Source organism: Uloborus diversus, chromosome 3 (assembly GCF_026930045.1).
Source record: "Uloborus diversus isolate 005 chromosome 3, Udiv.v.3.1, whole genome shotgun sequence".
Lineage (NCBI taxonomy): Eukaryota > Metazoa > Arthropoda > Arachnida > Araneae > Uloboridae > Uloborus > Uloborus diversus.
Window position 1 is genome coordinate 169333187 of NC_072733.1, and position 288358 is coordinate 169621544.

Sequence of the window (288358 nt, forward strand, 5' to 3'; positions counted from 1 at the left end):
GAACGCCTTGCGCCACCTGCTTAAGGTCGCAAAAAATGAAACTTATCGAAGTGAATTGGGTTTCTACTCTTTTGTTACATACTCTGTTGCTGTAATGAGTAAAAAAAAATATGTCTATGGATGAAATGCATCTGAAAGAAAAATGTAGTAAACTTACAACTGCTATGAGATAGCCTATATAATCCAAAACACATGAATGAAATTTCTTAAAATTGGAGGGTGACAGAAAATTTTTGCAAACATTCTTTTTCACTACCTTGAAATCTATAAGAAACATTCAAAGTACATTGAGGAACAGAAAATTCGTTAACACTTGTTTTTCAGTGTAATCAGTATTCTAGCATTGTTAGTTTATTTATTTCGATTTCAGATGACAAAATAATGAATTGTTAATCAATCAATTGATTTATTAATCAGTATTAAAGAAACTTCAGAAAAATCAAGGGAAATTTTGGCCAAATTTACAAATTTAACCCTCAATATCTCTGAGATAAATGAAGATATTTTATGAACTTTTGCAGTTTGACAAAACATATCTTGTCTTTCTAAAAAAGTCCGAACTATTCCGCTTGTGATAATTTGAAAAATTTATGATGCAAAATTACTTTTTAGGCACACACACACACACACACACATATATATATATATATATATATATATATGCACACACATTGTATGTGTGCGATTGTATAAGCATGAATTACTATTAAAGTCTCGAAAATTGTTTCATCTCTCAAACTAGCAAAGCAAGGCAAGCATCAAGTTACCTTGATAATAAGCACCTAACTTACTAGGCACTCGTTAAAGTGACAATAAGATCATTGCTTTAACAGCAGCAACGTTTCTGTATGCTTCAATTAACAGAATGTTTTTTTTTCTTGTTACGTAATAAATTAAATGAATATGATCAAACAATAAAATTATAACGATACGGAAGCCATGAGTGCGCATTACCTGGGTAAGATGTGAAAGTTTCATTAAAAATGCATGTATCACAATTAAGTGATATTTAATTGACCTTCTAAAATACTACTATGTTGTGTAAATAATGTATTATCTTTCAGAAAACGAAACTGACGAAATATTTTTTAAATCTAATGCATTATTAATAACAATATTTTATCGCTTTTTTAATTTCTTGAATGAAATATTTTCTGTAAATTAGTGTCAGCTGGAAAACGGACAAAGAGGAAAATAAAATAAATAATCAAAAGCAAAAATCTAGAAAATGCAATCAAATCTCCAGTTTCCCCGACAGAGTCGACAGAGTAGTGTTTAATTAATATTTAATTAACCTTTAAAAATATTATGTTATATAAATACTGTATTATCTTTCAGAAAAACAATCTAATAAAATATTTTTAAAATCTGAAAATAATATGGCATTAATAATAACATTTAATCATATTTTTAATTTCTGGAATGAAATAGTTTCTGCAAATTAGTGGCAGCTGATAATCAAAGAGTGAAAAAAAAATGAAAAAAATCGTCCGGGAAATTCTCGAAAATGAGAGCAAATCTCCAGTTTCCCGGACAGAGTAGTGAAAGCTTCCATGATGCTCTGCGCGACCTTCTGAGCTGTCTCCCCTGCAGTGTGATTTTAGCCCTTCCAAGATGTTTTCCCTCTGGTACCTGGCTTGCATCGTCAAAGGGTGAGTTTATTATTTTAAATTTATTTTTTTTAGCCTCTTGCGATATTTATCAGTATTAATTTTTGATTTGTTAGAATTTTTCCATCGAGAAAGGAAGCTGAAACAAGCGATTCCCACCCAAAAAATCAATTCTCCCCGTGGGAAGCTGCGCTGTAAACGGAACGGCTTGTGTTCTTTTTTAAGTTCACAATACACGTGCTACACTGTTGAGGAGGAGACAGAGTGTATATTTAACTTTTCCATTTGCTTGTTTAATTGAAGGAAAAAAGCTGAAACTTGTTGAAGTTTTGAAGCTTGTTGTGAAAAATATTTGCTTTTTAGGAATAAAACTTCTCATTAAGTTATAAAAATAAATCATTCATTAATTAGTGTTGGCAACTTTCCGTCGCTGAAAAATTCAATTCAGTGAAGATCTTCGATATAAGAGAGTTACGAAGACTTAATTTTGGTCTGTTTATTATTTTTTTTTAGAGTAGATCCACAGCGCCCTTCCCATTGTAGTCATCTGATCAACTGAATTACACCTAGAGTCTTGCACAATTCAGCTGCTGTTGAGATTTGTTTTAGATAAGTAGGAGTAGATATTATATTTGTGAATTAAAGAGAATAGGACTTTGGATAATCAAGATAATTTTCTTTATCAAGTAAGAAAGGTCAACAGTCAAAATGGAAAATCGGTCGATAGCTGTGTTGTTAAGTGCTATAGTCGCCGGCATTGCTGTGATATACTTTAACTGGTCTAAAAGGTGAGCTTCATCATCTGATATTGAAAAAATTGCCAAACCTGTTATTTTATTACAAAGTTGTGACATGTTTAGAATTATCAGATATATATGTGTTTTGTTTATTTTATAATTTAATTTTTAAACTTTAATTTGAAAAAGAATGTTGTTACGAGAAATAACTTCACAGTATATAACAAGATCATGTGATATGACTATTGATTAATATTTATGCTTGTGTCTGCTAGAATTAGTTCCGTTATAAACGGAAATATGCTAACGAGGTAGTGAATCATTGTCATAATGCTAATATTTCTCAAAAATATGCATCAAAGCGAGATACTCTGAAATAAATTAGTTTGACACAGTATCCTCCTGGAAGTATAAATTGTGCATTTACGAAATAGTGTACACAACTGCTTTGCTTTTTTTAAACGAGAAACAAAATTGCATAAAACTGGGTTTAAGCACTCTATATAAAAGTAAATTTTTACAATTTTTCTAATTGCTGAAGTATTTTTTAAGCGTAAGCTGTGCATCATGCAGGACTCAGCAAGATACTGCTAAATGCTTTTAGCATATGAGCCGTTAATTTTGAAAGTAGGACAAGTCTGTTTTTTGTTATTTCGAGATATTTAAGCTTTTGCATTTCAATAAATTAAAAATGTAAGAAAGTATTAATCGACATATCTTTTGTATTTTTTGCCATTAGAAATGTCAGTTTAAATTCCAATAGTTTTTATAAATCTGACAAAAATATTAAAGGTTTTATTAGAACTCAACGGAATTGCCGAATTAATGAATAATTGCAATCGTTAATTTAAATGGATAACATTTAAGTTGTTTATATATATATATATATCTTTAAAAAAATATATATATAGTCTTTATATATATAGTTTAAAAAAAAACTATTCAAAATACTTCTTCAATCGATAGAAAGTTGAATAAAACAGTGAAAAGATTTTTTGAATATTATTGAAAAAAATAAAAAGGAATAAGATGTATTTATTATTTATGAAATATGGTTCCCTCACCAATTACCAATATTAAAGATAGATCGGTAAAAAACCCTAAATTTTAAACATGATGTTAAACCATCACATTTGCTTCACTAAACAACCGCAGCTAAATTTTGCCGTACGATTCAATAATTTCAATGTAAAAAGATGGACTTGCATCATTTTCAAACTAAACACATTCACAACAATGTTAAGAGTCAAACATTCTCTCTAACTTTTGACTTTAAGTGTTTTGACTCCAATATACTTACAGATAAAAAGATCACACTAAGTCTATAATTACGATTATCTTCTTTTTTTTTTTTCAAAAATGAATTTGACCCATTGTCTACATAAACAGCTGAAATATCGAATGATAAGTGATGTATCAATCACTAGTGTTAAATTCCTGCACCTTTCAGTAAGCTTTCAATTAAAATTCTTATCTGTAGCGCTGCAAAAAACTTCGTAGTGATAATTTATTGATGTTAAATGTTTTGTTATCTACACCGTAGTAACTTCATTACTTTTAAATATGATTTTCAATTTCCTATTCATGTATTTTCTTTAGCTTATGCTGTTAATGCATTTTTTAATTAGCTATCATATAAATTGTATAATAAGTTAAAGAATTATAGGAAGGAATTTTCGATACTGATTCATGATAATTTGCTATGTCTATGTGCAATAGTCTGCAATAGTCGACAAAATGTATGGTTTTATAGTAATATATAAAAGTAAATTAAAAAAAATATTCCTTTCTCGATATATAATACCTAAAATATAAAATTAAAAAACTTCATTTATTGATATTGAAATTATTATGCAGATTTCTAATCTTATTATGCGTAAAAAAATTCCATCGACTAAATAAATCATTTCTAAACAGAAACACACTGATTTAAACAGGTTTTATTTTTGGTAATGTACTTACTCCTTAATCTTTTATACATAAAACAATGTGATAAAAACTGCATTTCAAAATGAATACAACAATTATTGCTTCGCATTTAAATCTATAAAAGACAACATTAATCAATTAGTTCTTGTTACATTACTATATTTATGTCTTATGCGTATAGATCCATACGATTGATTAATTCATAGTTAGTATATAAAATGTCCTAAAATCAAAACAGGCGCATAAAGGGATTTTTCAAATTCAGTGGCTGTATACTAATCAAAATGTGGGGAATTCTAAGAGTTGAATACAACAGTAAAGTTACTTTCCATCTTTAAACTAAGGAAAAGATCGGCATTTATATGAGAACCACGTCATAAGTCTATTTTATACAATTATCCTTACCATAGAAAGTATTGTACTTTCCCCCATAGATTCTAACACGGTTCTCAAGTAATCTGATACTATTTTTTACTACGATACAATCACGATGGATTCTAATTTTAGTAGTAACAGTTTTGTAGTTTCCTAACGAAAGTTTCTCCCAGGGGAAAAAAGACAACAATGATAAAGCATTTTATTCGATTAATTGCATAAGATATAAATAGTATGTAGCATAATATTAACCTTATATTAGACTTAAAAGTAAATAATAGTATTTGAATTAACAATAAGTTTGTTCCGAACTAACTCTATTAACAAATGAGCTGTATCGAAAATTTCATTTTTTTTTTTCCTTTTAAATTAGTGGAAAGTGGAGCAAAGCCGCACCTTTAAGTTTTGAGGTGAAATTAAAGGGCATTGAGAGATATTTCTAGAATAAAAAAAAGTCAAAACACTCCCTTATACATTTGAGAGGAAGTATTCTGAGTTTTTTAATTGTTAGTTTATGTAGTCATTTTATCATATATTTTTTCAACGTTTAGAAAAAAACGATTTCGCCCTACGCGTAGGGCAAAACCATCATTTTGAAAATTATAACCTAAGGGTACAAAGCAACTTGTGAAGTTTCATTGCTAAGAAAAATATAATTCTGAACACAGTGAGTTCGTATTGTTACTTATTCCATACAAAATTATTAGTCATCATGATATAAAATGGAGTTTTCAATAAAGTTTTTTTTTTTTTTTTTTGTAAATTCTGAAGCTAATCTAAATAACCGATATACATTAAGTACGCCTTCAACTACTTTTATAGCAGTTACTTAAATAATTGATATTTTTTTTCTTCAAATAGTAGCACAATTTACGCAAAAATGATTTGGCTCGCTCATTGAAAGAAGGAGTATTTCTACTCTAAGGACCCGCCTGTACTGTTTTGCCCCACTTTTACCTAGTTATCGCAAATCTTCCGGTGAATCTAGTTTTATGCCTTACCTCTAACCGATTAAAGCAAAGTAAATTTTTTTTATAGAAGGAGAAAAATGTTTGTAACTTCCGAAAACAATATCAGATTTATTCCCTGAATTTGTTATTCATGTTTCATTAAATCAAGATTTTTTAATTAAGAAATTTGTAATGCTCACATACAAAGTTTAAAGAAATTCAACATTAAACTACTGTAAAATGATACAATACGAAATTTTAAAATTGATTATTTTAAAGAAAAACAATGTAAACATAATTTTGACGTAATAGTTTTTTCACTTGAGCTTAAAGAAAACCAAAATAGTTTGGAGAGAAATGGAATAAAATTTATCCCGAAACAAAAAGTTTTACTTTTTAATCATTGCTAATCGCAATACCAACTACAGTAAGAATAATAATATTAAAAATAGTTTTCAAAAATTAGGGACACAGCAACATTTTAACCTCAACAATAATCTGTTTCATCAAAAAATTCATTTTTGACGTTTTCTATTTTTGACTGAAAGTCAAAATTTATAATGCTTCAGTTGAATTTGTCAATTTGCTCATCATCGGCAACTTTTTCTTTTCTCATGAAAAAAATTTAAAAAGACATTGAGCAAAAAGGTTTGAGCGTTGTAAGGTTTTTGAATAAAAATTTTTGGATTTCAACTAGGGATGCCTCAATTAATCGGAAATAATCGGTAATCGGTCATAATTGGCCACTCTGCCGATTTTTTTTTGTAAATGGCAAATTTTCACTGAAAGTTTTTTTAATTAAAATTACTTTGAGTATACCCAGAGCTAGAGAGTATGTCGAATTAGTTTATAAACAATATAAATAAATTACTGCACCAAAATGTAACTTACTACAACAAAAGGTATCATGTTGCTATAAATCCATAGAAATAACAATTGGAGCATAGAATTTGAAATAATTAAATAACTCACTTTTAAAAGTAGCTATTGAATTAATTTATCTAGGTTTCCCTCACGTCATAAGAAGTTAACATTGATAGAGAAGATTAAATAATTTATAAATAATTTGCAAAAAATGAGGATAATCACTGTCACTTTTTGAAGCACGAAAACATCAAAAGATTTTTATGAATACCTTTTAAAGGGAAACTCACTACCGCTTGATAAGTCCCGAACCTGTCACTCATTTATGCCTCGTCGTGGATCCTCAGCACAGTTACAGTAAATAACTTAATTTTCAATATCATGAGTCTCATCATCTTCTCCCGAGATGACTTTGCGCATGTAGTCTCATGTTTTCTCACCTGAGAATGAGACAAAATAACTAATATAAACAATGACTTTGTACAAAACGCTAAAATTGCAACATCTAAAAAATGAGAAAAAGGAAACATCAACCATATTTAAAATCAGTATTATATTTACCTGTATTGTCATGTTTTACAACACAAAATTTCATGTTTTATTACTGACATGGGATATGAAGTTTTCTAAAAGTAGCGCAAAATTTTCAATATTATCATCGATATAATGCATGAAGTTTTCTAAAAGCCGCCCAACATTTTCAATTTCATCACCGACATGAAATATGAAGTTTTCTAAGGGCCACAATATTTCAAATTTCATAATAAGTAATGATGTTCAAATGTATTATGTGTTTGATTTTGCGAGTTTTGTTATCATTCTTCGTGACGATGAAGTCATACGTGGAACATTAGTTACACTAAATAGAACAAATGCTTAAAAATTAAGAGCTTTTAAAAGAAAGAGAGAGATAAATTATAGCTTTTGCCGTAAATAGTGATGTAGACATAAAATATTTGGTAAAAAATTAGAAAACGAAGTTCATTTAGAAGTATTTCTCTTGAACGGGTAAAGTATTCATTTTTTTACCTACTTAATAGAGCTAAAAATGAAAAATATTTCCAATACTTTTGCTATATTTTGGAACAAATTTACATTTCTAGTCACTAAACGTTAAATGATTTTAAACCATGCAAAAAATATCCTTGCTATGATTAGTACACAACGAGTTTTTAAGACGTATTCTACGCCAATTGCTTTTCCTCTTCAGAAAATGTACCCGAATCAATTCCCTTACAGGCGTTTTCAAAATTGAATGTTACGAGCAATGATGTGTGACTTTTGAGCTGTTCGAAACTCAACAGAATTATTGAAGTAAAAAAAGAAATGAAGCAAGGGGCTGATTTGTAGACTTTTTTAATACTAAAGTTATTGTCGACACAAGTAGGGGGAAAAGAGGGGAGCTGTCAAACTAAAAATGAGAACAAGGAGGCCGGCAGAAATATGTTTTTATATTTTTATTGTTACGTTATTATATTTTTATTTTTCGCTAGTTTTCTTTTTTATTAAAATATTTTTTTAAATTTTTTTTTATTTTTTTTACTTATTTATTTATTTTCAATGATTACTGAGATGTATTTTCATCTTAGTTATATATATAAAAAAAAATATAAATTGTATCTCTGATTACATCATTTTTGTATATTTGTAGTTTTTGAAGTATATTGTAGTTTGTCTTGTTTTATCTTAATTAATTTCATTTCAAAATTCTTTGCACTCCCCCCCCCCCTGCTGGCGCTCGTGAACACAAACATGGCATTAATATTGTTCGTGATACATTTTGCAGTTTTCTTAAGTATTTTGTAGTTCATACTTTCTTTAAAATGAATTTAACTTAACATTAATGATTATTCAAATTTTTTTTTTTTTAGTATCGTAAACGCGGGCTACTTCGACCCACATTTTGGAACTTTTCTCATCTTTTCTCAATAATTTTGTAATTATTCATATTTCCAAGCTATGGAAAACTCTTTTACACTTCTAGAGTTCTCTTAATTTAATTTTTGAATACTGATCACTTTTTTTCATAGTACGAGGCATGTTTTTAAAGTAAGTACCGTTTTGATATAAAAAAAGAACGAGTACAGATAGAGCAAAGAAATTAATTGCACAAAAATCTACCATCCTTACGCTATTTTTTGACATTGCTCCCGTGATTTTCCAAGCATTTGTCATAGCGTGGTACAGGTTTTTGTATACCTATTCATAAAAAATTGCCGCCTGTGTAGTCAGCCATGGGATAACATGTTCTCTGAGCTCATTATTGCTGTTGTGCCACAGACCACCTACGAAAGACTTTAGATGCCGAAACAAATGAAAGATGTTGCGAGCGAGGTGAGGGCAGACCAGAGGATGTTCAAAAACGCCCCAGCCAAAGCCCTGTAAGAGTCCTCATGGCTGACTACACAGGCGGCAATTTTCTATGAATAGGTATACAAAAAACCTGTACCACGCTATGACAAATGCTTGGAAAATCACGGGAGCAATGTCAAAAAATAGCGTAAGGATGGTAGATTTTTGTGCAATAAATTTCTTTGCTCAATCTGTACTCGTTCTTTTTTTATATCAAAACGGTACTTACTTTAAAAACATGCCTCGTATTATTATCCTTTTTAATTTGTTTTTATTTGGGCCAATGTCACCCTTACGTTTGGGTTACTTTGGTCCAAAGTGGTTTTCCTTATTTAAAATCATTGTAGAAATAAATAGAGCCAAAGAAAGACGTGTGTTCATAGGAAAAATTATTTATGTGGAAAAAAAAAAAAAAAAAAAAACTTTTTTAACAAGAAGTTTCAGTCACACATATTTGTTTTAAGGAAAATTAAAAATATTTATATAAAGTGTGTGCATACCTAGTTATTGGCTCAAAAATTACTGACGGATATCATCTTTTCATCAGTTTTGGGGGTTGAATAATTTGATTAATATAGCTACATTCATAAAACAAAGGATCCTAATTTTTTGGTCACTTCCAAAACTTTTTGGGGCATTCCATGTGCTCTCAACATTAGCTCCTTCTCTCGCATGGACAGCTATCCTGGAAACCTGAGCTCATTCTATTCTACAGTAAAAAAATTCCGTAAACTTTCCAACACATTTAACAAAATTTGTAAGAAGTAGATACAACTGGGTCAACGTTTTCTAAACCTGCTGCAACTCTTAGTTCCTCTTCGTTCTTTAGTTCCATAATAAAAGCCATGTAACTGAGCCTTGATGATTTGAATCTGTAATCGCTCTTCAAATACGTTGGTGAGAATACCTGGTTTTTTCTTGCGATTTTCCTGTTTATAGTTTTACGTTTACCTTTTTTTTTTTCTCTTCCAATTCTCCCAGACATCTTTTTTTTTTTTTTTCCAAGTTTTTATGTTGGGCCAAAGTAGGTCGTGATTTTAAGGTTAGAAGTTATTTTGTTGTTGTGAAATTTTTAAACAAAAACCTTAACAGCTATAGAAGTACAACTGTGCTACTACATAAAGTATTGAATAGTGCTCATAAATATGTACTGAACTAACTCTTAGCTGACATGGAACTGTTACTGCATGATCTTAGCCTAAAAGATGATAAAGACACAGGTTAGCACAAGGAGCACAAAACCACTTGTGCTGCTCCTTATGGAGAGCTATGAAATTGCTTGGTATACATTACTGAGTCCTTGAGGCTGCTCTGTAACGGATTTTCTCAAAATGTATTTTAAAATTGCTTCCTGAAGGTTTACAGAAAACGTTGTATCTTTTCCTCAATTTGGGCCAAAGAAGATCCCTAGGGCCAAAGTAGCCAGCGTTTACGGTTACTAAAAAAATTAATATTAATTGAATAATATTTTTTCAATTAAAATAATTTTATTTTTAAAAGCAAGGGGCTGCAAGTATATAGTAGGGTCTGGTGGGGGAAAGTGGTCAATGGGGTAAAGTGGTCATACGTCAAATAAATGGCTATAGCTTGGAAATAAATGTTCGAATGAATGTAAAAATTTTATTTTAGAGTAGGACAGTTACAAACTACATTTTGAATACAAAATTTTACAACTGGAAAAATTTTATTTGGTGAAAAAAAATATTTTGCGTGAATATGAAAAATTTTAAAATCTAAACACCTATTTTAACTTCCTTGGGAAATTTTGTTTGTTAGAATTACGAACAGATTGACTGCACAGGAAGCTTCCTACATGTCTCAAGAACTCTTATTCATTAGTAGTTAGCTGAATCTATTTAAGGTAATTTTTTAGAACAATTTAAGTAAGGTGGGGTAAAGCGGTCATAATATTAGGTTTAACGAATATTGTTCTTCTAATGTCACTTAATCTTTAAGTATAAGAGAGATACAGATTAAATATTAATTTTACTTAATATGTATTGTTTTTACAGTAAACGGGGTTAAATATACGAGTATATGCTTATTTATACGCATAAATACTCGTGTAGGCACGTACATAGCCGAATTCACATAAATGCGCCAATAAATACGTATATGAGTATGTCCAAGTAATTTTTATCCATACAGCTATACATTCTATTATACACGTATATGCTCGCTTATACTCATATATACATGAAAACTTATATACTCAGGTAGACACGTAATATACGCGGTCGTACTCGAGTACACATTTACATACAAGCATAAGAAATACAAGTATACAGGGTGAGTTTAAACTCTTGAGCAAATTATTAAAAGGTGTTTGAAGGGAGGATAAGAAGGAAGAATCATAAGGAACATATGGTCACAAACACAATGCTGACGCGCTACATGCACGCAAAGCCAGAAACTGATGGATGCAAAAAAAGTCAAATTTATTACACAAAGACAATTTTACACAACATTTTAGATCTCAAGAAAGTTTTAAAGCAATTGATGAAATTTGCGGCCTGCAGCTGTAATAAATGTGCGTCGCAAAAACAAAGCACTCTCTGTTGCAATAACGAGACTTTTGAAAAACTTTCATCAGCCGCTGCGCCTTTGTTGCGATGCTGCTACAGGCCGTAACTTTTAACAACTGCTCTAAATATTTCTTAAAAACTAAAATATTAGGTAAAATCATCTTAGTGCAACAAATTTGTGACCTGCTTTGCATCCATCAGTTTGTGGCTTTTTGTGCATGTAGCGCGTCAGTGATTATAACTTCCTTATGATTCTTAGCTTCTTATCCTTCCCTCTCACACCCCTTTGATTTTTGCTCAAGAGCTAAAATTCACTCTGTAGGTCGACATATAATATAAGCGTATATTCTCGTGTATACACACATGTACTGGTGTATGCATGTAAATGTACGTATATACGTCTATACAGGTATATGATCGTGTTTGCGCGTATACATGAATATATACTCGTGCTTCCATATATATATGTGAGTAGATACATACTCAAAGACGCACTGGATGTATCCCCGAATTAACTCGTGTACACCCGTATATGTATGTATGTACACTTATGTATGCGTATATATGTCTACTTTACACATATATACTCAAGTATGCACGTATTTTCTTGAGATACAAGTGCATACGTGCATATGATGTTCGTTTATACGCGTATATACTCGTATACACATGACACGTGTATACACGTGACACGTATGTACTCATGTAGACACGTATACATGCTTATGTACTCGTATATATGCTCGTATATACACGTATATACTTGAGTAGGCACGTGCATGCATATATATGATGGCATGTATCTGCTCATATAAGAACGTGTTTACTCGTATATAACAACACGAATATATTCGTACACGCATGTACTCGTGAATATACTTGTAGTTATAAAAACAGCAAAAATATACAAATTTTAGGGTTATTTATAATGATTTTGCATCTATTTTTAACTATGACCACTTTACCCCATGCTATGACCACTTTCCCCCACCCCATGCTGTAAAGTGGTCATAAAAACATAGGGAAAAGAATGCTATAAAACTACTAAAATCAATGTTTTTCTTCCTAAAACTCAATGGACCGTGTTCTTTAATAATGCAATGTAAAATAACAATAAAAAAATTAAAGTGTTTAAAGAATTTGTTGTATTTATTATCCACCTAAGTTGAAAACCTGCGATTTTATGACCACTTTACCCCACCAGACCCTATACTTAGTATTTTAACAGTAAATCAGTAATTCTCTACGAGTTATTGTATGGCTCCCACGGATGAGAGGGCATTACAATATAGCAAACAATCCTATTCATTGCAATACAATGCAAGTAATGAGCATTCCCTGTTTACTTTATTCAATTTTAAACATTTCAGTGAGGGAAAATGTATTTTTTTACAAAGGGCAAAATATGTAATTGAATGAAGTCGATGAAAGATGGAAGTATGAAGAAAATGAGAAGGAGGATAACTTTAAAATAAAAAAAAGGAAAAAAAAACATCAAAAATGTAATTATTGATTTCTTTTAGTTCATGTAATCCAATGGGAAAAATATTTTTTTAAAGTATGTAGACATGTATGAAGCAGTAAGTTACCACCCTTTAGTCAGGGCTAAGGCAGAAGCTAGAAATAATTTTTCGCATTTTATTTCGGCATAAATGAAGCGCTGAATTGTTCCTCCCTTCGTGTTGAATGTTCAACTTTGTTTCTTTCTAAAACTCTGCTATAGTTAGTTATTACAACAAATTTCAACAAATTCAGTTTTTATTGCAGAGCATTTTATAGTAATTACAATTATGAGTCAAAGATTATTATTATTTTTTTTTTTTTGTGTGTAATACAGGAGTTTCTAAATTTTTCGGATTTGCGGTACCCTTTGAAAAATTAGAATTTTCTCACGACACCCGTTTACTACAATTTATTATGTTATACATATTGATATCGTGAAAACTTCACGGCATCTCTCTCTTTTCCCTGCGGCACCTCAGGCACTGCCCCTTCTCAATTAGAATGCAATGCCTAAGGGTACCACGGCCAACACTTTGGGAACACCTGCTGTAATAGAGGGGAATAAGTTTTGATTAGTACACGTTTACTGTGGCTTACTAAAATGTTACAACTTCATTACAATGATTAATTAAATCAGCATAATGAATTATTAAGTATCGGAATGTTCAGGGCTTCAGTTTTTGCTCCACAGAGACAAATTCTATACATTATTACCATTAATATTGTTATTATTATTTTTTTTTGTCAAATCTAAATGTAAAAATTTTTCTCCCAGAAAGTAAGTCACTACTACATATAATTTCAAAATCTCGACTTAAAATCAGGATTATTCTCTATTACAGTAGTTGTCAACCTTTTTAAGGCTATTACCTAAAAACGTGTAATTTATTAGTAATTACCTCCCCTCTAAAAAAAAAAGTTTAATCTAAAAACAATTTTTCTATTGTATTTTTTTCCCTTCTATTTCAAAAATAAATAATTATTTTAATATTGATTGTATTCATTCAGTTAAAGAAAACACCTGCTTCTTAGCAATTTGTTATAAAATGAAGCAATGGATAATGAGACGGTTGATGTTATGATATTCCTTCGTCGTTACAATTTGTTGAATGGCTGTTGTTTCGGCCAGTGCAAATCGTAAGACGAACTCCAAGCTTATTATCTTTTTCTTTTAATCATTCGCTAATGATTATCTAATTGGTAGCTTTGATACACATGATTTTTAATAATTTTGTCTTGTGACTGATTTCTGACTCAATCCTGGAACTTATTTTTACCCCTCGGAAAATCCCATACCATTGAGGGTAATTACCCCAAGGTAGGGACCCGCTGCTCTGTAATAACATTACAAGTTTGAGGATAAGCTCGTGCCTTTTTTAAAGACATCATCAACATACAGAAGAAAGGCGGGAACTGACTAGGATCACTCTCCTACAATTGAGCATGAGAAATTTGGAGCAGCGCCAGGAAATTGCAAAATCAATAGTTTTCTCGGACACAGTTCACTTTCCTCTGAAACGCCGCATTACTTTTAGGCTTAGTTAAAGAGAAGAATGCTTGGGGACAATTTGCTTGCGGCAGAAATACAGCTCAGAGAAGCAATGAAATACCAATTCTCCAACGTTAGTCTCCAATATAATTAATATTGGGAAATTGTTAGCATAGTTTTCAAGTTTTCCTTTTAATTATATTTTTGAGAGCAGGTTGTTTAGGGCAGACATCAGAAAACGGATAACTGTATTACATTAAGGAAAGAGTTATTATTCAAAAAATAAAAAATAATATATATATATATATATATATATATATATATATATATATATATATATATATAATTGAAGAAATACAGCAAGTCTTTCCGTTTAAATTATAAGCGCGTTTTTTTTTTTTTTATCTACTCCACTAGCACATGATACTCAAATGATAAGATTAAAAACTTCTAATGAGTAACGGAAACCAATGTTCAGATATGAAAAAGGCAAGTTTAAGCTCCTCATATCTGCACTGTTACTTTATCACTGTAAAGCTGGGATTTTCAAATTTCTAGAAGAAGATATACTAAATCTTTGACTATATTTAGTGCTTTCATGTAATATTCAGCCTGTATTTTAAAGATATCTTAGGAAAGAAGGTCATGAATAAAACGAAATGAACCACAAACTTCAAAGAAAAAGAAAGTCGGACAAATGCATACATACCAGAAAATACTAAAATAGTAAGAGTAAATGCCTTGCGTTAAGCAGCAAAGAGCTAATGCGAGGTAAAATCTTTACTAATAATAAAGCTGAAAGTCTGTTTAGATCTCTCTCTGTATGGATGTCTGGATCGGTCTATGTCAGGATCTCTGTAACGTGCATAGCGCCTAGACCGTTGATCCGATTTTCATGAAATTTGGTAAAAATTTAGTTTGTAGCATGGGTGTGGGCACCTCGAAGCGAATTTTCGAAAATTCGATTTTGTTCTTTTTTTTTTATTCAAATTTTAAGAAACTTTTACCGAGCAAATTATCACAACGTGGACGAATAAATTACGAAATTATCATAATTTGGAACAGTAACATGGGCAAGCAAATGAATACAACAAATTGGCGAAAAATTCATCATCCATTATTTGTAAATATACAGGCGAACCAAATGACCTTTTAATTTTCTACTACGGGCAAAGCCGTGCGTGTACCACTAGTATGAAATAAAATGAAATGAAAATAAGTTTGTAGAAAGTACGAAAGCATCACACATCAGACCAACAGACCCATGGGAGTTAAAAGAGTTGCTGGCAATAATTGTATTTAGCGATTAACTATTTATTCTAAAGACTACGCAAATTTAGTCCTCGTAAAAACGTTTTCAGCTTTAAACAGACGTTGAATAATACGGTAAAGGCAGACAATAAAACTGAAGTGAAATCATTATAAAACAAAAATAAACAAATGTACAGTACAGACTGTCGAATCTTTAATTTTCCCCGAGGCAGGGCAAATCTTGAAACTGCCACCCTAACCCATCTTTTTTAAAGTTTTTATATCATGTTTCAACGAAAAAACAATGAAACAAGATGAAGGTGTAGCTCCCCAGAAGTTGCTGCCCGGGGAGAAGGCTCGAAGTGCTCCCGCCTAGATCCAGTACCGAGTAAAAATACAAAAATAATATTATTGTGTACAATAAAAATGTACTGGGTTGAAATAACAACTTCCTTAACCTAAGGCAGCACTATCATATAATAAAAAAGCCAATGAAATATACAAATGTAAAAATAGTTTTTTGAATTAATAATTCATCTTAGTCCAGAACAAAACAAAAAAGAAATTTTTTCCCAACTCTTCTAGCTCCCGGATTGCTGATGAGTCAGAGATTTGTTACCTCTCAACAATCCCATATTATTTTTACTTTTAATGTATTCAGTATATATATTGCATAAGAGCGGACCGAAAATGCGTATTTCCATTTCGATATACACTTGATATATTTTCCGATAAGCTACTTATTATAGCAGATGAAAAGTTCTTTGGAATGCTGAAAGCTGAAGGAAACATAATGATAAAAAAAAGAAGAAAAAACTATATCTTTTAGTCGCGCATAACCATCAAAGTTAAGAACATTTTAAAAAAAGGCCAATCTCTTATCTTTTTCTTGAAATTCAACTATTTCAAATTCTTTTTCGAATACCATTCAGATGCTTCTTTTGAATACTTTTTTCAATAGAAGTCTCTTTCAAAAAACGTCTGTTTTTGGTCATGCAAAAGCCGTAAAGTTTCGAGTGACATTTTTAGCTTTCGTCTGCGCATTGCAGAATTTCTTCTTTGTAGTCCAACAATAAATGTGTACTGCTCCTTACTTGTAATGCAACTGTCGTTGCATTACAAGTGAAGAGCTCAGAAGCCACCACGCGGCGTTGGTTGCCTTTTATATATATATATATATATATATATATATATATATATATATATATATATATATATATATATATATATATATATATATATATATATATATATACGCAGTGTGTCAATCTTTCAAAACCCATTATTTCCAGGTACAAGTTAAAAGAAAGATATTTGTTTGAAAAAACTATTGATGATATTTATAACAAAATGAAACCACCAGACAGGAAGCTGGAAAAAACACCAACAGCCATTGAATTTATATTTGTATATTATAAAAGATCTGGTGTGAACAGCATCTCAAAGTTTATCTATGATTTGTTGATTTTCAGAGTTGATGTCACGAAAAAAAACCCCACCAAGTAATTTAGGAGCGGTTCAAGAGATAGGGATGATAAAAAAAAAAAAATAAATAAACTTCACTATAAGAGACAGATACTTGTTCAAAAGTAAAAAAAAAAGATAGACGGATTTTATAAACAACTCTCGTAGTATCCACATCCACATTAAAAAAAAATACTAAAATACTGTGACTACGAATGAAATATAGATACTTTTGAAAACATATTTTGAAGATATGTATATACAGCGACTATTAGTCAAACATTCTACGTGATCAGTAATTTTTGGGAGAGATCCCACATGGTCTTTGCAAATAAGCAAAGCGTCCTTGCAGGGTCACTATAGGACCGTTTCCTGTAGTCGGGGACACGTGCTACCACTTAGGGCAGCAGAATTGAAGGGGTGTCAAATTTTATGAAAACAAAATAAAGTAAATAAATAGATAAATAAATAGAAATGTTTCATAGCCTAAAGACGCCAGCAGTTCTTTACATAGAGGTTCAATCAGCTTCAATCAACAGGTCACATGAATATTCAATCTGCATCTCCAAATAGAACATGGCGATCATATCGTTACGTATGTGACATTCTGTCGTGGTTTCTTTGCAAATAATAATAAAAACTAGTTTAAAGTTATTGAAACAACTTTTGCTTTTCTTTATTATGATAACAGAGAATATCTAGGATAATTTTAACGGTAATAATTTTATTGTTAGACATTTCTATTTTATTTTCTCACCAAAATTTAAAATGTTGCGTTACGTGCATGACTCAGGAAATCCGTAAATAAGCTATACCTCATTTTATTCAATAATTTCGGGTGAAATTTTGAAAGTGAAATGCACTGAGTTGTTTTGCATGTGTCTGCACATATTAGGTAACTATTCCATATAATATTTTTTCTTCTGAAGTTTATACATTGCCAGTAAAAACAATTTTAATAGCAAAATATGCATTATTTAATTCAATTTAGCATCCTATGAGCTAAAACTCTCAATAATTGTGCCACCAGAGGTGCTCAAGAGGGGAGGGGGTTCACGGCACAGACTGCGCAACAGAGCATAATAACGAAAAATTTCAAAACAAATTGCAATCTCTCATTTGAAAATTTGTCATTATTAACATTGTTTCTGTAAGTTAGATGCATAATGTTTTTGTTCGTATTCAGGATTGATCGTTAAAATAATTTTATGTCAAAAATACTAATTAGTTTCTCACCATTCTCTTAATGTATTGAAAGTTTCCCATTAAGTATTATCTTTCTATTGAAATGAGAACAAACTCAGTATTATTGTAATGAAACAGATGTGATGCTTTTGAGCGATTGTCTGCAATTGGGTGGCTTCGGCCTTAGCGTCTGATCAATTATTGCTTTTAATCAACCAAATTTATGTAAAAAACAAAAACATTAAGACTTTTTAGATATAAAGCAGTTTTGAACTGCATTTTCTTTTTTCTTACAACGTTATAATTTCATGTTTAAAATTAATAAGACATGAATCGTTTAAATATTTAATTGTAAGTATTACGTATTTAAAGAGCATGTGGAAAGAAAGAAAAGGTGGTAAAAAGCAGAAAAAAAAATAAATAAATAAAAAATTAAAAAAAAAAAAAACGTTTTATGTAGAGGGGCTAAATTGTTGCTTGTGGAAATTTTCCTGCATTGAAAACTGCTGCTTCGATGCATCACTACTGTATGATGTAGGGTATAAAACCAATTTGAGTGCTTTTAGTGTCCAAATAGTAATCCTTCGTTTCATAAACTTTTGATGCATGTATACCGTAGAAAGTGGAGAAAAGGAGTAAGAAAGGAAAAAACATAAACGTGTGAACCAGTTTGTACCAAAAACCAAATGTTTGTGGAACCAAAAGCATTAGTAAGGATTGCTATAATCGCCCCAAAGTTTTTTGTTACTTGGAATTAAGACAACAGATAACGTCCAATCAGTTAACTTGGTGCATTTTTAACGTTGTTTTTTTAATTTACGTCTTTAAGTGCACAAACTTTTAATTCTGTTTGTCCTTTCATTTATTTTCAAAAAAGTACTGTGGTATGTATAACTCAATATAGAATATTTTTTGTGCTTATGCTTCCCTTCATTTGTGTACAAAATATGATTTCACAATTTTTTCTCCCTCTTATTCACAATTTGAGCTTTTATGGTATTTTTAGGCATTTTGTAAGCAATGCATTATCAAGCTTGATATTAGTTGAATGACAGATGAGTAATGTTGTCCCCACGAGGCAACCGGAATCTTCTTTCAGGAAGGGTTGGTTTGTAAAAAATGTGTAAATAAAGTAAACACACCAGTAGTTGCTAGTGCTTAGTAGTGCTTCAGTAGGGGACACTTCAAGGTTTATATTTGAAACTAGTGGCACCCGCACGGCTTTGCCGAAATTGAAAAGGTCATTTGGTTCGTCTGTATATTTACAAATAATGGATGATAAATTTCTTGCCAATTTGCTGTGCTTGCCCATGATACGGTTCCACGTTATGATCGTTTGGTAATTTACTCGCCCACGTTGTGATAATTCGCTCAGTGAAAAGTTCTTAAAATTGGAATAGAAAAAGAACAAAATCGAATTTTCGAAAAATCGCTTCAAGGTACACACCCCTATGCTATAAACTGATTCTGCGTCAAATTTTATGAAAATCGGCTGAACGGTCTAGACGCTATGCGCGTCACAGAGATCCTGACAGACAGAGAGAGATCCGGACAGAGAGACTACCAGCTTTATTATTAGTAAAGAAAATAGGATTCCCCAGGCTTCCCAATGGATTCAAACGTGCAGCAGGTAATACCTGCACGCTTGATGCACTTTTGAATCCATTGGGAGACCTGGAATTCTATTTTTTCAAATATAAACCTTGACGCGGCTATCTTATCATAGTAAGGACTGACTACATAATGCAGGCCTGTTATTTACAGGGTCAGGGGGATCAATTGCACCTCCTTGGATTTGAAAAATTAATAATTTTACGCATACAAATAAGTAAGCGTGGTTCTTGTTGTTTTCCGGCATTAAGTATACAGCATTTGCCAAGTGCCTGGAAATGCTCGAAACGGCTGGCCTTACATGATGTAATAGATTGGAGGGGGGCCTAAAATCCTTGCCATTTGCGCTTACCCCTCCCTATCTTGAATCCTGGCTAAGCATATGAGCAAGTTATAAACAGTGTCAAAACAAACCTCGCAGAGACACTAGAAATGAAGTATTAGGCAACGAAATCACTGAATGCAAGAAGACAGTGAGGAAACTGAAAATAACTAGAAAATTTTTAAGTCAAGCAGCAAAAGCGAAAAAAATAGCAATAATAAGCACATTTGGGTTTTGTTTGTCCAATTTGGCCAATTTCAAAGACAAAATATGGGAATTTTTTACAACACCATTAATATGCCGTGAGCCATAGTGAACATAGGTGCCAATCATACAAAAAAACCAAAAAAAAAAAAAAATCCGAATTTCAGCAGCCGTTCATATCTATGTCACTAGCAATCAAAGAACATAAGCCCAAAAATGAACCAAACCAAATTCTTATCCATAATCACAGCCAAAAATAATATCCAATGGCTAACTTCCAAACTGCTAATTAAAATATTATTCACCAGTACACCAGTTTTTCCAGAAACTTAATTTCTAAAGCGCTTATATTTGAAAATTTTATTTTCATTTGAAAGCGAGTTGATGATTTCGAATTCTCATTCAAATTTCCTGTGAAATAAATTATTCCAAGAAAAACATTTTTACTGACTCATGAATGCCAATTTTGTGAGATATTGACTGAAAAATAAAATTACCTTCTTATATCATAAATGGTATGGTGGTGCCACAATAGAAACAAAAATTACTATCTTCTAGAAAATTAGCTGAGTGATTAACCAAAATGGTAGAGTTGAGATTAAGACTGTTCGGATACATAGAAATAGATTAGGTAAATTGAGAAGACATTTTATCTTATAAGCAGTAGTTTATTTAGAACCTATTCACTTTCGCATGTGATAGTAAAAAATAAAATAAATAAATCATGCTCAAAATAATATAACAGCCTTTCCTTAAGAAACAACTTAAGATGCAGATTTTTACCTCAAATTTTTAGGATGTATTTTTCAATCTCAAAATTGAGGGTTTTTTTTTTTTTTTTTTTTTTTTTTTAATGTTTCAGATACTACTAGTACGCTGGGCCTAAGTGTCCCGAAAAAATTGGTTGCGCCTCAAAATCTCCAGTCAGTCGTTCAAAGGATGTTCACCTCTTACTGCAGTACTGATCTTGCTCAATTTTTTCTCCTCTCCCTAAATGTTTTTTAATGATTCCATTCATCAATAATGATTTTTTGGAAAATAGACCATCATCAATAAGTATTTTTTTTAGAGAGGAAAAAAAATCAACAATAATGTTTTTTTTTTTGGGGGGGGGGGACAGTAGGAAATAAACATAATTACGGATGAATGATATTTTTCAGAAAATATGAGCGGTCCTATCATAATCCCACAATCGTCTCTCTATTTAGTATTTTAGAAAAAAAAATCAATACATATAATAGGAAATTAGAAGTTTTTTGAAAGAAGATGATAACTAATATTCAGATTATCTCTGGTCAGTATAAGAAAACTGAAAAGTAATTTAAATATTGCTTTCAGTTTTAAGTAAAAAAACAGAAGAACACGGGAAGAGTAGAAAGGGAATCGATTTATCACCATCCCTCGCATCTTCCCTTACCAACTATCGGGAGCATGCGCGCTACTAGCCAATCATTCATAGCCGTACAGTAGGTCTTCACCATTCGGTACAAAGTACCTTCAGCACTGTGGGTCGCAGGAATCGGCTACTTGTTTTCGGATACTCTATCAGCACAGCCAGACTGTGAGCGGTCTCCCATTCTGATTCGTTACGCCAAGTTATTTTCCGTTATTCCTCAATTATCTTCAGTTTCTTTTTCTTGTAGAAGCGGTATCTGTTCCTCATCGAAAATGGTTGATCAAGCTACTTTAGAGAAATTGGAGTCTGGCTTCCGAAAACTCCAAGATGCCAAAAATTGTAAATCCTTATTAAAAAAGCACTTGACCAAGGAAATTTTTGACAAATTGAAAAATAGGAAGACCGCTATGGGAGCCACACTTCTGGACGTAATACAATCAGGTAAGTGAGCATAATGTCATATTTTTTGGTATCACGTTGAATCCGTTTTTAAAGAAAATCTTGTTGTAAGTACTTTTAAAAATCCAGTTTTTCCTAATTCGTACGAAATTCGAAAATATATTTTTTACTTAATGTGGTCGTCTTTCATAATAATTACGTTGAAAATTATGTATAATTTCTCTCTTCAGGTATTCCTGACATAAGAACATACTTTAAGGAGAACACGTTTAACTCTCTCGAAGAGTAAAACTCATTAAAATAACGTGGAAAATAGTGACAAGTGTTAAAAAAGCAAAAATTCCGTCAACATTCCTCTTCTGTTTGAGAAAATAATAATTATTATTAAATGTTAAATTAATGAAAAGTAACATTAAGATTTTTTTACGATTTCAATGTAAATAATAATGGATTTTTAAACTAACTGTTTTTATCTGTAGAATATGAGCATGAATAACCTTTTCTTGAAATTAAATATGGATTTAGGATAGCTAAAAATGTTTGAAATAAAATTAGCATTAACAACATGGTCTGCAGCAGTGAGTCAGCATTTCCACTAAGATGTACGACAGAAAGACAAACTTGTTAAAACTAATCCTGCTATACCGTGCCTCGATATATCACGGAATCGGATATGCCGCAGGTCACCTGAGGATAGTTAAAAGATTTATTAGAAAAGCCCGTTTTTGTTTTAATTTCGCGAAGTCTATCGTCTAATTTATTTATAACCATGATAAATTTTTGGAAGTGATTTATTTTCCTATCTACATTCATCGTTTATTCCTATAATTTCTTTTCATTAATACTAAATTGAAGTTGACTTGCATTCAGGAAAAATAACTTTACTTTGATTACGTTACAAAGCAAGTAAAAAACATTTTTTTCACACCCCGCCACAAAATAATAGGGTTTCATTATTTTTAAAATAATTTCGAAATCTTCTCTTCTTTAATTAAAAAAAAAGGTTGTTGAAAAGTTAATGAGCATCAAAGAAGATTAAAATGCTCACCAATCAAATTAATAGTTTATTAAAGAACGCAATATTCTTAGTTTTTCAATTTTATGTTTCTCCTTTAAAATTTTAATGTCGGAGGAATTGCATCATATTCTAATATAAAATCAATTTACTTATTGTCGGACAAAAATTACACGTATGGGGCTGTTCTAAAAATTTTAATGCATTATTTAATTTAAAGAGCATTTGTAACCGCAAGAGAAGAGAAAATCCTCCATGAGACGTTAACCTTGAACGGGAGGATGAAGGTCTCGAGCCGGTAATATGACCGCCATATCTTATCCTCATCTTTAATTTTTCGTAAATAATTCACTTACATTTCTTGGTTATCTTAAATTTTACCATGATTTAAGGCAGGTTATTAGATGAAATTAGTGCAACAAAAAAGTCGCATGCAGATTAAATTGATAATATTATTTTAAATGATTCAGTTATTGTAAAAGCCCTTATTAATTAAGCAAGGCTTTAATTTTCGTGCGCCAGTTGTAATCGCAAAAATTTAAGATTCGCAAAGAATTTCAACTTTATACTGTATCAACTTTTGGTTCCGTTCGTATAAAATTAGCGAAATTTTCTGCTCGCGAAATCCGCATATCTCAATTTTCGTGAAAATTTCTGCTCGCGATAATACGTGCAAATAAGTTAATTTTTGTTCTTATCACTGTAACATTTTCATCATTTGTTGCAATTTAAGCTTCATTAAGCTACTTTAAAAAAATGTTATCTTTATTTATAAAATATATTGTTCACAACTGTATTGGAGAATAAGTAACTGATCAAAATCATCATAGGTTCATTAAAAATGTGTACATTTTTCTGAAAATTTCCTCGTTGAATTTAAAACAATGTTATTTTTGTGTTCTCATTGTTATCATCTAAGAAAGAAAACTATAAATAGTCATTTTTTCGAAACATTATGAAGAAAATTAAAATCCATAGGTAAATTGTATCTATGTATTTTGTCAGTTTGATCAAGTATCCCCCATGAAAGGATCGAGTATGCCTTAATGTGGGGGTACGTGATCTCTTTATAAAAATATTAAAAAAAAATTATTTTACCAAAACTTGTTTATTTTCAACTGAAAAAAGTTCGACCAGATAGAGGAGAAAATTACGATTGTTTACGCAATGTAAATATATATATATATATATATATATATATATATATATATATATATATATATATATATATATATATATATATATATATATATATATATATATATAATTTGTAGCAGAGAAAAAATTGAAAACTTATAATATATATATATATATTTATATATATATATATATTCATTTCAATACTCTATTTTAAATTTCAAATCCTGATATTCAATTAAAACTTTCAGTCCAGAGCAGCAGTTCATTGTTTTTTCAGAAAACTTTTTGACATATTTTAGTTTTGCAGCAAACGCGAAACGGCAGGTGGATGATGCAGGAAATTCCTACCTTGCAGCTATAACAAGTCTGTTTTTCAGATTTTTACCATCCACCCCTGGCAGGGTCGATCCCCAGTAGCTTCCGGTAGCAACGCGACGCTAAGAAAAGTTTGAAGGTCACCCCTTATCCAAAAGAAAACATTCCCTACCCTCAAGACCCTTTTTGCTTTTTCTTTCACCATACCATTCATTCATACGTGTGCATGGCATCCGTTCAATTCCTATCTCTAAGGCAGTGAAAATTCTTTTTTTTCCCTTCTAACTATTTGGGGCAGCAAAAACTGCTTTACATCAAATACAGAAAGAATTAACAAGGATATATTTGTGAGTTCAAGTACAATAGGTCAAGGAAATAATTGCGAAAATGTTTGAAAATAAATTAATACACTTAAGAGTAATTTATATGTTTATTAAATAAATTTAATTATAAATTAATATAATTAAATTTTATAATAGTTAATAGGGCAACAGAAAGTAAACAGAAATTGAGGAAAAAAATGTGTAAAAAATATCTGAAATAAAAAAAATCTTTTAATACCAGAAAATTGCTTAAAAAACCCTTTTTACCCTTTGACGACAAACGGGACATATAGCGTCTTACTGGAAAAACCACGTCGAATATTTTATCTTATTGTCATTTAAATAGTTTTTAAACAATAAATATTAGTTTTCTGAAATGCTAATGTGATGTCCGCTCACCCGCCGACAATAATGTGGCACACCTCAAAAAAAAAAAAAAAAAAAAAAAAAAAAAAAAAAAAAAAAAAAAAGGAGAAAATTAAGGTAATACTACTTTTTACTAATTAATTCTCTAATAATACAATGCACATAAAAACTTACAAAGCTATGAATACTAGTTGGTTATGTAGTCGAATTAATAATGTATATATGAAGTGATTCTACATAAAAACAAATAACTGTTTTGAGTGAAATTCTAATTTCTTTCATCAATTTAAAAGCCGGTAAAACTACTTGGTCACTCTGAAATGTTTAGTTCAGTTAGTGCTGAAACCAAATAAAATCGGTTAGAAAATTATCCAAAACTCTGACTTAAAAAATAAATAAATAAAATAATTCCACACACATACTGAAAGAATCATTTGTACTGTAAAATACATTTTAATTTCAAAGTATCATTTCCTGATTCATGTATCTTTAAAATTGTTTCAATTTTCACAAATATTTTAAGTGACACTTGAGAGAAATGAACGGGTATTAATAAAACATTTTTTCCCTTTTATATGTTGGAGCGTTTTACCTGTATGATCAAAAGTGAAACTTAGAAATCATAAATTAAAACTGCATTTTTATTTGGAGAACTAAAGGCAATAAATCTTCATAAAGTTTTGATCCTTGATAATAAGATCCATCATTATAAATAGGAATAATTTCCTAGCATAATGTATCCAAATGTTGCGGAATGATATCAAAGACATTCATTCACAATTTTATCCACAGTGTATTAGTAGAATCTAACACTATATCTAAAATCAATTAGCATCCAAGACATCTATTCATACTTTCATGCTCTCTGTATTTGTAGAACCTAATACTATTGTAATTCTTAACAGTTTTTTCATCATCCCCAATAAATTACTTATTCCGAAATATTGTCTCTAGCTACCAGTTTGAATTACCACATGCTCCACAATGCCTCCCAAAATAGCTATTGCAAATTCATGTTTCCATATTTATTTAGTAGAAATTAATTATTTAGAAGGATGGGATGATGTCAAATTTAATTCAACTCTGCATGCAAATGAACTGAAATCCAAATAATGTCTTAATTGATTTAAAAAAAAAAAATCTCATTTCTCAATGTGCAAGATAAAAAAAAAAAAAACACCTGAATAAATTCAAATAAACAAAGAAAAAAAATAGAGCATGCACAAACAAATGTTCTCTCATTAAAGCTGAGATTACCAACAAACTGGTAGGTATAATTATTTTAGCACATTAGCGAGAGTCCTTAAGCAATGGTGCGGTTCAACTCAAAAATGAAGGTGAAAGCTTAGGTAATAAGCAGTAAGTTACCGTCCGTAAGCCATGGCTACGACCAAACTACATGCAAAATACCAACGGCCCGGTTATGATACCTCTGAATAGCTGAATCTAATAAAAAATAACCGCACCAAAATATCGTGGTCCATTTTGGAGATAACGCAGTTCAAAAAAAATTCCGAAAATCGCAAATGAGACATGACGCCCAGGTTGCCATCTTTAGTGGACTGTATCTTCTTCCAGGAAATTTTTTGGGAAAAGCAATCGTGTGCCTCTACAGTGGCGTAGCGTAGGGGGGCAAAGGGGGCACTCGCCCCGGGCGGCACTTTGCTATGGGGCGGCAAATTCTGTAACACTACATAAAAATTAAAAAAGTTTTTATTATTCTTATTTTTATTTTTTTTTTAATTTTTTTTAAGAAGGCACTTTGCTAGGAATGGCGAATTATGTCTCACTAAATGAACATCAAAACCTTTTTTTTACTCTTCAGTTCTAAATTATCTCAAGAAATTTTTCTCGTTCAAACACGAGCACGAAATACTGGATACTAACATGTATGCTGATTATTTATCACTGGAGCTGACATAGTAAGATGATAAGGGAGAGTTCAACCTCGTTGAAGAGGATTATGAATATCATAAAAAACGACAAGCAGTCCGAGGCGGACAGGATCCCCCAAGGGAGCGCCAACCTTGACTACCAAAGGGCGCAAAAAATAATAATAATAATAATAATAAAGAAAAAACCACGAAGGTGCACAGATTGTTAGAGGGCGTAAAAAAAGAAGGAAAAGCGAAGGCGCACACGTTCGAGGACGCAAAAAAAGTAATTAAAAAATTTTTAAATTTTCAACATTTTTTTACATCTTGAATTCAAATTATGTATTTTGCAATCAAGATTCACGAGTGTGTCTGTGTAGGCGTGTGTGTGAGTAGGCATGTGTATGTGTGTTTAGGCATGTGTGCGTGTGTAGGGCATAGACGCCAGGTTTGGTCTCGCTCGCAGAGGCCAGTGGAAGGTGGAGTTCGCAGAGTTAAGTTTTATGCTTAAGTTAAGTCTTGAATGAACGCAAACAATTTCTGACCATGGCTACAAAAGTTTTTTATTTTGAGTTTTATTGAGAAAACAAAGGAGGCACACGCGTTCAAAGGAACAAACAAGTTTATAACAAAAGGCGCACAGATTCAAAAAAAAAAAAAAAAAAAAAAAAAAAAAAAAACGAAAGAGCGGAGGGCGCAAAGATTTTTAGGGGGAAACAAAAGTGCACAGGTTTGATTGCGTAAAAAAGCAAAGGCGCACAGGTTCAAGCCCGCCCCCTCCCCCAAAAAAAAGAAAGCAAAAAAGAAATATACAAAGTCGCATAAGTTTAAGGGCGTCGAAAAAACCAAAAAATAAAAATATACGAAGTCTTACAGAGGACGTTTGAGGGCGCATCGGCTCGCAGACCAGTCCGCCATGCAAGCAGTTATTACCAGTGATGTTCTCGTCAATTTTTCTGAGGGTTTGCTCCCAGTAATCCATTACGTACAATATCTGTGTGCGATCATATGCGCAATATGTTATGATATGAAAATTTTTGAAGCTTGAGGGTATAGTTATATGTCAAAAAAAAAAAAAATGTTTGAGAGTATACGGCGTGGAGTATAATATCCTATGGGATCGGAACACCCCTGGTCATTGCCTTAACTAACTCCGTGAGTGCGCCTCTATTTGTTCCCAAAAGCCTTATGCCCCTGTGTTTTTTTTTAGCGCCCTTGATCATAAGCATCTTTTTTTTTTTTTGGTGCTCTCAAACCTGACCGTTCCCCTTTCCATCTTTTCTTTGCCCCCGAACCTGTGCGCTTGTTTCTTTTCGTGCCTTCAGATCTATGCACTTTTTTTTTTTTTTTTTTGCGCCCTTCGGGTTTGGGAGTCAAGATTGGCCCACTCTTAGGGGACCCAGTCCACCCCTGGTAGAAAGATCCGTTTTTGGGTCCAAACCGTCGATTTCGAATAAAAAAAGAATTATTCATCGACTTTTTTTCAAAAAAGTCTATAAACCTTTCCAGCACTAACCCAGGCAAACTCAAAAATTTAACGAAATCGGTCCGGTATTTTCCGAGTTTACCCCAGACATATTAATATGGAGTTTGTGTTTTGTATTGTCCGTTTTCCACGAGAAGGCACTTGACTCCTCTTTCGTCACGTGGTATCCGATGATTCTATTTCGCTGTTTTTGGCCGGATCATAGCATTTTGTTGTAAAAGCAGCAATTTTTAAAATGAAGGAATAACTAAAATGACAACAGACTAGTGATTCAAGTGATGTAAAGGACGCTAAGACTTTTTTGCACGCCCAGGTTAAGACTGTCCGGTTGTCTCCTTTAGAAGCGCGTAGGTTGCTTACCGATCACCCCGCGTAAAATGGAGCTCTGCGTTCCAGGAGGCGTAGCGATATGCCTTCTCGTGAAAAACAGACACTATATGTGTGATCGTAATTTCAATAAATATAAATTATTTAGGAAGTTTTACAACTAAAGGTCTGTGGAGTCGACTCATATGCAACATACGGTGCTTCAAGATGTATATATATATATATTTTAATTTGTATGTATTTTATTTATTTATTTGCATGTTTTTTTTTTCAACGTGCACATTTTTTCGGACATGGACCAGAATACAAAGATATTTTGATAAGCCGATATTTTGATTTTTCATCGAGAAGTACAATCGAAAGCAAATTGTGGGGGAAAAAAAGATCGTTTTGATGATTTTTTAAATATATTAGGGTATTTTAGGTACCACCTTGAGGGTCCCTCATTGCGACAAATGTTCATGTTTTTAACTTTTATTTTCTCTAATCCCTCAGAAGAATGTTAACGGTAAACATAATGCCCTCTCCCGCTCCAAATAAAAATAACGACTTTAAAACAGTCAAAAACAGAAACAATTTGAAGGGGGAGGAAGTGGCACTATCTCCAACACTCTAAAATGGCATGGGTAGGGGGAAACGGTGGTCATATTTGGATTCAGGGGGTCATTTTATGTAATGACATTTTATACAACATTTTACAGAACATTGATAGAATCGACATTGATAGTGTTGTTAAAGATTTTCCGTTAATAAAAAGTAGAAAATTAATAGTCTAGGTTAAGAAGAAAAAATCTTTTCAAGTATAAATATATGTATCTATCAGGTAATTTATAATCATATTTTTGTTTCTTCTTCTTTCCAGTAAAAGGTTTAAGAATTACTACCAGTATATACAGTTTTTGATCACGTTTCAAATGTTTTGATTTAAAAAAATATTATCTCTCATAATTCAAATATTTTTGAAAAATATTTCGATCAACAATATTTCCTGTTGACGTAAGATTATATTAAAATGTAAAATTTGTTTTGGATAGTAAAATCCTGTTTTCGTTCTGTAAAATACTAAAAATGCTATTTTTTAGGGGGAGGGGGGGGGGGCATTTAGCAGGAGAGTGTTTTCGTTCTGTAAAATACTAAAAATGTCGTTTTTTAGGGGGAGGGGGTGAGGCATTTAGCAGGAGAGTGCAAGAGGGGCGGCAAATTTTGTGCCTGCCCCGGGCGGCAGAAACCTACGCTACGCCGCTGTGCCTCTAACTTACTTTTTAGTAAATTTTGACATAAGTTAAATTCAAAAACTTCCGAGACTATGAAAGAAAGCCCCCTACATGGATAAATAACCAATATGGACCCAAATGTACCAGTAAATAATTGTATTAAGTTTATAATTTTCGAAAAAAAAAAATGGTACTGCATGGTTTACATTTAAGCAAATAATGCAACAGATAAGAATAAAATTCATGGTTTTTTCCGTGCTCTGCAATCATATCATTTCTTGGAAAATACATATTTGTTACGGAATTTTTGTTTTATTTGGAAACTATGGAAATCTTGTTTTGCGTCTAACCGATCGAAAAAATCCATTTTAGTAGAAAATGCAACTTGCAATAAATAAGTGTTGCTCTAACGCTTTCGTCAGAGTATTGAATTTATTGATTGGATTTTGATTTTAGCATCGAATCAAAAATTTACGTCAGAGCAAGTGAAGGAAACTACTTAGTTAAGTGGAGTTTACATGAAAGACGTGATATATTTTTTGATACCGGCCGTCTTTTACTTTTACTTTTGAAGAGCATTACTTAATGGCTATATTCTACTGGATATTCAATATTTAAAAAAAAAAAAAATGTGTCTGAGCAACTCAATCAATGAGATCTGCAGTACCATATCGGAAAATTTCGTCGCTTGTAACAGTATGTATATCATTAATCATCTTTAACGTATTTTATAAAAAATATTAAAAACATTACGCTTACTAAGTTCGTTAGAAACCAAAAAAGTTAGTTTGACCAGAAAATGAAGCCTATAAAAATATATTACATATTGGAGCCAAAAACATTTGTTAAATCAATCACGCAATTTTTATTTGGCCTTCAATTAGTTAAAGTTAAAGTATCATACTTATCCTCCATATACGTCATATACTCTCAAACACTTTTCAGAAATATAGCATATACCCTCAAGCTTCATAAATTTTCATATTATGACATACTATGTATATGACCACATTCACAAACTGCGCAATGGATTACTGAGAGTATACCCTCAGAAAAATTGATAGGATCATCACTGATCATACTTATTACTGTTGAAAGTTTTAAATTTACCTAAATTATTTCGAAGCTGACAAAGATGCTACTGAAGTTTTTTAAATATTGAATACGACTTTTGGGATAAGACATTTTTTGCTGCTGCTGCTGCTCAAAAAACGTGTATTCAATAACGCGCATCCGATGACCAGAGCGCAGGTAAAATTGAGTTACATGTTACATAGTCTACAGTTGGTTAGCTTCAAGTTTATGATTGCAAATGCTGACCTATCCTGACCAGAAATTTCTTGCACCTCATGAATTTTATTTTTACCTTTAGATTTAGTTTATAATCAAATCATTTGCATCAGAATAATTTGGGTTCATAAACTCAAGCTCAAAGTCATGTAACATTGTAACAAAGTTACGAGAGTTCCCCCCCCCCCCCCTTTTTAAATATCTGACTACAATTAGATACTTTTGAGTATGTAGTTCCGTAGATGGTGCGCACACATTTTCCCAGTTTTATAAAGAATTTTTGAAAGGCGGTCTGCAAATATCCAATCAAGGAACCAACCAAGCGCCTAATTTATTTACTTGTTAATTTTTTTTTACATGATATATATAACTATTGTCTCTGGTAATTTATTAGAGATTGAAATCTATGCTAAGATGGAAAGATTTCAAAAGATAGCGTAGCTGTATATAAATATTCTTTTCTAAAAAACTAAACAAAAATAAATAAATAGAAAATGAAAAACAGGTTTGTATGCGATCTTTTGACTTCCCAAACTTATAAAAAGGAAAAGCAGAAAAAAAAAATCTACTTGAAACCAGATGACCAGATGATTGCTAGTACAAAATTGAATATTTTCTTGTTCCGAGACATAAACTATAAAAGTAGTAATTCACAAAACATAACATTTTCAGACTGGCCAACCTTAGGAAATGAAAAAGCAGAAGAAGACAACAACAAAATAGGAGAAATATTTGTAACTTTTGGAGCCAGACGAATGCTGATACAAAATTGATAATTTTTATTCTTCTTAGACACAAATTACAGAAAAATGAATCCTAAAAATATTACATTTATATTTCTAAGTTAACAAGTTTTTAAAGATGATTCAAAAATTAAAAAACTTTTTTTTATTTTAAAAATTTATCCACTACGTTGTATGCAACATCTTTCTTCAGTCTAGTAATGCATTAAAACTTTTAATGTAATGAAATTTATTCAATCATAATTAGTTTTCATACATGGTAATAAGAAACCAGATTATAAAACTAAACTTTATATGATAAAATATCATCCAGCAACAACCTTTTGAAAAGAAAAATTTACATCAGAAGTAATTGATTGTTTAAAGTTGCTACTAGCCGCTTTAGCATTTTTCAAAGACATGATCAATTTTTGGTGAAACAAATGTCTGATTCCTTAACAGTTAGTTATTAGGTTTTCTAAATTCTTAGTACTAAATTAATACAAAAATACAAATAATATTGACAGTATTCCTGACAAGCGAAGTTTGACACCTTTTTAACCCCATAAAAGCAGGAGAAAATTCTGTGGTCGCCGGAAGACAGAGATAGGTCATTAAAGCAGGAGGGCTTGGCATGTCTGGATCTTGTATTTTGAGACTGTTCTACCTCTATATATATCTAGTCCTTAGTTCTTCGAATAAAGATTCATTGGAATATATCATTTTAATTTTGAGAGACTTATCCTCAGATAAGTCTGGAGTGCACACTCTACCTTTTTTTGTGACATTTTCATTACACTTATTTTTTTGTCTAGACAGAAAAATATTTAGGTAAATTTTCCAATGACTGAGCAATTGCACTGAACTGGTGATTGAGTTCATTAATATTTAGAAATAAATTAAGATGGTAATTAATTTTTTAGGAGGGACTAACTCAGATAACAGATCCAGTTTCCGTTCTTTAAAGCTCATATGGTTGTGGTTAAACAATTTAAAAATAACGGGAAGAAATATGTTTTAAGCTGTCATTTGGGTTGGTTGGGTGAAACTAAAAGTTACGAAATAAACTTGTAGTCACAAGGGTTTTTCAAAAAATTCGTGAGAGAACAGTTCCCTCTCGTATTTCTTGTTGTGTGGTGAGGTTTTTTTCACTGATAAAGATGCTGGATTGTAGCATAGAAATAGCTATATGCTGTATTTTCTTGAAAATTTGTGCTTTATTCACGTTGGTTTTTCCCTTTAATCAAGGACTTGTAATAATTGGTGTTTTTGTAGGGTGCCTTGTGCAACACTTGATATGGCTATAAAAATGAAACTGTCCCAACGCAGATTTTTTTTCGTAAAATAATTTTTTCACAAAATCAGAGTTTTTCTCAACAGCATTAAAGATTCCACGTTGTATCGCGCAATAAAATAAACTCTTCATCAACCTCTTGTTGCTCTCATGCAATTTCCCATTAGATAGTGGGAAAAGACTTGATCAATATCTGTGCCATAAATTGTTTGATAAATATTTATAGCAGACAGAAATTCAGAAAACTGTTTACGAGAAGAAATAAAACAAAATCGTACAAACAAATCGCGTGCCCGATATGTGCGAAAATAACTGATCAATTTAGTTCCTTTCAGCTTCTCTTTTAAGCTTTTCATTCAAACATAATCGATAGGGAAAAACGACCGTAAGTTTCGTTGTCATGGGAACAACCCAGCCTCCACGCTAGATCGATTCAAACTATTCTTCGAGAGGCTGATTTCATTAAAGAGAGATACCGGAACCCTTTAAGTGCTGGATTTATTTTAAGACTAAACACAAAAAAAGTTTGAGAGCATTTCACTTGATGAGACATTTAATGCACTCAAGCACATCCACTTAATAATAATAATAATAATAATAAATATATATATTATATAATGTTCCCGCGCGAAAGCGAGAAATTCGGTAAATGTCAACATTATCCAGTGAATATCAACAATCAACATCCACATAGCAAAGACATTGGGCGAAAAATCGAACGTTTCAGATGAATCACCGGAGAAAGTCTATATTCTCAAATGTCGGTTTTTCACGATTGCATATATATATATGTATTGAGGGAAAGGGAATGAGATTTGAATGCCCCTGCAAGAGTCTCTCTCGATTTAGAAATCAGATTCACCTCAAAAATTTAGTCAAGCTTCTTTTCCCGCTTTAAATTTTAGATAAAAATTTAGCATAGTGGAAAATGGGAAAGAGGGGAAGTGGCAATTGTATTTATCAAAATAATACATCTGTAAGTTTTTTTTAATTAAAAATAACAAACATTCTAAATTGGATAGTCAAAATAGCTCTAGTTGGGGCAAACCTAACCTGGAGGAGTCATAATGGGGATCGTCGTAGCTTCACAATGCTACTAGGTTAGGTTTGCTCCTACTATAGTAAAAATCAAGGCATTATCTACAGGCATCTATCTTGAACAAAGAAGAAACAGAGCTTGATCTAGATGTCCTTTTCAGTCAGAACTTATGAGTTTAGTCAGCAGTGCAATGTAGCAAGTAGCAAAGCCAACATAATTTTGGCTTTCATCAATGGATCTATTTTACAAAATTGATCAATAGATCTATTTCACAAAATTGCTTAATAGATCTATCCCACAAAATTGCTTAATAGATCTATTTCACAAAATTCCAAGGAAGTTCTTTTATTTTTATACAGTAGTTTGGTAAGACCTCATTTGGAGTATGCTGCTCAGTCTCGATCTCCTTATCTTAAAAAAGTTGTCAATTTATTGGAAAGTGTTCAGGGGAGGGCTATGAGGTTAGTAAAGGGGTTTTCTAATTTACATTATGATTCCAGGCTAATTATGTCTTGAGCAAAGGAGAGTAAGAGGGGATGTGATCTAGTTAATTAAGTTCATTAAAATGGCGAATGCTTATGGTTTCCATTTCTGCACAACTGACAAAACCAAAGTTCATCGTTTTAAGCTTTTCAAGTCCAAAGCTAATCTTGAAGTCATTAAAAATTACTACTTCAACAGGTTTGTAGGCATCTGGGACAGTTAACCAGAAGAAGCTGTTACTTGTAATGGGTTGAATGGGGAATGATAAGCTAACTAGGACCAGTCTAGCTCGGCATGTTTCTAGTCGTCACTTTTGTATGCGTCTTAAAGTTTTATTACATTCCTCGTCGTCAGAAAACTCAGAAAAAATACGGGACATGTAATATTTTCAGAAGTACGTTAAAAATATACATGACGTAATAGACGTATAATATTTGCGGAAATATGTTAAAACTATAATAGAAATTAGTTAGATCTTTCAGCACAATTTCAGACTGTTTTCATTCTTTATGAGGAACGAACAAAAAATGGATTTATATGATCCTGCCAAATTCTGTTTTTCATTTTATTATTCACCTACAATAATGACCAAAAGTGTTTGAGAGAAATTGAGTCACAGTTCAGAAGTCTCTTCCAGACTTTTCTTTCCAAAGTGCTCGAGGGTGCCTATATCAGATATTTTTTTGAAAATGATAACGTTATCTTCTTGAAACGTTTACACTTGCTACTATCAAGACAAGAGGCATTCATTCAAGGCCGATAAGAGTTTCTAAGATTCAATGCAGAAATTCCTCCCTGATGCTGACATTTCATTAAACACGTAATTCACTATTGATGAATGATTTTAATGAATATTTCAGAAAATTAATTTCAGTCTCAACTTTATTTTAAGCAACATTTATCAAAGTTAGACGATCTAAATGAAAACTCCTTCGGTGGCTTCAGACATAGCAGAAATATTATGAAATCGGAGTCTAAAAATGATTATAGTGTCAATGGAAAATAATTAATCTGAACGGGGATTTCTGCCACTTCCATAGGCAAACAAAAACTCGTGCATAAAAAACCAGAATGACGTTCTACTTATGCAAACATTTCTCATTCGTGTAACTTGATTGTAACATTTTAAAAAAATCAAATAGAGCAGATAATCATTTTTAGATAGCTACCCGAACTTTGCAAAACTTTCCTCAGCCTGAAGAGACTCGAATTTTTCCTGCTGTTTTTCTCTGTTATTTAAAACTCCACCCACTTTCTAATACAACAATGTAAGTAAAAAATTCTGATAATAGGGGTACTCCGTAATAACGTAGAGTCTGTGATGAAAATTTGAAACAATTAAAAATTCCATCTTTAAAAATTCAGAAAAAAATAAGCAAAAGCAATTCAAGAAAAAAAGGAAAATGATTACTAAAAAAAATAAACTAATTTGCCGGAAAAATCAGTCAAAAAACCTAATAGTATGAAAAATCCTTGATGATATCAAAGACCCTGTTTAGGAATATTGAAAAAAAAAAAAAAAAACCTACACTATATGACAAAAAAGTAGTGGGAGACTTTCAAAAATTCAAATTTTAAAGGATTTCTCGAGAAATAAAAGACCAATTGCTTTGTTATTTTCTGTCACATAAAAGGTATGTTCTAGCTGTCATTTTCTCATTTAAAGTTATATCAATCAAACGGTTTAGGGGACCAGCAACAAATTGAGGAAAACAAAAATGATTTTTTGATCATCGTTCATCGTAAATAGCTGAGAATATACTGTAAATTTTCAGAAATTAGTTATCTTACTATGTACAAAATATTTTACATATTTTTCGAGAAAAATATTAACTGATATTAATGAAGATATAAACATTTCTCTCAGAACTACGAATTTTATTAGAAGGTTTTTGGCTCATAACACCTTAGTTTTCCATCAAAGCTTACCAAACTGTCAGAAAACTGGACAGCACACAGGAGGAGTATAATGTTAGAAATTTGAAATTGAAGATGTCGAAAATTTTATGAAATATTAACGTTTAAAGCAATTAATTTTTCTTTTGCGCATGAGCGAAAGATAACAATTTTTTACTTTTATAATCTAAACCCTAACTAGATTCTCTAAAGTCATAATAAAATTTCAGAGCAATATCTTAAAAATTCAAAAAGTTATCAGCGTTCTAATAAGCTGAATTTGAATAGCTCTTGAACAGATTACGAATCGTGAGGGATCGTTCGCAAATAATCTGTTTTTTTATCACGAATCACTCTCCGAGATTGCAAGCAAATCTTGCGAACGACCCCTAACGAGTCGTTGCCTATCGAAGATCTATTCAATTTTGGCTCATTATATCGCTGATAACTATCTGAATTTTTTAGATATTGAACTCGAATTTTATTATGAGTTGAAATTCTAGTTGGAGTTTTGGATTATGAAAGTTATAAATTGCTATTTTTTCGCGCATGCTCAGAGAAAAATTAATTACTTTAAATGTCCATATTTTATCGAATTTTCAACATTTTACTTTTTGAAATTCAATTTCTCGTCATGTCTTTAAATTTCGCTTTTTCCGCTTCAAATTTCGGCCAGACTTATAATTAGACTTTATACCTCAATAACGGGGGTACAAGGAAAAATACCTTTTGGTCAAAAGAAAAAAAAAAGAGTAATAATAGCAATAATAATAATCTCAATATAGGGTAACGGCACCAATAACAGACATGCATAAGACATTGATTTCAGGTTAAGTCAATTTTCTGAGCCTTTTAAATGTATTTAGACTTTTAAAACTATTTTTCTCTCAGGCAAATACATCTCATCTAACGTTTGGCTGCTTCTGGATCCTTTGATTTAATTAAATCTATTTTTATTTGCTTTCATTTCGAAAAAAGGTCCGAACCTCAGTAACAGACATCAAAAATTCTGATGATTCCCAGCAACAGATAGGATGAGGATAGGATGAGTAATGGTCAGAATTCCCCCTTCTCTCTTCAAAATGTGCAAAAGTTTATATTTAGATCTAAAAGCTTATTAAATTCAAATGAACATGAAATACCGGCAGACCTCATGGTAACTGCTCATAACTTTCCACCACTGCCTTGCAAATACCAACTGGCTCATAAAATTCACTCTGATAACACTAGGTGGTTGCACTCGTATTCATGGGTAGCAGCAACATCAGTTTTACCCGCCTAAAATTCTTAATATTTAAATCCAAACTTTCGACTGTCTATTACCTGGACCTTTTTCTGTTACTGGTGCCGTTTCCTTACTCTTTCTGATTCTACTCATCATTGTTATTATTATGATCATTATTATTTTTCATTATAACACTGTTCAAGTGGTTCCCTCTTAAGTACCAAATTAATTGCTTTTATACAAAGAAAAAAAGAAAAAAAAAACAACTACTAAGCACTAAAAAGAAATAAATTATTTTGTGAAAATTTCGAGATGATCTTACAATACGTATACTACTCTCTCAAGCAACCCAAAGAAACATTTTATGAGGTGCAATGTACATGAATTTTTACAACTGTCAGGTCAAATTTATCTGAATTACGCTCCATTGGGAAACGGTAATCCTTAAATAAATATTCTGATAAGTTTTTATGGCTTCTGTCAGCATAAAACTTTGTAAAAATAATCTTTCCTCCTCGGATGTAATCTTGATGCCTAAAGATGTAGCCCTATCTGGAACTGAGATAAGAGTTTATCAGCAGTAAAAAGTTAGTTTTAATCTAAAATATTTATATTAGGTACGGAATATTTCCTGTGACGATCTAACAGATAAAGATGTTCCCAAGTTTTTTTTTTTTAAGTTGTAGATTGATTTATAAGTGTTTACATGTATTTTAGTTTTCCACTGGCAAGCTAGTTTGAGTACCATATAACTAGCTCAATATATATCTTTTTTATTCAATTAGTATTTATTTAATAAAGATACAAGTCATAAAATACCTCTGCCAAAATATAAAAGAAACTATTGATAAAAAAGAAAGACCCAACAGAATCCTGCCATTAAAAGGAAAAAAAACGACAAAAGAGCTTATTAATTACAGGTATATGTATTTACCGAGTTTAATATTGCCATAAGAAGTGATCATCTGAAAATGACGTGAAACTCCACTTAAATATTATTTTCAACATTTCATTAGTATCGATGATGTCCTTGCAGCATTTAACATTAGTCACCAATATTTGTGTCTTTGCACTTCAGTTTCAATTTGCATTTCTAGTTAAACTATGAAATTTGTATCTCTACTTAAACTATAATACGAGTGAAAGCATAATGAAACAAATATTCCTTCTTCACTGAGAATGAAACAGAAATACAATAATCCAACATTCCAACTAAAATAAGTGTGTGGAGACTTCATGAATGTACAATGAGAAGAAATGGTGCGCGAATGTAAATAATATGAAAGTTTCAACATTTGAGGACAAAATTCTCTTCCGATCGAGACTCCAGCTTCCGCGTTATGAATTATGCTTTTCGCTAGCAACAACTTATGCGCCTTAGCCAAGATAATAATGCATGATCATATGAATTTGCTTAATAATTGTACTGAAAAAAAAAAAAAAAACGGTTACTTCATTTTTTTTCCCTACGCAAGGTAATGAAGAAAAAAAGGTGAGAATCAAAATGAAGTTTGTACAGATTTCTGATAAAATTCTTTGCAATTTTTTTTTTATACTTTATAAGATCATATAATCGGTTTCAGCGTAATTTGAAACTCTCAGCAATGCACTTAATATCTTCCTTATTTTGGGTTAAGTCGGGAAATCTATCATAAGAAGGTAAACAGCAAGTATCTGGCAATTTTTCGTCTTTCAAATTTTTTTTATTTTTTTTTTTTGCACTTCGTCATCTATTTTACTTAAACTTGAACAAATTCGCTCATTTGTTTTTCACTGAAAATAAGGAACGAAAGGAACGACACATTCCAACAGTTTACTAGTGTGAGGCCGATGGTGGTCTGATCGGTAAGACATCAGACAACTGACCGAAGTTCGATCCTAGCCGGTCGAAGACCCACCGTCTTCATTAATGGTGATTGGGGAACGTTAAATATGCTCGTGGTCACGAAGCCCTATACGTGAAATGATACCTCTGGTGGTGCTGGACCACGGATTGCTCGGCTTCTGGTCTGATAAAAAAACAGAGCTGTCTTCAGGGTCCCATCCAACTGGTAAACATACAAATGGTAGTAGGTACGGGAGGACCCTGGAGTGAAAAGTGAAAAGTTTACTAGTGTTAGTATGAGAGTCAAAAACGTGTTTCTTCGAATATCTCATAAAACTATTTTTGTTGATACTGCCGTTCACCTGCCTACGACAGAGATAATCGTCGACGTTATTTCAAGAAATTGATCATTAGCCAATAAAATTTACTGATTGATTCAATTTAAAGCTTTTTTCGGGAAATATTTAAAATCTATTATACTTAGCGTGGTATACCTATAGAAATTTTCATGGTAATGAGCTTCGTTTTTATCAGAAGTTGTTAATTGTGGTTACCTATTTAACTCACAAAATTTTGTGCATGCGCTCTGAAAATGTATTTTCTTTAACAACTCATAGCCCTTTTTTTGTTTAGTATTTTCTTTTCTAATACTAGCTTGTAATTTCAACTATAAATAAAAATTATTGATGAAAGTTTCGTACACATTTGAACTGAAAACTTATGAAATTACAAGAGAAAAACTGGAAAATAATTGCATTTTTCGAAAATATATTGTATATATATGTTGTATTTTGCAAATAATATGATAATGTTGTTATGAATATATATATATATATATATATATATATATAAACAATATGTTCAAGATTTTCAGCTTTAGTTAAAAAAGAAAAAAGAAATAAACTCAATATTACTTCCATAGATAATCGTACCCATTGCCCCATATATGTATTAAACATTAGGTATTTTTAAAATTATAATAATCTCATGTGTCTGAAATAATATTTCACACTGTTTTACTTAATTGACTGTTCTTGTACTTTTAGGAGTTGAAAATCTTGATAGTGGTGTCGGTGTCTACGCGCCAGATGCAGAAATCTTACATTCTTTTTGGAGACCTTTTTAATCCAATCATCGAGGAGTACCACGTAGGGTTTGGTCCAACTGATAAACATCCGCCAAAAGACTTCGGGAACGTTAATGATTTCGTTAACGTGGATCCTAAAGGAGAATTTGTTATTTCCACCAGGGTGCGCTGTGGGCGCAGTTTAGAAGGATATCCCTTTAATCCTTGCTTAACAGAACAGGTAATTGTTTAATATAAAACCTATATGAATTATTTTTTTCGCTTAATTTTCTGTAAAAGGGGGGGGGGGGGGAACCTGCATGCAGTTTAGTGTATAACAGGAGTTCCCAAACTTTTCCGATTCGCGGCACCCTTTGAAGAATTAGAATTTTGTCACGGCACCCTATTCCATCTCATTTATGAATACATATTGATACTGTGGACACTTAGCAGTACCCCCTCCACTTTCTCTGCGGCACTCTCGCAAATTTTCAAATCTTTAAGTGTGATTCGTGGTAAAAACAGATTATTTGTGAACGCTCCCTTACGATTCGTCACCTACCCGAGGATAATAGTAATTCGGCTCATTTGGTTGTCGATATGTTCTTCAGTTTTTACGATATTCAACTGGATTTTTTTTTTATAAGTTGTAAAATCTGTTTGGCTACGAAATTTTGAAAGCTATAAATTACTATCTTAGTGAGAAATTGTTTACTCTAAATGTTTATTTTTTCAACAAATTTGCAATATTTTTATTTCAAATTTTAGTGCAATGATTCTCTTGTATGTTGTCAAGTTTTCTGAAAGTTTGGTAAGGTTTGACGAAAAACTCTGCATGTTATGAGCTAAAAAACGTGTAATCAAATTTAATATTTTTGAAGGAAATTCCCATATCTTCGTGAATATTAGTGATGCTTTTACGAAAATGTTTAAAACGATTGTGCATAGTAAGTAAACTATTTTCTGAAATTTACGCTTATTCCCAGACATTTACGGTAAAAGACGATTATAAAACTTTTTCGGTTTCTTTAATACATTGCTAGTCCTCTAAATGTATGAGGATTTAATGTTTTATTGAAAAATGTCAGCTGAAGCATACCTTTTATATTGCAAAAATTACAGAACAATTGTTCTCTTATTGTTTAAAATGTGAATTTTTGCCAAAGATGCAGATTTTTAGTCCAACACAGTATATGTGTAAAATAACCTAATAAATTTGTTCCTTTTTTTTCTCGCAGCAATATAGAGAAATGGAAGAGAAAGTGAGCTCAACGCTATCAGGTATGTCAGGTGAATTGAAGGGTACATATTTCCCTCTAACTGGTATGGACAAAGCAACACAACAGAAACTAATTGACGACCATTTTCTCTTCAAGGAAGGAGATCGGTACGTTGACTTCATACCAGTTAATTTAAGATTGAAACTATTGAATGCTTTTAGCAATTTGTATGAAGAGCTCTTTAATTTGCATAGTACCAAACTCGTGCTTTAAAGAGCCTAACGAGAAAAACACTTCCGGGATAGCTTAAAGATGTCGTCGGCACCATGCTAACTGTAAGAAATTATATGCTCCACACGGTTACATTGCGTAACACTTGACAGGGATCCCAAGATTAATAACTGGGATCGCCATAATTGCGTAATGGGGCTTTCCGCGATTGCCTACTACGCAGATGCATGAGAGCGCCTGAGTTCATATGGTTATAGACAGTCGTGAAGATATGACTGGAAAAAACCTCCTGAGCGAATAGCGGGATAACTTTATGGCATATCTCTTGACCGCTATTTGGGAAAAATGGCAAATTGGCTGCCCATCATGTATATTGTGTCAGTGAGTAGAAAAATAAATTAGTTGTGTGTTGTGAACATTGTCTCTTCAATTCGCTCTCTCTCCAAAAGTTGATTTATGGAAAATGTGAAAAAGAAGAAGTGGCAAAGATCCTCTTCAACACTAACGAATTTGAAAATTGGTACTTTTCGGGAGAGTCAAAACAATAATTTTTTTCCACCTGACGCAAAAAGTTATTTGCAATGTTTGAATTTTTACAGATAACTTTAAGTATAAAAATATCGTTTGAAGTAGTTATAACCAGTATGTAGCCTTTTTGAGCACTACGGTAAACTATCGAATTTGAAAAAAACGCGATTCGCGATTTTTCACATTCGTTAGTTTAGCATGGTGCCGACGATACATTGTTTAAAATATGTTTGATTAATGCAATTAAATTCTTCTTTGAGGCATTTCAGACAGTTTCAGTGCATTGTAATATTTACACCGTAAAATATTACTATTTATTCATTTTTTTTTTGTATTTTATAATATTTATATTTTAAAACGTCTTTTTCAGATTTCTCCAAGCAGCTAATGCTTGCCGTTTTTGGCCTACCGGTCGTGGTATTTTTCATAATGACAACAAAACTTTCTTAGTCTGGGTCAACGAAGAGGATCATCTGAGGATCATTTCCATGCAGAAAGGTGGTGATCTTAAGCAAGTTTTTAAGAGACTAACAGATGTAAGTGTTTTTTTACAAAATCAAGTGCTAATTATAGTAAAACAACTGCCATTATCAATCTACAGTCTTACGGCGTTGAAAAGAAATCAAAAGTAGCAGAGTGGTAAACTCTGCTACTTTTGATTTCTAGTGAATTTCCTAAACTCTTAAAATCTGCAATCACTTTCCTTGGTATTTAAAGCTGCAAAAGTACCAATCCTAGACATTAGTTTTTCCTGCGTTCTGCAACGCATAGCAGTTCTAAGCTTTCACTCTAAAAATAGAGTTGGGGAGGACAGTCTAAGGTAGCGGAAGATTATTTTTTTTCCATCCATTCAAGCTAAATACAAATCTAAGCCCAAATCAAAGCCAGTTCAAATGTTTTAGTCATTCTACCACTTTAAATACTACATTTTATTTTAATTTAATAAATATTTAAATTTTTCTTAGTTTCTTTTTGAGCCTTTCGTATAATTTTAAATGACAGCATCTTTCTATTCTTCGTAACTTGATCAAAAGCTATTAGTCTCTGCTTCGTGTCCGACTACAACATACTCCTTAAAAAATTTCCCTTTGAAACTAAATCACGTATGAGGCAGTGAGAAGCAAAGGGATAAAAGTGGTAAAATTAAAAATTTGAAGATAACCAGTACACATGGTAGGTGAACCTCTTCTCTGTCTTGGGGAAAGAGATGGTACTAGTAGCCCTGGTAGGTGCTGCTATACAGCATGATTTAGAAAAAATTTCAATGAAAGCCTACCTAGGGTGTTATCTTTAAACGCGTTTTACTCAAAACTTGAAAATGTCCACTTACATCCCTTTGCTTCTCACTGCTTCATATGACTCCTAAAAAGCATGTGTTTTCACCACATGTACTCTGCCTTATTGGATCTTTCGATTGATACCATTCATTATGTTATTGTACTCCGGGGCAGTGCGAGCTGATAATGCTGATGGATGTAGGCACAAAGCTGTCTGGTAAATTGGTAAATATGTATTTTCATAAACCGTGTATTAGGAAAAAAAAAAAAAAACCCCACACTGTTGCACAAGTTTGTAAGCATTAGTTTTGATAAAAAAGATGATGTCTTATGCAATAAAATTTGATCGGGCGTCTTTTAGGCTTTTAAAACTAAGTTAAAAATATTACTCTTTAAGAGTCATTTTTTTTTTAAGCTTGGACACTTTTGATAGTTGATGTCTTCGATTTTCGTAAAAATTTCAGGATGTGTTAGTGGTACTATGATAAGAAAAAGTGAAGTTTATTTTTTTAAAAAACTGATTTGTTTGCCCTTGAGTAGAGGTCAAAGTTTAAGAACGTGAGAAAAAAGAGCTTAATATATGATTGCTTTGCTTCAAAACCAATGGGTGTAGCAAGCCAATTTTTTTTATGTGGATACTACTTGATTCTAGGTACATGCTTGCCGAAATATTTTGGTCGCTCATTCATGGCTTTGAGGGCAAAGGTCAATTGAAAATGCTATTTTTTAAACTTTTTTTGCCCTGTTTGGGTCCGGATATCTGCTAAAGCCGTGAGTAACCCTCGAAAATAAGTATATACCTAATTACTCACCACAGTATAGTACTAAGAAAAACATGAAATAGTATGGGTTACTCTTTGCTTTAGCAGTTAAACGGTCTCAAAGTCGATGATTTTTTAAAAATAGCCAAGTTTAGACGTCAATAACTCTGATCGCGACGCATCAACAACTTTGGGACACAGCTGTAGTTATAGTCGAAGTGGTCTATTTTAAGGTCCAGGTTAGAAACCCATGGCAACTAATAAACTTTTTTAGTTACACGGTCTCAAAGTTGAAAATTTGATCTATAATTTCAACTTATTTTTTTTTCAATTACTCTATGACTGATGAGTTAGTAACTTCGAGAAACAGTTGTAATCATACCCTAAGTGATGTAGTTGATGTAGATGACGTCAAGACAGCGTGATTTTGAATTTTGTTTCGTTATGGTTAACTGTCGTTTATAAGTATTTAAAAATAGTTCTTTATTTTTCTTGAAGCCCAATCTATGTAGTTGAAGAATTAAAAAAACATAAATGCCGCTGTGAACCGTTGCTTTTTCCTTTGATTTTTTAACCTAGAAAAGCATATTTTTGCCCATTAAGGTCATGGTTAGCCTTATCAGCCCAGTGTCCTCACTGTGTCAAATGTGTTTTAATATGCTATCCTATTGGCAACAGAGAATGGTTTCTTTTCGGAGGGTTTTTTTTTTCAGAGTTGGAGACCAATGTTCCTAGTTTAGCCAATTTGCCTTTCTTTTTTAGAACAGTGTAGGAAAACGTAATTGAAAATTATATTTTTTCCATGGAAATATGTTATCTAATGAATGTGCAAAAGTTGGAGTAGTCAATCATAAATGAGGTCACGAACTTAGGATGGCCTTGTTTGGTGCACTAAGCATATTTTTTGTACTTCTCATATGCAACTTAGGGGTAAAGTAAAATATCAGACCTGAACAATAGCGGTCCACTAATACAGTGGTTTTTTTTCTGTTAAAAAAGAAAAAAAGTAAATCAACACGAAAATAGGTCTCAAACATTTTCTATCTTGATTCTTTGCCCTCAATTTTCAGAAAATATTTTATTTGACTAACGAGAAAAAAATTATATTGATTATTTTTTGAAACTTGAATCAATTTTTGTCTACCTTACTTTCAATTGAACATATTTTGTTAAACTATATACAGTTTGTTACTAAACCACGTGTTAAGTCTCATTAAAATAGTACAACTATTTGAACACTAGTACTTGTAAACTACTTAAATGAAAAAATAGTTGGTTAACATAAAAAAAAAGCAGTACCTTACCTTTACACAATATCTGGCCAACATTCTCTCTGCTAAAAATTTAAAAAAAGCTGGTTGTTGATAGATTTTGTTTTGAATGCTCCGCCTTTCAAAGCTTCGGTTCAGTGTTTTGTTTGTTTAAAATGGCTACATCAGCCACTACTATCCGGTTTTACAAGTTTTACATATAATTTAATGCTGCCATCTATAAAATAAAGTACGAAACTTTTAAAAAAATCAGAAATACATTTTGAAAAAGGAGAAAACTCAACACGTGCTAGTAACTATATTGAACAAGTAAAAGTTCGAATTAAAAATATATTTTTTTGCAATTTTAAAAGTGTCATGGGTATGAAGCAGATTCTAAAACTACATCACTTGGAGCACAATTACAGCTGTGTCTGAAAGTCTTGTTTTCGTGGATTAGCTTAGTTGAAACTTGACACTTTATGTTAAAATTATCATTTTTGTGAGACCGTTTAATTAAGCAAGATGATTAGATCCCAAAGTTTTCTGGCATGAGTCTAAAACTATATCATTTGAATGTAATTACAGATGTTTTTCTAAGTTACTAACTCACCAATCATAGAGTAATTGAAAAAAAAAAATGAAATTATAGCTCAAATTTTCAACTTTGAGGCCGTATAACTAAAAAAGTTTATTAGGTGCCATGGGTTTCTAACCTGGACCTTAAAATAGACCACTTGGACTATAACTACAGCTGTGTCCCAAAGTTGTTGATGCATCGCGATCAGAGTTATTGACGTCTAAACTTGGCTATTTTTAAAAAATCATCGACTTTGAGACCGTTTAACTACTAAAGCAAAGAGTAACCCATGATATTTCATGTTTTTCTTAGTACTATACTGTGGTGAGTAGTTAGGTATATACTTATTTCCGAGGGTTACTCACGGCTTTAGCAGATATCCGGGCCCAAACAAGGCAAAAAAAGTAAAAAAAATAGCATTTTCAATTGACCTTTGCCCTCAAAGCCATGAATGAGCGACCAAAATATTTCGGCTAGCATGTACCTAGTATCAAGTAGTATCCACAAAAAAAAAATTGGCTTGGTACACTCATTGGTTTTGAAGCAAAGGAATCATATATTAAGCTCTTTTTTCTCACGTCCTTAAACTTTGACCTCCACTGAATTGCCAACAAGTCAAATTTGAGAAGAAAGAAGCTACAGTTTGTCTTATCACAATATTAGCAACATATTCTGAAAGTTTCAGGAAAATCGAAGGTGTCAACTATCAGGCTCCCATTCACTTTGTCCAGCTTAAAAAAAATGACTCTTAAACTTCTGCAATCGTAGTTCTGATAGCTTTTTGAATTTTTTGTACCCTTCTAAAAACTAATGTTTAAAGTACCCTCATTGCGTTTGATCAAGCAAACGTAATTCTGTCATTGCGGAAACCATGCAATATTTTTACTACCCTGCTGGCTACATGAAATACAACACCCTGAAGGAAACATGCAAGCCATGTGAAATTTACATCATTCATTTGCGGGAATGAAATATGCAAATCATTAGCAGTTGCAGCGCACACGCATATCACGGGCGTTGGTTGCAAAAGGGATCGACGGAACAACCAGGGTCGATCGCATCCACGGAATGGACTGACATTGTGTTTAGTGACATATCCTGCTTCTGCCTGCAACATCATGATGGTCGCATTCGTGTTTGGGTGCACCGTAAGTGAGAGTCTGCTGAACTGTTGCTTTGCCACGCTGGTTCTGCACCCGGTATAATAGTTTAGAGTGGTATTGAGTTTTCATGTCGCACCCTTCTTGTACACATTGCTGGTACACGGGACAGCTAATGCTGCATCTCTGAGGAGTTTCAGCCCGTTGTTTCCCCATAGACTCGGCGCTTGCCATCAGTCATATTCCAATAGGATAATGCGTGACCACATATGCACGCCATGTTCAAGAGCTCTTTTTTACTCATCAGATTGAATTGCTTCCTTGACATGCTAGCCGATCAAAAACGTTTGTTCTATACTTGCACAACGACGGGCCTGTGATACACCACCCGCTGCTATACCAAATCAACTCTGGCAATATGTAGAAGCCGCATGGATTGCTACACTGAAGGATGCATACAATGCCTTTTTTGGTTGTATGCCAAGACGTGTGACAGCGGTTTTAGCCAACAATAGCGGCTACGCTAACTTCTGATTTTGTCTTCATCCACACGCCACAAGAGACTGTAAATTTTATCGTTTGATCTTTGCTCAACATGTTGCTTGCCAAATAAATTTCGCGTGATATCTCTGATAATTCTTGGTGTTACATTTTGGTGACCACCAGTGTATGTAGTAACATTCATCATTTAACAATTCACATTTCATTACAAAAAATGTTATCTGAGCAACTTTAAATCGTTTTTGGTTTTTGACAATAACTCTTTGATTTTTTTTTACAAGTTATTTATAGTAAGAGAACAAGAAAAACTCTTTGGAGGTCACATAATAGGCTAAAAGAAAAATGTTTTTGTAATCTACTATGAAATAAAATAATTTGATTACATCACCAGCATATGAAAATAGTCAAAAAGTATATTCTAGTGCCTTGTGTTTTATATTTAATTTCGATGTTTTATTTTTTCAGGCTGTTAACATCATTGAATCTCGATCATCTTTCTCTCATGACGATCGTCTTGGATTTTTAACTTTCTGCCCCACCAACTTAGGAACCACTATTCGAGCCTCTGTTCATATTAAGCTGCCAAAACTAGCAAAGAATAAAGATCAGCTTGAGGCTATTGCTGGCAAATTCAATCTTCAAGTCAGAGGTAAATTTTTCTCTTAAGAATTTTACAATCATAAACCAGTCTTTCCAAGTAAAACTAATGCACTAGAACGTACAAAATATAATGAAAAAAAAAAGTCAATTAGTTAGGGAACTGCTTTGGAATTAATGTTCACATTTTCTGTCGATGTTGAGCCTTTAAGTTTCTATCATGCTTGTTGCTGTATTGCTCGGTAAAAAGAGCAACTAAATAAAAGTAATAATAAAGTAGTGAAAAATTAATAATAATAACAAAGTTGGCTGAATTTCCGATAGACAATCGTTGATACCATCATCGAAATAAAGAATAAGCAAAATATAAGATACGAAACCAAGCTCATGGTGGAGTGAACTTAACACCTGTCTCTGTTTAGCTGCTTTCCCTACTAACTTTTGAGAGACTGGTTTGGTTCAAACTACTTCTTTCGTAATTTTTTTAAAAAATGTTTTCGTACGCATTAAGCTCGTTTTGTTTTCTGTTTTGAACACATTTTTTTCAGCCTTGAACAGTTCCAAAAAAAAAAAAAAAGAAAAGAAAACTCTTCAGAGAAAATGCAAACATTCATAACTCCTGCTCAAAACAGCAATGATGTTCAGGGCAAATTTTACCACAAAAATTTTTGATGCTAAAAAATAAAAGAAGAAGGTAGGCCATTAACTGGATTCTTCTTTTAACTCTATGAAAACACCATTTAGTTTTTTTTTTTTTTGAGCTTAACATTTTCTTGAAAAGAGCAAACCATCCGATTTTAAACGGTACATAATTTAATTTAAATGCCTGCCTCGGGTGGCATTGCAGTGGCGCATCCTCTCAACCCAATTTTGAAGTACATTTTGAAAGGTGTAAGGTCGTCCTATGTCCCGGATAACTCGATGAATATTGTACTTAAGAGCATTTTCAAATTAACATCTTTCTTTAGCAGCACACATAAAAAAAAGAAAATGTTAGACTGTGGCCAATCACAGCTCCGTACAGGCTATAAGTAACATCGTCAAGCGGTTAATTGCATGATTGCTGAAGTTAGTGCACAAAGGATCAATTGTTGCATGGCCTGTGTGGCGCCTTCCGGTAAGAGAGCTCAAGTCCAATTCATTAATTTTTGGTCAAAAAAAAAAAAAAAAAAAACCTTGTGATTTTGTATTACCCTTCTAGAGATTTGTGGAGAGTTTAACTGCCCAGTTTTAAGTGCACATTTTCAACAGTAACAGCAATATTCTCGTCTGAGTGCGCTGGACGAATGCAAGTATTCGTAATCTGTCCAATATTTACGCGAATTCAAGCAAACTAGCGCCCATGCCGCGGACTATAGTCCCGCTAACTGTCGGCGGTAGTTGCCTGACAACCAATGAGTTGTCAGTACTAGGCAAATCGCCAAACTGCGCATATGTTGCAAGTTATGTTAGTTTCTATTGTCCTTGTTTTTACTGTTCATCAAAAATGGAAATTGATGAAATCAAGGAGCAAACGAATCACACAGTTCTCAAGCGTTTGAGAGATCGTGTGCGACAAAATTTGACTCAAGGCGATGGATGGATCCTACACCATGACAATGCACCAGCACATTCAGCATTGATTGTTCTCTAGTTTATGGCAAAAAGTTTAATCCTCATCCTTTGATCATCCTCCTTATTCGCCAGGTTTCGCACCCTGTGACTTTTTCCTATTCCCAAAATGCGATGAGGGGACATCACTGGGAAGGTTTGTACTCAATAAAGCGGGAAACGACGAGCCAACTAAAAAGCCTAACTGCTGAGAGCTTTTAATGGTGCTTTAAAGGGTGGAAAAGACGATGTGATAAGTGTATAGCAACGAACGGAGAGTATTTTAAAGGGGACAAAATCGATGTGGACTAAATTTTGCGAAATAAATTTTTTATGGCATCATTTTGCGTATTTATTGGACAGATTACGTACAGCAATTAGCTTGTTAATTTCAGGAATTTTCTTCACAAACCTCTGTACTACAGTCGCGGTTGGTGCTTTATTTCCATTGAAATTTCTTTCCAATATTTGCTTTGTTTCAGCAACACACATCCTGGAAGTAAATGTTAATTATTTTCCACCGTTGAGGTGTTCAAGTGGTTCGTTGTTCAACAGGTTCATTTCCTACCGCTGGGTTACACTAAACATGTAAACACATTTTAAAAGTACAAATGCTTCCAATGTTTAAAATGACAGTCAGCGTTCTGACGCAAAAAGTGACACACGCAACAAGTGCAAAGTATTAATATTTATATACAAACAATGAAAGAACGTTTTATTTTATATATAGGCACTTACAAATTCAAATATATAAAAATTGAAAACCGAATTTCAAATTTCACGGATTAATGTGTCAATATATACGTATAAATGACGAACCGCAACATTGGATTGAGCAAAACATAAACAGGACAGCAAATTCACGGGCCCTGGTCCGGTGGAAAAAGACATGTAAAAAGAGTAGGCAATGAATAAGGTCATTCGTCAGTATCTTGCTTTAGAGATCTGTCACCCTCTCAGCGGCAATGATCAAGGGATGAGTTTTAGAGGTCGACTTCCTTCAGGACCTTCCTCCATTCCTTGCAATTATTTTCGAAAAAAATAAATTTAATTTCAAAACATAAAAATGTTTTCAATCAATCAATATCTATTTCCATCCAGCTGGGATAGTGAAAATCACTAGCTAAAAGAAGCTTGATATTGTTTGCTTCGTGTCTTCTTCAAAATATAGCTAACTGTAGCAGCTCTTTGCAGTCGTTTCTTGTACGTCGAATAACAACTTGCAAAATGTAGCTCAAAGCTCAATGTTTTTGCGAATACTATTCACAACTAACTGATTGCCGATTCAACAGTATGTTTACGAGCATCTGATCTGATTGGTCCAAGCTTACCGAAGATATTAGAAGAATCTTGGTTAGGATTCTGGTAAAGTAATAAGGCAAATTTGATTAGCAGCGTTTAAGATCAATTCTTTGATCTGGTGACTGTACGGTTGAGAAGGCCACATAAAATAAGATATATTTTCCCCCAGTTTTTGTTCCAGCAAAACACGAGAACCTTTTATTATTTTTGAATCCGATGCAGTGGTGTCATGACACACGGCTTTTAATGTGTCCAAAAGTTTATTTTCAAGTAAAGAAAGTTACAAATAGCTGTTGCATCATCTTCTTCACTGCCAGACGACCATTGAGGAACATCACCCTTTCTCAGAGACTTAATTTCACTTGTCTTATGTAACAAAAAAATATCATTTGTTTAGTGGAAGGTAATTTGAAAAATATATTTGATTTAATTTCCCTCCAATCTAATGCAAGCTCTTGCAAAAGTGACCCTTTCACGCTGTTTTTAATAAACCGCTTGCAATCGCTTCTTTAGACTAATGCAAAACTGGAAGTAGAGCTGCTGACGTCACATACACTGCACCCATCTACCGTGAAACATATTTGCAGACAGGTTTTTGAAACTACGTTTTACTGTATATTTGATATTGTTCAGTTGATTATGGTACATAAAATCTTACTTTATTTTGTCTGTTAAATTTGAAGAAAAATAGAAATGTTTATAAAAATGGCCAGCTTTTGCGGTACTATTTAAAATGATAGGATGAAACATTTTTTACCGGTATTAGTTTTACCAGATGTAAAAAAATGAGAGGGTGAGACAGCAGAAAAAATGAGGTTTAGAAATAAAGACTACCCCTATATATATAAATAAAACCAGCTTTTGCCACCCAGAAAAAAATGGTTTACGTCATAAGCATTTTCTTTTTCCTTCCTTCGAAATCTGTAAAAATCTTCACAAAAGAATTTCCACGGAAAGCACAAGTGAAATATATTTTTTAAAAATAATATTGCCGAAGAGTGATGTCGAAGTCGCCCTTAAATAATCTTCTCTGAATCAGTTGATAGCATTAATTGCTTCTTTTCCGGATTGTTCAAAACAACAAAACAATGTGACGAGTGCATTATTTACTAATGGATTAAACCTACTTGCTCAATGTTTGTGAAAGATTATCAGAACATGAAAAATCAAAAGGTCATCTAGATACTATACTGAAACACTGTGAACCCTTGAAAAGATACTCTTCACTAAACAGACCTTTGACAGAGTTCATGAAAACGGTATTTCTGAGGAAAAGAAACGATGGCGTCATGTTTTTGAAAGATTAGTTGCTGTAATTTATTTTTTTTTCTTCTGAACATAACCAAGCAATAAGCGGTTTTACTGAACTCATGGGATGCTCCTATAACGAAAATTTCTTTGGCATTTGTAGAACCATTGGAAAAATTGAGTTTGAGTTTAAAGAGCATTTCCGCTGTGATTGACATAAAACAATACGAAAACAATAGTAGATGAAAAAGGAGAGTTCACCGACAAGAGGCGGTGCTGCGGTGGTGCATTGTGCGATTCGGCTGCGCCTCCCAACACCGCCTCTGACCTTGGGTTGATCTGCCTGTGACCTTGGGTAACACCGCCTCCAGGGGCCGCCGCGAGGACTCGTGGGATTTTCCCCGCGTTTTGGACTTAGTCATTTTTTTCTTATAATCTTTTACTAGGATATTTTCGCGCATTTTTTTCCCCGCGTTTTTGGACTTTGTCGTTCTTTTTTTCTTTGTAACCTTATCTAGGATATTTTCGCGCATTTTTTTACTCTTTAATTATTTTTTTTTCAAGCTTTATTGTTTTTTCGCGATTTTTAGACTTTGATTATATTCTTAGGAATTCAATTATTTTTCAAGATTTGTTTTTGAACTTAGGTTATTTTCATGCTTTTCACTTTTTGATTTATTCACATATTTCAATCTTTATCATTTTTACATTTAAAATTATTTTCGCGCATTTTGAACTTCATAGTTTTTCTGACTTAGTTTATTTTCAATCATTTTCGAGCTTAGATTCTATTCGTTAGGTTGATTTATTTTCTTGCTTTGATAGAATATTTTTCACGTTTTTGCAAATTTTCAAGCATTTTAGAGTTCGAAGATTATTTTTACCGTTTTAGTCTTAGACTATTTTAACGTAAATATTTCTTGAACTTTGATTTATTCATACAATTCGAACTTTTTCATTTTTACAACTTAGATTATTTGCACATCTTTCGAACTTCATAGTTTTTCTGAGTTTATTTTCAATTATTTCATAGTTTATCATTCTTTCATTCATTTTGAACTTTAACGTTTTTTTTCCTGTCATTTAGCCCTTTGATTATTTTTTCACTATGATAGCGTTTTTCAACTATTTTCTCACATTTTTAGTCTTTAACTATTTTTACACTTTTTAGTCTTTAACTAATTTCAAGCATTTCAGACTTAGATTATTTTTTCGCGATTTCGATTTTTTTTTTTTTAGTATATGTTAGAGTTTGATAATTTTCTCGCTTGTTTTAACTTTATCGTTTTTTTTTCCGATATTTTTAAACTTTGAAATTTTTCACAAGTAGTGACAGGAATCGAACCCTCAAATTTTTCGAAACGTTATCATGTCTTCAATTTTGCAATCATGTCAAACTTGCAATCAATTTACTCGTAGTAGTAATTAACATTTATCATTAACAAATTTTCACGGTTTTTAAAAAATAAACTTATTTTTTTCCAGTAAGCAAATTTCGCACTCAAGTTAAATTCCAACACTACATATGCTTTTCAAGAGTTTTATTGAATTTATCACATTTTATTTAATTATTTTTTGATTAGTATTTAACTTAGTCATTTTATCGCTTAGTATTTAACTTAATCATTTTCTCGCTTGTTTTTACTTTATCTTTTTTTTTTCCCCGATATTTTTAAACTTAGAAATTTTTCACACTTAGTGATAGGAATCGAACCCTCAAATTTTTCGAAACATTATCAGGTCTACAATTTTCATCCAACTAATTTAATTTAAAATCTTGCAATCAATTTACTCTTAGTAGTAATTAACACTTATCATTAACAAATTTTCACGAATTTTAAAAAATCAACTTATTGAATTTTTTTCCAGTAAGCAAATTTCGCGCTCAAGTTACATTTTATCACTACATATGCTTTTCAAGAGTTTTATTGAATTTATCACATTTTATTTAATTAACTCTAATAATTATTTTTTTCATTAGTATTTAACTTAATCATTTTATCGCATGTATTTTTAATTTATTTATTTTTTCATACAAGCACTCTTGTTAGAATAAAACAAAATTTTCACGAAGTAGATTCACTTTGACTATTTCATTTTCCCAATAATATTTTATTTTACTTTAACATATTCTCACCGTTTTGCTATTTATCATTCATTTACCAAAGTGATGAAAAATGTTCCCGCTATTATATTCAAAACACATCACGTTTAATGTAGTTATTTTCGAAGGCGAGAGTTTACACAGGTTTTCCAAAATGTTACTTTACAACCAACTTCATTAACAGAATTTTCATTGCAATTTATAAATTTCAGTTTTATAAGTCAAGTATCAAAACTTCGTGTCTACAATCCTATAAATTTTAAAAATAGACTCACCGAAAAATAACTTCTACTGAAATTAATTTCAAAACTTACAATCAATTTACTCTTAGCATTAATGAACACTTATCATTAAGAAATTTTCACGATTTTAAAAATCATCTTAAATAATTTTTTCATGATGCAAATTTCGCGCTCAAGTTACATTTCATCATTACATATGCTTTTCAAGAGTTTCATTTAATTTATCACATTTAATTTAATTGACTCTAATAATTATTTTTGATTAGTATTTAACTTAATCTTTTTATCGCACATATTTTTACTTTATTTATTTTTTTTTCCATACAAGCACTCTTGTTAGAATAAAACAAAAATTTTCAACTTTCATGAATTAGATTCACTTTTACTATTTCATTTTCCCGATAATATTTTACTTTAACAACTAATTTCTTTAACAAAATCGATATCATTTATTTTATTTTTTATCCTTTTCGAACGAAACATTCAAATGGTCAGCTATACGTTAAATTAAGAAACTTAATCTAAAATTTGACAAATTAAGTTATAACTAAATACTGAGTAAAATTAAGTACAAAAGACTAACCTTTTTGGGCTGAAATCCCTCAAGTACCAGCTATCGCGAAGTTATTTAAAAACAATGAATGAAATTGTAATAAGTGGATTGTTAATTATATATACTTGACTTATTGAATATTTGAAAAACGCTAAAATAGTGAAAAAATAATCAAAGGGCTAAATGACAGGAAAAAAAAAAGTTAAAGTTCAAAATGAATGAAAGAATGATAAACTATGAAATAATTGAAAATAAACTCAGAAAAACTATGAAGTTCGAAAGATGTGCAAATAATCTAAGTTGTAAAAATGAAAAAGTTCGAAATGTATGAATAAATCAAAGTTCGAAAAATATTTACGTTAAAATAGTCTAAGACTAAAACGGTAAAAATAATCTTCGAACTCTAAAATGCTTGAAAATTTGCAAAAACGTGAAAAATATTCTATCAAAGCAAGAAAATAAATCAACCTAACGAATAGAATCTAAGTTCGAAAATGATTGAAAATAAACTAAGTCAGAAAAACTATGAAGTTCAAAAGGCGCGAAAATAATTTTAAATGTAAAAATGATAAAGATTGAAATATATGAATACATCAAAGTGTGAAAGGCATGAAAATAACCTAAGTTCAAAAACAAATCTTGAAAAATAATTGAATTCCTAAGAATGTAATCAAAGTCTAAAAATCGCGAAAAAACAATAAAGCTTGAAAAAAAATAATAAATTAAAGAGTAAAAAAATGCGCGAAAATATCCTCGTATAAGGTTACAAAGAAAAAAAAAACGACAAAGTCCAAAAACGCGGGAAAAAAAAATGCGCGAAAATATCCTTGTAAAAGATTATAAGACAAAACTGACTAAGTCCAAAACGCGGGAAAAATCCCACGAGTCCCCGCGGCGGCCCCAGGAGGCAGTGTTACCCAAGGTCACAGGCGGATCAACCCAAGGTCAGAGGCGGTGTTGGGAGGCGCAGCCGAATTGCACAATGCACCACCGCCTCTTGTCGGTGAACTCTCCTTTTTCATCTACTAACAATACCTTGGAAAGAAGTTCAATATGATCTCGTCAGCATTATGGCGAATGCAGTACCTCATGAGTCACCTAGTGTATAGGAACACTATATCTACTTTATTAACGTGCACGGCAGTGCCGGCCAAAATTTGTATAACGTGCTTAAAAAAGCACTTCACTGCAACACGTGTTTTAAAGGAAAACTCAAGAGCATTTCTACTCCATGTGTTTGCAAAATTTACAACTTAGTTATTCGAGTAGAGAAAAAAATTCTCCAGATACAGAAAGCTTTTTTTCGGAATTATGCAGTGACTGTATGCTCTTTTCGTCCTCAACGACGGATCAATATACGGAATTTTAAACTTTGCCTATTAAGTTCCGTATATTTGAATACAGTGAACTCGCGCTGCAACGCGATTCAATTCACGCAAAATGGATATTACGCAAGCTTTTCATGAGTAATGAATTTTTGAGCTAACGCGAATTCCTCTCCCGCAGCACGAAAGTTTTCGGAAGGAAATCGCGGAGCTTCAGTATCGCCTTAATTATTGGCTACTAAACATTGATTTCGCAAATGGACTGTAGCATCACTGAAAGCGGAAGTTCTCACACCGCACTAATCTAATCATCGCTTCATTGGTGCAAACAAATGCTCGTATTGTTTATTATTTTTTTTTATTCTAAATATGAAATCGATGAAAAATAATTTCATCTAAACATGTTGTTTACCTAAATTTTGTTGAAATGGAAAGAACAAGAGGCATTTTTTGGCAATTGATAAAAAGGTAAAAATTTTCCAAACACTTGAACAACTAAAAAGTGCTTCGAATATAATTACTGTATGTACTGCACAGTATTATTACAGTGCTGCTTTTTTAATTACTTCGTACTGTACGTACCGTACTGTTTCATTTTATGCCTTTCTCTCCTCTTTGACTTTGAGCATCGTAACTATAACTTATGTTGATGAACAAAACAGCTTTTTTTTTTTAAATTCAGTAAAAATATAGTTCTTTATGCAAAAAACAGTAATATAAAATTAAGAAGTGGGAAAAAACAGTTTGAGGTGTGTTTGCAAAAGTTTTTAATAATTGAGTATGTTTAAACTTAACCGGATAAGAAACCATTATGTATCACAGTATCAAGTATCAATTGTTTTTTTTTTTTTTTTGTTTTGAAAATAAAAAATAATGTTTGCATTTGCATATGCTGCGGAAGTTGCTTTACGGTCACATGCTCAACACGTACAAATCATTGTTTTTTAAATCGATTTTTTTAGAAAGTTGATATTGTTTTATGGTTCATTTTGACTCTTTATATCCAAATATAGATAGTTTTTATGGTACATCATGACCCCTTACATTCAAATGTCTGCATTGGAATTGAAAGTCAAAGGTTGAAATTTCGTGAATCAAGTGCAAATACAGTGCAGTCTTTACTTACGTGAGGGATGCGTAACAAGACCTGTCGAACTTTCGCGCTATGAAAAGGACATACAACTTTTTAATAAACAAACATTGTTATTTTTGACACTTGCAAACACCCCTCCAACTGTCTGAAACAAATCTTTAAGTATACATTACTGTTTCCTACATGACGAACTAAAATGTAATTGTATTAAAAAATTAGCTTGTGTTATTCAGCATAAAATACTGTTACGATGCACAAAATGTTTCTTTAATTGTAAGAATTTTTTCTTTCTATTCCCATCTTCTCTAACTTCAGATCAAGCAACGCGTTTGGGGGTCATTTTTAATTAACTATCACATTTAGAATGGAAAAAAAAATAAGAATGGAAAATACGAAGCAGTAATTCACACACACTAACAAAATGAGGTTTTTGGACTAGTACGGTGTGGGAGCTGCCACCTTCAGTGATGCTAAAGGAATGAAGGTTCGTTCACGAAGCCACAATATTTAGTTTCAATAACGGAACCGATACATACACATATCGCTTCACTTTCAAAGAATCTCACGTTGCGGGCGAGAAGCACGCGTTAGTTCTGAGATACATTACTCGGAGAAAAAAACACGGTATGTCTATTTTGCATAAGTCAAAGCGAGTTGTAATGAGAGTCCACTGTATGTCAATCCCATGCAAATAGATTGAGCAAGAAATAAAGGGTGTCCCAACATTAACGCAAGATTTGAATTTATCACCATTTTTTCCATAAATTGTTGGCAGCCATGAAAGAACAATTTGACAGTTGAGAGTTTAGGGTTAGTAAAAATGGGGTGTTATTGTACCATACAGCTAGAGAGAGCGAAACATTTCAATTACTGCATAAGGCATTTCCTAGTCTCGTACTCTCTCATTTCGGTCATCAGAATTGCCACCCTAGATCCTGTGATTTAACATTTTTAAATTTCTTCTTATGGGGTTATTTGAATTCAAAGGTCTATGTCAACAAGCCCACAACCACCCGTGCATTACCGTGTTGCGATACCGAGCGCCAATAACAGTAACTGCTTGACCAGCCTCAACTTTCATTATTTTTGAAACAATTGTTCAATAATGAAAGCGCGTTATTGTATCGTATAACGCTCCATTTTTGATTACCCAAAACTCTCAGCTGTCAAAATGTTCTTTTTTCAGGGTTGCCAACCATTTATTGCAAAAATGGCGGCAATTCAAATCTTGCGTTAATTTTGGGACACACCCTTTAAGGGTGCTCTTCACTGAGAGTCTGAAAGCTTCGGATCCAATGCTAACCTACGGGGAAAGTTAAAGGTTATTTTACAAAATTCCTTTGAAGTTTTCGGGTCAATTTTTTTTCTGAGTATTTTTCAAGCCTATGTCTGTGTATTTTAGTTTTTACTTTTTTGATACGTCCATTCTTCGATTTTTTAAAATTCGAGAAAAAATGAATTTCTTCGAAAACGAGGTACTGTTGGACCTTTCGCTCTGTAAAAAAGCTGCAAATCGTGCTATCGAAATTTTAAGAACGCCCCAACACGCAAAATATTTCCAGCTCTCTTTTGAGACTAAGTTTGAAATGATGCGACCATTTCTAAAAAAATATCGGAGTTCCAACCATCTGAAATATTTTCGAAAAAGCTCAATTTCTCTACTAAGCCACGCCTTTCACTGGTCCCTCCTTTCTTGAGGGGAAAAACCGGGTGAGGTGTATAAGATTTACAATCATTAGCGCAAACGACCGTTTCCATTTACTACTCCCCTCTTTTCCGGAGGCATTTTTCAATGAAGGAATGAATGAGTGCTTTTGAAAGTGAATCCACATGCTTGGAAACATCTTCACGATTTGATTTGTGTTTAGAAAGGATATAGTTTTTAAAGAGTGCTTCTGGAGATAATTCTTGTGAATTCTTGTGCTAAATGACCTCCTGAATCCAAATATGACCACCTTTTCCCATTCACACGTCCCGCTTTTTTGGAAATGTCGTCCGCAATTTTTTTCAGTTTTTGTGTTTCATAGCCATTATTTTTATTTGGAGGGGAAGGGATCGTTATATTATACATTAATACTTTTCTGAGGGGCTAGAAAGGGGCTACGTTTGTACGCAAGAACATATGGAGGAAATTGGTTAACTCATGGGGGGTATTACCACTTATGTTTTTAAAATCATCAAAATCCATCCTTTTTTCTAAGGGTTTGTTTTACAATTTTTTCTCTTATTTTTTGGCATGAAACCAGAGTATAGGACTCACACCTATAAACCCTATATCCGAAAAAAAAAATTTCACGTTGTAAATTTTAAAAAAAGGAAGTATATTGCATTTTGCGTGAAGTTGCATCGCAGACCTTCAGTGAAGAACCTTTCCGTGTTATTCAAATTAATTCACGGATATTATTAAGATTAAAATTATCTTAAGTATGCTTATAATATAGCATTAATGAATATTTCTATTTCTGGGGATGCACTACCCCCATTACTTTTCACTACATCAAGAAGGCATAAACAATGGAGCTGGTGCATCCAAAGAAAGATAAATATGTATATTAATGCTACTTTATAAGCAAATTTAAGGATGCTTTTCACTGAGAGTCTGAAAGCCTACGGATCCAATGTTAACCTGCGGGGAAAGTTGCATGAAGGTTTTACAAATTCCTTTGAAGTTTTCATGTAAATTTTTTTCCGAGTATTTTTCAAGCCTCTATCCGTGTTGTGTACTTTTTGCTTTTTTGAAATATCCATTCTTTGATTGTTTAAAACTCGAGAAAAAATGAATTTCGTTGAAAGAGGTGGTAGGTACTGTTTGACATTTTGCTCCATAAAAAATCTGGCAAAATATTTCAGGCACTCTTTTGAGACTTTGTTCGAAATAGTGCGACCATTTCTAAAAAAAAAAAAAAAAACGGGGTCCAAAACCGTATTCCAGATATTTACTAGATATTTGGAATCTATTTTTGTCTATATTATACTATGTTACTGCAAATGTAAACGCATAAAATGCTTTCCACAGCTCAACAAACAGTTTTGAAAATAATTTCTCGAGCCAAACTCGTAAAAAATTCTTTACAAGGTATGTACACATTGATCATGTAATTCATAATACAGTGAAATCCAGTAACAATGAACTTCAAAATCGGGACTGAAAACTTATTTGGTTGAAACGGGTGTTTCGTTATACTGATATACGTTGTAACAGGATTTCACTGAATTTTTCTTTTGAAAACTTTCTAAGGAGAAAAATGATACATACCTGCATTTCTTTAAAGCATGAATGAGTATAAAAAAATTGTTTTAAAGCAGGGGTGGGTTCCCAGGGTCGTGACCCCAAATGGGGTCGTGTAGCTTTTCTTATTCGGTCGAAACGTTATTCCTACCACAGTATAGTTGGGGGTGGATCGAATCTAACATAGCAGTTTTGTAATGTAAGATCTAACGTAGCTTTCACAATGTTGCCACGTTAGGTCCACACCTAGCGATACTTTACTGACATGTAGGCTACGGGATCACAGGTCCTTCCGAACTCCCCGTTTCCTAACATAATTGAAGAACCTGAAATTGTGTTTTTGGCGTTTCAAGTTCAAAAATTTGCTGGTGGAAGATCACAGGACCTCTTACTTACTTCCAAATACTACCAGAGTTCGTCTAAAAGTGCATTTTGAAAATTTTATTTTCGTGAAAATTAAAAGGCATAGCCCCCAAACAGAGGGCTTGGGAAAATAGGGAGTATTTCTGAGTAAATAGTATGCTTACGATAAAGATCATGTTAATTAAATATCGAAATGGTTCCCTCTCCTAAACAAGAAGCTAAATCCTTTCTCTCGCTGTATTTACATATTATTAAGAATTAGGAGTCAATAGAATAGAAAATGTGGGATCTCAAAAAAGATTTTTGTTCTATACGAATGAAAATTACTTGATAATCATTTGATTAGAACATTCATTTTATTCTGTGACTGAAGACACGATACGATAATTTTTCGGCACAGAAGTGCGTAACACAAAACTTAAAAAGAAAAAGTTTGTCTTGATTTTTTTTTTCTTTTTAAATTGTGAACCCTTACTTGTACTTATAATTGCTTTCCTAAATGCAAGCTGTTCATTTTCATTTTTGTTTTAACTTTATGTATTTCCTGCAAATCTGTTTCTTGCCCTTTTTTTATTTTTTATTATTGATTCATTAAATGCAAGATGCATGAAAACGAGGCAGAGCGATAAAAACTTTAAAATCTGGCAGAGCGAGGCGTTGAGATTTTTTTTCACCTAAGTATTTCGAGGTTTTTTTTTTTTTTTTTTTTTCAGGCAGATATACATGTAGGTAATATTTTCGTGCCTCCTGAGAAAACGGACAACCCTTAATATTTTTTATGACAACTAACGAGGATCAGACACTCACAAGACTTATTAGGAAATTTTAATAAAAACTCAATGTGTTGAAGTAGAAGCATTATATACACTATATGACCAAAAGCATTGGGACACTTTCAAAAATTCACATTTTTAGGGATTTCTCGAGAAATAATAGACCAATTGCTCTATAATTTGCTTCGCATAAAATGTATACTCTAGTTGTCATTTTCCAATAAAAATTAAGTCTGCTATTCATTTAGGGGACCGACAACAAATTGAGGAAAAAAGTTTTTTGATCATTTTTCATTGCAAATTGCTGGGAATAAGCTATAACTTTCAGAAATGAGTTAAAAATCTATCAAAAACTTATTTTTATATTTTTGTGAAAATATCTCTTATACCCATGGAAATATAAGCATTTCTTCCGAAAATGCAAAAATTTTTTGACGGTTTTCGCCTCATATTACGCAGAGTATTTCGTCAAACGTTACTAAACTTTTAGAATATTTGACAGCATTTTAGAGAAACATAATAATAAAATTTGAAGTTAAAATATTGAAAATTTGATGAAATATGAACAATTAAAGCTATTAATTTTTCACTGCGCATGCACGAAAGATAGCAATTTATAACGTTCATAATTCAAAGCTCAGATACATCCTACAATCCATGAAAAAAATTCCACCGCAATTTCTTTAAATTTTAAAAAGTTATCAGCGATCTAATGAGCCGAATTTCTATAATTCTAGGATATACGACGAATGGTAAGGGATTGTTAGCAAACTGGCAACACTTTCCTGCCATCGTTAGAGTGATTCATGATAAGAACGGATTATTTGTTGCTGGTCCCCTAAATGAATAGCAGACTTAATTGTTATTGGATTTGACGTCTGGAGTATACTTTTCATGAGAAAAAAAATTACAGAGCAGAGAGCAATTGGTCTTTTATTTCTCAAGAAATCCGTAAAATTGTGAATTTTTGAAAGTGTCCCAATACTTTTGGTCATATAGTGTATGTAATACCTCATGTATTTTGCCGAATTTAGTAACTGGGAATCTGAAACTCTAAAAGTGCTAGGTTTAGTTTTATTCCAAAATTTCAACGCAAGATAGTTTACAAACATTGAGAGTGGGGGAAGGAGTGATTTTTGCCTTTGAGTTTGGAGCAGGGTGAGAACCCCTGCATACAAACAAAGATCACAGAAAAATCTTTAATTTTTCAAATTCAGGAAATCCTTATCCGTAGCGTCCGCGACTTTGCCGTTGTTATGCTCAATTTGAAAGAACTTTCACCATAACAACCCCTTGAGAAATGCTATCGTAGCCTTCTCATCTACATATAAAATTAGACAAATAAATAAATATTTTTTCAAAAAGAAAAGGATTCAAAGATAAAGATTAGGGGAATTTTCTGGTCACCAGTGGTGAGAAAAGGCAATTATAGTAGCCACATTTTTTTCTATTCGCCACTGCATTTGTAAAACAGGTAACTAACCAACAAAGTAGTATTTAATTTAGCACTAAAATATAAATATTATCAGTTCAAATAAAGGTTAATGTAACTAATTAGTGGCATTAATGTTTATTGTACAATCAAGTATTAACTATGCAAAGAGGATCTAGTTTCATTTTTAAGAAGAATGTTTTCTGGCAACTCGGATAGGGTTGGGGAGAGTGGCAAACAGGCAGACGAAGCGAAAAAATTTCGCCAACCGATAACTAGTTAGTCTCCAGTTTTATTCGGCACTCGATTTTTCAAATATATTAAGTAGGATCATCCATTTTTAAAGAATATTTTTTGGTTAGAATTTGGAGTTCATTTCGTTAAAATTCAGTGTGGTCATGCGGGCTATCTTTTTTTTCCTTCCTTTTTTGAAATCATCAATTTTCAATAACGAACATTTTTCTAAAAATAAAACGAATTTATGAATTTATTTATTGCAAATATTCATTCATTCGTTAATTTTTCCTAGATGAGATCTGAAACCGTATTAATGGGGGAAAAAATCTTTGTTTCAAAATTAATTTTAGCGCGAATACAAATAAATTAATATCACAAGTAGGATTGCAAAATGCGCGGCAATGTAAAATTTCGCGCCTTTTACATTGAGTTATTTTTCTTTTACTTATGTAGTCAAGACTCAAAAGGGAAAGAACTAGAATTTCCTTGGAAGGGTCTAAAAAGCTGCGGTTTCATTTCGCCGACAGCTATACCTCCCTTGACTTGCACAGCAGGGGGAGCGTCCGGTCTGTCCCCCTGCAAAATGTGACAGGTCACATGATCCACACTTTCATCGGTCACCGTTCGTTCTATTGGCTGTTGAAGTGTCAATCATTTCACTGATGTACACTGCTTTCGTTTAAAGAAAAGGCCCATTTTCAAGCGAGATCGTTTTTCTTCCCCACTGAAGAGCAGCCTTAATAGTAAAGAAACTCTTTAAATGATAAGTGGATTTTTTTTTTAAAGATAATTATTTTTGTAATTATATTTGAATATTCGAGCGTCGGTTATCTTGGTTGGTTCACTGCATTTGATACATTTGATATTGTTTTAATATATTTTTATGCGCAACTAAAAGCGTAAAGTTTTTTCAATCTTTTTGAAAGGAGAAAATGAACGTTGGAACGAGTTTATTTCAAAAAGAATGGAAATATTAATACTTAATGCGTACTGTTTTATTGAAAACAACTCTTTAAAATAACATAAACCGATTTAAGCACTTAAGAGGTTAATAATTAAATGATTAAGTAAATGATTAAAATAATTTTTCTGTAACAAACTGGCCCATTTAAAACAATTTATGACTAAAAAAATCAATCTAAATCTCACGTTACTCATGAACAAAATTTAAAACTCTTAAGGCTAATTAAGTACTGAAAAATAGCCTTTAATTGATTTTAGATTTTTTTTTTTTTTTTTTTTTTTGAATATATTTTTGGGATATGCATCGAGACAAATTTTGTTTCATGTAGGATAGGGATTGGAGACATTGTTGGTTTATGTTTGAAGATTTAACAAAAGAAACCTACATAAAACAACATAGTAATAAATCAAAGTAACAAATAATTATAAAGGAGGATAAATGTATATAATAAGAATTTGGTAAATTTATTTTCTTTCCAACAGATGGCTCCATGAGTTACTAAACTCTGTGCATAGTAATTTCATATATCTAATCAAATAGGATATTTCCTCCCCAACAGATGGCAGCATCAGTTACTAAGCACTAATGAACTCTGTAGGTATCAATAGGTAATAAGTAAATTAAATAAATAATAAAGAGGAGGAAACAAGACAACTTTCGGTTGTTCCTCACTCCTGACTTTCTTGTTAACAATCTGTTTTTCTTTATGAACGTTCATCTTCGTAAAGTTCTGGACGGTGGGGGGGGGGGGGGGGAGTTGGAGACGTAATTAAGTGGAAATAAATATGAAAAATGTTTTCCACTTTGACCAATTTTACGATTATCAACGATGAAGTAATTCTTTTCCCACCATTGCTGTTTTCAAGTACAATATTTGAAAAATTAATTCACACGAGCAGGGCCACCGCGAGCCAAGGCTGGATCTTTGTCAGTTTGGTCATTGGATTCCCCCCCCCCCCCCCCCCATAAATAAGGCTTGTCAAATTTATAACTATTCCGGCACCAAATCGGGACTTATTCCGGTACCAAATCGGCGGGACCCCTCAAGAGACGGACACCTAGTTTCCAACTAGGCTGACATGGCCTAGGCGAGAGACCATTTTGTAACCTTCGTGATGTCACGTGTGGAATATAGGTCAAGTCTCGTCGAAAACTTAGGGGCCCTTCCTAGGAGGGAAAAGAGGGCTCCTCAACTTTTATTAAAAATAGCTTTTACGTAACTTTACGGCCCGATTAAGATATCGTTACGCGCAAGGCCAAAAACTTTTTCGGAGTCCCTCTGCAACTTACAATTTTAGCCATTGGCTCAAACAATTTTTGCCATTTAGGTGCCCCTAAAAATTGGTGGCCCTAGGCAATGGTCTAGTTGATCTATTCAGTAATCAGGCCCTGCGTAACCATATACGAGAAGGATATTGCATCGCAGCGAAATGACGTCTCTTTGTTAAAGCATTACTCTTCTGATTTCATTATAAATGAAGCAATTATTTTAATTTACAATAGGATTTTTAAAATCAAATGTGCAAGTCAAATATCGGTCTTGTTTGCTAATATTCGGTTTAAAGTCAAATGCTCTTGAGGCACTACCAGTGACATTCCTGACGCAATTCCGCTCCCACGCTAAATTGTTACCTCTATCTTTTGCATGCACTTTTTATATTTAAAGCTGCTGTGTAAAGACACTTGGTGCCGTGCTCAGTGATTACTGGAATCAGTAACAGATAATATATTAAGGTTTACATTCAAAATTACGATAGTACGGAAATGACATCCATAGACTGCAGTTTCGTCCTTGTTAAGAACTTATCAGTCTGGAACAGTCACGAACAAAGTTGGAGGCGGATGCTCTCTCATTGAAGCTGAGACTAATAACAAACTGGTAGCTAAAAAGATAATGCACATCACTACTTGCTGCATAATACTAAGATTTGTTTTCGAACTAAGCGTGTAATCTAGATGCGATTTTAAGTATCCGCCGCCAAATACCCATCGAGTGCATAAGGAGAACGTGCTCGTCAAATCCTGTAGCCGTGTCCTGTAGCCGGTCGCTAACAGTTACAATGGGTGCAGAGTTGTAAGAGACATCCTATCGCCCCCCCCCCCCTCCCAGAACTATGCCTTAATTGCGAAATTGTTGCTGACATCTTTAAAGTTGAAAATCTCCCTATCAAGAGTCCTCACTCTATCAGAAGCCGTTCTCTTGGCCTTAAATCCATATTCGCGATAAGTGGCACTAGCAAACAACAAGGTAATTTCTTCAGTTAAGGTCAACTTTGACCTGAAAAAGAGGCTCCAATTAGCCTCGAAACAGCTGTATGCAAGACACTTTAAATATTAATACGGTTACTTACGTTGCAACTTTCAACATTTTATCTAGTAAGAATATGTTACTCTTTCATGTACGTTGCAGTAAATGTTACAAAACTTAGCAAAGTAACAAGGATGGAGTATTTGTTTTTGAAATCTTAAGAGTTATAAAACTAGGTTTGTTTTGACAAACTGTTTCTTTTTATTTTCATGGATGATGTGATTCTTGATCCACAAACATCTGTTTAACATAATCGAATTAGTTTAAGAGAATTAAGACGGATTAACTCAATCGGCTAAATGGCTTCTTCTAGAATGATTACTGTACATGTTGCTAATACTATTATATGCATTGTTTCTGTATTTATGATTTAACTCAATCGGCTAAATAACTCCTTCTAGAATGATTACTGTACATGTTGCTAATACTATTATATGCATGTTTTCTATGTTTATGATTTAGCTCAGCGAATTGAAGAAAAAAAATCGACTTTTACTGATAACTTACGATTTGAGTTCATCAATAGAAAGCTAAAAAATAAATAAATAAATAAATAAACTCACACAATCTTGGTGTACAAAAGGAAGCTAATTTTATATTTTTGTCCTGCATGTTAAGGTTATTATCAACATGTTTGACGAATCAAGAATATGTTTGACTTTTAAAAAAATAGGGGAAAAAATGAAGTTAGAAGAAAACAAATGCAGGAAAGGGCTCCATAAGTTGAGTTCTCCGTAGCTTACTGTTGTTTATCTGTTTTGAATTATCTTAACGCAATATGCTTAAAATTATCTGGAGCTGTTTATTGATTTATGGAACTCTAGTAATCTCTCTGCTTTGTTCTATTTTGAAGGGAGGAATCATAATTGAAAGGATACTGCATTTTTGTTTTGTGTTCGCTTGTTCAGTTCGACATTCGGCAACCTCCCCCGCACCAGTGTTGAGCAAGAACGAAAATATTTTTTGGTTTGTTCGAAATGTTAGTTTGCCTTTAAAATTACCTTTTATCGTGTTTCGTAAGTCAGCCTGTGCTTCGAATTACGTCTCCCTGTTTTTACTTCATTAATTTCCTACTGCTCACTTATAATTCATGGTTTGCTTAAAACAATATTTATTTGCTTTTTAAACCTCGTTTGATTTTGGTTCGATTTAAGCCTACCTTTTTTTGTTTCATTAAATTACTGTTCACTATCCAATGATTTGCTCATAACGTTTGTTTGCTTTCTAAACCACTAATCATAAGTGTTTTGATTTAAGCCTATTTGTTTCAACATAATTCAGTTCCTACTGTTATATAACAGAAGAGGGGGGGGGGGAGTCAGTTTGGAAATAGTCAACTTTGGTACTTTTAAATGTTAATAGTAGCAGCTATAATTTGATTTTTATTTGACATATCGTCGCCTTAGAGCAACAGTAAGAAATCTAATTCCATGCATAATACTAAGATATCCTACTGTTCCTCTGAGGCGACGATATGCATAAATAAAATAGATTAGATTATAAAAGATACTTTAAAAACAGAGGAAAATAACTTCAACTTTCATTATTTAAATTTAATTATGAACTTGAAGGGCAGAGTTAGGACCCGAGGATCGACCTTTCTCTTTCCTACGCAACTGTTCAGTAATCAGTGATTTTCTCGAAGCGTTTGTTTGCCTTTTAAACCACTTTTGACTGAGTTTTGATTTAAGCCTACCTGTTTTTACTGAAATAAATTCGTACTGATCACCAATAAAGCTTTGTTATATATTTTTTTTTATTACCAATTGATTTATTTTCAGTCATGACTGATGATCACGATTTCTTACAGGTACTCGTGGGGAGCATACTGAAAGTGAAGGAGGAGTATATGATATATCAAACAAGCGACGCATGGGTCTCACCGAATACGAAGCAGTGAAAGAAATGCAAGAAGGAATTCTGGAACTTATTAAAATGGAAAAAGCAGCTTAAAGAATCACACCCAAATGAATAGAAATATATGTAAAGATATATTCCTGAAAGCTTTACTGCTTCGTAGCACAATGCGCTGTAGGCCCATTTCATACAACCATTCCTTTCTCTAGATGTAAAGAAATAAAAGTCAATAGCTATTTCTGCATCATATGTGATATTTTTGTTATCCTCTCATTATATTCTAGATTCCGTTCATATGAGTATTTTTTCGACTGATAAATAAAGCAGCATTCTGATGAATAATAGTTTTCGTTTTTAGTTAAAAGTATCCTTTAAGGTTAGGCATTGTTTCCCATTCCATTTCAAACTGTCTTCACATGGTGCTACACGCTTAGCTTAAATGCATACAATAATGTAAGAAAATGACCAGTTCACTGCAATAATAATTTTTCAGTTGTATTTATTTTTTGTCAATTTTCACAGTATTAGTCTTAATTATATTTTTTCCTTGTATTAAATAAATAGATATTTTCTCTCGATAAATGCAATCATTTTTCCAATAAAATTATAAAAACGGTCATATGAGTATTTTATTGATCGCTTTCGACACACACGAGTTCAATTCACATGCACTTCTGACAATTCGTATTCAAGAAAATATAGCCGATATAATAAAAAAAAATGCATTTTACATTTGCTTGGCGGTAAAGCGGAAGTGTTAGCCCTCAGAACAAGTGTTATAGAAATTTTTAAACTTACGCACCCCTTTTTGCGTGTCAGTAACTATGCGTACGCCCAACAAATCTTTTTGTAAAAAAATGTATTGCATTAGTTGAAGTTCAACCATTAAACTCTTAAAGTTTATTACAAATTGGCAGTTTTAATAAAAGTAACACGAAATTTTATTTCAAGTAACATTTTCTTATAAAATTTTAATTAATCGGACATTAAATCAAAATTAATAAGTTATCAGGAACATTTAAACAACCCTTCAAAATTGTTTTATTCACTAAACATCTTTACAAAACTAGACACATATGTTAATTCTACATCATTTTGCAAATACGACATAATTAACAGTCAAAGTGTTCGACAGAATTAACAGTCAAGTTTTATTTCATGGAATTGCCACATCAACTATTACGAAGTCCGATTAAATTTCTAAATCTTGATTGTTTCATTTTTATTACGAGAAGTCTTTTCCGGAGGAATATTTTTGTTCAATCAAGTAATTAGGAATTTGGAAGGATAATAATGGGTTTCTAAAGATGTTCCGGGATTGTTTTGACCACTGTAAAAAGTTCTTGACATACATTCCACTCGGTATTTACCATTGTTTGAAATTCTTGCTTAAATCGTTCTTTTGCACAAATGAGGAAAGTTTCAGAAAAGAAAAAGAGTCTAGATTCGTGTTTAGATAAGCTTATAATCTTTTTTGCCTAATAATTTTATATTCTATCTCAGATTTTACAATGTTTTATGAATAAAGTTTTTACATGAAATGTAGAACAAAGGTTTCTTTCAAGCAATGTCGTCCTAATTTCAGATTTCATTAACAAATTTCGAAATTTATCTTTTTGGAAAATCACATGGGTGCCTTTTAAAGGCGATGCAAAATTTGATAGCAATCTTCTTGACTTGACTTATAGAAATTTCTTTCTTGAAAACGTCGGCTCTTTTTGAAGAGCACGCTGCTAAACCGCGCAAGTTGACAAAATATTTTTTAAAAAAGTGAACTAAAAAAGTGTATCTCATCAAAGTGAGGCACGTCCAAGTACATGCTTTAAAAAGAGGACCCTGAAAAGAAAAATATCCCTTTACAAACGATTAAGTTTATAGTTTATTCCTTAAAAAGTAGATGACTAAACTTTTCATCTTTTTGAAAAGATTAAAGATAAAGTTGAAACGCTCTTTCTGATAAAACAAGAGGATGTGGATGAGACCTTCTTCCATGATAATTTTATGACAATGTAGCTATGCGATTTTTTTTTTGCAAATTGCTTACATCACAGATTTTTTTTTTCCTTTTTTCCATTATAAGTAACACTCGTGCAATGAAACTCCTAAATTATATTTTTCTTCTAAGAGTTCATTGCTCAAAGTGTTTTGATAAGAACTACAGTCTTGGAGTTTCGCCTCCCATGCATATACTGTTAAAACTGCGGTTTATATGACACATTTTAGAGTGAAATGTAAAAGCACCAGTGACAGATCCTTGAGGGTGCTATTGGGGATCTATAGGATTCCAAAATAGAACCCTAAAGGGCTGAGTGTTAAAGGTAAAAATATGCCATAATGACACTCTTAAGGAACGCGTCCACGACGCAGACGCGGGCTCAATTCCCGGGTTGGGCATGATCGGCTTGGCTTTTCATCCCTTCAATGGGGTGATAAAAAGTACCAAGCTTGCTTGGGAGCTAAACCAAAGCGGGTTTCACGCTCGACTGATCACCTAACCGGAACATCTATCTTGCACACCAGAACCCTCGGTCACGAAAATTGAGATGGACACAGTAAGCCTAGGCCCCCATCGGCTGTTGCACCACCGAGTTTAGTTTAGTTTTCTAGTTTAAACTTTGCACGTGTTGTACTTAAATCTTTATATCCACTTGCATCCCTTTGCTTCTCATTGCCTCTATTGTGCTGTAAGATTTTGATTATTTTTCCCACTTGTCTGCGGTTCCATGCTTCCTTTTTACCACGCGCTGTCCATGAGTTCATGCGACGATTGAGTCTTGTCAGTGGGACCGAAAACGTTTTTTAAATACATTTCCATTAACTGATGTTTGACGAGCAAACACGCGTACGAACTTTTCATCTATTGAAATGTACTTATATAAACACCCGAAACAGTTTTAGTAGCTTATCAATTATCACGTGAAAAGAGATGCCTTTCCCTCCCTAAGCACTGCCCCAAGGAAGACACTTTATTCACCTAGTTATGATGTGAACAAAACTAGTTTCCATCAGTTTTTTCTACTTTCGCCCGGAGTAAATACGTTTGAATTCTCACGTCAGCGTAATTAAAAGACAAGTTAAATATGCCATCTCTTTTACTTCCGGTTTTTTAACTATCTCTTTCTGTTAAGGAGGAGATATATATGATAATAAACAGAAAATAAAAAAGAGTGAGACCGATGATGGGGTCAAATTTTCCAAGATGGCATGAATAAGGCAAAAGTAAAACAAAAGCCGAAGTTCTGCTTACAGCAAGGCAATGGATTTCCCGCTGAGTACTAAATGTGGCTAATGAGTTTTCAAGGCGATGCAAAATTTTGTTTCCGACCACCGAACCGAGAGCCATTTTAAAGACCTGTTTTCCCATTTTTTTTTAGAAAAACTTTTTGCTTGTCTGACAGAATCCGTCAGCTGTGAATGAAACAGATTATTACTTTCATTGTTCAAGTTATTCAATGAGGAACATGGAAATGTAGTCATCTGTAAATTCATCCTACGAGAAAGAATGCATTTCATGTATAAAAACCATGAGATGGGATTTTTTGTGATAATTTGAATCTACCTCCAAAACTTTATCAAATTGCTTTAGATCAGGGGTCTCAAACTTTTTTGCCCGAAGGACCATTTCAGAAATTTCTTGGGAGTCGCGGGTCATTACCCAAACAGGGTAATGCACATCATAGAAAATGTACTTCAGAATCAAAGGCAAATTTGTGTATTAAAACTAATCAGAACACGAAAAACTATTTTACTTCAATTAAGCGTTGATGTGACATTTTCAAAATTCAAAACTCGTCTCAAATTTGATATCAAATCTTCAGTTTTTTTCTCCAGATAACAGATTAATCAACACCGGAAGTAAAATAATTTCCTCTCTTACCGTTAGAACTGAAATGCATCAATCTCTGCTTTAAAACATTAAATAATAATGTTTCCAAAATAGATTATTTCAGTACCTATTAACTCCATTGAAATGTTCGTATTAATAATAATGTGTGAATAAATTCGATTCATCACCAGTTAAAAAAAATTGTATCACCTCATTGAGACTCGTATTGACTCAAGAGTATTCTCGAATAACTATTTACAGTTTTTTTTTCTTTTTTAATTTGAGCCTTACTTTTCTAATTTTCTAATCAAATAAAACGTAAAAAATTTATAATGAACAGTTTTAAAGTTAGATTTAGGCAAAGTACAGGGGAACATTTTTACACATAACTTATAAGGAAACTCGATGGGGATAGGTCAATTTTAGTCGGACCTTGTACTATACTATAGGTGAAGGGTTTTTAAAAATTAGACTTATGATCATAAAAAATCGAGCTTCCCCATTTTTTTTTTCCTATCTGGAGTGTTAATTATCTCACATTTTCTCCGAATTTAATATTAACTGTAAGCTTTAAAAAATAAATAAATAAAAATTAGCTTAAATGTAACTTCCAAGGTTTTGTACATCAAGCAGTTGTTTTTTTCACCATTTAAAAGTGCGCCATTTATTTTTAAAAAATATCACGCAACAAAATAAATCGTTTTTTTCGAAAAGGTAGCATATCTGTTTTTGATCTCATTTATGTCTTTTTAAGGAAGAAGAAAGCTCTGTTTTCATTTCTTCTTCTTTTTTTTTTTTGCATAAATTTACATTCGTTTTAATTTTTAAATGCTGTTATTACAATTGTCTATCAAAGCTAAACAGTAAAGGATGAGACCGGTAACGCTTTTCAATCTTTCATGTGTTAGCTTTTTCTTTTAAACAGTTGATACCTTTTCGAAATAATTCATTCAAATGAATTCAAAGTTTGATTTACTTTCGGATCAAAAGTTTTTTCTGCATATATCTTTTGCCATTTTTCAATGTCTCTTTCATTAAAATTACCCGTTTACCGTTAATCCCATTCTCATTTAAGCATAATTTTGCTACACTTTCTTTCATTTTTCAGAAGAATCCAAACGAACAAAATGCAAAAACATGACAAAAAAAAAAAAAAAAACATACAAAGTTATAAAGTTGAAGAAAGTGAAATATTAAGAGATTCTCCTGACTTATAATTGATGATGATGACAATAATATTTAATAATAAATAAAAACAATAACAGTATCCATTTTGTATGAACAAATGAAACTGTTCATGCGCATTTTTCAATTTAAACATTTTATGAGAAAAAAAAGGAATGAGATGAAAAGCATATTGAAAATATGAGATAGAGAAAAAGCTTTTATCCTAAACATTTGTCATTTTAAAAATGAATTTCCATTTCTGGAAGAACATTCTAAGCAAATATTTAGACAGCAGAAAATTTTCGAGTAAAGTTAAAACTACATTCAGGATAAATGTAACAATTTTATTTCAAAAGTGTTGCCAATATTTCTTGCGTACAGACAGAATAAAACTTTGTTTTTGTTGTTTTTAGTTTGAGTAAGGTAGAGAACTGGGTTATAATATAACAAGCATTATTAGCACTACATATGCGGAAAATATAAGAGTTTTAAAAGTGATTCCCTTGAGGAATTAGAAATGAGACTACTAACAACTAAAGTACGTCTAGAAAATCTATTTCAAGATTACATTTAAATTTTGAAAATAGTAGAGGCAATTTGAAACAAGTTCTGCAATGTAAGTCAAAAGCAAAAACTGAATTCATGAACACTTTATCGATAAAACTTTTCCGTGCTTAAAAATTTCTTATTTGAATATAAATTTTAAATAAACCCATGAAAAAATTATTAATGTATCATTAATGCCAAAATATAAATTTTTATTAAGGCTTTGGAACATAAGTGTAAGTTAATATGCGAACATACAAAAGAAAAAAAAATATCCGAATGCCTCATGTAGTTCTAAAACTTGTTTCTGTCATACTGAAAAAACTTGTTCATGTCTGTAGGTTTTATTTATTTCATTATTTATTTGCTTCTTCAGATTAAAAATATTTGCAGATTTTTTTATTTAAAAAAAAAAAAAATAACAAGGTGAGATAAAAATGTTAATACTATTGACTTTATAATGGAGATTTAAAAAAAAAGACACCACATGTGGATTGTTTTAATTTTATTGTCGTAGTTTGAAGAGAATGGCCGAAGAAATTAAATACCATCCCATATTTCTCTTAACTTTTCTTTCCCTCTTCAACAACACCCGAGTGTTTGTTCAAAAATTATTGTTTGCTTAAAAGGTGGTGCGCGAATCAAGATTCAATTCACTCTTGCGTTCTGACAGAACTCCAGATCCCACCAGTAGGCTATCTGCGCTCTCTTATTGAAACAAAGACATTAGAATAGTAGTGTTGACGAGGATAGTTTTCTGTAAGTTTTTACTGTTTTTGCTAACGATCCTTTATTTAATGAGAATGTATGATTTATTGTAATGGCTTTCCTTGTTTTTTTGCAATGTGAATAAAATTTAAGAGTAAGTGTAAAAAACGGAAAGGTATATATTATGTCATATCTAAGTTGCCCATTTTTTGATGATAGAAAGTATCCAGTTTAAAAATTCAAAATTGAAATAACTTAAAGTAAGGGAATGTAGAGCAAAGTGAAATAGCGAGGCATAATGAAATTCTGAAATATTTTACTCAGTTTGAAGTGCCTTTTATCTGTCAATATTTTAACTATATTATTAGAAAAAATGTCGATTTCAGTCAGAAAATAGTTACCTTTAAAGATCAAGGCAATTAATAATGAAAGCAATTTTAAAAATTTAATACTCATATATTGTGTTATATCCAAAATAATTTCTGTTATTCTAAAAGCGTGAAGTTCTTGTTATTAACATTTCAAATATTAACTATGATGGTGACCTAATAATGTTCAGTGAAGCATTAATTCATTTGATATTACGAATGTTTCGAGTTTAAATGTTTAGTGTAATTTGGCATATGCATGCAGAGCTAAGTGATGCAGTTTATTTTTCCTTTATTCACTCCTTTATTTCAAAAATCATTTGCGTACTCATTTATTATAAATTCATTTACATACGCATTCGTTTACTCATTGATAATTCAATTAATTTAATTATTCATTTCCTTATTTATGAATTCATTCATTTATTCATTTATTTATTTAATGAATTAGAAAAAAATATTTTCAAGAGACAGATAAATGAAATTTGGTTAGAAAAATATTTTAATTATCACTATTTGTGATGATTTTCCACTTAAGTACACTATTCTCTTTTTATATACCGGAATTTTCAAAATGCTTTTCAATTTTTCATTTTGAAAAATAACTATTTCACTTTGCCCCACATTCTTCTACAAATTATTATGCCTGCTGAATACCGCACCTAGAACTTCAAGAACAATGAGTAACTTGTGAAAAACAGGTGTTTAACGTTTTAATTACTAAATTGTTATTTAAATTTACAAAACTGAAGAGAGGAATCTGACTGCGATGGGATGGTCTCAGGTTCGAATCCCGGCCTCGGGCATGGATGTACTTTCTCACTCCTGTCCTTGTCCTTCTTTGTGTGAATGTGTTGTTATGCTGTGAATGGTTGCCTACCCTAGTAACGGGCTTATGGCAGTGCGAACTGTGGAGAATTTGGACTTCACACCAAATTACGGTACAGTTGGAAAAGTGAAGCAGCGCACCCCAAATTGCCAGCCTAGCTGACACAAGACAACAACAAAACTGAAGCACGCAAGTTCATTTTGTATGTCTCGTGTGGATTGTCTACCAAGCACCTAGTTCACCATGAAAAAAAAAACCCTCCGTTTTTAATTTTAAGTTAGGAGAAGGTTGCCGTCAATGAAGCGGTTCCATGACTAGACCGCGAAGATATTTCCCGTTTATATATCCCAGAGTTTGTGCAGACACGTAATCAGTTTTACTACCTTCCTTTGTCTGAAAACAGTCTACTGCAAAGTCGTCAAGTAGCTAAAATTATTTAATCATATTTTTAATCGGTCAGAAAAAATTCTAATTATCTTACTAATTATCGAGATTTTCATTTAGTTATAACATGTTTTAAATATCACTGATCATCTAAACGTGAACATTGACTTAAAAGAGTACCTTTTCAAGTACAATTCCTCATACTTCATGTTTTATCATGATTCGTCACAGCAGTAACACCTATAAGAATATTCAAAATGATGCAGTTGTTATCATTGGGACCACTAGGCGTTTCCATGAATGGACCACCTGACAAAGTGTTTCATTCATGCAAAATCTCAAATATTGCTATAACTTCAACTCAATTATCTGTAAAAATTGCTCATTTGTTTTTAAAAAAATATGACAATGAAAAAAAATAATCTCAGTAATTCAAGAAAACTTTTATACTTTATCATAATTTCACTGCAAATTTTTTAATAAAATTGATGAAAAATTTAAAACATAATACAGTTTTAAATAATTTTGCTGTTCCAAAAAAAAAAAAAAAAATGCAAAAATTAGTAAAATAATTATGGCCAGTGGACAAGTGAGAGCATGTAACGTGCTACAGTAGCTTACAGAATTGGTGGTGTGAACTTTAACGAAGTTTGCCGACAATATAGAGTCCTGAAAGCAACTTTAAACAGTCGCATGGAAGATAAAAACCGGTTTGTTTTTACCTTAGTCACTTGCTAGAAATTTCGGAGATAATCCCTCCGAAATAGGAGTATGATTAGTGAATCATGTTTTGGAACTAAAGAAGAACCCAATTTTTGGAATTACTTCCGAAAAATTGGAGGAATTGGCCTTTCATGAGGCTGAGAAAAATAACATGTCCCACAGATTTAATTAAGACAAAAAGTCTGTTAATACTATAGTCTCTGGTAGTTTGAGACTTAAGCTTCTGGTTTCAGTAATAAAAATGGTCAAAAATGTTCTCTGACATTTTACAGAGAAAGAACAACCTTGCGTCAAACGAAAATTTTCAAAATCGAATTAACAAAAATTCTCAACAGTTCAAAAGAGGTTGAAAAGATATTAGCTAAGAACAGTGTTGCACAGGTTGGGAAAAGTTCAAGTGATGAACGGGGTGTGATGACAACAGCTGTGTGTTGTGTGAGTGCTGGGGTTTTCTTTTTAATGTTCTTCTTATCCGAAAATAAAACATTTTAGAAAATAAATCTATTTTTCTATAAATTATTGTTATTTATTGTGTTTATTGATCACCTGTTATAAATATTTGTAAGTTACGCATTGATATTTTAATTTAAGAATGGGGTCCATCAATGGAAATTAGATGGTCCAACAGGTAGCCAATGAATGGACCACATGCTAAAATATTTATTTTTAATTTTCATTCTTTATTGTCTATATTTATCATTAAAGTGAATATTATTATTAAAAGAGAAATATAATGAGAAATTGTTCCTATAATTAGCGTGAAATTTGAGTTGGATTTATTTTCTGAAAAAATCGAAAACTGTTATGTGGTTCATGACGGCAACCTTCCCCTACTTAATTTGTTTGCAATGATCTTTTGCTGTAACTTTCCCCTACTTCTTGTTTTTGTCAACTTTTCCTCTTTTTTGTTTGCTTTGGTGCCCCCCCCCCCCCCCAAGTCCAACGAAGGATGGTTGCTTTTTTTAAAAAACTAGAACCATTAATGGGAATTGTTTATAACTAAAAATTATTCACGCTTTAAAAACACATTTTTTACTGTGATTTTTTTTTTCAAGTCCAGTAGAGGACTGACTGATTTTTTAAAATTAGAACCATCCACGTAACTTAAAATTTTACTTTACAATGTTAAAGGGAAAACATAATCACCATTCACATTTACTAAACATAATCTATCGGAACAAAAAAAATCAAAAAGTATGCACTGTAATTAAATGGTACCAAAAAGGAAGGAAAAATCGGAGCTTACCTGCTTCACAGAGAAATAAACTTTATTAATGAAAAATAAATAAAAGACATTCAAATTATTGTGTTTTAAAACAAATATAGAATCAGTCACGGATACATGAAAACATTATGAACTTTACACTCGGATACAGGAAAACAATACGAAATGTACACAATTGCTATTAGTACATCCACATCTGGTTGATTTAGTTAAGAAACAAATATATAGTGATCAATTTTAATTTATTAATGGGCACTTGCACCCAGTCAGTTCTTGTGATTTAGAAGGTTTCCTTTCAGTTGAGATTTAACACATTTTCATTTCAAATATGTAGGGGGAATGTGGGACAAAGTAAAACAGTTAAGATGATTGAGCGTTTTCAAAATGAACAAATAGGAAATTCATTTTGAAAATTTCAGTACATAAAGAAAGAATATTCTGTTTTATAATAAAACTTACATCGGAACAGTATTTCTTATTTTTAGCAGTAAATTTCCCTTTTTTCCTCCATTGGGCAAAGTGAAAAATAAGATATTTTTTCTAATGAAATACTTTCTATTCAGTTATAGAAAATATTTTTCATCAAAGGAATCAGTAAATAAGAGGTTTAATGAAAAATGAAAAAATGCAGAAGCAATAAAATGAAAATTAAATTTATTAATTAATATATGAAGCAAAATATAAAAACAAGAAAAAGAGTGAATGAATAAGAAAATAAGTGAATGAATGAATAAATAAGTGAATTACTAAATGGAGGAATGTAAATGAATGAATAAATAAACATGTAAATGATTTAATAAATGATTGAGCGAGTAAACAAAATAAACTATTTCACTTTGCCCCATTCACTTCGCCCCGCATGTACTTGACTGATTGCAGAAAATATTGAAAATGCAAATAAGCTTAATATTAACTAAATAAATATTTCATAGAGTATTAGAAAGTCTCAATTAATATTTAAAAGTTAATAGCAATAACGCTATCATTTTATAATATTTTTTTTTTTTTTTGACTTGCAACAAAATATTATAATATGAACATCATTTTTTGAAAATTGCCTGTATTATCATATACTTTAATCATCGGAGGTATTTTTTTCCTGACTGGAATAGATTACATGAGCTACTACATAGTTAAAATATTACTAGATAGGTGGCGCTAAAGGCAGATTAAATATTTCACCATTTTACTTTGCCCCACATTTCCCAACTAAAGGTTTCGAGGTAGATATAATGCATTCAAGACAGCTGTTCAAAATAATTTTTCGTTTTCTGAGAATCCTCAATTTCTTGTAAATATAAGGAAAAACATCTAAAAAAATTTTTACTTTGAACTTAAAAAACTTGAAACTAAAAATGTTTTAAGCCATTCCTACAATTTATTGCATTCGTTTTTTTAATGTACTGACTAGTCTATTCTCTTTTTTCTAAATCAACCAAATTATTCAATAGTACTATACACTGGAAAAACAATTGAACGTTTCCAAGAGAGAAAATTGCAAAAGAAATACGAGTAATTAGTTTACTTGAGCATTTGGGTACATAACTTTCCTTTGTAAAAAAATATTAAAATTTACCTGTCTGAATAAGTAAATAAATAAATTTCGACTACTAAAGATATTTTTATTCAGGATGCTAAATTTTAAGTGAAGAAACAAATTTTCTTAAAGTTCCAAAACTATTGGACAAACAATCAGCACTTATTTAAGAATTTTCAGTTCATAAAACTAATTTATCTTTCCGAGTACAGAATAAATATTTATATAAATAACCGTTGACTAACAGCAGTTAAGAAAGTCTATTAAAAGCAAAAAAATCACAAAATGACTAAATTAAATCACACAAAAACAGTAAACACCATTCCTAACTACATCACTAGAGTTTTTAAAATAATTCTCTATTTACTGAAGCAAGCGCAGTTGCTCTAAATGAATCGAAAGTTGTTCATCTATCTGTTAAAAGAAAAAAAAAAAAACTAATAAAGAAAGAATGATGAACAACAAGTTATAACTAAAAACACATAAAATATTGAAGTGGTAACAGCTCTTAAACGGCTGCTATGAATAATATTATATAATGTTAAAACTGCTCCAGTACTTTCATAGTAAAAATTGATTTAAAAAATATTTGGTCATTCATTTCTTTTTTGAAACAGTGAAAGCAATTCCTCTCCTACATAGAGTTTTTATTTGTTCCTCAAACATCATGAAAACTAAATATTAGAAATTTATTAAGCGGAAAAATTCACAGAGAATTGTAAACTTCAATTTTATTTTTATTTCAAATGAAACATTATGACAACTGGCGGAAAACTACTAGTGTAAACAAGCTCACAAATTTTGAGATTTTCAAGGAAAAGTCTTAAAACACTTCTTGCCTCGTACGAAAAAATAACTTTTGAATATGGACACAAAATACGGGTTGTGAAAGTAAACGTATTTCTATGGAAGGTAGAAGAAACATGAAAAAGAACGAAGCACATGACCAACTTTTGCAAAACATGAAATTAGGTTTTCATCTTTTCGTTTGGGAAAACTTCCACTTATCATTGCACGGGTATGTTGATATAACGCCACATGAGATTGTTTGTTCTGCTAAGAATAAGGTACAGTGAATAATTAGAGGAATAAATTTTTGTTGCAAGGCAACCTTCACGAAAAAGTATAAGAAGTAAATGTGTTTCAAATAGTAATGAGTAGTAATTTTGAACGTTTTCGAATGAGCATAAATAAAAACTTTTATTGAAAATACCCATTTTAAGCCGAAGTAAAAATAGGTCCATATTTAGCTTAAGACACTGACAAAACACTGAGCATGAGGAATTCCTTACTACTATTTGGAGTTTGAGAAGTTTGAAAGTTTAAAAAAATGGAGGTCTCCAGTAAAAAGTTCGTCGTTTCTTAGACTCTTATGATAATAATAGTTAAACCATAATGATAATAATTAATTAGTAACTGAAACTACTAATTCTAAAAGATTCCTTTTTGTCTAAATTTTATGCGTAAAAATTTGAAGTATTTCATTCTTTTCCGATGAAACAGAAGTATTTTAAAGCAGTAAATAATGTGATAAATCTGTATAGCTTTTAACTGAAATAATTTTCAAGGTGTTGCCTTGGGATCAATGCCAGAGCAAGTATTAAAATTAGTGTTACAAATTAAGAAAAAAATAAAACATTGACTTCACAATAGTTAATATTTTTCGGGGGGAGAAGGGGGATAATAAGGGGGAGGGTAAATATGGGTTTAGCTTGAAAATATTATTTTTATGTAAAATGATACTGAATATTTCCAGTTACTGGTGTTTTTAAGTAAGATTTTGAGAAAGAGTGGAGTTATATTTTATATTTCTGTTTTGGTGAATGGAAATCGTAATTTTTTTTTTGTTTTAAATTATCACATTATATGATTTTAAAAAATTTAAAGCAATTTTATAAGTTTAAGTTTATCAACTTGTTAATTCATTGCAACAACCTAACAATTAATTTTAATCAACAATATTAAGAGAAGGTGAAAACTTGAACCGTTAACATATTCAACTAAATTGAAACTTAAAAATAAACAACATAAATTCGGAAGGAATAACATATCTCCTATTTCTCCCGCTGCAGGACATTTGTTTTCTGAAATACTTCTCTCGTAAAGCATGATGCGATTAGGCTTAATTAGTCTAATTGTTTTTAAATACTATATGTTTGAGCTGATTATATATTTATAACATTTTTATTTCATAAAAAACGCAACTGAGAAAATTATATTAAAAGCAAGAACTTTTACTAACTTCTGCAGCATAAAAACAAGTAACGTATTTATTTTTTATATATAAGTCAATTGCTTCCTAAAATTTGTTAATTAAATTTATTTAATGAATTAATGCCTGAAAAAACTATTAACATCCAGTGTCATCCACTACAGGTTTTAAAAAATGCACGTGAATTTGATTGGATGAGTAAAATATATTTTATTAACGATTGAAAATTTGTATAAGATATATAAATATGTATAGGGAGAGTGTGAACTAATAGCAGAAATTGAATAAGATTTTCTGCTTTAACCACAATCAATACCATACTTTGCGTAGCAATCAAAATAAAACTTGTGTACGTAATACATGAAGTGGAAAAAATAGAAATAAATTCTATTATTTTATTAAGATGTAACTGCAGGTGTCTCGTCCCTCCCGCTGTCCCATTCGCCCTACTACCTTCTACGATTTACAATATGGAGCATGATAATTTTATTAGTTTAAAAAAATGGAGATTGAGAGAAAAAAACCGAAGCTTTTTTGAAGTTTGCAAGAACAAGGAAAAGGTCACTATACATAAAAGAAAGAGAGAGAGATTTATAAAACACGAAAATCGCCCAATGTTTCGTGACCATATCATTAAAATTAATTAATTTAATAAGATTCATTTTGTTTGGCAACTGAAATTTTCAAGAGAGAGTTCTTTTCCTCTTCGAAAATGTATTTTAAAAGTAGTAAACAGTGGAAGTAAAGTTCGTTCAAACGAGATTGATGCGCCCATTTTGAATTAAAAAAAAAAAAAAAAAACATAAAATAAAGACACTTTGACGTTACATGTTATGATATCACTAATTGTTATAGAAGCAAACAGACTAACTCAAATTCAATAATTGTTTACTCTACAACAAAAGTTTTTGAACCATATCTTAGAATTTGCATAATGTCCTTCAGCTTACTGAATTTAGCAATCTGTACATTGATCTGAATACTGACCTTCGTAAGGAAAGATAAGAAGACACATGGACTATCAAAGAATAATTCAATGCTCCTTCGAAGCATTAATCTTCTTTGTTTTTGTAATCTAAGCACCAATCGATGATTTGCATACAAATATAAATTGTTCTGACAAATGTTTTTCATAAATTTTATGACTTTCGTATTTTATAACAATCCAAAAGTATCCGCAATTTCAGTCGAAATACCTTTACATACGTGAGACATACTTAACAATAAAAGGATTTACTACAACTAAAAAGCAATTTTTAGTTCTGTGTTAATTTATTAAATTACAAAAAGAAAAAATAAACAATTATTCGTCCGTTTTTGCTCGCTAATACTCATATTTCAAACATGTAGGAGAATGTGGGGCAAAGTGAAATAGTTAAGCTTTACCTTTTTTTCAACATGAACAAATTTGACATTTGTATTGAAAATTACAGTACATAAAGAAGAGAATGTATTTTATAATTAAACTTCTGTCGAAACACTATGTTTTTAATTTTTGACAGCAAATTTGTAACTTCAAAAATATAAAAAGGGGGAAAATTTTCACTATTTTTTCATGGGGCAAAGTAAAAAGTGCAATATTTTTCTCATGAAATATTTTCTGTTTGAGCATTAAAAAAAATTTCGGTCAGGAAGAGCAAAAAAAAAAAAAAAAAAAAGAATAGATAATGAAACAATAAAAGAAAAATAAATAAATATGAGACAAAATAAATAAGTGAATGAACAAGAAAATAAGTGAATGAAATAATTATTGAGTGAAGGAATTGAAATGAATTTTTTAACAAATGAATTTGCAAGTGATTCAGGAAATGACTGAATAAGTAAACGAAATGAACTATTATACTTTCCGTATACTAGTAGGTCTTAATTAATATTTAAAATGTTTATAATAAAAAATTTTCATTTTATGATAACGAAAGTAGTTTTTGACTTTCAACAAAGTATTAAAATATGAGTAAAAATTTTTGAAAATTGCTTGTATTAGCATATTCTTTGCGTTTCAGAGGTAGTTTTTTCTTGACTGGAATATACTACATGTGTTACTACACAGTTAAAATACTACCAAGTAGGTGGCGCTAAAAACATAGTAAATATTGCATCATTTCACTTTGCCCCCCATAAGGGGCGGACCCAGAAAAATACTTTTGGAGGGGAAAATTGAATACCTCTCCCCCCATACACTGTTTTATCACGAAGTTTTCATGACTTTTTTTTTTTTTTTTTTTTTAAGACCCCTTTAGGCCAATGAATCTACTTTAAATACATAAATATTATGCACTAACATACTTTGAATGTGGACGCAAAATACATTTAATGTATCAAGCCAATTAAATACTAAGCCCAACATAATGTCACCGAGATGAAGACGCTATACAATAAACGGTTCTAATTAGAAACAGTGTCATAATGATTTTAACACGAGGGTAAGGTTCTTTAAAAAAACACATACCTCATTCGAGTTTTTTTTAATTAACTCATTTTATGCTGACAAAATATTATATAATTAAGAAAAACATAGCTTCATAACATTTAAGTTATAATGAAGAATTCAGAAATTATTTCTGTGTGTGTTTCAAAGCAGTCGCTGATTTGTTCTTAAAGCCATGATGCAGTTGAGATAACATATCGATACCACATGCAGTTTCCATTAATATCATGGTTTTTCCAAAAAAATACCATATGAGGCAGTGAGAAGCAAAGGGATGCAAGTGGACTATTTTAAATTTCGAGTAAAACGCGTTTAAAGATCAGATCCTAGGTAGGCTTTCGTTGAATTTTTTTTCTAAATCATGCTATACAGCAGCACCTACCAGGGCAACTAGTACCATCTCTTGCCCCAAGACAGAGGAGAGGTTCACCTACCATTTGTACTGGTTATCTACAAATTTTTAATTTTGCACTTGCATCCTTTGCTTCTCACTACTTCATATGATTTCTTTTATTTTGATTTTTTATAAGCTGAGAAAGAAATTTATTTTATTGCAAATAGTTTCATGGATCGAAATGACTCTTTTATGAGCTAACTATTAAAAAAATGCTATAAAAAGTCAATTAATTAATAATAAATAACATAGTTAAATTAATTCATCCTTTTGGAAGGGGGGCATGGGCCTCCTGCCCCCCTAAAATCCGTTACTATTACTCCTTCCCCAATGTAATTATTTTTTTTTTCTGATTGCAATGAATATACTTGTCTTTTTCCTGTCAATGGTCATTTCATTTTTCTACTTCAACAAGTTCAATCATTTTCGGCCACTTTCTGTTTAATATTTCATTTTCCGCAGTGAATTATATATAGAAAGTATTTTTTCATTGAGCAACAGATGGTCTATTTTTCTTAAACCATCATCGACAATATTCACGTAATACTATGTTGAGAAATTTTGTACTCGGAGTATTTTGCAGTTTATTGGTGGATTATCTTTATTATTATAGTTATTTTGTCTATGAAATGAAACTTATATTAAAAAAAGAGAGAGAGAGGCAAAAAAGGTTTTTCTACACAAACTTCACTTCTTTTTTTACATACACTGCACACAGAAGTAGAAGCCATGTTTGAATTTTTTTTTCTGAATTTATCAAGTTATGGGCATTTTTTTCTTCATTTGAAAAGTGCATTATTTCTAACATTAGGAAATATGAATTCTGCAAGATATCCGTAAATTAGCTTTAACAAACAGGGATTTAGTTGGTTTAATTCATAAAATTAATTTCCTTGCAAACATATTTTACTTCTCAAACCTAAAGACTTGGGAGAATTTATTTAATTGGGTGAACAGTAACGGAAGGACAAGAAGTTCAAAACCATAAAACTTGGTAAACTTCAACTTACAAACATTTATTTAGCTAATACAGCAATCTGAAACAATGATAACTAATGCTTGAGAAAACTATTACAATTCTGAATTCTTTAAATACTCAATAATTTTATTATAATCCATAGAACATTTACCTTCTTTCTCGGCAAACACGAAGATTATTCCCACATTATTACTCATTCTCAAACAAGATATTTCTATTCCCAAAACCTCTACATGAAGTACTTGTACAACATTGCTCTTTGTTAATTCCTTTCCCTTCCATCCAAATAGCAAAACTTGTCCAAACGTTAATGAATCCTTTGGCATATTCTTATGATTTGGTGTTTTTGATTCAGCTGTATCTTCATTTTCAACATTATTTATTCACTTTCAAAGTTGACTTTGAAGTGAAATCTCCTTCAATTTGCTTAAGTACTTACTATATTCAATAACATAACTTGTTACCGGATTCAAATAACGCATATTTTATGTGTCAGGATGAGAATGGATATTTTTCTATCCTTTTTTCTCCATCTTTTTGAAAGATGACCTACGAATTTACTGATCTCCTCGCAGTACGTTTAACGGTTAAATGGCTCTCAACAGTCCTTTCCTGTGACTTGTGTCAACAAATCAGAAAGCAGTTTCAATATTGTATTGCTCCTATATAAATGTCAAGCTTTTAAGCAAATGTTTCTGCTTGAATTGGCTTGTCATATCACAAAAATTGGATACCAAAATGATTTTCACAAGCTTAGGTTTTTTTTAAGTGTAGTTTTCCTGATTTTCATCACATACAATAGAAGAAATAAAATCACGAAACAGTTTTTTAAAAAAATTAATGAAAGCTAAATTTTTAAATAAAAGCATACATAATTTTTTGTACAAATATTACTTATATATGTTTTAAATGTGACTGCTAACTTTAAACAATAGTTGGTTTTGTACTAGCATTCTAAAATTTTACCCTGTACCAGCTTGTAGTTAAATGTCCTTCCGTTGCCGTATTTTTTTGTCTTTTCTTTACCATTAAAAACCATATAAGTTAAATCTATATTAAAATTCTAAACAGCCTCCTTGACAAGGAACATAATTCTGCTTTGCATAAAAAAAACATTAGTTTCTATAACAATAGGTTCCTGGTGAACTAACTGAGATGTAGTATTTTGGTAACGGAAGGACATCAAATTGTCACCTTAGTAATGGCCCTATTTCATAGTTGAAAAGAAAAAAAGAATTTTAAATTACATACCAAAAGGTTTAACTAGACATTCAAAAGATAAAAGTTAAGATAAATATTATATGTTGATAACAAATTTATTGAAGTTACAGTATGTAACAAAAAATAGTTTTTTGCTCTGTAAAAACACAAAGAGAAATCTTGATTTTGCACTTGATTTTCTAAAAGTCATCAAACTATTTGGAGAATACAGGTTAAGATTCAAGAAATTTATTTATTTCTGAAGAGAATGGTATGTGGCGAATGACAGAATATTAATTTTTAAAATTCAAGTGTCATGTCCCCTTTTTCCTGGAATTCCCCAGGTGTATTTTCGACTATCATAGCATTATAAGAAAACAAATCCATCTATTTAATTAATCACATTTTATTACCATACGTTTAGTACTTTAAATGTGTTGCCTCATCAAAAGTTACAACAGTAATTTTATAGTCGTGCCCGCTTAATGAAATAGCCAATTTTTCACGAAAGATTATTCTAATAAGCGGGATACTCCATTAAACGGGATTGAAATAATAGACATCAACGGTTTGGTTCATTGAAAACGTATTACATTAAGCGAAATATGCTTTTAACCGATATTCTAATAAGCAGGCTCGACTGTATAAGTAAATATTCAAAAAGTTCTTTTAAAAATAAAATTTTCGTTTGGTTTTCGGCACTGAAATTGTCGTTAAGTTTGTGCTTCAAGCTATTGAGGAACATTAAATCACTAGGAGAGAAAATATTAGTCAGTACCTAGTTTATCTACAAATTGCGTACGCATAATGTCATTTAACAATCATTTGTGTTGCAAGAAGAATCCAAGCTGTAACTTTCATTGAAAAGTACAAATCATTCAAAATGTGTCAGCTTATCATTTACTACTGCTTAAGAACATAAAAGCGTAGGCAAATCACGTTTTTCCGATTGAATAATTAATCATTCTAACTTTGGTAAATATTTCAGGAAATGTAACAGCATTGATTTCATGGCTAATTACCACCCTCAGGATTATTCAGCAAAAATAACCAGACTTACGCAACTTGAAATTGAAGGAGCTCTCGGAGAGGGAGAGAGATAAAAGGCGTTGTGCCATTGGAAATTAATCGATGCTAGTATAATTACAAGTGACGGGCAGAAGTGGGTTTGACCTCTTCCAGTTATTTTTGACGAATACATTGACCCAAAAATACAACTGGCCAAGGAGCAAGGCGTGATTAAATATTCAGAATACTCTAGAAATTACCTTCATTTTTAACATCTTGCTGCAAGATTTTAAATGAAGAACGGCAGAAAATAATTATACTATGATGTGTAGATTTTCAGCAATTATAGATGGTGCTTGAATGTTCCTTCCTGAAGATTTAGTATGAAATGAAAATACAATAATAACTGGATACGAAGGTTATCTGCTTCATTTTTAACAGTGCCAGTTTACAGATACAAATTTATTGTACGATAGGTCTTTTTCATTTAAATTCTGTTAGAAACTCATAGTGACCACTAATGCTGTTAATGCACGTTTGTTACTGATTGGACTATTTCTTTTGTAAAAACTGCTAATATGAGAAATTTATGAATATCCTTCTACTTAATAGTTTTCCGAAAGTTAAAGTAAGGAAAAGGGGACACATGTGAACATTTTTTTCATTTCTTTGTTTTTCCAAAAATATTATCAATTTCTCAGAGCAGAAGTGCACCATGATTTTAAAGTATTTTCTTTGTGTCATGGAATTTTTAAGGACTAAAAATAAATACATATATTTCTTCACTTGATGAGTTGCTTAAAAATGTCTTCAACTTGTTCTATGTGCCTCTACAGGGGGAGGGGACCACGTGAACAAGCCTGGGGCACATGTTAACACAATTAACTGCAGGCAATGAAAGCGCACAAATGCAGGACAAGCATCCTACTTCCATGACGAACTCTTCAATATTTAAACTTATATGGGTATATCAATTACATTGAAGGATTTGTAACCTATACTGTGTCAGTTTAAATTACACTGTAACTATGTCATTAAGGAAACATGCTCTCCCAAATATATAACTCTGTTTCACTCAAATTTTGAAGTTTCGTTGCATGTTCGGTTCGCTGGATAGACAAGAAAAAAAACTTATTAAGATAGTACAAAAATATTTTATTATGTAAAGATTATTCGTATTATATATTGGTTTTCAGATTCATAGAATTTGATGACGTATTTTAAAGTTATTTTTAACTTCAGTTTTTAATTAAATGAAAATATTTTGTCTTTCCCCCCCTGAACACTAAATTGTTCACTAATTGTTTAGTAAGAAAAAAAAAATAAATACAGAAATAAAAAATATTAAAAATGAATAAATAAATAATAACAATAAATTTACAAACTGATAGCTGGTAAATAACAAAGAGAAATATTTACATATTTTCTAACACCTATAATACTCTAAACTAATACTAGCATAACGGAGAGGATATGGAAGCTCTTCATTAGTACCACATCATCTACCTTAGAACTAACTTACAAAAGTAAAGAAATCAAAATTTAACTAAAAAAAAAAAGCATTGTTCTAAATTTACTTGAATGTTTGTACAATTCATACCACTGTACAAACCATTTGCAATACTTAGGTTTTGCTTTTGAGTTAGTTCAAGATACATTTTCATGTGAAGAAAATTGTGATAAAATTATATCCAACACCTGCTAAAACAAAGAAGTTGTCGCTGTAAAAACATAACCAAGCTCACTGCAAAAGTTTAGCCAAGAAATAGGATTGGTACTGCCATCACTTGAGAATGTTTCGTGAATTTTTGCTTAAAGTTATCTCAGTAAAACATTTCATTTTGAAATGCACACCCTTTTCCCTACATGCTTTGCTTAGAATTCTTCATATTCAAAGACTAAAAGAAAAAAAAAAACTTAGAAGCCAAGAGAAAAAAAAAAGTTGCCAGGTGAATAATTTTTCAGAGTTTATAGATTTATAGGAAAATTCAGTCTTACAGGACTTCTTAAAGAATTAGTCACCTAGATATTTTTTCAGTTAAACGAGACAACCTGGCTTCTTATTTATCCTACCCTTTTCATATTTATTCTGATTAAGTCCAATTTCCTATTAAGACAACATTTAAAGACAATTTAATTAACACTATTCAACAAAGACGTCCAAATAAGAATCGTATGATTAAAAAAAAAAAAAACAAGTTAATTTTTTGATGAAACAATTCTTATTTAGCTGTTATAATCATAGTTAATGGAACGAAACTGAATTATTTGAAGAAGTCACTTGCCACTCAGTTACGCTGAGCACAGTAAAATGTTTCTTCATAAAGTTTTTTACGCCATAAAATGCGTGATTAGATGTCGTTAAGAATAGTCATGCGATATGCTGACGCGTAAACTCATTTTTTACACCCACATTTTAGGCCGCTTATTCATTTTATTGCACTCCAATTTTCGGTCAATATGGCATTAAAGCGAATAGCAACAAGGTTCCAACCAGCATCCGCAAGCAATTTATCTCACGTTACGCAACAAAGAATTCATAGTTAATACAAGGAAAAAAGTGGCTAATTGCAATAAACCGTTCATAAATCATCTTGATTTTCCACTTTTATTTCTTACTATTGCATTATTTTCATGAAAGTATCATGTTTTTCATTGTTAAAAAGTTATATTTTCTTTCACAGTTTCTGATTTTCGTTTCCTTACATCACGAGTTATTATACTATTGTTTTCAACTTATCAAATCAGTAGGGGGCTTTTTTTCATTATTTCTCTTCTCAAACTTTCTCAGAATCTTTATTTTTGCTGCATTTGGTTTTTTACTCAATATATTTTCCTGTTTATTAAAGATTTATATCCACAGTAAAATTTCTCTTAACTCCCTGGTTTTTAAAGACGGTGGTGTATGTATATCTGACAATATACTCCTGAATCCTCACAAGTTTTTATTTTTGAGCTTTTTCTCATCTAGAGATATTTTCGAGATTTTTGAGGGCATTTTTGAAGTTTTTTTGAGCTTATTTTTTCCACTTATATTTTTTAAAACTACATATTTTTTTGAGTTAGCAATTTTTTTTTATTTTCAGGACGAAATGTAATAATTGACAAATGCAGCTAATCCCCGCGGACATTACAGATACATTTTTTTTTTCAAAGCAAGCAGTATCTTCTGTGAAAAGCATGACCCAAAATTTTGAAATCTTGAACAAAATAACTAAAATGTTTACTAAATTTCGTTCCCATAAAAATTAATATTTTTGCATTCAGAAACATCGAATGTGGTAAAGTTTGAGGCCTCAAAAGTTCTGTTAAGTATTCTTGAAAAAGGTAAAATTTCTTCCTTTGGTGCTCGAAATGGGGCGTCAATTAACTTGACGCAAACTACGTACCGCTTACACTTATTATCGAAATATGAGACGACGAAAATTCTTACATCAAAAGTTTATAAAATCTGTTTATTGTACTAAATTTACGCCCCATTTCGAGCACCAAAGGAGACATTTTACCGTCTCCAAAAATATTTAACTGACTATTTGTGATTTATGCATCAAATTTAATTGAAGTTGACATCTCCTTAAAGTAATAGTATGAACTTCCTACTGTAACTAAAATTAGTGAGCATTTTACTTTTCAGTTCAAAATTGTGAGGCCATACTTCTCACAGAATATGTTATTTAAATTGAAAAAAAAAAAACATCCATAATGTTTATGAGGATTGGCCACTTTTGCCAGGTAATTCGTTCCGAAAAAAGAAAAAATGCAAAACGAGGCACCGCAGTGACCATATTCACAACTATGTCCGTTTTACACTTTTTCCTTTAGATATGTACGCATGTAATTTAAGTCTTCAAAATCCCCTCCCACCCCGCTACGGATCGCTCAATTTTCAGGACTGTATCAATCTCATTTAACTGTTCGCTTCAGATAGAATTACTAATCGGTGATTCACAAGGGATTTAACCAGCGATTTCTGATAGACAATTAGCAATAATGTCAAAAAAGGGAGCATTTTTAAGCGTACTTTCTTATAAAATGACAGCTCATTAGTTGCATGAAATAACTGCTTTATTAATGAACCGCTTAAGAATAAACAAAGCGTTATGATTTCCGCTGCATTTTTTATACAGTGTTTCTTTAAAAGCACTTGTCGATGCTAATCAGTACTCCAAACGCAGCGAGGCAGGACATTTCCTTCTAGAGAACCACAGACATTAGACGAATTAAAGCGTGACGAAACGTGATTTTAAAATTTTCATCGAATTAATTTAACTACTTAAGAGCTTTTTGGAGAGCAATTGAAGATTTGCTTTAGATAATAATTTGAGTTTTTTTCCACTCATAAAGATCAAAGAGTATTAGAGTAGCCAACACGTGACTTTCCAATGTTTGTTCTCAATTTGCAATACAAGGAGTAAGTTAACTTTCATGTTTGTTACACTCGATTTACAATATTTCAGCAGTTATAATTGGTTGTTGTAGCTTAGAAACTAACAATGATACTTGAATCACTACTGCCGTAGGCAGGTAAACGGCAGTATCTGTAGAAACGAGTTTTCGAGATATTTGAAGAAATGCATTTTGGATTCAATACTAACAATAGGAAAATGTGTTGGAATTTGACTTTTTTCCCAGCGAAACCAAGTAAGCAAGCTTGTACAACAAAAATACCGTACAATAGATGACAAAAATGAAAAAAGACAAAAAAAAAAAAAAAAAGAAAGAAAGAAAGAAAGAAAAAAAAACTGCAGTTACTGCCCTTAACCTTTCTACGGCAGATTGACCCTTACATGTAAGTAAACGTCCTTTTGGAAAAACAACACTACTGCTGCTAGTAGCAGCTAGAAGTTCTTCATACTGTATTCAATAAACGACAAAAAGCAACATCTCTACATAATGTAAGCAAGTTGCTTCAATATTATGAATAAATAAGTAGAATTTAGAATACATTATACTAATTAATGTACTACTTGAAACTAGCAAAATAAATGCTGCCTCATTCTGTTTTCAGTTTCAATATCAGTAACGGTAATTCTACCTATTTGTAATGATATGAAAAGCAAACACCAAATACCTGACACTGCGTGTATCCGAGTTATTACAGAACTAGAGAATAAAGTGAAAGGGGCATTAAAAATAATAGGCCATGCCATTGGGGAGTTGAGCTAGATTCGAAAGTAATTGGGGAAAAGCTGGAAATTGTTTTTGGGTCTAGAATATATGTAGTTAGTCTCCTCCCCCCGCTAAGTGTGCTTTTGCAGCTGCGTACAGATTTGTGCCCAAAACACATTTTTTAATATATAACAATATCTCAAAATTACGGCTATAAACTCTTACATATTGGGAAATAACTTCTAGAGTTTGAAATTACAAACAAAATGAACATCTACAATTAGAATCTTTCAATGAGATTAAGATCATAACTTCATTTCAAAGTGTCGCTAAAATCACTAATCAAGCACTTTAAGCTCACTCTCACCGTCCATCCCTCTCTCCTACGAAATCACTACTTCCACTACATCCTCTTCTTCCAGAAAGATTGTGATTTGTCTTTCTCAAATTTTGCCAATAACTAAAATATTCTGGTGAGTAGTTTTCAAAATTGAAATTTTTTTCTCTTTTATTTCTTTTTTTACAACGAGCTGATGTGTGCATCAAATGACTTCCTTTTACTCCAATTTAATGTCATTTTCTCATTATTGGCAGTTTTAATGCGATTCAATAGTTTACTCTCTAAATATCAACAGCAGTGGCTAAATTAAAACTAGATTTAAAAAATAAAATAAATAAAATAAATTTAAAAAATCGCCAAGTTTGGCGACAAAACTTGGTGACCAAAAGACTGGCGATATATCGCCAAGTGTCCGCCAAATTATAACACCACTTGAGTTTACATCGAAATTAACTATGATTCCCCCCCCCAAAAAAAGGGGCAAAAGATCCCCTTTGGAGCATACGAATTGCAACCAAAAAGGAAGGTGCACAACTAGACCCCACTAGGAGTCTACGTACCAAATTTCAACTTTCTAGGACATTCCGTTCTTGAGTTATGCGACATACATACACACATACGCACATACATACGTACATACAGACGTCACGGGAAAACTCGTTGTAATTAACTCGGGGATCGTCAAAATGGATATTTCGGATGTCTGTACGTTCCTAGGCATATATCCACGTGTGGTCGGGTCGAAAAAAAACTCAACTTTCATTCGGGGGTGAGCAAAATGGTACTTTTTTGTAAAAAGAAGTATTAATGTTAATAATTAAAGCACTCTTGAATACCTTTCAAGTCTGGTTCAATCATTAAAATTATGATAAAATACTAAAAATAAAATGTATTTCTCTCAATACAAAACTTAGAGCAATGAAAAAAAAAGAGGTACGAGTAAATAAAAAGAAAGAAAATGAAGCCCTCAAGCCTAATTTTTCATTTCTTAGAACCAAGAACAAACTTGAAATTTGATCGTCATCAACTTGACATCTGAAGTAGAGAAGTAATTCACTTAATATCGTAATTTACTTAATGTCCTTCTTAACGTAAGTTTCCCTTTCCCCTTGACACTTAATTATTATGCATATTACACACGACCAAAGCGGTTCGGTATAAGAGCAGACTGTTTAACCTTGAAGAGTTCATAATCTTTTGAAGCTTGAGGAATTAAGAGTTTCTCATTTCCTATTGATCGGCTTCCAGGGGTAAGTGACGATCCTTTCTTTCAAGAAGTAAACTCATTTAGTGATCATTGTCCTCTTCGTTCGAATTCATCTTAAATACATATTCGTATTATTAATTTTCTTCCCTATTTGATGTCACCCAAATAGAGAATTACAAATTGTTCATCAGCAAATTATTCATCATACCGATCGCAAATGCTTCATCGATATCCGCAAAAATATGTAAAAAGAATATGTTCTAACAAAACGTTTAATTTTAAATGTGCATAAAATATTCGCAAGCAAATATTTGTACACTTTAATTTGAAATTTAATGTACTTGACTTATAAATTTTATAATGAAATAGGTATTTTAATTATATTTTTTAAAATTATATTTAAAACGTTCTTTTTTATGATTTAAATTTATTTTAATGACACATTTAAATTAAAATGTGTGAAGAGAGTTTCTGAAATTTCTTTTTTTTCCAAGCATTTTTATATATTTCAATTAAGCTACTAGTTAACGCATTCTGTCTTCGCAAAAACTGCTATACTATAAGATGCATTATCGTTGTCTCCAAAGAGAGCAATTTAGTATCCATTCCTTGACTGATTCACTTGAATTCTTGATTATGAGTTATAATACTAACTAGAAAACCATACGAAAATAATTAGAGAAATCTAAATAAGTAGCAATTAAAATAAAATAGTGAAGGATGTTTTTGGAAGAAGATTATTTTTCAGGACAATTCATTTGCCGTTATGACAGAGCTTTATTTAACAACCAATGTCAGAAATTCTGTACCAACATTAATAAAAATCTTTGTTAAAGTCTTATAATAACTCTCATTAAGTACTCTCAGAATTATTAATGTTTGGTCAGAATTTCTATCATTGATTGTTAAACAAAACTCTGCTATTATACGAGAAGTTTTGTCATAGGCTAAAACTTGCAGTTTTTTATTTTTAAGATTTGTTGCTAATTACAGATAAAAATTATGGTTATCGAACAAAAGTTTTGTCATATTCTAGTTCTTATTTAAGAAATCTATCAATTTGTCAAAAGATGCATAATTCAGGAAGAGTACGGCCAAAAAATTAAAACGATAATATTAGGACAGATATAATGTAAAATATCTAAAGAAAATATATAAACATTCTCGATTTTTTTTGCAGTTCCTTGCCATTGCGGTCCCAGCCTACGTTTTGGTGTAGTGTTAGAGCAATAAAAAAAATACTTTTTCTAGAAATTCTAAGGTGGCGTGTTTTGAGATAATCAAGGTTACAAGTCACGGTGAATGACCTTGAAACTTAAAACTACCGTGAGAAAGTCATGTTTTATTCCAATAGAAAGCTCTATTCTTTACAAGCTAGCTTTACAATGGTTTTCTAATTTTTTTTCTACTACAATTAGGAGAGAAGTTGCAGTCATTTGCATGTTACAACTTTTCGGTTTTTATGCACTTTTTCAGTTTTTTAACAGCTCTGTGTATCATAAAATTTTTAAATTAGAATTCTAAAAAATAGCAGGATTACTTAACTTGTCATATGTGTCCCTCACGCCAAATGTCGTTGAAATCGGAAATGGTGAGGTCAAGAAGGTGATTGACCTGACATGGAATTACCCTTGTAATGATAATAATTTATTTAATATTGCTACTAGATTAATGAAACATATAATTATTTTATAACATGACATTTTATTTATATGTGACTCACACTATATGACCAATGTAACTGACACTATATGACCAATGTGACTGACACTACATGACCAATGTGACTGACACTGCAATTCCCCTAAATATTTTTATTGACAATAAAAGTATATGCAAAAAATACATAAAAAAACAAATTGTTTTTAATCTTACATAAATATTAAAGTTGAATTAATTATGTATATAATTCTTTTTAGAAAAAAATGAATAGAAAGGTAAATCCAAAATTCTGTATTATGGTGTACTTTGGCATGGAATTAGCCCGCATAAAACCACTGTATTTTAAAAATCCCCCCTCCATAGACATATTTCCTATCAATTTCTAAGTTAATTCCTTTTTCCTCCCAAAATCGAGCAACTTGTTTCATCTTTTTCACACACAATTCTGAACTTTTTTTTTCAGTCAAGGTTACGATAATTTAACTCTACAAAATATGGTTTCATTGAGACAAACCGTAGGATGCTTGGTTTCATTTTGAGGTCATGGATTTTCCTAGATGGTGCTTTTCCAATTCCGGTCTTGATATTTTATCGATAGTTTGATTCGAAACATTTATGTGCCGATTATTTTCCTGAAACAGCTTATTATTCACGCAGGCAAGTAAAATGGCGCAAACCTCAATTCAGTATTTCCCAAAATAGGCCTCACATGATGTATGAAATGCTTCAATATTTTGAATTTGCATTTATTTACTTTTAATTTGCAGTTTAGTAATAATCAACTTCTTTTTAAGTTTCTTTGTACTAAAACTGCTATTTTGACCCAAGTAAGTTAGTACATTAAAACCTGTAAAGTTGACCACCCCAGCACGTTAAGCACATGTCTAAGTTTACTGTTTTTGTCAGGTACAGAATTAGTCCTATATCATAGTTATCAATCTCTGTAAGTTGACCACTAAAGTACTACACTGCAGGTGGTCAACTTGCACAGATTTCACTGTATAAGCCAATTCATTGTTTTTATTTGACAATGCAAAAATTCTGCACAGCTTTATCGATCTGTGTGGATTGAAATTTCCTCAGCGATTTACTATGAAGTGTTTTAACGCGTACTGCGATTCAACTATATTCAATTACTATGAACGCAGCTATAAATCTAAAAAGTGGGTCTGCTACAAGATAGCACTAGAAACAGCAAAAAAGCAGGCTAAGGAGCCCGGTAGCCTCCATACCTCATTTTTGTATCTATGTCTGGGAGGTAAATGGCACCATATCCATTTTCTTTTCAAGCTCTGGATTTAAGCATCAACTCACATTTTTATTTTCTTTTCAGAGGTACAAGTCACTAAAATTTAGGTAAACAAATGACAGTAAATGTTCAGAAAAACCCTTTATCATAGCATAAACACTTATGCAAATTAAGCGAAATCTGAGATTATTAAAAGCCGTCGCTTTAAAGCAGTTTTTGTTAGCGAATTTGAAAATTCTTTCCTCGTACTACTAGTATTAAATATTTTAAATATCAATCTTTTAAGCATATTATTCAAAGTTCTATCATAAAAGATTTTTTAAAACACTGATCAGAAAAAATGCAGTAAGCTTTTTAGCGTTTATGTTGTGTCAATGGAAAATAGATTAGCTCGACGTTATAATGAATAAATCATCTTGTTGGTATCTATTATTAAGAGATAAAAACAAAGAATACTTTTTGTCTTATGTTCAGTAAATTACCGCCCTATAGCCAGGGCTAAAGCAGAAATACATGAAATACACCGCCAGCTCAGTCATTTCCAGCCGAGGACTGCGTTTGTTTGGCATTCTTGGCTTCCTTAAGAGGTTTTCCATCTCCAGCTCAGTCACTTTCCTATGCCGGGCTGATGAGTGCTAATAAGCACGAAACTGCAGTTCTCGGCTGGAAATGACTCAGCTGCCGGTGTATTTCATGCATTTTTTGTCTTGCTAAAATACTCTGATCTAGAATTTCTCATAATGTGTGTGTAAACATAATGCTTTAAACTTACAGAGCGTGAAAATATTTTTATGCGTTTCCCAACAGGTTTTCAAATTGTGTTTTATTTTCAGCAATTGAAGTTTAAATTTCATGCAGTTTATAGACTTTTGTGCTTCAAAATTTACCACACCTTATGACGGAGCAACATTAAAAGTATTTCGATTAATTTTCTAATCAGATGGGAAATAATTGCTTTTTGAGTAGATCGATGATCGAAGCTTAGGTTCATTTTTAAGAGTTATTAGGAGTTATTTTCATAAAATTATTTCACTACTTAATCGACCAAATGCTGTTTTGTTTAGTAATCAAGAAGCAGGTCCAAAGTAATTGAGTACATCAGTTTTTACTTTCTATTTTTCAAAAAAAAAAAAAAAAAAATTGCTGTGTAGACAAAATTGTTTTTCCTGCTACATTAGGAGAAAAGAAATAAATAAAGAAGAAGGAAAATAATCCACAATCAGTACAAATTTTCAATTGTAAAAGTTCTTCGCCGTACCCAAGACCAAATGAATGATTGATTATACCATCAATGCTCAAATGTTTCTGATTCGTGACACCATTAGATGAATTAGAATTTTCTTGTGGTACCCTAGTCTATTTCTTTCAATTTATCATAGACCCTTTGCGGCACCTACTTTGGGAACCCCCGGATTACACTCATTAATATCAATTAAAGTTTTAATTACATTCAAAAATGAGGTCTGCAGAAAGAATAAAATATTTGCAGTGCTGCCATCTATGAAATACAGTTTGCAAAGGGAAAAATAAATTATGCCAATAAATAAATAAATAAATAAATAAATAAAAAGGAAAGAAAAAATATATACCCAACGCAGAAAAATGCAAAACTGGGGTTGAATACAAATTAAGTTTCATGCTAACTGCTTAAAGATGTGTCGTGAGATTACGCTACTAATTTTCATTTATTAAAAATTACAATTCATTGTGGATAGAGGTATAATTCATTGAAATATAGCAACCTTAAATATTTTTTATAAGAAGAAAAAATACGCACACAAAGGGATCATCTGCAATGATTTCTTTTTCCGTGAAACCTCAACAAGAAATTAGATCCCTTTAATTTATTATCAAAAGAGTCGAGTTCTTTGAAATATTTTATCAACTTTAAAATTCTTGTTTGTTTCATACTCATCCAAAAGTACTTAGGAAAAATCTTTGGCTTTCAGATGTACAAATGTGAAGTATTTAAAAGTCACAATTCTAGTTTCTTTCAATTTTTATGTTTAAGAAAAGTTACTTGATCATTTGAATAGTATTTTCGAACCGGTTCAAAATTATGGTGGTGCGTCTCAAGATTTTACAACAAATTGCAGCAAAACACAAAATAATAACTTTTACATTCCCATTTTTAACTGCAGAAGATACTTTTATCGCAGTTATATTTTTATTAAATATTTTTTTAATTTAAAATTTATTGCTTGTGTCACGAGCACGACATGTAAATTCAACAACTCGTAACTTGTTGTCTAAATTAGTAAATACTTTTGCTCTCATTACGTAGCAATGACGAAGCAAATTGTAGATTTTGAAAGCTAAACTCTTAATAAACGAGCTGAAATGTGCATCACATGACTTCCTTTTACGCATATTTAATGATAATAGTGCCTTGGATTTGAGTAAGCACAGAAACACTTTAAATCATAGACTAATAATAAGAGTAGACCGAGCTATGGCAACCCTTTTGCTGCTCAAAAACCAAACCATGTGACTGGTGGATATCCTAGCAACAGCGGGCGTTAAACGTAGCAGACGATCAACGCCAGCGCGAAATTAAATAAATAGAATTGATGGAACACGGAAGAATGATCTTTTATGGAGTCCGATTTGTAAATTTGTTATTCTAAGTTGTAAATGTTTTGTTAATATAGTGAGTTTTTCGTTTAGATAGTATTGTGCATTTTCTTTAGTCAATTTCAATAACTTTCTAAGCAATAAAAGATGCAAGCGACCAAGAAGAATCAGCAAACGGTAAGATGTTTACCTACAGTTTCAATTTAAGATACCGATTAGTACATTTTTGCGTTAACGCAAAACGTTTACGCCATTTCGTTCACGCCAACGCTGACAGCTCCAAATGAAATAAAAGTTACCGAAAACTGATCAAAAACTATTACTAATGTCAAAATAATGCATAACTAAAAGCAAAACAGTTCAATCTCTGCACCTGGAAGTTTTTTTTAATGAAAATACATTGTCTTAAAATACATGTCGAGTGCCAAACTATAGGTAATGCTGCCATCTAGCAACCATGCTGCAAAAGTCTTCGCCAAGCCCTTCCACTAGTCACATGATACATCTATGAACCAATTTTCTTTATCAGCAAGAATGAGAAAGCTCGGTCTACTCTTATTATTAGTCTATGCTTTAAATATTTTCACCCCAAGTTTGTTGCGAACCGAAGCAAAAAAAAAAAAAAAAAGTTTTATACAGATTAATTTTCACAATATTGGAAATTTTAATGTGATTCAATGATTAACTCTCTAAGTATCGCCTATAGTGGTCAAATTGAAACCAAATTTAAAACGAGCTGATGTGTGTATCACATGACTTCCTTTTACATCAATTTAATGTTATTTCCCCATTATTGCAATTTCAACGTCATTCAAAAGTTAACGCTCTAAATATCACCAACAGTGACCAAATTGAAACCAGATTTTTAAAAAAAAATCGCCAAATTTGTCACCAAGTTGGTGACAAAACTTGGCGACCAAAAGCTTGGCGATTTATTGCCAAGTGTTTGCCAAATTATAACACCACTTGATATTGTATTGAAATTAACAATGATTTCCCCCCAAAAAGGTGTAAAAGACCCCCTTTATCACATCCGAATGCAACCAAAGAATGAGGTGCACAACTAGACCCCACTAGGAGTCTACGTACCAAATTTCAACTTTCTAGGACACGCCGTTCTTGAGTTATGCGAAATACATACGCACAGACATACGTACATACTGACATCACGAGAAAACTCGTTGTAATTAACTCGGGGATCGTCAAAATGGATATTTCGCGTGTCTATACTTAGTTCTTAGGCATGTATCCACGTGTGGTCGGGTTGAACAAAAAACTCGATATTCATTTGGGGGCGAGCAAAATGGAAATTAAGGCCGATTTTTGAGTGAATTTTTTTTTCGCGAATACAATAATACTTCCTTTTTGGTAAAAGGAAGTAAAAAGAAGGGCCATTCCATGTGACGGAACGAGACATTTGCAGTAGTGTTGCCAACAGGTTTTGTTCAGAAAATGCAAGTAAAATAAGTTAGATTTTTTTTATTTTTCATAGCAAGAGTATGGATTTGTCATGAGAATGAGATAGATCGTAGTAAGTTGTTTTCCTTACAAAAATTATTGAGAATTATACAAATAAATGCCGATGACGGAATGGGACTCATATGTGCCCCGTTCCATCACAGGCATTTGAATGCATAATTCTTCTATTCTTTTCTTCAAAATTAATAACTTATGATGTTCTACGTCATTCTCATGACAAAACCTTACTGTTGCTACCAAAAATGAAATTTCTAGTTTCTATTATTTGCATTGACGAAACAAAACTTATTGACAGAAATACTTCAAAAGTTCCGTTCCTCGCATTGAATGACCCGAATTTATTAAGGAAAAATAATATTAACCATTAAAAAAAATAGTGCATAAGGCTAATGCACGAAAAAATCGTCAATTTGTGATACACGTGGAATATCATATATTTCATTTAAAATTAATAATTTTAGAAGGTAATGAACTAATTTTTTGCTTAAGAAAGCACAAAAACTCTTGTGGTTTCTTACGAAACAAAATTTTGCTCATTACTCTTTTAAAGTATTATTTTTAATAAATTATACGAATTGTCACATGCAGAGCCTGATTATTACTGGGAGATTATACTGGGAGATCTTAAGCGTATAAGTCGAAGGCTCCCCTGAAGTCAACTTTTACAGTTTTAGATATTGGCTAAAACAATTTCAAAAGTTTTGAGCCAATAAAAAGTGGGGGCCCCAGGCTACAGCCTAGTTAGTCCATTCAATTATCTGGCCCTGGTCACATGCAGGACAAGATGACCGTTTTCAGTGGAATGTCCCCACAAATATTCAACACCCGTGTAGGGTGCGATAGTTAATTTATCCGCAAAATCACATTCCATTTTCATTGTTGAAAGTTAAAATAAGACTGCATTTTGAACGCACAAAATATCAAAATTCTCGCCCGAACGGACCTCTCTGCATTTAAGATGTTTTTGAGAACGCACATTGCCCAATCATGTTCTTGCAAAATCTGCTTCATAGAGGTAAGCAGATTTTTTTTTAAAATGACTTTCAGAAGGGACGAAAGTATTTTTTGAGCTTTTGTCTCCATTTCCTTGAACGAAATGACAATTGTCAGCAATTGTACAAACATAATCAAACATGTTGGGAACTTTCCTTGTTTGAAAAGGACGAAATTTCAAAAGGTCTAGCGTAGCTCTGTCTCGTTTCTACTAGAAGTTTCGAAATTAAGACAAGAACAAGCTAATAATAATACACGGACACCCACTAGATCTTATCCAGGAAGCAACATAACGCTTCCTGAATGCAACGAGCCACTCTGACGACAAAGTTAAACGCCGTTGACACAGAAAGCATTTCTTCCTCACAACGCCAGAAGAATGTAAAAACAGATATCAAGGATAACTTGCGCCTCATTTCGGAAAGACACTGTATCCTCAGCTTATTCTTCATAACTCACGAAATAAATCATTTACGTTTACATATTGTACCGAACGCCATTTTAACTGTTCAGTAAAATTTGACAAATGAGTTTTCATTCTAAGTGATGGATTAGTAAATGATTCGCAATAGTTTCAGTTCTATCTTTTATTTAGTTATCTACTTTTTTAATACATTCATTATCACATTACTGCCTAAAAGTTTTTTTAGTATTCAACTTTTGCGAAAAAAAATCATTAGTCAGAGGAGTGGCTACGGAAGGGGGGGGGGTCCGCCCCGGGTGTTAGCCGTCTGGGGGGTTACAGCCAAATTAAAAACGCTAGTTTTTGAAAATATGAAGCTAAAATGCATTTTTAAGACTACAAATTTAAAAACCTTTTGGGGAAATCCCCCCGGACCCCCCATTTTAATTTCTTTTATACATTAGCCCACTTAAAATTTTGTTATAACACAACTGTAGTTTTTTCTGAAAATTGCATACATTTCGTGTTTTTATGTTTACATGAAATTTTACTTTTTTTTCTTTCGTGTTTGTAGGGGGGGGGGGATACCATAAAATACCGCCCCGGGTGTCACCCATGCTAGGTACGTCACTGTGTACAAAATATCATCATTTTTATATTTTGCATACCAAATGCTATTGTAAGTATGAAGTAAAAATTGGCCGATACGTTGTCATTAAGAATGATGCCTTGATGCAAATTCAACAATGTTTCGGTGGGTCAATGGTATTTTTTTTATTTTTTACAATCTGTGTTTCACAAGAACTTTTTTAAACCTATTTTTCTGTAAATTATTGATTTAGTACATTGGGGTTGCACCCTTAACACATTGTGGACCTGTAAAACATGAATGGGCATTCCATGATGAAATACGTGTGTGCAAAGGTTCAGAGATTATTCAATCTAGGGGCTATGAATTTTTAGAACCGACGAAACGTTCAAGAAAAAATGTACACGATAACGTGAGAGTTATCAATGTGTTCATCGTACAGTAGTACCTGGTCATGCTCGTAAACGGTCATTTGACGAAACGAGAAAATCACGAGAATTCTCGTGACCGGTCATGTGATAAGATTTAAATAATTGATACAAAATTGGTGCTTATGATTATAGCGCGCAATGCATATCGGTGTTATTGCTAAACAGAAATTTATGTTATAATACTAACTAAGCAACTTTTATCGACTCTTATACGCATTGAAGGACAAAACAAACATTATAGCGTGCAACAGGCTCTGGGTTCATTTACACTGCCTAATGAATTTATCAATCGACTATAAAAACAAACTACTCACACCACTGTAATCAGCAATTGCTTCGGCAAACTATTTTCAGTAATACTTACAGCTCTATTGATGTTTTTTTTTTTTCTTTTTTGAACTTTCAAAATTAGCTTGGGATTTGAATACCACAAAACAATGATCTCTAGCTTAGCTCTGCCTTCTATGTAAAAATTTGTATAATATATATATATATATATATATATATATATATATATATATATATATATATATATATATATACATATATATGAAGCTTTAACAATCACTACTGGTGATAGATTTAGATTTAATTTCACATTCAATCTATCTATACTTAGGAAAACCCTCTGCGGTCGTCTCTCTATGGTACATTTTCTGTAGCTTGCGCTTTCAACTCTCACAAGACAAAACAAAAACTATTCAATGAAAACTTGTAGTAATTATACGTACTAATTGTAGAGACCTTTCTGGCGGAAAAGCTGAATTAAAAACATTACCACATGCATAGGAACAACTCAATTTAAATGTTAATTTTTCCCCGCTACTTATGGCTTCCAGAAATCGATTTTCAATTAATGAAGACGATTTGTGAGAGCAAAGAGATAAACCGGTTTATTTATCCGTGATTTAGCCCATTTTTGAAACATGAATTTTTAAGTTCAAAAACCTAATTTTAAACTTGAAAACTGCAAATAAATGAAGCCAATTTAATTTTACAGAGCCGTAGAAATTTAACAAACTTGATTTAATGTTTTGATGCTTTCATTCATTATTAAAAGCAGAAACTTTTATTTGAGTGAAAATTGTTAACGCAACAATGCTTTGAAGTCTTTAAATTCACTTTCCGAGAAAGTGTATTTTACGTTATTGTTATTTTATTATTTTGAATAATTATCACATCTTAAAAGTGCTTAATAAGTTGTCCCAATCTTTATCACTTTCTCAGCCTTATTATAAAGCAAAAGACATTCCTTGTTCTGTTTTAAATTTGTAGCTTTCTGTTTACCTGTACTGCCATGCTAAGCACGTATGCCGTAACTAACATTTTATTAAAAATTAAATTGAGTTATTGCAACCAGGTGGTTCTTGGCAAGATATTTTATCTAAATACAATGATTTATGATCATTTGTGAACAAAAATAATTTTCAAGAAAATCTGAAAAAGTGGCGTCTGAATCAAATTTATAAAAGCGTTCAAACCTTCAACAAGCGCCATCTCATTTTGAGCTCAACTGCAGATACGACTTTTGCGTTAAGCACGGCAGCACCTTCTTGCAAAGATAATAAGTTTAGTCGCGGTACTTACCACAATCACAGGAACCAGTAAATTACTTCAGCAATCCGAGAGAATCGTCGGCGTCGTTCCGACGGGAGTAACCTTTAGTGCCTAAAATGAAAATAAGTAATGTGAAATTCTGATTAAACGCTTTTCTCGCATTAATAAAAATCGTCTCATTATCTTTCCTCATCTTAAATTATTAATATGCTCTTCTTTTCCCCTTTTATGTATGCATGCATTTATTTGTTTTTTGAAAAAAGTGTAACTAATTTAAAACTTATAGTTGATGTTTTTACTGCTATATTTATTTTTCGTTAAAAAAAAAAAAAGCTTTTTAAGTTACGCTAAAATGCATGCCTTTGTTTTTATCACAAATGTTCCACTTCTTAAATTTGAACTTGGTTTATTTGTATACATCTACTATAACTATATAAGTTCTGTATATGAAACAATCAGACATGAAAAAAGCTTATTTGTGCCAAAACATTTAAAATATATGTAACAGCTAAAAACCACAAATTTGCAAAAAGAAGGTGTTTTCGAGGTTATAAGAAACTCTTTTTGAATTCCAAAGAATGTGAACTACGTAAGGGAGAGTGTTGTACCTTGGGACGTTTGTACCTTGGACACTGCTAATATCTAAGAATCTACATAGTTCTAAGAATCTATTGTTAGCAGCCATGTTTTAGTAATCTCTAATAGTAACTTTCACCACTAAATGGTGCCATAGTAAAAATCGGCATCAAACGAGTAAAATAGAAAATTTTATTAGAGAAAGAAAATTTTATGACTCCAAAGTAATTTTTTTTTCATTTTTATTTTATTTTCTGTCTTTGTATTTGTAAAACTCATAAAGTATATTTAATTTTGTTACAAAAGAGAAGCACTTTAAATCTTTTGGTTATGAGAAAATAATGATAGGACATCTAGATTGACCACCATTTTAGTTTTTCTTAAACCACGTGGTGATTGTACCTTGGGACAGCCAATCATACTGTACCTTAGGACATATTCCAAGGTACAACATTCATATGCATGGTTTTTAAAAATTAAAATATGTTTAGGAACATGGAACAATGTTTTAATCTTATGCAGTCTTTTAAACGCATTTAATGTTAAATCATAATTCATTATTCATGATTTAATTTATTACCATGAAAAAAAAAAAAAAATTTTTGTCTCTTGGTGCAAAATTGGTCCAAGTATATAGCTGTTTCCTAATCATGAAGACTTTCCCTTAGTACAACAGGATGTGTCCCAAGTTACAATATGATGTTGTACCTTGGCACTGCTTGGAACTCTTACTTGAAATGGTTCGCACTAATTTTGAAACTCACTGAATTTTCAAAAATATATTGCATAGAAATATGTGGGGGTATTTTCTGTGACTATTAGATTTAAAATTTGATTCAAATAATTGACGTTAAAAATTAAAATATGAAAAGTGTCTCAAGATACAACATTCTCCCCTATAAAAAGACAACAAAAAAGACAAAAGGCTTTCATGAGATTTCAAAACATCCAAAACTAGCTTCTGCATTTTTTTTCTTCCAAATCTAAGTTTTAATAGCCAACGAACTCATTATCCTTCTATTAAGGACCCACGGCACATAAAAATAAAAGCAAATATAGTGTGAATGTGGAATGTTTGTATGAATACTTCTTATTTCAGATAAGGAATGTTTTGTCGATTTCCGTAAATAATAAATGCTTATATGCAAAAACGACAAGACGTTTTAAACGCATTTCCACAATTGCTTTCCTCCTAATAAAAATGTGAGTTAGAGAAATCATCAGTTATACTTTTTTTTGCCATTTTTAACATTATGTAAACACAGAATTTTTTTTTTAAATGTAAACCATTAAAAATACATGAATAAGCAAGACACAAAGCTCTTTTTCTCTTTTCAACTATGTTACTTTCAAGACCTTCTATGTCCTGATATTTCTGATAGTTTAAGTCGAATAGAAGTATTAAGGAATAAAAGAATACATTTGTGGTGAAAACATATTGATAAAACAACGTTAATAAAGCACAAAAAATTGCAAATTATTGCATACACTTTTTTTAGGATGACACAATATGTGCCCTAATTTGCATTTATCATGTTTACTTTTTCTATTTTTAAGAAATTGAATTTTTCCGAGATAAATCACGCATAAAATGATTTTTGATGATTTTTATGCTCCCAAAATGTTTTAAAAAATTTTCTGTAAGTAGAAAATTTACACAAATTTAAAAAAAAATAATAAAATAGAAGAAAACATTTTAAAATAAAAGACTATATTCATTATTTTACAGACAGACGTTTTCTTTTTAATTGGAATTAATCAAGCAATAAGTTAATGAATGCTAATCTAGATTGAAAATGATTACTTTTTGCACTTGAGATAAAACTATTTATATCCCGCTTTTTAAAGCAAAAAAGTGATACTGACAAGCTCCTGTTTTGGAGTTGTGAGATCATTTTTCAGTATAATGAAATGGAAAACTACGAAAAGACCAGTAAACACAATGGTGCCAAAATGTTTACTAAATATTCGCCGAAAACTTAAATAAAAAGCAGGTTGATAGAAACTCAAGATTAACATATACGAGCACGCAAAGATATAATGCAGAATTCATGATGCCAAAGCCTAGAAATAAGTTAAGTGCAAAGTTGTATTCCATATGAGAAGAGTTAGTTTACTTTTTTTTTTTGCTTAAAGATACAATTGTGAGTGCTGTAATTAAACAAAATCAAAACATAAATTTTACGTACGGCTAATTGTTACCAACCTAACTAGTGGTGCTTCACGATGCTCATATGTGCGATAATTATATAGACACATCAAATAGTGAATGAACTCATCCAATAGAAGAGGTTTTGCCAAGTGATCTAATTCCACCAATTATTTTCAATTAATCTTAAAGATTTTCATTTCGTTGTAAAATTGCTTCCATTAAAGGAGAAAATCTTTTTTTTAGAGAAAGAAAGGGAAGACACTTTCAAAGGTGTTACACAAGCGATATCCGAAAACATATACCTGATTGATGTGCCCTCATTTTCTACTGAAGCGACACTTTCTAGAAACTACTATCAAGGGGCCTTGATAAGGGTTCACGAATAAAAGCTCGTTCAATATATATTACTATTTCTTACACACTTCAAGTATCTTTTTTTTCTTTTAAATTAAGCCTTTTTTTCTTTATATGTGTTTCGCAATATTTAAAGAAAAATTTTAGTTGCTGGTAAAACTAATCAGTTTTAATTATAAGAAAAGATTCATATGAATGTAAGGAAAACCACTTTAAATAGAAGTTGCGACTTTTAAAGTAAATTTTTGATAACAGCTTAAAAACTTTTATGCTGTACTTGAAATTTCATAGTGGTGCATAAGGATCTTACTTTATATTTATAAATGATAATGCTTAGTTGCATGCAGAAAAACCAAGATGAAAAATTCATGGAAAAGCTGAGTCATTTAATTGTGGCTGCATTAATCTTCGCTTTTTAGCCCAGTAGACAACTATAAGAACAAAATTGGAAAAATAATTATAAGGAAAAAATTTAACGCCAGAAAAAAAACTGTAGGTATGAGCGGTACTTAATTCCTCAAGATGTCAGTCACATTTAGTGCTACAATTGTTTTTCTTCGTATTTATGTATGTTATGCATCATTCCACACAAATTCATATAATCATATCTCACAGTTTCTGCGAAGTTAATGAGTTAAAACATATGAAGATTACTTTGTATGTTTTTGTATTATATTTACTTTTACACTAGTGTGTACAGTTAATGTTCTAATCATTATTTTGCTATGCTAGCTAAGATAAACTTTTCTGAATATAGATTAACTAGTAAAAAAAGCGATTAATTTAACATTATTTTATCCAATTCTCAATTTCATTAAGAGTTGACTTAGAATTAGCGCAATATGTCGTTTCTTGAGCTAATGAGTATACTATACAACAAGTACCTCGCTTCAGTTTGTAAGAAATGTAAAGCAGAATAGATAAAATTTTCTGCTAGTAGCTTGATTTCAAACTATTTAATATCAGCGTGAAAAGCAAACAGTATGATTCATATTGAAAACTGAAACTGCTGGATATACGTAATAATTATTTTAATACATTATTAGGACCTAATAAAGCAATGATATAAACATTTGGAAAAGTAGAAACTGCGTAATAATGATGTTAAAACTCTTATTTATGGGTAATGAAGCGAAAAGAAATTGCACATTTAGAGTTAATCTTCATAAATCTTCTGGTTTGCAGCCAGCATTGGATTTAAAGGATTTAAAGTCATTTCATCAGTTAATTGCTCTATTTATTTGAAAGACTTCTGCCAAACGTTTCAAAATGCGAAAAATATCGTTTTAAAATTTGCGATACAACTATATAACGTACGGCTTAATATAACGTTAAAAAATATATTCAACATAAATATAGAGATTTCAAATGGAACTGCAATATTTTTAGCCAATTTTTCTGTAAATGTAGAAAACATTATGCGTAAAAGAAGGCTTAAATTATTCTAAAAACACAATTAGTAAAAAAAATATTGAAAAAAAAAAAAACACTAGTGTATGGATATGGGTTGATGTAGGTCTGCCTGTCCAATAACTTATGAAGGATTATGAAATCCATACAAGCATTTTCTGCTCGAAACATTTCGACCGGAACACCTCATTCAAATATTTAACTATTTGATCTGAACAGTTTTTTCGTTTGACTTTGACTAGTTCAAGAAAAAATGCCTACGAAGAAATTTGAATCCTGTATTAATTCTGATGTTTAAGGTGAGATTTGCATCTGACAACCTTTATTACATTCTTGACGCAGAACATGTGCAAAAAGAATTTTTTGATTTGGCGATCTTTTGAAGTTTACATTAGCTGCCTGCGAGTGCTATTGAATGCTTTTTATCTAAAAAGTGCAACAAAATTAAAAATTAATTTTAACACCGAAAAATTCCAGATTCCAGGACAATCCCAGAAAATTCCACGCTTTTTAGTTTTCTTGGTTCAAAAGATGCAAATATATATATATATATATATATATATATTGATCAAGCCCCCAACGCCGTTTCTTGTACACTTAACACTGGCCAAAATTAGAAACTAATCGATTGCATCAAAGTGAAGTGAATTTAAAGTGTGACAAAATTGCAAACGATTTTTGTTTTGATATTAATGAATATTGATGCGTAAAATCATTTTTTTAACAATGAATTTTAAAAGTATCTATTTTTTTTCTTTTTGGCAACGATTAAAACGTAAAATCGAAACTTTTGTTAAACTTCATTTTAATTGGGACGAAGCGACTCCACTAAGGAGGAAAAGTTTCATTTAACAAATAAAATAAAAAAGGTATTTTATTTTAATATTATAACATAGTTTATCTAAAATCCATATTTTGTAAATCTTTGAATACAAATCGCTTTTAAGTTGTTTGATTATTTGATTTCACTTCTTTAAATAGAAAATTTTACTTTGATAGAACTTTTTTTTTTTGTTAATTTATTTGTATAATTTGTTGCTTCTATTTTTGCCCAATTACATACTGAACAAATTGTATTTGACCTTAAATAACTACTGTTCATTTCTTTTTTGTTAGGAATAGTTGGTATTTACCGAAATTACTGCGTAACAGTTTGAGAAAATGAATTTGCTATCTTTTTATATTAGTTTACTCGTTTCATTTGATTCACAAGTAAATAATTATTTGTGTTCAATAACTGTTTCAACTCTTACAAAGGTACTGGGTGGTCATAACTCTGTTTATACCAGCATGATGCTTGTTGTAATAGACACATCGTACAACGGCAACAGAGGGATACAACTCAAAGGGGGAAAAAAAGGAGAGATAAAACAGCATTGGAAAAAAATCTAGGTTTTACGCAATGCTAGTTTGAATTGATTTAATCTCAAATACCACATGCAAACCTATTATGATATAATATTTTGTGGTTGGTTTTCAGTCTAAATTAAGAGTGTAAATTGAAATTTCAAAACGTTTTCTTCCAAATTATCAAATTTTAATGAAGTATCACTGGGTTATTTCTCAAATTGTAAACCCTTGTTCCTGATACTATGTCTTGTAAATGAATATTTATTTTCATTATTCAATGATGTATTTAAAACACCCACAAAGAGTATTAATTATGTGCATTTTGTATTTAAAATTTTATTTTTAAAATGTAGATGAAGTATGATTTTTCATCCTTGTCCTCAACATACTTTTGTCAACTTTTGAACAAATGTACTGTTTTATGAACGGGTTATAAAAACTAATACAATGCATTATGATGTCTACTTGAATGTGTTACACCAATATTCTTCATATTATTTATACGCTTTGTTATCCACATCATTACGTATGCATCCCCAAATTTTGTGAAAATACTGCCCAAGTAGAAAAAGGGGTAATAAAGTCTTTTATGTGGCGCAAATTGGATTTTTTAGTGTACAAAGAACGTTCTTCTCTGCAGAAAAGCATCATTTAAATGAAATATCTCATCTTCTAGGGTCTGTGAGCTTTTTTTTTTTTAATCTTAAAAATTCACGTGGGACTTTATTCAATATCATTTCTGTACCCCTAGTTATCTTTTGAGAAATAAAAGGTAAGTAAAATAAATTGGTTCACTGAAAGTGTAATAACATACTTTTATAAGATATGAATGGTTAAACTATGGGAATTAAAATAGTTTTTCACCTATTGTGCTGAAACTATAGTTTTGGCATTTATGTCCTTTATTTTCAAGGTAATTTTTGGCGAAAGCAATTGCCAAACAATTGAGAATGCTTTTAGTGCGCTTTATTTATTTGGTTATGTTATTTTTTTTAATTCTTTTGTCAAAATTCAAATATTAATAAAAATAAGAGCACTCTGAAATCCTTAATAAGATAAAACCTTCCCTGAAAATGAAATTGTGTCATATGAATATGCCACCTAAGCCAAGTTCCTCTCTTTGCTATACCACAGATAATTTACACAAAATAAAAAAGATACAAATGTGAAGGTGATATGTAACATTTATAAGAATATAATAGCTTGAAACACTGGAAAAGGATATTCAACATTTTTTCCCAGTTTATCGTCATTTCTGTCCCTTTCTGAAGTTTCTGTTCTCGTACCCTTCAAAAATATACATTCTAAATTTTTATATAAAAGTACTATGTGTTTATTGTCAAAACGTGGTCTTACTTGAGGCAATATAAAAACATAATAACGCATAAATGTTTGCAGTATAAAAAATTAAGGATTTGTATGAAAAACAGAATATTTCCTTTAAATTATTTTACCAAATTTTAATTACCTTTGTTTAAAGTATTGTTAAAATTTTTATGAAATAATAATATTTTGTAATAATGTATTTTGTTTTCTTTTTCATTATTAATTAATTAAATAAAAGTTTTAAAACATCAGCATTCTGCATAAGTTTTCTAACCAGTATTTAAGTTAGGGGATAATATTGACATTTTCCCATGCAATTTAAATTTAAAACTGCACTAAATTTTAATTTTGAATTTTTTTTGTTGCTGATCATTGATTTGTGTACTTAAATGTCTTTTAATATTTAAATAAACAACTTTCAACTAATAATGAGAAGAATGTTTCATACTCGTCATCGTTAAAGTGTTGAGAAAATCACCCAACTACTCATTCACGCTGCACGATGAAAATTTTACATTCGATATGAAAATATAACTTAAATAAAGTCCACATTGTTAAGAAAATGCTACAAATAGCTATGCTGATGCTACAACAGAACACCTTCATCAGTGCTAAAAGTGCTCAACACAAAACCAGAAAGTAATGAGAGAACACACTTCAACCAAACGGCACCGTTATTTGTACCAAATGGATTGAATTACAAGTTAACCAAAGGGGTTGTTTCCTTCAGTCAAAAGTACCACTTTTAGTCATTACAATTGATAGAATAAGCAAAAAACATGGAGCCAGAAAAAGCTTTTAATTTCCCAACAGTTATTTTTTATTTAATTTTTTTGAATGTCAGATTTTGGAAATAAGGCGTGGTCGTTAGGACGTCACAAGTGATGTACTTTGGTGAGCTACTCCGTTGCTGCGCTAAATGTTTACGCTTTGCTGTCAACCGCGTTGCCAGGTTATGATAATTCGCGCTGTGTGCTAATGGCATCAGTGAATGGCATTTCATCACTTGTGATGTCATGTGCAGATGCGTAAAAAATGAATTTCAATCTACGCACCGATTAAAGTAATTGTTAAAAAATATTACACTTGTCAAAATATTTAAAAAACTAGAAAATCGCCCGTCAAGGTATAACGGGTGAAAATTGCTTCTACATTTGAATGAAGCAATTACCTGTTGGGTGATATTTTGATAACTGAAATTTTAACCCTAACTCCAGTGGATTAATCCCAAACTCTAGTAGATATCGTTCATTGTTTACCGCTGTTTCATTTCTTCATTCTTCTAAAATGACAGTCTTACCAGAAAAATAGTTGGGATACCGGATCCAGTTCAGAGTTCAGAATCGTCAAAATAAAGCATTTCCCTGCATGTTAAACATTACCAAAAAATATTATCAAATTATCATGCCGTGGAGCGAGTTTCATTGTTTATGATGTCAGGAGTGGTACTCATCATTCGCTATTATATATATGAGGACAATCCCATGTTTTTAGGCATGTTCTTTCAGAAAAAAAAATACTTATGAAATTTCGGAAACGACCCCATTGGGAATACAGAGAAAGAGACGAGAACAACAAATCCGCTATTAGAGGCATTTTCTAGACAAATTGTGTTTTAATCTGTTGTTAATTCACTTTAATCATATTTTTACATAAAGTATTTTTGACCATTTTTCATTTTGTTTGTTAAGAAGCAAAACAGACTAGCTTTCCAGAATATAAGAATGATTTTCAGAACACTGTTTTATTAAGGAATTAAGTTCTTCAAGGAAAGGGATATATATGTAGCACCGATAGTAGTCCTGTGTATTTGTTCGGTTACTGTTATGCTTTTACAAAGATAATAATCTGGGAAAACATTTCTCTAGGTCTAATTTATTTGTTTCTGAAAGATTATTGTTGTATTGAATCACTGAAACTTTTTCTGCATTCTTTCTCATGTCACCCAGTTGGGGCAGGACAATACTGGTTTGCTTGAAATTGCGTCAGTTTAATCAATATGCATTATGCTCAAATTAAGGCTGTTTTTAAAGAAACGACAAACGCAAAAGTAAAAAGTTCCGGGGGTACAAAAAAAAAAGGAAGATTTTGCTTACACATTCTTTTTCGGCTTTTTAACCAGAATGGAATCTTTTCAAAAATTTTAAAAGTGTTTTTTTTTTCTTCTGAAAGAGCATGCTTAAAAACATAGGATCTGACCAGTTTTCAAATAATTTGACAAAGTTTAATATTTTTTAACAATTACTTTAATCGGTGCGCAGATTCAATACCATTTTTACGCTTCTGCACATGACATCCCCAGTGATGAAATGCCATCCACTGATGCCATTAGCGTAGAGCGCAATTATCATAATCTGGAAACGCGGTAGACAGCAAGCGTAAGTATTCAGTACGCCAGTGGAGTAGCGCGCCAAAGTTTATCACTTGTGACGTCATAAAAACCATGCTTTATTTGAAAAATGTTATGTTTTTATATATCAATAAAAAAAATAAACGTTTTGAAAATAAAAGTTTTTCCTCGCTCCGTGTTTTTTTTTTTTTGCTAATTCTATCAACTTCAGTGACTAAAAGTAGTACTTTTGACTGATGAAAACAACCCCATTCTAGCAACAATGAAGATAAAAAACTGAATGATTAATTCTTGCGAAAAGTTAAGTTAGCTCTTCAAACTCGTAATATTTTTGCAACGGCTTTAAAAATCAATCGAGTTAATTATAGAAAGTTGTAGTTCATAATCTCTTTTTGGGGTTGTCTCAATATTATAAAACCCATTTGTTTCGAAAAGATAACACTAAGACAATCTTTCATCATTTAACGCTCTTCAGAAAATATTTTAAATAGCATAATTCAAACGGTGTATTGCACTCCCGTAAGAAAAGTAAACAAAAAAGAACTAAAGTAGAATAAAGTAAAAGTCATGAGAAAACGCACTAGTTACTAATTTAAAATATGAATTTAATACTCTTTTTTGTCACAAAACTTGCAACAAGTTAGCTTACACATCTGCTGGTGGAAATGTTTATCTTTAAGAATATGAGTGGTAATTTAATGCAAAAACACACACAAGTTAAACACAGTAAAAATTAAGTTCAAAAAAAAAAAAAAAAAAAATCCATGTTCAAATCTGCATTCTACGATACTAATCACCCTCTCCCCCCTCACGGTCTCTTCAGGATTATTCCCAACTTCTATTCACAAAGTAATTGAAGGGCTCGGGGCAGAAATGTGACAAGTCACAATAAAGAGTGACTTTTCGATCAAAATATTTGTTTCTCATAACGAAAATTGAAATAAACATGACAATGGATTATGTTATTTGGAGAAAAACATATCTGGTTTTAGTAATGAAGAATATATAGTGTATAATGCCCTTGAAAATTTCTATAAATATTTTTTATCAGTTCGAAATTGGCCTACTGAAAATTCACTTCATGTGACATATCACATTCCTGCCCCGAGCCCTACAATTATATTATATTTCGGTGAATAAGTATAAATAATAAAATTCTCAATTCGTATGCACATTACAGATGTTATTTTGCTACTTACTGCATTTAAAGCACAGTTGCCGTAATTGAATGCAGTATGTTGTATTCAGATAAAACAATTATTTAAAAAAATTAGTTAATTTTATTTCTGTCTTAACTGCTTTTTGCTTAAGTTCCCCCCCCCCCCCACACACACATCACTGAATGTTTTCCTTTCTTCTACATTCTCACATTTTATATCTTTTTCATGTGCATACAAATTGAAATATTTCGTTCCTCAAAAAATAAGCAGTAAATACAAAAATATAAATAAAAATAAAACCATGTTACATAATTGAGTGAATTTCGTACAGCTAGCCTAATGCATTGAAACACATTATAAAGCAATGACACATGGAGAAATAATAATTTATTGCGTTACACTGGAGATAAAAAGCAAATTAAATCTCTGCTCAAGATTTTGCGATTCTAAGATTGAAAAAAAAAAAAAAAAGATTTGATGTCTTTTTTGCAACAGCGAAGAGTTTTTCTTTCTGTTTTATAAACGTTCTGTTTCATTTTGAGAACATTTTTTGAACCAATAGAAGAGATAAAAAAAAGAAATGGAATTGTAGTCATGCGACAATGAATGCCATAATATGGATCTAAGGATAATAAGCATCGTTTAACTATCGAACAAGCTTCTTGTTTTAGTCTTAATAAACAACGGACTAAATGCATACGAAACATTTCCTACAAATCATTTGTGGCAAAGTTTATTGACATTTCTGTCAACATCACCAATAGCCTTTTTTTCATTCTTACTTAACATTTGCTTTATTGTAAATAAAACTTTCTTTTGATAAATACCTATGTGCATCTAAGCGTAAATAATAGCTAACTGCCGGCTGAAGAAACCGAAACCGTTTCGCATGAACAAGCCTTTTGAAAATAAAACATTGATTTACTCATTGTCTAGGTTATGCGCACGCTAGGTAAATACACGTGTCTCTAAAAATAAAACAAACATTTACAATTGAATTTTATTTTAATTACTTAAAATAAAATTCAAGGGTTCTCAATCTGGGGAGTGCACACTATGGAGGCTTTTAAGGTAGGGGGGAGGGCGTCAATGTAGCACAAAGTAAAATGAACGGCATTTCGTGATCAAAAATAAGTGTTTTCGACATTACTGCCTTTTTATGAGCTTTTCAATGAAGTTTTCATCGACACCAAAACCAACTTCTGTGGGTGAGTAAATGTTTCAGCATCAGCATACATCAAGTCAAAATGTTGATGATTGAAAGGAACCTGAGATGCGTGATTCGTCGAAGTTACAGTCTAATATTAAAAAACTGGTCGAGGACAAACAGCGGCAGCCCTCCATTGATGTTGTGAAAGAGACTGGCATTACATGCCTATCTCACCTAAATCCTGGGTTACTTCAAATATATCTGCATTTAGTTTTTTGAGCCTTAACTTTATATGCTCCGGTGAAATTATGTTAAAAATAAAGTTATATGTAGAAAATTAAACTTTGTGTACCAACGTATCACTTTCATTTAATTATTAGATTCAGCTATTCTAAGCAGCTTGTTTAAAATTCCGATTTTCTGATTACACTACTTGCATTGATCGTATATTGTAGTTGGGGGGAGGGACGCGTCCTTACATCAGTGTTCGAAGGGGGAAGAAGAGCATGAAAGATTGCGAACTCCTGAGTTACAGTATACGGATTTAATTTTTTGATGTTTAGCTCTCGAAAACTCATATCAGTAATCCAATGCAAATGGAACACAAAAAAAAGTTGATTGCATTAATAGAATTACAGCAGACATCTCGTTTATCCTTCCTTCGTTTAACCGGATCTCCTGTTCATCTAAATCAAATTATAGAGTATAACAACCATTTATAATCATTTAAACAATTATTCTAAGTAACTATAGAAAGAACGGGACTAAGAATGCGCCCAATATTCACTAATTATGTTGATTAACTGTAGGGGAGAGTGTTGTACCTAAGGACACTTCAAATCTGATTTAAATAATTGGCGTTAAAAATTTAAAGTCTAAAAATCACATTAAAATACCCCAATATACTTCTCTGTAATATATTTTTTAAAATTCAGACAGTTTGAAAATAAAGTATTGCATATTTGATTTAAAATAAGAGTTCCAAACTTTCCCAAGGTAAAACATCCTACTGTACCTTGGGACACATACTGTTGTACCATGGAAACCCGTCATGGTTCAGGAAGCATCCATATACTTAGAATTATTTTGAATCAAAAAAAAAAAAAATATTTCATGGTAATGAATTAAATTATGAATAATAAATCATAAACAATGAATTAATGAATTACTATCTAACATTAAATATATGTTAGAAAGATTACATCAGATGGAACATTTTTCCATGTTCCTAAATAAATCGTAATTATTAAGAACCATGCATATGTTGCACCTTATGACGCGTAATAAGGTACAATATGTTCGGCTGTCCCGAGGTACAATCACCACGTGGTTTGAAAAAAACCAAAATGGTGGTCAATCTAGATGCACTATCATTATTTTCTCACAACCAAAATATTTAAAGTACTTCTCTTTATAACAAAATAAAATTCAGTTGATTAGTTTTACAAATACAAAGACAGAAAATGAAATAAAAATGAAGAAACAATTTACTTTGGAATCATGAAATTTTCTGCTTCTCACAAAATCATCAATTTAACCCTTTTGAGACTGATTGTTATTGTGGCCCCATTTAGTGGTGAAGGTGGCTGCTAAAAATAAATTCTTAAATATTAACAGTGTCCCAAGGTACACAAGGTACAAGTGTCTTAAAATACAACACTCTCCTCTACATCTCCTGCATAGGTCGTGCAATAAACAATCTATTCATTTAATATACTTGGCGGATTTGGAGTGGCAGTCCGACCAGAATGCAGCTAAATTTAAAATGATAAAGTATTTTCGAGTAACAATTCTATGTAATTTTGTTGCAACTGTAATAAAAGATAAGTATGCCTATTTACGAATGAGTTTTACTTATAATTCACACTACCCGGATTATCCGGATTTTCGTTTAACCAGATTGCCTTTGGTCCCAATTAGTCCGAATAAACGAAGTTGTATTGTACTTCATAATGCTAACACCTGCTAGGTTTCCATGCTATTGCTAAACCAATATTGGACATCAAACTATAACCTTTAGTTGTTTTCAATCTCCATTATTAAAATTAATTAATACAAAGCCGAATAAGTTAATTTTATCTAGTGTTTTAAGTGACTATAAAAGAATTATCATGTTAGATTTGTATTACCGGGAGAGAAAGGTGAGCAAACCATTCTATCTCCCAACAAAGAAAGACGTATTTCTAAAACATAATTTATGGCCATAAACATCTTTCTAAATATTTGTTTTACACCTTTTGAATGATTACACATTTTAATTCCTATCAATTGATAATCGTTATTCATTCTAATTTAGCTAAATCTAATATGCCTGTAACTACAATATGTCGCTAGTAGGTAAAAAACCTACTTTATTTTCTCTTTACAATGGAAGTATTTCCCAAAAAGCTTCTACTCCATATGCTTAATATTCAACATACTGTTTTTTTTTTTTTTTTTTGCAAACCAGATTTTATGCCTGTTTAAAACTGTAAACAGGGGTAATGTAGCAGGGGTTCCATCTCCCCAAGAACAAGAGCCCCCCCCAAAAAAAAAATAAAAGAGAAAAATGTACCTGAAAACATCCCCGTAAAATTTTTAATGGTGCAATGTGAGCCATGATCCCCCCGCCCCTAGCTGGGCTACCCTGCATCTTGCGAAAGTAAAGAAAAACATTTAAGTAAATGTTTCGTTTTTGGTGCATTTCCTTTGAAAAATAGAAAAGTAAGAAGAAAAATACGATCGAAAATATCCCTAACGGTGTCGGTTTCATATTCATTATTAATGTTAAGTAATCATAGGGTCAAGGATCAGTAATTAAATACAATCATTTCGCAAAATATTACATCACAACATAAACTTTGCAATGAAAAAATAATTGAGGTTTAGCACTAATGAAATATTTAAAAGTAAACCAGTAAAATATTTATCATTCAAGTTCAAGTTATTAAAAACAATATTAAGTATTCTTCAAATTTTATCTCTTTTAATTCCCAGAAAACACCATTTTTAAAAGTGTTTTTATTTTCTCTTCCATGGGATCTCAATTTTCCAAGGGAGGGGGAAGGGGGATAGTTTTCTCAATACAAAAATTTAATTCAATGTATTTTCTTTAATACTTTTATATAATAGGCATTTATTATAATAGGCATTGAAATGTTTATTTCCAAAGTATCTTCCCTATCTGTGGTCGAATGGGCGAAACTCCTCCTCTTGCAGAGTACGAATTGGTTGATTAGTTCAACAAAACTAAATATTGCTCACAATAATTGTATCATCTGAATCCAGACTTAAAGCACTCTAAAAAATAAATAAATAAAACAGTTTCTTGCTCATTCATATTCATCCAACACCTGAAATTTACCTTTTTGGTTGAATTAGGAAGATCATTCAAGAAACCAATGGCTCAGCTCATCTTATCTCATTCAAAGCAATTCCTTTTTAATGCTGTAAATTAATAAAGTTCTCAATTATATAGGGCACTTAAAACATTACTCAATTTCATTAGCTTTTAGTAGTGATTCGGTTAGGTAGTTTAATAAGAAATTTAACTATGCTCATTTGGATCCAGTAATAGAAGTTAACTAATGCACCTGGTTAACTATGAAAGTGAAAGCTTACTGAACTTTTTGAGCGAATAACTGAAATTAATATTGAACTCTGATTTAATCCTGAATTATAAAATCTGTTTAATAAGAAATTCATTTTTATATTGATTATCCTGATAGAGTAAGTAATATTAATTTTTTTAAGTACAGAAAAACCTGAAAAGTTGACCACCTTTGATCGGTACAGAAGTAGTCCTGTATCATAAATCAATCTCTACAAGTTGATCACCTGTCTAAGTTGATCACTAAAGTACTCCACCGCAAGTGCTCAACTTACACGGGTCGTGCTATATAACGAGATATCATTAGGCAGTGAGAAACAAAGGAATGTAAACGGACTTCTTAAAGTTTTGAGTAAAACGCATGTTAACTAGTAAGTTCAAATCGCAGATGGGCTTTATTGAAAGGTTTATCTAAATCGTACTGTATGGCAACATCTGCCAGTGCTACTAGTTCTATCTCTTGCCCCAAAATAAAGGAAACTCTCCTACCATCTGTATTGTGAGGCTCTGAGAAGTTGAGCTCCAACTTAGACAATAATTACCTCTGTTTCGGTAAATACTGAAGGGTAATTGGCGCTAAGTTGAGTTGAGAAACTTTTTTTAGTAGTTTTTCAAAGATATTCCAACCAAAATCCTAGCCAATCACACGTCTATTTATCACTAAACTCCCCTAAAACAGGTAAACATAGTCAAGGTCACAGCTCAACTAACCAGAGCTGCACTATACCAGTTATCCACAATTTTTATTCTTAGCAGTTACACTCATTTGCTCCTAGGTTCTTCAATAAAGTGCTGATTGAGAGTATTCTTTTTAATATCACTATGGAACAAATGTATAAAATATACACACGTATGGGAGCAACGTATAGTTTAAAAGGATCTGGATCATTATAATCAGATTTTACCGGTGTCGGGTTCTTACACTCCGGAAAAAACTGTCTTGGACGGAATATCCTTTTGTTCATTTCGTCTCTACCATTTGTTCGAGTTAAGAAGTTCAAATTTTTAATTTTTGCACTGATGCGCCTTTACTTGCAGGTGATTCAATTGAGAACTTTATTCAATAATGTTTTACTACCTTATGTTATAAGTAAAAGTCATTTCATCAACCTATCAACTGCCTTAAGTAATGATCCCACTTTTCAACAAAGCAAACTGGCTAGTTGCAAACAATGGAACGTTTCCTCTGCGCAATGCTCATCCTTCCCCACGATTCAAGAAGAAAAAATATTCCAAGATCAATTTCCTATTCCTTCAACAAAATAACTCAGTCTTTGTACACAAATACTATCAAGATAATACTATTTTCCCAGAGGTTTAGGTAAATCAAGTGCAACTAATTACTTGCTATGAGGAACTAACTGACAGTCCTCGAATTTGAGGTCAAGAGACTGGAGGCGCATTCGGACCAATGAATGTGACTCTCAAAGAATACAATCGGTTGAACTCATTCTTTTCTCACTACTTTGAAAGTGAGAGTGAACAAAGATCTCGAGTTGCTCACAAGGATAACTTCCGACCGACTTATATTAGGATACTCAGCGGTTGACACCTGCTCAGTTTCGTTGTCAAAACTGAAGAAGTGCTTTATTGGCGTATTGCTGGCGAAGATAATTGCGTCAAAGGTGAGTGACAGATGGATTTCATGGATGAAGATATGATTTTGAGTGCTAATTTAAGCATCTAAATATGTCTTTTATTTATTTTATTTTTTGTCATTTGTATGAAACGGGTTCTCACTGTGAATGTAGTTGCATTATTTTTAATGTTAATCGTATTTTTAGTAAAATGTGACTTTCGTTAAAAACTCATTTTAGAAAATTTATTAATACTTTTGAGATTTTAAAATTAATTAAAAGATTTACCTGTAGAATTATTTCGTGTTACAATCAAATATTTTCAACATCGGTAAATACTAGAGTATATCACATTTATAAGGCACATAAGTTTTTTTATACTCAAATCTTTATTTAGTAGGATCAGGAATCGGAAATTTATATTAAAATGTCTATAGGTTTCAAAAGCAGTAGAGCTTTGATTTTATTTATTTTGTGAAATAAAAGAAAAAAAAACTTATTGGGTAATCTTAGTTTTGATGTAGATCTTTTTCACGTTTAAAAACATTTTTAAGTTTACAATTTTCGTTTTGCTATAAGGTTTCAACTATAGTTTAAAATTTTCCATTATTGAAAAGCGAAAGCATATTTGTATCATCACATTATATTCAGAAATTAAACACGTGTTTAAGGTTCAAAAATTTCTCAAATTTCTCATAGTATAACCACTCAAGAGTTATAAATAGTAAAATCTAACTAAAAATGGATTCTTTCAAAACATAGATTATCAAAAAAAAAAAAAAAAGAAAGAAATAATAATAATGAAAGAAAGATCAAAAGAAGGAATAGAAATGAAATAATCTAACTGTATGTAAACTATTTCCAAAAGAAATTCAGCAATGATTGGAGTGGATGTTTTGACTAGTGATAAAAAACAATTATTTAAAAAGGAAAACCATTTCCGTTGAAAGAAAAAAGGTATTTTTACTAAGCACTACTTATAAACAACGAAAAACACGGGCACGTGCTTTTCAACTCCAAATGTTGTTGACGATTACAGTAGCGTGAGGGCTTCCAAACTTAAGGACTGCTTTAGGATCTACGTAGGGCCTGAGTATTGAATAGGGCAAACTAGGTCATAGGGCAAACTAGGGCAAACTAGGCCCCCTAAAAACCGGGGGCCTAGGACCCCCGGTTTTTAGGGGCCCCAAATGGCATTTTTTTTTTTGGCAATGGCTAAAATTTTAAGGTTTGACTCCCCCCCCCCTTCCCACAAAGAAAAAAAGTGCTTGGTCTAGGGTCTCTGGATGTCTTTATCGGGCCCTGGCTCTTTATAGTATAAGTTCGTAAATTCATCAAAAACTAATGTTGTTTCGAATGGGGCTAAGTACTGGCTCTTGACCACTTACAAATCGTGCGCGTTCCCTATTGTCTGGCAGTCTTTCCTTCATGTGGTGCTACTGTGGCAGATGCTATAACCACTTGTAAATTTGACAACCGGTTTCCCACCAGATGGGGGCACCTGGATTCTTGCGACATAAATTGAACTGAGAATTTAATTTAGCCAAGAGCATCCAAGCCACTCAAAAGATCTTTAACACGCCACATACTTGTACGACATGGACGATGACCGTTTTCTGCATCTTGAAATCGGGACTTCTAGCTCATGAATTCGCGAGTAAGAAGCCAACACCTTATTACTGCATCTACCCGCCGGTCACAATTACTATTATAGTTACCGAACCGATAACCCCATAATTATTAACAGTTTAATATTTTTATAAACTAGTAGATTATTAGTTATTATTGAAAGATCCCATTGATATTTTTAAAAAATTTCGGATTTATCTCTCGATTTTTTTTTCTTTTTCAGAATTTGATGTAAGTATTCCGACAGATATTCCTTTCTAAAATCAAATGATAATGAAAAAACTTCTTATATTTAAAAACAACATTTGTTTAAATGTGGGCTTTTTTCTTGAAGAAAATTCAAGAGAAAATACACTCAGAAAAAAGGATATATATGTTGTTAGTTCAAAAAAGAAAAATTATCCAAGCGTAATGTCAACAAATGAGAATATGTTGTTTTTTTTTTTTTTGTGCTTTTGGATTTTCAAAAGGTTTTCCGGTAGAAAAGGATAATTGTCTCATCTAAGAGTTACTTGGAACTTTAAAGCACCTTACTATAAAAAAAGTCACATAGAATTGTAAAATGAACTTTGTTCTTCACTAGTTTAATATTACACATAGGTCCCTCTGTCTCAACTAGTTTGTTACTCTATCCCCAAAAAGCCCAACAAAATTTACATATGTCACTTTTGCAGCTGACCATTTCTTATTAAATTTGATGTTTTCCAATAGTTGCATTAGTATTTTAATTGTTGTTTTCGTGTCCATGGATATTAAATTTTCCCAAAGGTCTTGGATCGTATTTTAATTATTATGTTAATATATTGTGAAAACAAATGTCGAAATTAATTCATAATAATTTAAATAAAAGAAAAATTTCAAATAAATAAAATTCAAAGCGATAACGTTTTTCTTCTTTCTTCTAAAAAAATTGCACTAATTTACATAGTTGATTTTGGAGGTATAACTACGTTTTATAACTAATTCAGCGGTACACTGTTAAGGGAACATTAAATATTTTATTGTTGAATATTTTCGTTTGGAATAGAACATTAACATTTCGACTTTGTAATATGAAATATTTTGGAAAAGGTAATATGAAATTTGATTTTTTCACACGTTTCTCAAGTTAAAGTATGAGGCACATTAAATTATGTCAATTGAATAACTTTTTGGAAATTTTGTTGGTATGCTTCCAACTAATTAAGTAAGAGTTTGGTACTTGATACTGATTACTAAATGAAGTAACAACAGACGAAAAGAGTTTATCTTAATAATACAGTGGCAGCCGCTTATATGAATCACGTCTGTTCTCAACATTTGATTCTATACCGCGGCTAATTCAATAAAGCTGAATTTTGTTCTAATTTTGGCAATTTGATTCATTAAATTGGTTGATTAAATTAACCACCGATTCAATTAACTGGCGTACACTGTATACATGAATCTGCATACAAATTGTGAAAAAACAAAACTTTGTCAGCATTGATGAAAATTATGTCATTTTTATGAGTCATTATCTTCTTCCTGATTGATGAACTGACATTCGTAGTATCGGAAAATTCGTGGTAAAAACATTTTTCATCAGTGATGATTTGATACAATCGAAAAACTGATGCATGTAGTTTTTTAATCGAGTAAATCGAAGTATGAGAACAGCAATTTGTTTGGAAAGTATCGCCTTCATGGATTTACCAAAGTTAAGATTGAACCTGCAATGTAAAAGTTTTCTTGTGGCAATTTCAGATTAGTTTGATTTTATGTAATGTCATTAACATAAAAAAAAACCACTGATTTAACGTTGAGACGTTTTTACAATAATAGAAATTTATTTTTCGAAGTTACCAATTGTTATTTCAGTCTGAACTGAAAACAATTCCGAGACATAATTCAACTAAAGAACACTTTTTACTGCTTTGTTTTTGACATTGCCCTGAATCAAAAAAAGACCGGTTGTATTTATTTTCACTTTTACTTCCTTATTTTATATATTATCTTCTGTGAGGAGTAAGAATTCCTCTTTCGGCGTATCAAACAGGAAAGTATCTTCGTCCTAGATCTTGATCAGTAAAAACAGCTGAAATGGAAAGTAACAATAACGAAAAAAAATTTATCGCCCCCAGCATTTCTGGTTTGTAGAAGAATCACTCCATTTCGTAACCGAATCTGCTTTAATTCTTATAATTAAAAAGTTTCCTTTCTTCTTAAGAAACAAAGTCTTTTACGTAATACAGTGAAACCTGTGTAAGTTGACCACTTGCGGTGCACTACTTTTGTGGTCAATTTAAGCAGGTGGTCAACTTAGAGAGGTTGAATTATATGGTAAGATCTAATTCTGTGCCTGAAAATAGCGACCAAATTAGACAGGTGTCAACTTACAAGGGTAGTCAACTTTACAGGTTTTACTATATAATGAATTTAACAAAGAAAAGAGAGAACACCTAAAGACACGTTTTTTCTTATTTATGTTTTTGACGGATAGTAAAACTTTAGAACAAATATTTCCTTCGAAAATTTAAATGATAAGGTACATAAAGAGTTCCTTTTGCTTTGACGAAAGGTATTAGTCGCAGTAAGAAGTAAAGTTGTCGGAAATGATTCCCAGTTGAAAGAAATTACAATGTTCATATAAAGAAGACACGTTTGCCTCGAAACGAAAGCTTAAACTTCCACTGAAATAAAGAAAATGATGTGTACACTCTGTTATAAGTTTTAAATTTCCTTGTTCTGCTTTAAAGATATCATCTTGATTATTTTTATAGTTTTTTTTCACTGCTATGAATTTTATAGTACCTTAAAAAACATTTTTAATGATGTACCTCTATCTATTAATTGACCAATTAAACAAACATTCGGTGTTTTGCTACAATAATTGAACATGTTTTTTTGTCTAAGCCTCACTTTTAAAAGAAAATGCAATGAAGGGTTCGATTATTGCACAGTTAAAAGCAAGTTTAGCGAAATAACATAGAATTATTTTTGCCAGGGGCATAGCGAGGGGAGGGGGAATGCAATCCCTCTTGCCTCTTTAATTATGAGCCTTTCTACCTATCCCATTACACGTACTCTGCACCATTTAAGGGGTATAATGAACCCCCCCCCCCCCTAGAAGGTAAATTCTGGTTACACTTGGAATTTTTGCTGAACTGAAATTTTCTGGGGATGATATTGTTTAGTTGTATCAAAGGTAAACAAAGTTCAAAGATTATACCCAAGTCCACTGCTTTAATTGCTCTAGCATGACATGTATGCTTATTCCAGATTGAGTTTTTAGAGTTCTAATTTGGAAATGAACACTATTTTTATAACAACAGTTATTCAGTTCACTGTAAAATTCTTAATGACAGCTAAAGTAACGCAGTTTTCAAGCGGATTCTTACCTCAAACTCAGAGCACGAAGATTCCGCATGTGAGCGAAGTCGCTGCTTTCACACATGTGCCCTCCCCCCTTCGAAAAAAAGAGTTACTCAGTTTGGCCACTGAAAGAATAACTAGAAAAGTTCAGTTTTCTCGCGCGCTAAAAAGGGATCAATTAATTGTTTCAAATTAGAAGCGGAAAAAATTCGTTATCTCTTTTGCTGTAGTTTATAACAAAATAGTTCAGGTTCAAAAATAATATTTTACAAATCGTGTATTAGCTCTTCCCAAAACATATCTTAATTAGTATTTCCTTTTTAAAAGAAACAGAAAACAAACTAAATAAAGAAAAGAAATCTGGACGGACTTGACCTCCAAATTTCAGCAACGACTTCTTCTGAATGGTGGAATTCTTCGGTGCGTGTGGATACAGAATCAGTTGGACTCCGTCAGCCTTACTTGATGTCAATGATTTTTACCAACCGAGCTTAAAATAAGACTGCTAGTTGATGTTGGCAATGTGAATATTGCGGTGGCAGTAGTTCTTGTGGAGATATGCTACATCTTTAGGCAACCGATGTACAACAAAATATATCTCAGTATAATCTAAGTATTTGCTTGAAAACACGCTAAACTGAGCAAGAATAACCTTCATTAACCTATCGTCCAATCGGTATCAACTTCGGAATATCTTTTAAGAGCTGTTAATTACATGGAATGTACTACCACCGCCTATTGATAAGATGAAAACTTTTTTAAATGCCAAACTCGTTAAGAATCTACTAAACATACATTTTGAATCATTGTGAGTTTAAAGTTATTTTTTCCTGTAACATTCCGAATTGTGTGTATTTTCTGAAATATGATGTAGGGATATCCATAAACGTCACACTTTTCTTCCACAAATTTGCCCTCCCCCCTCTCGCGTGTCCCACTTCATCTTACCCCTTCCCAACCTTGTCACGCTATTCTTCATACGCTTATGTTTTTATTAAATCATGCTCCCCCTTGTCACAAACAGTCACAATTTAAGGAACGCCCCTCCCCCTCAAATCGTGACATCATTTGTGGACGTTCCTATTCAGTTAACTGGATTTTGATTTACTAAGAAGGCTATAACATGATGCAACTTTAAAGAGCGTGAATATAAAACAATCTTAAATACCGCGTTTGTCTTTTTGTTTCAAAATATATTCTGCGTGATGTGTAATAAAATAATTTTAATGTAAATATTTCAAAACACTGTTTAGCATTTCCCAATGTGAATTATAGAGATGTGGGAAATTTCGGAGAGTTTGTAACAATTTGAAATAATTGAGTTGTGCTTGCTCGTTGGTGCAGCGAAATGGAAAGTTGCAGCGGCTATAATCCCTTTCTAATGTCTTTGCGTTTGAATGATTTTCCGTTAAAATATTCAGCCAACATCAAGTGCAGGTTTTACAGGGTTCCTGAAAGTTAATGTGAATTTGCTGTTTGTATTTAGTAGTAAAATTAATTTGATACTTGCAAGTTTTTTTATTATGTACTAAGTATTTAAAGCGACACAATTGCTGCAGTAATAAATTATAGAAAAATCATTAAGCCGACAAGTTTTTTAAACAACACTTTAAACAATAATAAAGTGTGGTTAAAATTATTGAATGTAACCTTTTTTCTTTACTTACATTTATTTACTTTTAACAGCTACTTTTTGTGCATGTATTCAAATTAATTACAATTCATAAGAAACAATATATCGCTCATTTGGAAGAAGAGTATCACAATACGAAAAAGTGAAATTTTACTGGAGAAGCGTTTGAAGTTTAACTCTTCAGGCAATTTGCATTAAGATAAGTTCGCTGCGTTCTCCCGTGGTTAACATTAGAACAAAAAATATGTTGTTATTTTCCATAGAAGATAACGTCATTTTAAAGCCTTTAAACAAAAAAAAAATGAAAAATTTCATATTGTGGCAGTCTTTTTGCAAACCAGCGATATATAGTAATAATATAACAGGATCAACAGAAAAATAGACAAGTAAATGCTCTCTTTAGATGTACGTTTATACCATTTAAAATAGTTTAAATAAAACCTCATCAAAATCAACGACCGTTAATTATTTAATTTAAATCTTGATGTTCTAAAATCTATTTATTTTGAATTGTTCTAAAATGTTTACTTAATAATGGGGGGGGGGGGGTGATAAAGGTACAATAGGACACTTTCCCACTCTACCCTGTCCCACTGTACCTCTAAATCAGAATCAAGAATCAAAAGCTGCACAAAATATATTAATAAAATATAGAACATAACAGGCATGCAGTTAAGAAAGTTTCATCTTTAAAGAGATGAATTGATATTGATTATTGAATAATAATTTATACCTCAAATTAAAAAAAGTAAAACTTAGCTAAAATACAGCAAAGCTATAGCAAGAGTAAAAGTGCTACAGTTTCCCTGCAAGATGAAATGTTGCAGTGGCTACGGGTTCAAGAGTCTGCCATACAGGTCAACTAAAACATGGCGCCTGTTTTAAATTTTAAGTATTTGAATAATAGGACAAATTCCATTTGTCCCAATGTGCACTCTCCCCCCTATATGGTAATTTAAAATCTAAATGTTAATCCCGTGGCCCCTTCTTACATACATACAAAATTTTACTCCTGACCCCAAATCTTTCTCACGATATTATTTTGTAAAAGTGTTTCACATTCCGCTGTTGTGGCATTTCGCCCCAATCAGTAAGCGCTTTTTTTTTTTCTTTTTACCAGCCAATGGTGCTCTTCACCCGATTAAGCTAACAGAAAGGGTAGGTACGGAAGCAATCAATGGTTGAAATGATATAAAATAAAAACTTACGCTAAAATTTCAATGAAAACATGAATTGACGTGATTTTCCACCGTAAATGGAAGGAATATTTGAATCTTACAAATTGAGTGTTCTGTTAATTTGAAGAACATAAACACAGCATACTCGGTTCGAGTTGTTTCAGCAGAAAGATATTTTGTGATAGAAATATTTTTTGAAGCACATTGTCTAATTTATAACAGACCTAAACAACTGCGTTATTACGTTACTTCAGTGTAAATACAGCTGTAATTACTACAGCTGAGCAAAAAAGAATATAAGGTTGCTCACGCTTTATTGAATTATTAGTGATTTGTTTTCTTTAAAAGAACAACCTTACATGATTATAATAACATTCTTTTAATAGTCGACTTTTTTCCGTTTGGAAAGTGCTTGTAGGGGGGAAAAAAAGCTTCTTTTAATTTTTCTTTTGTCGTACCTTCGGGTACTTTTATTTGTTTCAATTCTTAGCAATGTTTCTCAAGCAGTGTTTAGATGGGGGAAAATATTCACATACTGCAAAGGATATTAAGGAAAATTTTAGAATCGGAAATAATATTGAGACTTTCTTATACTTCCACGCCGTTTTGCTATCGGTATCTATGTGTTATGCTATGCATAAAATGAATTTGAAGTGAATAACAATTAGTACAAAACGTACATGAGAAAACGAAAGTGTTATGAAAATGCCAGAGTGCTGCTGTTTGATAACTAGCAAAAGATTGAGTTCTAGGAAAGATAAATATTCTAAATGCATAAAATTTTAAATAATGTTAGTTATAGACCTCATTTTCATTTCATTTCAATTGGATCATCCAAATTTCTTAGTTGTTTGCGTAATTTCAAATGCAAATTTAAAATATTTAGATAAAATAGTTTCATACTTAGTGAACAGTATTTTCAGTAAACATCATTTTAGTGCACAATTCAATTTGTTAAGTTGATTAATGGTGAATTTAATGACTCTAATTAAGTGCTGAAATAACTTAATTTCTAGTCAATTTATAAATAAATATTTAAAAAGAAAATGGTATTTTTTTACACTACTGTTGTTCGTCAATATTAATTAGTTGATTAAGCACTTAATTATAGGGATAAAAGCAATTTGTTTTAAAATATTGTTTAACTTCACGAAAAACGTTCGCTTTCAGTGCAACATTAAATAGCTCATTTTCCCGTTTCAAATCAATGTTGGTAATTTTCAAAATATATACTTAGAGTGAGCTACATTGCTAGAAATTCGGTTATTATTTTTGAAGTCGAAATTTGCTTTTTAATTTCATTGGAGTTTTACATAATTGCTAACCATACCTGTAATAGCTAACACAATCGCAGTAGTTTTGTTAAAGTTTTCCTTGCAAAATACATTTATTCAAATTTTACTTCACAGTTTTCTGTATTTTAAAGCTTTAGTCAAAGCCTTGAGGAACTATTACATGCATATTTCATGTTAGATTTAACGACGGTTTGCAACCAGTTATAAAATACGTATGGCTCTTTTATACTGAACATTAAATATTCAAATACCTATTTCATCCCAAGTTTTGACAAAAAGAAAAAGATAATAATATTAATGACGGTTTCAAAAGGTCAATCTAAGAACAATTTTATGACATTTCAATTTATATGTTGACGGTCAGGAACTAATTCAAAAACAAATAAAACGGCATACACATTGCTACGAAGGAAGGAAGAGTGAGGTAACTGTCACAAAAATAAATATTTATTAAGCAACTCAGTCACTCTCTCGTCAATCTAGTCGGCGAATTAAAATGAGTTTTCTTTTTATTGATAATGACCTCTTTCCTTTTCTAGTATTAAGAATTACATTAACATTCCAATAAGATAGATGTAATATTTGAAATAAAAACATCAGTATTAAAGCCAACTTCATAAATAATACGTTAATATTTTGTAAATTGAAGCAATCTGTTTAAACTTTGTTAAAATTACAACGGCTATACTATTATACAAATGAACAGGAGAAAAAACAATATTTCTTTTCCTTTTTTTAAAAAGTTCTTATAAAGATTGAGAACCACATAGTTGCATATTTACAGTTGGGATTCAAAAGTTCACCGCTTTCACTTATTTACTTACCTTTAATCTGATCCATTTTTTGAGTTACCTAATGGTGTTTTAGTTAAATTAGTTCAGTTTATTATTACAGTATTTTCACGCTGCCAATGCGGCACTACTTTAAACTATTTAGATTGAGAGTTTCACTTTGGCGGTATATTGCATTGTTTTTTTTTGTGCCAAATTAGCGTTGATTTAGTGACTGATGTCAGAGGTTTATCATAGGTTACGTTCGACGAGCTCAACCAGTCGACCGGTGACTAACCGGTGGCTAACCGCAGCGTTTTTGAGAGCTACAGGTTAACTGGTTGCTACCGATGTCGTTCTATGAGCCTTACCGGTTGATCTACCGGTTAATCGCAACTTAAGCTGGTTGATTGGTTGGTGGAACCACGTAACATTTTTGACCAATTATAAGTATTTTTCACCTGCATGTTATTCGTCTGCGCCATGTCTGCACAAGTAACTGGTGATCAACCGAAAGCGTTCGATGAAGCATTGGTTCGTGGATAACCGGTTAGTAACCGCTGACGTCATTGTCGTCTCGTGATCGACCAACCGGTCGCGCTCATCAAACGTAAGCATAGTCGAATTTGCAAATTTTTGACGGGACCGTCGGTCCCAGCCAATGCTTCCTTTGATATTCCTTTTCTCCCCCCCCCCACCCCCGTTTTTCCAAATAAATATTCATTCTCATCTAATTAAATCAAGTGTACTAGAGGTGACATACACGATCTTTAGGCTAAAGAAAGGCTTTTAAGAGTTAATTTGGAATTCCGTAGCTCTATGGTAGAATCTCTGGTGTAAATCTTTAATGTGTGTAGGGATCAAAGGCGCTTTGTACGCAGTCCTCTATGTATGTGAAACTGCTCAGCTTCTGTACAAATAGGAGTTAGTTCGAATATTTTATCGCGGTTAATCTGATAAATGTTTTAGCGTTAGTAAAGTAATACCATCGAAAATAAATCCACAACAACTTGGGTAACGGCACCAGTAACAGACATGCTTAAGACATCGCTCTCAGGTTAACTCAATTTTCCGAGCTTTTTAATGTATTTAGACTTCCTATTCCTATTCAGAGTCACAACTGACAACAACTGTATTTATGTCGAGGACTGCATACTAAGTGCCTTGCCTCCATTATTTTATATACCGATAGATGGCAGCACCATCACCGGATCGAACAGGTAATGAGAATTTAGAACTAGTGCAGGAGCTAATAGCTACCTAGTACTAGCACCCACAGAGGTATCGTTTCACTTGGAGGACATTGAGACCACGAGCATATTTAACGTCGCCCAGTCCCCTTTAATGACGACGGTGGATCTTCGATCATCGAGGTTCGAACCCAGGACCCTCCGGTCCCGAATCCGACACTCTACCGATCGGGCTACCACGGCCCCGTATTTAGACTTTTAAAGCTTTTTTTCTCCCGTGAGACACATCTCATCTTACGTTTGGCTGCTTCTGGATCCTCTGAGTTAGTTAGTTCTATTTTTATTTGCTCAATTTCGAAAAAAGTTCACCCCCCCCCCCAGTAATAGACACCAACGATTCTGATAATACTCAGTAACAGATAGGATGAGGAAAGGATGAGTATGAGTAATGGACAGAATTCCCCTTCAAAATGTGCAAAGTTCTTTATTTTTAGATCTAAAATCTTATTAAATTCAAATGAACATGAAACACCGGCAGATCACGTGGTAACTGTTCATAACCTTCCACCACTGCCTTGTAAATACCAACTGGCTCATAAAATTCACTCTGATAACTCTAGATGGTTGCGCCGTATTCATGGGTCGCAGCAACATCAGTTTTTCCCGCCTAAAGTTCTTATTATTCAAATCCAAACTTACGACTGTCTGTTACTGGTGCCGTTACCCTAGTAAAATTTAGCTTTATTCCGATTAGTGCTCTTTTACGTGAAATGATACATATTGTACAGAATATGATTTGCATTATAGTGGAATGAAGCATAATTTGATTCTTTGCTAGCAATTTTTGAAGTTAATTTTTTTAATTCCTCATGTGCATCTATCTACACGAACTAAAACATCCTCCAACTCATGATATAAGAGTAATGGAAATTATCGGCCTAGTTGAAACTTCGTTTCGTTTACGTATTGGTTTTCAAGTAATCAGTACTATGTGGTCAATTATTTGTATCACAGAATACTTTCGGCAACAACAGATGGTATATTTTCTCATCAATTGATAAAATTTAAAAAAAAAAAATCATTTATGTTGAATAAATCATCGCATGTGTTTATCAGTCAAAATGGCTCATGAATCCCCCCCTCCCCACCTTAAAAGATAATTCTGATTGCGTTCTTAGAAATTACGAGTTTCCCGTCAGCTTTGAATTCAGGGGAAATTTGATTACTCAATTCATGAATGTTACATTCTCCTCAAAATAATTCTGTTCAATTCTGTAGTTAATAACCAAAGTTTAAAATTAAGAATAAAATGTAACAGTATAATTTGAGGAGTTTACTTTCAAAACGGATTATATTCACGTTTAAAAAAAAAAAAAAAAAAAAAAAAAAAAAAAAAAAAAACTTTTTTTTTTTTTTTCGTTTTCAGAATCTCTAATATAATCCCTATCGACCCATGAATTTCTTTCTGCTCGAAGTGTTTTATATCCACTGTTAAAAAGAGTGTAAACATTGGTTTTACCACCTAAACGCAGTATATCCATCCCCTTATTTCTCGCCAGGTCTATTACAGCAAAGTCAAATTTATCTCTTATTTGCCGGTATCCATTCATTCACTTTCATATCAAAAGGACACATATCCAAATTTGAATTTGCCACTTCTAATTCAAAAGTAGTTCACGAATAAAATAGCGGAGCGTGGCACTGGCTGAGCATTTCCAATCAAGCATGATACCCGTCCGTATTAAGAAATCGCGGGACCTTGCGCCTTGTGCAAGTCTGTTATCAGTTAGGCAACTACTAATTAATATTACTAAATTGATATTAAATAATTGATATTACTATGAAATTATGATTAAATAACGATTAAATTGTGATAAATTGAAAAACTGTGATTAATTGTGATAAAAATAATGATTTATTAATACCTATATATACAACGTTGTTATTTGAATCGACTTCGGTGGTTTCATTGTTCATACTTAATTGGATCGAAGGTCCTTTTTTTTATTGAAATGTTCAATGAAAAGAAAAAAGTAAGGAGGAAGGAATAAAGTAGAGAAAAAAATATTAAAAAATGTTGAATATTTTGTTTCAATTTAAAAGTTTATTTTTGAAGAAAATGCATGATTTTGTTTTTTTTTGCAAAAGTTATGGCATCCACCGTTTTAGACCAAAAAGGAATATATCCAATATAAAATTGACAATTTAGGTCTGATAAAATTGAGGAAAAATTCCTAGACATATATGCCAATAGTCGCTTGTTATTCTAACAAAACGTAGTGAAAAATTTGAAATTCTAACAGTTAGTGTTTGTGCGTAAAATGTTTTTTTCGTTTTGCCAAAAAAATATAAAACTGGATATAATCCGTTTTGAAAGTAAACTTCTCATTTCTTAGGAAAAGAAAGCAAACCTCAGTGTAACTACGATTAAAAACTTATCTAATGAACATCTCATGACGCTTTAATTAAATTGTTAATAATTGTAATTGAGAATTGAAAAATGGTGTTTTTTGTGAGAATAACTCATAACATTTTCAAACACAAACCAATTCTACCGTTGGAAAATAAAGCGCAGTATCTGTAAATTTTTCATTTTTTCCCCTTGCATTTTTGCCATCTATTGTACTTTCGCTTTTGTGTAAAAACTTGCTTATTCGATTTTCGCCGAAAATAAAGCACCAAAAAAAGAAAAAGAAAAAAAAACGTCAAATATTCCAACATATCCCTTTTGTTAGTACGGAATCCAAAACGCGTTTCTTCAAAAATCTCAAAAACTCATTTCTGCTGATACTACGCTTTACCTTCCCACCGCAGCATTCTATTTTTAAAGGAGACAAAAGTAGTTTTAACACTTAATCGTCTGTGTTTGGAGGAATTCATTAAAAAAATTATCAGAGCCTTTAATAGAAGAAAGAATTTTTACATGACAAATGTAATTCTATAGCACCCATGTGCGCACATCTGGATGAGTCAATAAATAAGTGACTAACATATTTGTCTTGCAAATTTTCAGTGGGGTTGACAAAATAAAGAACCCTTATCATTATCGGATTATATCTCCTATTTGGACGAGTTTCTCGCAACTTTCTTGCATTTCGACCGCAAGTTTATCAGTGCAAGAAAAAGCAAACTGTTAGTCAGATAAGCTCTACATGCATTTCACGCTCACCGGAATTTAAACAGATAACGCATATATAATCGCATTTCCTCCAACCAAACATATTTTAAATCTCTAGATTTTAAAATATTATATTTTCCGGAAGTGGAAATATGCATTAATGCAGAAGATACGACGCAAATTGTTCTTGAATATTTATGCTTCGTTTTAGATTACTCGTGTGCTAGTTTGCAGAAAAATAAGGATTTGGAATTTGTAAAGCGTCAAACTTCAAACTAATTGAATAGTTACTTATGAGGTTACTTGCGTTTCTTTAATTACCAAAATTGATTACATAGTGTCAGTTGGGAGTTAGGGTAAAAGAAAACAAGAGGTAAAGAGAAACAAACTTCGTATTATCCACATTAGCGCTAATTTTTGAAAGTAAATTGTTGGTGAGTGAAGACTAGGGGACATATAGAGGACATTCCGTGAGTTCCGCGTGTTTCTAAACAGTTGTATAGGGGTCATTCCATACGAAATGAGCAAAATTCACAAAAAAGTGGTGGCCGCATGGTAACAGATTTTTATGAAATTTGGTATACAGGTTCCTTTTATGCCTGTATAAAAATATCTAAAATATTTTTGCTTAATATTTTTTATTTGAATAGTTACCTGCGATTGAATATTTGTCAAATTGAACAGCATTCTCATTAATGCTAAATGTTGCATTTTTGAAGGCTTGTATCTTATTAACTATTTAATGAAAACATAAAAGTTATATGTTGTTGCAATCTATGGAGTAGAGTAATTAATCTGATATCAGTAAAATTTTCAAAGTTATTATAGTTAACTTTTAACCGAGTTTCAAAAACTGAAAATATTTCAGTTTTCTCATAATTAAGCATTTTATTTTTCAATCTCAATCTTTAAGGAATGCATTAGCTTTGCTGAAATTAATACCCAATAACGTGCTTAGTATCATAAAAAAACTACCTTACTTTTGAAGTTGTATTTTAACTCCTTTGTCTTCAAAATCAGTTTTAAACTTAGTGACATTTTGTAAAATGATGATTTTCCCCTTCACATACACACAAAAATTAAAATGAGGGAAAATTCAGACAACTTTAAAATTTTGCAAGAATATAGAGCTGTGTTTCTACTATTTGCTTGAAGAAACTCGAAATTGGTTTTCAATTTCCAAACTTAAAATAAAATTCAGAAAAATAGCATTTTCTTTGTGTTTTATGGGTCATCCATACAGATTTGACGAATGCATGCGCTCGACCATTTTAAATTTTTTTTTTGAAATTCATATCCCTTAAAGCTGCATATGAAAGATGTTTAAAACCACTTTTATTTTTTCTCTCAACTGGACTTTTGATTTTTTAGAGGTCATCAAAAGGGATTTTCGTAGTCAAAATAGGGACTTTTTTGCATTTTGGCCAAAATCTATTAGAATTACAGTTATGATAGTTAATTTAAAGCTTTGATGTTAAAGTGCATAAGTTGATAGCCTTACATGCTGAGTTACGTAGCTGTAAGTTTATAATTAAAAAAATGGCAACAGATTGAAGTTCAAGGTCAAATGTAAAAATTTTACTCATTTCAAAGGGGGATAACTCGCGTAGGGGACGGAAACACAAAATGAAATACGGCAAAAACTAATTACTGGAACCATGCTAAAAAGAATATGTAACTATTGCTGTGTGTTTGTGTACCCTTTATAGATTACAGCCCCTCAAAAATCGGAAAAATGACAAACATGACATTTTTAGACCCCTGTAAACCAAAAGGGGATGAAATGTATTTCGTCAAATATCTTATTCATGGATGAAACAAATTTCCTCAAACTCATAGCCCAATTTCAAATGCTATTGTGAATTAGACAAGATGGTCCCATATCTTTAAACTTAGTATGTTCTCTTAAGAGCTATTTTTTTTTCCTATATCACGAATGGAGAGGAAAATTCAACACAATAATTAAGGAAACATTTCAGCAAGTACTTCATAAACATGCTTTTGAGAAAATGAAACACGAAAGAAATGGTTAGTTTTGCTAAACTTACAATAAAAAGAAGTAACTAATGAAATTTTGCATTTGTTCAAGTTACTCTAGCAACAAAAATACGCTGATACCAATGATTAAAATTTAGTAGCATCTAAAAGATACTTCAATGTGTTACGTAAAAAAAATTGAGTAAATTTAGACCATTCCCTCATTTTCAAAAAAACATCTAAAATAGAGGAAAAAATGAAATTTTCGGAAATTTTTGATTTTTTAAAGTACGATTTCGTCATCAAGAAATTAATAAACAATTACGAAATTTGAGCAGATAGTTAGTTATAGATAGTTTTTCAATCTGAATCATTTTTACTATTATTTTTTCATTAAAAGAGCTGGAAGAGTGAATTGAAATCTGAAGTAAATTGGCAATATTTCAATCTTTGTTAATATCTCAGATTTAAAAAAAGATCCTAATAAATTTTACTTTGCTATTTCCCAATAGAGATTTGTTTATAGAATATGAAGATATTTATTTTTCAAGTGTACGTTTATAACTTATGGAGTTATTGAGTCACAAACTGTCCGCCATGAACTCTGAAAATTTAGGCTTAGCGTAAGCATCAACTTCTAATTTCAATAACAAAGCAACAAACCGTTTTTAAACTTCCATACTTTGCATTCCCTCACAGATATGCATGGCTTACCTAAATAAAAATTTTCATTGAAATCTGTGACATGTCAGCCACAGCTGATTTGCTCATTTCCCATGGAATGACCCATAGGCTTCATCATTGTTTAAAAATGACACTGAAAACGTTGTTTTTTAAAGTTTAGCCATCTTAAATTTTCCTCTCCGGATGATCTACAAATGCGAAGTAATTAGGTTCAACTAGTTTTACTTGTCATGTGGAAGGCTACTAAGAACGTCTAGTCAGTGGCGTCAATAGGGGGGGGGGGGGAACGACCTGCCCCAGGTGTCACCCGTCTTGGGAGGGGGGGGTGGAAGGACACCCAAAGTGGAATTGTAAGTTTTTGAAAAGTATGAAGCTAAAGTACATTTTTAAGACCACAAATCTGAAAATTTTCCACTTTTATTTGTTTTTTGTACATCAGCCCACTTATCGTTTCGATGTAACACGTGTCAATGAATGAAATGAATTTCATGTTTACATATTTTTTTTTCTTTTGCGTTTGTAGGGGGGTGGGGGTGACATCCCAAATTACCGCCCCGTGTGTCACCCATGCTAGGTACGCCACCTGCTATTTTTGATGTACAATTTAGATGCTTCCATTTACTCCATAAATCTTGTACTCTGGGGTAAATGGAAACAGCTAAGTTTTTCATTTTTCCGATTTTTTTCGCAAAACTAAATGATGATGTAAATTACACCTTTGTGTGCAATTCAGCACATAATTAAAATTTTTGTAAAATTTTTATTTTGTAAAATTTTTTATGACGTCAGATTACGTTTGGATGATTGATCGGGTCGCATCGGGACAATTGATCGGGTTGCTTAAACTGTGGCCTGCGGGTTACAGTTTAAGTATTGTTGGAGAAAAACTTCTTGAGCTTCTAAGCTGATTGTGAATAGTATTGCGGTTATCTACCTACATCAACTAAGTGAGGAAATAATTGAGATGTTTCCCTTTACCCCATAGGCACTTGCGTAAAAAGAAACACGCTGGGATAAAAGGAAACATGATTGCATTTGCTAACAAACGTTCATTTAATCATTTTTTTTACCCTGTTACTCTAAAAGAATCTTATAGTCTTGGACACAATGCACAGAATTTTATCTCTCAATTGATCTAGAAGAAATGGAAGTATCTCGAGTTGAAACTATGAAACTTTGTCTCTTATTACCCCAACTGACCCTACAGTATAAATATCAAGTTACGGTATAGGGCTGTTTGTCAAATTGCTAAGTAAATTTTAAGCAGCGGTAATTACGAGGAAAGAAAATACTGAACCAGGCTACTGTGTGTGCTTCGGTGTAAAAATATTCCTCTTTTAAAATACCTGTTAACAAGCTCCATTTTTGTTAAAATATAGGGTAGGTGAGGGTAAAGCCCCGCGTTTTTTAGTTTTTATAACACCATGGCCGAAAAAGGACAGATTTTCCCATTTTTTCAAATTAGAGTCATTGCATGCGTTGTTATCTATAATCCATCTAAATTCTAGCTACGTCTGATTAGTAATAAGTGAGAAAATTATAATTTAGCGGAAAAACAAAATTGCGGGGTTTTGCCCCACAAAATGGGGTAAACCCCGCAATGCGGATCTTTACCCCACTCAAAATATATCTGAATAAAAGGGTGACTTCTTGACAAAAGCACTTGAAAAATCTCCTTGAATCATTGGTTTATTGTTAATCAGCAGTACCAAACTTAAATATCTGATAAGTTTAATCTTTTTTTTTTTTTTTTTAACTGTCACAAAAATAATATTTTCTTCTCCACTAAAGGAGAATTAGTTACGAGTTAGTTAGAGTAAAAATGACAGCAGCATTATAAAAAATAATTTAATTGCCAGATGCTATAATTTAATTGAATATCTAGTACCCATTGCTTTAAAAGTACATTCAGTTGAGTTTTCTAAAAATGTTATTGCGTCGTGGGGATAGAACCGTATCCTGTTGAGGTTACGAAAATTTATTAATAACGTCTTCATTTCCAATGACTCTTCCTGTGTCTCAGTACAATTGCAGGCTTCTAGATGTTTCTATGTACGAAAGACCCTCTACATAACCTCCTCCTTCTTGTCATATTGAAGTTATCTTGGCCACATTGTGCAGGGATTAGCTTCGAGTTATTCTCTACAGTATCACTCTAAATGATATGGAAATCTGTTTCTTCTTTAAAGTCCCAAGCTTTTGTTCCATTTTCAGAGATGTCTTCAATCGATCTTTTTGAACCTAACTTTAATGTCTACCACACAGAACGAACCGATGCCTGCAGTTAAGTTACGTGCTTTCATTAAGCTCGATGTTTTTCAAGGTTCTGAATTGTTTTCTTTTGAAGGTACTAGAACAGAAAATTAAACGTACGTGAATGTTCAAAAAAAAAAAAAGAAATTGTCATATTTATGAAAGCACATCTGAATTGAAATGAATGTAAGATTTTACCTAACAAATCTTATTCAAATTAAATCGTCATGAGTAAATGTGCACCAACAATTATTTTTTTTATATTGCATAATCTGTACAAAACACATGCTAAATAGAAACATTAATAACATTTCAAAAAAGAGCCACTTTTGAGTCGAGTGGAGAGAATCCTTGACCTTTTGGAGATGCGGGGTTTTACCCCAAAACAACTGCGGGGATTTTCCCCATTTTGTCACTTTCTGGAAAACGCGCCATGTTGCTTTTAAGCAGATATTGGAATAACTGTTTTTCACGCGAAGGTGAAGCTTTAATGTAACAATATTAACATGTAGTTCATTGATTCTTCTTTTCAAATTCTACATGTTACATTGTTCAAATAACATATTAGAAAAGTTAGATATAAATAGGACAAAATATACTTATCCCCATTTCTCTTCTCTGGAATGGCTGGTCAGGACAAAATTTCATTGATCAATAGGTTTCCATAGAACAAAAACAAACCACCTAGAGGTAAATTTCTTACTCCAAGGTGATCAAGTTAAAATGTCGGTGCGGGTTTTTACCCCTCGCGGGGCTTTACCCTCACCTACCCTACTCAACTATGTAGTTTCTGAAAAAGTAAGGAATGTAACTGTGCTCAACACGTGTCTGAATAAAGAGAACCATGTAACGCAAAAATGGAACACTAAGATTAAAAAAATAAAAACTTCTTAAGACTATATAGCATAGAATGAATTAAATTTCAGTTACTTTAAAAAAAAGAGCAAAACAGATAAAAGGGTTATCTTTATACTGCACCGGTCATTAATGGAAATGTAGTGGAGATATGATTAATTCCCAAAAGGCACTTTGCCTCAAGGAATCTGAATGCCAATAGCGATTTCCTCTACATTGTAATTCTTAAAGTGTCTGAAATGGGAATGCTTCCGCAAACATGAAGATTAGTTTGCGTTAAAACAAGCATTAATGCTTTTAAACTTTCACTTCTGGTCTTTCAATTATCTTTCTCATTCAACCTTTTAGGACCAACAGCGATAAACATTCTTTATTTATAAAACTGTTAAATAGCGTCGTAAGTAAGATGTATTTTAAGTTTTGTATTATTGTTTTCGGTTGATTTTGTTCAAATTGATGGGATATATTTCTCAACTGTTAGAGATGCAAATCTGCAACTATTTTCCAAAATTTGGTCAATGTATTATTCAATTTATTGTGTATTTTTTAAACTATTATTATTATTAGTAGTAGTATTTAGTTTATATTCGTGCATTCCGCGAAAAAACAGACATTTTCCTGGTGCGTGATAGACCTATCTTTAGTTTCAAAACGTGTATTAATCAAAATTTTTTTACCTTATTAGTCACACTCGTATGTAGGGTTTCTTAAGCATGTTCCCTAGGGAGTAGGGAGTCATACAATAATTATAAGGGAGCACCGCTGTAGGCAACATATACATTTTAAGACACACACAAAAAAGAATGAAATTCGAACCAGATCAAATCAATGTCAGCCAATAAGAATCTGCAAACCGTCATCGCTATGGCATTTGGATTTAAGAGCACACACTAAGGCCGAGAATTATTATTAATTGTAGTAAACTTATCGGTGATCATAATACATTATAATAACACATAAGTATACTTTGCTGCATAAAAACAATTTTATAAAAAAGTTGGTATTGTTTTTCCAACTCATTAATAAATAATAGCGTAAGGATAGCATTTTTGAAATTGGATTGTGGCAAAAATTGGCGAGGGGGAGGGGGGTAGAGCAATTCCTCCATGAAAATGGGGGGCACAGGTACGGAAATTTTTTTAAGCTCTGATTTGAGGTATTTTGTTATCTCATGTTAGTACTTTTAACGAAGCACTGTATTTACTTACTACGAAGAAAATAAATTATAAGGTTTTAGTTTATAAGAAGTTGTCACATTTCATGCAAATCAGAGACTTGCTGACAAGTTATGTTTTATCAATAAATTACGAAATGAATTACAGGAATGATTATGGAAATGAATTACGGCATTTGATATTTTTAGACGCGTTTGTTAAAATGTTCTTATATGTATTTTTTTCTTTTTTCGAGAAACATATTGGCGAATGATACCATTGACATTTAATGAGTATTTTATAATAGCTGAAAGTATTTTTTGAAAAATTACTGTAAACATTTGTGTATTTTAAATCATAAAACTAGAGGCTTGTTAATTTTTGTTTGATTTCGTTTTTATTATTCTAAAGGGTTTCATTACCCTTTAGAATATCAAAGAGTTTTAAGCTCACCATATCTCTATGGACTAACTTCATAACCTTAATCACTTATTTTCAAAACATTTTTTAAAGATATTCTGTACTGCAAAAGTTTAGATTTGGTACTGCTTCTTTTGTCTCTCTTTGTGTGTGTTATGCATCTTTATATATGTTACGGTGAGAGATCGAAATTGGAGAATGTCGATTGACTTTCAGCGGCAAGTTTCGATCGCTCGCCGATATGTCTGACATGTGAATGTTGATATTCACCAGATAATGTCGACATTGAACTGTACGGATATTTCAACTGTTGTGGAAAAATAAATAGCACTGGGAATTAGTGTTTATTTAGATATTTTTTAAAATGTGACTGTCTAAAAAACCGTTCACTTTATTTATAATCAATGTGTTTCCAAAACAGTTTTAAATTTATACTTTAAGGTATTTGCTTTATAAGTGTCTAAAAAATAAAAAAACATACTTCGCGCTAAGAGCATGTTTCCGCTATGTTTTAGATAAATGTTTTTCCCTCTTGTATTTAAATCCAACTTTTGTGTAAATGTTCTCCTTTTATAATGAAAATCTTATGTAGAATTAGTTAAAGAATTACTTTTATAAGTTTAATGAAACGAAAATGTAGAAATATTGCTAATTTATTTTGAAGGAAAAAAATGTTTACTAATTATCACAGGTCAATAGGATTTTGTTACATGAAATTTATTTGCTAATTCTGTTATCTGCAGGTGACCCCTTAAAAAGAAATAATAATTATTTTTGCTTTGGTCAAGTTCAGTGTGTTTTTTTTTATATATATATATATATATATATATAAATTTCTTGTGACTATCGTTGTTTTATTTCATGTCAACTACATTTTTAGTGCTGATGCTTGCTTTTTTAGTTGATTATTGCAATTGAATAAGTTACTCATTGAATGCTTCTTAGTTCCTTATTTTTCGGCTTTTCATTATGGCATTTCATAATACGTATGGACAGCATTTAAATGACACGGACCGTTTAGGCTTCATTCATAGAAAATTGATTTTTAAGATTTTGACATCAACAACAAAAATTTCGCCCGTGCTTATTTTAGAGTCATTTTGTTTTTTTTCAATTGGGGGTAAAACAAAGATTATATATGTTATATACTATGCATCATATCACTAAAATTTAAAAGATATTTTGATGCTACGAAAATCTTATCATTTGGAACATCATCATCATCATACACAGGGGCCCTAAGATCAAGGGAAAACCCTCTAAATATCGCGACCCCCCAAAAGGAAGAACCCCCTAAAAATGAGAAAAATACCCCTCAAAACACCCCCCCCCCTAAAAATTTCAATGGCGCTGTCTGCGCCATGACTCCCCCCTTGGTGGGCACTAGGGTGGTTCAAAAATACATGTAAAAAAAGTTTCTCCTTGATACCAGGACACCACTCAATAATTTTAGACTTATGGGCAACAATATACTGGAAGAATTTTAGCTTCCTATTTCAACTGAAAGAGAGTGCTCAACCCCTTCCCCCAAACTTCATCAGTATAGGGGAGGGGGTTAAAAAATACATTGAAATGAAAAAATAACGCTACATATTATAATATACACGAGTATTATGCATATACATTGGAATTAAATTGTTATTTACAAAAAAACAGCTGGGGAAATTAAATATTTCTAAATTTGTGACATTTTTTCATGCTACGGCTAATGTCAAATTGAGACTGTCATTGAGCACCGTCTTAAAATTTAAGTAAGAAGCTAAAACTTTTACAGCATAATACTATCAGTAAGTCTAAAAAAATAGAAGATGTCCTGGATTCTAGCTTGAAAAAAAAATTTTTTTTAACCACCCTAGCGGGCACCCCTGTCATATGTCTTAGCACGCTATAGCAATCTAGAGAACCGACCTCTCCTGCCATGTCCACGTTCAACTGGTCAAGTTCGATGGACCTTTATGGATCGTTATGGGACTTACAGCTTGTACAACTCTCTATAAAATGTGCATAGGACTTTCTGAAAGCTTTTAGCTCCGGATCTCAAAAACATGAACGGAATGCTATAACGACCAGTGATCACAGAACAATGAAGCGAGAGGCATGAGTTCTACTACAATGCCGCTGAGCCAACCACTCTTCGGATTATTAGTTTTGCTTAACGGATACAAAATAGTCATGATCAGTAAAAAAAATGAGCTAATCAATCAAACCTCCCCTCCAAGGCCCGATTAAAATATCGAAGGGCCCTAGGCCAAATCCTTTTTTGGGGCCCCTGTATTCAAACTTTATAACTTTAACGGTTGGCTGAACCAATTTTAACCATAGACTAAAGTCATTTCAGCCGTTTGGGGGCCCCTAAATATCGGGGGACCTAGGCCACAGCCTAGTACGCCTATTCTGTAATCAGGCCCTGCTCCCCTGTGCTCAAAAACGGACACCTCAAAGTAAAGATTTTTCAATGCCAAAAGCTCTTTTAACTGAATCATAAACTTCGGAAAATTTTCAAAGTTCTTGTTTTGTGAAAACTATAAGCCTCTCCACTGAGAAAGTTGTTTGCAGTTTTCATTTAAAAAATATTTTCAATTCGAGTGCTTAGTGAAACGGTATGTTTATAATTTTTTATACTGAGCTCGACTGTGTGCAATAAGAATATACAATTTTTGTACTTACCGATATTGATGCACAAAGCAGCCACTGTTACCATCTTTATTACTATAAATCATTATTTGTGTAGGGTTACTTGCTAATCATTAAGATATTTCAGTGAATTCTTATTTTCTGTTATACGATATGAGAATTCAAAGAGTATCGGTTGAATACTGCATTAACAACCGTTTCATTAACGGCTGTCATTCAATAAAAGGTCGGGTCGTAGAAATCCTGATTCCCCAAATAGGTGAGCAATAGTTTTCAAACCTACCAGCACTTTATTTGAATGGGTGTATGAAATATTGTCACCTAAAGGTAAGAAAATAGACAACAAACGTATGAAAATTAAGTTGGTGTGCATGTCAAGGATCGGTAAGTATAACAGTAAGTAATTCTATGTTTGAATAAAAAACATAAGTTTAAAAGTTTAAAAGTTTAAAAGTTTAAGTTAAAAAGTTTTCGACTGCTTTTTTACAATTCTATGTTTATTTGAGATTGTGTACATCTTTAAATGAATTTATTTTCCTTGATAGCAAAGAGCTTTTTTTTGTTTTGGAGAGAGAGAGAGAATGAATGTAGACTAAAACTATCAACGAATGTCTTGACTGCAACCTTTCACTGAATTACTTTTCTGTATGACAATTGCTTGTGTATATTAAGCATGAAAACTTTATCGCTCGTTGACTAAAACTGGCTTTTGATAAAAAAGTTTTTTCGTTAATCGTTGTTTAAAATTTCTTTTTTTTCACATAAGCTTAAACAAAGATTTCATTTTATCGAGTCACTGAAATGGCGAAAGACTGAGGTGACCGTGTTCAGCACGGGAATCGAAACCGCGTCTGATGCGTGGAACGCTAACACTGAGCCATTGGGCTTCATTATATCAATTTGAATCGTTATTATTATCAAATGCAATACGTATGTATGAATTTCATTTCTTATTTATATTCCACTCACGGTTCTTCAGTTATATTAAACAATCAAATATCAAGTGCTAAACAGTATTTAACTTCTAAGTTGTTTTTACTATAGCACAGTCCATCGATTTTATTTGCACATGAGTCTAATTTGGTCCATTAAATTTTAAAGACACCAAAAGTTATGAATAAAAATATGTACTTATAAAGAATTGTAAAACTTTTTTCAAAAAATTTATACATTTATTTTTTACGTATTGCCAATTGGGTTAGATGCTTTCTCCAATTTTTATTCTTCCCAGATGTATATGTTTTATTTTTTAAAAAATGCCTTTCAGAATTTTGTTGCAGTTATTTTACTCTTTTTCTTTAATATAACTGAATATTTTCCGTTTGCTCATATTTTGTTTCCGTAGAAATCGTATGTTTAAATGGAAAAGTAAAGTGAAAAAAAAACAAAAAAAAAAAGACTATATCGTCGCCTCAGAGCAACAGCAAGACTTCTAATCTCAGTAATAACACTAAGATATCCTACTGTTGCTCTGAGGCGACGATGTATATATAAATATATAGAGATATATAGATATATATAAACCAGTGTACAGTATCACTACGGCAGTTTGTATTGACTGCTTAAAGAACAATCAATTATACGCCTTGGTGTGGGTTCGCTATTATCTAAACAGTTATTGGATGTTCCGAACATTTTAAAAGTTGCCCTGTGAAGCTAAAGCTCTTTGCTTTCCAAACTAATTTTACGGTTAAAGTAAAAACTGTGTTTGAAGCTAAATATCTTTTTTAAGTCACTACCATTAAAAATAAATTACCATTTAGGATTTTGCCGCACTCTAATTAAGATTAAATTAAAGGCACTTGCATTTTTTATCTGACTTTATAGCAAACTTACATCTTTCTGAGAAACTCTTTTGGTGGGTCTTTAAATTCCTGCTGTGAATCAAACAGATAATTCTTAAAATGATTACATTAATGATAATAGAAAAGAGCCGCTAACATAAAAGAAACTAATGAAAATATCACACTTCTTCTAAAAAGACTATTATATGAATATTTGGAACGATCATGATGATTTGAAAATCGCTATTTCAATTTTACAGTTGATTTTTCAAAATACTACTATTTGATTAGTGTATGGAATAGTAAAAAAGGAGAATTTAATATTAAGCTGAAGTAACTAGAAGGACCGTTAAAATACTCCTACCATCAGCATGAAGAGTGTTTTCACTTGGCATCTTTAGATTTTAATGTCCTATTTAATTTAATTATGTACTTATCTATAATACATGGACCTTTCTATTTGTCTTGCAACTTTAATGTCTTTTTGAAATAGGTTCGTGGGTGAATCTGTTTTCAAATTCCTGATCCATTACCACATGCCTCTATAATGAAGCGGGTAGCAATTATTGGAGCTGGATCGGCAGGTCTTGCCGCAGCAAAAGCATGCAGAGAAGAAGGTATTGATTTTGTTGTCTTCGAACGATCTGGAAGAGTGGCTGGACTATGGAATTACAGAGAGGAAGATGTTGATGGGCAAGCGTCTGTCATGAAAACGACGGTCATCAACTCCAGTAAAGAAATGAGTGCCTTCAGCGATTTTCCACCTCCGAAGGAATTTCCTAACTACATGCACAACAGAATGATGTGCAAGTACTTTCATATGTATGCGGAAAAGTTTGATTTGTTGGATAATATTCGTTACTACCAAGAGGTAAGATGCATTGCTTAATCTTCATACAACAGTAAAAGTAAACATTAATGCTGGTTTCACACCGATTGAAATAACGACGGAATCTTTGCTACAGACTTTCTGCTCAGGTTATTGGTTGCACAGAAGTTAAGTAACAAGCTCTTTCATTGCCAATGGCTTAGTGATTGGTTGTTTTTTGATCCAGCATTTGAAAGCTATTTTCACTCTGAGGGCCGTAAGTTGTTGTTTGAGCTGTAAAAGGAAATCTGTCGTTGTTGGCGTAAAGCCATAGCAGCAAGGGCAACAATAACAACGCATTTTGCAGATGCTGTTAGTTGTGTGAATTTCATATGAATTTTTGAATTTTTACGATAAACTACGCCATTAAAAATATAAATTAATTTTTTTTAGAGAGACAATAAATCAACAAGATTTTGCAACTTTTAGGTTTAAGTTTTTTCTCAAGTATTAAAAAAAATCATTCAGTAATATTGACAACTACTAACCTTTTATTTTCAATCTGCTTAATTACTTGATTAAGATGAAATGGCTCTGTTTAAATAATCTCCATTCCATTTAAAGGGTTATCAAAATTATTTTTCTGTAAAAAAATAAATAAATAAATAAATCATCCATTACACAGATTAAGCCATTTATTTCTTAATAAAAATATTTTAAAGATAAAAAAATTCTATCTAGGTTAAAAGCACCAGTAAATGGCCGTTTAAGAGCTCAATTGCTGATTTTAGAAGAACTATAATTTTCAAATGTCTGTAAAACCTTCGACCGCACGTTTCAGACACTATTCTTCTTAATTGCTTGAAATAATAACATATTTATTTTGAAACTCTAGTTATAATTAATATGAGCAAATGCGTCAGTAATCGGCCTTCTCAAAATCCAGTGCTCGACCTTATTGACCCAGATGCTCGGCTGTTTCATTTTCATTGATCTTATGGGATAAAACAGTCTGAATTTTATTAAAATTTAATAAGAATTTAAAACACATAATTATGCTTTCAAAATTAGTTATTTCAGTATTTCCAAAATAGTTCTAAATTCTTGATATGTTCGTAACTTTTATCTTATTAAAGAAGAAAAACGAAGAAACAGTAACCTGGCTGGAGGCAGTAATAAGAAATTAGCGTCAATATTTAAAACATCCAGTCAAATGGAATATCCGCCTCTTGAATATTTGGTAAAACATACAACTTTAGCATAATGGGTGATAGAAACAATAAGCACAGATTTTCCACTCATTGAAATAATTTAAACTAACGTAAATGGAGATGTAATACCCCTTCATTAATTATTAGTAGAATGTTCACAATTTTTTAAACGTGGACCGTAGAACCATTAGTAGCGTAATTTAAGAAGAATTGTTATAAACCAGCATTATTAGCTTTGATACTAAAAAGACCATAGTATAAGAACTTAATTGACGACTCGGCTGACTGATTTTATGAAACCTGTTTCAGAAACTACTAAGTTATAATCAACATCAGAAGCTACAAAAAAGTCGAACTAAATCCTTTTGAGAATAAGATAAGGCTCTAAATTTAATTTGTCTTTGTAGCAAAATAATGCTGGAAATGAAATTTTCTACTTTTTTCCACCTTACCATAGGCGGCTATTGGAAATATAAAATATTTCAATGTCCAATTATCGGCTCTAATCTTTAAATACAAGTTAGTCCAAAAAAAAAAACGTATAATTTTTTCATTAAATCATTAGATTATATACTCGTATATCTCACTAAAATCAAAGCCTTACAAATCTACAGTAGAACGAATAGCAGGAAAGAAAAACAAGCTATGCTCAATCTGTTAGCACAAATGAGTAGTTACATTTTATTTCCAGAACTTTAAAATTTGGATTTTAATTTTTATATGTTTAAATATAAGGAATAATTACGTATCATAATATGAAGTTTCAACTTTCTAAAATGTTTTCTTATATTTAAAAACAATGAATTGCGCGTGTTACGTGCGTGACCGAACGGGAAAGCCCACAACACGCACAAATCATTAAGTAAAAAAAAAAAATCTTTTTAGAAAGTTGATACTTCATTTTATGACATATAATGGCTCCTTAAATTTGATTTTTTTACAATGAAAATTCAAAGCTCAAAATTCCAGAAATGAAGTGCAAATATGCTGACAAAAATTCAGGAAACTTTTATGGTAAATATTACTGTAAAAGAGAGTGTTTACAGTACAGAAAAAAATTACAGTAAGTTTGTACCGAAATTGCAGACCCAATTGATACACCACGTGACTTACACTACGAAGCAAATAACACCTTTCTTTCCGTACTGGTTGTGTCCCAACAGGTATGGTGGTCAACAAAGCCGTCTGCAAAAAAAAAAAAAAAAAAAAAAAAGTCCCGAGTTCGAACCTGCTGCTTGTGTGTTGTGTTTTTTAACTCTCGTTTATTCCCTCGTAAAATTTTACCGTAAAATTTCAGGATTTTTTTAACGTGTATACACGCAAAAATGTCACACCCGCGTAAAAAGATTGAACATTACTTGAAAAATAAGCTGAGTGGCACACTAGAATGACGAGCACACTGCTTAAATTGACTCATTTCTAGTTTATGAAAAGGTATCCTTAATCTACTGCTCTTTGTTCATGATAGTGTCAGGAAAGTGAAAGTTGGAAATGCGTCATAGTTGATTTTAAATTGTACATGCTATTTCTAAGATGTTTTATGTCATTGTGGCCATATTCTGGAAGATGACCGGGGTTCACTATTACTTTGAGCTGGCATTTGTTTCCTACAGAAAATAATTAAACTACTAAATTTACACAAGAAATTCCCAACGCATTTTTTCTGCACTTGAACAGACTGTGTCCAGTGTCGACATGAGCTACACAGAATCTAACTGTTTTCGTTTTATTTTCCTGGACTTGTATATTCTATTTTTAAACTTAATTTGCACGATTATTTTACTTATGTATGCCTTGGAAATAATCATTTGCACACAACTAAAACAGTACTTAAAGAAATTCACAAAATATATTTTTCATAAAACTGAAGTAAAGTTTATCGGTTATACTCCACGGCGTGCAAAACACGAACGACCCGTTTTTTGACTGCCAACTATGTCCCCATTTGAGCAGTGGGTCCCCATTTAATCCAATTTGCAGAATTTTGTAAAAAATGGTGCCTGTTTTGACAGGACTGTGATAATTTGATATTTTATCTTGAAGAAGTGTATCAAAAGTTCGAATTCTACTTGGTGTACAGACAATAAGAAATGTGCACAAGCATTGCACTGACAGTGCCAGCCATGATCAATAAAAACCGTCAATCATGTCAACGATCGAATTCTACTTGGTGTACAAACGATAAGAAATGTGTCCAAATATTGCACAGACAGTGCCAGCCATGATCAATGAAAAACCGTATGCCTCCATTTAAGCCGCTGCACCCATTTTAAATAAATCTCCCCTATATTTGCATGCCACTTCTGTGAAATAACCAGACATTTCATGCAATATCTAAAAATTAATTTTTTGTCTGAAAATGAAAGGAAGTTTCTTCTTCTCGCTGTCAAAGCAGAGCAACTTCAAGCCATATTACGGATATTATATTACTGCATTCTCATTCGTAATTGTCTTCAAATACACTCGCTTCGTATACAGATACAGTCGTGCTAAGTATATGAAAAGTTCACGAAATCTACATCGTAATGGGAGCAATCGCTAAACGGTGAGAGTAATAAGTTTGTAAAAGAAGAAAACAATACGAAACAAACATGATTCTTGTTTTGAAAAAGTTCTTAAAGAAAAAGGAAAGAATCAATGTGTGTCTATGCTATTAAAACCTGCGCGCGTCGGTGTCTGTGTATGTGTGTCTGTAACCCTATCTCCTCCGAACTGTCGATGTCTACCAAGTCAATACTGGTACCGTCGGATACTGAATATCCAGGGAAAGGGTTTTCGCCCAGTTTCACACTTCTAAACCTTAAAACGCCAGAGATATTAATTGATAAAAAATACCATTAAAATCATCAATTGGAGGGTAGGCGAGCGAAGTGAGCAGGGGGCGAAGTCACCGATTACAAGTACTAATCTTAGTGAAACAGAACATACCAAACAAGGTGGAGCTTCAGTTTAATACCGTGTATTGTCCGTTTTCGAAGAGAAGGCACTTGACTCCTCCTTCGTCACGTGGTATCCGATGATTCTATTTCGCTGTTTTCGGCAGAAGGTATATTCGGATCATAGCATTTTGTAGTAAAAGCAGTAGTTTTTAAAATGTAAATATAACTAAAATGACTACAGACAAGTGATGCAAAGGACACTAAGACATTTTTGCACATTAAAATGCATGCCCAAGTTGAGGCTGTATGGTTGTCTGATTTGGAAGCGCGAGGTTGCCTACCGATCACCCCCGCGTAAAATGAAACTCTGCTTTCGAGGAGGCGGGGCGAAGTGCCTTCTCCTGAAAAACGGACAATATTCACTGTTCAATGCCACTGCCTCGAGTAACTACGCAAGTTGCGCTGCGATTTTTCGTGCTTTCGGGAATTTGTGCCGTCAATATGCTCAAAATAACACGAAAGCAGTTTTCTGTTAAAAGAACGAAGTTATGGGTAGCAGAGAGTTTAAAATGCTTCCAGTCATGTTTAATTAAGCACAACGGTACTTTTGCATCTGATATTATATTATATATCATACACGTGTATATCAAAATTTATGTCTTATTTTATAGTTAGTATATTTCTAATAGATTGCATTTTTATAGGTCATAAAAGTAGTTCAAGCTCCAGACTACGATGCCACGGGTAGATTAGTTGTTACTGCACAAAATACAAACGATAAAAGTACCACTGTAGAAACCTTTGATGGCGTAATGGTGTGCACGGGACATCATGGATACCCACATGTACCAAAATTCAAGGGACAAGAAGACTTCAAAGGGAAAATTGTGCACACACATTCCATACGTGTGCCTGATGCATTCAAGGATCAAAAAGTCCTTATAATTGGAGTGGGAAATTCCGGACTAGATGCCTCTGTGGATATTAGCAATGTTGCAAAACAGGTAAGTATTATATGTTATGGTTAAGTTCGCAAATTGTTAAAATCATATTTAAAATAAAATTATTTGGGTACGATAATTCAATTTAAAGAGAGGTATAAATAAAATCAGTTTAAGAAAGTCAGCACAATAAAAAATACCTCGTCCGTCTTTGAATTAGTTTTCTTTCTGCATTTATTTAAGCTTTAGTTTTTTCTTTTCCTCCTTTATACGAATAGGTTTTTTTTTATTGTAAGTCACATTTTTGACGAAATCAAATATTATTAAATTTTCAAATGCTCCGAAATATTTTCACATCGTAGTCAACCTTCGAATCGAAAATTATGACAGAAGTGTTGTTGAACTAAAGAAATTAGGTATCATGTAATTCTGAAGCATATCGAAAACGAATCCCATAGTGCTTAAAAATGGAGTTACATTATTGGAGTTATCAGTAACAATAATCACGATTGTTACAGCAGTTAACTGCTAAAATTCATGAAAATAAAACCAGTGTTGAACGGCACGAATTGTTAAGTACGAGTATATTGCAAGTATGTAATATTACTACGCAAAATATACGAAACAGTAAACTCCCGATTATCCGCGGGGGGATTACCCACGACCTTTCACACTTAAATTAAAATAATAATGATAATAATAATAATAATGGCGACAATTAACTGAATGTTGATAAATGAACCCCATTTTTACGTAACAAGTGAAAAATATATTCTTAGACATTCCTATTTATTTCTTCCCCTTCCCTTGCAATGATATCAAGTATTCCAAAGTCACCGAAACCGTATTTTTAGATCCCCACCAATAACTGATTGTTAAATCTACACAACTAGTTGAAACTTTTAGTTATGCACTACTTACTACTTTACATGAACAATACTTATTGAATTTTTAGATCTACGCCACTTACGAGCGTAAACGAGTAATAAGACCAGTTTTGTTGGAAGAAAATCCGATCTCCTATACGTTTTTGGTGTGACCTAGCTTGATGTGTTTGCACTATTTGCTCGCGCATGTGTGTAATTCTTTTGCAATAATGAAGAATCCTTTTTTAGTTTTTGCATACGTTTTTCACATACACTGTTATCGTTAATTTTAAAAGTATGTAAGTGTTATTAACTTTTAAAAGCAATTGCATAAACTTGAAATGTTTTTTACCTATTTTGCGGCTTATCCGCGGTTGCTGTGCCCTCCTATTCCATGGTTAATCGGGAGTTGACTGTACATGTATTTCACAAGACCTTATTATTCAACGCAAAAAAAAAAAAAAAAAAAAAAAAAAAATTGAACGTCTGAATGTTGAGCAGCGGTCTTGATGAAAGCTTAGTGACTGCTGCTAAGCTTCCGGAAGTTCAATTCTTTTTCTAACTCTTAAATCCTAATAGTAATGAAACACGTGCGTGTTTACACAAACACACAAAAACAGCACAAATATTTTTTTTAGTAAGCTGTTGAGTTTTCTCAGTTGGTAAACACATGATTTTTTTTTTCTCGCTCGAAACGATTCCCACTTGTGGACAAAATTTTATGGAGCCAGTAAGAGAGAAAGAGTTTACTCCTTGCTCTATGTCCTGTTGGGGTGTCCTGAAATAAACTGACTGTTTTCAAAAAATATATAACAGGAAAATGGTTAATGATTAAAAACAAATTCTTGCAGAAAATTCATGTGATGGGCCATAAATTTTCCCCACGAGTTCCAAAAAAAGTTTAGTTCAATTTTTTTTTCAATTCACAGTAAGCCCGTAAATCAAAAAAGAAGAATTTAAATTTCTCTGAATTTTTCTCCGATTACGACATGTGATTGTAGTCGACGTTATACATTTTGAAAATATAGTTACGTTTGTTCATTAAAAACATTTTTAGAAAAGGTATGATATAATTTTCTGTATTTCCTTGATGAAAATTTTGAACAAAATTTGCAACTGTGGGTAGAAAAAATTTACAGCCCACCATATAAATTTTCTGCAGGAATTATTTTCTATCATTTTCCGTTTTCCTGTTATAAATACTTGAAAACAGTCAGTCTATTTCAGGACACCCTGTACGAAAGCTTGTCAAAATAAACGTTGCACTACTTCTCTATTTACTTTAGCTTGACATTTCACTATATCAAAGCAAATACATTTCTAAAAGCAAAATTGTATTTGCAAGCAGAATTATCAGATTATAGTAAATTATTTTGCAATAATTTCTTAAATAAATCGTTAGGTGGCGCAATTTTACGCAATTCTATTTATCGCTATTTAAAGTAGATCGGAAAATTGTTCATAATACTAAAATTTAACTAACAACAAAAAGCCTGCAGTTCAGCAGTTTATCAATTTACAATTTTTGAACATTTCTTTCAAAATTACTGTCTTCGATGATTAATTATGAGACATATTACCATGAGTTTCCAATTGAAAAAGCGAAACAAAGTACGTTTATTTTAATGAAGTTTATAAGTGTCAATAAAAGACTCAAAAAATGTAAATCCCATCGATGATAAGAACTAATTTCTGTTAGGCATGACTGTAAATTACGCCCGGAACTAAAACATGTTTCATTTTAACCTACAAGACCTTTATTTTCGCAACCGTTAGTCCTAGATACATACTTTCAATTGCAAAAATATTCAAAATCAGATGCGGAGTTAAGATATTGAAAGTTTGAAGCAAAAGTAAAACTCAGTCAAAAAACACAAACTTTAACTTTTTATACGGGCCCTAGGTCCCCTAACTTATATTTAGGGAAATAATCTCCATTGAAAACTATTACTGACATAAAAAAAACTTGACATTTGTACGGCCAAAACTGAAGGAGATATTCCATTTCAAAATTTTAAGGAACCATACAGAAGATGAGATTGGAACTTATTGCCTATTCAGAAGAATGACAGGTTGGGAAAATTAAAAAAAAAAAAAAAAAAAAAAAAAAACAAGGTATTCATATTTTATATTGCTATTCAAAAATTCATGCACATGTTATGCCTTGATACGCAAAACACGCTGTAAAACCACAAACAATTTGAAAAACCACACTCTGCACAAACAATTTGAAAAACCACACTCTGCACACATCTAATTTTAAACACTTATTAACTGCTATATTTCCCCTAAAAGATGTTGTGGACGGCGAGTGTAAAGTGGTGTAAGTCACAAAACGCTGCGTTTCATATCTCGGTGAATATTAGTCGAACTAATGTCAAACTTTTTGTGTTGGAATTGTTTTTCAATAGAGATTATTTCCTTAACATAAGTTAGAGGACCTGGGGCCCGTGTAAAAAGTTAAATCTTGTATTTTTATACTAATTTTTATTTTCACTTCAAATTTTCAATATCTTAATTCTGCATCTGATTTTGAACATTTTTGCAATTGGAAGTATGCATCTAAGACTAACGCTTTCGAAAATAGAGGTCTTGCATGTTTAAACGGAACACCCTGTATATCAAATTTTGTGGTTTGGTTATCAATGTATGGAAAGGGTATTTTTTAATTTCATTATGTCTAGTTAAGGTGAAAAGCGGCAGATTCTTTCTAAAATAAGTTTAAAGATTTTTGTTTACTTTTGAAATAATTTGTATTTTTTGAATACATTTCCTTAAGATTTTTACATCATTCGTACCTTTTGTTAAGAACATCTGATGCTAAGTCATGTGAATTATGCATAGTTTTAGGGATGTACTAGATTAAGTTTTCCTATTTTTATTTTAAATAAAAAAAAATTTGGAAAAAAAAAAAAAATATATATATATATATATATATATATATATATATATATTCATGAAAATATTTTTCTTTTTCAAACCATGTGAAAATGAAGGAAAATTTCGCAGAAAATAACAATTTAACTTGAATATTTCTGTAATAGATGGTATGTTTTTTTTTATATAAAGTTTTTGCGGAAAGGATAAAATTGTTCAGCTTGAAGTGAATGGTTACATTCTGTTTCTTATCACAATGTCGATCAAAATAAATAATATTCATGAAAATGAGAGTGCATATTTTGAACTTTCATGCAATCACTCGCCTGTGAAAGTAAACCGTATTCTTGCGGGCTGCTATAATGCAAAAACTAAACGTTCCGTTGCTGGAACGTTTGCGAGGGCATCTTGCTTTGAAAATCTTGAGAAGTGCAGGATTTTCGCCAATACGAAATACAAACCGAAATCGGTTAGCCAGCAGTTTAGCAACCGTAATTTTGAACCACGTTCTTACAAAATTTAGATACACGTTACCTATCAGGCAATCGCCTATTCAAAGCCACGAAACTGATGACGTCTCTTGTGTAGGACATCTTCACTGAAGATGAGGTGAATTTTCTCCTATCTCCTCAATGCAAGGTAAATTACTAAACAACCTTCAGCTCCACATGTATGTAAGGAGCACATTCCCCACGTGTACTCGATGAGTCATTATGTCTTTGAGCACTAAACTCCGGATTCTTCAGTCCTTAAGACGACTGAAATGAAGAGCTTTTCGCAAAAAATCGCTTGTACTTTCTACAAAAATAGTAACAATATAATCATAAGTAAAGCTTCTCCAAAATAAAAATTTCAATACATAACTCCATAACTATCGATTGATGCTGTTAGCGTTTTCTCCTAAATGACGTACGAGAGTTATTAATTTTGTCTTTTATTCCAGGTGTATCTTAGTACCAGACGAGGAACTTGGATTATGTTCAGACTGGGGAAGTATGGACTTCCTGCTGATACTCAATTTCTAACAAGATTTTTTGATTTCGTGAAAGATATTTGTGGGTGGAACATAGCCAATTCTTATATTGAACGGTACCTGGATAGCAAGTTCAACCATGAGATATATAATTTGAAACCAAAACATCGATACAATGCTCAGCATCTTGCTATCAATGATCATCTTCCGAATAAGATACTTGCCGGAACAGTCATTGTTAAAGGAGATGTTGATCATTTTACAGAGAAAGGTGTGATATTTAAAGGAGAAGAAAACGTAACCAAAATCGATTCAATTGTTTTGGCAACTGGATACAAAATCAAATATCCGTTTTTGAGCGATAAAATATTGGATACAACAAACAACAAAGCTGATTTATACAAATTTGTTTTTCCTCCTGGCCTTAAACATTCTTCTTTGGCAATTATTGGTTTAATACAACCATTTGGATCCTTATTTCCGATATTCGAGATACAATCTCGATGGTATGCCCAGCTTCTCAATGGCAAGGTTAAGTTTCCATCACCTGATTTAGTTTTGGCGGACGTCCAAAAAAAGAAGAAGGAATTAGCTGAACGTTATGTTGGTACTCCCAGGCATACAGTGCAAGTAGATTATATTGCTTACATGGATGAAATCGCTTCACAGTTTGGAGCCAGACCAAATCTGAAGAAGATGGCTCTAACAGATCCTCTGCTATTTTATCATTGCTTTATGGGCCCTTGCACTCCGTATCAGTACCGCTTAGAAGGTCCACATGCTTGGCCTGAAGCAAGACGTACAATTATAACTACGAATGAGAGAATTATGAAGCCGCTAAACACTCGTAATGGGAAACTTGTAAGTGATCACATGGGAAAATATTTGATGATTTGGATAATTTCGTTTTTCATTCTGTGTTTCGCTCTTTTTCTGGTTCATGCTTTCGCATGAACATTGTATCCTTGAACTATAATATTGTGTTTTATAGGCTTCCTGTAGTTTACAACTACTTATGAGCAGTTATAACCACCAAAACTTTACAGAAAGCTCATGCTTTCCGAATTTTTGATAGCTTTTATTTTTATCTGTCCAAACTTGTTTTGCTTTAAATGTCTTGTATACTGTTATTCATTGTAAATAAATGCACCAACATGTATCTGTCGCAATTTGCTTCTTTTTTCTCCTGTATGTTATTCATCGCATTAAATAAATAATACATATTTTCATTTTAAAAGGACTTTTTTTGGATTGAATAGTATGTTATTTTACTTTATTACTTTATATTTTTCAATAAAATGATTTATTTTGTCACACAGAGTATTCAAGAATAGTCATTAAAACAAAGATTTTCTGATATAGAGCGAAATAAAAGCTTAAGTAAAAAAAAGTGCTCCGAAAAGTGCTCTGAAAGCAAATCAAGTTGTCGTTAAAAACTAATACGTATGTTGTTGTTGGCGTGTCCATAATAAACTACTACGGAAGGATTATTGCCATTGCCTCGAAAGGTTGAACTTCTTCATTAACAGATAAGACAACTCAAGAAAGATTTACAGCACATAGAGAGGATATAACACCCAGGGCTTCGGCGGGAATCGAACCCGCAGCCTCCGACAAGTGAAGAAAAGCTTCTACAATAGAACCACGGAGACCCCAAATAATATGCATAAAGCATCAGAAAGTCTTTAAGTTTCGATAGTGAACAAAAATAAATAAGTAAATAAAATAAAATGTTCGAAACAGGGATTTCCGATGGTGGTGTTGCGGCATCCTGGGGTACCACGAGGAGAGGTGAGGGATGCCGCGAAATGTTCATGGAATTAACTCTTTGTTCTTAATGAAACAATGACGTGTCATCATTACTCATCAGATATTTTAGTCATAAAAAAATACAAAAGTGAGTGGGGCCATTTTTTCATATTCAGAACATTTAAAAAGCGTTATTTCAATAAGTAAACAATAGAGGTTCCTTCTATTCCTACTACGTACTTTCTGATTTTTCTTCCGAAAACCTTACATGTATGCAAAGTGATGCTTATCTCTCTCTTTGTACATACAGTGTGATTCAAAATTGTTTCTACAAATTAAGAGGGTTGATATTATCCATCCAGATGACCAATAGTTACATACAAACATTGGGTCGTATTCCACTCTGTGAGGCAGGAAAGAGGAATATTAGAATTCCAACATGAACTTACAACAGTGCAAAGAAAGCAAATGAACGAAACCAACCAAGAAATGCACAATCAGATTTATTACTCAGTGAAAACTCAAAGCAAGTGCTCAAAATACCGACTACCGTCGTTGCGCATGTGACACCGGTGAAGGAATGACCGGCACACCCTCTCCAGTACTAAATAAGATGAAAATGCTGCTTCTTCTCAATGGAAATTTGCATGCGGCAGTCGACAGTCTTTAAAGATATGCTACGTAGGTAGGTACAAAATGACACCAGAAGCGATTACTTGGATTACTTCATCTCGCTGGATCCGTTTCTATTCCCCTCTTTTCTGCCTTCAAGAATGGAATGCGACCATATGGGTTGAATAATTTTTGGTCGTTCGAGTGAAAACTAAAACTCTTCTTGATTCACAAAAACAATTCAGAATCACCCTGTATATATGTATGTATGTATGTATGTATATATATATATATATATATATATATATATATATATATATATATATATATATATATATATATATATATATATATATATATATAGAGAGAGAGAGAGAGAGAGAGAGAGAGAGAGAGAGAGAGAGAGTTAGATAACTGAGAAAGGTTGCTTCGACTTGGAAAAGTTTGAGTTCCTGGGTTTATGACCAAGAAAAAATAAAAGAAATTGTTTTTGTACTAGTTGAGTACTTTTTCTTGTTTCTCTTATGAGCCTCAGCATAGCTTTCATAGATTTTTTCCTGATTAAGGAATTTTTGAAATTATAAAAATATTGAAAGTGCAACGCACATTTGATTCATTTTAGTTGAACAAAAGTTCAAAATTTGTATAAGCGTGTCACTTGCTGTTTTAAATATAAAAATATAGAGGCAAAAAAAAAAAAAAAAAGAACGACAGGAAACAAAAGAAAGAGAAAGCAGAAATTGTTGTGTGCGAAAGAAGTAGGATTACTTACTGAGTTTTCACGTACCAGTTCGCATTTTGAGACGAACTATTTTGATTCACTTTGATTTAGCTCAGAAGTGAATTACAAACAAAAGCATCTCCGCGATTTTAGGAAAATATATTTTTGAATTGTTCCTAACAAGATAATAACTTAGCAGGATGCTATGGAGACTTAAATGTAACAAAAGTTTTCAATATCGTTTGTGAAAAAAAAAAAGAAATTAATAGATTTTCACAGTAACTTCATTGTCCTAGACATGGATATGCATATTAGTAAGTCCAGTATGAAAATGAGTCAAAATTGTAAATCTTTCAAGAAATAAAAATCTAAAAATAAAAGACTACTTATGAAAGAGAATAATTGCATTGTATAAAAGAAATAAGATTGTATAAGATGTTTTGTTAAATGAAAATTATCGTTCAGTTTTTTCGTACACGATTTTCTGTTTTAAATTACAGAATCCAGACCACGAGACAGAAACAAGTGAAATGGTTTTAGCTCGACAAGCCACAATAAGGGCAAAAGAAAAAACAGACATTGTCTGTTTCTCTCAATAGGTTAATAATCTTAAAAAACTCAATGTAATTACTGAGCGCATTGTATAGCTTTACAACAATAAGAAAAACCAACAACAAATGATAGATCTGATCTGTTCTACTAGAGGTTAAAAATGATTAAAGCTGTGTCAGAGCGATGTCAACAGTTCAAAAACCGTAGTGGACACATGCAAGTGCAAAATAATCCAAATGATAGAAAGTAGCCAGAGGCTGTAAATAAACCTACAAACCCAACATCGGATATTAATTGAGAAAATATGTTATGAGGGTATGAAATTCAGAAGGAAAGAAAAACGCTTTGGTTGGAAGTCCCGATTTGCTTCCTTTTACTTTCTCAGTAGAACCAAGAAAAAAAGAAAAGTGTCGTGCGGAAATGAACTCGATGAGCAAGTAAAAAAAAAAGCTTGAAATTGAGCTCTTACCTCAAATTACCTACAGTGTAAATCACGAGGGTATTCGTGTCACGTGTTCAACATTATTTACGTTTTCTTGCTTCTCGTTTTAAGAAGAGACTGAAATTTCATTATCCATCTTCGTTCGGAGATATATAATGCTTTTTTTTCTTCAGTCAACATTTTCGTTAACTCGTTATCCCCTCCTATATGCAGCAAGATGCTATTAACAAGGAATTCATCATTTTGTAAAATTTAGTTTTGCTTTTAAAATATTCATAGAAAATAATAAAACTTCGATATCGTGACCTCACAGCAACAGTAAGACATCTCAAAAGCTCAGCTATATTTTAACAATAACTGGAGTGCTTTTAGGTGTCTTAATGTTGCTCTGAGGTGACGATATATTTATTCTTCAGTATACATAAAATATTGTAACCTTTTCGCTGATAATAGATTGGGATAACTGGTAAATTGACCCTAAAAATCACACGCAGATGTTTCAGAGCAACAGCGACTCGTATCTTCAGTGCATGGAAATGGTGCTATATGACAAAACTGTTTACATATATGCAGTATGCAGTTATTGATACTATGCTGCTATCCGAAATAACAGGTACAAAAAGTGACACTTCATATTTGTACTTTTCTACTTTCAGTCATCTTCATCCCTTATTTTCCAATAATTTTATTTAAAAAGTTTTTTTTTTTTTGCTCTAAAAGGTACGAGAAAGCGAATTTAATTAAAATTAGAGGATTTGTAAAACATATCCTCTCTTTTAATTAAATTATAGGAGAAATTTACTGTTCCCTCTTTTAAAATCTATTCGAGACTTTATTTGAAAAAACAAGAAAATACGTTTTCTCTTTTAAAATAGAGAAATAATAAAGTTCACTTGCGAAATTAAGAAAAAAAAATTCCGTTCTTAAAAAAGAGGCGAAGATGAAGCTTGGTTTATGAAAAAGGGATACTCTACATTAGATAGGGTCTGTTGGGGTAAATGGACATCAAATACAGGTTTTTCACTTTAGGTAAATAATAGACAGAAATTTCTTTTAAAACTTCAAATTTGTTTGTAGTTATTTTACATTACATTAATAAAGAACACGCTACAATGAATGTTCGGAAAAAAAAATTGATTTAAATAACTTAATGGCATTTTCTTTTTCATGTGTGTTAATGACTTGGGTTGGGGTAAAGTGGTCATAGTAAAAAAAAATTGATCTGAAACCATCATAAGTACCCGTCATTTTATAAATACTCAACTCTTTATTTAAATAGATTTTGATGGTCAACTATAGTCAAAAGTTGGTTTACCAAGCATTTTAATCATATTTCACTCCTGGATTTCGGCAATATCATCACGAAAGGTGTGATAATTTACAGTGTTTTATTTCTTTGGAAATATTTTAAAGATAGCGTCTGAATAATTTCTCAACTACCTAAATTAAACAATAAGAAAATATTACACTCAAATAGAATTCTGAAAAAAAAAAAAAATACTTAATTTAAAAAAAGGGAAAAAATTATCAAGTTTTATCTATTTATTTAATGTATGCGAAATACTTCTAGTTCTAAGTTTCTACATTTTACTGATAATCAACACATGATTTTATTTTTATTTATTTATTTATTTATTTATTTTTTGGAGAGGGGAAAGGGAGTGGCATAAATTATTCTACTAAAATAAATTGAAAGCTGTAGTTTCAGAAATTTTTTAATGATTTTTTAAAAAATATTATAGATTACAATCTTGCTTTAATTCGATCTATATTTAATTTTTATTTAATATAAATAATTATATAATATACTAGTTTAAATTTTATAATATGCTATATAAAATTTAAATTCGGTTGTATTTAATTCAATTTATCTTAAAAACAGTAAATGGTTAGTAAACCGAATATGTAACTGATATATGCCTTATAAGTAAAGATTAAATGGTTTTAGATGAAAGATATATTTTTAAGCCTAACCTATGACCACTTTACCCTATCTTGTACTTAAGTTGTCCTAAAAAAATAGATAAAAGGAGTCCAGCTTAGCTGTTCATGCAGACGTGTTCTAAAGACATCCGGGAAGCTGCCTGCACAACCAATCTGCTAAAAATTTTAATAAACAAAATTTTACAAAGAAGTTAAAAGAGAGGGTTCAGATTTTAAAATGTTTCATGTGCACACAAAGCGAATTTTTTCACAAATAAATAAATAAATAAATAAATAAATAATCAATCGTGATTGCTCAAAAATTAATTTGAATTTTGACCTCTTGTATTCAAATTATGTTTTTCGCAATCACGAGGGTGTGTGTGTGTGCGTGTGTTTGTGCGTGAGGGGTATGTGTGTTTGTGTGTAGGGAGTATATGTATGTGTGTAGGGGGTATGTGTATGTGTGTATAGGCATGTGTGTTTGTGTCTGTGTGCTGGCATGAGTGCGTGGGTAGTTGTGTGTATGAATGTGTGTGTGGGGGGGGTATGTGTATGTGTGTAGGCATATGTGTTTGTGTCTGTGTGCAGGCATGAATGTGTGTATGTTTTTTGTGTGTGTATGTGTAGGTGTCTGTATGTATGCGTGTGTGCATGTGTTTGTGTATGTGTGTATAGGTGTATGTGTGTATATGTATGTATGTGTGTATGTGTATGTATGTGTGTAGTTGTGTATGTATGCGCGTGTGTGTTGTGTGTAGGACATGGATGCAACCTGGAGACGACTTTCGCTATAGGAGCAGCATCGTGAGGAGCCGGTCAACGGTGATGGTGCGGAGGGTGGCAGTGGGAAAATAAAATGATAGGACGCCAAAAACAGTCAAATGAAAACAATAAACAATCGTGATTGCTCAAAAACTGCCAGTTTCAAAATTTTGAATTCAGAACATACAAGTAGTTCCTAATTGCTAAAATCTAAAATTAAAAAAAACACCTTCATTCTTTCATTTATTTTGAATATATAGCTCTTTACGTCATTTATGACCACAACTCCCCCCCCCCCCCGGACTCCGACATTATTTGAGCGCTGCTGTAGCAAATGACTGATAGCTTACTCCATCACCTGATTTTACATAATATTCTGGGCGTAGAATATTTGGGAAGAAAGTTATGAACATGAAGAACACCGTTTCGCTTAAATAAGATAAAACTAGGAAACCTTTCTTTTAGTTCAATGATCGGACATGATTGCGTCAGCGAACCTAGTCAACTATAACATCTCAATGTAAAATGTGCAGGAATTCTATTAAACGATATATATGATACATACAAAGAATAAATGTCATTAAAGTGCACATTGCAATTTCTACCATCCATGTAAAAAATCAAAGAAATGTTCCCGTGCATTGAAACTTTGCCCTTTAAATAATAATAATAATCATAATTATCATTACTATTATTATTATAAATAAATAATGTAATACACCAGATTGTGAGTGCAAAACAGTTGAAACGCACTACCGATTTCGATAACTAACTTTCACAAAAGTATTTTATTTTATGAACATTTTAATCCTTGCGGTTCAAGTTAATTTTATAGGAAGCATCACGCTCCCCTCTTCCTCCTTTTTTTCTCAACCTATTGGATTAAAATATGCTTGAGGAAGTTGAACCTTCTTCTTCAGGAAAAGGTCAGTATATTTAACATTGTACCCCTAAAGGTCGGAAGTTTTCTAGAAAGTTCCATAAATGGGTCACTATATAGGAATTTTGTAACCTCGATGGAAAATGGATACCGTAGGTTTCGCAATGTAATAGGGGTCTTTTTTTAGAAGAAATTATTAAATCTGTGATCTCTCTCTGATGTTTTGGTAAGCAAACATATGTACATCAAAATAAAAATATTAATCTAAATTCAAATTACGTTCTTTTTTTTTCAATTATGATTCAATTTTTAATACATGTTGATTTTTTATGGTATCAAAATTCGTAGAGGACGGTTTCTCTACTGACATGTCAGTATAAATTTCCATACTTCCGATGCCTCGAAGTTTTTGGAATGAATAAAAATTATGATTTCGCTGAAAATTTTAAAATTGGATCTCTTAGACACACAAAAAAATTCGAAGTAATAAATCACACATGGTGATCATTAAATTTAAATTCTATGAGCTTTTAACTACTAACCAAAATAATACAGTTCAAAATGTCGAATAATGGCGTAAAATATAACATGTAATAAAGATGTAAAATATGCATCGAAAAATTAAAACAGTAATTTTTACGATTAAAAAAAAAAGAAAAAATCACGCGTGAACACGTAAATATTAACACTTCAAAAGAGATAACTGCAGTCCATTGCAATAATATAAATGTTATAGTAATAAGTTTAGCACTTAAGTGAGCCCACTTACTCGTGATCTAATATTTTGAACCATTAGTTAGCTTAAGTCTTCAATCGTATATTATTTAACATGCTTCCTTTTCTTCCGTAAAAGTATCTATTTCAATACAAAATATGATCGTAACAGAAAGAAAATAAATGCATAAAATAGGAAAAAGAAATACGTTTTTAAGCAATCAAAAAGTTTACTTATTGATTTCACTCCGACTTTGAACAGTTTAAGGGCTAAACAGTTTTTTTTTTGAACGTCTCGGCTAGTCACATGACCCTATTACTAAAATATCTGCTCAAAAAATAATCACACAAACTTGATTTTTATGTAAAAACTTGTCTGAAATTCAACACTAATGTTTGACATTAAAAAGTTAACATGCTTTCAAGAACTTCAATGATTTTGAAAAATTAACTAATTGATTTTGTTCAATAAATTACTTTACATCTGCGAAGCCATTGAAGTAGTGCGATTCCCCGATAAGGCATCCAGTCTTTCGCGTGCCAATGACGGCGTGGATGTAAATGGCTCAGATAATTTTGATCCCCAGTCTCCACTAGATGGTACTAGAGCGAAACTGCACTAAGGATTTAATTTTGTCGTGGGCATTCAAATGCCAAACGAATACCCATGGGTTTCTTACATGCAGCCTAATCACACGACACGCGCCCTGACGATTTTTTGCATCTCGAAAATCCACCGACTGAGCGCCGTTATATATTAAAAACAAGGGGGAGCAAAGAAAAGCAGTTAATAAGATTTTGCATCACTGCAAAAGCTCTAAAAGCGGAAAAAATCTAAATAAATAAAGTATAAGGAAAACATTAAAATAAGTTAAGCGAAACCCATTTTACCAAAACCTGTGGACAACAGCTATAATTTAAAAGGATAATTAATTTTGATTTCGGTTATCTAAACTTGTGAAACAAAGTAAACTGTTTCATTTTTGAATGATAAATAAATCAAAAGTATAAAAAAATTAAAATTTTATTAAGGATAACAAAAATAAATCATTTGAATTTGAATAAAGACTTAGTAATAATTTATTTGGTCGATTGGATTCTTTCTTGACCGAACTGTCTCATTTTAGCAGGTTCGTTTCTTTTTTGTTCTTTTTTTAAGACTCTCGGGTAAGGCTACATGTTTTCAGAGCCTTTCCTGCTGCAAGACAGAAAGAGTCTTTTGTGAAGAGGGATCTGGTCTTCCCTCTTGCTTCGGGTACTTTCCATGGTTCTAGTTTGTATATGATATTTCCCCCTTTATTCCCCCGCTATAACACGTACATTTTCCTTGATTTCCCTAAAAATGTAAACAGTGTCAAGGTCATACTTGAACTTATCAGAGCCACACAATAGCACATTTTGTGAATCAGTTTCTTTCAACATAAGCATTAGAAATAGATGGCACAAGGACTCACACCAGTAGCAATTTCAAACATAATGGGGTAACATAATGGGTATAAACTTTACTTGGCGGTGGTGCTCCGGACTTTTATATTTCCGAATATTGGAATTTTCCGACGTTCAGATGTCCGAATTTGGGACATTTTACTGTATAAACAATACTGAAATTATTTTCGTTTGATTACGTTATTAAAAATCCTATACCATGTTGGCATTCCGCCGCCCTGTATAGTGGTCAGAGGAGTCTGACTGCGATGGTGAGGTCCCGGGTTCGAATCGCGGATAGGGCATGGATGTACTGTCTCTTTCCCGTCCTTGTCTTTTCCTTGTGTGAATGTGTTGTTATGCTGTGAATGGTTGCCTACCCTATAAACGGGTCCTTATGGTATGTGAGTACTGTAGACGTTGGACTTCACACCAGATTGTGGTACAGTTGGAAAAGTACAGCAGCGCACCCCAAATTGCAGCCTAGCTGGCACGAGTCAACAACATTACATGTGTCAAATGATAATAATGTTTTCAGATTAGAAGATAGTTGATATAAACTTTACCAATATTTGAATTTTGCTTAATTATGCAAACTAATTAAGTTATGTGATAAGTAAAAAATTTTGACATTAAATTAATTTTTTATAAACGAAACTTGCATTGTTATTTTCTTATTTTACTTTATTATTGTACAAAACCGCAAAAATATTTATTACCTCTGACATCTTGCAAAAATTAAAAAATAAATAATTTTAAAAATTGCTGATAATATAAATACATTACAAATATATTCATTATAAAGATTGGTAGCATATCGATGACGGGATAGTAAACGAAAGGACTTATCAACAGAATAAAATGACAAAACAAATCTCTCCAAATGTGGGTTACCCAATTTATTATGTACTGTCATGTACTCCGTATTGCGCTCAATGCGAACCTAATTTTTATTCTTAATCATATAGGCAGGGGAATGTTGGACAATTCAAGATTAACAAATTGGAAACTTGTTTTCAAGATTACAATACATAAAGAAAGAACAATAAAACTTGCATTGAAACATTGCTTTTTATTCCTGGTACTAACGTTGCACTTTCAAAACAAAAAGTAGAAAATTTTCACTTTTTTTTTCCCCCATGAGGCCAAACAAAACATAAAATATCTTCTAAGGAAACATTTTACATCAAGGATACTTTTAATAAAATCAATGAGAAAGTAAGATAATGAATGAAAAAATTAATACGCATTGAAACAATAAGTAAAAAAAAATTAATTAATTAATCAATGTGTCAGAAAAAATAAATGGACGAACAAAATAGTGAATGAACAACAAATTAAGTAAATTAATTAATAAAAAAGTAAATTACTTAATGAAAGGGAGTGAGTGAATTCATGAATTCATTAACAAGTAAGTGATTTAATGAATGGATAAGTAGATGAAATAAACTATTTTACTTTGCCTCATCCACTTTGCTCCGCTTGCACTTCACTAATTTGTACAAAACAAATAAAATAAAAATAAGCTTGAAATTAAATACATGAGTAATGCACTGAAATTTAGTAGGTCTCAATAAATACTTAAAATGTTAATTATCACTTAAAAATAACAAAAATGATTTTCGACTTGCAACAGAATATTACAATACGAGTATCAATTTTTTGAAAACAGCTTGTATCATCGTAATGCTTTGATCTTCAGTGATCTCTTTCGTCACTGGATAGCATACATGTGTTACTATAAAGTTGAAAATATGACCAGATAGGTGGTCCTAAAAACAATAAATATTTCACCATTTCACTTTGTCACGCTATTTCCCTTTGCCCCACATTCCCATTAATTATGTTTAAAATCGAATAATTATTGAAAGAGAACGTACCAGTGGATGCCAGAAAATGTTTCTGGGAGGGATTTTCAAAATCAAAATGATTGCTTTCTTTTCTTTCATTTCTAAACCCTTCTTCCAAAACCCTCCCATTAGGTGGCTGATGGACCAAAAAAAAAAAAAAAAGAAATAAAAAAAGTGGGGGGTCAAAAGAGTGGAAAAGGGCTGGGGGCGGGACCTTTAAAGTTTTTCCCCCGTAAAATTGGGCCAAAATTTTGAATTTTTAAATTGGTGATTAAATGACTTCTAGAAAATGCGGAATATGGAGTCAAAATTTAGAACGGATGGCCACCGTTGACTACCCCCTTTCATTCCAAAGTTCCATCCTTATGAAATAATACGAGCGAAGCCCATTTATTAGGCTTTTTAGGTTTTATTATCGTGAAATAAATCAGTTCTTCAACTAAAAAATAATCTTTCAATCAATCTTTAATTTTTTCATCTGAAAAATGATATGGCAAGGCCTCTTCACTTTTGAAAAAAAGCATTGCTAATACTGGCACATATGTAAAGTTAACACATAACATGTAAATATAATAACTAATAAAGTTACAATTTCCCACGTATGAGAACAGCGCAACATCGTTACTGTAGCCAGTCCCGTACCTAGATTGTGTGAAACCCGGGGCGGTAATCTGTGGTGTCATCCTTCTATACAAACGCTAAAAAGAAAAAAAAAAGGTTTTAATTTTCTATGTAAACAGGAAAAAAAAAGAAATTCATACAATTTTCAGAAACAAATATATTTTTGTTGTCACGAAATTGTAAGTGGGCTAATGTACAAAAGACAAATAAAAACTATGATTGTTTTTTTATACAACTTTCCCTAGACGCATGTGTGCAGACCGTCGATAGGTCAAAAAAGTAAGGTGGTATATGAAATTGATGGCCCCTCATTTTTTTCAAACGAATCTCAAACACAGGTGTATCGAAAATATGAACCTAATCCTGAGTATAGTATTCAATGTGGGACTGAAAATAAGGGGGGGGGGGGATTTTCCTATTTGAAATTTTCAAATTTGTAACCTTAAAAATACATTACTATTAGCTTCCTATTTTTCAAAAACTTTCAATTTCACGTGGGTGACCGCCAGGTCGGACTGACCCCCCCCCCCCCCATATGACGCCACTGCTGTAGTACAATAAATAAATTTTGAAGATGAAGTAAGCACCTGCAGGTGCCAAAACTGAGGGGAAGGGGGTCGGGGGAGAGCTCATGGACGCAGACTGCGCCATTGAAATTTTTAGGGGAGGGGGGTTGAGGTATTTTTCTCTTTTAATGGAGTGGAGAGTCTCTACAGCTCTTGAGGAGGCGTGATATTTGGGGGATGAAGAAGGGGTGCGCACTTGCTCTTGGGGATGATGGCCATACCTAACTTATAACCTCCGGAATTGCTGCTCATGTACCACTGTTTCTGTTCATAAAAATGGATCAGCTCGGAGACAGCTATAGTTTCAATTCAACATTCTCCCCACACAGCACACTCGTCTATAAAACGACTATTTCTTGTCGAAACTCATCTAAAACTCATCTATACTCATCTACATCTAAAAGATATCGATTCTACGACTAATAAACGTTATTTCTAGATGTTCTATTAAACGTCTATAATTGGACATCTATATTAGTTATCCTTTACAGACATAAATTAGATCGTCCACAAGGGTCGTCTACTGAACGTCGAATAGAAGTGTCCAGTAGAATCAACACAAACATTGGGATTGCGGTGGTACTAATTGCTGCGAAAAGGGAATTAAAAATAGTTCATTAGTTCGTAGAACAACGGTTAAAGGGCTAGAACTTCATTTAAAAAAAAATGATGATATTTATAAATTAATTGACATGTATGGCAACACTTATTGATATGGTATTAGTGTTGAAGCACGTGCTTCAACGTACGTTGAGCGGCACCGCTTTTTACTTCTGATATTTTAGCGTCTGTTTTATAGCGTCTTGATTTCGGAAAGCCTATTCATCTTGTTGATTTCTGTTTCAAAATGATATATGGAAATAATGGACTGTTGGAAAAAAGGAAAGCCTGACCACATGAAAAATTGAAAATAAGGTTTTAAGTTTAATAGTGTAATTGCAATAAGTTCTAAAAAATTGGACTGGCAGATTAGACAAAAATGTATGAATGTTAAAAAGGTTAAGGAAAATGTAATGTCGTGTCGTATAAACATTACAATTAAGAGTCCAGAATTAAAAAAAAGGTGTGCTGCGTTAATAAGCGCACCTAGAAGATGTTTTTTAGATTATCTATAAGTGTTCTTGGAAACGTTACCTATATGGATATCGTCCATTATTGATCTAATTCCATCATTTTTCATCCATTGTAGTCGTCTTTTCGACGTATACAAGACGACTTTCGACTGTTCTGAGGGGACATTCCGACGAGTTACGAACGGTTTTTAGATCAGTTATAGACGAGTGTTTCGACCAGATTCGACGACTTTTCAACGTCTATTCCACCAGTTTATGTTGTGTGGGTCCGTTGATGTCGGACAACGTGTGTAAAAGAGAAACATAGTTACGGGTGTGTTTGTTTTACCTTTTTCATCCGCCATTAGACAGTGGCTGCAGCGTCCCCTATAATTTACTGGAGTTGCGAATCGAGAAAAGGCTAAAATGTTTTTGCAGCAATTTCCTGGCATTAACCATACGTAAATCATTGTCCTTTAAGTGCAATTTCCTTTTCAGAGCAGAAAAGTAGTAAATCTAGTAATCCTTCAAATGTTTTTTTTTTAATTGGGGTATTTATTTACTAATTTATTTATTTAGAAGCTAAACAGCTTCACATACATAGAGGACTGCGTGCCAAGCGCGCCTTGCCTCCGGACACGCACAAGAAAGATTTACAAAACAAGAGAGGAAAATAGCGCCCAGGGCACCGGCGGGAATAGAATACACGACCTCCGGCTTAGAAGACGATACTTGATGAATAAACATGATATTTAAAAAAATGTTTTAAATGATACATCTCCCCCCCCCCCACATATTTGCAAGCAGTTACATTTTCACAGCTCCATTTTACTAACTGTAACCGTATATATATTATTTGCATAACTTGTCAAATGTCGTGATAGTGTTGATAAACTTCTGTCAACTTCAGCGATGACTTTGACTCAATTTTACTGTTTTTGATTTTATACAATTTTTAAAACATGGATCTAAGAGAAGAAAGTAGTGATGTTTTTAATCACGGACATGTCACTCAGACTAGCTTTCCTGTGATAAGGACCGCAGTTAATACATCGACTCGCATTTGTGATCCCAAGACTGTGAATAACATTCCATCATCTAATCCTGACAGTATGGTCGTTCGACATGAACGCAGTTATAGACGAGCTTATATGTCTGTAGCCATATTATGTTTCATTAATCTTATAAATTATATGGATCGTTATACTCTTGCAGGTAAAGTGGTGTACGAGAAAATGTATCCAGTGCATTTCGGCTGCAATTGTTAGTCATAAATGTATGCTTACAGCAAAAGAAAATTGTTTTAATTTTCCCTATTCGGAATGATACTGATATTTAAGTTTTTTATGACATGAATTTTTTTTAATCCTCTTTTTAAACTTACTGTTAAAATTTATTTGTAATATATCTGGTTTCAAGCTCTGATTTCCAGGATGGGCAAGTGAGGCGCAGTAAAACCCCTCCTAACGAACACATCCCTTAAATGCGGACAATTTTTAATTCCTCAATTCAAAGGCAAATAACATCATTAAACTCCTGTCCTGCAGACACCCCTGTATTGCGGACGGAAAAAATTGTTCCATTAGTGTCCGCATTAGAAGGGTTTTACTGTACTTGTCCAGATCCCTTGTTTGCTGTCCACCAAGCTGTACGGTAAAAATCGGTTTTTATGCTGGATTTACTATTGTATAATTTGGCATGAATTAGTTTCCCAAGTGTAAATATATCTGCAATAATCTTGTAATGCTATTTTATGGTTAAGTTTTTCTTTTTACTTATGTTGACAGTTATACTCTTTAAGTTTTTATCGCCATATATTGCAGTATATAGTACATCTGCAATATTACAATGCAAAACGTCGAGTGGAAGGGGGGGGGCAATGTTTTCTTTGCCGAAGTCATTTTAAATTCAAAATCGGGCTCTCTATGATATTTTGACTGGATCCAGAATTTTGTATGGTGTAGGAAGTTCTTGTCACACACTACTTCTTTATGAAGACACCTGAAAATAAAACAAGTTGATGCATTTATCAAAGCTTCCTCATAGTTTCAGAAAATTTCACACTCATCAGAAAATTTCACTTGAGTTCAGAATCACTCCTCTGCCATGCTAAGCACAAAAGTTGTATCTGCAGCTGAACTCGAAATGAGAAACTCCTCTTTAAAGTTTTATGTCTCCATATATTTGATTCAGATTTCACTTTTTAGAATTAAAAAAAAATTTCCATTCACACAAAAGACCATAAAACATTGCATATGGGTAAAATATGTTACAAAGAAGCACCTTGTAAAAATTAACTATCTTGGTAAAAAGGGTGATGATGATTTCTGTGCTTAGTACGGCAGCCCTGCTCTGAATAAAAATATTCATTAACTAAAGAGTGTGGTGAAAATTGTGTCTAAAATTTCTATGTGTAGTTAGGGGCAGATATTGACTACCATTTTGGGGGGGGGGTCATGCTGAAGAATGAGCCCCCCCCCCCCATGAACGAACTTAGTTTTGGGAACAAATAAATTTCCGAAACTGCTTAGGTGTCAATACAAAGCACCAAATCGTACAGGAATTAATCATAAACTATACAAATGAATTTCACAAACAATAAAAAGAAGTAGTATTTTACATATTTACTATCAAAAATAATTAATAAATTCAAAGACTACTGAAGTCGTTTACACATTATTATTCATAAAGTTTTTTAACACAATGTGGACGGATACTTTTGTCAACGGTTTAAAGGGGGGGGGGGACATGACCCCATGACCCTCCCCTTTTATCCGCCTCTGTATACAGTAGACCTGCGCTACAACAAAATTTAAGTTACGCAAAATGGATAATGCGGAAATTTTCCATAAGTGAGGTATCTTGACGCTAACACCAATTTCTCTCCCGCAACACATTTTTTGGATGCGAGATCTTCTTCATTAGTGGCTATTAAACATTAGCTTTGTTAAGAGATTGTCATTATTTTAGTGTCACTTCAATTGGTTCCCACACTGTACCAGTCAAAACCTTGCTTGTGCAACAGTATGTAATAATCGCTCTTTAATTTGAATTCATTTTTTTTTTTCATTCTAAATGTGAAAGCTAATTAAAAATAATGGCATCTTAGAGCATTGTTTCACCTAAAGCTAGTGAAGATGAGGAGAGCAAGTTTCACATAATTAAAGGAAGACTTTGTGTAACGTTGTCTTCATATGTTTGTAAACACATCATTTAAAAAAAAAACAGTATAAATGTAGTTCATTATGTAGGAAACAGTTATATATAGTTTAGGAATGGTTTAAAACAGTTTGATGTATGCTTACAAGTGTCTAAAATAATTGTATATGTTCCCAGTAGCAGAATATTTTTCAGCAGTCGGTGACACATATTAAATAATTCAAAAATAGTTTGCAAAATAAACCATGATTTGATTAGTTGTTACATTTACCTAAAAATTATCTCCAAGAAATGCATGATAATAAATGTTAAATTTAAAAATTATCAGTTAAAGGTAGGCTCAAAAGTTTCAATTTAAAATTGAGGAGCAATTAGTAACTGCTGGAGTAAACTTAGACCTATCAGCCATAGAGGACCCCTACATATCAGCATAGGATAATTTTTTGTGTCTACAATTTCCATTTGTTCTATTCCGACTGTATGTTTCTACTTTAAATTCTATAAATTCAAACTAAAAACACAAAAAAGAAAAAAAATCTTTTCCCACAGCGTCATACTGTTTCTGTTACTGGATATATGTTTATTAAAAAGTAATTTCTCATTTTTACAATGCAGAACTTTTATTAATGCCAGGGGTCTAGGAATGCATCCTCTGCGTAAGCCAAGACTCCAATGTATTAGCAATTTGTATTCAGTTTTAGTAGCAATAGTGAACGTACAATTCTATTTTAGTAGTCTTTTTTGGTAATTTTTTTTAAGCTGGTGGTCATTTTTAAAATTATTTTGAAGACTTAAATGTGCCTTGTCATAGATATGATTATTGTAATAGTAGTGTAAGGAAGAATCGGTCATTACTGATATTTCAACCCTTTATTAAGATTTTAAATCAAGAAATATTTGGTCATGGATGATGTAACTTCGCTGAACATTCTTGAGCTATTGGGGCTCCATTGAGGTTCAGATTTTATAAGCATACAAATACAAATACGACAACCAGCAACAGGCTCTGGGCCTAGCTAGGCTGGTTCTAGATAATTAGTCCTCAATGAAGATCAATGGCCCTCTTAAAGCTATCCACCCCCTTGCTCATTACTGCTTCTTTTGGTAAGCAATTCCAAGTGCCCAGGACCTTACTACAGTAGTAGTTTTTCCTGATTTCCATGTTAGCCTGTGATTTGAATAGCTAAAAACAATGACCCCTTGTCTTGCTTTCCGTGCATAAATTAATCCATTAACATCTTTCATTTTGATGAATTTAAACAACTGAATTCATGTCCCCTTTGATTCTCCTTTGCTTCAGGCTATAAATATTAAGCCTATTAAGTCTGGTATCATAATCTAAATCTGAAAGTCCCCATACTAGTCTCGTTACCTTTCTTTTAATCCTTTCCAATACAGAAATATCTTTCCTCAGATAAGGCGACCAAAACTGAGCAGCATACTCCAAATGAGGTCTTAAACTTTGAATTCATAAGGTATTGGCAGGGCTGTAGGTAAACCTGTCATTTGGGGGAAAGCAAGAAGCGGTAATTGACCTCTCGCGACTTTGACAAATGGATGTATTTCAATTATGTGGCTGTGGTTTTTGTTTTCCGAAACAATGTGCACTGAATATATACACTTTGATGCCCTCTGGTAAATTTGAAATGATGGGCCTGGCTGTAGTTTTCGAATTCAGATGATTTGCTTGGTAAAAGAAGTTAGTTGCTGAAAACATTGATGCAAAAGCAAATTTTTGTCGCATTTTGAAATGAAATTGAAGGGCTCCGGGAAAAAAAACTGAATCAGTATTTTTATTTATAGCATTTATACATTAAAGTATCTTTGGATTTTATTAATATCAATATTGATTGCTTTCTAATTTTTTTAGGGGTTTTAAAGGATGTTAAAGATTATTATCATTTGAGTGATACTCAGGCTGGGCTTTTACAAACATCCTTTATTGCAAGTTACATGGTCATGGCACCTATTTTTGGATATTTAGGAGATAGATATAGCAGAAAATTTATCATGGCTGCTGGAATTACATTTTGGAGTGTAACTACATTTTTAGGTTCTTGTATACCATCAGAGGTATTTATGACTTTTTAAATATAGTTCTGAATGCTGCTATGACTCATGTTATCAGTGTATACATTTGTTTCAGGCTGTAAAGCAGGCTATTTTATTAACAGATCTCAAATTTTGTTGTACTTGCTAAGTTATTGCAGAAACATGTTGCAGTGTTTTGATTAACTCATTAGCATTAAGTAAGAAGTTAATAAAATAGCATTAGTTTTAAAACATCACATTATTGTTTATGAGACAAAAATTAACTATGCAAGAAAGTCATTATGTCAAGCAGAATAGTTTCCAGAACTATCTTGAATCCATGTCAAATATTTTTTCACCTTTGAAGCAAACAAGATATATATTCAAACCAACTTTATGCTTATGTAAATAACCTGATAATACAAACACACAACTTTTTTTTTTTCATGGAACAAGTACTAGTCATTTTACCTATTTTTTCAAGTACTCTCAACTTATTGTCAGTTCAGTTTTTACAACAGCCTTGAAAATGTTCACTTCTTTAAACTGTCGCTTAAGGCAGTTGGAGGGTAAAACTAAGTAGTGGAAAGCATAGGTGTGGGCACAGGTATCACCAGGGGTATCGGAATACCCCCATTAGCACATAGAAATGAAAGTTAATACAAAAGTGGCTGAAATTTTATGTTTTTATTTATGTTCATTAATTTTTTTACCTTATACGCTTAAAAAAAACGCTTTTTTACTCACAATATTTAAAAATTTTCCTTAAGCGAGAAGTATGGGAGCCTTTCCAAGTGAAATTTAAACCTCCTGGTACAGTGGTACCCCCATTTTTGAAGCTCTGCTCACACCTGCGGTGGAGAGAAAGCTCTCTTTCACGTTCCCATTTTTATTGTGCTGAGGTAACATGCATGCTAACAATTTTCTGAAAATGAGCCTGGTTTAAAAATAGGTTGGAAACCTACATTAAAATTTATTAAACCGTTGTCAGTGTCCTGAAAAAAGTAGTTCCACTAATGTAGCCATTAATGCAAACTAGCTATACAATTTGAAAGTTACAACAGTAAGAGTTAGGGGTTTGTAAAATGATTTTTGCCGACTTTCACAACTTATCTTTTTAGTACCAATAACCAATATCTTATTGCACACTTAGAAATAATCATACAGAAGTTCATACAGTCAACTCCCGCTGTAACGCGATTCAACGTACACAAAATGGCTATAATACAAATTTTTTACAAGTAACAAATTTTAGAGTTAACAAGAATTCCTCTCTTCCAACACAATTATTTTTAAAGTAATCATCGTGCTATGTGTCAACTTTGTTATTCACTACTAAATATTAGTTTTGCAAAATGTATTGTCATCCTTTTAGAATCACTGATTACGCAAGTTCCCACACCGCACTAGTCTAAATATCAGTTTGTTAGTGTGCATACTAGTGATGTTCCAGATATCCGTATCCACCGATATCCGAGGGAAAATAATGACCTGTATCCGTATCAGTTACTTTTTTGACGGATCTTAAACGGATCATTTCTATTCTAAATTTTTTTAAAATATTTGAATAAAAGACTCTTAAATTCCGTTTAAATTAGGTTTTATTCCCTATTTAAATAATAAGGTATCACTAGCTGCGTGCCCGGCATTGCATGGGTTACTTAAAAATGAAAGAGATGTCCAGTTGGTGTTTTTGTATTACTCTGACATCAGTTTCTAAAGCGCTGAGGAATAAAAAAATACGCGTATTGCAAGGTTTGCAAAACACCAGTAGAGCATATTTTTGGCAAAAATCTCTTTAACGCTAATCATAGTTATCAATGATACAAGTTATGAGTATTTTCAATTAGCACAAAAGATGAAAATATATGGATTATCAACTATAATCTTTGCTCACGTTAAAATGAATTACATCTGATAGACTATATCTGAACTATTTATGTACAATTACAATCGGCTTTTTACATAGAATGACACACACTTTTTGGCTGATTTCGTGAAACTAAAGCACCAATACTAAATAACTACCAATAAGCATTAATTTAATACCAAGTCATCAGATTCCAATTTAGCTTTAGTTAAAATCCTTAAAAACAATCTTTTTTGTTCAACTCTGTTTCACAAAGAAATCCAAACAATCTTAATTTAACATGTTCTTTTAACGATATAAACTGTATTTTAAAAATAGAAACAGGAAGGAAAAAGAAAGTTATTACAATTCGAAAACTCACCCGTGTGATGGGAAAAAGTCCAACAAAATAAACATAATTAGTCGCACATCCTAAGCGTACCAAAATATGAGGCCGGTGAATGATAAACTTACACTACAATCAATAAACATAGCTAAAGAAACAACTTTCATATGCTGAAAAGAGTTAAGAACGTTGAATGTAAAAAATAAAAAAGGACAGACGATAAAATAAAGGCTATGTTCGAATAGGGCAACCAATTTTAAACTAATTTAAAAGGAAATTCTAGATGGAAATGTTGTTTCAAGATTTGGACAGCAGCCAAAAAAATCTCTTTTAAAACAATTATTAGAATTTTACTTGCTCACGTATATGCAAAATGGCAACAGGAAAGAAATAAAAATTCCTGAATAACGTTATGTTAATTAACATTTTAATTAATATCTCCGCTAATTAAAGTCGCACAATTAGGAGATTGGTCCTATTGTTTTCTTTGGAAAATTTCGAATTGATCAGTATCTCGTTTGACTCTCGATTCACAGCGGTTCTGGAGAAGATCGATCTTCAGACAGACAGACACAAACAGATTTTAATATTATAGAGGATTTCAGAAGCCAATTTGTACCCCCCCCCCTGTTTAAAAAAGGAAGGGGAAATAAGTTTTAGGAGTGTGTATCAGTGTGTCTTTTTGTGGCATCGTAGCTCCTAAACAGGTGAACCGATTTTGATAGTTCATTTTTCGTTCAAAAGGTGACTTGATCAAAAGTGTTCTTAGCTTTACCTCGTTTTTTAATTAAAAACAGATTTTTTTAAACGTTTTTCACAATTATGGTAGTAAAAATTTAATTATGGTAGTGAAAATGTTGGCCCTAATTAAAAGAACGAAGTTTTCTGCGTTTGATATTTATTTGAAACTTCCAATTTATATACAGTAGGAGCTGTAACCTTGTTAAGTAAATTTTAAATACAATTCTAAGCCTTTATACGCATCATTAGTAGTGATTTCATAGTCGGAAGATGAGAAAAAGCTCAATGATTTAAAATTTTTACCTGCTGTCAGTTCATATTTGTTAACAAATGTGTGTTCTGACCCGCAAAATTCATCTTAATATGAGATCGTCTCTCTGAGACATGTTTTGTTTATTCCTCATTTTTGTTTTTCTCGGCATCCTTTAAAAAAAGTGAAACTAAATTCTCTATTTATTGTTTGTAAAGGTGTTCCTGGCTCTGTATTTCGTCGGTCGGAGAAGTTCGGTGGAATGGGTCAGCGCTGCATTTATGCTGAAATAAAATTGGAAAAATTATTTCTAACCTGTCCACTAGCAGCTTTACACTCTTGCTCCTGTATCCTACATCTACAGAGTAAGCTAGAAATAATTTTTCACATTCCATCTAGCAGTGCTGACCCATTTCTTCCAACTCTCCCTCAATTTTAAGAGATTTCTTTAAAGAATAAATGAAGTCTTGATTATATTTTTGCGCAGTTGACATTTTTTGAAGAAACTGCCAGTATTCTGATGGGAATGCCTTCCGTAACAAATTTTACACTTGAATAGTTGAATTGGGTAAAAAACATTTTGAGATCCGTATTCGTATCCGCCGATCTTGACACTGATGATCCGTATCCGCAGATCTACTTTTTTAATGATCTGGCATATCACTAGTGCATACATAACCACTCCACATTTTTCGTTCATTTTTTTAAAGTTTTAAATATGAAAGGTGATCTAAAGTTTGAAGATGGAAAGAAAAAGAGAAGTTTGATTTAAGAAAAGGTAAAGATTCTTGATACGCTTCAACAACTGAAAAAGGGATTAAAGGTAGCATGACAATTAGGTATGAGTGAATCTTCCACATGTAATATTAAAAGTTGAGAAAAAAGGCAATCAGTAAAAGTTCAGAACTTAGTTTTAATATGAAACTCACAAAGTAATGCGTAATGAAAATGCAAACTGAAATTGGAAGCTGTTCCTTGTAGTGTGGATTATAGACTCTGAAAGAGGGGTGTTGCCGTTAAACATTATAAAAGTAAATACAAAGCAAATGTATTTAAAAATATATTAGAATAAAGAACTGATTGTGCAGCATAAATCATCTTTAGTTTTTAAGCATAATTTAACTATTATATCTACTGTACAGTACTGTTATAGTGTAATACTTCATTATTATTATTACATACTGTACGAACCATACTGTTTTATTTTATGTATCTCTGAAAGTGAACTTTTCTCCAACTGAAGAAATATGTTTAATGATATTTGTATATGGAGAATCTAAACATGTTTTTCTTTGAATTTTTGTGCATTAATTGGAACTCTAAAGTATTCTGCCCTTCTAATGACAGATGTCTTATTTGCACTTTTTAACAAAATTGACTTGTAATCACCAGGGGATTCTTTTAAACTTATTTTACCTAAATGCAATGTTTTATGGTCATTTGAAAACAGAAAATATTTTAAAACAAAAATCTGAAAAAGTGATATCTGAATCGAATACACAGAGGTGCAACACTTTAAAAAGCAATACCTTAGTTTGAGCTTGGCTGCAGATACCACTTTTGCACTTAGCATGGCAATGTAGCTCTTGGTTTGTATTCTGGCTGCAAACACTAGTATAGAAGTGATTTGATTAGGATAATTAATGGTTATTATGATTCTAATTCAATTATTTATTAGATAGGCAAAGAACTGGTATTTTCATCGATTATAAAGCATGAACCAATTTAAGTAGAATTTGTGATTTTAACTCTATTATCTTATATTTATATAGTATTTCTGGTTGTTCATGTTTTTGAGAGCTTTAGTTGGAACTGGTGAAGCAAGCTATTCAACAATAGCACCTACAGTCATTGCAGATTTGTTTTCCGATTCATCAAGAACTAGAATGTTATCCTTATTCTATTTTGCGATTCCTGTTGGAAGGTACGTATTAAGAGTTCATTTATGTAATATTTTTATGATTCAAGTGTAAGATTGTTTTTTGATTTTCAAAGTCTTTTCTATTCAAAAAAATAATAAATAAACCTTGAATACTAGACCTTTCTAACTTAATCAAATTTTGTTAGGTTTTTAAGTAAGTATTTTAATGAAAATGTTTAAGCAACTTGAAGTCATTTGAATATTTTAACATGCAAAATATTATGGTACATCCTTTTACCCGTCCCCTTTTTTTCTCAATATTTTAAAAATATTGAAAAACCCAGAGGTAAACATCACTTTTAAGTAGCTTTGAATTGGATTAAAAATATTTCTCAATGTTTCAATTGGTTGGTTGATGTTATATGAAAAACAAGCTCAGACATTTGATACTTTTGTCTAAAAATTACAGCTTACTCAATGATAGTTTTTTCTCGCCTTCCATTCCATTAAGACTTTTTGCTGATTTCAAAAGTAGAGCAATGAGAATAGTTTAAAGTAAAGAAAACAAATTTTTTAGAGCAGGTGATAAAGTTTCCAGAAAGGATGTTAAACAGACACCAAGCAGAAATTCTCAGAGGCTAAACTTTTGCTTATTGTATACTACATGTTGCTGAAGGGATCTGTTTAGTGATTTTTGCATAATAAAGTGTCTTAATTTGGAATATTAGTGAAATAACAGATAATCATGTTCAAAATTTCGTAGAGTTGTGAGCTGTCCCCACTTTGTTTAGTTAAATGTGTTAGGATTGTGAGTTTGATGAGTTTCTGCTGTTATTTATGTAATTTTCAATGCATAATGTATGAATTATTCAAAATATCAATGGATTTCCGAAATTAACATTGTAATAACTTTTTTATTAAGGATAAAGACAGACCCTCAGTAATAATAAATTAACTGAAAGAATTGCTGGTGTCAAGATCATGATGCAATTCAGTCCTCTCAAGTATCCTCATGTATATAATAGCCAATTCACTGATCGAGTAACACACTTGACATCACCAACCATGAAACTTGTGCCATAGCATGAAAATTTTATAATATTTTTTTGGTAATGTTTGACATGCTGAGAAATGCTTTATTTTGACAAGGCTGAACTGAATCTGGTAACTTAACTGTTTTACTGGTAAGACTGTTAACTTTTTAGGATATTGAAGAAAAGACAAAGTGATCAAGAACTAACCCTATCTACTGGAGTTTATGGTTAATCCACTGAAGTTAGGGTTAAAATTTCAACTATCAAAATATTACCAAACAGGCTATTACTTCATTGAAATGTAAAAGCTATTTTCACCCGTCGTACCTTGACGGACAATTTTCTAGTATGTTAAAGAAAAATGCTTTTATTCCAAAGATAGGGTCTGGTGAGGTAAAGTGGTCATAAAAACGTAGGTTTTCAACTTAAGTGGATATTAAATAAAATAAATTCTTTAAACACTTCAACTTTTTTTGTTGTTATTTTACATTGCATTATTAAAGAACACAATACATAGAATTTCAGGGAAAAAAATATTGATTTAAGTAGTTTTATAACAGTTTCATTTCCCTATGTATTTATGACCACTTTACACCATGGGGTGGGGGAAAGTGGTCATAGTTAAAAATAGATGCAAAACCGTTACAAATAACCGTAATATTTGTATATTTCGGTTATTTTTATAGTTACAAGTATATGCACGAGTATATGCGGGTATACATAAGAATGTATACGTGATTACCTACAGTATACGTGTCTACAAGAGTATATACGCGTAATAAACGAACATCATATGCGTGTATGCACTTGTATCTCGAGTATATACATGCATATCTGAGTATATGCATGTATAGTAGACATATATACGCATATATAGGTATACATACATGCGTATACGGGTATACACGAGTTATTTCGAGGATACATTCAGTGCTTGTTTGTACATGCCTACTCACGTACATACATATGGAAGCAACGAGTATTACACGTATGTTTACGTGTAAACACGATTATGCACCAGTACAGACGTATACACGTACATTTACGTGTATATCAGTACATGTATGTATACACGAGTATATCCCTTAATACACATGTATGTTTACAGAGTGAATCCAAGCTCTGGGGCAAAGATCAAAGGGGTGTGAGAAGCGAGGATACGAAGCAAAGAATCATAATGAACTTATGGTCGCTGACGCGCTACATGCACACTGAGCCAAAAACTGATGGATGCAAAACAAGTCACGAATTTGTTACACAAAGATGATTTTACTTGACCAGCTGGTGGCGTGATGGTTAGGCGATGGCCTTGTACGTCTGTGGAATCGGGTTCTGACCTAGGGATGCCGGTCAGTGGATTTTCGAGATGCAGAAACTCATCAGCGCCCATGTCGTATGATTATGCGGCATGTAAAAGATCTCTATGATATTCGGTTTGATTAGAATTTCTTAGGAAAAATCAAATTCCTACTGCAATTTCGCATCAAAGAGAGCCCAGGTGCCTCCCCCTGATGGAAACTGGGCGTCAAAAAAACTGTGTCATACATCAGCGCCTTAATGGTGAAACATGAAAGACTGATGCATTGTAGGGGAGTGCGCTAGGTCTGGTTATGGTCCAGACACCTCTTCTGGTAGGACTCTTATACAGTCCCATTGGGGGAAAAAAAGATGATTTTAACCAACATTTTAGTTTTTAAGAATTATTTAGAGCAGATGTTAAAGTTACGGCCTGTAGTAGCTCTAATACACGCATCGCAACAAAGGCACAGCGACTGTTGAAAGTTTTTCAAAAGTCTCATTATTGCAACAGAGAGTGCTTTGTGATTGCGACGCATGTATTACAGCAGCCGGCCACAAATTTCATCAATCACTTTAACTTTCTTAAGACCTAAAATGTTGTGTAAAATTGTCTTTGTGTAATAAATTTGTGACCTGTTTTGCATCCTTTAGTTCTGATTTTGCGTGCATGGAGCGCGTCAGCATTGTGTTTGTGAATATATGTATCTTATGATTCTTGCTTCTTCTACTCCCCTCTTACATCTTTGAGGAATTTTCCCAAGAGTTTAAACTCACCCTATATACATGTATATCATGTGCTTGTGTGTGTCTGCTCGAGTTTCGAGTATATACGTGCCTACCTGAGTGTATAATTGTTCGTATATGTACGAGTATAAGCTGGTATATATGTGTATCGATAGTCGAATGTATATCTTTATAGAAAAAAATACTTGCAGTTACTCATATACTACGTGTTTATTGGTGCATTTATGTTAATACGTATATATACGTGCCTCACGAGTATATGAGTATGCATGCGCATATACTCGTATATTTAACCCTGTTAACTGTAAAAACAATACATATTAAGTGAAATTAATATTTCATTTATGTCTGCCTCATACTTAAAGTTTAAGTGACGTTAAAAGGGCAATATTCGTTAAGCCTAATATTATGACCACTTTACCCCATCTTACTTAAAAATTGTTCAAAAAAATTAACCAAAATGGATTTAACTAACTGCTAATGAGTAAGAGTTCTTGAGACATGTAGGAAGCTTCCTGTGCAGTCAATCTGTTCATAATTCTAACAAACAAAATTTTCCAAGAAAGTTAAAAAAGGTGTTTAGATTTTGAAATTTTTCATATTTACACAAAATATTTTATTTTACCAAATAAAATTTTGCCAGTTGTGAAATTTTGTATTCAAAATGTAGTTTTTAGCTGCCCTATCGTAAAATAAAATTTACACATTCATTCGAATATTTATTTCCAAGCTATAGCCATTTATTTGACGTATGACCACTTTACCCTATTGACCACTTTCCCCCACCAAACCCTACTGTATACAAACAAATGAAAACACCAGTGGCCTCCCTAGCATGGGTGACACCCGGGGGGGTAATTTGTAGTGTCACCCCTCTTCCCCCGCCAAATGCAACAAAAAAAAAGGTTTTATTATTCTATGTAAGCCTGAAATTCATAAAATTTTCAGTCGAAGTACTGACAATAAGAACTTAATCCTGAGTATAGTATTCACTCCATGATGTGGGGTGGAAGAGAGAGGTTCCAGGGGGGGGAGGGTTCCTCCAAAAATTTTTTTAATTTGTAGTCTTAAAAATGCATTTTAGCTTCATATTTTTCAGGAACTTTCAATTCCACTTTGGGTGTCACCCCCAGATGGGGGACATCCAGGATGGATTGCCCCTTCTGGCCCTCCACACACACCCCCTCGTAGTGAGGCCATAAAAACACTTTTAAACAATTAAAATGATTTTGAGGATGAATGAATAATTTAAAGCATATACATTTATACATGGTCTGGCTATTAATTTCCAGGACTGACGTAACTGCAGGAGGATGAAAAGCAGGAAATGGCACTAATGATTGCATATTGAAGAGTATTTTTTTGTGCAGTGCAATGTGTATCACTCTGAAATAAGTGGTTCTGTAGAATGGCGCATTAAGACCTAGCCTCTCAATTCATGTTTTCACCTTAATGTAAACTTCCAGCATGCATACAGACTGCAGCTGACCTGTGTGTGGATCATTATCGACGCTTTCACACCCATCCCGAAAGTGTTTAAACCATCCAAAAGTTATTGAGGTTGATAACTCTTACTCGCCGTAAACTTGTTTCTGCAGCTGTCTTGCCCAATCGGAAGCAAAATTTAATGTTAATTCTTTGCTCCATTTTCACTTTGACAAGAGGAATTTCAGAACTACGTTTTAATGCTCCTTTCTACAAGAACCACTAACTTTAGAATGAGGCCGATTGAACTGCACATGCACAAGAAAACCCTCTTCAATATGCAGTCATTAGCGCCATCCTCCAGCTTTTTGTTCTTCTACAGTTGTGTCAGTCCTGGAAATTAATAGCTGGACCTTGTATCTTATTCTCAAATAATAGTGTTATCAAGATTGTTGCTTCACATCAAAATTTCAACTTAATTTTTTTCTATAATATTTTAATAACTTCTTCTAAGAGTTTATTGAGAAATTGGAGTTGCTGTAAAATCTACTCACATTGATTCAATACTTCTGTTGACAAATAATAGTCACATTTGATTGATTATTGAAGGAAAAGTAGTTGTGTTGTATGAAACTTTTAAAGATCTGGTGTACCCTTTTGAAACTGCTGCAACATGGAAATAAAAATCTTAAGACACAATGTGGATTTCTTCAAAATATTTTTGGTTTAAGAGAAAAATCTGATATTTGATATGAAAATTGTGCAGGAGCTTTTCAAACCATACTAACCCTTGAATCATGTTGACATAGATATTAGTTTGAATCTTGTTCATCCAATATTTAAGAGTCGATACAATCAAGGGAGCTTAAAGAATTTAGTCCTTGTGACCATCTTGTTGCCCATGACTACCTGGGGAGTCTCCTACGCCACCGCCATTGTCATTTATGACAGCCCATTTTGCTTACTCTATCAGAGCAAGATAGGACAGACTCCACCATTAGAAGTCTTCGGCTTTAGTGTGGTGGCACCAAAGCTCAGAGGTATTGGCGTGCCAGATGCCTGATACACAATCATTTTTTTCTTTTGTATTGATATGTTTTTTTTTTGAGCAATCACGATTGCTTATTGCTTTCATTTGACTGTTTTGAGGTCCTATCATTTTATTTTCCCGCCAGCACCCTCTGCAGCATCACCGTCGGCCGGCCGCCTCACGATGCTGCTCATCTAGCGAAAAGCATCTTCAGGTTGCGTTAATATCCTACACTTACACGCATACATACACGCACGTACACACACATACACACATACGCCCACAAACACATACACATGACTTGATACATTAGTCAACTATTTTTCTGCAAATTATATGCATGCAATACATTTTATGGAAAGAAGCAATAAAATGCATTTCCATACGTATAAATACATAGTTTCTAAAAGTTGGGCAAGGGAGGGGGTTAATTTGCCCTCCTTGATCTTTAAAGTGATTGGCTTGACTTTTTTCTTAATAAATCAAATTTTTGAATTGGCACCCATGATCGTTCAGTGCTTGTTTCTGGCAGGAATCGGTGCAATATTTAAATTTTCTCTTTAACATGACCAATGCAGACTTGAACAATTTTAAACTAAGGATTGCACTGAAAGAACATTTACTGTAGAACATTTATCTTTAAGACTAGGCATAAATAAATTCAGAACTAAGAATATTTTGGTGATTTTTTATCTTCTACAAAAATTTATGTAAAAAGGATTTCATAAGTTTTTACTTTTATTACTAACTCATTTTAAAACATTTTCATAGTTTAAATAAAGCACTTCTTTTCTAACATGCATCCTAGTTGCATTAAATGAAGACTTGGGGTATCAAAAAGTTTCTCATCCCATTAACCATCTGCTTTCAATTCTGAAAATAAGTTGCAGGATGTTTTGTAACATGTAAAATTTTCTGTTTTTAATTTTAAGTATGATTATACGTACAAAGCTCAAATATTTAAAAAAAATTTCAGTGGTTTGGGCTATATCGTTGGTTCTGGAGTTGCTAGTGCATTTGGTTACTGGTATTGGTCATTACGGGCAAGTACAAATTTTACTCTTCTTGTCTTGTACATCTAATGATTAATTTTTTATTGTGTAATGTGATAGATAAGAAGCTTCAGATAGTGACAATACTCTTCTTTTATTGCAACTTTACTCTACTAACTTAACATCATGGAATCGTTTTTTGTGGTAACCTCAAAGATTGTGTTTAAGAGCTCAACGCCTCATGATTAATGAGAAATGTAATGAAATGTTTACAGCTGCAGTTATTACCATTGAAACAAATGACATGTTGAGACGAGTGTGTCAGGAATTTGATTTAGAGTTGATATGTGTGGCAGTATCAAGAGTTCAAAAATTAAATAGTTGTGAATAAAATTTACTAAATTTATAATGATTCTTTATTGGACAATATATTTTTTTGTTGCAGTCATAGTAGATATTTTTATAATTCTAAAAAAAATAACTAATATAGATATGTATATATATGGGTCACTCTCGCAGAAACTCATTCTCAGGCGTCGTTAAAATTCATGAATGTTTTTTGAGCAATCACAATTGCTTATTGATCTCATTTGACTGTTTTGATGTCCTATCTTTTTATTTTCCCACCGCCACCCTCCGCACCCTGTCACCGTCGACCGGCTCCTCATGATGCTGCTCCTATAGCGAAAGCAGTCTCCAGGTTGCATCCATGCCCTACACACAGGCACATACATACGCAGCTACACACACACGCACACACACATATACACAACTACTTACACATTCATGCCTGCACACTGACACAAACACATATGCCTACATACTCATATCCCCCACACACACATACACACATTCATATACACAACTACCCACACACTTATGCCAGCACACAGACAAACACACATGCCTACACACAGATACACATACCCCTGCACACAGATACACATACCCCTACACACAAACACACATACCCCCACACAAACCCACACGCCTACATACACACACTTGTGATTGCGAAAAACATAATTTGAATTCAAGATCTCAAAATTCAAATTAATTTTTTTTATGACTGATACATATTTTAGAAGTTTAAATACATTTTAGAATCGAGTTTAACAAGATAATAAAAGCAAAATTTTTATGTTTTGTTTTAAAATATATTTTATATGCATCCATTGTTCTAGGATGCCATCCCCTCACTTATCCCCACTGTAAAAAAAATATAAATAAATAAAATAAAAAAAAATAGAGAAAAAACTTTTAAATAAAAAAAGAACCAACTTCAAAACTGCAGCTGGAAATTGCTCTATAAAGTAAAAAATAATTTCATTCTTTTAACAGCATCTATACTAATTTTAAACATATTTTTTGAAGTCAGCGCAAAAATGATAGAAAAAAAAGGTGTGGAACCATTTTTTGTTTACATTTTTCATGAATTCCATTCAAAATTCAAACGAAACATTTATATCGATACTATAGTGCCTAGAAAGAGTAGTGTGCCGACCGGCTCTTTTTCCCCCGTGATCCTTGAAGACAAATTTTAGGAAAACCGCTAGAGGGCAGTGGGATTAGGGAGCAGGTTAGATTTCGCGGTGTTTACATTAGTAGATGCCAGATTTTATTACAATTTAGTTCTGCATTTATCTTTTTTATGATATTTCATGAATATTTCATAAAACAGCGTTTAAAGCTTTTAATGGAGGTATCAAAGTTGAACATCAGAAGAAGAGTAAAGCTTTATCTTGTTTCGTACCAGGGTGCAAAAGTGGGTACAGAACATGCAAGGAATAAGTTTCGCTTTTTAAAACTCCAGCAGATGAAGAAAAACTAAAGAAGTGGAACTTTTCAATTCCCAGGTCAGACAAACTTTTTGATAAATATTGCTCAATTTCTGCTCTGCATTTGAAAAAAGATTTTATTGAAACTCATTTTAAGCATATTATAAATGGTGAGAAAGGTTTGGTGCCTCAGGGAAAAACCTTTTTTGAAAGATGAGGCAATTCCGACAATTTTCCCCAAATGCTTAACTAAAATATTGCCTAAGAAAAGGTCCATCAGGAAATATGCAGCTAAGAAAATGTTCCTCGTTTGAAAAAAATAAAACTTGATCTTTATGCAGATGAAACTGAAATAACCACATATATTGGGTTGTTCGGAAAGTCATTTCGTTTTTTTTGGGGAACATGAAAGACAGTTTTCGTATAATGAATAAATATTTTATTAAATTATATATTGGCCATTCTGGTCGAACACCTTTTGCCATCTTTCTGGCAGTAACATAATTCCCCTCTCATAAAAGTTTTGGTCCTTACTGGCAAAAAACTGGTTCAGGTGGTTTTTGACATCTTCATTTGAGGTAAAGGTTTTGCCATCCAAAAAATTTTGCAGGGACCGGAACAAATAGTAGTCGGAAGGCGCCAGATCTGGAGAATATGGTGGATGTTGCAGTACGTCCCATTCAAGCTGTAAAAGTTTTTGGCGAGTGACCAAACTTGTGTGAGGTCTCGCATTATCCTGGTGGAACACTACACCCTTCCTGTTGATTAATTCGGGCCTCTTCTCTTTAAGTGAATCATTCAATTTGTCCAGCTGATGACAATAGACTTCTGAATTAATCGTTGTATTGTCCGGCAAAAGCTCAAAAAAAAAAGATTCCTTTGACATCCCACCAAACGGAGAGCATCACCTTTTTTTGGTGAATGTTGGCTTTTGACACGCTTTGAGCCGGTTCATCTTTTCTGCTCCATGACCTCTTGCGTTTAACATTGTTGTGTACAACCCATTTTTCGTCCCCAGTAATAATCCGCTTCAAAAATGGATCATTTTCTTGACGTTTGAGGAGCAAATCACGCGCGTCAACGCGACGACACAAATTTCGCTCCGTAAGGACATGGGGCACCTACACATCGAGCTTCGAGGTTAAGCCCATGCCTTTCAAATGGCCATAAACAGTTGAATTTGACAAATTTAATCTCTCATCGATCTCTCGTGTGGTTATTCGCCGATTTGCATCAACTAATGCCTTTATCGCATCTTTGTCAGCTTCGACCGGCCTTCCAGACCGTGGTGCATCTTCGACATCAAAATTGCCGGATCGAAATTTTGTAAACCAGTTCTGGCACTGGCGTACTGTTAACACGCCTTCTCCATACACATCCGTCAATTTTTTTCTCGCTTGGACAGCATTTTTACCTTTTCTGAAGTAAAAAAGTAAAATATGACGAAAATGCTGCTTATTGCTCTCCATATTTAAAAGGGCACCAACCAAAAACTACTGCATAGAGTTAATAGAACTTTTTCACACACAAGCCTTGCAATATCAGCTCTCAAGACATATAATGGTTATGCGGCTTAAGTGTGAAGTTGGTTTCGAAAAAACGTAATTAAGTCCTCTGACGGGAAAAAAACGAAATTACTTTCTGAACAACCCAATAATTCTATTATAAGTGAAATTGATCATATTAATTCTCCTAACAAATATTGGGTTTGTATCAAATTAAAAAAATCTCCAAATGTTGTAGTTTTTTTATATAATGAAAATTATGTGGAAAATAATATCGACGTTATTAACCTGTATTATAAAAAGATAGTTATTAACCTGTAACAGGGGAGATGAAAAAATAGGATGTAACAAGGGTCGTGAGGTCTCAGAGACTGCTATATTTAAAAAATTCTTAAAAATCGTGTAATTAAGATATATTCCTGTAATTTCCCTCAGATGTTCTTTGAACTTTTATTAGCACAGGGAAAAAATATTTTTGAACTTTAAATCGAAATATACATTTTCCGAGGAAATTTTGCTACAATCTTAAGATTTTTCGAGAAAATCATATGTTGCAGTAAATAACTAACTACTCGTAATAAAAATGAATCTGTTATTTATTAATGAATTCATTTTAGTTGCTTAATATATACAGAACATTTTAGTACCAGAAAATTGATTATATCAAGTTACGGGAAAATTTTGACACCCCTTTAACTATTAGTATTTCGTGGAATAATTCAGCCTTTATTGTCCCTAAAACATCATTGCGTAACGTTTGTGAACATTTCAAACAACTCTTAGCATCATCTAGAATATTTTGCATCTCTTCCGCGTAACGCAGATAAGATAAATGAACCTATATCCGCGGCTCTAACGTTAAGAGCCTAATGTCTGCTACTGCCGAAAACAGTAACATTAAAGGGGAGGTGCGGTCTCATAGACCGCTTCTAAAGAATGCAATGAAATTTAAACCTGATGCACTCGCCTAAAGATACTGATAAGCAAGGGGGGTGTTCAAGGTCACAAAACAAAAAGCTATTGGAAAAAACATTCAATCGGACTGTTAATGAAATAGGGGTGATCGGATGAAATTTTGAGCGGTCTGTGAGACTGCACCTCCCCTGTTCAGGGTTAAAGTAGGAGAAAATTTACAAATCAATGTTAGGGGTAAGGAGATTCAGGAGCTGCGCTTCCTTTTAAAAGAACATTTTAAAGCTATCATAAGCAATGCTAGACAAAGGCGAGGGACTAGAGGGTTCTCCATTTGTTTTTAGGGATACATTTCTATCCCTATTTTACATGTGAGATAAAAGATAAAAATATATAAATACTTTTTTTTGACAGTGATAAAGTCAGATTCAAAAACTACTATTTCGATAACTATCAGCAACAAAACCGTTTGCTGACAGGTTCTATTATTTAAAGAAAGTTATAAAAATAAGCAAACTAGCAGTTTGACATTGATAAGTATTACAGAAAATTCAACAAATATTCAAGCCAGCTGTTTGCCAATTGCAGTTATTTGCAAATTAGTATGCAATTATACGTGATCGAAGCAAGTGGTCCTATTATTTTTTTAATGTAAGGAAATTCTCTGAAATTAAAGAAAAAAATAGGTCAGAGTCGGTACGTTTTCAAGTGTCTTCGACTCAGACTGCGAAGCCCTGATAATTTTAATTATCTTCAAGAATTTGGAAGCAGTTTTATATAAAAATAAGAGATGCTCAGTTATTAAATGCTTATAGTCTACTATTTTCATTGACGATAAATTAGCATTAGGTAATTTTGTATGGCTTCGGGACTTTTAAACTGGGAAATTAGCATGCAATCGCTGATTTAAAAAGAGTCTGATTGAGGAGCGCAGCGCCATCTGGCTTTTCCTCACATTTCACCTTGCCTTTTATCCTTCGATCAGCACACTACTCTGTCAAGGCACTATAATCGATACACAACAAGGTAGCCCATATAGGGGGGCAGGGGGGGGGCTCAAGACCCCCTTAGAAATTAGAACTTCCTTTCTTTTAGTACTTTTTTCTTTGCAAAAATATAAAAACATTTCTTCTCCAGTCATCAATGAATAAGTTATTAAAAAATTTCAAATTTTAATGACGCTAATCTGTCCTGAAATCGGTTTCCATGGGAAAATATCCTGCTAAGCCATGGTTAAAATATCTGAGCCTCCCCCCCCCTTAAAATTTTGCATTAGCTACCCATGATACACAAATATATTGTTATTAATGTATTGTATTCAAATTCTTTTAAAGAACCTGGGTCCATTAAAACTTGCATTTGTAATTGAATTATGGTTAAGTATGATTTTATCTGTTTTTGCGTCAACTTCGAAAATTAAGTTTAAAAGTAGTATAGATGCTTTTTTAACAGTAAGTTACCGACCTATTCCAGGGCTAAGGCAAAAATACATAAAATTCACCGCCAGCTCAGTTATTCTATCCGAGGACTGCAGTTTTGTGCTTTTTAGCACTCATCAGCCTGGAATAGTAAGAAACTGAGCTGGAGGCGGAAAACCTCTTAAAGGAGCCGAAAGAGCCAAACAAACTGGTAGCGTAATAACTGAGGATAACTGAGCTGGCAGTCTATTTTATGTATTTCTGCCTTAGCCCTGGTTTAGGGCTGGTAACTTACTGCAAAATACCTAGCTTTGAATACAATCTTAGAGTTGAACTGCACCATTGCTGTGGGGTCACTCCTCTGGTGTGCTAATTTTACATTTGCTACCAATTTTTTATAGCTTTTTTGTTCCTTTAAGAGGTTTTCTGCCTCCAGCTCAGTTATTTCCTATTCCGGGCTGATGAGTGCTATAAAGCACGAAACTGAAGTCCTCAGATGGAATAACTGAGCTGGCAGTGTATTTTATGTAGTATAGATGCTGTTCAAAGAATGAAAGTATGTTTTACTTTTTAGAGCAATTTCCAGCTGCAATTTTGAAGTTAGGTTTTTTGTTAATTTTTTTTATTTCATTCTTATTAGTGTAAATGTATTTCAAAAAAATAGTATGTCACCATCACAAAACTTCACCCTAGTTTTCATACAAATCCTGAATATTAAAAATTTTAACCGACTGGCATTGAAAACTAATCCTAATCACAAATACCAGAGACTGACAGGTCTACACATAAGAGACAGACAGGTCTGAAACTCATTCATCATGAAGGTTTTATTTTGTAATACCCAACTCAGAATCAAAATCTGAGTAAAAAATGAATCAGCCCTATGATCCTACCCTTAGGGTAGGAATTTTTTTCCAAATTTATATGGGACTAACTTCTGTCTATACCTTTCCAATAAAAAAAGATTCAAAATCGGACTATTCTGTAAAAAGTTAATGAGTGGTCATGCGTTAAAAAAAAAAAATCTGTGAATGAACAATAAATTACTCCTATTTTCCCACCCTTAGGTTAGGATTTTTTTTCCCCAAATTTACATAGGACCAACTTCAGGGTTTAATCTTTCCAATAATAAAAGAATTATCAAAATTGGTCTAATCTCTAAAAAGTTATGCATGGTCATACATTAAGAAAAAAAAACCTACAGATCTAAATCATCCTTATTTTCCCATCCTTAGGGTAGGAAGTTCCCCCAAATTTATTTAGGACCAATTTCGCTGTATGCCATTTCCAATAAAAATGAATTCTCAAAATCTGACTACACTGTAACAAGTTATTCGTGGTCATATATAAAAAAAATATATACTGGTTGACTTGAGAACCTCCTTCGTTTTTTCATCAGTTAAAAATACTTCAAAGCAAACAATCAGGAAGCTCATATTCTTGTACTTTTCATTTCAAAATATTAAAAACTATGTTACAAAAGATCCACTTAAAATTTAATTCTTATTAAAAATAAATTCTCAAAAGTATTCCCCATCAGTAGTAAATTAACTCCTCAGAATCACAATTAAAGGAAAAATTAATAGCAAAAGGTTTAGTAGATTACAGCTGCTAACAAACAATAGCACTGTAGCTTCTTTTGTTCTAAAATTTGTTGAAAACTTGTCTCTGGATTCATTTGAATTCGTAAAACCAAATAACGTTCTTTGCGTTTGTCCCTCTCTCTATTCACTTTTAAAACTTAAACTAAATAATATAATTCATGAAAACTGGGTCATCATAAGTCACATCTTGTTTAACGACATTTATATTATGAATAATCTCTGAGATTTGAGTTAGCGACAATAATCAAAATTTTGACAAATTTGTTAAATGTGTAAAGTGCGAGAGTGACACTAATGTGTAAATCGACAGAATTATTCTTAAGGATAAACTGGACTCTCTACTAATTTTCAGAATATTTAATTTGCCTTTTGTTTCTTATTCCAAACAATTTCCTTTCTTGTTTTCATTATTATTTAAGAATTATTGAATGGTTTCATTATTCTTCCATTAGCTTAGGTCTTTACAGTAATTGTGCCAGCTAACCCCCCTGCTTGTATATGTCACTTCTGTTGTACTATTTGTATGACTTTCTGATTAAATGTAGCAGCAATTTTTGAAGGAATATACAGGGTGTTCCGTTTTAACCTGCAAGACTGAAATTTTCGTAACCATTAGTCCTAGATGCATACTTCCCTAATATTTCCCTAAATATAAGTTAGGGGACCTAGGGACCGTATAAGAAGTTAAATTTTGTATTTTTTGACTCATTTTTATTTTTGCTTCAAACTTTCAATATCTTAACTCTGCATCTGATTTTGAACGTTTTTGCGATTAGAAGTATGCATCTATGACTAACTCTTGCAAAAATAGAGGTCTTGTAGGTTAAACGGAGCACCCTGTACACTCTATTAATATAGTATTCGCCCTTAATGAGTCTTTCCCTTATGTTGTAGATTTCAGAATTAATTTATTTAAATGCTGTGGATATTTTCAGAAACCAATTTTTTATTCCTAAAGCCATTTCATATACATCTATCCATATAAAATGCTTCATCACTTTCTATCCACTTTAAATTTTCTGAACTTCTTAAGCTCAAAATGACTTTTTGTGAGAATGACCCATACATATTGTCAATTCTCTTGAAAAAGTGCAATTTCTTATCCCAGTTTCATAACATTGGAATAGTGCTTTCAATTTATTTATTTTTAAATTATTATTTATTTGTCACTGTGTAAAAAACCAAATAACCGGCATTCAACTATGCTAAATAAAACTTACATATGTAGTGGTATCACTTGTGGTATCACAGTGGTACTAAAATGTTGTAGCTATCCACTGTCCCTAGTCAAAATTTTTGCCTTTGATGGTCTACCAACGTAGCAAATAGATCAATATGTATCTTTAAATTAGACTTTTACTATGCTTCAAGTATCCAAATTTGAAATCAAGTTTCTTTTTTGCTTGATTGCATATATTAACTTAAATTCTCCAGAATTTTGCTTCATTGCCATCCAACAGTTTTTACAGGCTTTCACAGGGTTGGCAAAAACCCGGGTTTTTTTAAAAAGCCCATGGACCCAGGTTTTTTTTGGTTTCTTAAATAAAACCCAACTAAAGCTGGGTTTTTTAAAAATAAATGTGGTTTTTTGTCTTTTTTAGGGAAAATGTGGGATGCTTGTAGCATATTGTAGTGTAAGGATATGGACAAAGCACAAAAATTGTCTTGGGGTAAAAAAAGCTGGAAAATTCAGCGTTTTCTGAAGAAAAGTAAAAAAGACGACAAAACCCAAGAATGGTGAAGTTTCAGATTATTTAGTTTCCATGATTACCAACAGTTAGGGCAAAGTTAAAAATAAAATCTATTGTTCGTTTGTTTTTAATTACTACATTTACTTTTTTTACGTTTTACTTTATTGTATTTCATTTTGTCATGCAAAACTATTGTAGAACCTCAAGTAGTTTAAATCCCTTTTTACTGAATTCCAGCTTAATATTTTCTTTGAATTTTATGTTGCCTGTTTTTCTATATTTGTGTGCAGAGTAAGAAATATTAAACTTTTTCGTAAGATGATGAAAATACTGTACATCCTATTCTGTTTTATGTCTGACCGTTTGTAAAATCTGTTAATTTCTAAAAACTATACCTTGTTTATTTGAGATTTGTGACGTGTTGGTTTGCAGAAAATAATTCACATGAAAGCCTTTTAGCTAAAGTAGTTTCCTCTGTACAATCTACAAATATTGAGAAAATCAGACGTGACATGACTTAGTCAAGATAATTTGAGTTATTTATTGACCAGTTAAAGAAAAAAGTTCATTATATTTATTTAAAATCTTTGAAGTATTTTTTTAATGCCGTTAAGAGTTAAGGAATACTATTAAAGTTCAAAATTCATTTTTTGTGTCCTTTGTCTGTGGTAAGAACAAAAAAAAAGGAAGTTTAAATTGTAAAAATATTTAAATTAATATTTTTTAAACTTCTCAGAAAATTTAAAAAAACCCAAAAGTGGGCTAAATAATGGGTTTTTTAAATGGGTTTTTTCAAAAAAACTCATTGGGTCCAACCCAATTGCTTCCAATCTGGCCAACCCTGATGACCACTACATGCAACTGGCAGTTGAAATAACTTCCTGTTTTAGTAGCATTCAATATAACTTTGTCAACAGAACAAGAGTTTTTTATGCAGAAATTTCTAAGCTGCCTGGTTAGGTGTATTTTTTATTGAAGGTAAATAGAAAAATAATTAAATCTGTCGTTGCCATCCTTACTTATAACATTATTGTGCATAATTGTACTTTTTATGTTCATATTAAGTAAACCTTAGTTCAAAATGTGTGAAATATTAAAAAAGTTAGCCATACTTAATGGCTTGTCAGTTTAAATGCGTTAAAATGTTATTATAAACCTTATAGTCAAAGGTAGCAGTTTGCTGCCCCAAACAAAAATGAAAACTGCTGTCCTTCCCCAGCATAAAAAATTTAAAAAATAATAATAAATTGTTCATAAATGTAAGTCAATAACACTTGCAAATAAAAAATGTGAAAAGAAAAACCATATTTATTAAGGCTATAAATTCAAGTAGACAGTAAAAGGGACAAATTCAAAACAAATACTAGAAGAAAAGTTTTAGCAGTGGCCTCAAAAAATTATCTGGTCAACATATTAAAAAGGGGGGGGGGACAGGCTGTGCTTTTTATTTTTAGTACTTAAGCACATATGCGCGTGTGCAAACTAAATATTCAAAACATGTCCTTTTCTTTTTTTTTCATTAACGAGGATATGCACAAATATATAAAGTTTTTGAAAAAGTTATTAAAAAAATGCAGTTAAACAACACTTGAATTTGATGTTGAGAAATTAGTTGCTTGTAATGAACAACATTTCGGATGTAGAATTCCTGTACTGATTTGTAATAATTCATCATTGTCCTGTGACATCTATATAAAACTCCATTATGAGTTAGGGGCGAAAGAAAGTTGATTCTGAAATTGCCACCCTTAATTCAAGTTCTGATTTTAATATAGCAGTGTATGATATCAGTGTTCTCCTGCATATCCAGGATCTTCATTGTTTCTTTAATTGTGAGAAACTTTCTCTTCCCTTGCTTAAGCTAAAGCAACACACTTAAGTATCTCTATGTTAAATCAATATTCTCATTTAAACTAGAAAATACATAGTTTTTTTTTTATGCACTTACAAAGCGATGTTTCTTTGAGAATACTTTGCTCCACTGATGCTGAAGGCATGAAATACATCCACAAAAACCATATCTAAAGGCCAGTAATGGTGCCGATACTAGTCCCCGCGATTCTCTTTTGAAAATTTTTTCTGCTGTGGACAAGGAACTTACATTAGCACTAAAATTTATTCTTCCTGAAGAACTAAAACTCCTGTTATAGCCATTTCACATAAGCTGAATCGCGTTCTTGTGTCAGACCACTGTATTTATTTTTATTTTAGACAATAAATTTGAAGAAATATTAATTGATTCTTCAATCAAAATCAAAGAAATCTACTTTAATCATAACATTTGAAATTTACAAATTTAATCCTCAATATCTCAAAGAGAAATGAGCTTTTATGTGATTTTCTGCAGTTAAACAAAATTACATGTCTTGTCTTTCTAAAAAATGCTAATATGCTCCCTGGTGAAAAGTTAAAAAAATACAAATATGACAACCAGCAACAGGCTCTGGGCCCAGCCAGGCTGGTCCAAGTCGGTTTATAAGTCTCCAACAAAGATCAATGGCCCTCTTAAAGCTATATACCCCCTTGCTCATTATCCCCTGTTCCGGTAAGCTGTTCCAAGTGCCCATGACCTTACTAAAGAAGTAATTTTTCCTAATTTCCAGGTTAGACTGAGATTTGAATAGCTTAAAACAATGACCCCCTCATCTTGCTTTTGGTGCAAAAATTTAACCCATTAACATCTTTCATTTTGATAAGTTTAAACAACTGAATCATGTCCCCTCTGACTTTTCTTTGCTCCAGGCTATACATATTAAGCCTATTAAGTCTGTTATCATAGTCTAAATCTGAAAGTCTGCTTACAAATCTAGTAACCCTTCTTTGAACCCTTTCCAATACAGAAATATCTTTCCTGAGATAAGGAGACCAAAATTGAACAGACCAAAATGAGGTCTTACTAATCTCCTATATAAAGGCAGAAGAACTTGCCTAGATTTGTTTAAAATAGATCTATTGATAAACTCAAGCATTCTGTTGGCTTTGTTACTTGCAATGCTGCACTGTTAACTAAACTTGAATCCCTGATTTATTAAGATACCCAAATCAATAACGTTTTCTGTCTGACTAATCACCAAACCCTGTAAATAATAACTCTCACACTTATTTCCATGACCTAAGTGCAGCCCTTGACATTTCTCTACATTAACTGCCATACCCCACTTATCCGCCCATTTAGTAATATGATCTAAAGCCTCTTGAAGCTGTTTTACTTGTTCTTCATTCTCTGCAATCCTCATAACTTTTACATCATCAGCGAAACAATGTTTTCAGAAATATTTTCATCAGTCATTCATAAAAATAATTAACAGGACAGGCCCTATTCATGCTTCCAGAAATATTTTCATTGATGTCATTCATAAAGATAATAAACAAAAGAGGCTCTAAAACTGATCCCTGAGGAACCCCGCTTAAAACATCACTCCATTTAGAATGATGTCCTCTCACAACTACTCTTTGCTTCCTACCAGTGAGCCAATTTCCAACCCAAAGTAAAGTTTTTCCTCCTATTCCTATGTGCAAAAAAGTGCTGTTGCAATTCTCCAAAAACATGTAAGTGCAAAATAACAATTTTTTTGGAGAACTGCATATAGATAAATATATATATATATATATATATATATATATATATATATATATATAAAGTAGATAAATAATAACAACTTTATTGTTTTTTTAATAAAGCGAAATCACATGAAGTTAGGTGCCCACAAGAAGTATTCATGGGACAGATTGGCCAATTGAAATTTTTAGAGGGGTTAATTTTATAAAGTTCTTGATCTAATTTGGAGAGTCATTCTTGAGGGGCGGGGGGTGCCATTGCCTTTAAGTAGGACCAACACCCTTGGTGAAGTCACAATCAGATTATGTTTTAAATAAAATCCCAATGGCAAAAATATAAAAATTTCTTTTGACCCATAACATGTTGAGCTTGTTACTTATTCTACATTTAAAAAATTATAAAAGGAAAAAGAACTGAGTTTAGAAAAAAAAACCTTTTATAGGATTGCCCTTTGGAACTCTCTTTTAAGTATTTATAAGGAAATTTTTAAAATCCACTAGTTGCAAACTTTTTTTTTTGTATTATGGAAAAAATTAGTCTATATACCAAATTTCATGTTCTTACTCTTTACTGTTTTCCTGTGAAACATTCTGCACACTCACATATACCAGCTCCTCCTTTTATTATATGCATAAATTAAAGTCTCATTATTTAAAATTCAGAGAACTTGGTTAAAGTAGTAACAATGTTCGTAAAGCTGTATAATTTGCAGTATATCTCCAATCCTTTTAAAAGCTGACAAGTTTGCTTGCAAAGTTTAAAAGTACATAAATGTTTAAAATATTTCAAGAATCAGCATTATTGGGGAAAAAAAAGGAAATTGTTTTGTTGATTCCAAATTTTCTAAAAATTACATTGTCTTTTTTGCTACTGCAGTGGTTTAGATTTGTATTGTTTCCTTTTATCTTCATAGAATTTTATTTTAGGTAACTCCACCCCTTGGAATATTGTCTGTGATACTTTGTTTAACAGTACTGATTGAACCACCTCGTGGACAAGCAGAAGGTGGTATTTCTTCTGGTAATAACAGTGTGTTTCAAGACATCATTGAAGTTGTAAAAATGTAAGCATATCTTTAAATTTTCATTCATATTTATTTTTTAAAGTATAAGTTAGATTTTTTGTCTCTTTGTTCACCATACAAAAGCTTATTTTGTATTTTTACATGAAAGTACTTAATTGAGTAAAATAAAGAGTAAGTAAAGATAATACTCACTCTGGCCGATATGTGACTTACAGTAAAAACATTCAATAAAGTAAATGTTCAGCTATTTCTCATTCATGGAGCAACTTTCATTTTGGCTTCTTTATTTTTACTCTCAAGAATTTTTTTTGTTTGTAATAGTTTTCCTTGCTGTTTTAAAGCAAAATCAATGGCTAATGTACACTCTGGTTTCTTGCTGTCTCAATTTCACTTTAACAGCTTCCAGTGAACATATCTTGATAGAAAATCTTGACAACTTGATGTCAAAGTTTTGTAAATGATTCCAAAAAGCAGCGATAAACTTGACAAGCTATAATGCAAACATTTTCTCTGTAGGCAAATGAAGCACCTTTGTTATTTTTATTAGCAATTGTTTGGTTTTGTTTTGTAATTATTTGTAAGATAAATTCATTGACATCATCAGAGGAATGCTCAGTAGTTTTTGTGCATTTTTATGTTGTAGCTGATAAGTTATTCAGCTAGTATTCTCATCTAGAATAAATTTTATGTTTACCAGAAAGTGAAATTACAAATAAATAATATGTTAAATATTGAGCATAAAAGCAATACACAGCATATCAAAATTTGAATACTAAACTAACAACTAAATTATAAGAACATAGCATGTATAATAAATCAAAATGTCTTACAAAACTGTAGTTTTGATAAAAACATAAACTCATTTACAAGAAGCTTATTGTTTTAAAATAATTTTAAAGTCTTAAATCTAGCATCCCCACCTCAATCAGTTGCATTGAATCTATTTTTCCTTTAAAGATTTTCAAACTTATATAAATTCAAAACTTTAAAACTCACAAAAATTTTCTTGAACTTTACTCAATGGGAAGGGTAGAAACTGTGCAACTAATTCACTGCATTTCTATGATAAGGTTATGTCATTCAATAACAGAAAGTACTTAGATGTGTTTGTATTGACTTTCTAAACGCTTCAAATACAGTATCAAATGTTGTTTTTTTTAAGCAAACTAGCTCAAATTGAAGGGCAAACATAAAATTGGGTTTGAAATTGGCTTTCTGGGGGGAAATAAAGAGTAGTTCTTAGATAATTTTTCTCAGTGGACTGCTTTAATTAGTATTCTACAGGGTTCAGTTTTTGAGCCATTGTTGTCTAATATTTTTATTGATATTATTAGAAAGCTTTAATGGGAACATCAATCTTTTTGCAGATAATGTCAAAGTTATGGAAATTTTTGACAATGAAGAGCAAGTGAAAAGTTTTTTCAATAGGATTCAGATCAGATTTTTAAGTGGGCAGTTTGATGGGATGTGTTGGTCAAGGTTGGAGAATGCCAATGGCTCCCTTTTGGTTATGGAAATAAGCATGCAAGCTATTATTTAAGGGGATCTATCATTAGAGAAAAATAAAGAAACAGTTGTTGATTTGAATGTCTAAATTGAGGCAGTGAGAAGCAAAGGGATGTAAGTGGCAAAATTAAAACTTTGAAGATAACCAGTACAGGACAGCAGGGATAAAAGTTCTGTGGGAAAAATCTTCCCTTTGAAATGGCTCAATGAAAAAAAAAAGATAAGCATATTTTGTCAGTACCAGGTAAAATGAAATGTTGCAGCACACCGATGGCAGCTATATAAATCAGGCCATTGGCATCCTGAATATTAAAAGCTAAGTGCATGCATCACTGATATCCTTTAGTAGCCCTGATAGGTTCTGCTATGCAGTATGATTTAGAAAAAAATTTCAATGAACGCCTACCTAGGACCTTATCTTTAAACGCATTTTCTCAAAACTTGAAAATATTCACTTACATCCCTTTGCTTCTGACTGCTTTAATTGATCTATATTTTGAAGTGCGGCATAGGGAGTAACAAAGCTAATAGATTAAGTTTTATCATTAGGTGCAGCTCACAATAATTCTGAGGAAGTTCTGTTTTTATTCATAAGTTTAGTAAGACTTTGTTTAGAGTATGCTGTTGATTTTTATCATTCCACATGTTATATATTATGCTTCCAGTCTTTTACAAAAAATAATACATCTCCAAAGGAAAAAAAAATAATGAAATGCAAAAAATTACTATGCAATATTATTTTTGCAACATTGTATTTTAAAGCTATATATTGCTGAAATTTTTTTTTTTTTTTGCTTTAGTAATTATTTTATTCTATTGTAGACCATCATTTTTATGGGTAACCTTGGGCTTTACTTGTGTGACATTTTCTGTTGGAGCATTGGCATGGTGGGTACCTGATTTCATGACAAATGCTCTTCATGTGAAAGGTGAAATCCCAGACAAAGCACAGTAAGTGTTTCCCTGCTGTGAGCTTATATTTCTGTGTATGTGGTTGTAAGAATGTGTTATGTAGAATTAAGCTTTTCAGTGCTGTTAACTGTTGCAGCAGTTGGTGCAAGTCCATGATTGCCATGATATTGAGTGCTATAGTTAAATTTCAGTGTGTCAATTGATTTTTTTTCTCATCAAAAGCAGAGACATAAATCAGAAATCTCCTATCATCTCTTGGGAATAGATTGAACTTATCTATTCCTAAGAGAAGCAGTGGTGAAAGTATTCTACAATGAAACGATTAATCAAAATATACAACACCCTTGTGATGGCGTAAGTGTGTAATGCAGTGCAAATATATTTCACTGAATTACTCTTGACTGATGGGCACACAGTGCCCAGATACAAGGGCGCCCATATAGGGGGTAAGGGGGGGGGGGCTGAGGCCCCTCTTTGAAATTAGAACTTCTTTGCTTTTAGTACTTTTTTCTTTGCAAAAATGTAAAAACATTTCCTCTCCAGCAATTAATGAATAAGTTATTAAAAAAGGTCAAATTTTATTAACTCTAATCTGTACTGAAATCGGTTTCTATGGAGAAAATATCCTGCTAAACCATGGGGAAAATATTTAAGCCCCCCCCCCCTTAAAATTTTGCATATGGGCACTCTTGCCCAGATATAAAATTTTATGTTTTGCTGGAATTACATTTATGTGTCAAGAAACTCTTGTTCTCTAAATTCTGTCAAATTTTCTTAATAAACAAGAGTTGCTGCCGCCTGCCTTGTCTAGTGGTCAGAGATGTCTGACTGCGACAGGAAGGTCCGGGTTCGAATCCCGGCTCGGGCATCGACGTACTTTCTCTCTCCTGTCCTTGTCTTTTCTTTGTGAGAATGTGTTGTGCTGTGAATGGTTTCCTGCCGTATAAACGGGTCCTTATGGCATGCATATACTGTAGAAGTCTGACTTCACACCAAATTACAGTATAGTTTTCAAAGTGAAGCAGTGCACCCCAAATTGCCAGTTTAGCTGGCACACAACAACAACAACAAACAAGAGTTGCTCACTAGGGTGGTTTGAAAAAATCATTTAAAAAAAAATTTTTTTGGAATTGCATTACCTCTCAAAAACTGTAGTTTGGTATCTTCAATTGAACAAAAATTTAAAAAACTCATTTGTCATCTTCAATTCGGACATAAGGCTGAAAGTTTGAAAAAAATAGCCAAAAATTGAATTTTTCAAAAAATAGTAAAATTTTTTTTTTTTTATTTTTTTTTATAATGCAACAGCTATAAATTGTTAGCATATAGCGTACTTTAAACCTAAAAAATATTTTAAAGCTTTTACATAAGATCTTTAGTTTGTACTAGCCATCAACTTTCTCCATTAATATGATGCTTTTTTTTTCTTTTTTTTAAGTCCAAAATTATACAAGTATTTGAACTTTTAATTTTCAACAGAAAAAAAAAAGTGAATCTTTCGAACATTCCTGGTAACAATATATAAAAAGCATTTTAAATAAATTCACTCACTTAGGAAATGATTATTTTAATTACTTTTTTTTTCTCATTCTCCGCTTTAACCAGAATTTTGCTTAACCAGTTTATATCTCTGGTCCCAATTGAGCCGGTTACTTGAGAGTCTACTGTATTTTATTTAAGATGATTTACTGGTGCCTTGAGTTATTGGGTCCTAGTTAAGATATTTTTCCAAATCTTATCTAAAAATATGCTTTAAATGGGTTTATAAAATTTTTTTAAAAATTACTTGAAAAGTTTAATTTTTGTTTTGAAATATAAATGTGCACCCTTTTAACTCTTTGGAGTTTCAGAAAACCTGTTCCTTTGTCTTCAAAGTAAAGTTAATATGTACTACAAGTAAAGTTATAAAGTATCATTGTAATGAAAAAAAAATAAAATAAATATATGAAAATGTCAACGCTTATTTTTTTTTCTTTTTACGTCTTTGTTTTTGCATAGTCTTATTGCTGCCTATGAAGGGAGACATGCTAAAAAAGTGTAAGAGTTATCTTGATACAGCAAATAATATTTTCCCCCATTTCTTTAATGTGCCCATTTTTAGTTGATTTATAATTGGTCACATTGAAAGAAAAATAGTGTAATAATAAGTATTTATGTGTTATATGTTATTGCATGTTGTACACGTTACATGTTTTTAAAAATGATCACATGTTTGTGTTTTCTTTTTTGTTTCTAAATTTATTTATGACTGAACAATTTAATTTCATTTAGATTTTGTTGATTTTTCAACTTTTATACTTAAACTTTGTTTCAGAGTTAGCTTGGTGTTTGGAGTTATTACTTGTTTTGCTGGCATAGCTGGTGTTGTATTAGGTTCTTTGAGTTCTCAGTTCTATAGAAAATACAACCCTAGAGCTGATCCATTAATTTGTGCATATAGCATGATAGCAGCTGTACCTTTGGTATTTACTGCATGTCTCATTGCTGCGTCAAACACTACATTAGCTTACGTAAGTTTCATTTTGACGTTATTTTTTATTCTAACATAATAAATTTGAGCATATTACTTTGTATGTTGCATGATGTACAGGTTATATGCTGCTTACTTGTTTTAATGCATTATAGGAATGCTTTTGGTTTTATGGTTAACTTTGTTAATGCTACATTTTAAGCCCTCATATGATAGAATTTAAACTAAAAACTGCTTAATATTCAGTTTTAAATGGATGAGGCAGTTGTAAATATAGCTAAACTGAAAATTTATATATAAACACTGCAGAAAAATGTTGATTTTTTGGATTTTGATTCCAATTTATTTTATGTAGGCTTTAATATTTTTTGGAGTTACACTTTTATGTGTAAATTGGGTGCTTGTTGCTGATATAGTTTTGGTATGTATAAATTTTTCTTCATTTACTTGGATTCTATTTTCAGTAATTGTTGTAGCTTCTACACTTACAAACCTTCTTTTTTACATGTTTTTCCCTTTTCTATGATAACTTTTGTGATCGTAACCGGAGATTTAGGAAAATAATATGTAGGATTCATTTACGTGTCACATTAAAAGAGCATCTAATCACTAATGCATTAAAATTTTTCTATCAAGAAAAGTTATCACATTTCCACTAGTTTTTGCTAGAAATAAATTTTGTAGATGAAAGTGAAGATTGTTGGAATAATTGATGACTGAAGAGTGTAAAGAAAAGCAAACTATACTCGAAAATACCATCTTGTTTTCAATCCAGTTTTTGGTATCAATTACATTTAAGTTTTAGTTAAATTTAGAAAAACTAAAGTCAATACACCTATAACTGATTGGTTGAGGACGCTAATGAAACTGAAAATATAACAAAAGGCTCTAAGATTTGAACAAAAGCATTATAGTGCTTAAAGACTCTCCACAGTATTATTTTCATTTTAATCCATTGAGTGAGGAAACATTTTCTTATTTATCTGAACTTGCAATAGGTCTTAAGCAATACTTTCTATTCTTATTCAAGACAGCTAATGTAATAAAGGTTTTTGCATTATCATTAAACTTTTCTGTAATATTAGAAACACATTGATATTTTGTCCGTTTCAACTCCTTTAAACTTTCCTAGTAGTAAAGAGGGTAGCAGCCTTCAGGCTTAGTTTTTGAATTTATGTATGAGTTTTTTCATTTGCATGCCTCTCTTGCACATAGGCTGTTTTCTTGGGGTTACTTTGTGCTGTGGGAAAAGAGATATCTGTATTATCATTCAAGATTAAAATTATGTTTTATTACAATTGAGAATTTGTCCATGTGACATATTTGTGTTCAACTGAATATAATTGAGGGCAATCAAATACTTCATTTGGAGACTATTCATTGCAAGAAACATTAGTTTGGTAAAACTTGTAACTAAGTACAAATACTTTTCATGTGCCAAAACATTTTAACTTTTTATAAAGTCAATCCAGGTCAACCAATGCACTTTTACAAATTGTCCCCATCTGACCATCTACCATTTTGATGAAATTTTATAGAAATGTACACATGCTTTTGAAACTAATATGCAAATTTTAATCTTCCAAGATCCAAGTCCTGAGAATCTAAGATCACTTAACTAATACTCCAAAATTTTTAGAGCAGCTTTGTGAAACAAATTGCCCTGCTAGCTTGCAGAAAATTTTACTACATTGGAGTTCTGAAATGTTGGGAGCTTCAAGTAATCTTTGTTAATACTTACTAGTGTTTTTGTGAGTTTAAGCTCATTAGCATTTGTGTCCCAGGAATATAAACATTTGGAAAAACTCAGTAGGGATTTTTTTTTTTTGATTTTCATAAATTCTAAGCAATACTCATTCAAGAGCTCGTACTTTGTCTATTTTTTCTATTGAAAAAATAGCTTTTTGATGCAGAGCTCAAGTATTAATTCTGTAAAAGATATTGTTATCCAAAAGTGGATCAAAATACTCCACATCAAAAAAAGCTTATTTTCACCATTGGAAATAACTCCTCCCCCCCATCAGAATGTGTTTTATAACTGTGTTCTTTTCACTAGGAGAAAAAGTGAGTTTCTTAAATCCAGAAAAATATTTTACCCCCAAGTTTCGTCAAGAGTTTACATGCATGCTGCACAAAACCTAATGAGATTAAACTAAGCAAAACTTGAAATTTCTGAGTGAGGGCTTTGGGATGCAAAGGCATGTGTTCCAGTTAGGTGGTTAGCAGAGCACAGGACCCCCAGTGTTAAGTTCCCTGGAATGCTTGGTACTCATTTTACCAATCGAAATTTATAGAGGTATGTGACTATGCACAAAAGACGAATGTATTAATTACAAAAAGTACTTTGAGCTACCAAAATTTTAGGCCCCCAGTGTAATGGAACACTCTGCAAGCTCAACCTAAACAAGGTAATTCATAAAAATAGTTTTTCCAGCTCATTTTTTCATTCTTATTTCAGGGCTGTCCTTCAAAAGATAAATAAAAATAACCTTAATAACATGCATGGCTGGAAAGCTAAAAATTGTTCCTATTGCAATCAAAAAATGAAGATCCAATTTTAGAGTGGAAATCACAGAAAGAATAATGTCTACAGCTGAGTAAATTAGCGATGAAATTCTTAAGCGCTCCTCCGTAAATGCTTATATTTTTGCATTACGACTTAAAAGTACTGCTATTTAACTATCTATTAATCTAATATAATAATGTTTAGTGAGTGTAAGCTGTGAGAAATATTTTTTAATATTACATTAAGTTTTATGCTTGTTTTGCATACTTTTTGTTTTTAGTCTGTATAATTTTCATGCTACATGTTATTCTTATGTTGCAGCAAAATTATATTCATTCTTTGTTAATAACTTTATTTATCAGTTTCTTGCTACAGGAATGCTTAAAGCAATTTTATTTGAAAAATATTTTCCCTGTTGGTTAACTGGCAAAATTTATCCGGTTATAAATCAAATGAATCATTAGTGTTTTTCTCATTTCATTTTAAAAGTCCTAGAATTTAATTACTCATGCTTGTGCCAAGTGAATATCAACTATGAGAATTATTTTTTAATAAGTCGCCCAGTACACTTTTATGCTACATCATATTCTTTTTTTTTTGCAGAAAATTACATTTGTCTATTGTTAATAAATTGATTATTTCAGAAAGGGCGTAAGTCCAATGGATTTCCGTAGGACTTATGCCCTTTCTTAAATAATCGATTAAAATATATTCATCATAGTTTCTTGTAAAAAGTGTGCTTTAAAAAAATATTTGTAAAACATTTTTCCGCAGATTAATCCACTAAATTTGACTGATTACGAATAATCGACAAAGTGGCCAATTATGGCCGATTAATTGGTGCATTCCTATTTCCAACATCATATTTCTCCAACCAACATGTGAAATGATGGGTCTTTGATTCATAATTTTTTTAATATTAATTTCATCCAATATGAATAATTTATACAAAAAGTAATAGGTATACACTTTATAAAAATATTATAAACTACAACCGGTCCAAAAAATATAGACACTAGCAGAAAATATAATTCACAGTAAAAATAAGAATGAGGGTATTTCATTTCGTATGTGTATAATAATAAGTAGTAAGTGAAGCACAAGTTATGGTTAATTTATTTGAAAAATTATCATGTGATTAACTTATTTAGAAAAACACAAAATGGGATGTCTCATAATTATAGGCAGTTTTTAATTTATTAGTTATGGTTAAGGTAGAGAAACACAATTAAAAATGTTAATATGGAATTGTGTTCCCATTAACATTTTTTCTTCCATTATTATCCATGGATTATGTGTTACAAAAAATGTCAAATTAATGAAGTGCGGATTATATGCTGTGGTGTATCATCTGTGCCTCCATTTACAGGAGATTCCATCAGCAGAGACCATTTCATAGCCTGTAGGATTGGTCAATTTACATAGTTTAATTTTTTTCTCTTATGTGATTCAGACTGCATGAAATAAACAACCTTACAGTCTGGGAAGAAGCACTCTCCGTTGCACTAAAGTAGACCATTTGCTCCTTTGTCTTGACTTCTTGTCTTTAAGTAATTAGTGTACTATCAACAAGATTTCGAGAAAAAAATAATTTTTTTGGATTAATTTTGATTATAAATTAAAAATTATTACTTTTTCACGTTTTTAATTTAGCTGCTGAAACTGTGTGCAAAATCAAAACAGCTTCTTTATTTAGCATTGTATTATTGGTAGGTCATACAAAGGTTTTTTTCTTCAGGTCAATTTTAGGACCTGGGGATCATGCACAAGAAAATACAGTTCCTCAAAGTACTTCAAACATGTGGTTTTCTATTGAAAGTATCAAGTTTTGAATTATCTATTGATAGAGTTCATAAATGGGTCCTGGGTCGAAAAGTTGACCTCCATTTTCATATAAATTTTGTGTTTCATGTTTCAACATGTTTTCCAATGGATTTAAGTCTGGACTAAGCGATAGCCTGTCCATGTCATTGATGATATTCATGTTGAACCACATATTTGTTAAGTAAGATACATGAATAAGCCTTTTGTCTTGCTGAAATGCATAGTTTGGTCCACCCAGCAAATCCTATCTTCGAATAAAATGGTCCTCTAATATTTGTTTATAGTCATGAAAGCTCATTTTCTTGCTATAAATTGCCAAAACTGTTTGTTGGTTAAATGCAAAACCAGCACAAAATGTAACATTAAAACTGATGAGAGAATATAATGTCTTATGTTTATAAACTGCTGTTAACAACACCTCTGTAGTTACATGAACAAGTAGAACTGGGATGGACCCAATGAGTATAAATTTTACTAGCATGATTAAGAAAGGAACAAAAAGCTTTTCTTGTAGAGAGCAAAATGGAGAATCAGCAATGACCTCGGGGTGGTTTTAGATTCAATGAACAAACGTTTTTGGCAATTTGTAGCAAGAAAATAAACGCTCATGACTATCAGCATCATCAATCTGTATTTCAGCAAGACAAAGCACCCACTCATGTCACTCACCAAATATGTTTTTCCCCATGAATAATATCAATGTCGACATGCTTTCCATTGGATTCAAATCTAGACTATCGCTTAGTTCAGACTTAAATCCAATGGAAAACATGTTACATCTAGTACGAAAAATTATATGAAAATGGGAGCCAATATTTTTTGACCAAGGACGTTAAATGATCAATAGAACATGGTGTAACACATTTCCATTATGAACTCTTCCATTGATAATGCAAAACTTGATACTTTCAATGGAAAACTGTTTAAAGAAATTACAAGTTTTGGAATCGCATTTTCTTATTAACATTTGTAACTGTTTTTTAACTTTAAATATAATGGGAAATAAAAATTTGTCTATAGTTATGAGACACCACTGATTTTATTTTTTGTTTTTCTTCGTAACTTTGATGCACGTTGTTTCGCATGAATTAACCTGAACTTGTGCTTCATCTATCACTATACACACATGAAATAAAAATCCTCCCATTCATATTTTTATTGTGTATTGTATTTTATGCTTTTGTCTACAATTTTGGGAAAGGGTGAATGTATAATGCATATGTACATACGGATTTTACTAATTTCATATTTAGGTAAAATTATCACTCATTTACAGGAACTAACAAAGCTTGGACACCAGGTCGCCCAGGCAACTGAAAAAAATATTTTGACTAGTTTTGTCCATACAAGAATTTCTTAAAAGCCACATGTTGCTAAACTTGCCTATAAACTCTGAAAAATAATTTGTCTGCCTCCGAAATTTTTTTCCTAGCTCCTAAGAATTTAGTTTTTGGTCAGCATTTGCTCTTTCACCTTTTAGATTATTTTTCAAGAAAACAAGATTTTAGATATTGACCCCCACCTCGCCTAAATACCTGAGTAAGTATCCAAAAAATATTTACAAACCTCCTGGAAATTTACTTGATCCACATCACTACTTAAGTATTATAAAATGTTTTGCTGGCTTAGCCTAAACATGGCAACTCCTGTCACAAAGCTGTTCCAACATTTTGAAACCTTTATTCGAGATAACCTAGATCCTCAGAACGTGGGTCTTGTAAGCTGAAAATTTTCTTGTGTTGGTTTCAGAGGCATATGCTCATCTCTGTGAAACTTCAACAAAATATCATGTGTTCAGGTCATGACCACTAGATAACTTGCCATGAAATAACACTAAAGCTAAATATTGGTTATTGAATCACTTTATAAGTTTTAAAGATAGGCATAAGTATGAGTTTTTTGATTTCGATGCATTTTAAGTGGTGTTATTTGAAAATTTTGAACTTAAGCTTAATAAAGTGTATATTAATAATACTAGTTTACCCTAAAAATAACCAAACTTTTTGTTCTTTACTGTGAATGAAAAATATATTTGAAATACTTCTCAAATTATTACAATTTTCTATTAGTAAAAATAACAGCTTTGGTAGTTTGTGAATTAAAAATGTTTTCCATTTCTTAAATCTTTTTTATACATTTTTATTTGAATTTTGTATGTAAAACACTACTTCAAATCATGAACTGTAAGCAAGTAATATGTTGAGACAAAGTTTGTTCTGATTTGCTGTTTTTCTGTAACTATTTGGCCACAACTAAAAACGCTTTCCAGCAAATCTGTTTTATTTGTTTTATGATTTTTTGTATCTACAGCTTTTATGGTTTATTAGTATGTTTGTGATGCTTACTGTCTTATTCAGTTTTCCTTCCCCTAAAAGCATAATGTTTTGACACCACTATTATTTTCAGCAATAAATTTTTATTTTCTGCTTAATATAATTTTATTCTTTCGTTATTTTATTGGTATAGAAGTGATTCAATATGGTATTCTAACATAAAGAAGTTGAAGAGGTAAATTAGTTTATAAATGTATTCATCATGTGAGCCAAGGAAGGTCACTGGAGCTTAACTTTTATCTTTCTTTATTTTAATTTCACATGATTTTTTGTTTTACAGGGAATTCAGACAATTTAAGCATCAAAATAAGATCAGAGATTGTAGGGCTCACTTCTTTTGTTAGAAATTAAGTCCATGTCAGCTGATATATATAAGCTAATGTTGTAATGCAATATTTAGTCATAGCAAAAAGGAAAATATTTATGTGTGTTGACTTATTAGCTTTATGGAAGATGTTTATCTTGTAGTGCTCCTATTAGGTGTTTTGTGTTGGTTTTATTTATATCTTAATGAAATGGGTCAATTTATTTCTGATACTTATTACTAAAGCATGAAAACTGCTATAGCTCATAATTTAACATTCTCTTTTATGGAAATGAGATCTGGGAAGGAAAGTTGAAGTTAAAAACAGTCATTTAATATTTCCAATAAATATTTTCAGAAATGATGGTGTGTATCAATTGTTGATCTAAGAGATTTATCCCATTTCTAATAACCTGATTCTAAAGAAAAATTTTTGAAAAAAACATCTTCATGAGACTAACTTCTTACATTTGAATATCTTATGAGTTACTTCTTGAAATATACAAAAAAGCTAATTGAATAAAATTGTAGATAAAAAGGATGAAAGAGTTGCTCTTTTTCCCATTACATTCAGTGTTATTTTTATTGTGGTCAAGTTCCACTATTTTTCAAGACTAAAGTAACCTAGAGCTCTGAAAGTAGGAAATTTTCTTTTAAAAAGTTATGTACCATTTTAAACAATTACTCCAAAAAGGATATGAAGTTGATAATATTGCTCTATAATGGAAGCAAAACTTGATTCATTCTGCTCCAAGATAGATTTAAAGTAAAAATTTTATTTGCTAAAAATTTTGACAAACTTAGTAACAAAGCATTGCTTAAGCAACAAACATCGCCTTTTTTTTTAAATTCATTTTTTAAACAAATGTCTCTGTATCTTTTTTAGAAAGATAAGAATGTTTTTGCAGATGTGAAGAATAAGATTTTTTTTTACTCTTTTATAAAAGGGACCCTTTAACAATACAACAGCAGTATATTTTACCATCATTACTGACAAGGCACATAGAAGTGTTGTGAAACATCCTGGATATTAAATAAATTTGCTCATAACACTTATTTAATGCATTCTGCACATCTTTCTACTCCTTTTATTCACAGTCTCCTACCTATGTGTTTGAAAGTTTAGAATGACTGTACATTGTTGCATAGCATGCAAGAATTAAGCTGATTTGATGTGTATCAAGCCCATGTTATTGGTTGGAAGACAGTAGTTCTATCCATTAGACTATGTGGAACTTTTGTTTTTATGCTACTGGAAATAAAATGTTATTTTTTGAGAATTGAGAATATGGAAAAAGGATAATTCATGTATATAGCAGACATAATATGATGTTTCATTCTTAAGTTGATGCAATAAATCTTAATTTTATTTTATTTTTGTTTTTGTAGTATGTTGTTATTCCAAGACAAAGAGCCATGGCTGAAGCAATTCAAATAACAATATCTCATGCTCTAGGAGATGCATGTAGTCCTTGGGTTATTGGTACTGTATGTACATTTTTTAGAAATGTTTTTGGTGAAATTTTAGAATAGATAATTGATGTGTTTTCTTTTCAGATTTCAGATGAAATATCGAAGAAGTTATCGGATGGTGACACAAGCATTTTTATTGAATTTACAAGCCAACAATATGCTTTATTTGTAACAATGTTTGTGTTAGTCATTGGAGGTCTCTTTTTCTTCATCAATTCATTTTATGTTGCTGAGGATAAGAAGAAATGTTGGGAGCAAACTCAAAGTAAGTTGCTTAAAATATTTCATTTCCATTTGTATTTTAGTTTTATGTTCTACACATATCTTTAATATGCAGGTTTTTGTTTCCATGGATGCTTAATTTCAATCTAGTAAAAGTAATATAAATAAAATGGTAATAGAAATTATATATGAATCTGTTTTTGTTGAAAATCATAAATTACTAATTTTATCAAGAAAGGAAAAAGACTTCATAAGATATAAATTCTTCACATTAAAGAAAAGAAGCCATGATGTTTGCTAGTTTGTTGTGCGGTTGAGACAAACCTATGTGTTTATCTTCAAATAACATAAAACCATATCAAACTCATCTTCATAAAAATTTCACTTATGACCATTTGACAAAAAAAATCATTCATATAGACTCTACTCAAAATATGAAAAACTTGGATGTGCACTTGATTTGTATGATTTGGTAATATCATTGAATACCTCAAATATTTAATATAAAGAAGGAAAAGTAATCTTTCGACATATCAACTATTTATAATTTTACTCATAACATGAGAGTCCTCTCTCAAAACCATGTGAAGGGCTATGGGGAAGAACGATCAAAGTCCATTTTTCTAAAAAAAAAACTCTGGTTAACCAATGGGAACATGTAGATTATTACATACAGTATTTAGGAGAAATATTATTCAGGCAAGAATCATCATAGTGAATGAGTTTTAACAGGGAAGAATGAGGCTAACTCGGAAAAGATTTGAGGTTTCAAGCTTAAAAACGCACTGAGGAAAATTTGTGCATGGTAGACTATGATCATTCTTCCCTGTGGCCCTTCATTTAATATTAAAAATACTTGAAAGTAAAAAAAGGAATATTGTATTTTTTTGGAAAGTCACCTTTTAGTTGTGTCAAAGCAAACAGTGGAAAATATATTTCTGAAAATCCCTCACATGCTAAATTTTATCTCTGATGGTTTAAGGGATAGCTCCCAAGAATTCCACCTAATCACTCTAAGAGCAAAGAGAGAGTAAAGAGCAGATTACGTGTCATAGTCCAGTCAATTTAGAGATAAAAATAGGGATCAAATAATAAAAATTCCAACAGCCAAATTTTTGTAGATACCTTGGGTTTACCATTACAAATAAAGTGTCAAGTCACCATCGATCCCATGTGTGCTAAAAAACTTATTGGGGGTGAAAAGTCAAAATTTTAAGTTTTATGGATTTTTCTCGAAAACAGTAAGTTTTATCGAAAAAGTACCGCAGACCACAGTTATAGACCTCAAAGTTCTCTGTAAAAATGGTCCTTATGATTTTTGCTCCAAGGACCAACCATTTCCGAGATATTGCATACTCTCAAAAGACAGTCAGTCACATACAGAATCCCCTTTACTCGCATGGCCTTCCTGACTATTCTAGTCTGTGTGGCACTTCACATACATGCTTCTTTTAGTGTTAAACATGCAGTTTGAGTGACTAAACATATTTATTAAAAACGTCTACTGTTGTTTGTGCTGATCAATATTTTTTAAAAATCACAATTTAGCTTTATTTGCAATAAACTTTTGACTGAAGGTGAAAGTCTTTTGTGGTCAGTTGTGGAATGCCACCTTTAATCGATGCAAGTGTCGTGAGAAGTGAGGAGTTTGCTGATTATTTAAGAAGTCTAAAATCCGTTACAATTCAAGTGGATTGTGGAAAGTCATACACCCGGAAAAGTTCAATCTCTGCAGCAAAAGTCAATGTGAGGATGAACAGGCCAGTACTTCAAAAGTTAGTCCACCTTGTACTAGAGCGGGATTAAGTGAATCTGAATCCAGCTTTTGTTTTAAAAAACACTGCTTATTTTGTTGCGAGGAAGCAGATGAAGAGGCTGAGAAGAAGAAAGTGCAAATTTATCCTAGAAAAATTCATAAAGTTTCTACACTTGCACTCAAAGAATCACTTTTAAAATTAGCTAAAGATCATTCTGATGATGGGGGAATAGCTGTCCTTGCACATATTAATTTTTAGTATGATTTAGTCGCTGCTTTATAAATTTTTCTGCGATAATTCTGCGCTTTCTTCTCAACTTCTTCATTTATTTTTACCAATATTTTTGGGCAAATGTGTAGAAGCTAGTGGGAGGGGCTTCTTTTTTTTCTATTCTAAAAATGAAGAAACAAACAGCTATATGGAATGCTATTTACTGGTATAGGGTTCCAATAGATTTTTTATTTCTCCCTTGTGTCAAGGTAAAGGGGTATGTAACAGAAGTTAAAAGCCATCAATAGTTCTGCTATCTTTCAATATTTATTGAAATCAGAAAATAAAAAAAGGAAGTAGAAATGTCACTATTTGAGAAACTTGAGTACAATGCACACAGCTATCTCCAACCTTCTTCATTTTCATAATTTACTGCATAGTGCTGAGAGGGCATTTATTAAATTAACAGCTAAAGAAAACAAGAAAAAGGTTTTGAAGTTCAACAAATTCCCAAAAGCGCAGTTCCAGTTACTCCAGAAAATAAACCTTCATCATACTCAAAATTTTAAAATTTAGTGAAGTAATAAAAATTCCTGAACGCATATAATATAGGTTTTTACTTTTACATTGATATTTTCACACTAAATTTAAAAATACATTTATATAATTATTAGATTTGTTCTATTCTCGACTGAAGTTTATATTTTTCTTGACAAAATCTTGCATTTCAACAAATGCTGCAAAATATAAGCATAACTAATTTTAGTGCTTTGCAAAACATGCATTTGTTAAAACTTTAGCTGATGTATCTTGTTTGTTCATAATTCATTTTATACATTTGGTTTGAATGAGCATGTTATTTATTTTTTTAAATCAATTTAGGTTTTAATAATTTTCTTCTTTTTTATTTAGATGAAATGTCTGCTATTCTCATACCAAACATATCGGAATATGAAGAATAATATGTAATGATGTAGAAAATTATTTGCTCAAAGTCTCATTGTTTTTTCTTGTTTTGTTTTGTTTTTATTTGCTCAATTTGCACAAGCGACATGTGATTGTATATTTTGTATATTAGAGCGAACACACTTAAAAAAAAAGTCGGTTAGAAATTTCAATATTTATTCAATTATATGAAATTATCACAAACCTTTTTGAGATTAAGCTTCTGTAAATTAAAATTATAATTCACATTAACTGTTGTATTGATTGTCTATTAAGAAGAACTTGTTATTTACTGTGCACAAAAGCAACAATGAATAAATTTGAGTATACAATATAACCTATAGGTAGGGCAGCCCTAACCTGGCAGCCTTGTGAAGGCTACACAGATCCTAATTGCAGCATTACAACAATGCCAGTTTAGGTTTGTCCCAACTATGAATAAAACCACATTGTGGGACATACATAAATGTTTAACTATGTAACTATAAAAGAATTGAATAGCTGCAAAGAGGCTAGTCTCTACAGCAGTGGCAATCTCAAATACCATAATATTACTCCTCCTTGTTAGCTGCCTTATTACTGTTGACTTGCACTAGGAGTTTTTTGTACATTAAACCTAAAACTCTATTTGCAATTTGGCAGCAGTTTTTTTCAGTAATAAAGCATGCAGCACTTTCACTACTGATGAGATCAGTTTCTTTACAACTAGTATTTTATTGTTTAAATTGTTTAATAGTGGTTTTATTTTGATCATAAATGGAAAAAAAAATATGTATCTATCCCACACATACACTCAAACCTCATTATGATACTTTTCCAACTATCTGGACATAAGAAAGACAAGGTTTTAACTGGAATTACTCCAAAATATTTCATTAAACAAGTACTAATAATATAACTACAGATTTAACAAATTTTCAGTTTGTGATTAAATTAGGGAAACTTTAAATTATTTAACTAAAAGCTAAAAGTATAAGAAAGTAATGACTTGGGTTTTTTAAAAATCTTCCTGTAAAATATTTTTCTATGAGGGTTTGCTTACTTCTTGAGTTATGCTTTAAAATAGGAAATGTATGGTGTCTAAAAAGTCAAAATTGTCTTTTTCAGCTATGTCTCTTCCTAGAAAGATCTTTTTCTTCACCATTGATGCATTGCAGTGCTTTTGATATAATTGATTTGTCTTTTAGTTAAGAGTCAATTTCTGAAGATATTCCATAGATTCTTCATGTTCCCATGCTTCAGAAAAATGGTGGAAATAGTCATTTTAGCTGATGTAAAAACTATGTTATCCACATAGACATGCATAAGAATATCCAAATACGCATGTTTTCCAGTTTTAAAAGTTCCCTACATAGAACAGAGTGAGGAATAAAATGTGATACATTTGATAAAAGATGACCTAGTTTGGAAAAACTTTCTTAAAAAAATTTTCAATTGCATTTTTACACTTTCAACGTCATTCCAACTTTTATGGATGTGTTTATTGGTATCTAAACAAGTTGGACAAAAATCACAGCCATCATCAATTGCTGTGAATCAATTCCAGACTTCTAACATGATTTATCTTAAAATTCAAAATAACATCTTATCTAAGAATTGCAAACAGACAATACACATGGTTTTCAAACGTATCTTTCTTCCTTCTGCTTTCAAAACCACCCCTTATGTTCATTGTTGTTAGCTTTTGAGGGGGTGCGAATATACTTGGATTCATGGGGCCAATAACAAGTCTCGTATTGGTTGTCTGAAATTTCTTCTATAAGCTTGTTCTGTTTTTTTTTTTTTTTTTGAACTTTTTATTTTACTAAACTAATTTCAGTTGTGATGAAACATTGAATCCTATTTAAACAGATTAGTGTTGTGATAAGCATATTGTCACTTCAAAATTCTGTCTGGAAATCTACAGCCACTAAACATAAAATATTGTCATAAATTCAGGACTTTAGAAAAGTAACATAGCATGTGGATGCCTTCACAGCAGGTTTGACTGTATGTGTGTGTAAATTACTTATGTACAGTTTAAAAATTTTGTTACAATAACCAAGTTTGATATTGGAAATTTTATCTCCTTGAAAAATGGTAGAAAATATATTTAAAAATGTTTTTGAAACGTTTTTAACAGTTTAGTTTTTTAATGTTTATTGCTTAGAAATATTATGTGGTTCATTATTGATGCATTTTATGCAATATGTTTCTATCAGTGTTAAATATGCCAGATGCATAAATTGTTTTGTATTGCCCATCTATTTATGATACTTGAATGGTGCATTAATAGTTATTTTAAGGTTTTTTATGAAACACTTTAACTTTTATATTACAATTGAGGCCCCTAGTTTCAAAACCAGATACTTGTAGGAGCGGACAAGCGCTCAACTTGTAAAAAGTCTGGTTTTGAAACTGAGGCAGACCTTCCTGCCCCATTTCAAGGGGGAAAGAAGCGGTTTTTGAACCTAATATTGAGCAGGCAAATAGGCCTTATGATTCTCTACAAGATTAACAAAAAAAAAAAGAAAAAGAAAATCGAATTTTTTGCAAGTATCCGGTTTTGAAACTAGGTGCCTCAATTGTTGCATGTAAGATATTTTGTATATGGTTGAAAATAAACAGTTTGTATATCTTTCTCACTGTATCTTTAATCAGAATCGAAACATTTTATGACAGGGGCGCTCAATAGCAATTTAAATTATAAAATTATATATATATATCAACGTGTTGCAATAATATTCTTTTTTAATGGTCTTGAGTTGAAGTCATTGATGTTGTAATTCAAAACTTGATACCTGCAAAGTATCTACAGTATCTCAAAGTAAAATTTCCTTACCTTAAAATAAATCAATTGTAGAATGTACAAGACAATGTGCTTTTAAAGCAACACAATAGATAGTAACAAGATTTAAGATTTATTGACTCAAATTAATATTTCCATGTTTTAAAATAAATCCTTTAAGCAAGTTGACAAAAGGAAAAAAAATCCTAATTCTGAATTTAATAATTTTAATGAACTTGCATATGTTAATAAGACAATGAAATTAAGCTATTCCTATATAAAAGACCTGCTTAGGGTTTTGAAAAACGGAATCATCATAAAAATATTTTTAAAAACCTTTTTTTTTATACTAAATTTTTACTCAACACCAGCCTATCAAAAAATTATATCGTGATAAAAACGACAATAATAATTTGAGTTCCTTTATAATATGTTCAAATAAATTTTTCAAACCATTTTCTCCACCTTTATGTTTAAAATTGAACGTCATTTCTATAAATAAGAGATAAAAAAACAAAACATGCGTGTTCGGATATGAATTTTATGTACAATATCTAAATGTTAAAAACACTAATAATTATCGCAGTTAGTGTATTTAAAAAATGTTTTATTTTCGAGACACAGTCGCCAAACCTCTTCCCACTTAGTTCATCATGGATAGCTTAAAATAAGGTTTTTAAAACTTAACCTTTGTCGCTAAATACAGTGGTGGTCAGAACTAGAAGGACATCAGAAGATTGCGCAGAAAAAAAAATCTTAAAAAATTCAGTCAAATTCATACACAAAATGCCTTTTTATGCTATAAATCTTTGTAAAATGCAGAACATGTTTGAAAATACAAAATATAAATGTTTTGCCATGATTAATAAAAAATATGTCACTGTTAAAACTGTACAAAATTATAAGAACAAAGAGCGTTTTGCCGTGATCGCCCGCCCCCCCTCTTTTTTTTTCAACTCCTCCTTTTTTAAATAAATTTTTCAGTCTTGCTGACGTGGAAGTTGAAGAACTATTTTGGAAATTTTTAACCTGAATTTCTCGATGGAGAAAATGAGTTCTTGCTTTTTTTGATATTGAATACCATTTTTCTATATTTTGTGTGCCAAAATGCCACATAAAGTTTCCATTAAGCTTATATCGAAACTTTGGTCCGGCTAGTACAGTCATTTCACGAAATAAGAATCAAGCTATGATTTTCATGTTTGAGGAACATGTAATTAGACATTATCCTCCTGGAACAAATTGTTTAAACTTGTAATTAAAGGAGGTTTTGGCTTACAAAAATACATCTCAGTTGATTCATAATTACTTTCAGAATTCATTCTTACTAAAGATCCTATATACCCAGAGATTGGACAACGGCGCGCCGATCTCCGCCATGTTTAGTCCAAGTGTTGTCAGCTCGAAATGCTGCGCTGTGTGAATTTTTAGCTTTACCACGGAATATAGGACATATCTTTAAAGAACAGACTGATTTTCTTTTTCCCTCGTATTTTCATTAAACTGAGTGAGCGCCAAGTCTTACAATCCGGCGGCAATTGTTTCGCATCATCATACCGCGTACAAAGAATTTTCTCAAATATTTGTTCATAAAGATGGAAAAAAAACATACGAGGTCTGATCAAAAAGTTCCAGGACTTTCCCAATAATTCTTTATTAAAATTTTTTAACAATTATTCTAACTTATCACCTTCAAAGTACTCCCCTCTGGAGGAAATACACTTAACCCACCGGTGTTTCCACTGTCCCATGCACCTGGAAAATTCTTCGGGGATGCTGTTGAGCTGCTCCCGCGTTTTTTCTTTAATCTCTTCTATCGTCTGAAATCGCTGTCCTTTCATCGGGTACTTCAGCTTGGGGAACAGCCATAAGTCGCAGGGGGGCAGATCAGGTGAATAAGGGGGCTGGGGAAGGGTTGTCATGTTGTTTTTGGCCAAAAAATCGCGGATGAGGAGGGTGGTGTGACAGGGTGTGTTGTCATGGTGGAGAAACCACTTGCCTGTCGCTCACAATTCAGGCCTCTTCTGCCTAATTTTTTGACGCAAAGTTCTCTGGGTGTCAAGGTAGCGAAATCTGTTGACTGTTTCACCTTGTGCGAGGAATTCATGATGGATCACACCTTTCGAATCAAAGAAAACAGTGATCATCACTTTGACGTTCGATCTCACCTGACGAACTTTTTTGGGTCTTGGTGAGCCTTTTGACTTCCACTGGGACGACTGCACCTTCGTTTCCATGTCGTAGCCATAAACCCAACTCTCGTCACCTGTGATGATGGTTTTCAAGAAGTTTTCGTCGGAACTGGCCATTTGCAAGAGCTCCTGACAAACCTCCAGGCGGTGCGCTTTTTGATCCTCTGTCATCAGACGTGGAACGAATTTGGCTGCAACCCTTCTCATCTCCAATTTTTCGGTCAGGATCTCCTGACATGACCCAAATGAGATGTGGCACTCCTCTGCCATCTCTCGAATCGTTAAACGTCGATTGGAACGCACTAGGGCATTCACTTTGGCCACTTGAACATCGTCAGTTGAAGTTGAAAGCCTTCCTGAACGAGGGTCATCTGTCGTTGAAGTTCTGCCTTCCTTGAACCGTTTGAACCACTCATGACACCGTGAACGACTCATTACTTCATCACCGAAAGCGTCCTGAAGCATTTGGAAAGTTTCCACGAATGATTTGCCCAATTTCACGCAAAATTTGACGCAAACGCGCTGCTCTACTTTCCTGTCCATTACGAAAAAGCTAGAAACAAAGAAGTGGCTTCAGTAAAACAGCTGTAACTTCCGTTTGGAAAAGGTTATCAATATTATGAAACAACAGCTGTGCTCGGGAAGACTTGCTCTAAACAATGCTGCCAACCGGAAGTCTCTAGCACTCTCTGTTCCCGCGCAATTTCAAAAGTCCTGCAACTTTTCGATCAGACCTCGTATATTTGTGACCTGCACATTGCGTTTCATAATATCGTAACTAGCTTCCAATTTTTCCGATACAATGTACAGTGAAATTTGGGGCAGAAGATACATTACGGTCTACGGGAGTGAGCATCTTTGGACATAAGATGGCCGCTGTTCCGAAGTTGTCCAATCTCTCAGTATTTAGGATCTCTAATTACCTGCACAAAAATATTGGTGTTTCTGTCTGTTGCGAAACATCCTCAGACCATTACTGAGCCGCCTGAAAATGTACGCTTTGAGATTTTTTTCCCTCTTCACATAGATCGTGGCAGAAGAATAAAAAACTATCTATTCCATTCTAATTTAACTTTTCTCATCAGAAAAGATTTTATTATCCTACTATTTATCCATACACTGTTAAAACTACAGGTTGCATTTGGCACCTTTGAGGGGTGAAACGCTTGTTCACCAGCGGCACCCACTAGAGAGCCGAAATTGCACCCTTAGCTAAGGTGAAAAACTGCCTCGCTTCACCCAACGTGCACCGGAGGTGAAAGATGGTACCCTAGGTGAGAAAAATGGCACCTTAATTGCTTGATATAGCGATTTTTGCCCCTCCCCCCGTGTTGTGTGCGTCTTTTAATACAATTGTGTTTTATTTATTTTGATTTATATATACGAAGTCTTGATACATTTTTCACATTGAATTAAGTTCTTATATTAAAACTTGTAATTTAAGGCATTTGATCACATTTTCGATTTTTCCAACATAGTTTAGAGGTGTTCATGACTTTTAATTTATCTGTTCGTGCATTAACTTTCGTGTATCCACTTGGATTGCTCAGTAATTAATATGTTGTTGACATCTACATGATCCGTTCCGAAAATGAAGAGGGTAGGTATTTATCAATCATTTGCCGGAACAATTAGAAATATTGAGTAACATTAGATTAGAATCATGGGAAAATAAAAGCGTTTCATAAACGTTTAAAATTTTAATCGAGATAACATATCAATACTTAATACAAGATTCGACATTTGAGTATCCTTGTGCATACAAGATAAATAATCTAAAAACCTTTTTTTTTCAATGTCAAGTTTTTCGTCAGATTAAAAATAAAAACGAGTAGAAACTACATTCGCTTCATGCAATAACGCCAAAGAAAGATACTTTAATCAAAATACGATGTGAAAGTCATGAGGCAAACACTGAGAGAGATTTCTTTTCAAAAGGTTTTTTTTTCGCCTTTGCTTCTCTGTCCGTTTCCTCTACGTAGTTACTTCATTGAGAAGAAATCGACATTTGTCATATACGCTCACGTCGATGCATTTTTATTCCGGAATTAACTATTCAATTATCAACTGATTTAAACGTTTTTATTTTTAATGTTGTTTTTCAAGATAGTACTGATAGAAAGTTCTAGGTAACAGTTTTGCAGGATATAAATAGCAAGACTTTAAATGTTTAACAAGGTAAACGGAACAGTAAGCAGTTGTCAACTTACACTGGCCTCCAAAAGTTAAGGTACAACCGGTTTTTTGGGTCTAATTTGCAAATGAATGAACGTAGAAACAAAAAATTTGGAGAATATGTGCATTAAATGGTTTTTTATTGAATGCATCATAGAAATTTATATGAGTGTAATGCAAAAACGATTTATAGCAAAAAAAGCAAGAGTTATGGAAAAGTCCATTCTTGAAGAAAACAGAACATCACACTGCATCACATATGTAGTAAAATGTCATAGAAACAATACAAAAATGGGTTCTAATAAGGAATGAATCCCCCCCCCCCAACTCAATAGAGTTTAGAAAATGTCTCAGAGACGTCGTTTACCCGATTCGTTATTGTGGCGGGCAGTTGGATGGATGGAAATGAGATTGTCGTTGGCTGATACTGCTAGACGTTTCAATGTGTCTCGTAGTGTTGTTCAGCGACTTTGGGATAAATACCGATCCGAAGATTCTGTGTCCAGATGTCCTGTTTCAGGCCGACCACGAGCTACAACACCTACAGAAGACCGTTTTTAGTTCTTTCGGTCCAGAAGGAGAAGAACCACTATTGTTCCACAGCTCGTTGCAGATATCTTTGTAGCATCAGGAAGAAGAATCTCTGCTACAACAGTCGAAATAATCTTCACAATGCAGATCTCTATGCAAGACGAACCAGTTATGTGTGTTTCCCTCAACGGACCGCAGCGAAGGATCCTCTTATGTTGGACAAGAGAACATGTTTCCTGGACCCAGCAGCAATGGGCTCCTGTACTTTTCACAGACGAGTCCAGATTTACATTGGAGAGTGATTCAGTGCATCTACTGATCTGGAGGGAACAGCGCACTAGATACCATCAATCCAACTTTGTTAAAAGACACAAGTATGGAGGTGATAGAATCATGGTTTGGACAGGGATCACGCTCAATGGTCACACTGACCTGCATTTGTTCCATGGAGAAACTCGGACTGATCTGAGATATTGGGATGAGATCCTTGATCCATATGTCCGCGCATATGCTGGTGCCATTGGTAATGACTTCATTCTGATGGCTGGTAATGCACGATTTCACCGAGATTGGATTGTTGAGGAGTATCTTGAGGATCACGGTTTGGAACAAATGGAATGGCCAGATCCATCTCCGGACCTGAATCCGATAGAACATCTTTGGGACTATCTTGGCAGACAGGTTGCTGCTTTAAATACTCCTCCAAGGTTGTTAGATGAGCTGTAACAAGGCTTACTCTGTGTCAGGTCTTCGCTTCCTATTCCAGTGTTCGAAAACGTAATTAACAGCATGGAAAATCGATGCCGCCAATGCATTTAAGTTAGGGGGACCCCTTCCTTATTAGAACCCATTTTTGTATTGTTTCTATGACATTTTACTACATAACACTGTAATGTTCTGTTTTCTTCAAGATTGTACTTTTCCACAACTATTGCTTTTTTTTGCTATAAATCGTTTTTGCAGTACACTCATACAAATTTCTGTGATGCATTCAATAAAAAACTATTTAATGCGCATATCCTCCGAATTTTTTACTTCTACATTCATTCATTTGCAAATTAGACGCAAAAAACTGGTCGTACCTTAACTTTTTGAGGCCAGTGTACTTGAAACACTTTTAAATATGTTCGAAAGTCCTAAGAGCTACAACATGATCAAATGCCTTTACTTACGCGAGATTTCGAAGATTAATCCACGAAATTTTGAGTTTTCTACTTCATTCAATGTGAAAGTAAATTTCGTTTCAACTTCCTTCGTCCGCCATTCAAATTGAAGTTGTCGTTGGAAGATATGTCAGAGCGCATGCGCAACGAGTCACCCTCCTATTGAATGGTCTTTTAGCACTTTTGTTAACGTCGTTCACCCACTAAGGAACTAAAAGCACCGTAACGACACTTCCTAGCCTCCGCTGCACCCTGGAGCAACATTTTTTCACCCTAGGGTGAAATTCTTTACCCCTGAGGCACTCCTGGTTTTAACAGTGTAACAACGCATTTTTAGCAAGCTCAACCCTTGATCTGTTATGATTTTTTTAATGATTCGGTCGTGACATTAATTTTACATCATGAAACTTTTTCCCTTTTTGTAAAACATGTTGAACAGTTCGAGAACTGCGTCGTAACTTGAATTATCGTCTAATAATTTTGATGTTGTTCTTTTGGAGCAAGCTCGACTTATTATCATGTGTTTCACACGTACAGATGCGGATGATTTCTCTGTTGTCTTTTTTGTCCTTATTTGCCGAGATTTTTGAGAAACCTCTAAATGAACTGATCTGTATCTATTCAGATTTGCTGCTGTTTGACGTACTGTAAGTCATGAAGTTTTCAAGGTACCACTTTCTTTTTCTCAAATTCTTTAAATTAGTACCTCAGCATGATTGCAAAAATAGAATGTGACGTCCTCAATCGCTTACTATTGTGCAGTGTGCAGAACTAAAAACATGAAAATTTTGCTTTTTAGAACACACATTATTCTAATTATCCTTATAATTTTGTACTTATCACAGGGATGTCAAAATTCGAACTCCATTCGAATACGAAATTCCTTTTTTTCTTCAATAAAAGTACTAAAAAAGTTTCTATTCTCATTAGTTTCCAGTCATAAAATTTGCATAATTGTCCGATCAAATACAGTCAAGATTTGGAGATTTTTCTTTTGTCCTTATAATTTTGGTGACCACTGTATGACCTAGTGTGATTTTAGATTCGAAAAATATCTTGGGAGAGCTTCATAACACTCTGTTTTCTGGTCTCACTTAAGTCACAAAAAAATCGAATGCTTTAAAGACTAGTTAAAAGAAAAGAAAATACGGTGGAGTGCTTCCGTACCTCTCTTTTATATAAATCCCTCAAATTATTAAAAAACGCCTTTTTTTAAAAAAATTTTAGCTTTGAAAAAAGTTCTGGTTGTGAGACCTTATCTTCTAACAACCCCGAAGACAGCTTAATCGTACTAAGGATCCGAACCCGTTCCCCTTAGTGTCACCAAAAATGGCTTGATCAATGCTTTAAAAAGACTCAAGTTTCGAAGAACTTATGGGGAGTGAACCCTTACCCTTAACTCGCCTAAATAGATCCAAAATTTCCGAGTGATAGTCCTGAAATTCGTTGGCTTTTTCATGCAATGACGCACCAAGGTGGTTTTAATTTTTTTTTGTCAGATTCTTTTTACGCGTGAAATGATTCTTTTGTGGTGGTGTTTTCTCAGACTTGATTAACAGCCAATGTTGTTTCTATTTTGCAGATGATAATTTTATATTTAATTCCATCAGCCAACGACATGAATTCTGTAAAGGTGATTTTCTATCCGAGTTTTTTAACCAGGAGCAACGATTCCATTAAGCGATGAAAATATGAAAACCGTTATAATTCATCAATCCATTTAAGGGTGATTACAATGGAAATTTAGGTTGAAATTTAACTAGGAACTATTTCACTAATTACATACTTCCTTGACTCAGTAAAAGAAAGTAAAAAGTAAAGGAAAAACTCATTATAAAGTAACCAAAATATATCTACTTCGATACAGAATGCAAACTACATCCCTTCAAATACATTTCTCCAAAACTCAATAGTAGCTGAAATTCTTTTGCAGTTTAAACCTTTTATAAATAAAGTAAGAAACATCACAAGAGCTGATTAAGCATATGAGGCAATGAGAAGCAAAGGGATGTAAGTGGCAAAATTAAAAAAAAATTGAGATAACCAGTACACATGGTAGGTGAATCTCTCCTCTGTCTTGGGGAAAGAGATGGTACTCGTAGCCTTGGTAGTTGCTGCTATACAGCGTGATTTAGAAAAAAAAATTCAATGAAAGCCTACCTAGCAGGCCCGTGTCCAGAATTTCATAAAGGGAGGGGTTTTGGTTTCAATGTATTTTCATTCTTACCTGCACTGTCAGAAAAACACAACAGTGGCTCAAATAATTCATTTCTGTTTAACGGCTACAATGAGGGGCATAGCGGTGTGTGTGGGAAGGGGGGTGGGGGTCCAAAATCTCAGAAGATGTGTTTTCAAGTGATATTACCAATTCTATTATTGTATATTTTATATACAGTAGACATGCCTAGTTTTTATTCGGCTCATGTTTATCCGGATCAAACTTGTATATAGTTAAAAAATATATATTTACTTAAATAATAAATTAAAACTGAGTGCAAAACAGTGCTGCAACTAAAAAATAAGTTTTAAGGGAGACATGTTGGAAAATAATCTAATCTGATAAGGGTGCCGGGGTTCCTCCCCCGGAAAATTTTGAAATTTTTAGTGCTGAAAACGGAATTTTAGACGGTCTTTGGCTCCGCGGAAATTTGTAGAAATTAAAGGCGTGGAACGCGATTATAGGCCATATTTATTGACGTTATGGCAAGGAATGTGGCTCAGAGACTCCCTAATCGATTTTTTTCTTAAAAAATAAATTAAAATTTATTTTTAATCTCCCTTTCAAATTTTTGAAATTGAAGTTCCAAAAACGCAATTGCAGATTAACTTTGAAGATTTTTACGAGGAGGGGATTCTGATGCTGTCCCCTGGATTTTCCTAAAAAGTTCTACAACTTTAAGCAGTATTCTAAGATATTAGGGGGAGGGGTTCAGAGGTTATTCTACTTAAATTTTTAGTTAGTTTTGTTTGAAGAACCTAATTTTTGATAATATTAAAGGAAGGCGATTCGAGGACTCTTGCTCGCATTTTTTCTGAAACTGGAGTCTCAAAAACGCAGTTGTACGACCATATTTGGTAGAATTAGGGCCCTTTTAAAACTGAAACAAAACCAAGCCCGAGTTTCGGCGACGCAATTTTAAGCAATGTTGATAGAATAAGCGATGTTGTTCGGGGGTTTTTTCTGGAAATTTTGCGAAACTGAAGATCTGGAAACCAAAGTTTGAAATGCTCCGTAATGCTATTGGCACGGGGGGGGGGGTTCGTAGTAGTAGCATTTTGAAGATTTTATTATTTTCAGACAAACTAGAAAAAAAGGGGAAAAAAATGCTGGGAAACTTCAATGAGAATGCTTTGTTTTTTTAAATACCATAAACAAACTTCAACATTAAAGTTAATTTTAAGTCAAATTTACACATTTCTTTGGTTTTTATTATGTTTCCACTATGGGAGGGGTTTAACCCCTAAAACCCTCCCCTTGGACACGGCTCTGCTACCTAGGATGTTATCTTTAAATGCGTTTTACTCAAAACTTGAAAATGTCTACTTACATCCCTTTGCTTCTCACTGCCTCATATGTAAAAGAAACAGGGGCGGATTGGCCTGCCGCACCGGCCCATTGGCTTTCGGGTCGAAGCGCCCTACCGTCTATGCGCCCTCAAGGCTGAACACCTTTTTTTAATTTAAAAGAACATTTTTTTTTAAAATTTATTTTGTATTTTAATATTTTGGTGCAATTTACTCTTTTTTTTTCGCTTACAAACCTTCGCTTTTTTTTTCTTTTCTTTAAATTCGTAAACCTGTGTACTATCTTTTTTTCCTCTTTCTTTCTTTCTTTTTTTGCAACTTTTTTTATTGCACTTTTTTTTTTGCCCTTTTTTCTGCACTTTTTTTTCTCTTTTGCTCCCTTTGGAGGCTAAGGTTGACGCCCTCTTGCTGGACCCAGTCCGCCCCTGAAAAGAAGCAGTCGAAAACTTTGTGCAATGAAATGAGTAATAATATGACGACATGTATACATGCACAAATAAAGGAAATTAAAAAGAGTTTTTTAACTCTTTTTTTTTTATTTGTACATGCATGCACGTTGTCATAATTTTACTCCGCTTATTAAGCATATTTAGTTTTAGAGTTCCTTGAGCATATATAATTCTATTCAAATTGAGGAAGAAAAACCGATCTTTTATTTAACTGAAAATATTTCAGATAATTCTTTTTTTTTCTCTTTTTTTTTCATCGATTTTTTCACGATGAGTTGAACAAAGAAATTTTTTGAACGATTACGTTTTGAACAAAAAAAAAAAAAGTTGATAATGTTACTGCACAGTTGCCAACTCCCGATTTTGGGCGCAGTCTCTGGCTTACTTACAATTTGCTTCTTTCGATTTTTTAATGTTCAAAATTTAGGTTTTTAAAAAATTAGCTTTGTGCTTTGACATGCGAGTAAAATCTTTGACAACCAATCAAACCGCTTTGTAATCGCTCGTTACGATGTTTTACTACGTACGCTGATGAATTTGAGAAAACCATTTCTCTTCCATTAGGCTTTTTTGTAATTTTTTTCCAGCAATATTTTCCCGATTAGTGTTAGAATGAGCTTCACTTGAATTCAATAGAAATTTAAATATTGATTTACTATAATAAGAAGTCTCGAATGAAATTTTCTATTGCATTTTCATCTGTGATTTTCATTGCATTACAGGCACCAAAAAATAGTTTAACACTTTGTCCATACGATACATTGTTTCTTTACATTAAACATAAGCTAATAAAAACTAAACAGCAGTTTTTAATGTACACTTAAACTAGGTTTTCTTCTACGAAAAAAAAACAAAAGCCTACTGCAAAATTTTTTCAACGTTCAAGCCCCTTTTTTGTGTTTTTTTCTTCTGCGAAAAAAATAATTAAAGCAATAAAGACGGGGCAAAAATCCATCTTGATATTTCACAAATGTATTGTTTTTCTAGATCAACTTCCAGGGGAAAGGAACAAAATTGAATCAGTTCATTTTTAACGTTTGTATAGATAAAAAGACTTACGGGCAGAACTTTTGCAATATCTTGCCTTAATAAACTTTAGTAATACTCAACATTTCGAATAAGAAAATGCTATAGTCTTCGTTATTTTTGTAGTAAAAAGGTTTTCTATTTCTTCCATCGCTTAAAATTGAGATTCTTGTTTATCAGACGTCCTTGTGCCGTTACACTGCTCACGTAGATAATTAAAAATGAAGTTACATACTTGACACGACTTTTAGTCTCAGGAAATGAGTCTTCGTATCAGCTGGTGATGCGTGGCCGAAAACAATACGGATTACGCCGTTGTGCACTTGAGAGAAAATGCAATATTAATATCCGGTGTAAGTAAAATAAGTTTAGATTCTATGGCTGATATATGTTTCCATTAAAAAGTCATTAGTTTTTTTCTCCTATATTTTTTCGTGATTATTTAGGTTAAATATTTTTGAAGTGTGAACTTCTTTAGGCGCGTTGAGCATTTTTGAAGTAGGGAAAGACCATTCATTTCGCCACACCGTCATCTCACCGACATTTGGAATACAGAGCATGCGTGGCTACTCTCAGGTCATTTATTACGTTGCTTTCGTTGGAAACTGCGAACCTCAGTAGCGCTGTTAGCAACGCGTGAATCTCATAATCCGATTCTTGAGTAAGTAATCTCAAGGAGCGTGAGTTCGATCCTCACCCGGGTCAGTGTATTTCTTCTCCAGCAGAAAACATTTTTAAGTTTATGTAATATTTTTGAAGTGAAAATTTCTTTAGTCGCTTTGGGCATTTTTTGAGACGGGAAAAACAAATATGCAAACAAAAATGTCATTTCTCGGTGATACACATGTTTGTCGTTGCCACTCTGCAAATGGACAGCTAATTGTAATGGTTGTTGTTTATATTTCCCCGGCTAAGTCTATGAACGCGATACAAGAATTTTGGGATGAAAATTTATTTACTTGTTGTAAAGATGCTTCTGCATTACTTCAAAATAAAATTAGGGAGAGCTTCGATGACTTTCCGATGATTTTGAGTACAGATTTCGCATCAACTTTGTAGATGATAAAAAAATCTACCACTAGTTGAATTTTTAATTAGATAATTTAATTTAACGATGTTCAGTGATTGCAATCCTAGCACAACGATATATAAAACTACAATTTTGACGCAGTCTTTACAAGATATTTAAATAGATTCGAATCAAAGTTTTTTATTTCCTATTTTAGTTACCATAAACCTATAGTATCAGTTTTGGAATGTAATGATAAAAATGATTGTGATCAGGGCGTGAAAAATGATTGTATTTCTGAAAAATTAAAATTAGAACTTTTTTATTAAAATCAGATTTTTTTTAAAATTTTTTAAAGGCTTTAGAAAATTTCGTTATTGATTATTTCTAATTTTAAATATAACTAAACTTAAAATCGATGTTAAGAAAAAAAAAAAAAAACAATCAAATTTCAAATAACGCGTCATCACAACATTCTCATATCAGCATGCGAAGCCAGTTTAATACAATAACATATGATTCAAATCAAACTTAAAATATATTGCGTAGTTGAATACATAAATGCATAAAAACTGGGAAATCAAATCGGTATTTGGCTTTCGCCAAATGTCTTTTCATCCATAAGCTCATTTTTTCTTTCCGAAATGAACCCCGAATTATAGGGCACGCCTCAAAATTAGAATTTTCGGCATGTCGGCTAAAGAGGGGTAATGCAGTAAATTGATTACGTAGAAAGTTTAGTATGTATATTGTTTATTATTTTTATGCATGGAAAATTTAATAACACAAATTAATATATTTTTTCAACTACTTCCTATATTTGCATCAATATTTACTTTATAAACCAACTGAAATAGACCGTACCAAAATGTCTATAATTGATGGATTTAATTGCTTCACACTGGTTACTTAATTTGAACCAGTGGGGCGAGATGAACTGATGAAGAGGAATGATAGTTTTGACAAGATTTCAAAACTTCATATTCTTGCTGTGAAACGTAAGCATAAACTTTTTTTTTCTTTTACTGCTAACCCCAAAGCCCCTGTCACGGGCTCAATTAATCTTGATGATTGTTGCAACGATTTGAATATATATAGTTAGTTGAAATAAACCAAAGACCTTTTCTTACAAAAGCACATGACCATTTTTCAGAGGATAAAGGATGGGGGGGGGGGGAGTAGAATAGCTTGTTGAAGAAGACAGTGTAAATAAATAAATAAATAATTGTGCTGTGAACTATCTTCTCAAATAACCTTTAATGTGAGTGAATGCTTACAGATATAAATTACCCTTTTAGAAAATGCATCGACGTTAAATTTAACAAGCTTACCGTTATCTGATCTCTTCAGTCCTGCTTCATTTGCAGCTGTAACAATGTAAATCATTACAGATTGTTTTGCCGCTCTTTTCTTCATTTACATCGCCGACTGCTATTGTTTCCCATAGAAATTTATTTTGGCGGCGTCCAATTAGCGCATATTTTCTTAAATTGATATTGACACAAAAAGAATTAATTATTTTTCATGTATGCGAAAAGTGAACAGGGAGTGAGATTGAGGTATGAAATGAGAAACATTATTGTAATGAATCTACCGTACAGTATTACTGAGTACTCCAGACTCGTTTTTTGCACGTTTATTATAATGCTTCACTTTAGTTTACTACGCATATTTTAACTAAGTTTGTATTTCATTATCTGGTTAAAACGAAAAACCATTATCATTAATTTATTTCTTTAAATGAAATAACCCCGAAATAATTAAACGTTTTAGTTTCGTGGGATGATGTTGAAATGATATTAGGTCAGTACCAAAGTTAGTTTTCTGATTTTTTTTTAAAGGTGAGAGAGAAAGAGAAATATTTGCTGTATATCAGTTACAGTTTTTTGAGTGCATTTGATCGAAAGAACAGATGGTGATGCTGTTAACGAAGAGTAAATTACCTAAATGACAAGCATTTAAAAACCAGCTCAGAATTTGTTGATTTAATTGATATGATATAACCAGAAAAGACAGACTAGACAGAAGTAGGAAATTTTTGTTTGTAAAAGTTCTGGGCTTTAATGTGGGATTATAATCGAAGGAGCTGACGATAACGCTGTTGGTGAATGGGAAAATTACTAAATTACGTCTCAAAGTTAGTTTAGATCATCGGTCGGCAACCCGTCCATCGCGATCGACCGGTCGATCTCGAGCCTATTTTCATTCGATCGTGACAATATTTTCTCGTAGGTTTCTATCGGAGTACTAGTTTCTGAAACAAAATTAGGTTTACCGTTCAAATTATTTGAAAATTCTCCAAACTTTTTATGTTCATCGGAACTTTTTATGGTCTCTATTTTATCAATTTTAAAACACGCAATATACTTGTGGGTGAAAATATTATTATTAATATTGGTAATATAACATTATTTAATCAAATCAAAGCAACTATTTAATAAGTAGTAAAGTCTATTTTGATAAGATTTTGTCTATGATTTGAAGTCAGCATATGCTCAACTTAACCGCGACCGTTTAGCGCCCCTTCCTCTTCCAAGTCGATCTTCGTATTCACCGAACTTGGAAAGTAGATCTTAAGTCAATTTAGGTAGCTAACCGCTGGTTTAGATGATGTCAAAAGAGGAGTTAGGAGAAAAAAAAAAAAAAAAACTTTTTACGCAACAGCTCTTAGGTTTCTACGTATGCTCAATCTAAACTTGGCGGTATTTTCACGCCTAACAAAGGATAAGGAACGATATGCGGCGACGCTAATGATTATCCATTGAGCTACAATGCCGCTAAGTTTAGTTAGAGCTTCTCTGTAGAAAAAACTGATGAATTCCGACAAATAAAAAAGTAACTTTATTTCATCACTTCAATGATAGATGACATAAAAAATGACACAAAGACTAGACATGACCGGATGAGGAGAAGAAATGTAGAAAATAAGGTAGTAATTACCTGATCAATAGTCAGTAACTTTTGAATTTTTTTATTTTAAGGTTATTTTCAAAATCAATTCAGATTTTTTCCTAAGATTACGCAATTTTTGGAGAGGATGAGTTCGAGAATCCTTCCCCTGAAAGGTAAAACGCAATTTCAGGTCATCTTTGAAGACGTTTAGACGTAAGGAACGGCTTTAGGAATCTTTCTACCTTAGTGAAAGGGTGTTGGTTCGGAGACCCTCTCCCAGAAATGTCATGAAATTGATGTCTGAAAAAGGCCTAAATAAATGCGTTTTTAGGACATCAATTTCCATTGTTACTCCAACCGAGCAACTAAAACTTATTTTAAATTTCTTGCAAGGGACGATAGTTAAGGAGAGAAATATATTGAAGAGCCTTCTTTTCAAACTGACTTTTGGTTAAAATAACTTCGCTTCCCCAAGACTTGTTCTTTTCTTGAATAAGGGGTATGGATCCCCTGACCCCTTCTGAACACCATTGCCTGGGTGCCATCTAACGCAGGGTTCCCAAATTTTAACAATTCCCTGCACCCTTTGAAGAATTAGATTTTTCTCACTGCATCCTAGTCTAGTTTTATATACATATTATTGCTACAATGGACACGTCGCGACACCTCTCACCTCTTCCTGCGGCACCCAGTTCGGAAATCTCTGATCCAACGTATTTACGTATTATAATTATTGTTGTCACTATCATGTTTATTTATTCTTTTTTTTTTGTAACTGAAAGTTTGGAAATTATTTGTGAGCAACTAAAACCTAAAATAACTACCTTCATTAATTTTTTTCCAGATTTTGGAGGGGGCGCGGGCCCCCTCAGCCCCTCCCTTATATACGCCCTTGTTCGAAATGCTATATTACTACATCAACATGATTGACTGATCGACAACCATTATTACAACACCAACGGCTTTGAATTTCTGATTGGCTGTTGGTAAAACTTTTCTGCTCTCCTGACAAAGGATACTCAAAATTTCTTTCTTTTCGAAAAATTCACAATCTCAAGCATATAAACTTTTCTAGAGTAAATAAACGTATGTTTTACTGGTTTTGTCTGAAAAGAAGTCGTCACCTTTTTATTTATTTATTTTTTAATATTATTCTATAAAAGTGATGGAATCTTAAGAACACAACCATATTCAACGTCAAAAAATGAAAAATAACCCTAAGTGTCAGTGAATAATTTAATTTTTGTCTCTCCTATGAAATTAGTTTTTAGATGAAAATGACTGGTTTTCGAACTCATCGATTCATTTATTTCATCATTTTTTTGTGAGATGAAGAGACGTGAGATAGATATCGCTGAAAATAAGCAGTGCAATTGCGTGGGTATGGGGTTCTACTACGAATATCATGTGAAATCAGTGACGGATCTAGCCGATCATTTTGGGAGGGGCCATCCGAAATTTTCGAGAAAACACTCCAGAAATTTTATTAAAATGGAGTTTTAAAACTCAATTGTAAGCTATCTTTAAAGACGTTTGGTGAGGGGAATGGATTTAGGAATCTCCCTCGGGAAAATATTTTGTAATTGAAATTTCAAAGTAATTTTTGAAAATTTGGATCCTAAAAACGCATTTTAAGCTATTTTTTATGATGTAAAATGGTCGGGGTCAGAGTAAGAAAGGTCAGAGTTCATGTGATGACTTCAAAATACTTTTTGAAAATGAAGCTTAGAAACTGAAACGTTCTGCCGTTATTTGTTGAGAAATTATTGCTTTTCTAGCTCTTCTACTATCGAGCCTATTAATGCATTTTTAAGCAATGTTTGCTAATATTAAAGAACTAGTGGTACCCGCACGGCTTTGCCCGTAAGAGAAAATTAAAAGGTCTTTTGGTTCGCCTGTATATTTACAAATAATATATGATGAATTTCTTGCCAATTGGCTTGCCTATGTTACGGTTCTACGTTATGATAACTTGGTAATTTACTCGTCCATCTTATGATAATTTTGCTCTTGAAAATGTTCTTAAAATTGGAATAGAAAAAGAACAAAATCGAATTTTCAAAAAATCACTTCGATGTGCACACCCCCATGTTACAAACTAATTCTGTGCCAAATTTTATGAAAATCGGCAGAATGATCTAGGCGCTATGCGCGTCACAGAGATCCTGACAGACAGATACTTTCAGCTTTATTATTAGTAAAGAAGAGTGGGGGTGCTTGGAATCGCCACTTCCTGGAAATATTTTGCCAGTGAAGCTCTAAAAATTCAGTTTTAAGCTACTTTTGACCGTATTAGAGAAAGAGATGTACGATTTTCGAGCTCTTTCTCCAAAAACCTCATTTTAAAGTTGTCATCACGATATTAACCGATGGGGTCCTAGCAGAAATCGTTTGTAATTGAAGCCCTAAAAATTTTGAAAAAAAAATAGAACCGACTTCAAAATTGCTCTAAAAAGTGAAAAATAATTTTATTCTTTAAACACCTTCGATAATACTTTTAAACATAATTTTTGAAGTTGGCGCAAAAACGATCGATAAAATCATTCACAGCCATAACTCAACTACAAGTATAAATTTAACCAGGTCCAGTTTCTTCACTACCACATGCATTACGCATTGATGACAGCATATTTGAGTAACGATATAAATGTTTCGTTCCTAACTTTGGATGATTTTTTGATAAAAATATGAACGAAGCATGGTTACAATGGATTTTACTTTTTGTTTTTGCGCCAACTTCAAAAATTATGTTTAAAAGTATTATCGAAGGTGTTTAAAGAATAAAATTATTTTTCATTTTTTAGAGCAATTTTGAAGTCGGTTCTATTTTTTTTTTCAAAATTTTTTTATTTCATTCTTTTTAGTGTAAATGTAGATATTTCAGTAAAAGTAAGAAGTTACCTAGTAAGAAGTGCGGCTCTATATCACTGTATTGCTTTAGAAAAGCCTTTATTCAAAATTATCATTACAATTACTATTAACCGTTTACCCGCCAATGTTCCAAAAATGGAACATCATATTTAAGTGAAAATTTTCCCAAGAAATAACGTTAAAATAAACAAGTTTTTTTTAACACAGTTTAGTCTTATTTCAAAGTATTTTTTGATTTCCTGCTTTATTGTTTACATGTTTTCAATTATTTATTGCGATTTTTCAAAGATGAGTGTTTTTTTAGCTTTTTGCAACTTTTTCTTATAAAATTTACCAAAAATTGGTTTTTTCAGAAAATGTGATGATATTTATTATAGTTGTGAAAAATACTTCAATATATGATTTTAAAATGCTTGCAGAAATGTACAATGATATTTCCGAAAGGTATACCCCCTCAAAATTGCATGTTCCAATTTTGGAACATTGGCGCTTTTAGGGAGTCAAATTTCCAAGAAGTAAATCGTTCAACTTCCAAGGGGAAATTTCATTTTTCGTAATATATGTTTCTTTTTTTTCTCATTTTGAATGTACTCTGATGTAGATGTTGGCAGAACGAAGTAAGTTTATATTTTGAAAGGATATGACGTTTCGTTAGCAAAGAAAATAATAACAGTCTTCTGTTTGACGGACTATATGGCTCCGAATCCACACCTGCTCGGACAGCAGCATTGTCACGTAATAATAAAAAATAATATTAGTGAGAGTTTTATTCTTCATATTTTAAATGCAGTTCAATAATTCGCTAGCTTTCTTTTCGGGCGAAAGGAAATTCTGTTTGACGTATACCAACTGTTCATAAATGTTAAAAAATGTCTACAAGATTTCTTACTGTAGAACAAGCTGTGGCTTATTTAGAGACATTGTCAGATTCGGATTTGTCAGATGTAGATAACTAGGCAATATCACTGAGGAAGAATAGATGTTGACAGAGATGAAATCCTACAATTTTTTGGTTTGTTGCTATTGAGTGGGTACCATTCTGTTCCTTCTGAAGATATGTATTAGAGCAGTGCAGAAGATACATCTGTGCCAATTGTACTAACAGTTATGCCTCAAAATCGTTTTCGAAAAATAAAAAACAACTTTCATTTGATGGACAACCATGAATTAAAACAAAATGACAAACTAAGAAAAGTTTTCCTTATTTACGAAGAATTGTGTAAAAACCCTCAACAATTTGGTGTATTTCATGAAAAATTAAGCATAGATGAATCTATGGTTCCCTACTACGGTCGGCATTCATGTAAAATGTTTATTAGATGAAAACACATAAGATTCGGCTTCAAAATTTGGATGCTGTGCTCTTCAAGTGGATACCCATATTCCATGGAGATTTATTCAGGCAAAAGAGAAGGATCCCCTGATGTGCAATTAGGATCCAGAGTTGTAAATGATCTATTATCAGTTTTGACTGACACGTCTAAGCATGAAGTATACTTTGATAACTTTTTTACATCATATGACTTAATTTCTCAGCTATCAAAAAAAAAGTGTACGAGCAACAGGAACAATTCGTGAAAACCGAACTGGCCATTGTCCACGGAAATCCAAAAAAGCCCTTTCTAAAGAAGATCGCGGAAATTTTGACTATCGATCTGATGGATCAGTGTACATGTGCAGCTGGAAAGATAATGCAGTGGTTACAATAGCATCTAATTGTTATACACATGAGCTACTTGCATCTGTAAAATGTTACTCAAATGCGCAGAAATGCAAGATAGATGTGCCACAACCTCATCTTATCAAGAGATACAATGAAGAAATGGGGGGTGTGGACGTCTTGGATAAACTTTTAGGGAGCTACAGACCTCATTTGATGAGTAAAAAATGCTGGTGGAATCTTTTTAGTAATGCGCTGAATATTTCAGTTGTAAATAGTTGGTTACTTCATTGTGATTTACACGAAGTCAAGATGAAGCATTTAGAGTTCCGAAGAGAAATAACAACTCACCTCCTAAGAAGAAAAGTACGAGTGGAAAGTCCTCCAGGGCCTCGTTGTCATTTACATAAACGGTCCAGAATGTCTGACGGACATTATATTGTATCTGCATCCCAAGGACGTTGCGCGGTGTGCAAAAAAATACGACTAAGAAATGTTTCCATTGCGACAAACGACTTCACCAGCAACGCTTCCTTTCATATGATGGGCATTAGATATTTCTGTATTGGATTTTCTGAATTCTGATATGTACACAAATGCAATTTCAAATATTATTTTTTCCGCAATAAAGTATGCTAAGATAAAAACCGCATTCAAAACCTCTTAGTTTAAAAAAATTCTCTGAAAAAAAAAACTTCATGCAAAACGCCAATGTTCCAAAAATGGAACACGCTGAAAATCATAGTAAAAATTTTTTTTCTGGAAATTTTATTTTATTTCTGTATTTACTAGACATAAATAGACATAATTTCAAAAAATTACTCAAATTTGATCATCCGTCAATAGTTCGGCGGTTAAACGGTTAATGTTACAGTTATATGGCACCAAACTTTTATAACAATGAGTTTCATTTTGTCGCGTAGATGAAGATAGCGAAGACAATGTGAAAGCCAAATGAAGCGAATACTCGTTAGTCTCGACTCGAGATCTTTATTCAGAACCACGAATGAACGTTACATCTCTTTATATACAACTTGAAAAAGTGCTGGAACTTTCCAGACTTGAAAAGATACAGAAATTAATAGAACATTCGAGAAAATACGGGAAACAGTAGAAACGAAATTTTAGTAAAATTCACTTTGTCCTAGTCGGGATTTGAACCCGGGTTGCTCTTGTGGGAGACGAGAATTCTACCACTGAGCCACCGTTATCCACGGATGAAAAGAGCGAACTTCGCTACAATATGATTTTAATCATTTAATAGGGAAATTTACTGTTTTTTGCCCATAACTTTTTATCTAAAGAGCAAATATGGTCAAACAAAGTAATGGGACCTAAGTTGAGCCATCCTCTATCCATTAAAAAAAGAATCATCAAAATCGGTTCACTAGGTGAGACGCTATGAGTGGACAAACAAAAAAAAAAAAAAAACATACATACGGTATGAACTGATAACCGCCTCCTTTTTGAAGTCGGTTAAAAAAGGGCGTTTATGCTGTTTTTAGGCAAGTTAAGGAACAAGGGCTTGATGACTAATCTCTGTTGAAAACTTTTGCAAATTGAAGTTCGAAAATTCAATTTTTGGTTACTTTTCATGGTATTCGTGGACAAACATGGGAAAAGTTGACTTTCTTCCAGAAAAGTTTTGAAATTAAAGCCATAAAAACGCAAATTTTGGCTCTCTTTTGTCTCTTAAGAAAAAGTTGTACTCTGTGGACAGCAGCATTTTAGATGGTCCAAGTGTCTGAAGTTAGAATCAAGAAGTGATGTAAACGCTGGAGCAAAATTTTGGAAATAGTAGTGCGGTTTCGAGGAGGGGGATATAATTTCTCTCCCAATTAAGACCTACATTTCTTATAAAGTAAAACACATGTGTTACATTTTGTTATCTTCTCATAATATTTTATTTCTTTCTTTTTTCTTTAAAAAAAAAATCCTACAATCACAAGGTTTTGGGAGGGGCCATGGTCCCCATGGCCCCCTCTAGTTCCGTCCCTGTGTGAAATTATTAGTTCAACACCAAAAAGTGAAACGTTTACTGTCCGACTACGTTTGCCGTGGAAAATTCTATCTGAATGAGTATCAGGAGGAATGAAAAAAAATGTGATGCGTGTGTTTCATTCATTTCCAAGTAGCTTTACTTCAAACTCGCAAACTGAAATAGATTCGCTGTAAACTGGATCTTCGTTTTTTTCATCTCATGAGTGTTTGAACAGCGTTTTTGTTTGGAAATAGTTGGAGAGCATTGCGACAAAAATTGTTTTTTTTTTTTTTAATTACAAAAAGATACTAGGGGAATGAGGAGGCAAAGTGAAATAGCGGGGCAGGTGAAATGGCAAAATATTTACTTCGCTTTTAGCGCCACGTATCTGGTAATATTTTAACGATGTAGAAACACATTTAGTCTATTCCAGTCAAGAAAAAATAACATCTGAAAATAAAAAAAATGAATATTCAAGCGATTTTTAAAAATTGGTACATATATTGTAATATTTTGCTGTAAATCAAAAAATATTTTTGTTATTTTTAAATGATAAAGTTCTTGTTATTAACGATTACATTTTTTTTTGAGATCTACTAATATTCGGTGTAGTATTTGTTTAATATTAAGCTTATTTGTGTTTTAAATAATTTGTACAGTTATTCAAGTAAATGCGGAGCAAAGTGGATGAAGCAAAGTGAAATAACTCATTTCGTTTACTTATTCAATCCTTTATCAAATCACTTGCTTATTAATTTATTAAGTATTTCATTTATATTTCTTCATTTAATAATTCCCTTATTCATTCATTCATTCAATTATTTTTTTATTCATTTAGAATTTTATTCACTCATTTATTCTTTCTCGTACATTAATTAATTTATGTGTTGTTTATTTTTTCATTTTCTTTATTCAGTCATTTTTTATTTACTCACTCATTTAACCAAAAAAATATCTTAACTAATCAAATAAAAAATATTTTTTTCTAAAAAAATTACATTTTTCACTTTGACCCATGAAAAAAATAAGTGAAAATTTTCCACTTTTGTTTTGGAGGTACAAAGTTGCTGCCAAAAATTAAAAATAATGTTTCAGTGCAAGTTTCATTGTAAAATATCCTGTTCTTTCTTTATGAACCATAAATTTTAGAACAAAATTCCAATTTGTTCAATTGAAAAAAGAGAGTGATCTTAACCATTTTACTTTACCCCACATTCCTCTTCTTACAAGTTTATCGGGGGGTTGCAATAAATCAATTTTTGCAAAGCCCTGAAAGAAGTGTAAGCAATATTTATTTATTTGTTTAAACTTTTCACTTGATTTTCTTTTTGATTATTTCAACATTTTCTCAAACATTTAAGAAAGAAAACAAAAACTAAAAAATTAAACTTGAAATTAAATTACTTACAAAAAAATTAAATTAAAAGGAGAAAAACTACAGACAAACAGGGAAAACCTCTCCGTAATGACAAAATAACTTGATGCACTCTTGCATTCAGCTAAGGAAATAGTTCAAAGTTTCAGAATATCCTTTTAGAGAAAACATTCATTGCTTCTAAAGTGACAAACTTAATTAAATTGTGAAATTTCTGAAGTAAAAGGTTACACGTCCACGCTGTTGTCTTAACACTAATAAACCTTTTTAATATAACTCCAAAACATTTTCTATTCTCTTATTTCCAGTTTTAGCTAGTTTAATATCACGTACATACTTACAAAACATCCATTGTTACCTAAGCAACCATAAGTACATAAAACTATTTGCTGTCAAATCTTCAACTTTTCACATATTTTCCATAGATTTTTTTCCCCTCATCAGTTTGTATAATTCGCAGAGATTAATTATTTTATCCAGATTTCGTCTTTCTGTTTTCATTGGATCGCTTCAATAAGAAAGACGCTCTAAAAGCAATGTAAATAACTTGAGTCACTTCAAAAGGCAAGCTGATGCCTCCCATGTGAGCAAATTACTAATCACTAAACTCCAAGTTAATTAACTTACTTTCTTTTGAATAGCTATGCCAAAGTTTTAGGAATGTGTTTGTGTATACAATTTTAGGTACACGAGTGCTTCAGTTGGCTCAAAAAGAAGGTAATTGTTTAATTCAGATGGTTACTTTTATCTTAGACTAGTCTTTTCCAACTGTCAAAGAAGCTTAAAGCATGTCAAGAAATGACGTGTTATGTTAGCAAAAAAAAAAAAAAAAAAAAAACCCGAGATTTTCACTGAAAATTGTCAATTATAGCCGTTGTAATTTTTTTCAGTCCATATAACTGCGTGAAATTTCCTTTTCAATAACTTAATCCTCATTTTTTAGTCTTTTTGTTTGTTAATGAATACTCTCCTCCCCCTTCCCATATATCTTGCTGACCCAGCCACGCGTTGCTGTGGCTCAGTAGTTATAATATAATGGATTGATTTTTTACTCATCGTTTTAGTACAACCAAATTAAGATTTTTAATAAAGCTGAAACTAGTTCAGCCGATTTTTAAATCATTTGGGATTGAGAATGGGCGTATTTGACTTAAGTAAGTAAGTAGGGGAATGTGGGGCAAAGTGAAATAGTTAAGACGACTGAGTTTTTTTCAAAATGAGCAAATCGAAATTTTGTTTTGAAAATTACAGTACATAAAGACAGAACATGGTATTTAATAATAAAACTCACTTTGAAACAGTATTTTTTATTTTTCGTAGTAAATTTATGTCCTCAAAATAAAAAAAAAGGAAAAAAAAAGTGGTTTCACTTTTTTTTCCCCATGGGGCAAAGTGAAAAATAAAATGTTTTTCTTATGAAATACACTCGATTCGATTATAAAAATTATTTTTCATCAAAAGAATCAGTAAATAAATGATTGAATGAATAAATGAAAAGATAATGAAACAATATATAAACGAATAATTAAATGAATAAATCAGTTATTAAATGAAGAAAAATAAATGAGCGAGTAAAAGAATGAATGGATAAGAAAATAAGTGAATGAATGAATAAATAAACGAGTTAAAAAATGAAGGAATGTAAATGAACTAATTAATAAATGAAAACGTAAGTAATTTATATTAAATGATTCAGTGAGTAAATGAAACAAACTCTTTCACTTTGCCCCGTATGTACTTGACTGATTGTACACATTATTTAAAATACAAATAAGCTTAATATTAAATGAATTATTACTGAATTGAATATTAGGAGATCTCAGTTAATATTTAAAATGTTAATAACAAGAACTTTATAGTAAGAAAAATAATTTTTGATTTACAATAAAATATTACAATATGAGTATAATTTTGTTTTTAAATTGCCAGTGTTATCAAATGCTTTATTCTTCGGCAGTATTTTTTTCCTGAATGGAATAGACTACATATGGTTACTATATAGTGAAAATAATACCAGATTGGTGGAGCTAAAAGCAGAGTAAATATCTCACTATTTCACTTTGCCCCGCTATTTCACTTCGCCCTATGTTCCCCTACTGATGAAATTTAGTAAGTACTTACTTCGGTCGAACATGCACACTAATTTGAAAGTGATAGAAGTATCGGAATGTTGAAATTAACTACGAACCAACAATACACGTTTTGAATGCACATTTTATTCATCTCAGCTTTAACTATAGTTTGTAATCAATGACTTCTAAATAAAATATGTAAAATTTATTGAAAAAATATAAAAAAACCAATTTTATAAATGAGGTAGATAACATTGATTTCGAAATAATGTCTATTATTTTAACTCATTAAAATTGAAAATTATCCAATCAATAATTTGTGCACAATATTATCGGTTAACCTGCCTTTTACTAAAACGGACAGATTTGATGGATTTCTCTCATGTAAGCAGGCGACATACAAAATAAAATACAAATAAATAAATAAATAAATGAAATAAAATGCAAGGAAGAAATATTTACACGTTATGAAGGTTTTTTTACTTTTCTGTAACAATGATAATATCCAAGCGATACACTGCGCAATTATAACATAATACACAGCATGATTCTAAAAATCATTCACGAATAATTAAATTTGTACGTTTATGTCAAAATATGACGTGGAATGGACTGTATAATCTAGAAATCGGAAGACAACGCCATCTACTGGGTGTATACGCTACCTAGATATCAACGATCTTAGTGTTGTAACGATGAATTAACGTATACCACCATCTATTAAGTATTCATAGAACTAAACAAACTATACACACTATTAGGATACATCCAAACCTGTTTTTGTGCGATAGATAGGGACTGCATAAAAAACGCATAAAAAATTTCACTCAAAATTATCCTATTCAGAATTTGTTTTAAAGATAAGTTAGTCAATTGAGTCCCAATTTAATTAAAATTTTCAAACACCGCAAAAAAAAGACCACACAAAAGCAGGTTTAAGTGTATAATGAACATTTAATTTTCAATATCAAATATTAAAAACTATCCTATCTTTTAAGTTGGACCAAATTCCAGATATGAAATTTTCTTAAAATTGGTTCAGTAGTTTTGGAGTTCATCCCGAACATACATCGTGACACGAAATTTTTATGTATAAAGATATATAATACTATTTTTAAAGTATTCAGCAGATAGTGTTAAGTTTGATGAAAATTTTATAGATACATATACATAAAATTTCTGAAGTTTGTCACATTTCTCGGTATTTAAAAGCACATTTGCTAAGAAACTCACTTGAAGCTCACTTTTAAACTGCCCTTAAATTAAAATTTGCAACGCGCAAAGTGGAAAAGACATGATTTACTACTGAAATATAAGATGTTGAAAAGCTTTCTGACCACGAACTTCAAAATCATTTTGATAACTTTTGCAGGCTAATTAAAATATGGATTTGATTGAAACTCAAAAAGTAATATCAGAAGACTGTTAGGTACTACGTCTTCCTTGATTGTCCTCTTATGATTTCAGTATTTTTAATTAAGTAGTTCTATGTATTCGTGCATTATATTGCATGGAACGAAATTGATCTTTGGAAAGGGGCTATTGTTATCCTTTAGAAATGCATAATTGAAAATTCTTTTGCTATTTCTTTTCATTGGTTTATGTTACATTGCTATTTATTCTATTCGCTATTATTTTTTGCTCTGATTGAGACTACTTTAAATTCTTTGTTTTTGCTTTTAAAAAGATTTTAGTATTTACTGGTGAATAGGAAAATTGTTCTTCAACTCGATGTTATGAACAATTTGAATATTCTTTTAATGAAGGAGTAAGCATTTAAAGGTAAATCTTTCCATTTTTGAAATTAAAGTTCATTAAATATTTTGGCTGTTGTATGTTCTTAAACATTCAGCAACTATCTTGGAAAAATCAAAAAAATAAGAGTTTCTGCCTTAAAATTATCTAATTCATCATTGTCGTTTATGATTGTTATTAATCCACATCTGGGTGAAGTTTTTCTGTAGGTTTTCAGATATGTTACAGCCAGCTGCAGTTGCTTTCTAATCAACTCCATGAAACTCCGTAGTTATTCGTGGTTCGTGATGAACGCGTCTTGAATCTTTAAATTGTTGTAGGAATATTACTACGACGTGAATCTTTAAATTGTTGTAGGAATATTACTACGAGGAGTTGACGTTTCTTCGAGGTGAAGCGCCAGTTCGTTCCATGTAACTACACAATTCACCGTAGTTCGTGATTGATGTCAGGAGAATATCAAATTAATGCACTAGTATTGATATATCAGTTGTTGTTGTTTGTTCAAGATGCATCGTCAGTCCACTACATAGTAAAACGATACCTCTGGGGGTGCTGCACCACGGAATGCTCGGTTTCTGGTTTGGTTTTAAAAATCAGAGCTGTCTTCAGGGTCCCATCCAACTGGTTAAGCCCTAAAACAGTGGTAGGTATGGGGGCTCTGGAGTGAAGAGTCTACTCCATGAAACTCCGTTGTTGTTCGTGGTTCGTGATTGACGCGTCGTGAGTCTTAAAATTGTTGTACAAATATTAATCTGCGAGTGATTAACGTTTCTTCGAGGTGAAACGCCAGCTATCTCCATAAAACTACACAATTCACCGTAGTTCGTGATTGACGTCACGAGACTATCAAATTAATATAGGAGTACTAATATACTAGCAGTAGTTGTTTCTTCGAGGTAAATCGCAGTCCAATGGGGCTTTCCGCGATTGCCTACTGCGCAGATGCATGAGAGCGCCTGGGGTCATATGGCTGTTAGACAGTCGTGAAGGCATGACTGGAAAAAACCTCCTGACCGAATAGCGGGATAACTTTATGGCATATCTTTTGACCGCTATTCGGGAAAAAGGGCAAATTGGCTGCCCATGTATATTGTGTAAGTGAGTAGAAAAATAAATTAGTTGTGTGTTGTGAATTTCTTTAAATTACGCCACATGTCCTAGACTCGTTTAAGTCCATTTTGATCGCTTTTTGTTCTTACCCAGCAATATTTTCCTCATGTATTGCTGAGGAGTCTGAATACTTATAAGGTTAAAACATAAAAGCTGAAGGTCAAAGTTTCTTCTCTATAAGAACACGATGGTAAAACATATAGACTGAAACCTTTACTTTAAACAAAGGGATATGTTGATCTCAACTTTATGGTCTTATTAATGAAATTAGGTACAGGTACTTCCCCATTGACTGAAACAAATGTGTTCACATAATATGTACCCAACTTTTGATTAACTTATAGGTAAAACATAGCTGGTGTCTATCGATTTTACAAACGAAAGACTTCGATAAAAACGAGATTTCATTTTCACTGCGTGGAACTCAAAGAAAAGATCTATTTCCAGTTTCAATACAAAAGCTTTTCAAAGGAAAAAGAAGTGCATTTGTGGAGTGGAAGTAATCTCGGGAAGCTATTTTCAAACTGTTAACAGTTTAATAGCTATTTTAGTACTTAACACATTTAAAAAGAAGCAGTTGCAGCATGTACAGATAAAGTAATAGCTGGACAATATGTGACAGATTGTTATTTATTTACGTGTTAAAAGAATTTTATACATTATTTCAATTTTCTTACCTTCGAGTCTTCTTTGCTTAAAATGCAATATTCAAAACGAAAACTGTTATCCATAATATTTTATTTAAAAAAATAGAAAAAAAAAAAAAAAACCTGAAAACAATTGTACCCAAAAGTAATAAAAATTGTGCTCACAAACTTCATTCCTTTCGGTAGCTGCACATTATTATAAATTGCATTGTAGCTTACTTTTTATTACAAAAATTAACTGAAATTTTTTTAACTGCAGAAGTTTGATAAAAATATAAATATTATTTAGAGAATGATTAAGTTGCCTCGAAATTTTGTGGAAAATTACAGAATAGTGTTTTTGCGAGTGGTGGAGGTGCGGGGGAGGGGGGGGGGGGGACGAGGTGACACCTCAAATCCCGGGCATCACCCGTGCCAGGTACGCCACTGCTTAAAACATACCTTTCTTAATAACATTTTAAATACGAGAAGCAAGCAAGGAATATCTTTTGTAACAAAATCTTACCCGAAGCTCTTTTATTATTTCGCTGGCTTTCTTTGATTATTCAGGAAGTTCATATTTGCCGAATTAATCTTCATCACTCATTTTCTACTTACGCAGCATCCTATTTGATACCAACTACGTTTGCTAAAACGATATCCATTCTATATAGTTCATGATCACAGCTCTGCAGATAATTTAGTATTTTTGTTTCTAATGCAGCGTTGCAAGTAATAATGATTTCCAATGATGTATTTTATGCAAAAGACTTTCACTGTTGAAGATGAAAAGTCATGCTATTTGAAAGATAGCATTTCATTTTCCTGTATTTACTGGGCTGGGGGATTTATTTAAATTTACCAGTACATTTTTTAATTTTTAGTAAAAATGCTATTTTTTGTAGTCTTAGTTTAATACTAAAAGGTGACGCAAAAGTAATTTCACAATTTGAATTGGCTGCCATTTTGCTATAAATGAAAAAAAAAAGATGCTCTGTTTTCATCAAAAGTTTATTTGAAAGTGTAAAATTAGTGACATTACTTGCAAAAATTCTATCGCTCAAATGGCTACCTCCCGAATTGATGCATAGTTGCGCTCGTTTTACGGAATTTTCAATTGTTGCTCGCAAAACATCATGCTCCAAATTGGTGATTCCTTTTTCTATGTTAGCTTTCAAGTCTTCCAAGGTTCGTGGTTTGTTGTGGTAAACATCTTAATTGTTCGAGCACATGGAACATAACGACAACGAAATTCACTTTGTGGTAAAACAACAGACTTAATTTTTTTTAAAATAAGCAGTAACCATAAATCCACGTTCTTGAGGTGTGTATCGCTCGATGGCTTGTTGACAACTAATTCATTATATGAGGTAGTGAGAAGCAAAGGGATGTAAGTGGCAAAATTAAAAATTTGGAGATAACCAGTACAAATGATAGATGAACCTCTCCTCTGTCTTGGGGCAAGAGATGGTACTAGTAGCCCTGGTAGGTGCTGTTACACAACAGGATTTAATAAAACTTTTCAATGAAAGTCTACCTAGGGTCTTATCTTTAAACGCTTTTTACTCAAAACTTGAAAAATGTCCACTTACATCCCTTTACTTCTCACTGCCTCATATATCTACATCATATATATCAAAGCGCAGTGATATTTGGCGCTATCAGCAAAAATGGCGGTCAATTTACATTATGACATTACTTTTGCGCCACCCTGTACAAATATTCCGAGATACCCTGAACTAAAGATACACTAAAGTCAACGAGATACATTAAAGTCAACGAGATACATTAAAGTCAACGAGATACATTAAAGCCAACGAGATACACTCAAGTCAAATATGCTAGCAATGTAGCAAAGCTATGAGGCAGTTTTGAAAAAGAAAATAATTGTCAGGGAAGAATTAAAATTTAAATAATAAAAGGAATCTATTAAAAGGTTTTTAAACGAAAACACATCTTGAAATTTCGGTCAAACTGAAATTTGAAGAACTAATAATACTTTTCGAAAAATTGTCTAAATTATTTTTTCTAAAGGTTGCGAATTTTTGACTTTTTTTTTTTAATTCGGTGTAACGACATTTATGACAAAATATATTTCTCTGTAATACAGCAATGTGGGCTTTGTGAAAAAAACTATTTTTTTTTCCAAAATGAACAAATTGGAAACTTGACTTGAAAATTACAGTACATAAAGGTAGAACGACGTATTTCATAAGAGAAGTTGTATTGGAATGTTATTTTTGATTTTGGCAGTGAATTTGAACTGTCAGAAAACAGTGGAAAATTCTCACTTTGTTCCATGGTGTGAGACAAAGTAATACTCAGAATATTTTCCAATGTTATTTTCCGACCCTGCAATGCTGACTGATTCCGAATCGTCTATGACAGGGGTGCCTAATCTTTTTTTTTTTACCCGAGGGCCGCACCACATATTTAATTGATTCTCGAGGGCTTGAACACATGTAAAATTTCAAAATATTTAAGATTTTACGAAATAACGTGGAAAAGGTAAGAAAATTGCAAATCAAGAAAATTACTTGATGCCTGTTTTGCAACTGTCTTCCGAAAGTCAATTTTTAAATATTTGGCACCAAATTGGTGACATTGTCGATTTGTAACAGAATGAAGCAAACCAAAAGGCACCATAGATCAGCTTCGCGGAGCACACGTGACCCACACGGGCCGTTGGTTTGGCGCCACTGGTCAATGTGTACTCTATCATCTTTTAAAGGTTTGGTTACTTTTTAAAATTCGCCCTGTGTAAGCCACTGAAAACATTTTTTCACAGTGGAAAGGTTGAAACAAATATTGTGGGACAGAAGGGGGTGATATCTTCACTGTAAGAAAACTCCGAAACGTCACAGATTAGTTCCTGGCAACGTTCCGGAATTTCATGGTTTTTTATACCCGCTTTCTGCGAAAAACAAATGTTTTTGCGAATCATTTCACTGAATTGCTACAAGCTCCATGATTGCAGATTTCACTCTGTTGTGAAAACATTTTTAAGTAACAGGAAAAATAATATAAACAGCTTCTTTTTTAAGTGTTTCGTCTTCAACTCTGTTACTGCCCTTCTTGATTGACTGAGCTTCAAACAAAGATGAAATGCAGTCCTTGGGTATTGTAGCTTCACATGAATTGCAGACAAATAAACTGTTCGGTATTTGCTTGCAATTCTGCCTTAGCTTCGGTAACCACAAGTTTCAAAAATCACAGCAGAGTTATGAACAACAGTAGATCACACTGTAGCATTCTTCAAACGTAAGAAAAGTAGTTTTATTTACTTACAACTGATAAAAATGCTCTAACGACTTTCTGTGCAGTTCCAGTAAATCCAATTAGTAAAAAAATAGGAAATATCCTGTTCCGTCTTGCTATACTATTCTTCCTTGACTTCTTTTACGAATATTATTTACGAAATAAATATCAACTTTTAGTTTTTCATCTGAAAGAACTATTGAACTACTGATTACTGAACGAAGTACATTTAATTGTAATTGAATAAATATTAGGGAAGCATCAATCATTTCTTGAAGATCCGAAATTCGTAATTTCTTTCTTCGTTATAAACTTCATTTTCTACTGTAAATTTATTAAATCTTATGTATATCTTAACCAGTTCTGTAATATTTACCTTTAAAAAAAACATTATTTCTTTTTACATATGTTTGATTTTTTTGTTCTAGAATTATATTTTATATCTCTCTCGAGTTTTTTTTTTTTTTTTGGAAAATAAATTGAATTTACATTTAGAATTTCATGTAAATAAATTGAAACAAACAAACAAAAAGTTAAAAGTTAGCAAAAAAATGAAATGACTGCAGCAACAATTATGCAAACACTCAATTAAATAAACACATATATACAAATAAGAAAAAAGAATGCAAAAATAACTAAGTAAATAAAATCGTCAAACAATTTTTAAAGTATTCTTTTTTTGTCAGATACGTGTTATGACGAATTTTTGTTTGCAATGCGTCTCTATGTGAAAAAAATAGTAAAATTGAATATCAATAGAAAAGCGTAAATATACGCATCTCGCATTTCTCTACTGGGAAAATTACTGGATAGAATTTTACTCGAAATATATAAGTTTTAAAAAGTGAAGCATTCAAGTAAATTGAAGAGAAAAATCATTAAAACGACTTTAATCTTTCGGAGTTAAAAAAAAGAGAAAAAAGAATGGAAATTGAATCATTAAGAATGTGACAAAGTTTTCAAAATATGAAAGCTGAGAAAAAAGTCCAAAGGAAAACATTTCTCTTAAATATTACCTCAATGGAAACCAAATAAGTTTTTCATAAAAGAAGATTTCGGTTATATCTTCAATAAGGGTTGTGCAATACATAGCCTTTTAAAAATTGATTCGCTTGATTATTTTTCTAGAGTTCCTATTGTATGAGTGTAAATGCTGCATGGCTTTATGTGAAGCTGTTTAATCTGTTAAATGTCACTTGAGTATGAAATTGTGTAATCATTTAATAAGCGAACGCATTAAATTAGTTATTAAAATGCTAAAAATGGGATGTAACAATAAGTGATTTTTATGTTTTTGTTAAAAACGATATGAGTTGTTTGCTGTAACTAAAATGTTAATTTGAAAAACAAAAGTAGTTACTAGAAATACAGAGGATTACAATTCAATAAGGTAAATGAACACTAAACTTTTTGTAGCTCATAATTTAACTGTCAATGGCAAAAAAGTCACTCTTACAAAGTAGAAGAAACGGCAAAAAAAAAAAAAAAAGCTTTAATTATTAATTACTTATTGGTTTCTTGAATGTATTACGCTCGATGAAGCAGAAATTACCTTGTGGGCAAACTAACTAGAATTAGAAAATATAAGTTTCATTCTTGTTTACCGCCAACCCCGAACTCTAAAGTTCAATAGATCCAGCTGTCCAAAATGTGAGAATAAGTACAGCGAAGTAATTGTTACGACTTAAACCAGCATTATTTGTAACTAGTTGTTTCTGCGTGATTTGAATTCATCAACGTTATTTGGTACTTATGATGCAAAAACTACTTATTATTTCATGCATACCGATATTGATGATATTTTGAACAAAAATTGATTACGCATTAATTAACAAATTCATCTATGTTTAAAATAAACTTTCAACGAAAATCTGAAGCTTGTGCTCAAAAGTAAAAAATCGAGCATATCTAAGAACACTTTTGTGACAGTAAATTGGACAGATTATGAGTATGATCGAATACGTGGCACATTTACAATAACTATGGCACAAGAGGACGTAATACATCATACGAGACTGCTATGCTTCAATGCTGAACGTTTCGTTTCGTGAATTCACGCTAAAGCTGGCTCCAAACAGGTACTAAAACCTCCATTCATTTTAGATTTTCCCAGTAATAAATGATACTTTTGCTTAAATTTTTTAATCACTTTCTTATATCAATGTTGCCCTCAGGTATGTAGAATTTCGTTTCATTCTGACAAATACTTCTTAGCGCGTCAATTGCTTTTGTTATAGAGTGCATATATATAGGATGTGTGAAAAACATGGCAATATATTATTGTAAGATAGAAAACATCTAAACAAGCAAGAATTTAAAAGAACCTTTGAGTGTATGCGCAATGTTGACGTACTATAAGCACACATAGCCAAAAACTGACAAATCGAAGTAGGTCAAATTTATTACACAAAGACGATTTTTTACAACATTTTCGTTTAAAAAAAGGGTTTAAAGCGGTTATTTGAAGTTGTGGCTTGTAGTGTAATAAAACTGGTGGCGGTAAATTTAAGCAACTGCTATAAACCTTTCTTAAAAACTAAAATGTTGCGTAAAATACTTTACTTCAGAATTACCTCACCGGTGTAACATGACGGGGTTAAATTACATTAACAGGAGCTAAATATGTAATTGTAACATCAACACTATTATTAACAGAATTTATTCTCACTTTACTGCTGGACCAAAAATAACCAATTTGTGGGATCATCTTTCTTTCATTTCCAGCAAACTGCACTGAAACTTCTTAATTTGTCCGGTCCTCTTGATCCCTACTGCTTTCTGAGACGTCTAATGCCACAGAGAGTATAGTGGTCTTAAATCTAAGTGAATTTACGGAGTTGAAAGCTCCAACTGTTGGTATTTTTTGCGACAAACGCAACTGAAAATAAAATTGACAGAGGAACAAGGAATGTAACACCCGTAAAATCACAGGAAAGTATTTAACAAACAGAAAATTTCCGTCAACTCTGCTGCCGTTGCTTTTCCTGATATTTTAAAGAAATATTTTAGCAATGTAAATACTTTTACCATAGTAAAAATTGATGATTAAAAGATGCTTATTTAAGGCATATTTCCTTTCATCCACTGAAATTCTATATCTTTTTTCTGTCGACAAACTCCTTCATTCGCCACTTTTCTGTTATTTCAATCTGTCGGTCTTTTAATGGTAAAGATCAGCGATTTTTAACCAATGGTCCGTCGGACCGGGAGCAATCCGCAGAAAAATTTTGCCGGTCTTCATATCTTTTTGGTCGTTTCCGTAAAAAAATATTTTTACTGAGGAATATAGTAACTATTGATTCTTACTACTACTAATAATAATATCCTATGCGACATTTTTATTTTGTAAGGGAATTTTGTGATTTAATTTCGTAATTTTCTTATTTTCCACAAATGTTTGTTTACTGATTTTTAATTATTGCAATAAATACTTATCTTTACATTCAAACATTTTTGTGACAGTTCAATACCATAAGATAAATAAATACCTTTGTGCTGAATAGTAAAGTCAGACCAAACAACGTAAGTAGAAGCACAAATTTGTAAATGTTTACAAATTTGTTTACAAATTTGTGCTTCTACTTACGTTGTTTGGTCTGACTTTACTAGTTCAATACCAATTGTTATTTCTTTATTATTCTTAGCATTAATTCAAAAAAAAAAAAAAAAAAAAAAAAAAAAACACACTGGTTCGAAAAATATATCACAAATTTTTAATTGCCCTCGAGTCGTCTTTTTTTTCTGAATTCTTTTTGAAAAAAAAAAAAGAAAGGAAAAAGTCTCACCAGTCCACGAATTTTTTCCAAAAGCTTTTTCCGCTCCGTAGAAAAAAAAAAAAAAAAAGGATGAGAAAAGCTGGTATAAATGTTAAATTTTAACATTATGTTATTCACACCTAATCATGGAATTTCATACCCACACTACTCATTAATATTTAAAGCAAAGTCTCGTGAAAGAATTTAAACTTGTAAAAAACATTTAAAAAATAAAAGTTTTGCTAATTGGTTTTTTATTTCATTAAATATACATAACTGATTTTCGACTTTTTGCAATCCCACAATTTATTCACAAGAAAAAATACCCTTTCCACCGGTGCATTAATGCTCAGCAAACACATGTGTATAAGTTCGCATTATTTAAATTATTAGTTTGAAAATGCTTAAAAGATTCCCGCCAACGACTTTCTGTTGAAACATTCAAAGTTTTCCTTTCTTTCACTTAAGAAAACGGGACATTTCAGTGTCCCGCTGCTATGTGCGGGGACAACGGGACAGGCTACTTGAAAACGGGACTGTCTCGTTCAAAATGGGACGTACTGTCAAACTATACAATTCTACTACATTTCACTTTCGAAAATAAATCTGTTAAATTTACCAAAATAATTTTTACTAAAACTTGGCAAGAATCTTAAATAATTGGTTGTATCAGACCTTAATATGGTTAACCTTTGTTGATTATTATTAATCAATACCTTTTGAGGTCTACCTATAGACCAATTTTTCTCTGAATTCGTCCAATGCTTCTTGAAATATAGCGGTCACGCATAACAAAGAAAACATTCGATTGTTCTACCCTCCTTAGAGAAATTAGCGTCAAAAACTAATTACCTACAATTTACATGGGGGTACATATGTGTTCGCAATTCCGTTCGAGTAGTTTTTGAACTAGAGGGGTCTCAAAAAATCGGTCAAGAACATACAGGCACACAGACATTTTCTTAAAATAGTCAGAACAGATTCAGCACACCTCAAAGCGTGTAAATCCGCCGAAATTAGAAAGTTTCACGAATCCAATACTTTCTTCTATATATCAGATATAGAAGAAAGTAATAAATCGATACATTATTTTTTTGAGTATGGTTTTATCGCATTATAGTGGTTTTTAACGAAAGGGAAAATATTTAGTAGTACTGGCGACTGTAGCATGCAGTGGATCTTCAAAACTTAACGATTTCGCCATCCTTCTATGAGCAAAAAGAGCCCCAGGTGAAATTATTTCACAAACAAATAGTTCAAGTGCAATAAAAACATGTTTCTGAAACGATTTGAAATTTGAATATCCATTCGTACATTGCGCCAATCGTGAATAAGTATAAAAAATGCAGCAACCATTTAAAAAAAAAAAAAAAATCGTAATACCAACTTGCTGGTTCGAATGATATTTCCGTTTATGGAAGGTAAAAAATACGTTTTGAAGCAGTGCGGAATCTTTCAATTAAAATTAGTCAGAAAACTATCTGAGAATTCAGAGTTTTTCAACAGTATAGTCAATTAAAAAATTGCAGTCTCTGAATGTCACAACCGGACTGTTGGTATATTGCATGTAGTTCCTTATTGTCGTAGTTTAGGTGATAACTTACTACTTCGTACCCAAGCTTTGAATTCAATTGATGAGTTGAACCGCACCATTGCTGCGAACTCTCACGTGTCAAATTTATTTTAGCTACCAGCTTATTAGTAACCTCAGCTTCAAAGAGATGACATTTTCCTCCACCTCGGTTTGATTATATCAGACTAATGAGTCAATAACAAGGACAAAACTGGACGCTATCACTGGGTTTTTCAGGTATTCTACTAAAATTCAGACACCAGAATCTGAGAATGAAGCCTTACAGTAGGGGAGCTCATGATGCTAAATGTGAATTTACTCGAGCGTCGCGGGGACCTATTGGATTTTTTAGTTTAGGTTATAAGAAGAAGAAAGTGTTGCATAATGTTCAACTTCAGTGGTGGGTCAAGTGTCTACTGATATTCATAAACGTAAAAAAAAAAAAAAAAAAACAGTTTCATGGACATACTCGAGCGTGTCAGATATTGATAGTTTTGATGCTCCAACGTGTCTCTAATTCTCAAGAAGGTATGTTTATCTGCCGACTTGCGTGATGGGGTGGCCATCCGGAAGGATAGAAAATGAAAAAAAAAAAAAAAAAAAAAAAAAACGAGCGCATCAGATATTCAGAGGGGAGGTTAAGTGATCTTAAAAAATATCACCATTTAAACGACTTACGGAAAAAAAAACAAAATCGTTATATGGATTTACTCGAGCGCGTCAGGATAGTTCAGTTTAATGCTCCAGTCATGGTAGCCTAAAATCTGACAATTATTTTGAGGGGCATTTTTAATCTGACAACTAGAAGGAAAATAAAAGACTTTTTTTTTTGCAACTTTGTAACCCTCCCACACCCTTGCGTTACTCTCAAATCGTCAGATGTTTTTAATGTACACTTTTTAGCTAGTAATTAACCCACCCTATCTTAATCAGACGCGCTTCAATAAATCTGACGATCAATTTTTTTTTACTAATTTGACAACTGAAAAAAAAAAGTCATATTGAAATACTCAAGCGTGTTAGATTTCTATATAGAAGGTTCAGCTTGATGGTCCAGTCATGGTAGCCTAAAATCTGAAGAACATTTTGAGAGATCTTCTTAATCTGACAGCTAGAGGGAAAAACTACTTTTTTTTTGTAACTTAGTAACCTAACACAATTGCGTTACGCTCAAATCGTCAGATTTTTTAAGTGTACACTCTTTTTCTTATAATAACCCACCTTATCTTAATCTGACGCGCTTCAATAAATCCAATGATCATTTGCTTTTGCTCATCTGACAGGCTGTTCTAGACGCATCTTCCAGCAAAAAAGGCCAACATTTAGTGTAAATACTCGACAGGATGTAAGGTGTCTCCCCTATGTGTATCTGACGCGCTCGAGTAAATCTCCAAAAACACATTGGACTCCCCTTTTACCAATCTTCGTAGCCGATTGGTAATAGTTAGTCATGTCGAAATCGGCAGATTATATGTTTTTCGTGATTCCTACATTATTCCCTTTTACATAAAAAAAGAGCTGATGTGTGCATAACATGACTTCCTTTTACGTCAATTTAATGTTTTTTCCCCATTGTTGGCAATTTTAATGTGATTCAATAGTTAACTCTCTAAATATCACCAACAGTGGCCAAACTGAAACCAGATAAAAAAAAATCCGCCAAATTTATCGCCAAGTTGGCGACCAAACTTGGCGACCAAAAGACTGGCGATATATCGCCAAATGTCCGCCAAATTATAACACCACTTGAGTTTGCATCAAAATTAACAATGATTTCCCCCAAAAAGGTGCAAAAGACCCCTTTCGAAACACCCGAATGCAACCAAAAGGGGAGGTGCACAACTAGATATCACTAGGAGTCTTCGTACCAAATTTCATTTTTCTAGGACATACCGTTCTTCAGTTATGCGACATACATACGCACATACATACGTACATACAGACGTCACGAGAAAACTCGTTGTAATTAACTTGGGAATCGTCAAAATGGATATTTCGGGCGTCTATACGTTCTTAGGTATATATGCACGTGTGGTCGAGTCGAAAAAAAAACTCAACATTCATTCGGGGGTGAGCAAAATGGAAATTAAGGTCCATTTTTGAGTGAAAATCTTTTTGCGAATGCAATACTTCCTTTTTACTTCCTTTTACAAAAAAGGAAGTATTGTATTCGCGAAAAAATTTTCACTCAAAAATCGCCCTTAATTTCCATTTTGCTCACCCCCAAATGAATGTTGAGTTTTTTTTTCGATTCGACCACATGCGGAAAAGTGCCTAAGAATGTATAGACACGCGAAATATCCATTTTGACCATCACCGAGGTAATTACAACGACTTTTCTCGTGACGTCTGTATGTATGTGCGTATGTGTGTATGTGCGTATGTGCGTATGTGCGTATGTGCGTATGTGCCTCGCATAACTCAAAAATGGTATGTCCTAGAAAGTTGAAATTTGGTACATAGACTCGTAGTGGGGTCTAGTTGTGCACCTCCCCTTTTGGTTGCTTTCGGATGTTCCTAAGGGGGTCTTTTGCACCTTTTTGGGGGGAAATCATTGTTAATATCAATGCAAACTTAAGTGGTGTTATAATTTGGTAAACACTTGGTGACGTATCGCCAAGCTTTTGGTCGCCAAGTTTTTTCGCCAACTTGGCGACGATTTTTTTTTCTTCTAAGAGCGAACATCCGGATCTGATTAGCTATTTGGCCTATAAAACCCTCCTTAGGGCCCTCTAGTTTCTGGGGCCCTCGAAAATATTAGACTATGTAGAGAATTCATAAAAAGTAGTCGAAAACTTTGTACTGCATAGTGAATAAAATATGACAACGTATATAAAGTACAAATACAAAATGAAAAAAGGTTAAAAAACCAGCAAACAGCTGTTTCGGCACTCTAAAATACAAATGCCATCATCAGTGCAAATAAAAACGAAGAGAGGTTCAACCCGACTAAAACACAGTCGAGGCAAACATTGGAATGAGAGACGAGTTGTAAAAGATATGAGAGCAGTACCGGAAACGATGACGTCAGGGTTACGTCAGAACTACAGAGGACAGTTGCACTCAGGAGAAAACGTCACGGACAAAAAATAAATCAAATAACAGACTTCCAAACATTAGGAAAAGGGGGGGTGCTAGACAAATCATTGACGATTAAATTAGCATTTTTCCATATGTAATATGACTCCCAAAAATCTAAATCATGAGTGGAAGAACACTCGTGAATAACTTTGGCGGAAGAAAAAATAAAATTATGGCCACAAGACCAACAATGTTGAGCAATAGAGGAGCGTTTGAGATCCTGTTTTTTGACGTAGTTTTCGTGTTCTTTTATCCGGAATTTGAGGGATCGTCGAGTCTGCCCAATGTAGGCTAATTTGCACTGGCAGGAAACACTATAAATGCCCCATTTGTCAAGGTTCTGAACAGGGTGTTTAAGCTGTGAAAATTTTAATTTATTAACAGGAGAAAAAGTGACGGAAAAATGAAACTTTTTTAAGATTTTGGTAATTTGTAGACTGATTTTAGGAAAAAAGGGTAAGACAACGGAACTCGAATAGTTCACAGGAGCAAGTGTTTGATTTTTGTTAGCTGAGCTACATAGCTTCTTATAAATGGTATCAATAATATCTGATGTGAATCCCCGATCAACCGCAATACCTCGTAGGTAATTCAGTTCTGATGAAAGTAAATTGGAATTTGAACAAATGGCTAAAGCACGGTAAATAAAAGATCTAAAAGCAGCCAATTTTTGTTTAGGAGGGTGAACGGATAACCTGTGGGGGGGAAGAGAAACAGCAAAGGGTTTACGGAAAACAGTAGTTGTAAACATATTGTTATGACGAGTGATGGACACATCAAGAAAAGAAAGATGATTTCCAGATTCCAATTCAACAGTAAATTGAATATGTGGGTCAATAGTATTTAGGATGGATAAAAGGTTATCAAGGTCACTGACAGATGAGTCCAAAAGCACAAAAATGTCGTCAACGTACCTGACGTAAAAATCAAATTGTATAATTTTAAATAATTTAAGTTCGAAATAGTGCATGTACAAATCACTTAGAATTGGACTCAAAGGGTTGCCCATAGCAAGACCTTCAGTCATACGGAAAAAATTACCGTCGAAAATAAACGTGTTTAGTTTTAAGCAAGAACGTGTTAAATTGCATAATTCATTGATCTCAAAATCGGAAAAGTGATGTTCAGTTAATCTCATTTTAAGGCAGTCTAACGCACCTTCAACAGGCACGTTAGTGAAGAGTGATTTCACATCAAAAGAGGCCATTCTATGGTTATTTAGCCGAAAAATTCGAAGTTTGCGAACAAAGTCAAGAGAGTTCCGAACAGTAAAACAATTGCTGGAAAGAAGAGGTGAAAAAACGGAAACTAAAAATTTGGCCAATTTGTAAGAAGCACTACCAATGTTGGAAACAATGGGACGGAGAGGAATGAGTGGTTTATGCACTTTAGGCAAAGCGTAGAATCTGGAACATTGTGCAACAGAAGGAATCAAGCGTTTTTTGTGAAAATCTGGAATCAACGGAGATGACTTAATGGCGTTACTGATAGTTTTTAATTCTTTACCACAAGGATCTTGTTTGATTTTTTCATATGGCCCGTCTAAAATTAAGTTATTGCATTTGTTGATATAATCTTTTTTGTTTAGAACAACAATTTGGCCCCCCTTATCAGCGTTTGTAATGACTAAATCAGAGTTAGCACATAAATCTCTTACGGTACGAGTTACATTATATAGCTTGTTGTTATGGAACTGTGAATTGAAGTTGATGTTGTTAGAAATAAGATGACGGATTGAATCCTTCTGTGTGGAACTTAAAGCACTAAATTTCAAGGCCTTTTCGACCGGAGCAATTAAAAGAGGAAACGACGGTTTAGATGGGGCCGCAAAATTACTATTGAATTTTAAAGCATTAACTTGAACAGAATTTAAGGAAACATCTGAAAGATTGACGACAGCATTAACATTAACTTTTGGTAAGTTATAAGTTGTAAGATTAGAAGAAACTTTACATAAACTGGTTAACTTTTTATTAAGTACTGATTTGTGTTTGTTTGAATAAAAAGCAGCTCTCTGCCAAGACCTCCTGTCAAAAAATTCAAAATGACGACTGGAATTAGCAACACGTAAATGTAAATCAAAAAGCTCCTGCTCAATCATTGCAACTTTGTGTCGCGTATCTTGGATGACAGCTCTTAACAGAGCCAATTTAAAGTTGAACAAAGTTTTATCAATTCTCGTTGACCGAGATAAATTGCACTCAAGTGAAATAAAATTAGGAATAACTCGTCTCCTTTTACATTCACACAAAAAGGATAAATGATCTAAAAATTTAAATTTCTTAACCCGTAGGTTACAAAACCTATTAATGTCAGACATGATTAAAATCAAGGACAGAAACAAACAGAAGAAAGGAATGGAAAAATGGAATCCACTTACGACCAAAAGCCCGTTGAAGCTAGTGAATACATAAAAAGTAGTCGAAAACTTTGTACTGCATAGTGAATAAAATATGACAACGTATATAAAGTACAAATACAAAATGAAAAAAGGTTAAAAAACCAGCAAACAGCTGTTTCGGCACTCTAAAATACAAATGCCATCATCAGTGCAAATAAAAACGAAGAGAGGTTCAACCCGACTAAAACACAGTCGAGGCAAACATTGGAATGAGAGACGAGTTGTAAAAGATATGAGAGCAGTACCGGAAACGATGACGTCAGGGTTACGTCAGAACTACAGAGGACAGTTGCACTCAGGAGAAAACGTCACGGACAAAAAATAAATCAAATAACAGACTTCCAAACATTAGGAAAACTGCTCTCATATCTTTTACAACTCGTCTCTCATTCCAATGTTTGCCTCGACTGTGTTTTAGTCGGGTTGAACCTCTCTTCGTTTTTATTTGCACTGATGATGGCATTTGTATTTTAGAGTGCCGAAACAGCTGTTTGCTGGTTTTTTAACCTTTTTTCATTTTGTATTTGTACTTTATATACGTTGTCATATTTTATTCACTATGCAGTACAAAGTTTTCGACTACTTTTTATGTATTCACTAGCTTCAACGGGCTTTTGGTCGTAAGTGGATTCCATTTTTCCATTCCTTTCTTCTGTTTGTTTCTGTCCTTGATTTTAATCATGTCTGACATTAATAGGTTTTGTAACCTACGGGTTAAGAAATTTAAATTTTTAGATCATTTATCCTTTTTGTGTGAATGTAAAAGGAGACGAGTTATTCCTAATTTTATTTCACTTGAGTGCAATTTATCTCGGTCAACGAGAATTGATAAAACTTTGTTCAACTTTAAATTGGCTCTGTTAAGAGCTGTCATCCAAGATACGCGACACAAAGTTGCAATGATTGAGCAGGAGCTTTTTGATTTACATTTACGTGTTGCTAATTCCAGTCGTCATTTTGAATTTTTTGACAGGAGGTCTTGGCAGAGAGCTGCTTTTTATTCAAACAAACACAAATCAGTACTTAATAAAAAGTTAACCAGTTTATGTAAAGTTTCTTCTAATCTTACAACTTATAACTTACCAAAAGTTAATGTTAATGCTGTCGTCAATCTTTCAGATGTTTCCTTAAATTCTGTTCAAGTTAATGCTTTAAAATTCAATAGTAATTTTGCGGCCCCATCTAAACCGTCGTTTCCTCTTTTAATTGCTCCGGTCGAAAAGGCCTTGAAATTTAGTGCTTTAAGTTCCACACAGAAGGATTCAATCCGTCATCTTATTTCTAACAACATCAACTTCAATTCACAGTTCCATAACAACAAGCTATATAATGTAACTCGTACCGTAAGAGATTTATGTGCTAACTCTGATTTAGTCATTACAAACGCTGATAAGGGGGGCCAAATTGTTGTTCTAAACAAAAAAGATTATATCAACAAATGCAATAACTTAATTTTAGACGGGCCATATGAAAAAATCAAACAAGATCCTTGTGGTAAAGAATTAAAAACTATCAGTAACGCCATTAAGTCATCTCCGTTGATTCCAGATTTTCACAAAAAACGCTTGATTCCTTCTGTTGCACAATGTTCCAGATTCTACGCTTTGCCTAAAGTGCATAAACCACTCATTCCTCTCCGTCCCATTGTTTCCAACATTGGTAGTGCTTCTTACAAATTGGCCAAATTTTTAGTTTCCGTTTTTTCACCTCTTCTTTCCAGCAATTGTTTTACTGTTCGGAACTCTCTTGACTTTGTTCGCAAACTTCGAATTTTTCGGCTAAATAACCATAGAATGGCCTCTTTTGATGTGAAATCACTCTTCACTAACGTGCCTGTTGAAGGTGCGTTAGACTGCCTTAAAATGAGATTAACTGAACATCACTTTTCCGATTTTGAGATCAATGAATTATGCAATTTAACACGTTCTTGCTTAAAACTAAACACGTTTATTTTCGACGGTAATTTTTTCCGTATGACTGAAGGTCTTGCTATGGGCAACCCTTTGAGTCCAATTCTAAGTGATTTGTACATGCACTATTTCGAACTTAAATTATTTAAAATTATACAATTTGATTTTTACGTCAGGTACGTTGACGACATTTTTGTGCTTTTGGACTCATCTGTCAGTGACCTTGATAACCTTTTATCCATCCTAAATACTATTGACCCACATATTCAATTTACTGTTGAATTGGAATCTGGAAATCATCTTTCTTTTCTTGATGTGTCCATCACTCGTCATAACAATATGTTTACAACTACTGTTTTCCGTAAACCCTTTGCTGTTTCTCTTCCCCCCCACAGGTTATCCGTTCACCCTCCTAAACAAAAATTGGCTGCTTTTAGATCTTTTATTTACCGTGCTTTAGCCATTTGTTCAAATTCCAATTTACTTTCATCAGAACTGAATTACCTACGAGGTATTGCGGTTGATCGGGGATTCACATCAGATATTATTGATACCATTTATAAGAAGCTATGTAGCTCAGCTAACAAAAATCAAACACTTGCTCCTGTGAACTATTCGAGTTCCGTTGTCTTACCCTTTTTTCCTAAAATCAGTCTACAAATTGCCAAAATCTTAAAAAAGTTTCATTTTTCCGTCACTTTTTCTCCTGTTAATAAATTAAAATTTTCACAGCTTAAACACCCTGTTCAGAACCTTGACAAATGGGGCATTTATAGTGTTTCCTGCCAGTGCAAATTAGCCTACATTGGGCAGACTCGACGATCCCTCAAATTCCGGATAAAAGAACACGAAAACTACGTCAAAAAACAGGATCTCAAACGCTCCTCTATTGCTCAACATTGTTGGTCTTGTGGCCATAATTTTATTTTTTCTTCCGCCAAAGTTATTCACGAGTGTTCTTCCACTCATGATTTAGATTTTTGGGAGTCATATTACATACGGAAAAATGCTAATTTAATCGTCAATGATTTGTCTAGCACTCCCCCTTTTCCTAATGTTTGGAAGTCTGTTATTTGATTTATTTTTTGTCCGTGACGTTTTCTCCTGAGTGCAACTGTCCTCTGTAGTTCTGACGTAACCCTGACGTCATCGTTTCGGGTACTGCTCTCATATCTTTTACAACTCGTCTCTCATTCCAATGTTTGCCTCGACTGTGTTTTAGTCGGGTTGAACCTCTCTTCGTTTTTATTTGCACTGATGATGGCATTTGTATTTTAGAGTGCCGAAACAGCTGTTTGCTGGTTTTTTAACCTTTTTTCATTTTGTATTTGTACTTTATATACGTTGTCATATTTTATTCACTATGTAGAGAATTATACCAAAATATGACTTCGTTTTTTTTTACTTCCTTTTACAAAAAAGGAAGTATTGTATTCGCGACAAAATTTTTACTCAAAAATCGACCTTAATTTCCATTTTACTCACTCTTGACTGAATATTAAGATTTTAGTTAAAACGAGTTTTCTCGTGACGTCTGTATGTACGTTAGTATGTATGTGCGTATTTATGTCGCATAACTCAAGAACGGTATGTCCTAGAAAGTTGAAATTTGGTACGGAGACTCCTAGTGGAGTCTAGTTGTGCACCTCCCTTTTTGGTAGCATTCGGGTGTTTCTAAAGGGATCTTTTGACCCTTTTGGGGGGGGGGAATCATTGCTAATTTCGGTGTAAACTCATGCGGTGTTATAATTTGGTGGACATTTGGCGATATATCGCCTGTCTTCTTCGCCAAAAAACTTGGCGATTTTTTTTTTTAATTTTTCTATTTGGCCACTGTTATTGAAAGAGAGGGTAAACTATTGAATCACATTAAAATTGCCAGTAATGGGGAAATGACATTAAATTGGAGTAAAAGGAAGTCATGTGATTCACACATCAGCTCGTTTGTAAGAGGAAGTAAAAATCAACCGCGCCCGAGAAAATCCACACAACGTTTTTTTTTTACAACTTTATCACCCTCCCACATCCTTGCGTTACACTCAAATCGTCAGATTTTCTAAATGTACATTCTTTAATTGTAATTAACCCACCTTATCTTCATCTGACACGCTTCAATAAATGCAACGATCTTTTTTTTTTACTAATCTGACAGGCTGTCCTAGACGCATCCACCAACAAAAAAGGCCAGCATTTGGTGTAGGTACTTGACAGGATGTAAGGTATCTTCTCTATGTTTATCTGACGCGCTCAAGTAAACCCCCAAAAAGCAGAATAGACTAATCGGTTTTTTGCTTTGTTTAGTTATATTGTTTAGTTATATTTGTTTAGTTTTTTAATAAAAGGAACGGTGCAAAGAATTAAGTTCACAGTCCTGCTGAAATTAACCTTTTATTTAGTAAAAACAGGTTTAATGTTTTCATAATTTACTAGCCTATAGCAACATTAAACATCAAAGGGTAAAAACAGTGTAAAAGTTCGCAAAGCTTTGAGGTAAGAGTGCACAGTGCGTAATTTTGCCCCATGCAGCCAAATATGTGAATTTCACTGGATTAGTTTTTAAATTTACATGATTCCTTTCTTTTTGGAGTCGAACAAGGAAAACTGCAAGAAGACTGAATGTACAATCTTTTAGATCAGGCTTGTTCGTTTATGGATTCAGGAAAGTTAATTCAACAAACCGCAAAAGCGATAGAGTTTACATAAGTAGCATTAAGAAAGCAGTTGAAGAAGGAAAAAGCTTGGTCAATTTCGTAAAATCTTTTTTGTGAAAAAAAAGGGATTCCATTTTCCAACATGCTATTAGTTTTTTTTTTTTTGATGACCTACTTTAATCACATCTGATTGCCATTTCAACTGTAATTTGTTAAAAAAACGCTCCAATTAGAAAAACGAACCAGGTAATTTTTTTGAAAAAAGAAAAAAAAAACATGATTTGAGTTGGTTTTGCATTAATTGGTTTTCATATGAAGTAAGGCTTTAATGAAGAATTATTAATGGCCTTATTGTTATTATTTTCATTTGTCAACATTTGACACATTTTGAAAAATAATAAATTTTCATCATTTTCAATTTGAGTTCAATTAATCATCCTAATTTTCTTTGTCAATGGGTATGAGTACGAGCTGCGTACTCATATCCCATCTGTTGAAGTAAAGTTTCGCAAAAAAGGATAGGAAAAGCTGTGATATCTCTGTTAATAACACTCCAATAGTCAGCTAGTCTGACAGCATTTTTTCAAATTTCTAATGTGTAAAATTCATGTACAATCGTTGAAAATTTGATAAACATTTCTCAAAAAATTTAAAAAGATATCAAAGTGTGTACTTTTACTCCTCCCGTACCCTATTCTATTTGAACCATGTTGCAACAATATACGATTAGTTTTTATCCGAATAAATTATAACGAGTAAATATGGCAAGTGCACCCGCGCTTGTACAGTTTCCAGAAGCCAAACAAAATAATGCAAGACTCGTTAGAAATAGTACATATCCATTTAAAATGAAATATGACGCTAGTCGGTCATTTTAATTAGGACTCGACCGATGCATCGGCGCCGATGGTTCGACAATTTAGCCATCGGCATCGGCGGCCGATGCTAACTTGCAGGAAACATCGGCCCATCGGCATTAAAAGCATCGAAAAGCCGATGGAATTGGCCGATGTTTTCGAAAAAAAAGACCTTTGCTGTTTCACTTTTTAATGCAAAGTAAAGAGAGTTATTGTTTTCATATAAAATTGTTTCCTTAAACTTCAGTATGAATTTCTATTTTAGTCACCCCAGAGAGAGTTTTTAATACTACATTCAGGTACCATACAAGTTAATTATTGCGTTGTTTCTTGCGGCTGGATGTACGTATGTATCTCTTATAAGTCATAACTCAAAAATGGTAAGCTGTAGAAGGTTAAAATGTCGCATGTGGGGTGTGTGTACGTTCCAGTTGTGCATTTCCCTTTTTGTTTTCGATCGGGTGTTCTAAAAAGCCTATTTACTCATTTTTTGTGGCTATTAATTAGGGTCTGGTGGGGGAAAGTGGTCAATGGGGTAAAGTGGTCAGTCGTCAAATAAATGGCTATAGCTTGGGAATAAATGTTCGAATGAATGTGAAAATTTTATTATAGAGTAGTGTAGTAAGAAACTACATTTTGAGTACAAAATTTTACAACTGGCTAAATGTTATTCGGTCAAAAAAAATATTTTGTGTCAATATGAAAAGTTTTTAAATCTAAAGACCTCTTTTAACTTCCTTGAGAAATTTTGTTTGTTAGAATTATGAACAGATTGACTGCATAGGAAGCTTCCTACATGTCTCAAGAAATCTTACTCATTAGCAGTTAGTTGAATCTATTTTAGATAATTTTTTAGAACAATTTTAGTAAGATGGGGTAAAGTGGTCATAATATTAGGCTTAACAAGTATTGTTCTTCTAATGTCACTTAATCATTAAGTATAAGGCAGATATAAATTAAATATTAATGTCACTTAATATGTATTGTTTTTTCAGTAAATGGTGTTAAATATACGAGTATATGCGTAAGTATACGCATATGCTCGTGTAGGCACGTATATATAGACGTATTCACATAAATGCACCAATAAATACATATATGGGTATCTGCAAGTATTTTTAATCTATACAGATATGCATTCGACTATAACGTATATACTCGTTTATATATATAAACACTTATATACTCAGGTAGACACTCATATACGCGTACGTACTCGAGTAGACACTTACATACAAGCATATGATATACAAGTATACAGGATGAGTTTAAACTTTTAAGCAAATTATTAAAAGGTGTTAGAGGGGAGGATAAGAAGTAAGAATCACATAAGGAAACAAACATAATACTGACGCGCTACATGCACGCAAAGTCAGAAACTGATGGATGCAAAACTGGTCAAAAATTTATTACCCAAAGACAGTTTTACACAACATTTTAGGTTTCAAGAAAATTTTAAAGCGATTGATGAAATTTGCGGCCTGCAGCTGTGATATATGTGCGTCACAATCACAAAGCACGCTCTGTTACAATAACGAGACTTTTGAAAAACTTTCATCAGCCGATGCGCCTTTGTTGCGATGCTTGTATTAGAGCTACAGGCCGTAACTTTTAACAACTGCTCTAAATATTTCTTAAAAACTAAAATCTTGGGCAAAATCATCTTTGTGTAACAAATTGGTGATTTGTTTTGCATCCATCAGTTTCTGGCATTGTGTGCATGTAGCGCGTCAGCGAAAGTAAGTTCTTTATAATTCTTTGCTTCTTATCCTCCCCTCTCACACCCCTTAGATTTTTGCCCAAGATCTTGTTTTCACTCTGTAGGCACACATGTATATAAGCTTGTATACTCGTGTATACATACATGTACTTGTGTATACACGTAAATGTACGCATATACGTCTATACAGGTATATAACCATGTTTGCACGTATACATACGTATACACGTGCTTCACAATGTTAGTAGACTCGTACCCCCAAACATACACTGGATGTATCCACGAATTAACTCGTGTATACCCGTATATTTGTGTATGTACACTTATATATGCGTGTATACGTCTACTGTAAACGTATACATTCATGTATGCACGTATATACTCAAGATACAAGTGCATACACTCATATGATGTTCGTTTACACACATATATACCCGTACATACACGTGACACGTATATACTCGTGTATACACGCATGCACTCCTGTAGCTTATCACGTATACATGCTTATATACACGTATATGCTTGAGTAGGCACGTGCATGCATGTATCTGATGCATACATGCATCTACTCATATATGAACGTGTTTACTAATGTTTACAGGACACGTATATACTCGTGTATACTCACATATGCTTGTGCATATACTTGTAACTATAAAAATAAGCGAAATATACAAATATTAGGGTTGTTTTTAATGGTTTTGCGTCTATTTTTAACTATGACCACTTTACCCCATGCTATGACCACTTTCCCCCACTCCATGGGGTAAAGTGGTCATAAATACAAAGGGAAAAGAAAGGGTTATAATGCTACTTAAATCAATATTTATTTTCCTAAAACTCAATGTACCGTGTTCTTTAATAATGCAATGTAAAATAAAAACAAAAAAAAGTTTAAGTGTTTAAAGAATTTATTGTATTTATTATTCACCTAAGTTGAAAACCTACGATTTTATGACCACTTTACCCCACCAGACCCTACTTATTTCAATACAAAACTAATACAGCGTCTCAGACTGACGATCATTTGGTCATACACTCTATAACAAAAAAATCGTCGCACCAAGAAAGAGTGATCCGATTGAGACGAAAATTGGTGGATAGGAAGACAATGCACAGAATAGTAAATGATTAAATTCTTAGAATAATTGATGTCAGAGTTACAGTAACAAGTTCAATAAGGTATTGACCCGCCTCTACCCTAGATACAAGCTGAAGCAACGACGTGGGAAACACCGATAAAGCTCCCGGAGGTTGTCCTGCGGTATTTCCGGCCAAATTCGCTGCAATTGTCGGACGAGGTTATCAACATTCCTTGCCAGAGGCAATCGCGATCCCATCATATCCCAGACATGCTCGATGGGAGAGAGATCTGACGATCTAACAGGCCAAAGAAGAGTTTGACAAGTTTGCAGACATGCATAGCAACACATGCCGTATGTTATCTTACATTGTCCTGCTGAAAACCAGCCGAGGGTACTGCAAAAAGAACGCCAACAAAACATGTCTTAGGATGTCGTCGACGTACCACTGTACAGTAAGTGTACCTCTAATTACGACCAAAGGGATCCAGTTATCAAAGGAAATAGCACCCAAGACCATAATGCCTTGTTGAGGGCCAGTGTGGTGTACAAAAGTGAAACCAAGATCCCTCTTCTGCCCTGGGCGTCTCCAAACACGTCTTCGATGATCGTCATGACACAGTTAAAAGCTAAAGACTATACATCCCCAGTCGGCACCATAACAACCCGATCGAGCCATGCACCACTGTAATCTGGCTCGGCAGTGTGTAGGCGTCAGTAGCGCGATTTTTTTTTTTTTTTTGTTATAGAGTGTATATTGCCGGATTGGAGAGACCATGGAAACACATATGAGATGGAGAAACCGGTTTTTGTGCCATTTTGGTTGATTTCCGTTGAACCAAAGAGAATTTTTAGAACTCTTGCTTGCCCCCCCTCCCTCCCTGTAATTCTGAAATTAAACTCTAGTTGCACATCTGAGTTGTTTAAAACTAACACCATTTATAAAATTGGAGATTTTCTTTTTCAAACTTAATCTATTGTTTAGGAAGAACTTAGAGCATTAATGTAAGAAATTGATTAAAGACGCTTTGAATGGTGACATAATTACGGAAATCAAAGGGACTTTTGATTTTTTTTTCTTCAGAAGTGCTAAAGTCGACTCAGAAACTCTTCCGAGGCGTTGGTGGTAGTGGTTTTGTACTAAACAAATGAGGACGAAGTTGTGAACAGGGCTGCGGAGTCGGAAGGAAAATGGCCGACTCCGACCCCGACTCCGACTCCTGGATTTTGAAACGCCCGACTCCAACTCCGACTCCGACTCCGGATTTTTTTAGTTGTATTTTTCAATTCCCTCTCTCCCTTCAGGAGAAGGGGGGAAACCTTTAAACAGAGATTAAAATATTAATTCCTTTTTATGAAAATTTCGCATTTTTTCTGTAAACCCAAGATGCATACAACGTTAGAAATTCAATTTAAAAATCAAATTTTCCAACAGTTACGAGTTTAAAAATGAAATGACTTAAAATTCCTTTAAAAAAATTGAAAAGGATTACCTTGCCCCCTTTAATATTTACAAATAGGTATTGATCAAATCGTGTGTTTTCAATTTTTGAAAGCTGTAATTTGAGAGGAAAAAAGGTTTTTTTTTTCTAAGTCCAAGTTCTTGAGAGGGTGTGGTTTGCCCCGGGTGACACCCATGTGGTAGGTGACACCTAAAGTTAATTTCAGAGTTTATAAAAGGTATAAATACTTTAATTCTGAAAATTCTCCCGATTATATTTTAAATTATATTTCATCAATAAAATTTCAACGAAAATAGGGCACATATACGTCAGGTGCAAATTTTACACAAAATGCGGCGGTATACAGATTTATACGAATAGTTTTTACTATACCTATATTTCTTCTTCGCTAAATTTTTAATTTCAATTTTATTGGCTGCTTTAGAATTAACCTTAATGTGAAGATTTTAAGATTAACTGCAATTATTTAGTATTGTAATCAAGAAATCATTTATACTTATTTTGCTCCAAAACATTAGATTATTTCATCGGATCTTTTGTATTCGTGTTTTCGCGCAAGAACTTATTTGAATTTATCGATCACTCTCAAAAGTTTCCACCTGAGGTACGGGCCCCGACTTACTAAATTGTTACGTCCCTTTTACTATTTTATAACTGAGATCGAACAAAACACTATATTTTTATTTTTATTTGAAATTGATTACTTGAAAATGTTAGGCGATAAAACTGTTTGCTGACAGTTGCTATATATTATTTAAGTTAAAAAGCAAGCAAACTAGGGGACGGCTACAGAAAGTTCGATAAGCACTCAAGCTAGCTGATTGCCATTGTAGCAGTTATTTTTTTCATTAGTAACTTTTTATACATGTAATCGAACCAATTGCTAGTAGTCAGTTTTTAAAAAATGCAATGAGAGTCAGTAAAAATGAAAGACAAAAAGAAACCCGGAGTCGGAGTCGACATGTTTTCTAACGACTCCGACTCCGACTCCTTTACCCCAAAATTAGTCCGACTCCGACTCTTCGACTCCGACTCCGACTCCGACTCCACAGCCCTGGTTGTGAACGAAGTTTAACGTTGTGAGTTACTCCAAAATCAGGGGGTGACCCCCCTCCCCCGCCCCTCCCTCGTCGTTTCGAGCATTTTTTAAATATTTAGCGATTATTTATTTTGCTCAAGAAATGTCATTTTGCGTATTTCTCATTCTTATTTTATCTTTATTTCGTAATGCGCCATCTTTTTTGCATCATTTATAGCGATCGATATTTTTTCTATTGTAAGTAACTATTTTCATGTATTTTTATAACATCAATGAACGAGTTATTTTCGTTTACATCATATTTATAATAATATTTTACATAAAAGTTTCAAGGATTTTCTATTAAGCAATTTTTTAAATTTCAGAAAATTATTGTTAAATTGAAAATTTTAATTTGAAATTGTTTGTAGTGCTTTATAAAAGATTTTAAACAATCAACTTGTTCAATATTGTGTGCGCAAACATCAGATCAAGTAGTATATGTATTCCGTTATTATTTACTTGGAGTAAATATCGAGTTTTTTTTTATTGTAGCTAAGTTTTAAGAAGCTCGCTCTTTTCATGGCTATTTCTTTTTTCAGAAAAATTTATGTCACTCTTATAGCTTTTATGAAAAATGCAAATTTTTCTATTCATAAATTTTGAATAAATATTAAAATATTCCTATTTTGATTTAATATTGTAATTTATCTGTTACCTTTTTCGTTTAATTTCATGACTAAAACATTTCTACGTGCAATCTTTCCAATTAATTGCATAATTTGTTGACGGTTTCATATTTTTATTCTTAAATTTTTTTTTTTGAATGATTAAACAACATAATTTAACGTTTTTTAACTATATATAGCGTACATAATCCACACATTATTACAGCATTGCTGAAATCTTAGTTATATGTTCAATTAAAAGAAAAAAAATCAGTTGGATATTAAACAGTGTCTTTGTTTTTCTTCCTTTTGTTTTTTTTCTTTCTCTTTTTTCGGCTGTAGTTCTTTCTCTATCGTCTTACAACAGTCAAAAAAGAGAAGCACAACTACATCCTATATAGATTGTACGTAGTACGATCCAAAATTTCGGGGACAAGCTGTATAAAATGTATAGTTCACATTACCGAAGCACATCCACCTTCAATGGGTCACCTTGAGGGACTATGTACTTCTGCCAGTGTTCATATAACTTTTGGAAACACTCCTGGAAGCCTTTTTCGCAACCTACTATGATGCAGCTTTATCTTTTCCTGACGGAAGAAAGCGGCGTCCATGCAAATGTTTGTTTGCTGGGAACAGGTAAGAGTCACACGGAGCTAAGTCCGACGAAACGGTACGGTATTTGTTTGTCATATCAGACCATTGATTAATCAAACCGTGAATCCTCAACGTGAAAGTCGCCTTCTACCCCAGGATGAAGTTAAAGAAGCAGTGCAAGATGCCTTATAGGAGGTCGCGAAAAATGGCTGCCAGGAGTACTTCTAAAAGCTATACGAACATTGGCAGAAGTGCATAGTCGTTCAAGGTGACAATTTTGCAGATAGATGATAGATGTGTTTCGGTAATGTGAACTATTCAAGGTAAGGTTTTATACTGCTTGTCCTCAAACTTTTAGATCATACTACGTACGTATGAGTTTTCAATTTACTATTTCATAACGTTTCTGAGTGACGCAAGTTTACATCACAAGAGAACTTGCGATAATTAACTGAGAAGGTGTTCAAAATGGATATTTTGGTCATCTATATGTTCTTTGGTACATATGCATGTACAGATGTGCCGAAAAAACTTGTGAAGTTTAAATTGGGTGATCGTAAAATAGAAATTAGGTCGAAATTTGATTTTTTTTTTGATTACAAGTCCTTATTCGTTAGAAAGGAAGTAAAGTGAAATGAAAAAATGATCCTTTAAATCCGTGACAATCTTATCAATTTATTTCCGTTTTATTATTTTTTTTTTGCCATCGGCCAATGGCATCCGTCATCGGCCATCGGCAATCGGACATTTGGAGGAAAACAATCGGCAATCGGCCATCGGCCATCTTTGAACAATCGGCCAACAATCGGCATCGGCCCATCGGCCAAAAAATGCCATCGGTCGAGCCCTACTAAATAATTTATATTTTCGACTCTTTCTATGGTCGGGCAGTTACAGTTATTTGTGCAGTCACATGTTGGTTCGTGATATTTTATGTCTAAATCAATTTTATTAATTCCATTCTTTTTTAAATCAAACTTTATGTATTTTGTTTTATTTATATTAAGAGATAACATATTGTCAGTTAACCATTTATTTATAGCAGTTAAATCAAGTTCCATTTGGTTTTTTATATCATTAATGCTCTTTGCAGAATATGTTAATGCTGTATCATCTGCATATAGAGTAATTGTACCGTATAATTTAATGTATGACATGTCATTAATATATATTAAAAAAAGTAATGGACCTAAAATTGATCCCTGAGGGACTCCCGTTTTTGTTGTTTTATATTTTCTTATACAGTTATTTAGTTTTGTTGCTTGTTTTCTGTCCGTGAGATAGGATAATATCCATTTGTAAGGTATTCCTCTTATTCCAACAATGTATAACTTTTTTATCAAAATCTTTATGCTTACACTGTCAAATGCTTTACGTAAATCCAAGAATACTGCTGAAGTTTTATAGTTTTCGTTAATGTTCGCATAAATTTCACCTGCTAATTTTAATACAGCTTTTTCAGTATTTCTGTTTTGCCTAAATCCGTATAGTGCGTTATGGAAAAAATCATATTTTTCTAAGAAATTCATCAACTGAGAGCTATAACATTTTTCCAATAATTTTGAGAATATTGGTAGAACAGAGATAGGTCTGAAATTATTACAGTCATCTTTAGCACCTGATTTGTGTATCGGTGTAATTATTGCTTTTTTAGATCTTCTATGAATTCCCCTCTTTGTAGACTAATATTGATTATTTTTGTCACAATTTCTATATGATAATTAGCAATTATCTTAAGTGCATTACTTGTAATTCCGTCATGTCCCGGTGTTTTGTCATTTTGCATATTATCAATAATATTTTTAACCTTACTTATTTCCATTGGGTAAATATACATAGAATTTGTTTGGTGTGTTATGTTATTATCATAGTTTGATGCTTTATCGTCGTTTATTTCCACACAACAATTTATAAAAAAGTCATTACATTTTTCAACTAGTTCATTGCTATTATCTACATCGATGGAATTCTTATTCTTAATCCCTGTAATATCTTTAATAATATTCCATTGTTTTCTTCCATCTTTTCCAGCATGGACAAATTTTTTATGAAAAAAATCCTCTTTTTCTTTTTTGATCAACTTTTTAAATTGTTTATTGTATTCTTTATAATTACTTTTATATTCCTTATTATAAGGAAATTGTTTTGTTTTTTTATATAATTTTTCTTTTTTATTGATCATATTTACTAACTCTTGTGTAATCCATTGTTTTTTAAATTTATTAGCTTTTTTTATCTTCTTGTTTTTTCCATGAATTCCTTAATTTTACTGATAAAAGTGTTATAAATCTCATTTATCTCCATGTTTTTCATCTATTAAGCTAGAGAAATTAATTTCTTTAATATCCTGTTCAAAAGCTCTATAATCGATGAATGTTTTAATTATTTGCTCGCTACTCCGATTACGTTTCAAATGTTTTTCTAATAATTTTTTGTTATCAATTTTTACTAGTAATGCATAGTGATCGGTTATTGTTGTTTTATGTACTGCAGCTGTTACTGCTCTATCTATTCTGTAATTACATTTATAAAAGACATGATCAATACAGGATGAGCTTAGGTCATTACACCTAGTTGGTATATCAACATAGTGTTTGAAACCCATAGTGTACATAGTATTAATATAATCATTTGTTGTCGTGTTATTCTGTAAAGTATCAATGTTTATGTCACCAATATACAAAATGTTTTTACATACAATTCCTTTTACATTTTGTTCAAGTTCTAATATATAATCATTTATACTACATTCAATAAAATCTATTAAAAAATCAAGTTCCTTATGATACAAGTATAATGCCTCAGCAGTATTCATTAAAATACTCTGATCAGAAAAGTAGTATTTCTCTTTAATATAAGCTATGACTCCCCCTGATCTATTTCTTTCTCTTGTATTATAAAGTTTGTTATACCCCTTAAGATTATAATTATCAATTTCACATTCCTTAATCCATATTTCACTTAATAACAAAATATCTATATCCATATTTTCAATTGTTATCAAGAGTTCATCTAAATTTTGCCTAATGCTCCTTATGTTCAGATGATAAATGTTTTATACCGCTGTATTGTCTTTTATAAGAAATGTCTCTGCTTCGTCCACGTTATTTAGTTCAGTGATTTTTTCAATTGAATCATAATCCATGAACACCCGTTCACCTCTCTTAATATCGTGGTCTTCCATCGCACAAAACCTGGTTTGAATTATTTCTCAATTTATCCAAGTCCTCTTTCCTCCTTACCTGTATTACTCTATCATTCTCACTTTTTCGAAGAAAGACCTTTCCTCCTTTCATCCAAACAAATTTATAATCATTTTCACTCTTGAATTTTCTGGCTATAAAATGTAATTCCTTAACTTTTCTTGTAACATGTTCATTGATAAAAATCTTTTGTAAAGGCTTTTTTGTTTAAGGCAAAAAAAAAAAAAAACATAACACGCCCCCGGGTGTGCTCGAACCACCACCCTTTCGGTTAACCGCCGAACGTGCTAGCCGATTGCGCCACGGAGGCTTGCAAAGCTGAAATATTAATTTAGTTCCATAAAAAATATTAATGAAATGTTTAAGGCATGAAAAAACATTACACGCCTCCGGGTGGACTCGAATCACCAACCTATTGGTTAACAGCCGACTGCGCTAGCCGATTGCGTCAAGGAGGCTAGCGAAGTCAAAGTCCTAATTTGGTTCCTTAAAAAAATGAAAGTTTAATGGCAAAAAAAGAAAAACATTACGCGCCCCCGGGTGGGCTCAAACCACCAACCTTTCGGTTAACAGCCGAACGCGCTAGCCGATTGCGCCACGGAGGCTTGCAAAGCTGAAATATTAATTTAGTTCCATAAAAAATATTAATGAAATGTTTAAGGCATAAAAAAACATTACACGCCTCGAGGTGGACTCGAATCACCAACCTTTCGGTCAACAGCCGACCGCGCTAGCCAACTGCGTCAAGGAGGCTTGCGAAGTCAAAGTCCTAATTTGGTTCCTTAAAAAAATGAAAGTTTAAAGGCGAAAAAAAAAAAAAAACATTACACGCCCCCGAGTGGGCTCGAACAACCAACCTTTAGGTTAACAGCCGAACGCGCTAGCCGATTGATCCACGGAGGTTTGCGAAGTCAAAGTCCTAATTTGGTTCCTTTAAAAAGTAAAAGTTTAAAAGCGAAAAAAAAAAAAACATTACACACCCCGGGTGGGCTCGAACGACCAACCTTTCGGTTAACAGCCGAACGCGCTAGCCGATATCGCCTCAGAGGTTTGCAAAGCTGAAATATTAATTTAGTTCCATAAAAAATATTAATGAAATGTTTAAGGCATAAAAAAACATTACACGCCTCCGGGTGGACTCGAACCAAAAACCCTTCGGTTACCAGCCGAACGCGCTAGCAGACTGCGCCTCGGAGGCTTGCAAAGCTGAAATATTAATTTAGTTTCATAAAAATTATTAATTAAATGTTTAAGGCATAAAAAGACATGACACGCCTCCGGGAGGACTCGAACCAACAACCTCTCGGTTAACAGCCGACCGCTCTAGCCAATTGCGTCAAGGAGGCTTGCGAAGTCAAAGTCCTAATTTGGTTCCTTAAAAAAAGAGAAAGTTTTAAGGCAAAAAAAAAAAAACATAACACGCCCCCGGGTGGACTCGAACCACCAACCTTTCGGTTAACAGCCGAACGCGCTAGCCGATTGCGCCACGGAGGCTTGCAAAGCTGAAATATTAATTAAGTTCCATAAAAAAAATTAATGAAATGTTTAATGCATAAAAAAACACTGCACGCCCCCGGGTGGGCCCGAACCACCAACCTTTCAGTTAACAGCCGAAACCGCTAACCGATTGCGCCACGGAGGCTTGCGGAGAAAAATCCTAATTTGGTTCCTTAAAAAATATAAATGAATGTTTTAAGGCATATAAAAACTATACACGCCACGGGTGGGCTCGAACCTCCAACTTTTCGGTTAACTGCCAAACGCGCTTTCCGATTGCGTCACAGAGGCTTGCGATGCCAAAGTCCTAATTTGGTTCCTTAAAAAAATGAAAGTTTTAAGGCAAAAAAAAAAAAAAAAAAAAATAACACGCCCCCGGGTGGGCTCGAACCACCAACCTTTCGGTTAACAGCCGAACGCGCTAGCCGATTGCGCCACGGAGGCTTGCAAAGCTGAAATATTAATTTTGTTCCATAAAAAATATTAATGAAATGATTAAGACAAAAAAAAAAAAACATTACACACCTCCGGGTGGACTCGAACCACCAACCTTTCGGATAATAGCTGACCGCGCTAGCCGATTGCGCCACGGAGGCTTGCATAGCTGAAATATTAATTTAGTTCCTTAAAAAATATTAATGAATTGTTTAAGGCATAAAGAAACATTACACGCCCCCGGGTGGGCTCGAACCACCAACCTTTCGGTTAACAGCCGAACGCGCTAGCCGATTGCGCCACAGAGGCTTGCGGAGAAAAATCCTAATTTGGTTCCTTAAAAAATATAAATGAATGTTTTAAGGCATATAAAAACGATACACGCCACGTGTGGGCTCGAACCTCCAACCTTACGGTTAACTGCCAAACGCGCTTGCCGATAGCGGCACAGAGGCTTGCCGAGCTATAATCCTAATTTGGTCCGTAAAAAATATTAATGAAAGTTTTTAGTCATAAAAAGAACAATACAAGCCCTCGGGTGGGTTTAAACACAAACCTTTCGGTTAATAGCAGAACGCGCTAGCCGATAGCGCAATGGAGGCTTCCGAAGCTAAAGCCCTAATTTGGTTCCATAAAAAATGTCAATGAAGGTTTTAAGGCATAAATAAATATTATACGCCCCCGGGTGGGCGCGAACCACCAACCTTACGGGTAACAGCCGAACGCGCTAGCCGATTGCGTCAAGGAGGCTTGTAAAGTTAAGGTCCTAATTTGGTTCCTTAAAAAAATGAAAGTTTTAAGGCATAAAAAAACATTGCACGCCCTCGGGGGGGGGGGGGGGGGGGGGCTTGAACCACCAACCTTTCGGTTAAAAGCCGACCGCGCTAGCCAATTGCGTCAAGGAGGCTTGCGAAGTCAAAGTCCTAATTTGGTTCCTTAAAAAAATGAAAGTTTAATGGCCAAAAAAAAAAACATTACACGCCCCCGGGTGGGCTCGAACCACCAACCTTTCGGTTAACAGCCGAACGCGCTAGCCGATTGCGCCACGGAGGCTTGCAAAGCTGAAATATTAATTTTGTTCCATAAAAAATATTAATGAAATGTTTAAGGCATAAAAAAACATTACACGCCTCCGGGTGGACTCGAATCACCAACCTTTTGGTTAACAGCCGACCGCGCTAGCCGATTGCGTCAAGGAGGCTTGTGAAGTCAAAGCCCTAATTTGGTTCCTTAAAAAAATGAAAGTTTAATGGCAAAAAAAAAAAAAAAACATTACACGCCCCCGGGTGGGCTCGAACCACCAACCTTTCCGTTAACAGCCGAACGCGCTAGCCGATTGCGCCACGGAGGCTTGCAAAGCTGAAATATTAATTTTGTTCCATAAAAAATATTAATGAAATGTTTAAGGCATAAAAAAAAAATTACACGCCTCCGGGTGGACTCGAATCACTAACCTTTTGGTTAACAGCCGACCGCGCTAGCCGATTGCGTCAAGGAGGCTTGTGAAGTCAAAGTCCTAATTTGGTTCCTTAAAAAAATGAAAGTTTTAAGGCAAAAAAAAAAAAAAAAAATAACACTTCCCCGGGTGGGCTCGAACCACCAACCTTTCGGATAATAGCTGACCGCGCTAGCCGATTGCGCCACGGAGGCTTGCATAGCTGAGATATTAATTTAGTTCCATAAGAAATATTAATGAATTGTGTTGGAATTTTTATTTTATTCTGTCGTAATGTATTAACTGTTTCATTTGTTTAACCGTATGCAAATTTCTGTAGCTTAAGAAGGTATTTAAGCAGTCGACTGTATCCATGTACGGGTGATTCTATGTGTTGATTTTGTCTGTTTAACATGTTCTGTAAATACTTTTATTTTACGTTAATTCTTGAGTATAAGAATAAATATATTTTAAATTAATATGCTAGTTCTCAGTCTCTAACTACACCAGGCAATGGCACTGCGTGCACAAACTCTGCTACTTATCGGAATATTGGTCATGGGCCTTCTTCATGCGTTAAAAGGTCCAATAGTTGCAAACTGGTGTAGTATTTGAAAACTATTGAACTGTTTGAAAAACTGAAATGGCTCAAGTGCAAGAACTTTCGTATACATTTCCAAAGCTGTCCGACTATAATTATGCGTCCTGGAAACTCAACATAAAGTGTGTTTTGATTGATAGAAATTGTTACGAGTTTGTTACAAACGCTGAAGAAGTCAAATGTGATGACGCTGCGTCTGAACGAGATAAAAGAGACTTTGAATGGCGTAAACGAAGGGCTTATACCACCATTTATCAATCTGTAGAAAGGAAATTTCAAATTCTCATCGCACAAACAGAAAGTGGAAAGGAAGCCTGGGAAATTCTCAAGTTAAATTTCGAACCGACATCCCGAGCACGTTTAGCTGGATTACTGGATGAATTCTTTCAACTGAAATTTAACCCGAGAGAAGAAACTGTTGGTTTATTTTGCAAGAAAGTAGAAGAAAAAACGCTACAAATAAGAGATGCTGGTTTTGACATGCCAGAGTTGTTACTGTGTTTCCAACTTATACGCCGTTTACCCGAAGAATATGATAACTTAGTTCAAATACTGTACAGATTAGAAGATAAAGATTTTACGCTGGAAAATGTATCGAAGCAACTTATCACCGAGTATGGAAGAATTTGTTTGAAACGCAAAGATGAAGGAAAAATTATAGCTGATGCGTACACGACAAAATTTAAGTCTCCTGACGAGAAACCTCCAATGCAAAAGAATTTCGGAAATAGAAAGCCATCGTCTTCAAGCAGTGGAAGCGACCTGGATCCTCGAAACAATTGGAATTCTTCACGACTTAATCGTATGGGGCCGAAATTTAGCTGCAGTTACTGCGGGAAACTAAATCATTTGGAAGAAAAATGCTTCAAAAAAGCCAGAGATCTCGAGAGGAAACAAGCTTTATATTGCGAGTCTACAAAACAGACTGAATTAGCTTTCAATACTTCATCCATTGATAGAAAGATAGTAGAATTTCTGATAGACTCTGCATCGACTTCACATTTTGTAAATGACAAAGAACTCTTTAGTACTTACCGAGATATTCCTCATCAAAAAGTACTGATTGGTGACAAAGACAGTTCCTCCGAAGTCCACGGAATTGGTGATATAGACTTTACTATTCAAGACACGAAAGGTAATATAGACATTATTTTGAAAAATGTACTTTATGCACCGAACATGAGGAGAAATTTAATTGGTGGGGCTAATGTAGACATCGCAGGATGTAAAATTCTATGGGGAAATAATAGAATGGTTGTATATGATAAATTTGACAAATATTTGTTTACTGTACCCCGCGTAAATAAATTGTATGTAGTTAAAGGTTACGCTACAAATTGTAAAAATTTTGCTTTTTCTACTAGCTTAAGTTCTGAAATTGTTCACCGTAGATTCTGTCATACTAATTTACCTTTATTAGTAAATATGAGTAAAAATAATTGTGTAAAAGGAATTGAAAATATTAACAGTAAAAACGTAAATAAGGTATGTGAAACTTGTGTTGTAGCAAAATCTGAAAGAATGTCGTTCAAGAGAGGTTACCAGTATAAACGTAAATCTAATCAAGTTCTCGAAAGAGTGTACATGGATTCATGGGGTGCTTCTCCAGTTGACTCTTTAGCAGGGGGAGATATTTTTTGTCTATCGTCGATGATTATTCTAGGAAAACTGAAGTTTATATAATAAAAGACAAAACTGAAGTTTTTGAATGTTTTAAAAAGTTTTTAGTAAAAGCTGAAAGGCAGACAGGTAAAAAACTAAAGTGCGTGCGAACAGATAACGGTCTTGAATTTACGCATAAACAATTCGAGAAATTTTTGACCGAGTTAGGAATAAAAATTGAAAGATCTTCAATTTATACTCCGGAGCAAGTAGGAGTTGCGGAAAATTTCAATAAAGTAGCTATGAATGCAGTTCGAGCAATGCTACAGGACAGTGGATTGAAACCTGAATTTTGGGGGGAAGCTCTTTTAATGCATGTTCACACGAAAAATAGAACTGAACACAGTTTAACGGAAGGTCTAACGCCACAGGAAATATGGACGGGATTCAAACCTTCGGTAAGACATTTAAGAATTTTTGGATCTTTAGCATATGTTCACGTTCCTAAAGTTAAACGACATAAACTTCAACCTAAAGCTTTGATAGGAATTTTAGTTGGATATGCGAATAAAACTAAAGGGTATAGGATTTATGTTCCAAAAGAAACGAGAGTTATAGAAACTATACATGTGCGTATAGATGAAAGTAGAAATGGAGTAAATGCATTATTTGGGAAAAATAATGGTTATAAATACACGAATTCAAAGTTTCATCAGTGCCCGATTGAATCTAACAATTTTAAAAACTCGACACTTGATCTCAATCATGAAATTGCGGGTAAAAACTTTAGTGACGAGGAAGACGAAAAACCTAATGAACGTAAAACTTTAAGTTCCATAGATATTTCAGAATGGAATAGAGTTGAAAAACCTAGAACAAAAAGTACAAGAATTGATGTTTATTATTATACCCCAATCACAAACGTAAGATTAAGGTCTTTAAATGATGTAAGAAAGTATTGTAGGAAAAATAAAATAGCTTATGAACCTGCGAAATTTGATTTTGTTCCTAAAACTAAACATCCTAAAGCGGAAAATTTGAAAGAATCTTCTAGTGATTCTGACCTTGATTTAAATGAAATTTTTCAAAATGAAGTTTTTAACGTTGAAATTCCTAAATCGTTTGAGGATGTAAAAATTAATCCAGACAGGGAGAAATGGAATGCCGCGATGCAGCAAGAATATGACATGATGCAAAAGAGGAAAGTTTGGCGGTTGGTTGATCCTCCAAAAAATGCTACAATATTAGGTTGTAGGTGGGTTTATAATATAAAAAATACTGAGAAAAATGGCAAGAAATACAAGGCAAGGCTATGTGCAAAAGGGTATGAAATGAAATATGGAATTCATTTTCATGATTATTTTTCGCCAGTTATCAATTTCTCTATCATAAAACTAATGTTCATTTTATTGGTATCAATGTTAAAATGGTATCATGTGCAATTAGATGTGAAATCTGCCTATTTA

General features: G+C 32.5%; 3 protein-coding genes and 6 non-coding genes across 10 annotated transcripts; 3 read left to right on the plus strand and 6 right to left on the minus strand.

Moving 5' to 3' along the window:
* Positions 1–1512: 1512 nt before the first annotated feature.
* LOC129219269 (arginine kinase Lit v 2-like) lies at positions 1513–69975 on the plus strand. Its single transcript, XM_054853600.1, is given in 8 exon segments — positions 1513–1652; positions 22015–22208; positions 41047–41096; positions 41098–41307; positions 42305–42453; positions 43416–43581; positions 48980–49163; positions 69685–69975. Coding segments are annotated over 8 exon segments (1134 nt in total). The 5' UTR covers positions 1513–1614; the 3' UTR covers positions 69828–69975.
* Positions 69976–95920: 25945 nt separating this feature from the next.
* Positions 95921–161512, plus strand: LOC129218475 (flavin-containing monooxygenase 5-like). 2 transcript variants are annotated; one of them, XM_054852756.1, is made up of 4 exons: positions 95921–95964; positions 150253–150630; positions 155362–155661; positions 160285–161512. In XM_054852756.1, the coding sequence occupies exons 2-4, from the start codon at positions 150307–150309 to the stop codon at positions 161266–161268; spliced, it is 1608 nt and encodes a 535-aa protein (XP_054708731.1). In that variant the 5' UTR covers positions 95921–95964; positions 150253–150306; the 3' UTR covers positions 161269–161512. The 2 variants fall into 2 exon arrangements, with proteins under 2 accessions (XP_054708731.1, XP_054708732.1); XM_054852757.1 differs by lacking the exon at positions 95921–95964 and adding an exon at positions 123777–123900.
* Positions 161513–175049: 13537 nt separating this feature from the next.
* LOC129218359 (protein spinster homolog 1-like) lies at positions 175050–223420 on the plus strand. Its single transcript, XM_054852603.1, has 11 exons — positions 175050–175401; positions 179216–179418; positions 184335–184486; positions 190932–190998; positions 204341–204477; positions 206767–206895; positions 209171–209366; positions 209682–209747; positions 217683–217781; positions 217851–218031; positions 220868–223420. The coding sequence occupies exons 1-11, from the start codon at positions 175149–175151 to the stop codon at positions 220915–220917; spliced, it is 1533 nt and encodes a 510-aa protein (XP_054708578.1). The 5' UTR covers positions 175050–175148; the 3' UTR covers positions 220918–223420.
* Positions 223421–281853: 58433 nt separating this feature from the next.
* On the minus strand, positions 281854–281927 carry Trnan-guu (transfer RNA asparagine (anticodon GUU)). The gene has a single exon. It is a non-coding gene; the product is annotated as a tRNA-Asn (tRNA).
* Positions 281928–282742: 815 nt separating this feature from the next.
* Positions 282743–282816, minus strand: Trnan-guu (transfer RNA asparagine (anticodon GUU)). Its single transcript has one exon. It is a non-coding gene; the product is annotated as a tRNA-Asn (tRNA).
* A 373-nt stretch (positions 282817–283189) lies between these two features.
* On the minus strand, positions 283190–283263 carry Trnan-guu (transfer RNA asparagine (anticodon GUU)). The gene has a single exon. It is a non-coding gene; the product is annotated as a tRNA-Asn (tRNA).
* A 78-nt stretch (positions 283264–283341) lies between these two features.
* Positions 283342–283415, minus strand: Trnan-auu (transfer RNA asparagine (anticodon AUU)). Its single transcript has one exon. It is a non-coding gene; the product is annotated as a tRNA-Asn (tRNA).
* Positions 283416–283489: 74 nt separating this feature from the next.
* Trnan-guu (transfer RNA asparagine (anticodon GUU)) lies at positions 283490–283563 on the minus strand. Its single transcript has one exon. It is a non-coding gene; the product is annotated as a tRNA-Asn (tRNA).
* Positions 283564–284233: 670 nt separating this feature from the next.
* On the minus strand, positions 284234–284307 carry Trnan-guu (transfer RNA asparagine (anticodon GUU)). The gene has a single exon. It is a non-coding gene; the product is annotated as a tRNA-Asn (tRNA).
* Between the last annotated feature and the right edge of the window lie 4051 nt (positions 284308–288358).

Excerpts from the sequence above, each read along its gene's own strand:
- LOC129218359 (XM_054852603.1), top strand. The coding sequence starts at position 175,149 with ATGGATCTAAGAGAAGAAAGTAGTGATGTTTTTAATCACGGACATGTC. Across the intron at positions 184,487-190,931 it reads TTTGCGATTCCTGTTGGAAG|TGGTTTGGGCTATATCGTTG; the intron begins GTACGTATTAAG and ends AAAAAATTTCAG. Across the intron at positions 206,896-209,170 it reads GAAATCCCAGACAAAGCACA|AGTTAGCTTGGTGTTTGGAG; the intron begins GTAAGTGTTTCC and ends ACTTTGTTTCAG.
- LOC129218475 (XM_054852756.1), top strand. The coding sequence starts at position 150,307 with ATGAAGCGGGTAGCAATTATTGGAGCTGGATCGGCAGGTCTTGCCGCA. Across the intron at positions 150,631-155,361 it reads ATATTCGTTACTACCAAGAG|GTCATAAAAGTAGTTCAAGC; the intron begins GTAAGATGCATT and ends GCATTTTTATAG. Across the intron at positions 155,662-160,284 it reads TTAGCAATGTTGCAAAACAG|GTGTATCTTAGTACCAGACG; the intron begins GTAAGTATTATA and ends CTTTTATTCCAG.